Here is a 211,826-nt window from a genome sequence, read left to right on the forward strand (position 1 = left end):
CAGTTTAGGACAACAAATCACCCATAAAACCTAAGCACAAGAACAGGTCTTTTGGGTTGATTATCTGCTTTGATTGTTTAGATTAGGATCTTATCAAGACAGTCTCCTGCAAAAGCACATTCAGCACATGGCCCTGAAAATGCCTCTAAGGTGATTCTCCAGCACAAAGCAAAGAGCTGGAATGACAGCAACATGAAAGCTTTCAGCAACCTCTTGGGAGAGGAGGTTCATAAAGGTCTATTAATAATACCAGGGAACACTGTTCTTTCTGTATAACTTCAGCTTTGGGTCCATATTTATTTCCTTTTAGCGTCACTTTAAGTATAATGGACTTAAATACAACAAACACGCTCCACTGCTCAACTACAAACCCCCACTAATAGGACTGTGATCTGCATTCAGGGCTGCAGGTCCCCATCCCACCACTGCCTGCTCCCGTCTTCCAAGGCACCACTCTGCAGTGTTGTCCCATGTATGTGAAGTTGAATGCCCATCTCCCATCTCTTTTTTGACCCATCGAACCCATAGCTATGAGTATTGCAATAAGACACTGAGGCTCTCCGTTGAATTCATTCATTTCCTTTATTTGTATATAGGAAAGGCAATAAAAGAATACGATCGTACACGCCAGAGATCTGATCCCAAGTGTCCTCTCTAGCAGACTTTCTGTTCACCTTATCTGTAACAACCTCTGTGCTTCACCTTTTCCTCCATGGCAATACAATATTCCCACCCCAATACGCCATGGTCAGGATTAGGCCCTGCACACAGGACCTAAGGCACAAGTTTCTGCCACTTGAGCTAGAGAAATCTCTACTACTGGCGCAAGGGAGGAGCAGGCAGGGACAACGGCTGGCGAGGGACATGGGAGGGAGCTGTGGTCCTATAGCCACATGGCCCAAGGCTTGGGTTGGTCACATGCCACCAAAATCACCCCTGTCCTGTTGCTGATTTATATATCAGATTGGTTTATGTAGTTTGTATTTATACTGGGTTGATAGAATATATCTGGTTGGGCCTCTCTCCTTCTAAATCAGCATTTTTGGGTTAGTGGGTTTAGGGTGGCTGTCATTTGCTGCTCAGTTCCAGGTATTCCAGTGGGAAGCCCAAGTTTTAAAGGGCAGATCCAGCCCAGAAAGCCGTGAGATGACAGCAGCAGGAAGAGGCTGAGTCTTAAAGACACATCTGGAAGAAGAGCTGTGCATCTGGGCCTTTTGCATACACCAACAGCATCACTAACAGCATCCAGAGGTCACCAGTAACACAACTGGCCTTTGCTGGAGACCTAGAAAGCCAACCAAACCACATCAGTCTCTCTTGGCTGGAGGGATTTGTACTCCTCAACCTCTTCTGGGTTGACCTGCCACTGCTCACTGTGACCAAACAGGTTTACAAGCTCACCACCCCACAAGATCAGCATTGCCATGTTGGCTGCTTGGTGTTTTTTTTTAGCCTTTTTCTACCTTTAGAGGTATGTCAAGTTCTCAAACCCACATTAAAACAACTGACAAACAACAAGAGGTCTCCCCCAAACCAACTCACAGCTGTAGATGGGATGTGCACTGAGAGATCTCCATCCCTGCCCCACTGGGTCCATCTTCATCCCTGTCCCCATCCTCTCCCCAGGCTGGTGGCATGGCTCACAGCGGGCAAGACACGGCTATGCTGAAGCAAAAGGGCACTTCTCCGAGCTGTCAGCAGCTGCTCATCTCTGCATTAGCTTAGTTACATTAAGGCGTGAAGACCAAGTGCATAGGAAGCAGTGGGAACCTCCGGGCGCCTCCAAATCAACCCCTGAGTCCTTTTCCATTTAAATGTTCTCTAAATCTTCCTCCAAGATGCTCACTGTCATCAAGGCGAGGAAGAGGAACCTCTGGCTTCAGGTTGTCCCCATGGACATCGATTATCTGGTTTAACCCATTGGCTAGAAGACGAGGCCATGAAAGGAGCCGGATCCACCACCCCCCGCCGCAGGGCTGCAGCCCCCCGAGGAGTTGTCATCATCCTTATCCCTGTCAAAGTCTCTCCACCACAGTGGGGATTTTGGCAAGGCAGAAATGTAGGCGGCTCTGTTCCTGGCTTCTTTTTCCTGCTCCTGGGAGAAGAAAGAGGGAGAAATAACATAAGGATTTCTGTGGATAAATGACCCAGGTAGGGGGATGCTCCCACCCTCCCCAAGGAGATGGGAGTGTTGGGTTGCCCTCCTCCAAATTAAACTGGGGTGAGAAGGCCATGTGCTAAACTCTAGAGCAGCAAAGCACTGGGCCTCTCCAATGATCAAAACCAGCCCTTCCATGTCACCGCTGGGAGAGGAGGGACTCTCTCCCGGGTGCTGCTCATGTCCTATGGGACACTGCTGTTTGGAAAGCATTGAACTCCACCAGTTGAATGGAATCTGTTCTAGTCTGTATTCCCAGCCTATCCATCTTTCTCAGGAGCGCTGCTTGGGGCAGGCAACAGCAAGTCAACCCCACGCACAACCAAGAGGTGCCTTGCACCAACCTTGACACCCAGTTTCATCAGGAAACTACTACCTGTTTATACCTGGGTGCTAAAAAGGAAAGGGATTTGACTTCAGGAAGTGGATGGGTGTCCGCATGTGTAGATTTACCCACAGGACACAACCCGGATGGGTGGGAATGCAGCCCGTGAGCCGGGAAGCTGCAGGATTGCACCCTGCTGTGCACAGCAGAGGGAGTTACCTGCAAGTAGAGGATGTTATCTTTGGAAATGGCTTCCATCAAGTCCTTATGGAGGGAAGGTTCTCCATGCAGGTGGCCCGCCTCGGCCAGAGCCTCATGCAGCAGGCAGCTCTGCCTGCCCGGGCGCTGCCTGTAGAACAGGACATAGGCAGTGTCCTTGGGGAAGAAAGAGGTGACGTTGCTGACGGATTCAAAGGAGGAGAAGGAAACTCTGGTGTCATTGAAGAGGTACCACTGGATTTCAAAGTCCAGCTGCTTGTCAAAGGCTGGTTTTGGTGCCCCATCCCGGGGCTGCCCATGGGGGACGGTGTCAGTGCACTCCCTGGAGTAGCAATAGTAGTGGCCACTCTCAGAGGAGATGCCTGAATGCACCACCACACTGCAGAGGTCATACACAACAGACATGAAGCCACTTCCTGGGGCAGCCCTGTCTTTCCCATGCCAGCAAACCTCCTTGGATTCCTCTGGGGTGACAAGGATGGGAAGCTTGAGTACCACGGGGATGGAGACGTTGTCCAGGATCTTCTTCCTCTTCATAGTCCGTGGGTCAAAGGAGAACCGCAGCAGCGTGAGGATGAGGTAGTGTGGACCCTCCGTCAGCTCTGCCACCTTCTCAGCATCCTGCAGGGATGCGCATTTCTCACAGTGGTATTTGTTCTCTGCTGTCAGCCTCTCCGGGGATAGAAAATAGTTGATTAAATCTGGGACGGATCTAGAGTCTTTGGATGAGATTGGGTCTTTGGCTGCATCCAAGCCAATGGCATTGCCACTTAAGGGGTTTGTCACTTCTCCCGGCTCCTGGAAACCCAATGTTTCCACTGGCATTGGTGGAGCTGCAGGTTCTCGGGCCATAGGGGCCTTCCTCTGGATCCAGGGAGACCCTGTAAGCTGGCTTGGGTTTTCAGGAGGCTCAATAAGCTGTGGGCCAATTTCTTCCACAGGTAAAACAGATGTGCTCCTACGGATGTGCCTGTCCGATGGGGGGAAAGCCAAGGACAGGTCTGTGAAGGCTTCTTCCCGGGAGGAGACATTCAGACACTTCAAGCAGCGGATCTTTGTCATCATTTTACCCCCAAACATCTTCTCAATCAGTGTCTTGTTTAAGTAATGACGCTCCACTGCCTGAGACATTAAGCTGGATTCCTTGAGTTTCTGGTAGATCCTTTTCCCAGTCTTTTCTTCTTCATGTAACCTTTGGATGGGGGGAAAAAAGGCTGCATCATGCACCAATACAACATCAAGAGGTAGTCTTTAAGTAGGGGTTCTGTTCTTCTCTCCAAGGGGTTAATGTGGGTTAACCTGCGCATGCCCAGGGGTCTGGTACTATGGAAGGAAGGTGGGGAGGAGTTGAGCAGGATTTAGGAACCTGAGGTCCCTGTGTGCCATTGTCCCCTACTTGTAGAGATATCAATGGGGCATCAGAAACTGGGGATTTCTAGGTAAGAGAAAGGCAGGAATGAACATTTTACAGAGGAGGCTGAGTGGCTTGTCATGCAAATCCAAACTTGGTACAACTCATTAGGCAGAAGCTCTTCCCTGTGAGGGTGCTGAGGCACTGGCACAGGGTGCCCAGAGAAGCTGTGGCTGCCCCATCCCTGGCAGTGTTCAAGGCCAGGTTGGACACAGGGGCTTGGAGCAAGCTGCTCTAGTGGAAGGTGTCCCTGCCCGTGGCAGGGGCTGGAACTGGATGAGTTTTAAGGTCCCTTCAACCCAAACCAGTTCTGACCTTATCCCTAAGCCAGCCCTGGACAGCTCTCACAATCTGTCACCCCAAGCCTCTACTCTCCCACCTCCTCCAGGTCTCAGCTACCTGACATGGGTCAGCATTAAACATTATGTCTGGTCTAGGGATATCACTGTCAGCAGACTCCAGACTGATGGTGATGGCCACGTACCGGTCCAGCAGGTACTTGAGATACTCTGAGCAGTCCTGCTGAGCGCCAGGGGTGAACCAGGGGGGCCAGGAGGCAGAGAGGAAACTCTCAGGTGAGATGGCAGGTCGCTGGCAGCGAGACAGAAGAAGAAATGCATTTAATCTTGGGGACCCTCCATCAGGGACTGTAGCGACAGGACAAAGGGTGATGGGATCAAACTGGAAGGGGAAGTTTAGATTGGATATAAGGCAGAAGTTCTTTACTGTGAGCGTGCTGAGGTGCTGGCACAGGGTGCCCAGAGAAGTGGTGAATGCTCCATCCCTGGCAGTGTTCAAGGCCAGTTGACAAGGCAGTGTTCGAGAGCCTTGGGTGACATGGTCTAGTGTGAGGTGTCCCTGCCTATGGCAGGAGGATGGAACTGGATGATCTTAAGGTCCTTTCCAACCCAAATAATCCTATGATTCTGTTCACACAGGAGGATGGATAGGGGAGAGGAGGGTCTTCCTGGCTACTTCAGTGGGAGCAGGGTGCATTTGTGTGCCTATAAGGTCTCCCTTTTTATTCCTACAAAGCTTAATCTCAGTGCGCAGGAAGACTTTCATGTTTTGCTGCAAGCCAGGATTCATTTCAGCTATTATTTTACATATACTCCATAAACTATCCACATGTTTATTTCTTCCTTCCATTTTAAATGGTTTATTGGCCTGACCCAGAGATTTCTACTTAACTCAGCCTGAATTGAATTTGATGCTCCATTTAATTCGAGCAGGATCTCTCTCACCAAATCCTCTCATAATAAAAAGAAACAAAACCAAAGCAAAAAAATCCACTAAACTTCCACCTGTCATCCCAATCACTGCAGGCAGGTAATCTGCATCTCCAGTTAATGTAATCACTGCCATTAGGAAGCAGCTGTCTCATTAACATGGAAAAAGACACATCTTTGGCAAAGAAGCGGCTTTAAGAACAGCCTGAAGAAGAAAAATAACTAAGAAGGCCCTTAGGAAATGAGCAGGAAGTTATTACCCATAAACTACACAACAAGTAAATTGCATTTGCTTCTGTATTTGCTCATCACAGGTCACACACACCCCAACCTGCCATCGAAACCTAGACTCTTCCATGACTAAATGTTAAATTTAACAGGTTGCCTATACTTTAACCCCAAAAGGTATCTGTTGTGAGACCACAATGCAACGAGCCAGCTCTGGCAGCCAAGGCTTGGAAAACAAAGACCAGGTTCACAGCAAGGGAAAAATCACTGGGCTTTCAAAATCATGTATTTCTAGCAACACAAAGAGAGGCTTTTTAAGAGATGAGCTAGGTACGAGTTAGCTGTATCCCCAGGAGTCACTCATGTTAAATATAATGTTTGTCCAGAAAGCATTCATAATTCATTTGTTTAAGGGTGTTATTTGTATTTGATTTTCCATCATATATAGACCATTCAAAGCATCAGGAACCTAAAGGGGATTTTTATTACTATTCTTTTAACAAAGCGCCTTTGAAGGCAATTTTCACCCATGATTTCTGCTTTGCTGTGAAGCAAGAGGACAAATGAGCTGCTCCAGTCTTTTCCCTGCTGCATAGCAAGAAACAAAACCCTCTGCTTTATACCAACAGGCTTTTCAGCTGGCCACATGTGTAAGCTATTGCCAGAAGGGCTTGATTGTCAAAGCTATTACTTATTACATCAGCCCAACCCAGGAAGACTGAAGACAGGGAGCCGGGTGTGAACACAGCTCACTTGCATGGGTGATGGGAGCTCGCCTTCTCCACCCCCAAAATTAGCCTCCCTCCTATAAACAAGACCGGTCCCGTTCTAAGAACCCACCAAGATCCACAGCTCCTTATCAGCCCGTTGGAGTCGACAGGAAGCAACTTGGAGACGAGCCTTTCCGCAGCCGACAGTCCAAACAAATAACTAGAACATGAAATAATTACCTGACTGTGCTCCAAAAACGCAAAGAGCCACTGGAGCTTTGTCATCAGAGGCTGGGAGTTGCCCTCGGTCAGACTCAACACCGAATGCCGAAAGCTGCAAAGGAAAAGCGGAGATGCAGCCCATAGGATGGAAAAGTGGGATGTGGAACACCGAGGGGGTCAGCAACCCCTGGAGCAAGTCTTGAGTGGAAGCAAGGGTGCAAAGACTCACTCTGAAGCCATGAAAAGAGACTGTATGATGCTGTTCATGTAGCAGGTGTTTCCCAAGTTTATTAACCCGATCTTTCCCGTCTCTGATTTGGATGCCAGGCGTGGGTAGAAGCAGGCCAGCTCGTTCTTCTGCGAGGTCCAGGCATTCTGTCCCAGGAGATGTTTAATCCGGTCTTCATTTGGAACAGGAAGAGCCTTGGAAAGAGAGATCCGTGTTACAAATCATTCCATGTGAAGAGTTAGTAATGGGCAATCACAACACTCTTCTGCTAGAGGCGCTCACGGAACTCATTTCCCCTGCTCTTTGCATGAACATGCATCCATGCAAGTGTTTAGCTGCTAACACTGCAAGTACACGGATTCAAACCTACAAGACAGACGAGTTGGCCTACAAGAAGTGTTGTCTGGTGTGCTATGTTGTATTTTACACTGTATAAACTGCTAGTATTAGTCCTCTAGAGGCATTCAATATTGAAATCATACCTAAACCCCACAGGCACAATCAGAACTTCTGCTGGTCCACCATAACAGAAGCATCTTCCATCAACTTGCCTACATGGGGCTTAAGCTCAGGATGTTGATCCCTTTCTCCTACCACAGTTTGAGGCATTAAGGTTAAGCCATCCCTACCAGTAGCACAGTCCCTCTGCACCAGGCTGCAAACTAGAGTGCCATTTCCATACGGAGAACAGAAAAATGACTGTGAGGTGTATGTCTTACCTTAACTGCTTCCAGGACTGGTTCATAGAGATCAGGAAATCCTGAGAAGCGGAAGAACATGCAGTGGATGAGCTCAGCCAGCTGCTCCAGGGAGCTGGTGGCAGAATTGGAGTCCTCCTTCTTCAGAGAGGCCACCAGCCTGGGGATGTGAGGGAGCAGCTGGAAAAGGGAAATTCACTGCATCAGGAATGACTCCAAATTACTCATCACATATGTGGGGGAACGGAATTCACTTCCAGGAAGAAAGGACAGTCAACAGGAGTTGACTGCAGTGCCATTCTGGACTTTGCCCTTCACCCTGTGAGCTCAACAGCAACTCTTCTGTTGACTTCAGTAGTGCAAATGCTATAGACCTTGGAGGGTTTCATGGTGCATGGCACCTGCAGGTCCATGCTGCTGCTTTGTCATGCTGCAATTATCATTGTCCACTAAATCTTGGTGATCATGGTGAGGCCGCACATCAAATCCTGTGTTCAGTTCTGGGCCCCTCACTACGAGAGAGATATTGAGGTGCTGGAGCGGGGCCAGAGAAGGGCAATGGAGCTGGTGCAGGGCCTGGAGGGGTTCAGTGTGGAGAAGAGAAGGCTCAAGGGGGTCCTGATCGCTGCCTACAAGTGCCTGACAGGAGGATGGAGCCAGGAGGGGCTGGGCTCTGCTCCCAAGGAACAAGGGATGGGACAAGGGGAAACGGCCTCAAGCTGCACCAGGGCAGGTTTAGATGGAGCTGAGGAACAATTCCTGCCCCAGAGGGTGCTCAGGCATTGGAACAGGCTGCCCAGGGCAGGGCTGCAGTCACCGTCCCTGCAAGTGTTCACACCCCATGGAGACGAGGCCTCAGTGCCATGGGGCAGTGGTGGCCATGGCAGTGCTGGGGAATGGTTGGACTGGATGAGCTTAAAGGGCTTTTCCAACCTATTTGATTCCATGAGTCTATAAATCACACACCTACAGTGGAGAGGAGAATTATACACCAACTGCCAAGTGCAGGGATTCAGACCTACAAGACAGACAAATCAGCCTGCAAAAAGCATTTTCTGTTGTGCTGTACTAGCATTTTACACTGTATAAACCAAACTGGGATCGCCGTGGTCGGATGGGTGGCGACAGGCGCATAAACAGCACGTTCGTTATCACGCTTTCATCTGGAAACGAACACGCAGACAAACGCAGACCATGCATTGTTCACGGGCACCCTCTGCTGCACCCACAGTGAATAACCCATTTCCAACCCTGCCCAAGAGCTAGAGTGACCCTGGGCGCTTACGCAACCTTTGTCATGTTTATATGAGGTTATTTTTACCCCAGAACTATCCTGGAATGAAGGCTCAGGATCCCAAATCCAACCACTTCTTGGTCCTCTCTTCCTTCATCTTCCTCTCTCCTTTCTCCCTTTTTCTCCTCAAAACCTTGGCGATTTTAACTACTTCCTTTCCAATTTTGTTGGGAAAGCAAACGAGTCCCATTTTCTGCATCAATATTTTGCCAAGCTGTAGTGGGAACCATTGCCAAAGCCCTCCCAAAGTGCCACACGTTTGTTCCCTGGTTTTTCATACATAAGGGAGGGGATTTGTGCTCGCTGGGCTGCAGATGGAAACTTCAAGCCAAGAGCAACTGACAGCTTTTGGAGTGTTTCAAACTCCGGACGCCCAACTGAAGACAAGGCGTTGGAATGAGCCTATTTATAGAAACCAAAGGGTTTCTCAAGGAATCCAGGCTCATTTAAAGTGTCTCCAGCTGAGGAATGAAAAAGCAGCGGTTGAAAACGTTGGCCAGCCCTGCTTTATTCCAGCCTTATCTGTTTGTCCTGTGAACTTCAGGCGAAAAGCCAAATGGAAGGGCTTGAATGGAAAAGCATCCAATCAGACATTAATAGGAGTAGTTTTCCATTGCTGCTTTTATCAGTTCAATCACTGCAAGCATGCCTTTGCTTTCAGTCTTGCTGTCTATTTACAGCATTCCAGGGGCAACACCAGCGAGAAGCAGAGCAGTGCTTTAGTGTCAACAGCAAAATCGACTATAAAATGTCACTATGGGAATGAAAAGAGAAGACTAAAATGCTGTTAAAAGTAGTTTTGTGCTTTTAACAGTGGAGAATTCATGAAGTGGAAGTGTTCTGATCCAGTCCTCGAGTCCTATTGCACTGATGCTGAGCAAAGCTTTGAAAGATGATGCATCACTTGAAGAAATGGTAATGGGTGACACGTGTTGGTGACAATTTGAAGTCACAGGTGGCATGGGGCTCACTGAGTCCAATGGACAGTCAGGAATCTGCTTAGGAAACAGCAAGGGCTGTTTAAGAATATACTCCCTGTCTTCCACTGCATGAGCCCTCCAAGTTGCTCTCAATGCAAAGGTTTCACCTAGCACATCCCAAAGCCTGAGTGGCAACATCTATCACACCTCAGCTGAAAGGGTGGGGATAAATATGAGGCTGTATCTTCTATACCTGCTAATAGAAAACTACAACATAAGCCAGCCTGGGTCGGTGTAGCCTGCTCACGTTCCTGTCCCAGGTCACCCCTCTACCTCCTTCCCTTTCCTTCTCCAGACAAATGCATGTCTGTGGTTGTCCCAGACCCAGACCAAGGTGGGCAATGCAGACCATTAGGATTTCCTGGGTTTCACCTGGGCTTCTTTTAATAAAAAGCTCAGCCCATGGCTGTACAAATGGCTCAGCACAAAGGAGAGTGACTGGGAGAAGCAAGTGGTCTAAGAGCTAGGGCAGGAAAAAGGGGATCCTCCTCTTCGACCTGCAAGGCTGGCAAACACCAGGATAAAATGATTGCAAGAGCACTACAGCCACTGCTGATGGGACCTGCAGTGTGGCTTGACAGGCAGTCCAATATATTTGCATCATCTGCGCCTTTGGCTGTTGGGTTTTGAAGCTGGGAGAGGACCAAAGGGATGCACTTGACCTAGAGATCACTCCTCCAGCTGGTAGAGCACCATAGATGAAAAGTGGAGCGTGCGCACACTGCACACATTTCAAATCTGGAAGAGCCAGGCCCCAGCCAGCTTTATACCGATTTATCCCTGGAGATGAGCCATCAGGCTGGTAAAGCTCAGGAGAAATGGAAGGAATTATCAGAGGAGAAAGCAAAGCCTTACTTCCCTGCACTTCACTCTCTGACACAGGGTGATTGCTCTGTCTGTGGCAAACTACTCCTTTTAGACTCAGGTCTTCCCTCCACATCTCTTCACCAGCTTTGTGGTGCTCTGAAAGCTGTTTGGGCTGCAGGAGAGGTTACCAGAGGCTACCTGCATCTCCCAGGACAGGCTACAAGTGGATGGACAGGGTTGGGTTTACATCAGTCACTGAAATCAAGCAGATGAGGGAAATATCGCCCAGTATCTCAGCACCTCAGGTTGCCCTCCACCCCAGCTGCCCCACATCACAGTTACACTCAGGGCAATGCCCTCACCCAAGAGCAGCCCAGCCTTACCAAGTGAAATGCCTCGTGGGAGTGCTGGAAGCTCAGCAGCATGTACTGCAGGACAGACAAAGCCCCCTCCCTCACGATGGGGTACAGCAACTTGGAGAAGACCTGGTGGGGGAGAAAGGAAGCAAATGAGACGGTAGAATGGCACCGCAACACATGGGAGAAGGGACCAGCAGGAGAGAGGCACTGGGCATCTCCCACAGCTGCTGGTCTGCTTCTGCTCAATGCTGGATGTTGAAGCAAGCAGTCTGCAGCCTGGTCTCCAGTCGTCTCCTATCCAGAGCATCCTAAAAATACCATGTGGGTTATCCTCACCCCCTCTGTAACCCCACTGCACCTCGACACCTCCTGATGGATGAGGCCTTGCAAGCACAGAGGGATGCTGTACTTTCTGGTTTATTGTGGTATTTGGATCTTTGCCACTAACCTTTCAGGCAGATAGAAAGCAAAGGTGTTTTTCAAAGGCTAAGTAATGGTATTTATCCTACTTCACAGACAATGGCATAAGTTGACAATGCCCTCTACCATACTTCTAAGAGTTTTAAAACTCATGTTATTTTAAGGGCTGTGTCCTTTTCCTCTGCATTAAAGTACAAAAGGAAAGATAAAGAAAAGCCAGAGATGCTTGGCTATTCTCCCACTGCTCAGTGCACACGGGGGGATCACAAAGACAACTGCAGTTATTGATCATGTTCCAATACTAATAATCACAGTCTTAATAATTTCAACGGTGACTTCCACTGGAGGCTCAGCCTGATGTTATCCCCATCATACAAAGGAGGGAACAGCAGGATCACAGCATGGAAAATGCTTTAAAGTGGTGACCAATTTCAGCCCTTGATGACACAGTTTTCAGAGAGCACCAAGCACTCATTGCAGAAAGAGGTGATGGAAATGGCAGTGGGGGCTTTACCTGCACTAGCAAACAAACTAAGGCCAGGGCACAGGCTTTCAAACTGATCTGTGTGTAGTTAATATGCTCACTGGTGTGTATTTTGCCTGTGCCAACCAGACACAGCTGATGGAGAGCAAGTCACATTCCCAAAGGCAGGTGTTACAAAAGCTCCATAGTTGGGGAAGGAAACTGGTTGGTTGGCGTGAAAATCCTTGGCTTCTTTCATTTCATAACCTTTAAGATCTCAATACCTATGCACACCAAGACCTGAAGAACTGCAGGTTGTTTTGGAGAACAAGTTTTAGCTGCAAAACAGCATCAGCCCATCACCCCATACACAGAAAAGCAGCATTTGCAAGGCACATCTCAAGTCACATCTCGTCCTCATTCAATTGAAAGGCAAGAAGATATCTGAGGTTCAGGGACAAGTCTATTGGTCACATCCATGTTTAAAAGAGCCCACTGACCTTTTCGATCTTAGAAAGAGTAACTTCAATCAAGATGCTGAACTTTTTCACTGCAGCCAAACCCTTCAGCAGAGCGATGATCCACTTGTCTATGTGCTTGCCCAGGGGCCAGGACACCCAGTCGATCATCCTGAAATGAAATACAAGCTCTTCAAGTAAATTTAATGCACAGATTGTGGAAGCCAATCTCCACTCTGAGATAAGCCTCCTCCAAATTCGTGACTAGTGGGATAACTGGGTAAGAGACAGGCTCTTAATAAGGCATTTCACATGTTATTCAAAGCACAACAGAGCCTGAAGTGGAATTACCCCACTGTCATCATCATGCTGTGGTGAACCACATGGACCAGAGAATCAGAGCCAAGTCCATAAAATCATAGAATCATAGAATAATTAGGGTTGGAAAGGACCTTAAGATCATCCAGTTCCAACCCCCCTGCCATGGGCAGGGACACCTTACGCTAAATCATATCACCCAAGGCCTCGTCCAACCTGGTCTTGAACACTGCCAGGGATGGAGCATTCACAACCTCCCTGGGCAACCCTTTCTAGTGCCTCACCACCCTAACAGGAAAGAATTTCCTCCTTATATCCAATCTAAACTTCCCCTGTTTCAGTTTGAACCCGTTACCCCTTGCCCTATCACTACAGTCTCTAATGAAGAGTCCCTCCCCAGCACCCCTATAAGCCCCCTTCAGATACTGGAAGCTGCTCTGAGGTCTCCACGCAGCTTCTCTTCTCCAGGCTGAACAGCCCCAACTTTCTCAGCCTGTCTCCATAAGGGAGGTGCTGCAGCCCCTGATCATCCTCGTGGCCTCCTCTGGACTTGTTCCAACAGTTCCATGTCCTTTTTATGTTGAAGACACCAGAACTGCACACAATGCTCCAGGTGAGGTCTCACGAGAGCAGAGCAGAGGGGCAGGATCCCCTCCTTCGACCTGCTGGTCACGCTCCTTTTGATGCAGCCCAGGATACGGTTGCTTTCTGGGCTGTGAGCGCACACTGAAGCCGGCTCATGTTCAAGTGGGGATTTCTTCCACTGACTACAGCCAACTTGAGTTCCAGTTTTAACACTGAAACTCTATATACCACCTCTGTGAAGTGTTGATCAGGGTCTCTGCATTGTCACCATTAGAAAACAAATGATCATAGAACCATAGAATAGTTTGGGTTGGAAAGGACCTTAAGATCATCAAGCTCCAACTCCCCTGCCATGGGCAGAGACACCTCCCACTAAACCATGTCACCAAGGCTCTGTCCAATGAACCTCTGCATTGTTACTGGTAAGGAAAAAGCACTCAGATTCAGAGCTTTTAATTCTCTGTGGGGAAACACCAATTTCCAGAAGCACATGAAAACCCAGTAAATACTGGTAACTCTAATGAAAGCCAGATATTCCTGAATGTCACAGCTAACACATTTCAACTATAGCCACTCCAGCAACACGTTGTCATCTTTCTGCAAGTTATAAATGCTTTGCAGAAGTCACTCCTAAGAAAATAACCTCAGACTAAGTGATGACACATTGTTTCTGTCGAAATTTGACGTTCAACAAAGATGGGAAGTAACTAAGGCTTGGGATTTCCAAGGGTCGAACTCTGCTAACCATTTCAGTACCTTTGATTTGAAGATATCCCAGACGCTCAGTTTCTCACCTCAGTCCACCTATTTTTCCCAATCAGTCCCTTCTGCTTATTAGACTGTATCTTGTGCAAAATATATGAAGGGAGCACAGATAAGTAACCACGACAAGGCAAAGAGTAGGAATAAGTAAAGTCTTCAAGGACCTGGAAAAACAAAAGGCTAGGGAGCAAAGAAAGCCTGAAGAGCAGAATTTATTGGGATGTTGAGAAATACCAAAGCTGGATAATTAAGCAAATGCCAGAAAAGCTTCCACAGACATTTGCATTAGAAGAGAATAAGGGAAGCCGTGCAATCACTATCTATGGAGGGTGTGATGGTGATTAAAGGTATGATATGGCCTCTAGATGTGCCTTCCACACTAAACACCTCCTCTGCCTTCATTTTCAGCAAGAGAAATGAATTGATCAGGGTGACAGAGGAGGCAGGTAAAAGATCTGAGAATGGAAACAAGAGCAACAACAGCTGATAGGAAAATGAAACACGAAGAGCTCATGGACTCCAGCCAAGAGGAGATGGTGATTTCCATCATGTAAAACTCAACTCTGGTGAGGTTTAATGACTCTATTAACTTTGGTATGGTGTTTTATGTGGGAAGAATAGGAAGACAATTCCCATAATGAAAACAGGCAATGAGAGCATAGGTGGGAAGAAGGGATACCATGTCACAGGGAGTTACCATAGGTGCCAAAGTCAGGTTTAAAAGGATATATGAATTTCTAGTCAAAGGACAGAAGTAGATCATATCTGACTGACTTTCTGAAAGGAGATCACAAGCAACATTCTTCAGGGCCTAATGTTAGCACAAACACAACATGGCTGTGAAATCGGTGATGATGCAAAGATAGGAGGCATCATCAAAACAAGAAGAGGATCAAGGTAGCACGAAGGAGACCCTGAGCATTAGAAATGCAGAAGTGGGAGAAAATGTAATGATTCAAAACACACGCAAGGCACAAGAAATCGATGTTACATGACAGTAAATCTGCTTGAAGACAAGGCACAAGAAATGGATGCTACAGGACAGTAAATCTTCTGCTTGAAGGCAATCAGCCAGATACCAGCTGACTACGAGTTCCCAGTGCAACAACAGCCATGGAAAAGACAAGAAGTAAAACTTCTTTTCTACGGCAAAACAAGAGCCTCCCATGCTGTTGTCCAAGACCTTGATGTCCAAGGCACACGGAACATGATGTGCAAACATCACCATCCATGTCCAACACTAATGAAGTGAAGTGGGAGCAGGTGCTGAAAAAGCCTGTTAAGGTGCTCAGGGAAATGAAGAACATTTCCTGTAAGGAAAGCTCAAAATAGCTTGGCTTGGTTAGCACAGCCACAGGAAAGCAGAGATGGGAAGGGACTGCTCTGCCTGCATACATCGAAGGAATAAACACCAGGGAGGCAAAAGAGTTATTTCAGCTATTTATGTGGGTGTAAGATCAAATGAGGCATAAGATGGCCGGAAATATATATATAGGCTGGCTATTAGAGGAGAGATTCGAACCATTAAAGCAATCCAAAGGTGGAACAGCTATAAAAGAAGAGCAGGGGGAGCAAAAGCCCTCCCTGCTTTGAGCGGTGTAGTTGAACATCCATTAAAAGGATCTATGATGTCAATGCCTATAAAGCAGGGAGATGGATCCAGAGATCCAAAGGTCCCTTTTATCCTGTCTGTTTTTTGCAAAGCCATAAAATAACCTTTTCCTCTTTAAGCCATCATTTACCAGCACTAGTGGCTAAGTTGCAGTCCTTCCTACTGCTGCCTGAGCTGCTATAGAAGGAAGAAATTACACTTTAAATTCACATTACCCTTTGCACGATGCAAGATCCACAAATGCTTTGGAAGCCAGGGCCCTCATTTTCCAAAGGAGCCATTGGTTTGGTAGGCTAAACCTGTAAAAGCTCAGATCCTGATTTCCAGAGGTAGCAAGTGTCTGCATTAGTGTGTGATAGCAGATGCCTTCTTCATCGGAACATGGGCTCTTTGAACATAGACAACCCCAGGACAAGTACTAGAACAAATCAGTGAGTACTTCTGAAGTCATGGATGCACTTTAATAGAGTTTATTAAAAAAGAGACAAACTCTAAAATCACAGAAGCACAGAACCAACCAGGTTGGAAAAGCCCCTTAAGCTCATCAGGTCCAACCATCCTCCGGCACTGCCAAGGCCACCACTAACCCATGGCACTGAGGCCTCGTCTAAACTACATGTAATTAAAAGACAAAACCTCACGTTTCTGCACCGAGTTAGTTGATACTGGAAGCACACAAAGCAACTTTGTTTTCATGAAGGTTTTACCAGATGGAGCAGAATACAAGAAACATTTAGTCAATGGGAGAACTTGAGCGTAAAAACCTCCCCTTTTTGCATGCTCGGTACCACTCATGTGCCTTTTTCCCTTCTCCTCCCTCTTGCACGTACAGTCCTAGAGTTCCTGTTGTCAAACTGAGCTGCAGAAACTCTCCCTTCAAACTGCAGATCCATTTCTTCTGTCGAGCACCTTTTGTTCCCTTTTCACATGACAAATGTTCTAAACTATGACTACTCCTAACATGAGGTTATCTTCCCCTCCAGTGATTGAAAACATCAGGATAAAATCCGACCTCGGACCTACCATAACACCTTCCTCAAAATGCCTCCAAAAAAGCCCTCAATAATACGAAACTCTCTAAAAGAGACTGTGGCGTTCACCTACACCAGCAGGTGCCAGCCTTGCTTTTTGTTACCTCTATTTGCTCTTCAAACGCTCGATCAGAAGCTCAACCCCACGTTCAGTTTATTCCCCTGCTAGTAACTCCCAATCCCAAACTTTGGAGGAAGAGATTTGGGTCCTAAGCTGAAAGATCCTTTCAACTTGTATGTTTTTCCTTGATTTTCTAGGCATGGAGCACACACTCATCCAAAGGCTGATGATTGTTCTGCTGTTTTCTGGGGCACCCATCTACCATAAACACGCTGCCAAACCTTCTGCCTTTCTCCTAAGTGATCTTAATTACATTTTGCAGGCTCTGCTTAATGTTCGGCTAGTTCTAAGCAATCATTTACTCATCCCTCTGCGTGACAAAGACTGCTTTAAGGAATGATGCAATTGATTTTGCAACCTCTATATTTAGCCACTGGTGCTCGTAGAGGATTTATTGCCTAGAGCTCACAGCAGCAGGTGGCCAGAAGGGGAAAAAGAGGGAGAAAGAGGGTTAAGAACTGGGTTGATAACTTCATCTTTTGTCTTGGGTTGCTCTGGACTGTGGGAAAACCATGACCTTCTCCAGCAAGTCAAAGAGAAGCAAGTCCTTTCTGCATACGTAAAGTTCCCATTAGGAATAATGTGTGGTTTTGTCATGTAACCTTACTGGGGAGACACACACACAAATCCTATAATAAGAAAAGGAAAAGACATGTTTCCAGTGAGATCAAGTTCCAGCAGATCCCTTGGGTTAAGTGCATGTGTTAGTGTATGTGAACACCTATTTAAATGTAGACCTCTAAGGAAAGCATGGGTTGAAGATAGAATCACAGATTCATTTAGGTTGCAAAAGACCCTTAAGATCATCAAAGATACCCCTAAGTGAGTGTGGAGCAAGGAACTGGAGCACAGAAGGGCTGTACGACTTGGACACAAGTACACAAGGAAAATCTAGTGATGCCAAAGAGGGCAGTGGCACTGCAAAGACCAGGTCTAACCTATCAGGTAGTATCGCACCCACTACTCTTCATCACGCCTTGATAAGGTCTCCATTGACTCTACTTACACAGAGGGCTGGGATAAATACCATACATCACTAAGATCCAGACCAGCAGCACCATATTCACCCAACAAAGGTCAAGGTGGGATTATTGAAACAGTTGGGCACACCTCCCTTTCCAAGACTTTTAGATATGACTGATGATTGAGGATGGTGTCTTTGTGAAGCGAGACAGAGGTCAACATGGAATCATAGAATGGTTTGGCTTGGAGAGGACCTTAAGATCATCCAGTTCCAGCCCCCTGCCATGGGCAGGGACACCTCACACTAGACCATGTCACCCAAGGCTCTGTCCAACCTGGTCTTGAACACCGGCAGAGATGGAGCATTCATAACTTCCCCAGTCAACCTATTCCAGTGCCTCACCAGCCTCACAGTAGAGAACTTCTTCCTTATATCCAACCTGAATTTCCCCTGTTTCAGTTTGAACCCATCACCTCTTCCTGTAACACTACTTATTTCTTAAAACACTCAACAAAACCAACCAAGTCAAACAAATTAGTAATAATAATAATAATAATAATAATAATAGTCAGTCTTTATTGTAGTTCTCTGGGCCATCAGAGCTGGAAGTAAAGATCCAGAAGGTCCCTTTTTGCCCACACACTCCTCACTAGACAGCAGCAGCCACCCTGGTTGGAATAAAACCACACAGAGCTAAGTGCAGCTTTGGGGCAGGTTTTTCTCTGAACTGAGAATGATGCTCACTAATCAGCCTCTCCTACCTGCCAATGGCCGTCATCATTTGCACATCAGTGATGCTGTCATCGTTGGTTAGGTTTCTTATAACACCATCCATAAGCTCCAGAGGGACAAACTGGACCACGCTGGCCAAGGCATTGGATGGTGCTTCCTGCTCCTCTGCAAAGACATGGATGAGTGCCAGCAATGAAGATGTTAGTCACCGGGAAAACCAGGCACATGAGGTCACTTCTTGTTTCTAAAAGCCTACATAAATGGAGCACATCATGAGGCCGGGTCATAGCAGATGGGCTGTTACATGAAGCCATACACAGCCCAAAGGGAGGAGGAAATCAGAGGCCCAAGATCTTGGGTCCCAAATTTCCTCTCTTTATGCTAAGTACTGCAAATAGTCGCAGTGAGATGTAACTGCAGGTTTGCCTCATGGAGCACCTTCCAAAGGAAGAGGTTTTCATACAGAGGGCACTGAAAAATCCTTCTCGTGGGCTTAGCAATAGCTGCAGCAGGAGCTCATCTGCTGCCAGAGTCCAGCCTTTCATGGCACTGGTACCTCCAAAAACCTTCTGAGACCCTCTGCAGTAACCTAAAGGCCCCAGAAGTTGGTTAAATATCTTCTGTCCCACCTTAAGATATGATCATCAGCCAGAGAGATAGTAGGGCTTCTATCTCTAGGTTGGTGCCTAGACTCCTTAGCATTGTCCCTGGTTTCTAGTAGGGATCAGGCTGTGGGGTCCTATCAAGTCAGCCGTAAGAGAGTGACATTTCTAAAAGCCTTTGAGTGCCACTCACCAGCTGCACATAAAGAGCTTTCCATTAAGCTCAGCTCATGCTGGAAAATGCTGAGGACACAAAATGGTGCTGCAAATATTGCAATGCAGTTAACTCGTGTGTACAGGCTGTGCGGTGTCATTGAATCCCAGACTGGTTTGGGTTGGAAGGGACCTTAAAGCTCATCCAGCTCCAACCCCTGCCACAGGCAGGGACCCCTTCCACTAGAGCAGCTTGCTCCAAGCCCCTGTGTCCAACCTGGCCTTGAACACTGCCACGGATGGGGCAGCCACAGCTTCTCTGGGCACCCTGTGCCAGCGCCTCAGCACCCTCGCAGGGAAGAGCTTCTGCCTAAGAGCTCATCTCAGTCTCCCCTCGGGCAGGTTAAAGCCATTCTCCTTGTCCTGTCCCTACAGGCCCTTCACCAAAGCTCCTCTCCAGGTTTCCTGTAGGCTCCCTTTAGGTACTGGGAGGCATTTTAGGTGAAGCCCAGTACAGCCAATGGATGTGCACTCATCAAGCTTCTCTGTGTTGTTCCTACACCATTGCTCACTCACTATTCATTGCCCTCTGTCCAAAACCCCACTGTTTTACACAGAGGTTTGGAACAAATTGTTTTCCTAGCTTAAAGCCCTGGGTAACTTTAAGGGATGCTTGTTCATTACATTTCAGCTGTGGCTGCACTTCTAGAGCTGATGAGACCCATGGAAGATATCAAACTAAAGAAATTCAACTTCATCAGAGCCAACATTCACTTTCCCATCCCTTTTTTAGTTTTCTTTTTGTTTCTTTCCATTACCTGTTGAAGAAATGATGGTGAAGAGCTCCTTCAAAGAGGGCAGGATGGCTGAGGTCTGAGCCCTCCAGATCCTCTGCAGCAGACCACTCACTTTGTTCACCTGCTCCAAGAACTCCATGATGGCTTCTTCCCCCTCGGAAACACACTGGAACTGCCCAATGCACCGGATCAGCTGCTGACAGAACAAGACCTGGTGTTTCCCAGTGGGAATGCACTGAGGATGCTGGGTTAAAAGTTTGCTGATCTTCGCACACTGCTTGGGGCTCGGTCTCTCGCAGACCTTCCGGAGCACCTCGATCCTCAGTAAGCTGAAGATGCTGTTTGCTGATGGGCTGTCCAGCACAAACTGCAGTCCTAATTGGATATAATCAAGTACATAATGGCTTCTCTTCCCCAGAGGTCCATAACCTTCCTGAAGGAGACTCAGCAGGAAGCGGACGTTGAAGAACTCCTCAAATTCCTCTGGGTGATAGTGGCCATAGACCTCCAAAACCTCTTTCCCAATCTCTCTTTTATACTTGGTGTCCCCTGTGAGATAAAGCTTGGTAGACAGCTCCAGCATGGACCAGCATTGCTCGCTGTCCATGGGCTGCTTTGCTGCCTCAATGACGCGCCTCACAAGCCCTTGCTTCACGTTGTTGGGGTATGAGGACATCACCACAGCTTCCAGTATCTTGTCCATCTCTGCTCCCAGCTGCTGAAAGAGAGGAAAAGAGGAGATTAGTTCAAACAGGGTCTGCTGAGCTTTCAAGCCCAGGTTGACAAGGGAGGTCAAAGAAGAGAGCTGTCTGCAACCACTATGAAGGTGATTGCTCTTCTGCCTTTCTCATGGTGACATTCAGAAAAGTCTTCATCCAAAAGCCTCCAAACTCAATTAATACACAAAAATGCAGAATTTCTTCGGACTAATCACACATTTGAACATTCTTGTCTTCTAAACAACCAACTACAACCTTACACTCGAACCTAGGGACGGATGAGCTCCCTCTCCTTGATGGGTTCAGCAACTCAAGATGATGCCATAGACCTATGGAGGGGTTGAGTGGGGAACTGGGGAAGCCAAGGTCTCCCACTGGTTTCTACTGGCTTATGTGTCCTAAAGAGACGAAGACGCTCCCGATGACTGCCTTCACATTCAGGGAAGGAGAGCAAAGCCCTGGGAAGCAGCGATGGGACTGCAGGCTCTGTGTGCAATCACAGGGGTGTAGGTTTGGCACTCGCACCGTGCTGCCAGTCACTCCGGATGAGTGGTGCAGTCTTGGCTTCTCCCCAGGGACCTGCTGCATTTGTATGCGGGACCAGAGCGAGAGGAGAGAGAAACTGCAGAGTCAGGCAAAGTTTCCCATTTGTCACAGCCCAAATTCAGCAGCAATAAAGCATTAGAGGAGGGAGTGCTTAAAGAAACCCTAAGGATTTCCCTAGAAGGGCTCAGAACAGCATCTGTAACTAGCATCTGTCATAGGTGTTGGATGCATTACTGCACAAGAAACCCTATTCCAGAGTGATGCAATTCGACATCCAGGATATCTTCACCCACAGAAGGTCTCTCAGTACAATGTACTGCACAAATGCACATTTGGAGAACCTCCTTTCCTACAGCCTGAAATGATCCATGGGGCAGGAAGAAGGAAGGTCTGCATCATCTTCATATTGATATTTGGACCTCAAAGACACATGGGCAGAACCACCTGAGTTTAGTCTTCCAGTATCTGAAGGGGGCTGCAAGGATGTTGGAGGGGGGATCTTCATCAGGGACTGTAGCAATAGGACAAGGGGTGATGGGTTCAGCCTGAAACAAGGGAAGTTCAGGTTGGAGATAAGAAAGAAGTTCTTTATTGTGAAGGTGCTGAGGCGCTGGCACAGGGTGCCCAGAGAAGCTGTGGCTGCCCCATCCCTGGCAGTGTTCAAGGCCAGGTTGGACACAGGGGCTTGGAGCAAGCTGCTCTAGTGGAAGGTGTCCCTGCCCATGGCAGGGGTTGGAACTGGATGAGCTTTAAGGTCCCTTCCAACCCAAACCACTCTGTGAGTCTATGATCCCGTGATTGAGTTGACCTTGTGGAGGGTCCATGCTCTCCTCTCCGCAAAGGACTCTACAGTACAAGGTTAGACTTTAGGTAACAGACTCCCACTTCTTTAACTACCTGTTGATATCAGGAGGGGACAAACAAGCCCATGTGTCCATTGTGTATCAGGGTACCCCAAGCTGCTCCCTGGGTATGGACCAGACAAAGCCGGGATGGAGGATGCTGAGAAGACGACATTTATAATCTTAGAACTGCATTAAAATAGCACTCAAGTTGCTTTGTAATACGTAATCATAAAACTACACTGAAAGAGCATTCCACACTAAAACATCATCAACATGTCAAAGGTGAGGAGTTTAGATGGCTAACTCAACCCCAGCACAGCTCCAGATGCTTTCAGAGAGAGATTATTTAAAGGATCTCATATTAGCTTTCTTTTTCCCCCAGGACCTGCCTGAAGAATGAATCAGGGTTTGCAGAGGAGGAGACGATTGTCTGCAAGATCCCTGTCTCATCTGTTGCAGGAATTGGAAGTGCATCATAAATAACCCAGGATGCTGCAGGAGAGGGAAGGACAATTCCATTGCTGGGCAGCTGAATGCTGCCTTAGAGATCTGGTCCCTGCCTCTCCTCTGTTTAATACTGAAATAAAGAGATAATCAAGCTTTTATAATGAGTGGGACAACCTGTGTGCACTTCATCTTCCTCACTGGCAATAACAACTCATGGAAAAGTTGGGGGGAATCAACTCATTCCTGCTTGGAAAGAGAACCGAGCTCCTGGAGCACAGGAGGTTGCTGTAGAAGGTCAATGTTAATTATGAAGCTGAAAAACAGCTTTGAGGTTCCCATCTGTTCTGTAGCTCACATACAAAGTGCAACATGAGGTTTGCAGGCAAAAGAAAGAATCCCATGAAATGGCAAAACTGTTCTGCTCCCTGGTGAACAATTGGCAGGAGCATCTTGGGTAAAATGATGGGATAAGGAGGGAAAGGACCTTGGGAGGTCTCTAGTCCAATCCCTGCATGAAGCTGAAATCACACTGAGCTGTTCATGGCTTTGTCCATTTAGGTATTGAGGCATCTCAGGATGGAGACCGCACAGCCAACCTGCCCAGGGCCTGATTAGCTCCTGGTGGGAAGGTTTTCCTTAATTCCAGTTGGAAACTCTCATTTCAGTGTCTGCTTTTTCTCATCCTGCCATGCTCTACTCTGGAAAGCCTGGCTCCATCTCCTGAATCATAGAATAGTTAGGATGGGAAAGGACCTTAAGATCATCTGATTCCAACCCCCCTGCCATGGTCAGGGACACCTCACACTAAACCATGGCACCCAAGGCTCTGTCCAACCTGGCCTTGAACACTGCCAGGGATGGAGCATTCACAACCTCCCTGGGCAACCCATTCCAGTGCCTCAGCACCCCCACAGTAAAGAACTTCTGCCTTATATCCAATCTAAACTTCCCCTGTTTCATTTTGAACCCATCACCCCTTGTCCTGTCGCTACAGTCCCTAATGAAGAGTCCCTCCCCAGCATCTCAAAAGCCTTACTGAAGTCAAGGACAGCATCTGCTGCTGCTGTCTCACCCACAGATCTACCAGAGCATCCTTACAGGACATCACAGAAGTCAGGCATGATTTACCCTTGGTAAATGAATGCTGGTCATTCCCAGCCACCTCCTTCATGTGCCAGACATAGCTTCCAAGAGGATGTGCCCTATGGTCATCCCAAGAGCCAAAGGGAGGCTGGCAAAACCAGGCTCTAACATAATCATGTTTGACCAATCTCTTAGCCTTTTATGAGGAAATAACACGGTGGATGGATGATGGCAGAGCGGTGGATGTGGTCTACCTTGACCTCAGCAAAGCATTTGACACAGTTTCCCACAGCATCCTCGCGGCTAAAATGAGGAAGTGTGGACTGGATGATCAGGTAGTGAGGTGGACTGCGAACTGGCTGAAGGAGAGAAGCCAGAGAGTTGTAGTCTATGGGGCTGAGTCTAGTTGGAGGCCTGTAACTAGTGGAGTGCCTCAAGGGTCAGTACTGGGACCGGTATTATTTAATATATTCATCAATGATTTAGATGAGGGAATTGAGTGTACTATCAGCAAGTTTGCTGATGACACTAAGCTGGGAGGAGTGGCTGACACGCCAGAAGGCTGTGCTGCCATCCAGCGAGACCTGGATAGGCTGGAGAGTTGGGCAGGGAGTAACTTGATGAAATATAACAAGGGAAAGTGTAGAGTCCTGCATCTGGGCAGGAACAACCCCAGGTTCCAGTATAGGTTGGGGAACGACCTGTTAGAGAGCAGTGTAGGGGAGAGGGACCTGGGGGTCCTAGTGGACGACAGGATGACCATGAGCCAACACTGTGCCCTTGTGGCTAAGAAGGCCAATGGCATCCTGGGGTGTATTAGAAGGGGGGTGGTTAGTAGGTCGAGAGAGGTCCTCCTTCCCCTCTACTCTGCCCTGGTGAGACCCCATCTGGAATATTGTGTCCAGTTCTGGGCCCCTCAGTTCAAGAAGGACAGGGAGCTGCTGGAGAGAGTCCAGCGCAGGGCAACAAAGATGATTAAGGGAGTGGAACATCTCCCTTATGAGGAAAGACTGAGGGAGCTGGGTCTCTATAGTTTGGAGAAGAGGAGACTGAGGGGTGACCTTATCAGTGTCTATAAATATATAAAGGGGGAGTGTCACGAGGACGGAGCCAGGCTCTACTCAGTGGCAAACAATGATAGGACAAGGGGTAATGGGTACAAACTGGAACACAAGAGGTTCCACTTAAACTTGAGAAGAAACTTCTTCTCAGTGAGGGTGACGGAACACTGGAACAGGCTGCCCAGGGAGGTTGTGGAGTCTCCTTCCCTGGAGACATTCAAAACCCGCCTGGATGCATTCCTGTGTAACATTATCTAGGTGTTCCTGCTCCGGCAGGGGGATTGGACTAGATGATCTTTCGAGGTCCCTTCCAATCTCTAACATACTGTGATACTGTGATACTGTGATAATCTCTCTTGATTTTTGAAGATGTGCTAGACAGGGAGATGTGCTCTGGAAGAGGGATGTCTCCCTATCTCATCCTGTGTCTCCCTATCCCATCCTTGTCATGCAGATGCTCACACCTACAAAGCCATCCTGAAGTCATTCCCTGTTCCATGGGGCACATCAACAAGTCTTGATGGCATTAGGTACCACACACTGCATGCACAAATACACACTGTGCTTTCTCCTATGCCCCCTCAGAATAAAAAGGGTGCTGTTAAAGACTGAAGCTCTGGCTCCAGACTCAAATTCCATCTAAAGCCATAAATGAAGCATTTCATCAACACTTGCAACAGGTATTGCTGCCCATGAGATGTGTCCTTGCAAGGACCGATACCCAACCACGCTCTAGAAACCAGAGAAGGAAGAGGAATTTAAGCCAAGAGAGCATCACCCAGCTCAGCTTCACTCTCTAAACCAAGTAAACTGCAAAACCTCAGGATGAAAACTGACCTTGGGCTTTGCTTGGGTCTAATCTCCATAATCTGCACTGTTCAGAGGTGTTATATTTATCTTCTGCCTGCGCTTTCCCTTTAGTTAGGATTCATTTCAATTGAAGTCTATCCAATTATTGCTAAATCAATTCATTCCCTTATCCCTGCCAGCAGCTGATTGCCAGGAAAGGCTCCTTAGGATCTTACACAGAATGCAGCATCAGTTCCCACATCCCAGATCTTACAAAGCTCTGAAAAGATAAATCTCAGATGTCCCTTAGCATCAGTGAATCTTGGTAATGAATTCAGCACATTTCATACACTGGCATCATTTATAGTTGGATAAATACCACTAAAGGAAGGAAAAAAATCCCACCATCAAACACAAGCTGATAAATAAAGTGATTTGCTTCCTGCTTACAAAGAAGAAGATGAAATGATGATCCCCTTCCCTGAATTCTCTGGGGGCCTGGAAGTACAGAGACAAGATTCACCTTTTACTGCCCATAACTGCTGCTGAAATGGTTTCTTTTATGTCAACCAAGACATTACTGCTGCTCCTGCTGCATCCTCCAGGCAGCCAGGCAATTAGGGCTCAATCCTGTAGCACGCTGAGTTGCTGCAGGATGGAAGGGAGCGCACTCAGTGCCTTGCTAGAGCACAAAATACTGCACAGACAACACTGGATGGTCTAAGATTGGTACAAAATTTGCCATGACTTGGTATATGACTTCTGAAAAGGACCATCCCCTGCGTCACAAACCTCTCTAGGGCTGTTTTCCAGGAGCATTAAAGCAATTGTGTCCTAATGATGGTTTTCCCCTTTATTCACAGGCAAAGGGGGTTATTTTTGGTCCAAAGAACCTGCCTGTTCTGCCAGCCAAGGATGAACGACCATAGCCTGTGACTCCTCATTACCACATCCAGTAGATACAGCCTGAGCAGCAGGTATCAGGCAGTCACAGACAGTCATTATTACCACTTCCTTATGACTATTCCTCCAAAAGCCTAAAAAAAACCTCTTTAAATAACTAGGAAAAAATGGCAATTTCCCTACAAGGCTGGAAATAACCAAGCAAATCCACCACTGGGCCCTCATCTGTGCTACTGCACCTCCTACTTCTGCTTCCTCCTGATCTATTATCATTTAGACACCTGGCTATACTCTTTGTTTAGCTGAGATTTAGTTTTTCTGGCTAAATAACCTTAATTAATGTAACTGATGTGATTCCAGTTCAATGCTCTTCTGTGCATACATCAAGCACTCACAGTGACTTAATGCTGTGGTTTCTATCTTGAGTCCTCCCAATGAAACAATCGCTTCTTCTCTCTTCTTCTTTATTATTTCACATCCGGCTACTCATTGTTCTCTAAAGCCTCAGCCTCTCTTATATTATTTTCACTGTAACAATGGCTCAAGGCTTCAATTAAAATAGAGCCCAATGGCATACAAACTATATCTATAGGAAGATACCCAAGGGAAGATCTCACATAAGTGACAGAGCAGGTATCATTCACATTGTTGTAGCCATATGATACACTGATGCACATCCAGATCAAACCATTTCATAGAATCATAGAATCCCAGACTGATCTGGGTTGGAAGAGACCTTAAAGCTCATCCAGTTCCAACCCTCTGACATGGGCAGGGACACCTTCCACTAGAGCTTGCTCCAAGCCCCTTCCAACCCATTCCCCCTTGGCCTGTCCCTACAGGCCCTTGTCCCAAGCCCCTCTCCAGCTTTCCTGCAGCCCCTTCAGGCACTGGAGCTGCTCTCAGGTCTCCCCTTCAGGAGCCTTCTCTTCTCCAGGCTCACCCAGCCCAGCTCTCTCAGCCTGGCTCCAGAGCAGAGCTGCTCCAGCCCTCGCAGCATCTCCATGGCCTCCTCTGGACTCGCTCCAACAGCTCCACGTCCCTCTTGTGCTGCTGCCCCAGAGCTGGACCAGGACTGCAGGAGATGCAATAGGTTACGGCAGAGCCAGCAGCCAAACCTCTCCAGACCTGCAAATACATTAATGGCAAGTTTCCACCTTACTTTGCTCGCTTCAGCTGCTCTCTGAGTTGCACCCATCAAGTGCCATGGCACAGAAGAGGATCGGGCCTATTTCTATGAGATCTGGGCAGAAGCTCAGACCTGATAACTGCAGAAAAACCCAATTAAATACCCCTTGGGAAACAGAAGTGTGGCTCTCCCCATCTGCAGTCGTAACAGGGAAAAAAGTGCCAGCACGGAAGCCTGGCCAAATATTTTTGTGTGCAATAATAATCTGCCGTCCTAAATTTCCCTTCTCTTTTCAAGGGGATCACATATTCTTCTCTTCCTGTCCCAAACTGCTTTCCAGTGACAGACTGTACTTGTGTTGTGTATCTCCTACTCACTAGAGCTAATTACTTCTGGCTGGCAGGGCTCCTCGTGCTTTCCTGTCCTCTGCGGCTCTGAATCACAGCCGCCCTTTAGTACAGCGCTGATGGAGATCCCCCTTTAGTCACAGGCAGTAGCAGGAGGCTGTCCCCACGCTCTGCAGGACCTTGCACCCTGCTCTGCAGCTTTCTGGCCTCTCCAGAGAGTGGAGATTTATCTGAGCATCACCACCCGAATGCTGGCACTTTTGCATGGATTTGCTGTACATCAGGAGCTCCACCTTGGGAGCAGCGAGATTCTCTCCTGTGACCGCACAGATTTCCAATGGGTTTCAATAAGACTGTAGAATTCCAGAGTGGTTTGGGTTGGAAGGGACCTTAAAGCTCATCCAGCTCCAACCCCTGCCATGGCCAGGGACCCCTTCCACTAGAGCAGCTTGCTCCAAACCTCTGTGTCCAACCTGGCCTTGAACACTGCCAGGGATGGGGCAGCCACAGCTTCTCTGGGCACCTCGTGCCAGGGCCTCAGCACCCTCACAGGGAAGAGCTTCCTCCTTACATCCAACCTGAACTTCCCCTGTTTTAGATTGAATCCGTTGCCTCTTACCCAAATAAAAGGCAATCAGCCTAAATTTACCATCTAAAAAGTTACCATATTAAAATCAGATGGTTTAGACCACTGAGGATCCTTCTCCTTTCTTCTGCAGTGCCACGCATTTCATCCTTCCTTTTTCCTCTAAGCCATTATAAACATGCTTGACCACACCATACAACTCTATCATCAGCCATCTCTAAGTGACTTACCATGGCCTTAACTCATGGACAGCAGTGCTGGGCTGCTGCCCTTCCTGAACCCATCGATCTTAGCCACCCTGCTCTCTTATTTCCCCAGTGCTTCTTCTTTGGTCTCTTTGGTGCACACAAATCGATCAGCTTCTTCTCTTGCTCTCTGCTTTTTGCTGTTGGGCACTCAGTCATTGAATAGAGAAAGGCTTTGGCTGGATGTCAGTGATCAGTGCAGTAATACCAAATAAAGCCCAAGGCTCTGACATCTCACCCACTCTTTCTTCAGCCTCCTCCTCCCAGCTCTGTTCCTCCCCTCCAGTCAACAGCTACATACACATCTCTAATACCTCTAATACGTGCATCTCTGATACCTATTGGTATCTTGGTCTCATAAAGCATCTCAAAGCCATCACTAGCACGTTAATAACTATGCTATGGATGCAGAAAGCAAGACACAAGGAATTAAATTCCTCTCTCCTTTCATTTAAACCAGCAGCAGAGAAAGGCACGGAAAGGGCAGGACTTGCTCTCACCATTACAAACCCCTAAGCCCAGCACCAACCACAGGCAGAAATAACCCACCCCAGTTGCTTCTTAATTTACTGAATACATTTGGCATTGGATGCCCCAAGGCTTTGTCCTGCCCACAGCAGGTCTGTTTATCCCAGGTATGGTCACTCCTCCTCACGTTCCCCACACAGGAAGGTATCTTCCCTTTCTTCCCCTTCTGCTTTCCAGAGCTCTCAGCCAGAGCTGTGCTCCCCTATTCCCTAGGGCTTTATACCAGGAGTGCCTGCATCCTGCACTGACCTTCAGACCAATGTCCTTTCTATTATCATCCCTGGAGGCTGTAAATACATCTCCTCCGGAAAGCTGGCTGTTTTCTTGCAGGTATTTATAGCATTAACATCGCTCTTCTTCCTTCAGATTTCTGTCTGCTCTTCTCTGTGTCAAGAAACTAAACCCCTGGATACAGACCAAGGGAAAACCATGTCCTGTTTGCCAAAGCATGTTGGAGGGAGGGTTAACACCGGGATCCATCAGATGCAGCCTCACTGCTTGGAGATACAGACATCCCCAAGGTTTTGGTGGTGCTTTTATCTTTCAGTAACTCCTGCAAAGCCCAACTCAGGGCAGATGTAACCTGCAAGCAGTTCCCTATGGGATGGGAACACTCCTGGGTGTCTCTTCTCAAGTCAGCTTCCCTAGGGAAAACCTGATCCGTCTTGGCCAGTTTCTCATGATAGATTTGCAAAGCCCTGCAGGCACCAGGGGACTGCACACACAACCCCACCTAACAATGCTGATCTTGTAACTCTCCCTCCAAGCATCCCCCTGTACCCTGTCACTGAAGGATCGCTCCTCCAGGGTTCCCTCCACATCCTGACCACAGACCATCCCTCTCTCTGAGCATCCCTCCTGGAATCCTGAATCCTGAGCCTCTCTCCTGAACCCTTCCCTCCAAGCAACCCTCCCCTGAGCATCCTTCCTGCATCTCAGCCCTCTGAGAAGCCCTTACTCCAAACATCTCTCCTGCATAGCTCCCTAAAAGCCTGTTTCTACATCCCAACCCCTGAGCATCTCTCTGAGTATCCCTCTCAAGCATCCCTTCCTCTGAGCATACAAGTTCCTGAGAACCCTGACTGCATCCTGACCCCCAGACACTCCTCACTGCAACTCCTTCCTGCATCCCAGTCCCTGAGCATCACTCCTGCATCCCAGCCACCGAGTATTCCTCCCTCTGAGCATTCCTCATGCACCCCTTCCCCTAAGCATCCCAAACCCCAAGCATCCCTCCTGCATCTCTTCCGTTGAGCATCGCTTCCTTTCAGTATCCCTTCTGCACCCGAGAGCTCCCTTTTGCATCCCGATGCCGAAGCATCCCTCCTGAACCCCTTTCCCTGAGCTCCCTTTATGCATCCTTCACTCCAAGTATCACTCCATCATCCAGATCCCTCAGCATCCTGACCCCTGTGTATCCCAAACCCAGAGTCTCCCTCCTGCATCTCTTCTTCAAGCATCCCTCCCTTTGAGCATCCCTCCTGCACCCCTTTCCTTAAGGCTTCTCTTCTGCATCTCTTCCCCTGAGTACCGCTCCTGTATCCCTCACCCTGATCGTCCTTCCTGCACCCCTTTTCCCAAATGTCCCTCCTGAGCACCCCTCTGGCATCCTGACCTCCAAACATTCCTCCAGCATTCTGACCCCCAAGCATCTCTCATGTGTCCCTTCCCCTGCACACCTTCCTGCATCCCTCCAGCATCTCTTCGCTCTAGCACCCCTCCTTTTGAGCACTCCTCCTGCACCCCTTTATCCAAGTACCCCTCCTTCATCCCTCATCCTGAGCATTGCTCCAACGTCCTGACCCTTGAGCATCCCCCTGAATCTCTATCCTCGAGTATCACTCTCATTGAGCACCCCTTCTGCACCCCTTTACCCAACTCTCTCTCCTACATGCCTCACCCTGAGCATCCCTTCAGCATCCCGAACCCCAAGTATCCCTCCTGTATCTCTTCCCTCGAGCATCCCTCCCTTTGAGAACCCCTTCCGAATCCCTTTCCCCCAGACTTCTGCATCCTGACCCTTGAGCATCACTCCCGCACCCCTTTACCCAAGTACCCCTCCTTCATCCCTCACCCTGACCATCCCTCCAACATCCTGACCCCCAAGCATCCCTCCTGCACCTCATACCTCGAGCATACCTCCCTTTGAGCACCCCTTCTGAATCCCTCACCCAAGCACCCCTCCTGCACCCCTTTACCCAACTATCCTGCATCCCTCACCCTGAGCATCCCTCCAGCATCCCGACCCCCGAGCATCCCTCCTGCATCTCCTCTCTCCCTTTCAGCATCCCTCCTGCACCCCTTTACCCAAGTACCCCTGCATCCCTCACCCTGAGCATCCCTTCAGCATCCCGACCCCCGAAAATCCCTCCTGCATCGCATCCCTCGAGCACACCTCCCTTTGAGCACCCCTCCTGAATCCCTCACCTGAGCACCTCTCCTGCACCCCTTTACCCAACTATCCTGCATCCCTCACCCTGAGCATCCCTCCAGCATCCCGACCCCTGAGCATCCCTCCTGCATCTCCTCTCTCCTTTTCAGCATCCCTCCTGCACCCCTGTACCCAAGTACCCCTCCATCCCTCACCCTGAGCATCCCTTCAGCATCCCGACCCCGCAGCATCCCTCCTGCATCTCATGCCTCCCTTTGAGCATCCCTCCCGCACCCCTTTCCCCGTTACTTCTGCATCCCTCACCCTGAGCATCCCTCCCGCACCCCTTTACCAAGTACCCTCCTCACCCCTCACCCCGCGCACCCCTCCCAAGCCCCCTTTGCCCCCCGCCTATCCCCGCAACCGCTTCCCTCCCGTTCCGCGTTACCTGCGGCCGGGGCCGGTCCCGTCTCCCTGCGCCGTGTCCGGCTGGGAGCCGCAGTCCCGCGGGAAGAGCCGGGGCAGGGCCGAGCCCGCTGCGAACTACAAATCCCAGCGCGGCCGGGCCGGGCCGCCCCCCGCTTCCTCCTCCTCCTTCTCCTTCTCCTCCTCCTCCTCCTCCTCCTCCTCCCGCAGCGCCCGGCGAGCGGCGGGGCCGGCGGCTGCAGGGGCGAAGGTGGGTACCGGGAGGGAGGGAGGGATGGATGGAGGAAGGGAAGGGGAGGGGAGCGCTGGGAGCGACCCCCTCCCTCCCCGAGATGGGGAAACTTGTGCACAGGGGAGGGAGGATGAAGGATTGGGGGGGGGGACACGGACCGGCAGCGCTGCTGCTCCATGGAGGAACTCAGTGGGATGCGGGAAGAACGGGTGATCCCGCACACAGGGGGGATTTGGGGGGGGGGGGTAATTTAGTATTGTAAGCTGATTTAATGGTGTGAATGCCTGGCTGTGTAAGAAAAAGCCGATTTGTGGCTCAGGGTAGGGCTCAGCACCACTCTGCAAACTTTGCACATACCCCCCATTGCTTTCCACAAAATAACTCCAAAATTAAAGGATTTACAGTGATTTAGCTAATCCAAGGCCTATATCCATACACAGGGATGCCTCTGCATCTATGATTCTATGTGCATAAGATAAACCCTATGGAGGGGTTAATTCTGGATGGCACCTACCTTGTTAGTGGTAGTTCCGAGTGGGTTTTGCCAGCATACAGCTGCATCCGTGCTGGCAGTCGGCTGCCCTCTCATTGCAGGGGTGACCTGGAAGTGGAGGTGTCAGTGGGAAAAGGGGTGGAAGCTGGATGGAGGAGCACAGCCCTGTGTGCATCGAGCAGGACGCAGGTGCTGGTCTGCCACGTGTGCAGATGAAGGGGTCCACCAAGGAAATATTGCATCTGGAAGATGCTCTGAGGGTGCTGGACAGCCAGACTTCCAGTGCCTGAAGGGGCTGCAGGAAAGCTGGAGAGGGGCTTTGGCCAAGGGCCTGTAGGGACAGGCCAAGGGGAATGGCTTTAACCTGCCCGAGGGGAGACTGAGATGAGCTCTTAGGCAGAAGCTCTTCCCTGTGAGGGTGCTGAGGCGCTGGCACAGGGTGCCCAGAGAAGCTGTGGCTGCCCCATCCCTGGCAGTGTTCAAGGGCAGGTTGGACACAGGGGCTTGGAGCAAGCTGCTCTAGTGGAAGGGGTCCCTGCCCGTGGCAGGGGTTGGAGCTGGAGGAGCTTTAAGGTCCCTTCCAACCCAAACCACCCTGGGATTCTATGCTAGGAAATGAGGAATCAGTGAAAGCCATTGCCAGGGCTGGTATTAAATTGGTTTCTTGGACTCTACAAAGGGTTACATCAGCTGCTTGGAAGGAAAAGTGCTGCTCCTGCTGCCGTGAGCTCCCAGCCAGGCTCCCTCCTGCAGTGTGCACTGCCTGCACAGCAGCCCCTGACCCAGGGGTGCTGGAGATCACATCAGGAGTGCACTGAGCACCGCAGCACCTTGGCTTTTATCCTCCAAACCTCACTGCAGCCGCATCTCTCTGGCTGTGCCTTGCCTCTCCCCCTCCATCTTGTGTTCTGCTGTTCTCCGCCGGTAGCAGTTAACCTTCAGTTCATTCTCCTCCTCCTCCGTGCACCACTGCTTTCGTTCCTCTTCTCTCCCAGGGAACGTGACCTTTGGTTTATATCACTGCTTCCTTTTACTAACTAGGCACCAGCTTTTTCCTACCCTGTCTCCTTACCCCCTTCCCTTAATGCTTCCATCCTGCAAAGAGCCGGTTTCGCATCCTTTTGCATTCCCCTGCATCCTTATGCAAGCAGCCCAGGAGATGCTCAGGGGCATCAAGGTGCAGGTCTGGTGAGGGATGGACACATGGCATTGCACCCACAATAAAGCAGGGATGTCAGGAAACTCCTGCTCACGCTTTCCTATTGTTTGTGTGTTCCTGGCAGAGGAGAGTTTATGTGTGGAATGAAGCACTGTTAGAAGGCTATATCTATACCTATATAGAGAGAGATAGATATAAAGAACTGGCAGCTAAGAAGCTGCTTTCCAAGCTGGATACTCAGCGTGTGTGTTACTGGGTATCACAGCCGCTGGCAGATCGATCCCAGTCCTGCCTTACAGCCAGAAGGGAAGAATGAGCCATTGTTTCCTGCCTTGTGCCTGCTGGGAATTGGAGTCCCTTCCTGGAGCTTGTCACCGGTATCCCTTGTGCCAAGCCCAAACATGGCTGGAGTTTTCCAGAGGCACCGCAGCGATCCTGAAACAAAAACCAGCAGCTTCCCCCCTTCCCAATGGTGTGTTTGGGGATGTATTGCTCCTGGCAGGACATGCCACACTCTGCTTCACCCACTGAATTATAAGCCTCTAAGTGCTGCAGTAAGAGTTGACATTCAATGAGGGTCCAAAATTAGATGGGTCCATCCTGTAGTGATGGGAAAACATAGGTTTTCCTCTCTAATATTGCTATAAATAAGCATGTAGAGTGTAAAAACCATGTTATAAATGTTTAATTTACAGCTGAGGATGAGCTGAGCTAAGTAAATGTGCATCAGAGATGCAAAGGGAGGGTAAGCCTGTCCTTGCAATGGATTATGTCCCAAATCCTACCTTAAACTCAGCTCTCACTGGATGCCACTGGCTGCTGCTGGCTGGTAAGCAGCTAACTGGGTTTTTAATCTTTTTTATCCCCTAAATACTGTTTCCTTTGTTTCTGCCCTCCTTTTATTGTTCTTTTAGTGGTATTTTCCTTCTTTTAGTAGTATTTTCCTCCTGTCTCTTATGGCGTGATGTCTAGGCTTCACACTACAGGCCCCATAGCACAGTGGGGCACTAAGGCATAGCTGAGGGTCTGGATTTCCTTTGTGAAATCATTCCCTGGATAAGGAATAAGGCACAAAACTGGTGTCTAGGGAGAGTCCCAGCAAGTGCTGAGGTTCCCAACTCCATGAGGTTTATTTGTCTCAGGGCTTGGGTGTTTCATAGAAATGGGAGTTTTTACCCCAAAATGTGGTTTTCAGTAAGATGTGATGGAGCAAAGCGATGTGTGCGAGCATGGGAGCAGAATGAGCACCTTTGATTGTGCTTGCCATTGGTGCACTCTAATGAAGCAGACTGGGGCTCCATCCTGCAAGCCACCATCTCCTCTTGCTGAATCCCATTTGAAGTCCCCAGCTGCCACCCAGGTGCCCAGACATGTCTCCTCTTCATCCCTCCTTTTAGCTGCAATCAATCCTGCCCTTCCCAATGCAGAACTGCTTCCTATAATGCATTACCTGCTCTGTCTCTCGTAACTGATGGGGCTTTCACCAGCTCTCTTTGGCAGCACTCAGAAAACCAAAGAGGTTTTTAATCCGGCTGCTCTTCCTGATGCTTTGCAGCAAGTCCCTGGCTTGCTTTTACTGCCACTCAGGCGTCCTTCATTGTGCCAGCCTAAATAATTCATCTCCTTTTCTATGCTGTTTTATTTGCTCTGTGTGTGTTTCTGCAATTCATTCTTACTCCTCAACTATTCCTTAACATAGCTGCACACGTTTCACTGTCTTAAATACAGGTTTCCCTAGCTTTGGTCATGAGGGACGTTTTACAGCTGGGCTATTGAAGGCTACACTATAAAGTTAACCAGTAGTGCAGTGCCATATGTGTAAAATTAACACTAGGAGCAATGACTGTGTAAATGGCCACATACCATTACATCTGGCAGCAGAAGACCCTGTTGTCACAGCATCCATTAACTCAGATTTCAGGGGATGCTACAACCTTTAATGCCCTGATTGCCGCATGTCAAGGCATCAGAGGCCATAAGCAGCCTGTGGGATGGACTTCGTGACCTCTAACAGGCCATCGTGGTCCACTCCTACCAAATTACACATTGTTGTTGCTCTGCTGCTCTCTGTGTACTCAATTTGATTCATGAGGTGCTCTGAAAGACACTGGGGTCAGGCTGTTAACCTCATCCCAGGTGTTGCCTCTGAAATCATGGAACCATAGAATGGTTTGGGTTGGAAAGGACCTTAAGATCATCCAGTTCCAACCCCATGCCATGGGCAGGGATGCCTCACACTAGACCATGGCACCCAAAGCTCTGTCCAGCCTGGCCTTGAACTAGTATTAGCTTGATTTTAACACATGAGGCTGTTGAACAGAACAAGGCACAACACATCTCTCTGGTTCTTCATCAAATCCCTGTCCCAGGGTAGATTATTTGTAACGGGAATGATCTAAGTTATCATTTTTTATCTGAAAACGTAACCAGAAATATCCTGTGAAAACTTGTCTTTATAGATGTGTGTCTTGAGGAAGGATCCATGTCTCTGTGAAAACCATCTAAACATATTTGTAAGTTCACCGTTTCCATTACACTGCAGTTTTGGGGCTAAAAAGGGTAGACTACAGCCATACCCCTTTTTCAGAGTGTTAAGTAGGCAGTAACACATGAGCTATTTCTTAATGTTTTACTTAGGCTGGCAAATTGTGACTGATGCTTTTTTGGGGGTGATTACTTGTACTCTTGTGGTTTTTCTCCAGGCTGGGCAAAACAGACACTCAAACTGCATCTACAGAGAGTTATTTATGAGTTTATTAAAGTGCTTTCCATAGAATCACAGACTCACAGACTGCTTTGGGTTGGAAGGGACCTCAAAGCTCATCCAGTTCCAACCCCTGCCATGGGCAGGGACCCCTTCCACTAGAGCAGCTTGCTCCAAGCCCCTGTGTCCAACCTGGCCTTGAACACTGCCAGGGATGGGGCAGCCACAGCTTCTCTGGGCACCCTGTGCCAGCGCCTCAGCACCCTCACAGGGAAGAGCTTCTGCCTAAGAGCTCAGCTCAGTCTCCCCTCAGGCAGGTTAAAGCCATTCCCCTTGGCCTGTCCCTACAGGCCCTTGTCCCAAGCCCCTCTCCAGGGGTCTCCCCAAAGCAGAGTAGGGTCATGGGGAGCTTCTCCTCACCCAACACCCCAAGTCCTTCTCCTCAGGCTGCTCCATCTGGTCTCCCCCAGCCTGTGTTTGTGCTGGGATTGTCCTGACCCAGTAGCAGGACCTTGCCCTTCCCCTTGTTGAACTCCATGAGGTTCACACGGTCCCACCTCTCCAGCCTGTCCAGGTTCTTTTGGGTCCCATCCTTTCTCTTAAATGTTATGAATGCGTAAGAGGGGAAATAAGTTTAATCAGAACTGTAAGTACGTGAAAACAGGCAGATGTTGTCTTTTTGCATGCACTTTTATACCTCCCTGCTGTGTTTAAAATGGGAGTTATCCCAGGTTCAAACCAATTATTTGCTCAACTAAACTCATAGGGTAAACAGGAATGTTCTCATCCTGTTCTCATCCTGTTGAGGATGCTCCTGGGAGTAAAACCCAATTTAAAATGCACAAGCCCTGGTCAGTTGAAATGCTCGGATGCTCAGGCAGCAGCTTCTGTTCACCAAAAGGTTCACCACTGCTGGTTTCTCTGCTTGCATCGCCTGAAAATGACTTTAAATCAACCATAGAGTTTTCCCCTATAATATTAAATACATCTGTTTTAAAAGGAAAAATGTATTTAAATGCAGTTCACTCTGAAAGCACAAAATAAATCCTGTGCTCTTTGGCCAGATTTGCTTCTTCAAGTCCCAAATTAAGGTCTCTGGCTCATCTAATGTGAACGAAGTTTAAGTGGTACTTGGGGAGCAGCTACACAAAAGGCTTTACTGTAATTCTCTGCTGCCAAGAACTGTACCCCAATTCGTACAGCCTAATAGGATCAACTTTCCCCAGCTACTGTCAAGCATATTGGTCAATGCATTAAGGCCAGGTTGATGAGCAATCAGTAGACATATGCATGCTCCTTTGTGCTCTGGTTTTGGCTCTTCGGAGGTTGCCAGACTATCAGGTTCCTCTTCACGCTATGAAGCTGCAAACCTGCAAGTAATGGGATGAATCAGGCAAAGCAGATGATTAACTTGTCCTGTGTTGATCCCGCTTCGTGAACAACAGCTGGGGAATAGTTATCCTGCAGCTTTATCCACGGGCCAGATGTTTGCACCGTTAAGTGTCTGATGCTTAATCCAGCGTGGGGGCAGTTGGGAGGTCTGGAAGAAAGGGAAGCTGGTGCCTTGGGAGGCTGGAATCCAGCCTGTATGGGGCTATAGGCTGCAAAACAGCCTTAAGCAGAATAAGCTGATCAGGGCATGTGTGTGAGCAGCATTCAGAGGTGGGAGAGGAGCAGAGCCCACACAGGGAAGGAGTAAGACCGTGTCTGCCAAGCTCTGTGCTACTGCACCCACAGCAATCCCAGTGCCAGAGCCAAAGCTTGGTTGAATGTCTGATGCTGTTGCTGGCAGCATAGATGTGGTCTTCAGCTTCAAAGAGTTCATGTTACTGCCGTGTTTTGTTGGCAGCCTCCCTTTTGAGACTGCTGATAAAGAAGGCAGTTGCAAGGTATTTTCTTGTTCTGCCCCCCAGCCTGCTCACTGGTAGGGCAGTGTGAGCAGCTGGAAAGTCCTTAACTTAGTGTAAACACTGCTCGGCAACAACTAAACCATCGTAGAATCATAGGATATGTCAAGTTGGAAGGGATCCTTCAGTGTGTTATCAACGTTATCGTCATCCTAAATCCAAAATACAGCACTCGTAACAGCTACTAGGAAGGAAATTATCCAAGCTGAAACCAGGACAACTGGATTGAGATGTCTGCTTCTTATCCAGGCTGTATTGCCAGTGAGTCTTTGGATCAGAATGTGCTTACAGAATCGTAGAATCACAGAATGGTTTGGATTGGAAAGGACCTTAAGATCATCCAGTTCCAACCCCCTGCCATGGGCAGGGATGCCTCACACTAAACCATAGCACCCAAGGCTCTGACCAACCTGGCCTTGAACACCACCAGGGATGGAGCATTCACAACTTCCTTGGACAACCCATTCCAGTGCCTCAGCACCCTCACAGTAAAGAACTTCTTCCTTATATCCAGTCTAAACTTCCCCTGTTTCAGTCTGAACCCGTTCCCCCTTGTCCTGTCACTACAGTCCCTAATGAAGAGTCCCTCCCCAGCACCCTTATAGGCCCCCTAAACGTGGAGGATGTTGAGTTTGAAGTGAAAATCTTCGGACCATCCAGTGGGCTTTAGGTTGTGACTCTCGACGAGAGAACGTCCCTTCACTCTGCCAAGTGAAGCCTGTCATGTACATACGTAGAGTAACATCTCACCCTGCATCTGGCTAAGAGAGCATGAGGAAAGTATTCCCATGGTGTCGAAGAGCAGGCTTGGGCTCCCAAATCTGAAAACACAAGCTATGAAGAAAGAACGGAATCATTTGGGTTGTTTAGTCTAAAGCAGCCTGAGGGGTAGCAGAGATGGGAAGCAATGAACAAGGCCCTTGGGGTCATTGGCAGGCCTGCTCCTACAGGCTGTGTTATTTGGAGGGACATACAGGCACTGCTTTTGTTTGATGCAACTTGGATGAAAGAGTAAAATCCATTTTAAGTTGGTTTTGCGAATGTCAGCTCGTGCTTGTGGCAGTGCTTTAACAGACATATTGCAAGCCCTTAGGGGAAAAAATACACGCAGCCACTTGTACAACAGAATTAGACACGTTGAAGCCTCTGTGTGATCTGTTTTAAACAGCAGTTTGTTCTAAATTGGGTAGAAGTCTTCCAGAATGGGAAGTACACTGAGATGACAGTGCTAAAGGGAGTTTAGCACTGGAACAAATAGCTTTTTGTAGGGTATATTTGGCTGAGGTTAGTCACAGGGATGGTCTTTGCTCATGGCATAGACAGGGTGTTGTGTTGGTCTATGCCTGCATCTTTATTTACCAGTTCCGTTGGATATGTGGGACTAAAGGATACACAGGCAAAACACCCAGTGGATTTAGAGGTCTGCTTCTTTCCATTAATTACTGTGCAGTGAGATGGACACTGTGTGCTAAGGGCTAAAGTGGACTAAAGAACAGAGTGGAATGTTAGTCTTAAACTAGAAATGAAGTACAGATTCTCCTTTGACCTATTCATTAGCTGCCCTCAGTCAGGCAAGTTCTTCATAGCAAAATGTTCTTGCTGTCTAGAGGTATATTTGGTTTAGGGTGCCATTAACGCTGTTATTTGGGGTTTAGCAGCCATAAAATAATTGATATTCCAGAACAAGATGGCATTCTTCCTATCTCTGTTTTGCTGTGGCTCCAGAGCTGATAATAACGTTGTAGTGTCTATGATTATTCCATGACTAGTTAGGAAAATGCCTGCACTTAAGCTTAATTTTAAGGGAGCTGTCTGGCTCCTTTCTGTTGAATGAGCATAGTTGCTATTAGCAAGAGCCTCTGCAAGCAAACTGTAATGGGTTTCCTGCTGATAAAGTCAATAATAAAGTGGGAATGAGCTGATTGATTTGGATTCAGCAGACAAGGAAAACCAGATTTGCAGGTTCTGAGCGAGCAGGAATGAGGGCTCACCTTTTCAAGGCAACTGAATTGATCTGCAGTGGAAGGGGCTGCTTTGCTCCTTCCTCTTCCCTTGCACCAGCCCTGGTATTCATCTGGTTCCAAGATCACAGAATCACAAAATACGGGGTTGGAAGGGACCTCAGGGATCATCTGGTCCAACCTTTCTAGGTAAAGCATGACCTAGACACGATGTCCCAGCACCCTGTGCAGCCCAGTCTTAAGATGTAGCAGAAGCATATTCTGAATAGAAAATGAGGGGGTTTTCTCCTTGAACTGGCTCACTGTGCGATCAGATGAGTGCCAGAGCTGGCATAAGGGGAGAGGAAGGTTTAGTGGAGGGTGAAGGGAGGAATGTCCCTTCCAGAGGCAGTGATGCTTCACTGCACCATAAAATCACATCCTCTGCTCATCTCAGCTGACTGCAGAGGAGCTGTGTGGAACCCACATCAGCTGGGACATGGCCCAGATTAATTAGGAGATGTTTCCAAAGGTGAAACGCATTGCAAAGAGAAAGCCTGGTGGGTTTCCTGCTCAATGGAACGCTCTAAGCATGTGCTTAGAGCAGCACTGCTTGCTGGCCAACTGCACTCAAGTGTGTGTCAGGGGATTCTGCTACAACAGCTTTGTTGCTTTAGTTGTATCTTCAGATGCCACAGAAGATGTTGGGATGTGTCCAGTTTGTGTCCTGTCTCTTTTCTTGCCCTCTAAGTTCTGTGTTCATGAGGGAGATGGGATCGGGTGAGCCCAGAACACAACTCTTGCTTTGAAGTCAGTTGTTCAGCTGCAGGCATCCATGGGAGAGATTGCACTTTCAGCGTGATTGTAAAGCTTTGGAAGACTCATGATTTCTGGCATTAAACTGAACTAAACAAAGTCCTGTTTAAGTCTGTTGGGAGAAAAAACATCCTTCTGCTTGTTCTGAAGATACAACCTCCAAAAGTAATCCCCACTTCTAATTCCTATGATGAATCATTGCCATGTAGTTTACCCTTCTATATTTAGGACTCTATCTCTGCAGTTTAACCTTTCAAAGAGATAAACAACTGAATGTGTGGTGTTGGATTCTTTCTTATGTTGTTTTTTAGAATCAGTCCCCACATCGTGACTTTTCCATCATGTCAGAACCCATCACGCTCAATGTTGGAGGAAAACTCTACACCACCTCTCTGTCCACCCTGACGAGCTTCCCAGACTCCATGCTGGGGGCCATGTTTAGTGGGAAGATCCCAACCAAGAAGGACAGCCGGGGCAACTGCTTTATTGACAGAGATGGCAAAATCTTCCGCTACATCCTGAACTTCTTAAGAACTTCTCACCTGGACCTTCCCGAAGACTTCCAGGAAATGGGTTTGCTCCGAAGGGAAGTAGATTTTTATCAAATCCAGCCCCTGATTGAAGCCTTGCAAGAGAAGGAAGTGGAGCTTTCTAAAGCAGAGAAAAACGCCATGCTCAACATCAGCCTCGATCAGAAGACCCAGACCGTGCACTTCACCGTCCGAGAAGCGCCCCAGATCTACAGCCTGTCTTCCTCCAACATGGAAGTGTTCAGCGCTCATATCTTCTCCACGTCATGCCTGTTCCTGAAGCTCCTCGGTTCCAAACTTTACTATTGCTTCAATGGAAACCTCTCGTCGATATCCAGCTACTTGAAGGACCCCAACCATTTGACCTTAGATTGGGTGGCAAGTGTGGAAGGCCTTCCCGAAGAGGAATACACCAGGCAGAACTTAAAGAGACTCTGGGTGGTGCCAGATAACAAGCAAATCAATAGTTTCCAAGTGTTTGTGGAAGAAGTGCTAAAAATAGCCATGAGCGATGGTTTCTGCATAGATTCTTCTCATCCACATACTTCAGACTTCATGAATAATAAGATTATTCGCCTAATTCGGTACAAGTAGGAATGGCTGGTTTGTGATGGTGGCGGCATGGAGATAACACAGGTTAAGTGGTTCCCTTTAAAACACACAACCTAATTCAGAATCATGCTTATCTGGATTAAGAGTCACTAACAGGGAGATGATTTCCCTTTAATGTAATTACCAATGCGACCTGTCAGATGATGTCCATGTTCTACACGGAAGGAATATTGTCTAGCGCCTGAATTAAGGACTGGCTTTGCCTCCACCTCTTTGTACCTGTTGTACAATTGTGGGAAAATCACTTAACTTCTGTCTTTCCTACGTTTTCCAGTTGGAAAAGGGGAGTGATCCTTAACCTCTATTGAAGGGGATGTGAGGGTTCACCAACCAAGGTTTGGCATGTATCTGTACAACAGATGCAGTGAAAGATGCCATGGAGCTGCAGTGCAACAGAGAGCCATGGGAGCACTTTTCCATGTCATGGCCATATCACCCGTGCAGAGCATCCAGGAAGCTTGGTTGGATCCACAGAGAAGAGGCCACACGCTTCTCATGCAGCACTCAATGAAGCACTCATGCAGCACTCGGTAAAGCTGTAAAGGATGGTGCAGATTGCAAGTAAAGGGATCCTGTCTCTTTGGGTTCAACAAAGGATTTCTGTCACCATCTGAAGATGGCTTGGGGTTTGTCTGAACCCTGTGAGGAAGCCCCTGTTTAAATGACGTGCCTGGCATGGGGAATGACCAAGAAAGCCGTAGCAGAGAGAATGGCCTTCTTACAAACTGAGAACATTGTGGCTGGTGGGGAAATCTGCACTCCGGATGCTCTTAAACCTTTACTTCCACATTCCAAAGGCATCCAAGCCTGCCAGTCCTTTTCTTTCTCTTACAATGTTAACGTTTGTCTGCAGGATGCTGCTGAAACTCTGTGGTAGAGACAGATATGGGGGCAGAGCCCCACAAATATCTCCTAAGCATTCGAGCCTCTTCTTTGGGCACAGCTCCCATCCCCTGGAGTGCATGGGATGCTCTCTGGGAAAGATGGATTCCATCTGAAAGGACAGCGTTCCTATCAAGCATTCCTGTCACAAAACCAGAGGCTCTCTTTTCCTATCCCGGTACACTGAGCCATTTCTTTTACATCACCGTGAAATGGTCAGGTCACTGAGCCAGCATTTTACCTGCTTGCTTGGCTTCGGTGTCAGAGAGCTGGAGGTAAGGCAGTGAGAAACCAGAGGTTGACGACAATGGTCAAGTTCTTTCCTCCACACCTAGTCTGTGCTGTAACAAAGATCATAATCTCTTAGCTGCATGCTAGTTCTAAACATCATTGCACCACATTCAAGGTGGTTTGCCCTTAGCTAATTATGTTTAGAAGTATCTTAGCTGTCTTTCCCTAACCAGATTGCTATGTGTGCATGAGAGACCCTCTGGAACATTTCCCATTATCTCTAATGAGATAGAAGGGAAAATGGAATAACCAAGTTTTGCATTTAGAAGCTTCATTGCTTCCAAAAGTTCTTAGCCCAGGGCTGCAAAGCTCAGTGTTGCTCATGTCCTTGTTTCCCAAAGTAACTCTCCTGTCGTTACATCAAGGTGACCTGCGAACAAGCATAAAGAAGCTTTTTGTTACTGGTGTAAAAAAAAAACAGTGAGCTAAAGCTATTTTTACTGTCCCAAGCTGTATCTGCAGGAGGAACACAAAGGATGGTGATGGTAAAAATGCCCATGCTGCAGCTATTGGCAGCCTGTTACAAACCACTGCCCATGTGTGACTTGGTGCTAAACCGGCGTGATGTACGTGGGACCATGTTGTTAGGAAGCACTGCCTGGGCTTGAAGCCCTCAGAACCGTTAAACCTGACAACTTTGGAGTTTTTAAACAGGATTTTGGGGCCAAATTCCAGCCTGACTCACTATATTCTTCTAAACTTAGTTGCATTAGGAAGAACTCCATTTTCCCCATCCATCCTGAGCTATAAAGCGGGAGTAATCTGTTCCAGGGGTTGCTGCCTGCCACTGACACAGTAAAGTGTGAATCTTGTTTGTGACATGAGTCAGTTGGACATTCACAGTGATGATCTATAATAGTAATAGTATTATGATCTGTAAAGTACCATACATGAACCCTTCTTCATTAAATCTAGGCCTTACAACAGATATGCCTCTGCTGAATTTATCCCACAGAGCTTTTGGGGACTATTAACAGCATTTCTTTTTAACCTATGCCCTTGAGAATAGATCCCCCTGATCTATAACAGGAGTTCTTGTATGTCAGGACTGAAATACTACCTATCTGTAGTAGTTTATTTCCTGTCAGCTTGAGTTTATCCAAAGGTAAGAGCAGTTGGCTTATATCTCATTGGAAAGAGGGGAAAGTCTGTCCTACCCTCTTTAGAACCCTAAATCAGTAGTGTACCATTCTGCTTCAGCAAAATAAGAGAGTTGAAGCATTACTGCATTTTCTGGTCAAAGGCAAGTAAGAGGAGTCCATAAAAACACTGTGCATAGTTTAATGTAGAGCATTTACTCCTCACTTTTGCACCCACCCTCTTTTCTTCTCTTTGAATGATAGCAGCACCCACGCTAAAAGCAGTTATACAGCTCCTTTAAAGAGAGCTCCAACCTGGCCTAGACAGTAACTGGGGTAGTTCTATGACATGGACATAGAGGTTTCAATCCCCACAGGCTAAGAAGGGAACTGAACCCAGGTTTACTCCTGGAATGCTTTAACCCATCGTTCTGTTATTGCTAATACACAGAGAGATGTAAAATCTCTCTCTTCTGCATACAGAGAGATGCAAAATTCCCAGCCAGTATAAAGACAGGAGTGAAGAGAGGCTTTGGGAGGAATCCGAAAACTTGAGATACCTCTAAATTGCAAAGCAGAACAAACAACTTTAAGCATGACTATTTATAATGGCACCGTTTTTCTGCTTGATAATTGAGTACATGAAATAAGGAGCAAGTGAATCACTTGCAATTGCAGTCAAACATATGTTACACAAACGCAGTTGCTATTTCAAACTACATGCTAAGCTAAAATTGTAGCTGCTCCCTAATTTTGCAGTCTGTGAGTTACATTATAATGACTGTTTATAGGAATGTTCCCTCTCCAAGGCATTTGTTGGCTTTTCATGTACATAGCTGCCTCTTGTTTACCTTCTTTTCTGGAGCTCTAGAGGTGTAGGTGGTGAGAGCATCCAGTCCGATCATCCAGTTCCAACCCCCTGCCGTGGGCAGGGACCCCTTCCACTAGAGCAGCTTGCTCCAAGCCCCTGTGTCCAGCCTGGCCTTGAGCACTGCCAGGGATGGGGCAGCCACAGCTTCTCTGGGCACCCTGTGCCAGCGCCTCAGCACCCTCACAGGGAAGAGCTTCTGCCTTATCTCCAACCTGAACTTTCCCTGTTTCAGTTTGAACCCATCACCCCTTGTCCTATCACTGCAGTCCCTAATGAAGAGTCCCTCCCCAGCATCCCTGTAGCCCCCTTCAGACACTGGAAGCTGCTCTGAGGTCTCCACGCAGCTTCTCTTCTCCAGGCTCAACAGCCCCAACTTCCTCAGCCTGTCTCCATACAGGAGGTGCTCCAGCCCCTGATCATCCTCATGGCCTCCTCTGGACTTGCTCCAACAGCTCCATGTCCTTCTTATGTTGGGACCACCAGAACTATAGTGCAGTTCTCCACATAGCTTGCTTTTTTTTACCACTGATGATTCTTCTTCTCGCAAGTTTTCCTGAATCAAAGAGAACGTGCACAAAGCTATATCTAGTGCAGCACCACCCCATCACTAGTCATGGAAAGCATTTGTTTGGCATTTATTAGCAGAAACATAGAATCGCAGAATGGTTTGGGTTGGAAAGGACCTTAAGATCATCCAGTTCCAACCTCCTGCCATGGGCAGGGACACCTCACACTAAACCATGGCACCCAAGGCTCTATCCTTGAACACTGCCAGGGATGGAGCATTCACAACTTCCCTGGGCAACCCATTCCAGTGCCTCACCACCCTCACAGTAAAGAACTTCCTCCTTATATCCAATCTAAACTTCCATTTCACTGTTGAGTGGAATACTGCCTCTCAGAACAAACTGGATGTTTTCCTATAGGGATCTGAGAATCAGGAAAGGATCTAATGAGGTGGTTTTTTCCCTTAAAGTTTGAAGCTGTTCCGTATCTTGGTGCATAACTCGTGTTCTGATCCTGCCATATGTCCTTAACATCTCCCTCGACATCTTTATGTACAAAATGAGGCCAAGTCCTGCACTATGCATTTAAATAGCCTAGATGCTGAGAGAGCAACTGAATAGAGGGACCAGTAGTGCTAGAGCAGGGAACCACCAGTTAGGGGAGGATATAAGTTGTAGTCAAATGGCATTTTGGACATGGGCATATGCAGTGGGATTTCTTATATGATAAAAAGATTATTGTGAAGCATCCTAATGGAGTCCAGGAAGAATTCTCTCTGTGTTTTTAGGCTTGATCACTCTTAAATATCCAACGATGTCCAGTTACAATGAAGGAACTAAAACCATACGTAAATATTAAGACATCTTTGGTTTGTATCACTCTTAAGGGTTGGAGGGAGGAGCGTTCATTGCTGCAGGTGATGGTAGGGAAATAACAGAAATAGGTGTAAAAAGTCACACCTGAAAGAGTTCACATTAAGAAGAAACTCAGGATTTAGAAGGGGAGAATAAATAAGCTTGATGTGTTCAGGAATAAATAAGCTTGATGTGTTCAGGAATAAATAAGCTTGATGTGTTCAGGAATAAACCCAGCAAGATAACAACAGAGACAACGATTTTGCTACAGAAAGAGGCTGCAATTAGAATGACTCACTGGTCCTTTCCAATTTTAATCTCCTCTTATGCACCTTAAATATTGGTCATGCCAAGAGTTATGCTAATACCTTGTCAGGAGCAGACAGCGTTGCTTCGATTTGCATGTGCTTTAAAACACCGAACATATGTGCTGCTGTAGTTACCGTATTGTAACTGAGTTGCTGAGTGTAAATTGCTGCTTGAGTTCGCTGGCAGTAAATACCTGCAATCAGATTTATTCTAGGGCAGGCTGGTGGGGTCCATATATAGCGTTGACAGGAGTGATAAATACTGCCTTCAAACATAGACTGTGGAAAATAAATCATAGAATCACAGAATGGTTTGGGTTGGAAAGGACCTTAAGATCATCCAGTTCTGACCTCCTGCTATGGGCAGGGACACCTCACACTAAACCATGGCACCTAAGGCTCTGTCCAACCTGGCCTTGAACACTGCCAGGGATGGAGCATTCACAGCTTCCCTGGACAACCCATTCTAGTGCCTCACCACCCTCACAGTAAAGAATTTCTTCCTTATATCCAATCTAAACTTCCCCTGTTTCAGTTTGAACCCATCACCCCTTGTCCTATCACTACAGTCCCTAATGAAGAGTCCCTCCCCAGCATCCTTGTAGCCCCCTTCAGACACTGGAAGCGGCTCTGAGGTCTCCACGCAGCTTCTCCAGGCTGAACAGCCCCAACTTTCTCAGCCTGTCTCCATACAGGAGCTGCTCCAGCCCCTGATCATCCTCGTGGCCTCCTCTGGACTTGTTCCAGTAGTTCCATGTCCTTTTTATGTTGAGGACACCAGAACTGATACTTCACAGGCAAACAAAGAAGTTATGAAGAAGGCTTCTCTGAGGAGTTTCATTTTCACCCTATCCCTTTGAATCTGGTGTCACTGCTCAGAATTCCAGTGGTTTTGGAAGCATTTGGCTGCATTCTGTGGTGGCTCCTGCATCCACCCACTGATGGACACAAACATGCCTATTTGAAGAGTGCCAAGAGATGAGGTTTATTTCCATAGAGAGCTTGTAGAGCTCTCACATTTAAAATCCAGTTGCATTTCTCTGCCTGGAACTCATTTGTGAACTGATTACTGATGTGTATTTGAGAAGACAGTCCATAAAACGTGAATGAAGCAGGGGATGCTTTGTCTGATGTACATTTCTTGAGGGGACAAAAAGCATGCAGTGATACCTGCTGATCTGTAGGTTTTTCCCTCTCTAAGGATTTCACATCCTGCAATGCTTACCTGGACATCTCCATGGCTTAGAACCGCAGGAAGCTCCCCAGAAATCAGTGCGATTGTAGACTTGGATGAACCGGTCTTCCTCAATAGTCAACCCCATTTAAAATGCATTAGCTCATTTATGTTTCAAACACTTACAGAGGATTCATTCCTCCAGTGAAAACCCTTCTAAAACCCTAATGCTTTACCACTGTTTAGCTTGTCTCTGGTCCCCAGGATGGAGCAAACCGCAATGTGGTGTTGTGCAGGAGAAAATCAGTTTAATACATTATCTAGATGACTTCATGCAGCCCCTACAAGGTGCAGATGAAGGTTTGCTGTAAGGAAGCAAAAAGGCATCAGCTTTGCACACATCCACCCTCCAGGCTGGTGGTTTCTTCCAGGTATTAAAAACTGAGCTCGTTCCTCTGGAAGAGCACTTGATACCTGGAAGCTGACTCGGTCCCCAGTAGCACTGGTTGGAGATGGTACTTCCATGGAGCACAGCTAAGCTGAATCTGAAGTGGCTTCTGCCTGATGCCAGCACCTCAGCAGCCTCACAGGGAAGAGCTTCTTCCTTACATCCAACCTGAACTCCCCCTGTTTCAGTTTGAACCCATCACCCCTTATCCTGTCACTGCAGTCCCTGATGAAGAGGCCCTCTCTGGCATCCAGGTGAATCAGCAGGGTTAAGCCTGTGCTGATGGCGAGGGGCATGGTGGGCTTCCCAGCACCCTGCCCAACATTGCAGAGGGCATGCAAAGGAGCATCCAGAGGGAGATCCTAAAAGATTACCCAGATCCAGGGTGAAGCAGAGCCCTCCATCTCTTTAACCACATCCCAAGGACAAGGGAGTCTGCTGGAGGAAGCAGGAGCTGAAGTCGAGCCCTGTAGTAACAGCAGTAGTGAATATAGAGGAGCATGAAGAGATGGGGTTAGGGCATGCACTCAGGTGATGCCAACCCTATGTGAGACCAGCCAGTGATGAACATGAAACTGGCACCACACCTCACTGAGATGCTGGCCACCAGGAGCAGCCCAAGCCCAGGCTTGCTGCAAGCCTCACACGGTGCAACCCAGTCCCACAGCATCCAGACCCCACACAGTACAACTCCGTAGCTGGTCCCACAGCCACCCGACCCCACATAGCACAGGCCTACCACCACCCAACCTCATATCATGCAAGCTCAACAGCACCCAACTCCAGCTGGTCCCACAATACCTAACCCCATACACATAGGCCCTACATCACCCAACCCCACACCACTCAACACCACATCACCCAGGCCCCACACCACCCAACTCCATAGCTGGTTCTGATACTGAATTCAATTAGTATTTCACTGTATAACTGATACCAAATTAAATCAGTGTTTCACTGAATGTAGAGATTTAGCCATAGGCAGGGCTACAGGGACTCTAGAACTCATATTTCACTGTGTACAGAGGCTTATAGGGATTCTCAAGATAAGGAAGGCTGCAACAAGGACTAGATGTCTGCTCTCCAGCCTGTTGATAAGGCTTGAGAAAATAGGTGAAGGGCTGCAAAACAAAACAACTTTGGAGCCTGTCAGGGTCGTAAATGAGACCAAACAAGAACATGGAGTTAATGGAAAGACTAAACACATTCCAGTGTCCTTAACTAACAGATGCCCAAAGAAGGGTAAACTGAGTTGGGGTATTTCTCCCCAGAAGACAGGTTCTCTCCTCACTGAGAGGTTGTGGTGGTTTCTCCACCACAGGCGCCAGAGACCAACCCTCAAAATTCACAGTGCCTGTATGCCAGCCTCATCCACCCAAATGACCGTATGGATGAGTAACGGGAATCGGGTGGGCGCTTCATGGAATTGCAGTGAAGGTGTGCATAAGGAAGAGAGATGAGCTGTGCCCCATGCACCCAGTGCCATCATGAAGTCACGTCAGTTTCTAACCTGTCATTCTGGTTGGAGAGGTTAAGTCACGGGGTTTGGTGACGGTTCCATACTGGGTCCCACACCACCCAACCCCACATCACCCAGGTGCCACACCATCCAACTCTATATCTGGTACCGCACCACCCAACCCCACTGCTGGCCCCACACCACTCAACCCCACATCACCCAATTCTATATCTAGTACCACACCACCCAACCCCACATCACCCAGACCCCACACCACCCAACTCTATATCTGGTACCGCACCACCCAACCCCACTGCTGGCCCCACACCACTCAACCCCACATCACCCAGGTCCCACACCACCCAACTCCATACCTGGTTCCACAACAACCCCACTTCTGGCTCCAAACCAGCCAGCCCCATACTTGGTCCCACAGCACCCAACCCCACTGCTGGCCGCACACCATCCAACCCCACATTACCCAGGTCCCATAGCACCCAGCTCCATACCAGCTCCCATACCATCCCATACCAGATCCCGTCCCATCCCATCTCATCCCATTCCATCCCCATTACATCTCATCCCGTCCCATCCCGTCCTATCCCATCCTATCCCATCTTATCCCATCTTGTTCCGTTCCATCCCCATCACATCCGTCCCATCACATCCCATCTCATCCCATCCCATCCTATCCCATCTCATCCCATCTCATCCCATCCTATCCCATCTCATCCCATCCCATCCTGTCCCATTCCATCCCATCTCATCCCCATTTCATCTCATCCTATCCCATCTCATCCCATCCTGTCCCATACTATCCCATCTCATCCCCTCCTATGTCATCCCATCTCATCTCATCCCATCCCATCCTGTCCCAACCTATCCCATCTCAACCCATCCCGTCCCATCCCCATCCCATCTTGTCCCATCCCATCCCATACTATCCCATCTCATCCCCTCCTATGTCATCCCATCTCATCTCATCCCATCCCATCCTGTCCCAACCTATCCCATCTCAACCCATCCCGTCCCATCCCCATCCCATCTTGTCCCATCCCATCCCATCTCATCCCATCTCATTCCATTCCATCCTGTCACATCTCATTCCATTTCATCCCATCTCATTCCATTTCATCCCATCTCATCCCATTCCATCACATCTCATTCCATTTCATTCCATTCCATTCCATCCCATCTCATCCCATCCCATCACATCTCATTCCATTCCATCCCATCCCATCTCATCCCATTCCATCCCATCACATCCCATCTCATCCCATTCCATCCCATCACATCTCATTCCATTTCATCCCATCTCATCCCATTCCATCACATCTCATTCCATTTCATTCCATTCCATTCCATCCCATCTCATTCCATCCCATTCCATTCCATTCCATCCCATCCCATCTTGTCCCATCCCATCCCCATCACATCACATCTCATCCCATCTCATTCCATTCCATCCCATCCCATCTTGTCCCATATCATCCCATCCCATCCCATCTCATTCCATCCCGTCCCGTCCCGTCCCATCCCATCCCATCCCATCCCGTCCCATCCCATCCCATCCCATCTCGTTCCATCCCATCCCATCCCATCTCATCCCATCTCATCCCATCTCATCCCATCTCATCCCATCTCATTCCACCCCATTCCACCCCACCCCACCCCATCCCACCCCATCCCATCCCGTTCCGCCCCGCCCCATTCCACTCTCCCCACTCCACCCCCCCAATGGGCGCACCCACCCGCGCATGCGCAATATACCGCACCCGCGGCATCTCCGCGCACGCGCACAGCCAGCGGAGGGCGGGGCCGCGCTCTTCAAACGGAGCGGGCGGGAGGCGCCGCGCCGTCGTGCGCATGCGCGGCGGCTGTGCCATGGCGGCGGGCGGCAGGAGCTGGTTCCGCGGGCTGGCGCTCGGCGTGTCCCTCCTCAAGTGCCTGCTCATCCCCGCGTAGTGAGCACCGGACGGGGCTGGGCATGGGGCAAGGCCTGTCCTACCCGCGGGGAGCCGGTGGGCTGCCCCTCCGCCTCAGGGCGGCCGGGGGTGGGCTTGGGGAGTGGGGCCTGGGGGGCCCACGGTGCCTGAGGGGACCCTGAAGGGACCCTGAGGGGACCATGGTGCCTCAAGGCCCTGCTTCCTTCGGTTTGTGGTGGGGAGCGGACGGTGTTGTATGTTGCTGCCTGCTCGTCCTCTTGCGATGGGAAATTGCTTTGGGGTTTGAAGGCGCGTACAGCCCGTTGCAGTTCGGGAGGGCCTTCACGTGTGCTGAAATATTACTGCTTTTTTTTGATTTTTAAAAGGGTTTTTTGATCAAAAAACCCAAAATTAAAATTGCGACTAAAAAATTAGTTGGAGCCTGTGATTTGGGCATTAATTGGCAGTTAGAGGCTGTAATTTAGGCATTAATTTGGGTCAGGAAAGGCCAAGCTGTAAGTCATTCTTCCCCTCTATCACCTGTATATGTCCATGGCATAAAGTTAATGCAGCATCCTGGTTATTACTTAGAATCATGGAATCGTAGAATGGTTTGGGTTAGAAGGGACCTTAAAGCTCATCCAGTTCCAACTCCTCTGCTGTGGGCAGGACTTGACCAAACTCTTGCCCTAGAGGTGTTCAATGTGGGTTTTCTTTTTGCTTCCCCACAATGATGTGCTCTGAAATACATCTCCTTTAAGGGCATGTGTCTGACTCTTCCTATAACCCTTTTGCAGTTACTCCACGGATTTTGAAGTACATAGGAACTGGCTTGCCATCACTCACAACCTGCCCCTCTCTCAGTGGTACTATGAAGTAAGTGCATGTTGGGGTGATTTAGCTGTTTTTAAATGATAGTCAAATCGGGCACGCCAGCCTGGGTGAATGCTAGAGGAGAAAGCCTTGTATTATGTCATGGGTGCTGATGGTTGGCAGTTGTCATGCAGTGATATGAAAATATGCCAGTCATGATTTGCTGCTGGTGCTTATGAAGGTGAAATGGAAAAGATGATTAAGGCATGTGGGTTATAAAGACTGTAACACTGGATAGAGTTTAATGGTGGTCTTAAACTGCTGCTGTCTTCGCTCTTGTCACTACTGATACACAGGTATCATAAAGAATGAATCATATCAATATGCATTATGAAATCAATCACAATGTTTTAATCTGGTGCGCTAGTAGCATGCATTGATTTTAATCTGGATGAATTACCTTTAAGTTCATCACAGACTCAGCCTACACATTTGGGTTGTAATAATAGAATCACAGACTGGTTTGGTTTAAAGGGACTTTAAAGCCCATCCAGTTCCAACCCCTGCCACAAGCAGGGACACCTTCCACTAGAGCAGCTTGCTCCAAGCCCCATCCAACCTGGCCTTGAACACTGCCAGGGATGGGGCAGCCACAGTTTCTCTGGGCACCCTATGCCAGTGCCTCAGCACCCTCACAGGGAAGAGCTTCTGCCTAGGAGCTCATCTCAGTCTCCCCTCTGTCAAGTTAAAGCCATTTTCCTCCTGTCTTGTATCTGTTAAATACAAGCTACTGAGATAAAATCCATCAGCTGACTTGCTGTGATGAACTGAAGGACTATAAACAGCACAGATTGTGTTAAACTCTTTAACCTTACTTTGTCTTTAGGCAACTTCAGAATGGACTCTGGATTATCCACCCTTTTTTGCTTGGTTTGAATATGCCCTTTCACACGTTGCCAAGTATTTTGACCCCAAGATGTTGGTTATTGAAAACCTGAATTACACCAGTCATGCAACCATCTTCTTCCAAAGATTTTCTGTCATCTTTACAGATATCCTGTTCATCTACGCAGTTCACGAGTAAGTCTTAATGCTGTACTTGTAGGGACAGTGGGTGGTCTTAATGTATGGCCTTATTCCAGAGTAAAAACAAATATTTCTACAAATAAGCTTCTAAATGCATGGAAATATCCAAGTTGCTTTAAGTTATTCGAGGAGACATTTGGAATGTGCTGCTAAACACAAAGTAATTTGTTCTTGGAGCTGCTGGTGCTGTACCTGTGATCAGACTTGTGCACATTCAGACCTTACCTGCTGTTTCACATGTAGATTGTTTCTGTTACTGGGTTCATTTTGTAGGACTTGCAGTCAACTTGTGTGCACCAAAGTGGCCTTTTCTTGTTACTTTTCTTATATCTCTGTTCTTCTAGAGTAGTAGCATAAAAGAAACTTGTGACAGAAAGCCTTATCAAGTATGCAAAATTGCTGTAGTGGTTTTGGTCTTCTTGATAATAAACTGATTATTTCAAGTGGAACTTAACTATTAATATTACAGGTTTTCAGTGTGCCCTGATTTGTGAAGAAGTGTTTCTCTTGCACCTAAGGAGGCCAGGGAGGGAGATGCTTTGAGAAATATATTGCTACCTTAACAATAGCTGTGACAGTGTTCCCTCATTCTGTGTGCTCAGAACCTGGGTAGGAAGTTGCATTGAGCGCTACTGCAGGTCCTTTATTTAGTTTCTCTATTTGAAACAGGCTGGATTTGCCTTGTGACCTTTTCCTTTTATTGTTCTGACTTCAAGATATAGGAATGAGCTGGTTGGCTTAAAATGGCTCTACTTATAGTGTTTCAGCACAAATCATCCCCAACTTTTCAATCTGATCTAACCTTACCTTCAAATAATAATATGGACTGTATAGCTTCACACTGAAAAGTAATAGTATGGTTTTAACTAGTAGTAGTTCATGATGTTGGGGAGGGCAGGAAAAGGTTAGTGTCCAACTGAGTACCTTAAATATACATGTTGTCTCCAGATGTAGCAGTACATTGTTCCTTCCTGAGAAGTTGGCAGCAAGCAGGTTATGACAACCTTACAGGTATTATTGAATGTGAGACTTGAATCTGAGACTAAGCTACTTAACAGAAGCTTTAGCAGCTACTACAGCTATTGAAATCTCAGTTCCTATTTTTACTAAGCTTCACTCCTGTCTTCTGATGAATTCTGCAGGAATTTTATCATTGCCTTCCGATAAAATAGTTAACTTCAGGTTAAGTGAGCTTCTCAACTCTTAAAGGCAGCGATGTTTTTGTTGGCTGCTTCAGTTAAGGATTCTGTTGCTTTTCTTCTTGTTCAGGTGCTGCAGATGTATCAATGGGAAACGGGCTGCAAAGGATATCCTGGAAAAACCAACGTTTATTTTGGCTGTTCTGCTCTTGTGGAATTTTGGGTTGTTAATTGTGGATCGTATCCTTTCAAACTGTTGTGGGTTGTTTGTGTTTTATTGGTTTCTTTAACAACATGTTACAGCATGTGGTGAAAACCCATGAGTATTATTATTCCTGTCACAGCAAGTAACAGTGCTGTTGCGTTTCTGGAGTTAGTGAATAACTTCATGTTCTTCTTGTTAGAATTAGTATTTGGCAAAATGGCAATTGTTCAGTTTTTTGGTCTGATTTGCCAGGCCAAGTGTAAGGTCCTGCAGCTGAGTTGGGCAATCCCAGCACAAACACAGGCTGGGGATGACTGGAGCCCTAAGGAGAAGGACTTGAAGTGCTGGGGGAGGAGAAGCTCCCCAGAACCTGGCTTCAGTGTTTGCTTGAGCCCAGAATGCTGCCTGAGCAGCAGCTCAAGGAGGGGTTGTTCTATATCCAAAGCCCAGAGAAGCTGTGGCTGCCCCATCCCTGGCAGTGTTCAAGGCCAGGTTGGACACAGGGGCTTGGAGCAAGCTGCTCTAGTGGAAGGTGTCCCTGCCCGTGGCAGGGAGTTGGAACTGGATGAGCTTTAAGGTCCCTTCCAACCCAAACCAGTCTGGGATTCTATTATGAACTACAGGAGGACCAGTCTGGCAGCAGCATGCCTGTTCCTGCTGGGTACTTCTCCTCTGTGCCTACAGAAGCATTAGCAGACAGTCTCTTTGTTCTGGATGTGCTTCTAAGTTTGTCCCATGGCAAGGAAAAATCTTCAAGTGCTTTATGTTCAGATGGTTTTCAAGTGGTTCACGTTACATGAGAATTAGCAAGGTGTATTAAAGAGGGTATGAAAATAACTCTGGAAAGTCCAATTATTGTGAGTCACTGTTGACACAGTGTGCACTGATCTGGCTGAAGAGGGAGCAGAGGGGGAAAACAACAGTAATTATTTTATAGAAGGAAGAGTTTTCTTCTTCCCAGTCCTTGTCTAAGTTGCCTGCTTACAGGTGGGACATAAGTGATGACTGCCATCTCCTTTAACCAGTGCGTGGCAGAGACTAATACTTAAATAAGTGGAGAATTAACCCTTTGGTTTGTTTCTTATAAGCTGCACAATATATATTTGGATTGTTACATTTCATCAAGATAATACACAGCATTAGTAGATTTTATGTCTAAGAGTACTTACCTGTAAGTTTAACAATGACTTTGTGTCCATGTTCCATCTATGCTTTGTGAATGCTCCATCCCTGGCAGTGCTTAAGGCCAGATTGGACAGAGCCGTGGGTGGCATGGTTTAGTGAGAGGTGTCCCTGCCCATGGCAGGGGGGTTGGAAATGGATGATCTTAAGGTCCTTTCCAACCCTACCTATTCTATGATTCTATGTGGAGTTAATGTAACATTACTGTCTTGATCAAAGTTCCATTTTAATTTGGATTTATTGTTTGAGTCTGCCCCAGAAAATTGGTAGTGATAAAGAAAACTTGCTTTATTCTTTCTTGATTCAAGTTCAGATATTCATTTCCAGTACAATGGCTTTCTGTTTGGGCTGATGCTTCTTTCTGTTGCTCGACTGTGTCAGGTAAACTTGAATGGCTCTTTTCTCTTTGCTGCCAGATGCAGTTTAGGTGTATCAATTCACTTCATTGGGCTGCTCATATTGAAAGCAGTAGGAGTGATTTGAGGTTGATGCGTACTAGGATGGGTGTCTAATCATTTATTGAGTTTGGAGAGCTTGAAACTCACCATAACTGCTTGCTGATGCTGCAGCATTACAGTTGCCAATGAGAAAGCTAATGTCTGTGTTAGACCTGAGCAACATGGCATGGTTGCCTGCCAACTTAACTTCTTCCAAGTCACCAGCCCTTAGAAAACACACCTCTGAAGCTGTGGGGAGGTGAAACCTATCCCAGTTTTCCAAGTGTCAGGACAATGAAGTTTCCTTCTCCATACATGTCGTGCACAACACTACTGAGTTTATCATCTGAAGTAAATACTCTTTTTATACCTATGATAACTGCCCTGTCACCTTAGGAGTACAACAGAGGACCATTAAAACTGAGTACAAGTAGAAGAGCTTGGGTTTTGCTTTGCTTTTCTTCCAGAGAAGGTATTTGGAGGGAGCTCTTCTTTTTGCTGTTCTCCTGCATTTCAAGCACATCTATGTGTATGTGGCCCCATCATATGGCATTTATTTGTTACGATCCTATTGCTTTACTGCAAACAATGCAGGTAAGATGGGGTTCTCCTCATTTGCTTTTGGGGATTTGTCTTGGGGGCCAGGCGAAGACAAGACATGAAGACATTGGAATGAAATGGCTGTGGGTCAAAAATTTTGCTTGAGTAACAGTTGGTGAGATCTTTAAAGATCTTTGAAACTTTAGTGTAAAATTGTTTCTAGGGAGTTTCTCATCTATGTTGGTAAGAATAGATGATATTTTCTGGAAACTTGATGTGTTTTGTCCCTATGAGGTTTTATTTGATTAGCATGAGCTTCACAGTAAGAAAAACCACCATGAACAAGCTGCAGGTGGCAGTTTGAAGCCATAAGAATTATTCTGGATATGAAACAGCATCAGAAACTATTTGAGACCTCTGTTTGTCTCCATTTCCTAGCACTGAAGCATGTCCAGTGCTTGTCACACAGGCAGCGAAGGTACTTCTCTTGAAAGTACCAAAAGGTTATATAATGCAGGAGCTGCAGTGTGGGAAAGAGTAAATGCAAACTGACTCCTGAAGGAAGCAACTGGATGCATTGACATAAAAGGCTATGTGCTGCTTTGAGGTGCTAGCAATACAGGTCGGCATGGAATGCTTTGCCTCCCTCTCTGACACAGTAACTGTTTTGATGATCTCTTTACTTCTTGTAGATGGATCCCTGAAGTGGAGAAGTTTCAGCTTTCTTCATTTGACTCTTCTGGGGTTGATTGTCTCTCTTGTTTCTGCTCTTTCACTGGGCCCCTTCATAGTGCTGGTAATAACCCCTTTTGTACCCTGTTATTCCCCTGAACTGTTAGAAGATGGTGTTACAAAAATAGAAACCACATCTCATCTAAAGAGACTGTTTCTTTCTGTCTTGTTTCCCACAGGGCCAACTGCCTCAAGTCATGTCCCGGCTTTTCCCTTTCAAACGAGGCCTCTGCCATGCTTATTGGGCCCCAAACTTCTGGGCTCTGTACAATGCTGCAGATAAAGCGCTAACAGTTTTAGGTACAGTGTACTAATCCTGTTGTTTGTGCCTATTTGCAGATAGAGCTCTATGGATTTTAGTCCTCCCCGTTTGAATGCAGGCAGTAAATTACATTTTCAGATTGTCTTAATCCTCCCAACACCAGTGCGTGATGGCACTTGCAGCCCAGAACCCTGCCATGTGCTGGGCTGCATCCTCAGAATCCCAGGGATCCTGCCCTCTGCTGTGCTATGTGGAGAGCCCCCCCTGTAGTCCTGATCCAGCTCTGGGGCAGCAGCACAAGAGGGACGTGGAGCTGTTGGAGCGAGGCCAGAGGAGGCCATGGAGATGCTGCGAGGGCTGGAGCAGCTCTGCTCTGGAGCCAGGCTGAGAGAGCTGGGCTGGGTCAGCCTGGAGAAGAGAAGGCTCCTGAAGGGGAGACCTGAGAGCAGCTCCAGTGCCTGAAGGGGCTGCAGGAAAGCTGGAGAGGGGCTTGGGACAAGGGCCTGTAGGGACAAGCCGGGGGAATGGCTTTAACCTGCCAGAGGGGAGACTGAGCTGAGCTCTTAGGCAGAAGCTCTTCCCTGTGAGGGTGCTGACGCTCTGGCACAGGGTGCCCAGAGGAGCTGTGACTGCCCCATCCCTGGCAGTCTTCAAGGCCCAGAGGATTTGGCTTTGTACTAAATTCAGCTACTTCATTTTCTTTGTTAACATTTATCTGTTTGTGCTTTGTTTTATGTTTTGATTTTAGGTTTGAAGTGTAATTTTCTTGATCACACAAAAATTCCTAAAGCCTCCATGACAGGAGGGCTGGTTCAGGAATTTCAGCACACTGTCCTCCCTTCTGTGACCCCACTCGCAACATTAATCTGTACTTTCATATCTATATTGGTAAGAATAAATAACATATTATATATAATAACTATATATAATAGTGATAGGACAAGGATTAACGAGTTAAAACTTAAACAGGGGAATTTTAGATTGGATATAAGGAAGAAGTTCTTTACTGTGAGGGTGGTGAGGCACTGGAATGGGTTGCCGAGGGAAGTTGTGAATGCTCCATCCCTGGCAGTGTTCAAGGCGAGGCTGGAGGAAGCCATGGTTTAGTGTGAAGTGTTCCTGCCCATGGCAGGGGGGTTGGAACTGGATGATCTTAAGGTCCTTTCCAACCCTGACTGTTCTATAATTCTTTACTGGGGAGTGGGGAACCTGATGTGTTTTGTCCCCAGTAGGTTTTATTTGATTAGCATGAGCTTCGCATGAATTTTAATTCTAGGGCAACAAATAAGTTTCAAGGCCAGGTTGGGATGAGCCTTGCAGCAACCTGGTCTAGTGCAGGGTGTCCCTGTCCATGGCAGGGGTTGGAATTTGATGAGCTCTAAGGTCCCTTCCAACACAAACCAGTCTGGGATTCTAAAATCGTGTCCCCTGTCAGCTTTGGAATGGTTAAAAGATCATGGATCAAACCCACTCTGTATGGTGAGCTGTAAGAGACCTTTTATGACAGAAAGTAGTTGAACTAGGATGGGAGTGTAAGTACTGATGCAACTCCTTGGGTATCTTATGGTGTTCCTGACAGTGGGAGCTACAGGTGGGAGGTGGCTTTCCTATTGCAAGCAGAGAATTAAAGGTTTGGTAAGTCATTACCTGGATGCAGTCTTTCTTACTCTAATGAGTAAATACCCTTTGTTTCAACACCTTTATGCACTAAGTTTGATAAAATGAGTCTGTTGGTTTAGGTGCAAAGACACTTCTTGCCAGACAACTAACAGAGTTGGCTGTGGTCTTTCAGTCTTCTTTTCCTCTCCTGGTAGACTGATGAAGTCCCTCAAGCTCTGCTCATACATCCAAATAGATATTGTCTATTACAGTGCTGTGTAATGCTTATGCCCCATGAGCACAATCTGTGTGCAGTGGTGTTTATTAACATAGGAACATCTCTTTGCACAATGGCTTGTGTTCAGGATTGCCAGACTGTTCACTGAAGTCCTGTTTTTGCCTGTTGTTTCTAGCCCTCTGTTTTCTGTCTTTGGTTTAAACCTCAAGGGCCCAGAGGCTTTCTGCAGTGCCTTGTTCTCTGTGCATTGAGCTCCTTCATGTTTGGCTGGCATGTGCACGAGAAAGCAATACTCCTTGCTATTCTGCCTCTAAGGTAAGTGAATTTCCTATGTAGCAGTTGGCCAAACTGAACCTGCAGCCACTTGTTGAGGCATCCTCAAAGAGGATCACTTTGGTTTCAGTATGTTTCAGAAAATTAACATAGAATGTCTTAAGCTGTAACGTTTTAGTGCACTTTAAGTTAATTTCAACCACAATTAAATGTGGCTGCTTTTGCAATAGGGTGTACTCATGCCAGTGTAGCGTATGTAGGAAACCGGTGTGGTGTCAAACACTATCTTTATGAGATACTAACGCTGGCTTATACTTCACAACAGCTTGCATTGACAGAAGCTTTAAGTAGAGCTTTATTTGTGGTAGCTGAGTCCCATATCAGCTCTGTGGGGCACAGCAGAGCTTTGTGCTGATTTACACATGATCGGAAGAATAGAAGCGTGTGGTGGTGGGAGAATTAGGAGTCTGACTCACAGGCTTGTGCACTACATACACTCTTTTGTGTCTCTTTGAAGGCAGAGCTGTATTTCCAAGTATAAAATCTGTGGTTTGATTCAGATGCTTGATTGTTGTTAGAGTAATGAAAACCAAACCACGCTTATGACAGAATGGGGGTCAGACATCAGGCTGCTCATGGACTCACAGCTCTTAGAAGAACTCATTCAGCTTCTTGAAGCCTATTTAGGAACACCCTGGGATCAGGCTTGATAAAGCTCATGTGACACGGTGGATGAAAGCAGGCCGCTTTGTTTCCCCCGGTGTTATTCCATTTGTGCATTCATTGCACCCCAAAAGTCCACGACCTGTTTGTTGCATGTCTTGTGACTTTGCTTCCTAAAGAGAAGAATTAATTGCCTTGCCTGCTGTGAGGCACTTGATGATGCCATACTCAAGCTTGGGAGCATTTGTGGTTGATTTAGTTCTTTTTCTCTCTGAATAGTTTAGAGATCTGCTCTGGCAGGGACAAATATAGGGATACTGTGGCTTATTAGCCACAGCTCAGGCCTTTGTGAGTGCTATGGTTCATAGTTAAAACTCAGGAGCCAGCTGAAGAAAGGGACCTTCTGCATTGTGCTTGACAAGAGCAATATATGGTTTCTACCAAAAGGACTTCAGAATCAGAATCAGAAGCTGCCTCATCAGTGTTGCTATAGACTCTTTATTTCACTTGTTTGGAGATTTAGTGATATTTAAACTCCTGAAGCGAGAATTGTGAGAGGGAGGAAAGCAGGGAGGAAATTAGCCCTGGGAAAACAAAAGGAAGGAGACAAAGCAGGGATGACAATGTTTGCAGCCAGCTGCCAATGGGATTTATAGCTGATTTTCTTCTACATTTTTATCTCTGAAGCCATATGGTTTGGAAGCAGGGGGCTTCATCCCAGGCACAGTCTTTGGAGGGCCTGGGGTACTATGAAACTCTGACTTCAGTCTCTTGGTATTTGGGTAGTGTTTTGCTGAAAGACCAAAGCCTAATAAACCCTTGTCATTTTTAGCTTGTTGTCTGTTCAGAGGGCCAAGGATGCTGGCATCTACTTGATTCTGACAACAACAGGGCATTTCTCACTTTTTCCATTGTTGTTTACACCACAAGGTAAAGTGTTTTCCTTCTTTGGGGATTTGCATCTTGCTGCATTGGGTGGTTCCTATTTTGGGTAATGGGTTTGGATTGTGTAGTATGTTGAAAGGTGAAAGAGGCTGGATGTCTGCCTGATGCCATAAATACAAACTCTCCAGCTAGCCAGCCTAGTGAAAAGAAACACTGATTTTTAAAAGCTGTATAAGAAGGAGGAGTAGCATTTAAGCTGAATTGAGATAAGAAATGGTCACAGTTTGTCTTCATTATCCCCCATTCTGCCACAGTTCTAGAAACTTCCCCCATCCAACATAACCATGTGAAGCAAAAGTCATGAAGACTGTTAGGAAGCATGAACCTGGCAGGCTGATTTCCAGCTGGCTTCATGCTGTCTGTAATGTGCTTAAACTAAGAAATGATGCAACAGCACCAGTTAAATCAGTTTGTGTAGGGGCAGATCTGTCTTTGTGGCCAAAAGCTCTTCCTTCCTTCCTCCTTCCCTTTCCAGTTAATGAGGGCTCTGTTTGCCTCACTTAAACCCCAGGCCATTGTAGCTGTGACAACACTGTGCTGATTGTCATCCTCTGGGACAATTCAAATCCAGACTCCCTCTGTCTGATAATGCTTCTTATTTGCAGTGGTAAAGCTGCTGCCTTGACAAATGAGACACTTCCTTTGCCTTCTCTATTACTTCATTTCATTTAGCATCCAGCCTCGACCTAGATAGCATTGCTTTGGCTGCCACTTCTGTTTTAAGCTGATTTTTAAACACTCAGTTCTGGGTGGAGACAATAACTTGAACAATTCAAGTGTGATTAGTAGGGTTTAAAGATCCTGCAGTTTATATGGCAAAAGGGTTTTATAATTAACTTTAAAAGTGTGCCATGTTCCTTGTATTTCAGAACTCCCAATTAAAATCCTGCTCATGCTGCTGTTCACTGTTTATAGCTTCTCTTCATTGAAATCTCTGTTCAGGTAATTAAAGAAACTTGTTCCTAACACCCAGAACAGTGTCTTCTGTTACTGGGAATGATGTTGTCACATAGCAAACTGATGCTGAAGTGTCAAATTAAAGTGTTGTGTGTCAAAGGGTGCTGTTTCCTCTGCTCTCAGGAGGAAAGGCTTCAGATGGGATCATTACAGCCCAACCTGGTTACACTGGCATTGTGACAGCTCCCCAGTTAGTCCCGTTGTAAATCCCTGCCTGCTCCATGTGTTGTTAAAACACTAAGTTGTAATGCTGTAGCCTGTGAGGATTTAGTTCAGTATCGGAGCACTTACTGCAGTGAGTTCTCTGGAGTTTATCTGCACCAGCTACAAATGCTACAGTGGGGTTTTGCAGTAGTACAGAATCATGGAATGGTTTGGGTTGGAAGAGACCTTAAAGCTCATCCAGTTCCAACCCCCTGCCATGGGCAGGGACCCGTTCCACTAGAGCAGCTTGCTCCAAGCCCCTGTGTCCAACCTGGCCTTGAACACTGCCAGGGATGGGGCAGCCACAGCTTCTCTGGGCTTTGAATATGGAAGGATGTGTGTGGAGATCTCTGTTCACTGAACTGATGTGAAGTGAAGCAGAGCTCACCAGAGCTGCCGGTGAGATTTCTGCTTAGATTCCAAGGCATCTTGGAACTCGGTGTAAAAGCCACATGATAGGGAAATTTGCTGTACTCTTTGTTACTGTGCTGGGTTTTTCCTCCTGAAACTCTTTAAATTGGTATTTAGAGACTTATTTTGAACTAATGGGGAATATTCTCTGCACTGTTCACGAGTGACAGCTGAAAAAACAAGTTAGTTTTAGTTAACATCATGTATTTTAACACTGTATTTGTGGTTTTGATTCCCCCAACAGGAGAGAGAGGCCTCTCCTTACCTGGCTCGAAACAATCTACCTCATCCAACTAGTGCCTTTGGAAGTCTTCTGTGAATTTATCTTTCCCCTGACGCCCTGGAAGTGGCATTATCCCTTCGTGCCTCTGCTGCTCACCTCTGTCTACTGTGCTCTGGGTGTCAGTTACGCTTGGCTGAAACTCTACATCTCTGTCTTGACTGAGAGAATTTCTGTTAGACAAAAGGCTGAGTAAAGTCGGTGTTGGGACCAGTCCTGGGTTATCCCTTTGAGGGGATTATCACAAGGACACATGACTCTTGGCAAGACACAAACTAGAACTAGTTCTAGTTCTTCTATAGTGCCCAACAAGGATACCTCTGATCAGAAGCGCTCGTCACCATAACCAAGGGCACGGTAAGATGCCACTTGCTGTGGATAAACTGTGAACTTCACAAGGGCCGGACTTCATTCCCAAGGAAAACCTGCCTGGCTTTCCTGTTACTGTTTCTATCTGAATAAAAGTCACTGTGGCAAATCACAAGGGATCCCTTGCTGTGTAGCAGAGAATTGTAACTGCGCTCTGTGGAATATGTAAATAAAAACTTGGTACTTTTTGTTTGAGCATTTCCTGAAGGTTGTTATTTTTAGCACAGGTCTAAGCCCTGCTGTTGAGGGTTAGACGTACAAGTAAGGATAGAGAGTCTGGAAACTTGTCTTGAGGTGCTTTATCATGCTCCTGAACGCCCAAAGCTCAAGCTTTAAATGAGGTGTGTGGTATCCCCAGCTGTCCATGACCTGGCTTCAGTGAGCGCTTCAGCCCAGAACCCCCACCTGTGCCTGGCTGCACCCCCAGAGGGTGAGCAGCAGCTCATGGAGGAGATCCTGCCCCTCTGCTGTGCTCTGGGCAGACCCCCCCTGCAGTCCTGATCCAGCTTTAGGGCAGCAGCACAAGAGGGACGTGGAGCTGTTGGAGCGAGGCCCGAGGAGGCCATGGAGATGCTGCGAGGGCTGGAGCAGCTCTGCTCTGGAGCCAGGCTGAGAGAGTTGGGCTGCTTCAGCCTGGAGAAGAGAAGGCTCCTGAAGGGGAGACCTGAGAGCAGCTCCAGTGCCTAAAGGGGCTGCAGGAAAGCTGGAGAGGGGCTTGGGACAAGGGCCTGTAGGGACAGGCCAAGGGGAATGGCTTTAACCTGCCCAAGGGGAGACTGAGCTGAGCTCTTAGGCAGAAGCTCTTCCCTGTGAGGGTGCTGAGGCGCTGGCACAGGGTGCCCAGAGAAGCTGTGGCTGCCCCATCCCTGGCAGTGTTCAAGGCCAGGTTGGACACAGGGGCTTGGAGCAAGCTGCTCTAGTGGAAGGGGTCCCTGCTTGTGGCAGGGGTTGGAGCTGGATGAGCTTTGAGGTCCCTTCCAACACAACCCATTCTGCGTGTTCATATGCAGGGCTTCTTAACGGTTTATGTCAGTTCTGGTGCTGTTGCAACCGGCTTAATGTGATTTTATATTAAGAAAGGAAACGCTAACGTCGTGCTCAGTCTCATTCTTTAACCCATTGGGAAGAGCTGGGTTTGATTTTAGTGTTGAATTAAACCCTTGGTTACAGCCCGGCCTCCCTGCTGTGTCCCACGCAGAACCACTTCACCCAGGGGACCCCCGAGCCCCAATAAACACTTTGAGGGAGAGAACGGTCGGGGGGGGGCGTCATTTTGGGGTTGTTTTAGGGGTTTTTGGTTAAACACCGAGGTTTTGTCGGGGCGCGGAACCCGAGTGCGCGGTGGCGGCGGTGGCGGCGGAAGGTGCCGCTGCTGCACCGCTCCGCCCCGGTCACCTTGGCGGGCCCCCGCCGCCGCCGCCATCATGGTGTTCCTGCCCGACGAGTCGCGGTCGCTGCCGCCGCCGGCCGTCGTCAACCACATCTCGGCGTGGCTCGGCTTTTGCGGCTGGGTCGCGGCGCTGCTGGACAACGGCTTCAACCATCGGCCCTTCCTGAGAGCCGGTGCGGCGGGAGCGGGGGAGCCCTGAGGGGAGGCCTTGGGGCGGGAGGGAAGGGGGAGGCTGAGGTGAGGGCATGGGGGCGGGACGGTGGGGGAGCGGGGTGACTGTGAGGGGGGGAAGGGGGAACCAGCCTGAAGTGAGGGTAGAGGGTGCTGAGGGGTGGAGGAGGTGGGGTTCGGGGTGACACTGAGGGACCCCACTGAGGGGTGGGAGGGAGCCCTGAGGTGAGGGCATGGGGGTGTGGGGGGTTCGGGGTGACATTGAGGGATATGGGGAGGGGAGAGCTCTGAGGTGAGGGGCTGAGGGAGTTACAGTGGGGATGGGGAAGGGGATTTGTGGGATTTGAGGGGTATAGGGGTGGGGAGAAGGGGGGAGAGCTTTGAGGTGAGGGCTGAGGAAGGTATTGTGGGGATGGGGAAGGGGATTTGTGGGATTTGAGGGGTATAGGGGTGGGGAGAAGAGGGAACCAGCCTTAGGTGAGGGGCAGGGGGGTAGAGGGTGGTGAGGGATGGAGGATGTGGGGTTTGGGGTGACACTGAGGGATGTAGGGGTGGGAAAGAAGGGGATGGAGGCCTGAGGTGAGGGGCTGAGGGAGTTACAGGGGGATGTGGGGATGAGGATGGGGTATGTGGGATTTAGGGTGACTCTGTGGGATATGGAGGGGGGAAAGGAGGAACCACCCTCAAGTGAGGGACTGGGGGTAAAGGGTGCTGTTGGAGGGGGTATGTGGGATTTGGGGTGGCTCTGAGGGACCCTGAGGTGAGGGGACTGGGGAGGCTGGGAAGGGGGTGTGCAGGATTGGGGGTGATACAGAGGGATATAGGGGTGGGAAGGAAGGGGAGGGAATCCTGAGGTGAGGGGATGGAGGTATGTGGGGTTTGGGGTGACATTGAGGGATATGGGGGGGGAGGGGGGGGCTCTAAGGTGAGGGGCTGAGGAAGGTATTGTGGGGATGGGGAAGCGGATATGTGGGATCTGAGGGATATAGGGGTGGGGAGAAGGGGGAACCACCTTTAGGTGAGGGGCAGGGGGGTAGAGGGTGCTGAGGGATGGAGGATGTGGGGTTTGGGGTGACACTGAGGGATGTAGGGGTGGGAAAGAAGGGGATGGAGGCCTGAGGTGAGGGGCTGAGGGAGTTACTGTGGGGATGACGATGGGGATATGTGGGATTTGGGGTGACTCTGTGGGATATGGGGGGGGGAAGGAGGAACCGCCCTCAAGTGAGGGACTGGGGGTAAAGGGTGCTGTTGGAGGGGTATGTGGGATTTGATTTGGGGTGGCTCTGAGGGACCCTGAGGTGAGGGGACTGGGGAGGCTGGGAAGGGGGTGTGCAGGATTGGGGGTGATACAGAGGGATATAGGGGTGGGAAGGAAGGGGAGGGAGTCCTGAGGTGAGGGGATGGAGGTATGTGGGGTTTGGGGTGACATTGAGGGATATGGGGGGGGGGAGAAGAGGGGACCGCCCTTAGGTGAGGAGCGGGGGGGTAGAGGTTGCTGAGGGATGGAGGATGTGGGATTTGGGGTGATCTTAAGGGATATTGGGGTAGGAAAGAAGGGGATGGAGCCCTGAGGTGAGGGGATGGGGGTATGTGGGGTTTGGGGTGACATTGAGGGATGTAGGGGTGGGAAGAAGGGGAGGGTTCTGAGGTGAGGGGCTGAGGGAGTTACAGTAGGGATGTGAGGATGGGGATATGTGGGATTTGAGGGATATAGGGGTGGGGAGAAGAGGGAACCAGCCTTAGGTGAGGAGCAGGGGGGTAGAGGGTGGTGAGGGATGGAGGATGTGGGGTTTGGGGTGACACTGAGGGATGTAGGGGTGGGAAAGAAGGGGAGGGGGCTCTGAGGTGAGGTGCTGAGGGAGTTACAGTGGGGATGTGGGGATGAGGAAGGGGTGTTTGGGGTTTGAGGTGTCTGGGGGGTATGAGGGCAGTGGGAAGGAGAAGGGGTCCTAAAGTGAAGGTCTGGGGCGGGCTCCAAGAGGTTTTGGGTGTCTCTGAGGGATGTGGGGATGGGAGTGAAGGGGGGGAGCCCTGGGGGGTCTGTTAGCAGGGCTTGGAATCAGAGGGAGCTGGGAAGGGGCATCCTATGGGTGTGGAGGGGATTTGAGGTCACTCTATGAGGGATATGGGGGGCAGGAAGGGGAAGGAGCCCTGAGCAAAACGGGGCCTCTCTGCAGGGCTGTCAGGACCATGGGAGGGCTGCAGGTGAGGGTGCTATGGGCCCCTGTCCACAGGGGCAAAGCGGGGAGAGACGAGCTGGGATGTGTGGGGCTGAAGCACCCGGAGGGGGGGGCTGGAGAAAGTGGGGGCTTATATGGGGCCAGGATAAATGGGTTCAGACCAGGGTCTTCCCCTTCCTGCCGCAGGAGTTCACCGCCAGGTCCTGCTCACCACCGTGGGCTGGTTTGTCGGCTATTACCTGGCTAAGCGCACGCAGTACATGTACGCCAAGCTGGACAGGGAGCTGCTGGAGTACGTCAGGCAGCACCCAGAGGACTTCAGGGGAGCAGGTAGGATAAGCTGGGGTTTGAAAGGAAGAGCTCAGCTTGCCCTGATGTGCCCTGGTGGAAGGATGGTGCTGGGCTGCTTGCGGAGTCTGGGCTTACCTAGGGAGCTGGACCGACTACGAGCTCCTTCCTGCTTGTTCACAATGTGGATTGCAACGGTATTGAGGATTTTATGAGATGAAATTAGAGAGCTTATATAATATTATAAAGTAGAGGTCTACCTGGATTACAAATAGAAGTAAGATTATAAATACAGAGGTCTATATATTATATGTTATTATATATAATACTATATATATTATATATTGTATAATATATACAATATATAGAATATATTATATATAATACTATTTAGTATATACAATGTATTATTATATTTATATAGATATATGTAATATATAATAATATAATATATAAAGAGGTCTTTCAGTGCCTAAAGGGGCTACAAGAAACCTGGAGAGGGGCTTTGGACAGGGCCTGTAGGGACAGGCCAAGGGGAATGGCTTTAACCTGCCAGAGGGGAGATTGAGATGAGCTCTTAGGCAGAAGCTCTTCCCTGTGGCTCTATTCCTGGTGTTTAGTTCATCGGGTGTTTTGATGAGAACCTCAGAAGAAGAACAGAGCTATAGTGAATGTTGTCACTGAGCCCAGTGATGGCAAATTTTGGTGAAAATTGACTGTTTTCTAATACAGTTACAGTTTAGGGAGTGTGCTGTTAGATTGTGATCCACATAGAATCATAGAATAGTTAGGGTTGGAAAGGACCTTAAGATCATCCAGTTCCAACATCATGCAATGTCGGAAGGAATATGTGGAAAGAAAGAAGTGCTAATAGTGAGATCTCTTCACAGGGATCTGTGGAGAGCCCTGAGCACAAGGACTGATATATTTAGTTTATGCAGCAAGGTCATAGTTCACTGTTGGTAGCAAAAATCAGAGGTTTGGTGCCTTCATAGTATCACAGACTGGTTTGTATTGAAGGGCCCTTAAAGCTGATTCAGTTCCAGCCCCCTGCCACAGGCCGGGACCCCTTCCACTAAGAGCAGCTTGCTCCAAGCCCCTGTGTCCAACCTGCCCTTGAACACTGCCAGGGATGGGGCAGCCACAGCTTCTCTGGGCACCCTGTGCCAGCGCCTCAGCACCCTCACAGGGAAGAGCTTCTGCCTAAGCGCTCAGCTCAGTCTCCCCTCGGGCAGGTTAAAGCCATTCAAAAGTGGATAGGTAGTTACCCTTAAGACTTCGATCTGAAACATCAGGATCAGTCTCAAAGGCTGATGAGGTTTCTCACCTTCACCTCTTGCAGAAAAGAGAAGAATGGGAGAGGTTTTTGAGGAGTTCTACCCAGTTCGCTGAGGGGACACGGCAGAGGATGAGCTAATTCCATACCAAGAACTCTGTCAGGCTGCTGTCACTGCTCAACCGTCCATAGCTGGGAAATGAACCAATGCTCACTTTCATATAATAAAAGCTACAATTCAATACTTGGTATTTAATTGCTTGCTCCTCTGTTCCATTCTGGCGTATCCTGTGCAGGCAACTGATATTTGTAATAAGTTTGATTCCCCTCTTTCCCAGTTATTTTAACTGTGAACATGGATGATTCTTCCTGGAGCGAATGTTTTATAGAAACTACTTGTGAAGGTGCCTCCTATTTACCTCTCCCTGGCACTTCTAATCTATGAACAAACACTTTTTGGCTCCAAACTGTGCGTTATCTCTTGTCTCCTGCTGCTGAGCCTGTGTGCCAGAGCCCTGCTTCCTGCTCCACTGCCTGTGGCTGCACAGACAGAACTGAACCGCTGCAATCCTGAGGTGCTGCAGGGATGGGAATGGAAAGTTCATTCCCTGGGGTGGCCACAGAGAGGCTGATCTGCCCCATCTGCCCTCGTCCTGAAGGGACCTGCACTGGGTTTGACGAGGACAAAGACCTTTCTGGGGAGCACCTCCTGTCCCTTATCAGCCACGTCCATCAGTGACGGCAGCAGCGTGGCCCTGCTGGGATTGACGCAGCGTGATGCAATGTCCTGCAACCGAGCAGCCACGAGCGTCCTAGGAAATGGGAGCACATTGTCCGAGCCAAAAGCCATTCCTGGAGGTGACCACAGGAGTTCATAGAACAGAACCAACCAGGTTGGAAAAGCCCTTTAAGCTCATACAGTTCAACCTTCATCCCAGCACTGCCAAGGCCACCACTGCCCATGGCACTGAGGCCTCGTCTCCACGGGGTGTGAACACTTGCAGGGACGGTGACTGCAGCCCTGCCCTGGGCAGCCTGTTCCAATGCCTGAGCACCCTCTGGGGCAGGAATTGTTCCTCAGCTCCATCTAAACCTGCCCTGGTGCAGCTTGAGGCCGGTTCCTCTTGTCCCATCCCTTGTTCCTTGGGAGCAGAGCCCAGCCCCTCCTGGCTCCATCCTCCTGTCAGGCACTTGTAGGGAGTGATCAGGTTCCCCTGAGCCCGCTCCAGCACCTCAATGTCTCTCTTGCAGTGAGGGGCCCAGAACTGAACACAGGATTCGATGTGCAGCCTCACCAGTGCCCAGCACAGGGGCACAATCCCTGCCCTGGCCCTACTGCTGCCTTGGTGCTGGTACAGCCCAGGATGCTGGTGGCCTTGTTGGCTGCCTGGGCACAAGCTGCTCACGTTCAGCCGGTGTCAGTCAATACCCTCTGGTACTCACTGTGACCATTATCTTCAGGTGATACAGGTCCCATCCCTCAGCTGCAGCCAGGTGATGACCAGAGACATCACATCCTCCATGGTCCTCACCTCAACAGGTACAGACATCCCTCCCTCCATTCTTTATGGTTCAACCCCTGCATCTGCCATCATCAGGGAGGTAGAGGAGCCCCAAAGTCAATTTGGAGTCCCCATGTCCATCTTCCACTTACTCTTCTCTCAGGGAATGAACCAATCTGTCCCAGCTGGAGGTGGCATTGCAATGGGAATGGCCTGACTCTCCCTTTATCCCCCTCCTGCTCCATTGTCTCTGCAGGGGAGAGAACCATCTTTTCCCAGGCTGAGAAGGGACATGGAGGGCAAATCTGTTCTGACGTCCACACTGACTGGTGGAACAAGTGCTTGCCACAGCTTGGGATGTGGGAAACGGTCACCAATGTGTCTCTGAGTGCCCTCATGTCATCCTCAGCACGTGCAGTGAAAGGACACCCCTGTGGAGACCTTTGAAAGAGGGCCTGGAACCTGGTGTCTCACTACAGCATGGGTTGATGCCCATATAGTGTGTGCTATGGGCACAGCAGCAGGGTTCCAGAAGGAATTCCTCACTGGGTCCATTGGGAATCACTGCACAGGTTGCCCAGACAAGTTGCACATTCCCCATCCCTGAAGTGCTCCACATCAGGTAGGAGGGGATTTTGAGCAACCTGGACCACTGCACCATGTCCCTGCCTGCAGCAGGGCATTAGGAACCGAATGGTCTTTGGAATTCCCTCCCATCCCACCCCATCCTCTGGGATTCTGTGTCCCTTCACATTCCCCAACACTGCATGGGAAGGCCCCTCCCAGCAGAGCCAGTGTCCCCCTGCCCCACAGCAGCTGCCTCCCCAAGGGCTCCACCACAGCAAAGCACCAACACCACCCCCGAGGGCTTCTCAGGGCTCATTTTATTATGAAAGAAGGGGAAAAGCCCCTTGGAGTCCAGGAACCAGCTGGAAAAGGGCTCGGCAGCCGCTCGGAGCTGGGGGCCACCGCTCGACATCGCTGCTTCGTGCTGCTCTTGGCCATAAAGAGCGGGGCACGAGCCCGCGGCTCCTCCATGGACCTGCAGCACCTCCAGAGGCTCCTTCCCAGGGGATGAGGCCGGCTCTGGCTCCGGGGTGGCCGCAGGCGTCGGTGCCAGCGCCGGGAGATCCGCTGCCACGCGTGGGGCTGGGGAAGAGCCGCGATGGGCACGGTGGGGACGTCCTCTCCTTCGTGCCACCAGCACCCGTCCTGCAACGGCAGCCGTGCTGAACCCGAGACCATGCCCGCAGGTGCCTGGGCACCAGCCCTGCTCCATGGACCCTCAACCCCACCGGCTCTGCACAGAGGGATGGGATGGGATGGGATGGGATGGGATGGGATGGGATGGGATGGGATGGGATGGGATGGGTCCCCTCCTGTGGCACGGAGATGGGAACCTGCCGGCAAGGGAGGGCACAGCCCCCACTGCAATGCACTTGCCAGGAGCTCCCAGCCTGCAGTGCTGGGGACCCCTCCGTGCCCATCGGCAGCCCCTGGCCCCGCTGCCCCAGCTCTCAGCATCCCCCAGCTCTCACCTGGTGGCCGGGGCAGGGTCACCAGCTGGGCTGCCCCTCGCTGGGGCTGATCTGCTCCAGGATCTGGCTGTACCTCCGCGTGAGGGCATTGGTGTCCCTGGTGAGGTGGGTGAGGACCTGCTGCAGCCCGGCCAGGTGGTGGCACAGCCGCTGCTCCAGCCGCGCGTCCCCGCTGCTGCCGGCCTCATCCCAGGACGCGTCCTCATCGCTGCTGCTCGAGCTGTGGTCATGGACAGAGGCCAGGCCCTTCTCCACCATGGGCTTGATGGCCTTGAGCTGCTGGTAGCGCTCGTAGAGGTCCGTGTGGCCATCGGCATCCGGAGCCGCCCCGTCCTGCTGCTGCTGCCGCTGCTGGTGCTGCTGCGGGAAGACCCCTCGGAGCAGGCTGGGGAACATCACCTCCTGCTCCATCCTGTGCGTGGCTGAGAAGTACTGCTCCATGGCCCCGCTCCGGCTGCCCCAGCGCTGCTCCGGGCTCTGCTCCGCTCCCCGGCCCCGCCGCCGCCTCTTTATGCGGGGCCGGGGCACGGCCCCGCTCTGCCGCGCTCCGCTACTGGCCCGGGACCGCTTGGGCCGGGCCGGGCTCGGCTCCAGCCCCGCTGGGGCTCGCCCGCGGCTGCCACGCTCCCGGGACGTGAACACCGCAGCCTTGAGCAAGCCCGGGCCCGGCCGCCGGCCTTGGAGCAGCCCCAGCGGTTGCAGAAGGGATCAGCGACCCCGCGCCCTTGCCGCCAATAGAACCGTTTCCACCCGCTGCAGGGACGCCTGGGGACAGCAGAGCCGGGCTCTGCACAGCCTGGACCTGCGCCTGCATGGGCCCGGGGGAGCGGCTCCATCCGCACTGCGCCATGGGCCGCTGCGCCGAGTTCCAGCGCTCCCGCTGTCCCTACACGTGCACACGCTGCTGCCGCTCCTTCCCTGCTAGACCCGTCCCCACCGCCCCTCCTCTCCCTCCCTGGGTGTCCCCAGCATCTCCGGGTGTCCTGCCGTGGGTCCCAGTGCTGCACCGGGGTGTGTGGGTGCTGCTTACCCCGTGTCGGTGCCAGCCCGGAGCTTGGCCCTTTCACAGGGCCATTTCGGGGCTTGGGGCGCTGCAGAGCTGCTTGGAGGCGCAGGGATATGGCACGGATATCACAGGGCTCCGGGGACAGGCACAAAGGGGGTGCTCTGCACCCCGGCTCCCTTCAGCACCGCCCTCTCAAGTTGCTTGTGGTGCTCTTAGCAGCATGCTGGGGGGCAACTGGGGTTCAGCAGCTCCAGGTCACTGCACAGCTCCGCATCCTTGGGACATGCATCATTCCCAGAGCCTCCCTACACCTCCAGGGATCCCATCAGCCAAAAATGCACACACGCGCACACCATCCTGCTGGGAGTCAGGGGTAGCTGCTGCTGTCAGGAGGAGAGGTTCCTGCGCTGTAGTCCAGAACAGCCACCATGGGGCTGCTCCATGGCTGGGGTCGGGCTGAGCTGAAACGGGGCACCCAGCTCCAGGCACCACTGGGAGATGCACTGAGATCCTCGGGTCTCTGCTCCAATGGACACTGCATTCGGACCAACTTCCCCCTGACCTGCTGCTCTCCTGAGGAGTCTGAGCCCAAACGTGGCTTGTCATGAAGAAGATGCCACCGCACACGAGTCCCCGACTGTCCCCGTGTCATCCTCAGGGTACCCCTGAGACCTGCAGGGAGAGGTGGAGGTGACGGGTTGGAGATGTCCCTGTGGGCTGAGGGGCCTCTTGGGCTGGGCAGTCGTGGCACTGAGCCCCCTCCTGCCCCCAGGCAGGGTTGGCTGGGCTGGCTCCTGCCCCTGTGTCCCCGGGGGAAGGACACCTCGCAGCAGAGCTATGACCGGTGGCTGCAGACCAATGCGTCCTGCACGGTGAAGCTCCAGCACCAGGGCAGGTCCAGCAACCATGGCTGCCACAGCCATGCTGAGGGACACTGTGATGTCCCCCTGCACCTCCAGGAAGCTCCGTGGTGACCCAGACACCCTGAGAGCGTGGAGCTGGCAGCACCTACACACCTCAGTGCAGCGCTGGTCCCCATGCCAGGACACATGGAAACCCTGGGGACAACCAGAAAGGGACCAGAAGCGTGGCGGGGACGGGTATGGGGGGAGAGGTCAGCCTGAGCTGGGACATGTGGGCACACTGGGAGGGCTGCCAGCACCAAGGGTTGCAAACAGGGTAAGGGACCCTGCGGTGTTTCCCCAAATAGAACAGCTATTGCTGACTGCCACAGGGGACACGCACAGCCAGCCCCTGACGGCCATTGCGCCAGCCGTGGCCTCTGCCCCACGATGGGGGCACTGGGAGCAGTGCTGCCACCGTCCACGCTCCCCATGGGCAGCGGTGGCTCAGAGCCATGTCTGTGGGAGATTTCCATCACGGCCCCGGCTCCTCACCACAGCCCCATCCCGTGTCCCATGAGCACACACAGACCCCGTGCGACAGCACAGCCTCACCCGTCACTGCACAGCGGGGTTGCTCAATGCCCTGCAGCGTTCACGTCCCCGGTGCACGGCAGAGCCTGGTCCAAACACGGTGTCCATGGAGCTTCACCGTGCAGGACGCATTGGTCTGCAGCCACCGGTCATAGCTCTGCTGCGAGGTGTCCTTCCCCCGGGGACACAGGGGCAGGAGCCAGCCCAGCCAACCCTGCCTGGGGGCAGGAGGGGGCTCAGTGCCACGACTGCCCAGCCCAAGAGGCCCCTCAGCCCACAGGGACATCTCCAACCCGTCACCTCCACCTCTCCCTGCAGGTCTCAGGGGTACCCTGAGGATGACACGGGGACAGTCGGGGACTCGTGTGCGGTGGCATCTTGTTCATGACAAGCCACGTTTGGGCTCAGACTCCTCAGGAGAGCAGCAGGTCAGGGGGAGGTTGGTCCGAATGCAGTGTCCATGGGAGCAGAGACCCGAGGATCTCAGTGCATCTCCCAGTGGTGCCTGGAGCTGGGTGCCCCGTTTCAGCTCAGCCCGACCCCAGCCATGGAGCAGCCCCATGGTGGCTGTTCTGGACTACAGCGCAGGAACCTCTCCTCCTGACAGCAGCAGCTACCCCTGACTCCCAGCAGGATGGTGTGCGCGTGTGTGCATTTTTGGCTGATGGGATCCCTGGAGGTGTAGGGAGGCTCTGGGAATGATGCATGTCCCAAGGATGCGGAGCTGTGCAGTGACCTGGAGCTGCTGAACCCCAGTTGCCCCCCAGCATGCTGCTAAGAGCACCACAAGCAGCTTGAGAGGGCGGTGCTGAAGGGAGCCGGGGTGCAGAGCACCCCCTTTGTCCCTGTCCCCGGAGCCCTGTGATATCCGTGCCATATCCCTGCGCCTCCAAGCAGCTCTGCAGCGCCCCAAGCCCCGAAATGGCCCTGAAAGGGCCAAGCTCCGGGCTGGCACCGACACGGGGTAAGCAGCACCCACACACCCCGGTGCAGCACTGGGACCCACGGCAGGACACCCGGAGATGCTGGGGACACCCAGGGAGGGAGAGGAGGGGCGGTGGGGACGGGTCTAGCAGGGAAGGAGCGGCAGCAGCGTGTGCACGTGTAGGGACAGCGGGAGCGCTGGAACTCGGCGCAGCGGCCCATGGCGCAGTGCGGATGGAGCCGCTCCCCCGGGCCCATGCAGGCGCAGGTCCAGGCTGTGCAGAGCCCGGCTCTGCTGTCCCCAGGCGTCCCTGCAGCGGGTGGAAACGGTTCTATTGGCGGCAAGGGCGCGGGGTCGCTGATCCCTTCTGCAACCGCTGGGGCTGCTCCAAGGCCGGCGGCCGGGCCCGGGCTTGCTCAAGGCTGCGGTGTTCACGTCCCGGGAGCGTGGCAGCCGCGGGCGAGCCCCAGCGGGGCTGGAGCCGAGCCCGGCCCGGCCCAAGCGGTCCCGGGCCAGTAGCGGAGCGCGGCAGAGCGGGGCCGTGCCCCGGCCCCGCATAAAGAGGCGGCGGCGGGGCCGGGGAGCGGAGCAGAGCCCGGAGCAGCGCTGGGGCAGCCGGAGCGGGGCCATGGAGCAGTACTTCTCAGCCACGCACAGGATGGAGCAGGAGGTGATGTTCCCCAGCCTGCTCCGAGGGGTCTTCCCGCAGCAGCACCAGCAGCAGCAGCAGGACGGGGCGGCTCCGGATGCCGATGGCCACACGGACCTCTACGAGCGCTACCAGCAGCTCAAGGCCATCAAGCCCATGGTGGAGAAGGGCCTGGCCTCTGTCCATGACCACAGCTCGAGCAGCAGCGACGAGGACGCGTCCTGGGATGAGGCCGGCAGCAGCGGGGATGCGCGGCTGGAGCAGCGGCTGTGCCACCACCTGGCCGGGCTGCAGCAGGTCCTCACCCACCTCACCAGGGACACCAATGCCCTCACGCGGAGGTACAGCCAGATCCTGGAGCAGATCAGCCCCAGCGAGGGGCAGCCCAGCTGGTGACCCTGTCCCGGCCACCAGGTGAGAGCTGGGGGATGCTGAGAGCTGGGGCAGCGGGGCCAGGGGCTGCCGATGGGCACGGAGGGGTCCCCAGCACTGCAGGCTGGGAGCTCCTGGCAAGTGCATTGCAGTGGGGGCTGTGCCCTCCCTTGCCGGCAGGTTCCCATCTCCGTGCCACAGGAGGGGACCCATCCCATCCCATCCCATCTCATCCCATCCCATCCCATCCCATCCCATCCCATCCCATCCCATCCCATCCCATCCCTCTGTGCAGAGCCGGTGGGGTTGAGGGTCCATGGAGCAGGGCTGGTGCCCAGGCACCTGCGGGCATGGTCTCGGGTTCAGCACGGCTGCCGTTGCAGGACGGGTGCTGGTGGCACGAAGGAGAGGACGTCCCCACCGTGCCCATCGCGGCTCTTCCCCAGCCCCACGCGTGGCAGCGGATCTCCCGGCGCTGGCACCGACGCCTGCGGCCACCCCGGAGCCAGAGCCGGCCTCATCCCCTGGGAAGGAGCCTCTGGAGGTGCTGCAGGTCCATGGAGGAGCCGCGGGCTCGTGCCCCGCTCTTTATGGCCAAGAGCAGCACGAAGCAGCGATGTCGAGCGGTGGCCCCCAGCTCCGAGCGGCTGCCGAGCCCTTTTCCAGCTGGTTCCTGGACTCCAAGGGGCTTTTCCCCTTCTTTCATAATAAAATGAGCCCTGAGAAGCCCTCGGCGGTGGTGTTGGTGCTTTGCTGTGGTGGAGCCCTTGGGGAGGCAGCTGCTGTGGGGCAGGGGGACACTGGCTCTGCTGGGAGGGGCCTTCCCATGCAGTGTTGGGGAATGTGAAGGGACACAGAATCCCAGAGTCACAGGATGGGGTGGGGTGGGAGGGAATTCCAAAGACCAGTCGGTTCCTAATGCCCTGCCGCAGGCAGGGACATGGTGCAGTGGTCCAGGTTGCTCAAAATCCCCTCCTACCTGATGTGGAGCACTTCAGGGATGGGGAATGTGCAACTTGTCTGGGCAACCTGTGCAGTGATTCCCAATGGACCCAGTGAGGAATTCCTTCTGGAACCCTGCTGCTGTGCCCATAGCACACACTATATGGGCATCAACCCATGCTGTAGTGAGACCCCAGGTTCCGGGCCCTCTTCAGAGCTCTCCCCAGGGCTGTCCCTCCACTGCAGCTGCTGCCCCTGCCCCACAGCTCCCCATGCATTTCTCCTGCCCATCAGGATTCCTGGCCTGGAGCTGCCCCGAGTGGAGCTGAGCCTGGCACCGTCCCCGAGGGGCAGCAGAGCTGCAGCTCTGGGTGCCCGTGGAAAGCAACTGCCCCTGGAGCCCAGCCCCGTGTCCTGACAGGAAGCTTCGAGTCCCATTGGAGCTTCCCGGCTCCTCTCTCCTTGCTCAGGCCACTTCTGGCTGTGGAGACCACGTTGGCTCTGTCTTGTCCTCAGTGAGCAGGGGCAGCAGGAGCAGGGTCCCCAACAACCTGGGGCCGAGGGGCCAGGGAGGGGCCGGGGGCACTGGAAGGGGCTGCTGGGGACTGGACCCAGGGCAGCCGCACACCTGAAAGGGTCCTGCTCAGGATCAAGCAATGGCAAGGACGGCGCTGGGGGGTTCAGGGCACTCAGAGACATGGGAGATGTACAGCAGGAGATGCTGCGGATGGCAGGGGCACCCCCAGGGACACGGGTGGGGGCATTTTGCCCCTTCCTCAGCTGTGGCTCAGGAGGGAGGATGCTGCATAAGGGGGGGTCTTGCCCAACACCAGGTCTGTGGCCACAGAGACCCAAGGGATCTCATTGCAGCACCACCCAAAAGCCTTGCTTTCCTACGGAAGCAGCTTCGGAGCACCCAGTCCCTCAACACGTGGGCAAACACAGGTGGTGGCAGCCAGGGCGAGGACAGCAGAGCACATCTGCCCTCTGTGTTCTGCCTCAGGCTGGGAAAAGCTGCAGCGTGTCTCATCCAGAGCCAACAGAACATGAGTGGGAGAGAGCCAGGCTGTACCATGGCAGTGCCACCTCCCGATGGGGCACAATGGCTCATGCATGGAACAGTGGGGCTGGAAGATGGACACGGGGGCTCCAAACTGCATTTGGATCCCCTCGCTGATGGCAGAGCCAGGGGCTGAACCATGAAGCATGGAGGGACATTGGCTCCCCATGAGGTGGGGGCCGTGGAGGAGGTGATGTCCCTCTGGTGCTCTGCCTGGCTGGAGCCGAGGGCTGGGCCCTGTGTGCTCTGGAGAAGACACTGGTCCCAGTGAGGAAGGCCTGAGGTCACCTCCAGCAATGGCTTTGCTTTGGGTGGCTGGAGAGGCTGGTGGGGCCTCAGGGAAGAATCACATGGGGACATCTGGTGAAGTGCTGAAGAAGATTGAACATGGTCAATGGGATCATGGAGTCACAGAACCAACCAGGTTGGAAAAGCCCTTTAAGCTCATCCAGTCCAACCGTTCCCAGCACTGCCAAGGCCACCACTGCCCCATGGCACTGAGGCCTTGTCTCCACGCTGTGTGAACACTTGCAGGGCCGGTGACTGCAGCCCTGCCCTGGGCAGCCTGTTCCAATGCCTGAGCACCCTCTGGGGCAGGAATTGTTCCTCAGCTCCATCTAAACCTGCCCTGGTGCAGCTTGAGGCCGTTTCCTCTTGTCCCATCCCTTGCTCCTTGGGAGCAGAGCCCAGCCCCTCCTGGCTCCATCCTCCTGCCCGGCAGCTCTAGAACACACCAGCAGAACCCGGAGCAGTGACCCGAGGAGCTGGATGGGCACAGGGATGACTTCTGCACCACTTGCAGTGCCCAGCACCCCCGGCTCCCTCTGAGCTGGGCCTGGCAACTGGCCCTGACCCCGCTCATTCCCAGGACATTCGTGGCTGCTCCGCTTCCAGGACGTTCCATCACGCTGCCCCGGGGTGCAACTGGCCCCAGTGGGGCCACGCTGCTGCCACCACTGACTGTTGTAGCTGATAAGGGACAGGAGGTGCTCCCCAGAAAGGTCTTTGTCCTCGTCAAACCCAGTGCAGGTCCCTTCAGGACGAGGGCAGATGGGGCAGATCAGCCTCTCTGTGGCCACCCCAGGGAATGAACTTTCCATTCCCATCCCTGCAGCACCTCAGGATTGCAGCAGTTCAGTTCTGTCTGTGCAGCCACAGGCAGTGAAGCAGGAAGCAGGGCCCTGGCACGCAGGCTCAGCAGCAGGAGACAAGAGATAAAGCACAGTCTGGACCCAAAATGTTACATCAGGAATTCCAAAGAGCCTGCTCTGAGCAGCCCCATGAAGCCGTAGGGGCCACGAAGGTGTCCTCGAGCAGGCACAGTCACCAGCTCTGGGGAGGAGCAGGAAGGAGGGATCCTGCCCCTCTGCACAGCCCTGCTGGGACACAGACGGGTGCTGGCTCTGGGCTGGGGCCCCTCAGTACAAGAGAGGCATGGGCAGAGTGGAGAGCGTGCAGTGAGGAGCCATGGAGGTGATGAAGGAGCTGGAGCATCTGCCATATGCAGGCAGGCCGTGAGGGCTGGGGCTGTTCGGCATGGAGAGGAGGAGGCTCAGGGGGATCTCATCCCTCTGTGTAAAGACCTGAAGGGTGACATGGAGAAGAGGGATCCAGACTCATCCCAGTGATGCCCAGCGATGGCACAAGAGGTGATGGGCACAAACTGAAGTACAGGAAATCCCATTGGAACCCAAGAGGAAGCTTTCTATTTGCTTGCAGTGCAGGAGGTCAAACCCCATCAAAGGCTGCCCATGAAGTGATGCAGTCTTTATCCTCAGAGATACCCAAACCCCAACCAGATGCAGTCCCAGCACTGACCCTGCTGGATCAGGGGCTGGCCTAGATCCTCTCCAGAGGTTGCTTCCAGCCTGTCCAGTGCTGGCTCAGGCTCTGTCCCTGCCCGGTGCTGTCAGAGCAGGAGCTGCTGCTCACAGCATCCAACAGGAGGATGCTCAAAGAGACCCAGCAGAGCCTTTGATGCTGCAGGGCTGCTTTTGGCTGTGTGCCACAGGCTTTGGCTCCTGCCATTGCCCCTCTAATGTCCCTCCCTAATGCTGACACCTTTCACGCTTCCCTCCAGCCTGAACCCTTCCTTTCAAAGTCCCTTTTGCAATTCCCTGTCTCTGTCTAACGCAGCTGATGCTCACCTTCCTCCTTGACACAACCAGCAGGAGGAAGCATTCCCGGTTCCCGAGCCCCTTCTTCTCTGAGCAGGGGCTGTTCTCAAGGCTCCTTCACAAGGGTGGGCAGTGAGAGACCCCCGAGCAGCGCTGCAGGAGCTGTGTGCCCGGCCAGGGCTCACGGGGGAATCCCCCTCTCCATTGAAAGCCGTCTCCGGCTCCCCGTGCCCGCCCTCAGCGCTGCCCAACCCCAGGAGCATCCCCACGGAGCTGCCGCTCCCTGCCCGCTCGGGGGACCCCGGGAGCGGGGGCCGGAGGGGCCGGACCGGCGCTGGCAGCAGCGGGAGCCGCGTCCAGGTCGGGTGAAGGCCGCGGGGAGGCGGCTCCAGGAGCTTGCCCAGAGGCAGGGGCAGCCGCGGGCGAGCCCCAGCGGGGCTGGAGCCGAGCCCGGCCCGGCCCAAGCGGTCCCGGGCCAGTAGCGGAGCGCGGCAGAGCGGGGCCGTGCCCCGGCCCCGCATAAAGAGGCGGCGGCGGGGCCGGGGAGCGGAGCAGAGCCCGGAGCAGCGCTGGGGCAGCCGGAGCGGGGCCATGGAGCAGTACTTCTCAGCCACGCACAGGATGGAGCAGGAGGTGATGTTCCCCAGCCTGCTCCGAGGGGTCTTCCCGCAGCAGCAGCAGCAGCAGGACGGGGCGGCTCCGGATGCCGATGGCCACACGGACCTCTACGAGCGCTACCAGCAGCTCAAGGCCATCAAGCCCATGGTGGAGAAGGGCTTGGCCTCTGTCAATGACCAGAGCTCGAGCAGCACCGATGCGGATGCAGATACAGCCGAAGATGAGGGTGTAGACAGTAACCTGGAGGAGCGGCTCTCCCATCATGTCAATGGGTTGCAGCAGGTTCTGACAGACCTGACCAAGAACACCAAAGCCCTCACGCGGAGGTACAGCCAAATCCTGGAGGAGATCAACCTCAGTGATGATAAGCCCAGCTCTTGAGCCTGCACCCCCAGCCTGTGAGGTAAGAGGTTGGGGAGATGCAGCGCCAAGGAGGCTGAGGGGTATTGCACTTTGTCCTATTGCCCCATCAGCTGGGTGGCATCCCATTGTTTGCATCACACCCCCAAATCCCAGGAACTGAGTGTGCCCTTCATTGCTCAATAGTCGTAGCCACTTGGATTTGTCTTTCTCAATTGCCCACTGGTGCAATCTGTGCCACGGAACGAAGGCCACTGTGTGAGCTCCATGTCCCCAAGACTCCCCAGCTTGCAGCACAGGCAATGTCTGGCTGCTGCTGGTTAACATGAACAATCCTAGGTACAAAAGGGATGAGCTCTGGGCTCAGCGATCTGCCTTGAGTTTATAGCCCAGATGTTTCTATGTTTCCTCGGATGGAAAATGCAACAGAGTCATTTTTAGGGGGGATTTTGGCACTTGCAAGTCTCCAAATGTCTAAACTTGCCATGTCACCTGCAAACAGCTCACATACTTCACTTCCCATAGCAAACCCATTGTCTGTGCTGGTGGGGCTTTCATCCCTGAGACCACTTGAGTAGATATCCACCAGAGATAGTCCTCATGGCCAAGGTTCTTATAGTTGAACGGAGAGCATAGACCTGGAATATTAACAGGAACTTCACAGTGTTAACCCTTGTTTTGGATGAAACCCATCAGGAATGAGGATGTCCGGGTCCAACCATGTTCCTTATCCCCACAGGGTGATCTGCTGTCTTCAGCCCAGTGGCTCTTTCTCTCCTGCGCCAAGCCCCATGAGGAACATCCTTCATGAGCAGTGCAGAGCTTGGTCGTCTACCCACGGGATGCTGCTTGTACCATCCAACTTGCCCTGTGGCCGATCCTGCCGGCAACCTTGCTGCTTCCTTCACCCTGTCCCGGGGGAATTCTGCATGGCAGAAATGAGTGTTTGTGTTATTGCTTTGTAGGAGGTGTCTGTACCTTGGAAGTGATGCTTTTTTCTCTGTCTAACCCTCCCCACCCAACCTCTTTGATGTAAATAAAATGCAAAGCCTTGTACAGATGTGTCCTGTGTGTTTCCTACCAGCTGTGACTTGGGTAGAGCTACTGACCCCAGCCCATAAGGATGAGGAGATCTTGGCCACTGAGGCCATGCTGGGTTTCTCCAGCAGGGAGTGGGAATTGGGTTTGCATTGGGATAGATGTTCCCAGGGGCTTCTGGCTTGATGGAATCCTGCCATCATCCTCTGCTGGGTGCTGGGATCTTAACCTTATTCCTAGCATCCTTTGTTCCCTTCCCTAACATCCCCTCCTCTCACAGCTTCTCATCTATGGCTTCATGACCCTTCCCTTGGCCCATGCTCATCCAGTCCTTCAGACCCATCTCCACCACACATAACCCTATGGACAACCTGCCATGATCCCAAAGAGCCCCAGCAATACCAGGAGGACAAATTCTGCCTCCTCACTGCTTGAACATGGCCCTACAGGACCAGGGGCAGAGGAGGAGGTGCGGATGCTCAGCTGGGAAGGGCTTCACTCGCCTTCAGTCCCTATGAGCTGCGGAGAGCAGGGGCAAAGCCCCCTCTGGATGGGTGCTCAGGGGCTGTAAACCCTTTGAAGGGAGGTTGGAGCCCTCAGCACAGGCTGGGTCCCACCTCCGAGTGACTCCTTCCCTCCCAGACACACCACCATAGGGAAGTCCTACAGAGCTGGGCACTAGAGGGAGATGTCCCCTTGCCTCTTTAGGCCATTGGAAAGCAAAGTCAGCAGTTGAAGCAGTGCTGCATCGGCTGAACATGCACTGGTCCTCCATTAGCTTTGTATTTCTGCTTAAAGAAACTGGAGAGGAAGGCTGTGATCAGGCTCAAGCTGCATCCTGTGTGCTGCTGCACGTGCTGTCTGAATCTGCTGTATCATAGGAGTGAAATAACACCCTTCACACTGAAATCACACGCACAGCAGCTTGAAAAACCTCAGTCTAAAATGAGCAACTTCTCTGCAATTGGTTCCTCAGTTTCTTCCCATCACCTGCAGGCACCTCGTGCCTTGATAGTGGGCTTACATTCATGTTAAGCCCTTTAGTGGGGCCCTGGTTGCTTAGCACTTTGAAGCTCTACAGAGCTATAAGGAAGAGCAAAGCAGGGACTCCAGCCCTTGCTTTTGTTTCAATGACGTTCTGGTATCACAGAGAATTCATTGCACAGTTTCACAGTGAAATGCACCCTGGCTTCAAAGCATCCCCAGTCACACCCAGAGATGCACAGCAAGGTCTGACTTCTCTTTGCATCCTTATTTCTGGGCATCTACCTGGCAGCCAATGGACTTGTCTCTCAGCCTTGCTTTTCCATGACTAGTCCAACTTCTCCTCTCCTGCTACCACATTCAGAGCAAGGGGTTGTAGCCTCAGCAGCAAGACCAAGCATAAACCCCCTGGTTGAGTTGCCAGCCTTCATAGCCTACATTGAAATGATCCTTGTTTCTGCACATCATCCTTTTTCCGGCTAGAGACAGCATCAGCCTGAAGTTTGAGGGACAACCCAATGTCCTTCAGGATGGAATGACCAAAATGGATCCAGACCAATACCTTCAGTAGGACTGCTGTGTGACAGGGATCTGGGAATAGTGACACCCATACACCCAGCTCTGCCTCACACGCTCCATGTGGAATATCAAGAGTTGGGAGAGAGTCCAGGAAGGGAAAGAACATAGAGAAAGATGGGCAAGAAGAGAGCCGCGTTGTATCTAGTTTGGTTTCTTGCTCCAGGAAAGCCTACAATCCAAGCTGAACAAGATACAAACACAGGAAAGAAGTCAATAGACATGAGGATAAGGAGAATAATTTGGTTTCTTGGGAATATGGGCACTGATGAGATTCTTGGATTGTTTTAACTGATGGCAATAGGAATGGTTAAGTCTGCCTCCCCCCATTCATCCACTGGGGATGGTGCATGTACTTGCTTGGCCAGGAGGCATTTTGTTCCCTTGGCTCCTGACGGTGTCCTGGGGCCTGTTCAAAGCCAGATGAGATCTGAGAACAAGCCACCAGCCTTAAAGGTGCTTAAAGGTGGAGCTGACAAGCAGCTGGCAGGCAGCAGGTAGGAATGTGGATGCTGTTTGCATACCTCATGGCTGTTTGGTTTAGGAGTGGCTCCTGGTCTGCAGAGCCACCAGCCCGGTTGCACTGGTACAGTTCCTGAGCAGGGCTAAAGCAAACTGCTGGTGGTGTTCACGGACTGGGCAGGCTGGGAAGAGCTTCTGCCTAAGAGCTCAGCTCAGTCTCCCCTCTGGCAGGTTAAAGCCATTCCCCTTGGCCTGTCCCTACAGGCCATTGGCCAAAGCCCCTCTCCAGCTTTCCTGCAGCCCCTTCAGGCACTGGAGCTGCTCTCAGGTCTCCCCTTCAGGAGCCTTCTCTTCTCCAAGCTGCCCCAGCCCAGCTCTCTCAGCCTGGCTCCAGAGCAGAGCTGCTCCAGCCCTTGCAGCATCTCCATGGCCTCCTCTGGCCTCGCTCCAACAGCTCCACGTCCCTCTTGTGCTGCTGCCCCAGAGCTGGATCAGGGCTGCAGGGGGGTCTCCCCTTCACGCAGCAGAGGGGCAGGATCCCCTCCCTGAGCTGCTGCTCACGCTCTGGGGGTGCAGCCCAGCACACGGGGGGGTTCTGGGCTCAAGTGCACGCTGAAGCCGGGTCATGGGGAGCTTCTCCTCACCCAACACCCCAAGTCCTTCTCCTCAGGCTGCTCCATGCAGTCTCCCCCAGCCTGGGTTTGTGCTGGGATTGCCCCAACCCAGGGGCAGGACCTTGCCCTTGGCCTTGTGGAACTCCATGAGGTTCGCACAGTCCCACCTCTCCAGCCTCCATAGTTTTGGAATCACCTTCTCTAGGTGCCCGTTTATCAATGTATCATCCCTCCCAGCAATGATAATGTTAGCACCTATAATACAGTGTGAAGGGTGGAGATCAGCTATGGATTGCCTCCTCCATGCTCCATGCAAATGGACCAGAGCCAAAGGTTCCTCCCCGCGAGGAACCTAGGTACTGGAGAACACAGAATGAGAGCAGAAAGGCAAACAGAAGCTGCTCCCAGCTGCTTCCCCACATCCAAATGTCTCATTTCCCTTCCTGTTTTAAGCACATAATTCTTTCTTCTTAGGTTTCCCCCCTTGGATTTCGTGTATTCACTTGAACTGGGGCATAAAATCCAAGTCTGAATGCTGTTGACCTAATTCTCTGAAACAGAAGCTGACAAGCCAATGTGTTAAAGAAATAAATCTGTTATAAATGCTTTTATACCTAATACTGTTTTCCAAACTGCTCTATGTCCACCCAGAAACGGTCCAGCTCATTGTTATGGGCATATTTAGACAATTGTCGTATTTATTCCCCACAAAGCCATTGTCAAGTTCTTCATCCTTTGGCAGACACCACGTTCTCAGCATTAGTAGGATTATTCTTATGACTCATACTGGGGTTGCTTGTACAAGGTCCAGGCACAGACTAATCCTTTCACGCAAAGACAGAGGGAGAGGATGGTCCCTGCCTGAAAGAGCTTACACGCTTGGAATTATCCCTCTTCCATTCAAGAAGAACTGTGGGCAGAAGGAAATCCACTTTTGAAGGATCTACAAAAGACACGTCGGGAACAGCAGTCACCCCACGCAGAAGAGGCAGGAGGCCTGAAGCATCACAGTGCATGAATGAAGGACAGGAATGAAGATCTAACTGCTTCTTCTTCCTTGTGCTATTCATGGCTCCAAGACCTCTCCAATAGGGCTCAGCAGCCTCCCTTTTGAGGACAAGGCCTTGTTGATCCTGTTTGATCTCAGCAGACATCCTCAGAGCTTTCCTCTCAATTGCAACCAGATGGATCCCCAACAAACCATCAGTGCACAAGATGCAGCTTTAAAAGGCCCAAAGGATGAGGGATTCCAGGGACCCAGCCCAACTGGTAACAAACATAAAGCCCAACAGAGATCCTGAGTGGAAATCAGAGCTTAATACAAATCAAATCCTATTCCCCAAAGGGAGAAACCCAGTTTAACCTCCCTGAAACAGAACCGTGGTGGCCAAGACCTGTCCAGGGGCTGTGGAGCAGCAGCTACAACGGAGCTGCTGGTTGTTGGAATTCTAGGACCCCATCGCCCGAGGCTATGGAGACTTTCATGGTGTTGGCTTCTTACTTCCTTCTCAAGGGAAGAATGGGATTCAAACCAGCAGCATGGACTGCTCAGAGCCTTGTTGGAGCTGCCTCCTCTGATCCTCTCGAATCCCCTGATCCTCCTTTTGCTGCTCCCCCATCACTGGTTTCCTCAGCACAGCTTTGACCATGGGGCAGAAAGAGCCTGGCAAACTGCACTAGTGACTGTTTCCACTTAGTGCAGGCACAGAGGGCTTTCATGTAGAGCTGGGTGCCTGCCTAGTGAAGCTGAGACACTAAACAGGTGAAATGTGTGGTCCGAGGAATCCAGGATGTGTGTCCACCTAACGAAAAAGGCACCAAATCCCCATGGGAAGGCAGTGATGTGCCAATGGTTTGGGCTGTGAGAAGTTCTTCCTAAAGTCTCTTTTGGGATCAGATGAATTTGGCAGTTGAAATCAAATCCTCATTGAAAAGGAGGAGGGGAAAATCCAACTGGGAGTAATTTGTATAGCAGGACTGAAAACTGGCATCTTAAAGCAAGTCATGCAGTTGGTGGGATTAAGAAGTCCCAGAAGAAGTACAAATAATGACAATCGGACTATTCACATACACGAAAACATTGGGGCTGATTCTTTGTCTCATAATGTGCCAGCAAAAGTGGCCAAGGAAGAGGTAAAAGAGTGGAGGAACCAGAGCAGCATGTTCATCAGACTGAAGGAATGGCTGTGGTTGCTCTAGCAGTAGAGAAGTGTTGCAGACTAACAACTCTTCCCTTTGCCGAAGCGGTAAGGATCTGTGTTGTGGCATTGTATGGCTTCAAACACCATCAGCCACCCTTGATGCTGGTTTGGGGAGACCTTCCAGGTGAGCTGTGGAACAAGGTAACCTACTGCTCTTCACCCTTCCCTTGTGAAAAGCTTGTGTGAGCAGCGACGTGATGGTCCACTAGTCCATCCCCCAAAATGGGATTTGCAGGAATTAAAGAATCATAGAACATAGAATCCCAGACTGGTTTGGGTTGAAGGGACCTTAAAGCTCATCCAGGTCCAGAGCAGGGACCCCTTCCACTAGAGCAGCTTGCTCCAAGGCCCTGTGTCCAACCTGGCCTTGAACACTGCCACGGATGGGGCAGCCACAGCTCCTCTGGGCACCCTGTGCCAGCACCTCAGCACCCTCACAGGGAAGAGCTTCTGCCTAAGAGCTCATCTCAGTCTCCCCTCGGGCAGGTTAAAGCCATTCCCCTTGGCCTGTCCCTACAGGCCCTTGGCCAAAGCCCTTCTCCAGCTTTCCTGCAGCCCCTTTAGGCACTGGAGCTGCTCTCAGGTCTCCCCTTCAGGAGCCTTCTCTTCTCCAGGCTGACCCAGCTCAGCTCTCTCAGCCTGGCCCCAGAGCAGAGCTGCTCCAGTCCTTGCAGCATCTCCGTGGCCTCCTCCGGGCTCACTCAAGCAAGTTCAGTCCCTCTTGAGTTGGGAAATGGGAACAATGTCTGTCTTGTGTCAGCAAATGGGATGAATGAGAGGGTTTGGGATAACCTGAATTATATTTAACAAGAATTAATATTTATGTGCTTTAAAACAGCGGTGCACAGAGGCCAAAAAGCTATGAAAGTGTTTGCTGGTCTTGATGCAATGGGTTCACGAGGCAGAGGTGACCGCACAGACACACACTGTGGGGCTCCTCAGAGGTGCTCTGTGCACTCAGCCTCCTTGGGGCAGGATGATTTGGCTCTTACTCACGGCACAGGCGGTATTACAAGAGCTGTGCATTGGCAGCCAGCCCAAGGCCACCCTGCACCTTGCTGGATGCCAGAACATAAAGAGCAAATACTTCCGCTTGCAGGCTGCTCCCTCCCCATTCCCTACAACCTGCACCAGGGCTGTGCCCGGAGCAAACTGGAGCCTTGGGGGCACGGGCTGGGCTGAGAGCTTGGGAAAGACCTGATCCAACCAAGGAAAGCCAAGTGAAATTGGACTGGAGGCCAGTGAGGAGCCATTGTGTGAGTGGAGCAGGACTTGAGCACTGAGGAGCAGGTTTTGCACACCGGCAGCTCCCGAGGGACATGAGCATTGCATCGGAGCACAAGCCCTTTCGGAAGCAGGTCACGGGAAGCCTGCATACTGTGAGTAATGTACCAGCTCAAGGGCAGTGTCCTGGGGGATCAAAGCATTCCCTTTGGGCTCCTTTAGAGTGTTTTTGTACCCCCATCTGTTATTGTAAAGACACCAGGGCTTGCCAGATGTGTGAGCAAGAAGAGGGCTTTAGGTATAAAGCTGTCTGACCCTGGCCTGTTTGCTTACAGAAGGGCCATGTCCCTTGCAGGCATAGATCTGCTAACAACAAGTAACCAGAGTTGTTGTTCTTCTCCTTTGACAAGAGGTGGAATTAACTTAATATGACCTTTAATTGCTCAGATAACTAAATAAAAACCTGCTGTGAGTTTTGGGTGGGTTTCAGCAGTTCTTGGAGTCTCTAATGGAGCAATGCCCTGTGTTGAGTCATCAGGTGGGAGTAGTTTTTCTAGCTCTAAGGAAAACAAGAGGCAATCTCAGACAGGCAGAAATCAGTGATGAGATCGTTCTCCTTTTCCTCTCCTCTGTCCTCAGGCCACTCTTAACCAGTTTGTCTTCTCTGCTGTAGCTGTACAACTTCTCTCTCCAGACCTCTTCGATCCAACCTTCTTGTGTTCTATTTTTCAGGTGTGGGTTGCAAAACGCTTCCCCAAGGAAGTAACCGGTTTATAGGGGGATAAACTGGGGCATAAGTGGGTGGAATGACTTTCTTAAGTGTCACCTCACTAATGACAGCGCTGGGAATAAGCTGGTGCCAGTGCTCCTGGTCTGCTGGGAATCAGTTCTGCTCCCCAGGCTAAAACCATTGGACCTGAGAATATCAGGTTAATTTGGCTACTGTATTAATGAAGATTTGATCCATTTGTGTCAGTGAGCAACAGCATGCAACATCTGAGAAAGGAGCAGAGGCTCAAAAGCATGAGACCCTCCTGTCAAATGAGCCCTGTCAGGGAAAAGCTGTTGCTGGCACTTGGATTAATGGCAGATTTCCTACAGAAACAGCTCTGGGCCATGCTCTTCAGTGGGTGGGAATCACAAGATCGGCTCAGACAGAATTGATATTTATGTCTCCTTGGCTCTAGTGTAAATGATCGTCCCCAAGATGAAGCCACCCACACTAAGGCAAAGCAGTATTCCAGCTGGGTCTTTGGCTCTTGTTTCCCTGCCTTGCTGAGGCTGGGAGCCAATTGCTGCTAAATGTGATAGCTTACTGCTGTCTAAAGGGAAGGTCTCCCCCTGCTCCATGTTATCTGTTCCTAGTCCCTTCCTTTTGCTAGCTCTGCTGCTTGTTAAATCCTTTGTGAGCCAGTTCAGCTCAGTAAGGTGAAAGAGAAGCACAAGGTGAGCAATAGAAGCAGGTAGGTAGGAATGAGGATGGAAAAGGGAGAGGGCAGCAGGAGCTCCCCTTTCTCTTGGCTGGAGATCAGCTCACGTCATCCCGTGCGTCTGGTCCTTGGGATCCAGCTGAGCACTTCAGCACGTGCTTCACTTCAGGCATGTGACCGAAGCACTGAGGCAGATCCTGGTGTGAGCAGATCCAAGAAAGAGCAGGTTTGCTCCTGGAAAAAAATGGGTTGTTATTGACTCACACCTTCCCAATGGCAGGTGTGGTCCTGGCTGCGTATGGGATGATTACAGCAGGAGGGAAACAACTGCCTCCTTTCTTCCCTCTCCTTGTCCTCCAGTTTCTTTATCTGGAGGAAAAGAACTACTTTTCCTCCAGTTCTTTTTACAGTATTGAGTAATGGAGAAAGTGACCAAGTGCAAAGTGATGCTGTTGAAACTCTGCAGCACTGAACCACCAGGAAGGCTGGACTGGACATCACATCCAGCTTCCCGGCATTCAAGGCTCCTCCAATGTGTTTCAGATAGCATGGGGAAATGAAATAAATCCAAACAAAACCCTAAGCTTTACATTATTTCTTCTTAAATCCATGTCAACTGCATGAATGATGGGATGGAAGGATGCTGGGGAGGGACTCTTCATTAGGGACTGTAGCGATAGGACAAGGGGTGATGGGTTCAAACTGGAACAGGGGAAGTTCAGGTTGGATGTAAGGAAGAAGTTCTTTACTGTGAGGGAGGCACTGGAATGGGTTGTCCAAGGAAGTTGTGAATGCGCCATCCCTGCCAGTGTTCAAAGCCAGGCTGGATGGAGTCTTGGGTGACATGGTCTAGCGTGAGGCATCCCTGCCCATGGCAGGGGGTTGGAACTGGATGATCTTAAGGTCCTTTCCAACCCAAGCCATTCTATGATTCTATGATTTCCTTTACTTCCTAGCTAAAGCTATCACACGTTTTCCAAGTGCCTTGCTTCTGTCCTCCATCTCTGACATGCTGGATTTTTGAGTGTTCCTTAGTATTTATGACTCAACTCCCTGACAAGTAGAAGATTCCACCCATTTCAAGGGGCTTTAGTTCCTTCCTTGAAGAGAAAACACCAGCTCAGATGAGAAGAATGGAGTTGCAGGGCTTTAGAGCCTTGTCTCTCTTCACATGGGGAGGATGAGAGCACACAGATTGCTCTTGTTGGAAGGAGAGCGGCTTGTGTGGGACTTAGGAGATGGATGTTGAATCCTGAGGTCACTGACAGCTTCCTTGGGCAGGGTACTTCTTGTCCCTGTTCCCCACTTGCAAAAAGTGGACTAATCCCAAATTTCCTTCATCCTAAAGATGTGGTGAGGACTTGGCCATTTTGAAATGTCCAGGTTTCTGCTGCTGTGGTTATGAAGGCTGTATAAACATCCCACATCTGCTTTGAGCAATAAATGGGGTGGCTGTTCCCATCTGATCCCTATGGGAGCTCATACTGCTCCTCACACCACCATTCCCACTTCCAGCAGCAATCATCCTTTTTTAACTAAACACATCCAAGTTCATGGCCTCAGACTGATAACACACACGGCTTTTTGTCCCCTTTGTGATTCTTGCAGTTGTCCCCAATCGTGGAGTTAAATGTCGGCGGGGAGATGTACACAACAACCCTGAGCACCTTAAAGAAACACCCTGGCTCCAAGCTGGCAGAGATGTTCACTGGCCAGCCCAAACTGAAGACTGACTCCGAAGGGAGGTTCTTCATCGACAGGCCAGGCACCTACTTCAAATACATCCTGGAGTACCTTCGTAGTAACCAAGTGCCCACCCAGTGCATCCAGGACGTCTACAAGGAGGCGTTGTTCTACGACATCGAGCCTCTGATCAAGCAGCTTGAGGACTCCCCACAGCTCTTTGGGGAGCTCGTGGCCAGGAAGCAGTTTCTGGCTCGTGTGCCCAACTACAGCGAGAACATCGAGCTCATGATCCGCATCGCCAGGGCAGAGGCGGTCGCGTCGCGCCGCTCCAGCGTCATCGTGTGCGTGGTGAAGACCGAGGAGGATGCGGCCAGATGTCAGGATGCCCTGAGCAGCTTGGACATGGATAAGAAGTCCGTGGTGAAGTTTGGGCCCTGGAAGGCAGCGCCAAGTGTTTTTGACCTGTTGGACTGCATCCAAATGGATGTGGAAGCCAAAGGGTATAAAACAGCCTTTCAGCCCTATGTTGCCGAAAAAGGGTTCCGCTTCAAATCGCATGACTTCTTCTACAAGTTCCTGTTCACCTGGTGGTAGCGAAGTGCCTCAAAGGGAATTCCAAAGGGAATGGAGGGAAGTAATTATTAAACCAAATTAACTTGGGCTGTGGAGAGTAAGCTACGGATTACTGCAAGGACAGGAGGAAATGCATGGGGCAAGGAAATGATCTCCCTTGGTCATTTGCTAAATTAAAGAAGATTTAAGAGCTACTGATTACTTAGGGGATAACCACGTGTTTAAAAGGCAGCAGGAAAAGGAAGAATTTTACTCTTTCAGCATTGTTAACTACTAAGTTAGTTCAGAGAGGCTGATCTGAGCCAAAATCACTCAACCTAAGAGAAATGAATAGTCCCAAATAACTATCATGGACATGTGGAGTTGGCTTCTCAGTGCCAACGGGAAGGGTCACATAGGTGCAATTCACAGTGGAAACAGTGATAGCTGCATTAATACATGCTCAAATTAAATCTGGATCCTTAGTGAGATGGCAAGAGCTCTTCTTCTCACTGCTTTCCATGCTAGAATGTGGGTTAAAAAGAATTTGGTCGCCTCCGCTCTCTTTGTGTTCCTCCAGCAGCCAGCCTGCTCTGTAACCAGTGTATTTATTAGCATTATTTATTACTTATTCTGAAGGAAAGACAGAGAACCTCAACTCTGGTCCAGGATCAACACAAGGGAAATATACCATTGCTGATGGTTTATAATCTAAGTTTATACGTTTTTTTATAGTATAGAGTTTATAATCTAAGGACATGCACTCCTCTCTCAGGCCACACCATTTTGATCTTTTTCTTACAATATTCATCATTATTAGGATGTTATTTCTAAATATATAAGCTTCTGGAAGAATAGGGAAAACCCACTGTCATTTGATGGGAAGGAAGTGCTACTGAAGCGATAGCCTGGGACCTCAGTGTAAATTCTCCTTTACAGAACACAAGTCGGTTCCCACATCATGTTGTAAAACTCCTAGTATTTAAAGGTTTATTTTTGTACTGGAGATGGCTGTTACCTTGGTTTTAATCACTCTGAAAATCATAATGGCTGATTTCATGCAATCATAGTATAGTTAGGGTTGGAAAGACCTTAAGATCATCAAGTTCCAACCCCCCTGACATGGGCAGGGACACCTTGGACTAAACCATGGCACCCAAGGCCTCGTCCAACCTGGACTTGAACACTGCCAGGGATGTGGTTCTGGGCAACATGCTACAGTTGAACCTGTCCCTGCTCAGTGCAGGGCAGTTGGACTAGATGATCTTTGAAGGTCCTTTCCAACCCAAACTATTCTAATATTCTATGATTCACAACTTTCCTGGGCAACCCATTCCAGTGCCTCAGCACCCTAACAGGAAAGAACTTCCTCCTTATATCCAATCTAAACTTCCCCTGTTTAAGTTTGAACCCATTACCCCTTGTCCTATCACTACAGTCCCTAATGAAGAGTCCCTCCCCAGCATCCTTGTAGCCCCCTTCAGACACTGGAAGCTGCTCTGAGGTCTCCACACAGCTTCTCTTTTCCAGGCTCAACAGCCCCAACTTCCTCAGCCTGTCTTCATACAGGAGCTGCTCCAGCCCCTGATCATCCTCGTGGCCTCCTCTGGACTTGTTCCAACAGCTCCATGTCCTTTTTATGTTGAGGACACCAGAACTGCACACAATGCTCCAAGTGAGGTCTCACAAGAGCAGAGCAGAGGGGCAGGATCACCTCCTTCGCCCTGCTGGTCACGCTCCTTTTGATGCAGCCCAGGATACGGTTGCTTTCTGGGCTGCAAGCACACACTGGAGCCTGCTCATGTTCATTTTCTCATCAACCAACACCCCCAAGTCCTTCTCTGCAGGGCTACTCTGAATCTCTTCTCTGCCCAACCTGTAGCAGTGCCTGGGATTGCTCTGACCCAGGTGTAGGACCTTGCACTTGTCATGGTTAAACTCCATGAGGTTGGCATCAGCCCACCTCACAAGTGTGTCAAGGTCCCTCTGGATGGCATTCCTTCCCTCCAGGGTATCAACCAAACCACACAGCTTGGTGTCATCGGCAAACTTGCTGAGGGCGTGCTCAATCCCACTGTCATTTGATTTCAATCAATCACACTGTCTCTGCTTCTCAGAAGACAGATTTCTTCCAGTAATCTCTGGGATGTTAAATAAATAACTTTTAAAAGCCCTTTGAATTAAGTAAATGCTTTATTTACTGACCTCTTCCCTCCCAAATCCCCCAGTCCTGAAGATGTCAAGTTTTACCTGTATGCCTATGGATGTGAATCATTCCCAAGTAAGCTCGGTTTCCACTGTGCTCAGCTCAGCACAGACTGACCCCAGTTAAAGGCAGAAGTCACAGCTCAGGGCAGTTCTGCTGTAGGTGTGAGGGGCTATTTGAGACATTTAGACCCTTGGTAAGGATGGACACAAAGTCTGAGAGGACAACAAGGTGTAGGAAATACAATCTATGATTGTACCTTCGGTCATAACTGAATGGTTGGTGGTGCTTAGCCCAGGCGAAGAGATGTGAAGGTGGCCTTCAAATGGACAAAAGGCTGCTCTAAAGAGATCTGTTACTCTTTGTTCCCCATCCCTGGCAGCGTTCAAGGCCAGGCTGGATGAGGCTTGCAGCAACCTGCTCTAGTGGAAGGTGTCCCTGCCCGTGGGGCAGCCACAGCTTCTCTGGGCACCCTGTGCCAGCGCCTCAGCACCCTCACAGGGAAGAGCTTCTGCCTAAGAGCTCAGCTCAGTCTCCCCTCTGGCAGGTTAAAGCCATTCCCCTTGGCCTGTCCCTACAGGCCCTTGTCCCTACAGGCCCTTGTCCCTACAGGCCCTTGTCCCAAGCCCCTCTCCAGCTTTCCTGCAGCCCCTTTAGGCACTGGAGCTGCTCTAGGGTCTCCTTCTCTAACTTGGCAATCCATGTTATTTATATTTGGCTATTTATACGGTCTGCTATCAAATACTAACGAAACTGGTGAGTATGTTGGCGGAAAACGATCGGGGCTCGATCGAGCAGCGAGCCGGGCCAGGCCGCAGCCGCCATGTCCGCCCCGCGTTCCCATGTCAACAGCAGGCCGCCCGCTGCGGGGCGCGGCCTCCTGACCATAGAGCTCCCCCTCCAGCTGTGCAGAGAGGCCTTTGTCTGTTGGCGCCTCTCTGCGGGTGCCTCGGTGGTTTCTCTTCCGGGTTGCGCGGCCGCCAACATGGCGGCGCACCTGAAGAAGCGGGTGTACGAGGAGTTCACCAAGGTGGTCCAGGTAACGGACTGATACCGGGCAGGGCCGGGGGGGGGGGGGGGGGAAAGGGGGACGGCTCCCGAGCTCCGCCGTGCGGCCCGTGAGGCGCAGCTGTGGCGGAAACCAAGGGCTGAGCCCGCGGCCTAGCCGCTGTGTGCTGCCCGCCGCTATGGGGCCGTGAGGGGCTGGAGGGGGTCCCGACTGACGGGGGGCTGATGTGGCCTGACTGACTGATGTGGACTGACTGATGTGGCTTCCCCCAGCCCGGGGCGGGGAACGGGGGCGAGTTGTTCGGCTGCTCTAGGTTGGTGGGTACGGGAGTTGTGTTTGCCGTGGGTTGGTTGTGTGGGGTTGGAAGGGGCAGGATTTGCCGCAGGTCGGTGTGGGGGGAGGCAGTGTTTCCTGAGAATGGGGGCTATATGGGCAGGACAGGAGCAGCCATGGGGGGCTGAGGATGTGTTTTGTCCTAAGGTAGATGAGGGAGAGGCTAGGGACTGCTGTGGGGCACAGGAGATAACTCAGGCTTGGTGCTCTCTGCATGAAGGATTTGCTGTGTGTTTCTGACCCATGTCCCTCTGCCCACAGCAGCAGCACGAGGACTTGTCTGCTAAGAAGCTGAGGTTGACGAAGCCCAGCAAGTCAGCAGCGCTCCATGTGGACCTGTGCAAAGCCACCTCGCCTGCAGATGCGTTGCAGTACCTGCTCCAGTTTGCCAGGAAGCCTGTGGAAGTGGAGAGCGTGGAAGGGGTTGTCAGGATCCTGCTGGAGCATTATTACAAGGTGGTGAAGCTGGGAGCCAAGTGTGCTTCCAGGATCCTCCCTCTGGGCTTGTTTTTGGGGTGTTGGATATGGAATTGGGAGTCACAGGGTGCTGTGTTGCTCACCTGGCTGCCAACAGCTTCTATGTGTGAGGAGACTGAGGGACTCTGATCCTTTACCCCAGTGGTTTCTGATCATGTTGGTCCCTTTGCTGATGGCTTCAGGAGCCTGTGACAAGGTTGTGACTGTGTTATCCCTGCAGATAGTGTGATTAGTTAATTGAGTGTGTGATAAGTTAATTTCAGTTTAGCAAGGGACAAAAGACATGACAAGAAGTTACCCAGGGAGCCTGACTATCCAGAACTGGCTTAACTTTGTCTGAGTCCTCCCTGACTGATGTTTCCTTACCTTGCTCTGTATTTCCTCTAGCAGTGGAGAAGCATTTTAGCTATTGCTTATGCTGTGAGCAAAGCCCTTTTAAAATGACGCTACTGAAAAGCTTTTCAACAAAAAAATCTTAAAAGCAGAATAACAAATAAGTAACAGGCATAAAATATGTTTCATGGTATCCAGATATTGATCCTTCACTTGATAAAGCAAAGCTTTAGAATCATAGAATCATAGAATAGTTAGGGTTGGAAAGGACCTTAAGATCATCCTGTTCCAACCCCCCTGCCGTGGGCAGGGACACCTCACACTAAACCATGGCACCCAAGGCTCTGTCCAGCCTGGCCTTGAACACCGCCAAGGGTGGAGCATTCACGACCTGACATCTGACAAAACTGAAATGTTTCTCAGAAACACCCTTATGCTACTCTGTCTTTCCTCTTATATTTGAGTCTGTCTTCCTTTGAGCTTGCAGCAGAACTCAGTTGCATTTTATCTGTTTCTGTACTTTAAATGCTTTGACTCATGACTGTTTCACATTTGGCCATTTTGATGAGAATTTATTTTGGTCACTGGACTGGTTCCCACTCAAAAGATTGGACATCTTCATCTGTTTGTTCTGGGAGTTCTGTCATTTGTGGTCAAATAATGCAGCTTGTTTGTGTTTGAAGTTTGTCTTGAAGCCTATATTAGAAGAGAGACTCAAGTCTACAGTCACATTCTCAAGTGCATAACCTGTTACAGAAACCAGTTTATAAAGCAGCACAGTCCTGATAATATTTTACTTAAGGACAAAATCTTTTGAAGATCTGGTTTATTATAAACCAGTATCTCCAGAAAAGGGGGGGTTGGAAATGGATGATCTTAAGGTCCTTTCCAACCCTAACTGTTCTATGATTCTATACTAAAACTTGCACTTGAACTGATCCTTCAGAAACTTCACTCTGAAAGCTGGAACTGCAGTGGAAGTTGTGTGATGATGTGTTTGTTTGTAGTGTTTTAAGGTGGTACAGAAGCCTCTTGCTTCTTCATCCCTTTATATGTGATAGAACAATCCCCCAACAGTCCTACTGGCTTCTGAAATAGATCAGGAAAATCATCTGGCTTTTCCTTTCTTCCCCATTTTCCCACCCATGGCCATGGTGATGATGGAATCAGCACCACAGCTGAGCAGATAGCATGTTGCCATGTGTGTGGGAAAGCCATGGGGGCAGGGTATTGTAAGCCTTGTTGTGACATGTGTCTTCAAACAGTGGCCTGAGGTGATCCTCATGTTCCTTTCCTGACCCTTCAGGGTAGGAGGGATGAGGGATTAGAGGCAGCTTCACTTACGGGTGTTTTAGTTGTGGATGGCAATCAGACCTGCAAACTCAAAGTAGAACTTCCTCTGTTTTCCAGCTGAGGCATGTTAGAAGGAGGGAGGGAGAAAGATGTCCTTTGGGGTGGGAGACTGCTTGTAGCTCCATAATAACATCACAGATAGTATTTATAAGGCTGTTAAAAATGCCTTCATAAGTGGTTTGAGTTGGAAGCGACCTTAAAGCTCATCCAGTTCCAAACCCCTGCCCTGGGCAGGGACACCTTCCACTAGAGCAGCTTGCTCCAAGCCCCTGTGTCCAACCTGGCCTTGAACACTGCCACGGATGGGGCAGCCACAGCTTCTCTGGGCACCCTATGCCAGCGCCTCAGCACCCTCACAGGGAAGAACTGCCTTACATGTAACCTGAACTTCCCCTGTTCATCTGAACACCACAATACTGTGGAAATCCATATGTCCTACCGCCAAATGTAAGCACTGCAGTGACAGCAACTGTTGTTCAAGGGCATAAGTTCAACCTTGTAGGGAGAAAATGCTTCTCAGCTCAGTTGAGAAAGAGGTAACTGCTGTGGGTATCACATTTGTCACTTGTGGGGTGTGTGTGATGTGTGAGTCTCTCCTAAACACAGTCATAGCTTATTTATATAATTATCTCTTGGACAGCTTTGCTGTTGCTTAAATGAATCACAGAATCAAGTAGGTTGAAAAAGTCCCTAAGATCATCCAAGTCCAACTGTTACCACAGGACTGCCAAGGCCCCCACTAAATCATGTCAAAATGAGCAGATGTTTGCAGGTAACGCATGCATCTATTGATTTATTCAGTGTTTACCTTGCTGTGTTGGTTTTCTTTCATTTCTTGCTATCAGATCGGCAAGATTCCTCCCCACCAGTAAGAGAAACAGTTGTTTTCTGTAGCCCACAGACTCTGCTCTTTATCTTTTTAGAGATCAAGAGACCAGCAGCCTCAGTTCATCTAAAATCCTCCCACTTGCTCATTAAAATAGATACTAACCTGAGCAACACTGAGTTTTCTGCTGTCTTGAAAACTTGATTTATTCAAACGTTATATTTCCAAACAGGATGAAGGTAATTTTGAGGAATTGTGAGTAAAAGAATAATTTTGAGATGTGCTGGAAGCTGCCACCTTAATGGTTTTGTATGGTCAATGCCCTATGGGATGTGCTGCAGGTGTGTAGAGGAGGAAACAAACTGACAGCAAAATTCAGACCCTTGTGCTGAATTACAGATGGGTCCTGCCTGTGTGTAGTGGAAACTGGACAATAAATGAGGTGTCTGTTGATTCCTTCCAGGAGAATGATGCCTCTGTAAGGCTGAAGATCGCTTCCCTGCTGGGCTTGTTGTCCAAAACTGCTGGGTTTTCTCCAGACTGCATCATGGATGATGCCATTAACACTCTTCAGAATGAGAGTAAGTCCCAGTTTTCAGGTGGTGCCTGAGGTCAAGGCAGATTCATCCTGTCTTTTCGGCATTTAGGACAGTGGTAAGGCCCTTAAGAGCTGAAGTGTAGAGTTGGGAACTGTTGCTGAGAGTATTTATGTTCTGCTGTTGTGAATGATGACAGAAAATACTACATTCTGAGGAGAGAAATGCTCCTCAGACCTGCCTGCTGTGTACCTTTGTTTTAAGGGAGTGCAAGCTTTGCTTTTCCATTACTGTGCAAGACCTGTTGCTTCTCAAGTGCTCTGTTCTAGAGGACAGTCTTGCTTAAAGTGAAATCTTGCTTGCAGAGGATGTTTTCTTTCTTACTATGTATTAGTTTATTAGTTCTGGATTTGTAATAGTAAAACACAGGTTGTCTTGTTTGTGGTTTCACTGCAGTCTGTTTTTATTTTCTATGTTATAGTCACAGTTTATATGTGCTTTATGTGATATAGTTTAATGTCATTTATAGAATCACAGAATGGTTTGTGTTGGAATGGTTTGGGTTGAAGGGGCCTTAAAGCTCACCCAGTTCCAACCCCTTGCCATGGGCAAGGACACCTTCCACTAGAGCAGCTTGCTCCAAGCCCCTGTGTCCAACCTGGCCTTGAACACTGCCAGGGATGGGGCAGCCACAGCTTCTCTGGGCACCCTGTGCCAGCACCTCAGCACCCTCACAGGGAAGAGCTTCTGCCTTATATCTAACCTGAATCTCACTTGTAAGTGCTGGGTGGGTTGAGTGAGTTCAGCAGAGGGCCACTGAAGTGGTTTGGTGCTAGAGTAAGTGATGTGCAGGAGGGAAGTGAGCTTGTTCTGGCATTGAAAGGAGAAGTTTTCAGGAGGACCTTCCAGCCCTGATGCGTGTGTGCTTCTGTAGCTGGTGAGGAGCTCAGTAAAGAGGTACAGAGCCTTTCACTGCTTTGTTTTGCAGAGTCTCACCAGGTCCTTGCCCAGCTGCTGGACACCCTGTTGGTGATTGGCACAAAACTCACAGAGAATCCACCAGTCAGGATGAGACTGGTCGAGGTGGCCTGCAAGGTAAGGCAGCCTCATTGGGCAGGAAACCTTTATCACTGCCACAGGACAAAAGCCATGTAGTCAGTATTTAGATTCTCAACAAACTTACAATACTAACATTTCATTAACTGCTAGGAATCTTCCTATGATTAGTTGTTACAAAGGGGTGAAAGAACAACAAGCTTCCAGTTACATCTGTTCTTCTTTTCCATTCCACAGCATCTGACAGATTCCTCCCATGGTGTAAGGAATAAATGTCTGCAGTTAATTGGCTGTCTTGGACCAGTGGAAAAAGGTGCTGCAAAAGAATCTGAAAGCCAGGCTGCCAAAGATGTGCAGAAGATCATAGGAGATCATTTTAATGACCAGGACCCTCGGGTTAGGACTGCAGCTATAAAAGCCATGGTAAGTGGTGCTGGTGTAGTGGAAGGTTTGGAGAATGGACAGCCAATGTATTTATATGCAGTTGTGTTTTCCTAATCAATTAAAGAATGAATGGCTGTGAAGTTTAAAGAAATTATACTTAAGTCAAGATTAAATAATAATCTTGACTATTCTGCTCTCATGAGACCCCACTTGCAACACTCTGTGCAGCTCTGGTGTTCTCAACATAGAAAGGACATGGAGCTGTTGGAACAAGTCCAGAGGAGGCCACAAGGATAGTCAGGGACTGGAGCATCTCCTGTATGGAGACAGGCTGAGAAAGTTGGGGCTGTTCAGCCTGGAGAAGAGAAGCTGCGTGGAGACCTCAGAGCAGCTTCCAGTGTCTGAAAGGAGCTACAAGGATGCTGGGGAGGGACTCTTCATTAGGGACTGTAGTGACAGGACAAGGGGTGATGGGTTCAAACTGAAACAGGGGAAGTTAAGGTTGGATGGAAGGAAGAAGTTCTTCCCTGTGAGGGTGCTGAGGCACTGGCACAGGGTGCCCAAGGAAGTTATAAATGCTCAGTTGCTGGCAGTGTTCAAGGCCAAGTTGGATGAGGCTTGAAGCACCCTGGTCTAATGTGAGGTGTCCCTGCCCATGGCAAGGGGTGTAACTGGATGACCTTAAGGTCCTTTCCAACCCAAATCATTCTATGAGTCTATGATTTAAAATACTTATAGGCAAGATAATGAAATATTTTCATTATAGGAGGAATCCAGATTTTACTCAAATCAGAAAAAACAGTGGTGAAAACTTGGTCTCTGTCACTTAAACCTATGGTTATACTTGTTTGTTTTTTCCCTGTAGCTGCAGCTTCATGAAAGAGGATTGAAGTTACAGCAGGCTATTTACAGTCAGGTAAACCTTGTATTTCTCTTTATTTTGTCCTTGGTTGCATATTCTGCTTTTTAGATTCTGTGACAATGCGCTTTGAGAGGAGGGCACTGAGCAGAGGTGTGCAGTATTTTGCACTGTTGCCTGTATTCCTTATTGTCCTATGACAGTGGAAATGGAAATCTCTTTAGCATTATTGTGCTTAAATACACTAAAGCATATGCTATGATATATATTGTTGGGGGAGATAATTATGGGAAGGACAAGGCACTATGTGATTCTTAATGTCTTCTGGCAATCTCAAAGTCTTAACCCCATGTTTATTGGAGCAAATACATGAAGCTTGTATCTTATGTCAGTCAGGTTGCACAGCTGAAGCCTGCATCAAATTAGTTCTGTTATAGACTCAGATTTCGTGCTTCCTACATAATACAGACAATTCTGGAGTGTTCCAGCATGTCCTGATGGACTTTAGTAGGACAAATCTACCTAATCAAACCTGGAAATAATAGGGAGTAAAAGGGAAGAATAAATCCCCCCTGATTTTTAACCTATGCTAACTGATTCCTGGTAGGGGTCCTCATTGCCCTGTGGGAAGTGAATGACAGCTCAGGTGGAGATGTTTCGGGTAGATTGCACTGTGATTCTTCTTTCAGGCCTGCAAGCTGTTGGCAGATGATTACGAGCAAGTGCGTAGTGCTGCAGTTCAGCTCATTTGGGTCCTCAGTCAACTCTACCCTGAAAGGTATGTACTGGATAGAGAGTGACTCAAAGGACTGGCAGAGTGATCATCCTAATCCTGAGAGTCTTGTCCTGAGACTTAGTAAGTCTTACTTCCTAAATCCTGGAAGTTTTACTTCCTAAATCCCGAGAGTAAGTCAGGAGTAGCTGATGTGTACAAATTGTCAATACCTGATAAGAATGCACTGATCCAGATGAAGTTTTGGCTCCTGGTACTTGTTGCACATCCATAGGAATCCAACATAGTTGTCTTACTTGATGCCATCCAGCATGGCGTCAGATCAGCACATGTTGAATTCACTGACTCGTGTTTCTCTTTGACAGCATCGTCCCAATTCCTTCTTCTAATGAAGAAATCCGCTTGGTTGATGATGCCTTTGGCAAAATCTGTCACATGGTCAGTGATGGTTCCTGGGTTGTGAGAGTACAAGCTGCCAAGTTACTGGTAAGTTGCATTCTGTTCTTCTCCAGTTAAGAATAGTCAGTCTTCTGGTACTTTAATTTCACATCTATTTGGACATTAATGGGAGAATGTTCATTAACTGTATAGGTAAATTTATACCAGAATTCAGAGAAGAAAGAAAGGAGAGAGGCTGAGGAAACCCAGAAGTTTCTCAGCTGAACTCTGTAGTGATTCTTCCCTTGAGAGTAGAGGGTTGGGTATCCAAGCAAAAACCAAGTACTTGTCCTATTTCCCTCCCCTGCTTCTCCGGCACAGGACGTGTAAACCAGCTGAATTCAGGAAAGACCATATTCACTCCAGTGGGAAAATAAGATGTTCTGAGCATTTTAAGTGAACTCCTTTAGACTCTGACATACAGGAGTGTCAGGCATTGTGTAAAGCTGTTAGAATGAGTGGATAAGATTGGATGCTGTGTTGGGATGAGTCAGGAAACTGTATGCTGTAATTTAGAATAACCCTGTTTCTTCCTTTTTGTCTCTTTAGGGTTCTATGCAACAAGTTAGTTCCCATTTCTTAGACCAGACTCTTGACAAGAAGCTCATGTCGGATCTGAGGGTACGTAAATGGGTTTGGTTTTCTTGTGTGTAGTGTACTAAAACTGCACAACAGGTATGTGAATGTTCAGTGTGCTTGTTTACCGTGTCCTTGCTCAGGGCTGCTGAGATTGAATTGATGATGACAGGTTTTCTTTCAGATTAAAGTCAATGAATTGCTGGTTTTAGGTTTCATTAGCCGAGCATGTAATAAACAGCTTCAGGCTATTCAGGTTTCACAGATAAGAGGTAAACATTTGTGTTCTTCTGATGTTTGGCTAAAAGCTTTATTTATTGTGTATGGAAAGGCTGCATCTTAGTTTTAGGAGCAAGCTTATGGAAACATCCTGCAAGATCCATTGTTGCTAAAGGCTGATCCCTAAGAGCAAAGCTTGTCAGTAAAATTCCTTCCTAAAGCAACTTGGTCGAGGTAGCATGTTCAGTTTTCCTGCCTACAAAAGAAAGATGAAGGTAGAGCTGGTAGTTTTTGTGGGCTGCTTTGTAAAGGCTGTTAAAGAAAGTGCTGCACAGCTCTCCGTACAGTGTGGGGGAAAGGAGGTGGATTAGCCAAGCATGCCGAATAAATATCACATTTTCTGCATTGCTGAACTCTGTGTAGTGTTGGTAGTCATGAAAGGATTTAATTGCAGTTGAACAAGTTGAGCTGCAAAGTGATACCATGTTTTTGCAGATCAGTTACTGGTTATTTAACTAGATGGGCTTTTGCTCTGACCCGGTTTGGCTGTTCTTATAAGGGATGTCTAAGATGACATGGTCAAATATGAGGCGTCCCTGCCCCTGGCAGGGAGTTGGAACTGGATGATCTTAAGGTCCTTTCCAACCCAAACCATTCTGTGATTGTTAGTTAAAATATATTGGTTGTTATCCTTCTCCCAACATTAAAAGTACAAAGAGTTACTGGCAATTAGAATTAATCATAGAAGAGAAGGTACTGTTTGCTTTTCTTTGCATTTGCATGTGTCTGTCAGTGTCTAAGCCTTGAGCTACATCTATTTTCAACTCCACTGAAGCCATTTAACACGTTATTACTTCCAAGTTTACCATGGTTGTAACTGACAGTCTTGTTTGGACAGAGGAAGCGCACTGCACATGAGAGAGCCAAAGAACTCTACAGCTCTGGGGAGTTTTCCAGTGGCAGAAAGTGGGGAGATGATGCCCCCAAAGAAGAAATCGACACAGGGGCTGTAAACTTGATTGAATCAGGAGCTTGTGGGGCTTTTGTTCATGGCCTGGAGGATGAGATGTATGGTAAGTGTTAAGTTACTATGGAATGGCTAAGATGTGTGCTGGCTAATAACCTTTTGGGTTTTGTTGGGTTTTCTTGGGGTCAAAACAGATCACTTGGCTGTTGTGTTTGGTGGATTTCAAGTTGGTGGGGTTTTATTCCATTGCGAGCTCTGATAATGGCAGTTGTTTCAAAGATGCTGCAGTGTTACACAGAATTTTGGATAGAAATGGTTCACTGAGTAGCCAAAACCAAATACCTTTCTATAAACAATGAAGTTTTAGTAAAATACCTGTAAGAAGTAGTTGCTTATGGTACAAAGAAACCTACTAGGATTGGCTTTTTTTGTTGTTGACTTAAATTTAACTGTTGCACTTGGCTCTAATTTGGCAGCATCAGTTGCTGCTGCTGCTGCTGTTTGGAACTGGTGTTTCCTCTGCAGGAAGGAAAACATAGAATCAGGTTGGAAAAGACCTGTAAGATCATCAAGGCCAACCTTTACCCTAGCACTGCCAAGGCCACCACTAAACCATGTCACAAATCACCACATCTGCATGACTTTTGAACACCTCCAGGGACGGTCTTGCTTTTGAACACCTCCAGGGTGGGGTCTTGCTGACATATTTAGCAATGTTATTGATAATTCCTTTTCTTTCTTTCCTTTAATTCCATGACCTGTTCTGAGGTCATATTTACCTGTTCCACACTGCTATTATGTTTGTTTCTGTTGGTCTTCCTATGATGGATGTAGAGGCTGCCATCTCTTTCCAGCAGACTAGTTCTCATATGCTCTTTTAAAGGGATGAAATAGGAGTGTCCAAGTGGAACACACGTGTTCCTGAGATCCTGGTTTGGCTGGAGCACTGACCATGCTGATGGCCTCAGGAAAGTCTGTGTGCTGCCCTTCCCAGCCCAACTTTCCTGTGGGTGAAGTGCACATGATGCCCGTTTCTATTGAGAACGGGGGGTGTTTGCAGAGACCTGAGGAGATGCTGAGCTCACAATGTTATTCCTGAATTTGCTTTTCATGTTCCAGGAAGGATGAGGCTAAATTAGAAAGTACAAACCCACCATAACAAAAATACCGCTTGTACATTGTGGTATGAAGGTTGGGGTTTTGTTCCATGACTCTTGCAAATAAAAGCATGGTTCTGTAACAGAATGGGTTGGGTTGGAAGGGACCTTAAAGCTCCTCCAGCTCCGGCCCCTGCCACAGGCAGGGACCCCTTCCACTAGAGCAGCTTGCTCTAAGCCCCTGTGTCCAACCTGGCCTTGAACACTGCCAGGGATGGGGCAGCCACAGCTTCTCTGGGCACCCTGTGCCAGTGCCTCAGCACCCTCACAGGGAAGAGCTTCTGCCTAAGAGCTCATCTCAGTCTCCCCTCGGGCAGGTTAAAGCCATTCCCCTTGGCCTGTCCCCAGATTCTTTGTCCAAAGCCCCTCTCCAGGGTTCTTGCCTGGATCTCTCCCTCCACTGCAGCGCTTTTAAATCCTGCTGAGCTCTCTTCTTCCTTAGTGTGCTGCTCGCATTACTTGTTGTAACTTCAGTCTCAGTCAGTGGGTCAGCTTCTGAAAGCAATATTGGCAAAATGGCAATACCTTAGTCTTAAAGACCACAGGGACTCGTGTGTGACAGCAGCTTTGTTCCTGAGCACGCAGGGGTCTTGCTGTGTTTGCATTTTTCGCTTTAATCTGAACATCAGGACTCAAGTGTGTGCTTTAAGAACAATGGGCCTGAAAGCTACACACCCGTTTAAGTAGTTATTTTCAAGATGAGCTAATTTGAATGCAAGATAGAAGTATGTTTAAAACAATGAAGTTTGCAAGACATCCCATTCATCCTCTTTTACGATCCCCATGCATAAATGTGATGGAAGCCAGCGAGGATGGTTTTAGGGAAGAGAATCTCATCTCTGAGCTTGCTACATCTGGGTATTCTTCACGTTCCTGTGATGTTTTACAGCAAAATACACTCTGGACACTTCTGGATGCTTTTGTGCTTAAATTATGAGGCATTTTAATAATGTGGCACCTTTTTCCTTTCTTTTGTGGCATCTGAAGTCAGGAAGCAGAGGAGTTTCATTGTGTTCAGTGCCGATACTCTGGGCTTTTCAGCAATTCATGAAGTGCTACATAAAAATGCACTGAATGCTCCAAGCAATTAAAATGCCAGGAAGAATAAAACAAGCAGAGTTTAATTACTTCAATTACTTTGCTTAAGGTACTACAGTTAATGCTACACTTGCAAAACTCACTAGGAAACACATAGTGTTAATTGTTGGTAGGACACCTATTTGTCACTTCCAGGTCCCTCTTGTAGGTGTTTACCACAGCAACAGTATTAGAGGTGAGGCTTCTGATTTGAAGATTTGCCTGTGGAAGTGTCCCCAGTGGGTTCTCTGCTTAGTCTCCCTCATCATAGAATCACAAAGTTGGGTTGGAAGAGACCTTCAAGCTCATCCAGTTCCAACCCCCCTCAGGGTCACCCTCAGAGTTCCCTTAGCATCTTCTCTCCTTATCCCAGTCCTTGAACAGTGTGAGGCCTGGCTGCTGAGTGGTGTGTCCTTTTAAACAGCACTTACACAATGAATTCCCTCCCTCTCTGTTGACAGAGGTTCGGATTGCTGCAGTGGAAGCCCTGTGCATGCTGGCTCAATCCTCGCCTTCCTTTGCTGAGAAATGCCTGGATTTCTTGGTTGACATGTTTAATGATGAAATAGAGGAGGTGAGGTTGCAGTCAATACACACCATGAGGAAAATTTCCAACAACATCACACTGAGGGAAGACCAGCTGGATACTGTGCTGGCTGTCTTGGAGGTAAGGATTTCCTAAAGAGGGGAAAAACTGTATTCGTGCCTTCTTTGGGGTGCTTCACTGTATAATGTTAATCAGCCCCTTTGAGATGAGACTGTCCACCTTTATTGTTGGGGTTTTTTTTTCTCTTCTAATAGCATAAGGCTAAGGTCAGAATCCCAGAGTGGTTTGGGTTGGAAGGGACCTTAAAGCTCACCCAGTTCCAACCCCTGCCACGGGCAGGGACCCCTTCCACTAGAGCAGCTTGCTCCAAGCCCCTGTGTCCAACCTGGCCTTGAACACTGCCAGGGATGGGGCAGCCACAGCTTCTCTGGGCACCCTGTGCCAGTGCCTCAGCACCCTCACAGGGAAGAGCTTCTTCGTTATCTCCAACCTGAACTTCCCCTGTTTCAGTTTGAACCCGTTACCCCTTGTCCTATCACTCCAGTCCCTAATGAAGAGTCCCTCTCCAGCATCCTTCTAGCCCCCTTCAGACAGTGGAAGCTGCTCTGAGGTCTCCATGCAGCTTCCTTTCTCCAAGCTCAACAGCTCATATTTTCCCAGCCTGTCTTTGTATGAGAGGTGCTCTGGATCCAGCACCTTGTAATCCCCAGGACAACAGAATACTTTGAAACAGATGAATTTCAGATCAAGCTCTTCCCTTGATCACTGTGCTCTGTTGTCTGACGTGTGTTGCCTTCTGTGTTGGTTTGTGGTCCAGCACTCTGCACCACTTCATGTTGAATACAGCTTCGTTTTCCTCTCTGCTTCCTTTGTTTGTCTGCTTTGGCTATACCTTTGCTCACCAGGCAGAGCCAGAGCTAGGCAGGAGATCTCTCTTCTGACTGTTCAGAGTTTGTTAGTGTGTTCTGTGGTATAATTTGGGTTTTCCCAACCAGCATCCTCCCAGTCAGTCCTCAGCCAGGATCCAGAGGACAGCGCGAGTCAGCTGCAGCTCCAGCTTGATGGGGTTGATCTGGGGAGAGATTTTGGCTTTATCAACTGTGCTGCTTCCCCACAGACCTGGTCTGTTTGCTGAGCTGTAGCCCTGAGGTGTGGGTGTTTGATGTCTGCTTGTGCTGCATGGAGCAGGCAAGTTCCTGCCTCTTTTAGGCAGTCTTCTAGGCTCAGGCGTGCTGCAAATCTGCTCTTTGTGTCTTTTCACCTGCTGTTTGCTTGACCCAAGGCAACCCTGATGTGTCCTCCCAGGAAGAAGCAAACTGATCTCTTACCAGCCTTTAACAAAGGCCATAGAACATGATCTGAATGAGCTTTGGTTTTCCTCATGTTTTTATGTAGGTGATTTATGTTTGTTCCAGCTGGGGACCTGTGCATCAAGGTATTATAATGTCCCAGTTAGACTGGGGTCTGTCTTAAGCTTCCGTGCTGACTGTGATAAATCAGACCTGTGTTATGGTTTATATTATCATTATTATTAGCAGGTATTGGGATACCTGAAGTGTGAGAGTTAACATTTGAATGGCTTTGTCTGAAAGGTGTTTTCCTTCTGTAAAATCCATCTTCCAGCACCAAAATGAAGGATGTGGGAAAATGGCATTAACTTTAGTGCCTAAATTTCTTCTGGCAGTGTAAAGATGGAACAGCTGTGCCTGGGGTAGCTCCTGTTTTCACCCCACTGCTTTAAATTCACCTGTATAACTACCATTTCCTCCTTGCTTTTCTGACCAGGCTTTAGATCCTGCTTTCCCTGTTGCCCTTGATCTCAGTTGCTGTCGAGTTGTGCTCCTCTCTGTCCCTTCATAGTCTTGTGCCTCCCTTCTCCCTCTTCTCCCCTTCCAGTGTTCTGTGCCACTCACCGGGAGTCCTTTATGTCCATAGTCATTTAATTGTAGTCCTTGCAGTCCATCTTCTCTTCTGATCATAGTCTGCCTCCCACCACCACTAGAATAAGGAACAGGTCCTGCTGAGCTTTCCTCCTTGGATCATTTGTGTGTGTTGGTGTCATTTAAGAGCTTCTACAAGGTCTCCTCTTTCTTCTTTTGTGTCAGACAATGATGAATGAGCTGTTGATACTAGCAAAGTATAACTTAAAACACCCTTGAAACCCGTCCAGTTCTTGTATCCTATCAGCTTTTCACATCCTACCCAGCAGTGGCACACAAACGCTGATAGCAAGAGACTGTAATGCGCTGATAGGGAATGGCAAGGTGGGGTTTGGCAGGAGGAATGTCATTAAGCTGGAGTTCAGCCACAAGGGCTTCTAAAAATACTACTTGGAGCTTGAACAAGCTCCTCAGTGCAACGTCACCCTGGCCTGAAAAATAAGATGGGCACAGTGTGACTTGGAAAGTGGTATCTTAGGGATCTGTGTGATCATAGAAAGGCTCCTGACCGAAGTTACAGGGTTTTAGGGGTTGGTTGGTTTGTTTTATTGTCCATCTGTAAACCCATACTTAGGTCAAGTTCTTTATCCTATAGATAAGCACTGTTAACAGAGCCACTAATGTGTCCTCAGTGCTTACTGAAACCCTCTGGAGGATGGTGACTGGGTTAAAGGCTTGTGGAACTTTAGCCTGTTTAAAGCTGGAACTGAGCTTCATGGGCTGAATGATAAAAGGCTTCTCCAGAGACAATAAAGCAGTCTTTGGTGTGTTTCCATAGAATCCCAGAATGGTTTTTGTTGGAAAGGACCTTAAAACTCATCCAGTTCCAACCCCCTGCTACGGGCAGGGACACCTTCCACTAGAGCAGCTTGCTTGAAGACTCCCCAGAGCCTTCTCTTCTCCAGGCTGACCCAGCCCAGCTCTCTCAGCCTGGCTCCAGAGCAGAGCTGCTCCAGCCCTCGCAGCATCCCCATGGCCTCCTCTGGCCTCGCTCCAACAGCTCCACGTCCCTCTTGTGCTGCTGCCCCAGAGCTGGATCAGGGCTGCAGGGGGGGTCTCCCCAGAGCACAGCAGAGGGGCAGGATCCCCTCCCTGAGCTGCTGCTCACGCTCTGGGGGTGCAGCCCAGCACATGGGGGCGTTCTGGGCTCAAGCACACACTGAAGCCGGTTCATGGGGAGCTTCCCCTCACCCAACACCCCAAGTCCTTCTCCTCAGGCTGCTCCATCTGGTCTCCCCGAGCCTGTGTTTTGCTGAGTTACCCAGCACCTTCTTTTTCCATTACTGCCTATTCCTAAGGGTACAACATCCCCCAGACCAAACAGTGATTCTTATTCTGGTCGAGAAAGTCAGCAGTGAAGCAGTGCCCATTCACTCCAGTAAATGCAGCACAACGTGGATGAGACCCGCAGGAGACCCTGCAGCAGTTGCTGGGTCTGAGCTTAGCTGTGATAACTAGAAACGTGTGGTGTTCTTCAGATGCCTCTAATACTAAACCGGGCAAGGAGCAGGAACTGCTGTCTCTAAAGGAAACATGTCTACAGGCACATCTCGGCACTCAGAGGTGACTGGGTTGGGATTTGTTTGGGTTTTTCAGGATTCTTCAAGGGATATTCGGGAAGCACTTCACGAACTGTTGTGTTGCACCAACGTCTCCACTAAGGAAGGCATCCATCTGGCACTGGTGGAGCTGCTGAAAAACCTGACCAAGTATCCCACCGACAGAGAATCCATATGGAAGTGAGTGCGTTCAGTGTCCTTCCTTTCCTATTCTTAGTAATCAAGGGCTTAGGCAAATACTGAGCTAGCCAAGGAGGTAACAGGTATTGCAGGTGAATAGTCCTGTTGTAGTCCAGGCAAGATGAATTCAACCCTCAGTTTAAAATCTCATCTCTTTTATGCAACTCGTGTTTTGTGCTTACTTGACACTGCATTAAATAGCAATATTTACCAGGAGCTGGTTATATCCCTTGGGACAAATGGATGGGTTGTGGCATTGTGCTGTTGGAGGGACGTTTTCTGTCTGAGGTCGTTAAATGGGAGCAACAAAGGAAGTGATGCTCCAGCACAGACGGTTTGAGATGGAATTCTTGGGTATTATTGGAAACACTGATTTTAGTCAGCTTTGTACTCTGGCATTGGTTTTGGAGTTTGGGGGTTTATTTGGGTGGGTTTTCACCTCCTCCTTTATTTCTGATGAATAAAACACACTCTTTTGTCAGTGTTAGTCTGAAAGCTTTTCTTTGGTTGTAGAGCTCCAGGTATTAAGCATTTCTGGACAACTTCAATAAACCATTTTATTACTACTTGCTTTTTCAAGCTGCCCCTTCAGTTTTCTTGGATCCAATCAAATATTAATGCACATACTCAGCTGTGAAGAGACAGGCTCGGACAGTAGGATTTTAATGCTGAAAGTGCTGCTGCAGCATAATGATGCTTTAAAATGTTGTATTTTGCCATGTGCATGTTAACTAAGAGATACTTTGATCTGTGTGTTTCCAGATGCTTGAAGTTCCTGGGGAGCAGGCATCCCACTTTGGTGCTTCCCTTAGTGCCAGAGCTGCTGAGCACACATCCATTCTTTGACACTCCAGAACCAGACATGGATGACCCAGCCTGTATCTTTTTCATGAAGCCAGTTGATCATTTAGCCTGGAACAGATTGAATTAGTACATTCCTGATGTTCACATTTAAGTGATTTCCAGCTGTAGCAGACAATCCTGTAGCTATTTCTGAATCCCTTTGCCACTTAAGTCTTATTACTCAGCAAGTGATGGAATAACTGTTGTCTGGAACCATCTTCATCAATCCCAGTGTGGTATAAAATTGTCCTTCTTCTTGATGCTGGGATGAATAGTGTTTATCAGGCAATTTGTCAAGGTTGAGGCTTTGCAGATGAGTCCTTTGATGTGCAAACTGGTTTGCATTAGTTTTGAAGGTGCTTTAGCTCTTAAATAAGAGTGGGTTTCCTTCTCTGCTTTCTTTATAGGTAAAACTTGTGCTGTCCTCACTGTTGTGCAGTGTGTAGAGCAGCACCACCTCTTAGTACAGCAGTGGCCAAGTCCCCATCGTGCTGCAAATTCATCATCTTTTTGACATAATGTAAAATCAGAACTCCTCCTATTAACATCAGCTTTTCTCATGCTTTAGATTACGAACTGTTATTGTTATACCCTTATCCTTAACAATAGGAGATGCCTTGGAAATGCAAAATGCCATTTTTCCCCCATTGTTCGTTGTTCCCTTTGCTTCCCTCTGTGCCACTGCAGAATGCGATGTTGTTTCTGATGCGTGCTGAGACATGTTCAACTGCAACAAGTCTCTCCCTCTGTGAATCTCCTCCTTATTTCTCTCACCAGACCCAAGCCATCAGCTCCAAACTCTGTGCAGATTATACAAATACCTTGTGAGAAGTGACAAAGGGCTGGAATTGGGTGGAGAGAAAGATTAAGCTGATGGTTGAGTGGTAATGTGAGTCAGTTTGTCCTGAGTTGGGAACTGAAGGAACATTGTGGTGGGGGGAAGCTGTCATTTAGCTCAGTGCACCTTCCTGCCCTGAATATAAGAGTGTTATAGCACAGAATGTTCTGGAGGTGAATTGGCCTCCAATAAGACCACGTCTTATGGAGATGAGTTACATGAAGGCAGGCCTGGGAGCCAGAACCTACAAGTTAGACCTGGATGGTGTTTTTCCAGTGTAACCTGTTAATGGAAAATGTGGTTTTCTTTGATACAAAGCACTCAAGAAACTTGAATCACATTTGTTCAATAGCTAATTTGAAGAAGATTTGGGGTAAAGGGGAGATACTGGTTTATCAAGTAGAAAACATCGTGCTTGGCAGCCCAGGGGTGCAGAAGGTTTTGAAGGAGAGAGATAAGGGTTCAGTCTCTTCTTGGGTTGAACCTACTTCTTCCTCATGCATGCAAGTGCTCAGATGATAATAAGATTTGTATTGAGATCCTTTCACACTCTCCTGATAGAGATCTTCCAATTGGGGTCAACCATGTACAGGCAAGTGCCTTTGGGTTAACTGAGTGAAGCTTTCAGTTGGCCACTGTATTTCTCAGGCTGTGAAAATGTTTTCCTATTCCAGAGTCATTTTCCCATGCTTGATTCTTTGGTTTGGTTTGGGTCTGTGTAAGAGGGATGGGATTTGGGGCATCATAGGAAATGCAGCAGTTTTCATAGAATCGCAGAATCCCAGAGTGCTTTGTATTGGAAGGGACCTTAAAGCTCCTCCAGCTCCAACCCCTGCCACAGGCAGGGACCCCTTCCACTAGAGCAGCTTGCTCCAAGCCCCTGTGTCCAGCCTGGCCTTGAACACTGCCAGGGATGGGGCAGCCACAGCTTCTCTGGGCACCCTGTGCCAGCACCTCAGCACCCTCACAGGGAAGAGCTTCTGCCTAAGAGCTCGTCTCAGTCTCCCCTCTGGCAGGTTAAAGCCATTCCCCTTGGCCTGTCCCTACAGGCCCTTGGCCCAAGCCCCTCTCCAGCTTTCCTGCAGCCCCTTTAGGCACTGGAGCTGCTCTCAGGTCTCCCCTTCAGGAGCCTTCTCTTCTCCAGGCTGACCCAGCCCAGCTCTCTCAGCCTGGCTCCAGAGCAGAGCTGCTCCAGCCCTCACAGCATCTCCATGGCCTCCTCTGGCCTCTCTCCAACAGCTCCACATCCCTCTTGTGCTGCTGCCCCAGAGCTGGATCAGGGCTGCAGGGGGGGGGGTGTCTCAATTTCCAAAGGCAAATGTTCAGTTTTAGGTGGTGTTTGGGTACCACACTGGTAAGCACAGAGTGAGCTTTGAGGAAGAGTAAAACTCCACCTGATGAGCCTGTTCTGCATTTGTACTTCCTGGCTTCTGTCCATTGTGTTGCCTCTGAGCCATCCCACATTCAGCACTAACATCCTTCTTCCAGTATGGCCCATCCTGTAATGTTTGTGCTTAGTCCTTGGTTTTCATCCACTCAGACACCCGCCTCTGGGTTTTACATTCCCAAGCTGTAAAGAATGAGCAAATCATTCCCAAGCAATTCTCAAGCAGAAAAAAAGGGTTGTTGAGCTGTTGTTTTAACTTGCTGTCCCCAAGGAGCTGCTCTTCATAGCATCATAGAATGCTTTGGGGTTTGGGGGTTTGTTGCTGTTGGTTTGTTTTCTTTAACACTCCATTTCAATAGACATTGCTGTTCTGGTTCTGATTTTCAATGCTGCTAAAAGCTGCCCAACGATGCCTGCCCTGTTCTCTGATCACACGTTCAGACATTATGCCTATCTGCGGGACAGCCTCTCTCATCTGGTCCCTCCCTTAAGAGTAAGTTGAACCACTTTGGTTTGGTTTATTCGTATCCTCTACTGTGACTATTGATGGTGTCTTCCATGTCTGTCATAGAATCCCAGAGTGGTTTGGGTTGGAAAGGACATTAAAGCTCATCCAGTTCCAACCCCTGCCATAGGCAGGGACACCTTCCACTAGAGCAGTTTGCTCCAAGCCCCTGTGTCCAACCTGGCCTTGAACACTGCCAGGGATGGGGCAGCCACAGCTTCTCTGGGCACCCTGTGCCAGCGCTTCAGCACCTTCACAAGGAAGAACTTCTGCCTTATCTCCAACCTAAATATTCCCTGTTACAATTTGAACCCATCAGCCCTTGTCCTGTCACTCCAGTCCCTAATGAAGAGTCCCTCCCCAGCATCCCTGTAGCCCCCTTCGGACACTGGAAGCTGCTCTGAGGTCTCCATGCAGCTTCTCTTCTCTAGGCTGAACAGCCCCAACTTTCTCAGCCTGTCTTCAATGGGAAGTGCCGTAGCCCCCTGCTCATCGTCACGAGTGAGATGTGTTCCCTTCTGCTTTAAAGTATGTTTTCCTTCATGGAAGTACAGGTGGGACTGAAGTTGGTTTTAAGTCTTAACAGCAGCTCATGAAATTAATGGCAGTTTGTGTGGTCTTGGGCTTCCCTTGACTTCTCAGTGTAAGAGTTACCCTCAAAGGGCTGTTGAGGTTTAACCTGAAGCTCTCCATCTGCAAGTGGATTACACCTGGGGAATATTAACTGAGATGCAGGCTCTAAATCCTTCATACAGACTTTGGGTTTGAGAAATGAACTGGAGCTCTCAGTTGCAAGTTGTTAAATAATGTGACAGCATTTTGCAATGTTGTTACTTCATAGAATCATGGAATCACAGAGTCCCAGGTTGGAAAGAACCTCAGGGATCATCTGGTCCAACCTTTCTTGGCAAAGCATGACCTAGACTGGATGCCCAGAACCCTGTCCAGCCCTATCTTAATGTCTAATGCTGCGGGGCCACCACTTCCCTGGTGAGCTTATTCCAATGGCTGATTGTTCTCAATGGGAAAAATTTCCCTCTTGTGTCCAACTGGAATCTCCCCAGGACCAACCTGTGCCCATCACCATCTTTTCTGCTTGTGTTGGCCTTTATATCCTTTGTTTGCATGTGTTCTTGTTCAGTTGCCAGGTAGGAAGCTGGTGTCCTCCCCTGTCTCTCCCAGCATTACACCCCATGAAGATCCTTCCCAGCAGTTCTTACATCAGAGCCTGGAGAGGGTTTACAACCTTCAGCACCTCGACGCACAGGGCATCCAGGAGCTGCTGGAATTCACCATCCGGTAAGGCTGGAAGCTCACCTGTGTACGGAGCCTTGTTCAGGATTCCCAATTTCTCTGTGGCAGCTGCTTTACTTCTGACTATTGTGGTTGTAATTTGCCATTGGGCACTTAACCTGAGCCTTCCTCTGGAGAGCATCACGATAACACAGCATTGATGGTCTGTGTAAGGTAGAACTGATGGTCTGGCTCTCCTTGCTGAACAATCAATGTGCATTTTGGGGTGACATCATTTTGGAGCATGGTAAGAGGAAGAAGGCTCTTCTTGGACTGCTGCTGTGGTAAAATATGCTCTAAGCTTTTCTGGTTGATGGGTGACAGTTGGTGTGTCATTCCTAGGGCTCTGTCCCTGTAGGAGTCCCTCATTTGGATTGTAGTAACTGTAATGTACATGAACAAAGGGTTTTGGTTTTGGGGAGGGGAGAGACGTTGTCCCCTTCCCTCTTCCATTTTCCATGTGGCCTTTCATTCAGCAGGAGAGGACCTGCTTCTGGTGCTTTGTGGGGTTCTTCATTACCACTTACAGAGGACTTTGTCATTCTCCATCAGTTTGAAGATCAGAGATTTTCCTGGAACAATGTTCCTGTGTGTTGCTCTCTGCTGTTATGTCATTAGAGTGTGCGGCGTGGCTTTGGAAGGTGGATTTCGTGCTGCCTCTTCCATTTCATCTCTAGACTGATTCAGACAAACAAAACACTTGAAAAGGTTCCTTTTGATGCAGTTTCCCTGGTTGGAAAGAGAAGAGCTTTATTTTGAGGGGTAGAAAAACAATTTAAATCCTTTGTTTGGAATATGGCATTCCAAAGAGCTTTATTCCTTTTCATTCCCTCCCAAACAACTGCCTTTTCTGTATGTGTAGCTGCGAATTGCTTTCACACCCACCTGCAGTGGAGACTAAACAGTTCCTCCTCACTCAAAACCTAACTGTGAGCACTACCTGGTTGTGTGTTCAGCTGTTTTGAAGCTGAAACAACCTGAAATACAGCCTCAAAGCATTTAATGTACTAAATGCTTAAAACAGGTCATCTCTTGGCAGGGCATCCTGAGTCTTACAGGCATGATGGAGGTCTGGAAACCTCACAGACTGTGAGTGTGTAGGAATCATGTTGGAGATGGCTCGTGTGTAACTTCCATGCAGTAAAGGACAGTGATGCTTTGGAGCCAATGGAAATCATTGCCTTGGCTTTTTTCCTGCAGGGATCACCACCCAGGAGCCAGCTTAAGAGAAAGGAGGATTTAAGTCCAAACCAAAGTGTTAAAGGTTATTTTGCAGAGGACAGGAGTTTCCTGCCCCAACAACTGGAAATGGATGGAAGCAGCTCACAGCAGTGGATTGTGTGGTGGGACATCCCTCCTCCTTTAGCATTAGTGTCATGGAGCTGGGGTCTACTTGGGACCACACTGAAGGCTGACACTCATCCCCCAGCCTCTGAAGCTGTAAGGCAGCCTTCTGAGCAAATCACTCCTTGTGCTGTAGTTCCTCCATCCACACAACAGGATTTTTTTGTCTTGCAGAGATGTTGGAATCTGTCTGAGATTTGTAAGGAAATAGAATTGGTGGAATTGGGAACAGCAGAAGACTGGGAAATGGAATATCTGCCTGGTTGTTAGCTGAGAGATGGCATGCGTGTTGGTGTATTGTGATGCATTAAGTAGGACACGGGAAGTAAGCACCCAGGAGTCTCCTCTCCCCTCTGCGATGGAGTCACTATGTAAGGCTCAGGCTGGCTTTCCTGCTGTTGCATTGAAGGAAGGCACAAACCCTCCCTGCTGAGAAGAGGTTTCCTTTAGCTGCAAATTATACAGATAATCTCATAGCTTGCTCTGAATGTCTCTGCACGCAGGAGCCTTCTGGTTTGGCAGAGCCAAAGCTTCAGAATTGCATGAGAAATACAAAGATAAATCTAAAACAAAGAAAAAGTCATTTGAAGAAAAATATGTTCTTTTTAATAATATAGTAGGAAGTGTGGAAGGAGAGTGACAGTTTTAGTACACTTGAGATCAAAGCAAAATGCAGAGTTGAATCCTCCTCATCCAACCTGTTTTTAGGTCTGTGACAACAAATGAGTTTTGTTGTCTTAGAATCATAGAATGGTTTGGGTTGGAAAGGACCTTAAGATCATCCAGTTCCAACCCCTGCCATGGGCAGGGACACCTCACACTAAACCATGGCACCCAAGGCTCTGTCCAACCTGGCCTTGAACACTGCCAGGGATGGAGCATTCAGAACTTCCTTGGGCAACCCATTCCAGTGCCTCACCACCCTGACAGGAAAGAACTTCCTCCTTATATCCAATCTAAACTTCTCCTGTTTAAGTTTTAACCCATCACCCCTTGTCCTATTACTACAGTCCCTAATGAAGAGTCCCTCCCTAGCATCCCTATAGCCTCCCTTCAGACACTGGAAGCTGCTCTGAGGTCTCCACGCAGCTTCTCTTCCTCGGGCTCAACAGCCTGAACTTTCTCAGCCTGTCTCCATACAGGAGCTGCTCCAGCCCCAATCATCCACATGACCTCCTCTGGCCTTGCTCCAACAGCTCCATGTCCTTCTTATGTTGAGGACACCAGAACTGCACAGTGATGCAAGTGGGGTGGTCTCAAATACACGCTTTTGAGTTTAAAATGTATCTAAGGGTAGAGAACTGAAGCCTTTTGCATTCCATTACCTGTCATTTTTCATTCAACCAGGTTAAAAGCTACTTCTGATTTACAGGAGATGCTTACACCACACAACACACGACAGCAAGTTGGAGAGATACCATTATGTTGGGATGCAGCTTGGTTTAAAAGGCAGCTATATTTCAGATTCACTTGGTTGGCTGAGCCTGACACATTCCAAACACTTTATCCCAGCCCACATGAGGAGATGTGCCAGCAGAGTAACACAAATGGGTCATTAGCTGCTGTACAAGTCTGGAGTGCTTAAGTTCAAGCTGGAACCACTGTGCTGTATGGTTCCCAGAGGGCTGTCAGTAATGTGGGTTGACAGTGACACACCACTGCAGTGCTGGTGTCCAAGGAGAAAGGACAGGCCAAGGCCCAAGGTGCAGACTGTGTTGTAGTGAGGGTTTTGCTGCTGTTTCTGGTGCTTATTCTAAGGATAAAAGCAGGATGCAGAAATAGCCTCATTGTTGCTGCATTCTGAGTGCATTTAGGTTAATGTACTTGCTGTCTTAATGGCTTTTTCTTTCTTTTCCACATGCTTCAGTGATCTTCAGAGGCTTGGAGAGCTGCAGTCAGAGCTGGCAGGGATGGCAGACTTCACTGCGACTTACCTTCAGTGTCAGCTCCTCCTCATCAAGGTCTGGCTTCACCTGGGGTTTGTTGGGCTGCTCTTTGGAAATGCCCCCATCGCAGCAGTGAGCTTCCATGTGGTGCTGAAAACTGATGGATGATGATCATCATCCCCATTCCCTCCTCTGGCACATCATTTATGCAGTAACTTTGCCAGTTACAGAACCACAGAATGGTTTGGATTGGCAGGGACCCCTTCCACCAGAGCAGCTTGCTCCAAGCCCCTGTGTCCAACCTGGCCTTGAACACTGCCAGGGATGGGGCAGCCACAGCTTCTCTGGGCACCCTGTGCCAGCGCCTCAGCACCCTCACAGGGAAGAGCTTCTGCCTTACATCCAGCCGGATATTTAACAACTGTATAGGTATCTCTGTGTGTGTACAGAACATATAATTAGAGAACATCTAAATCGCCTTCTTTGGGTGAGAAATGTATTCCAAGGGTTTGAGGGCAGTGTGAGCTATGCCAAATGGCAGCCACACAAACTGAAACCCCTTCTTGGTTTTACATAGCAAAGCTTTTATCGAGCCTCTTCTCAAAATCTGGTTGTTGCTTCCTTTTGGTTCTTCCTTTACACGTGTGTAAGTTACATTCAAACACCTAAAGAAGAACAAGAGACCAACTTGAATGCTCCTGCCAGCTTAGAGCTTGAGAAGTGCAAGGTCCTACACCTGGTCAGAGCACTCCCAGGCACAGCTACAGGTTGGGCAGAGAAGAGATTCAGAGCAGCCCTGCAGAGAAGGACTTGGGGGTGTTGGTTGATGAGAAAATGAACATGAGCCGGCTCCAGTGTGTGCTTGCAGCCCAGAAAGCAACCGTATCCTGGGCTGCATCAAAAGGAGCGTGACCAGCAGGTCGAAGGAGGTGATCCTGCCCCTCTGCTCTGCTCTTGTGAGACCTCACCTGGAGCATTGTGTGCAGTTCTGGTGTCCTCAACATAAAAAGGACATGGAACTGTTGGAACAAGTCCAGAGGAGGCCACGAGGATGATCAGGGGCTGGAGCAGCTCCTGTATGAAGACAGGCTGAGGAAGTTGGAGCTGTTCAGCTTGGAAAAGAGAAGCTGCGTGGAGACCTCAGAGCAGCTTCCAGTGTCTGAAGGGGGCCTATAGGGATGCTGGGGAGGGACTGTAGTGATAGGACAAGGGGTGATGGGTTCAAACTGAAACAGGGTAAGTGCAGGTTAGAGATGAGGAAGCTCTTCACTGTGAGGGTGGTGAGGCACTGGAATGGGTTGCCCAGGGAGGTTGTGAATGCTCCATCCCTGGCAGTGTTCAAGGCCAGGTTGGACAGAGCCTTGGGTGCCATGGTTTAGTGTGAGGTGTCCCTGCCCATGGCAGGGGGTTGGAACTGGATGAGCTTCAGGTCCTTTCTAACCCAAACCATTCTATGATTCTATGATTCTGAGTGAATCAACAAAGTGATCTGCTCTTTATATAATTTGGAGACATCGGTTCCCTGTGTTATATTTAAAAGCAGAAAATGTATCTTTGGCTCCTTTTTAAGCAACCTGCTGGTGTACAGCAGTGAGACAGAGCATCTTCCCTGCTCCCGAGCCCATCTAGCCCAATGTTAGAATATTCAGTCTGAACTTGGTATTTACCATCAGTTCCTGGTGTTTCATCTGCAGGCCCTGCAGGAGAAGCTGTGGAACGTGGCAGCTCCTCTGTACCTGAAGCAGAACGCGTTGGCATCTGCTGCAGCAAAGCAGGTGAGGTGGAAATAGCTGGGTCTGAGAGTGCTCCCGCTCTGGGGGTGCAGCCCAGCACAGGGGGGGGTTCTGGGCTCAAGCGCACACTGAAGCCGGGTCATGGGGAGCTTCTCCTTACACAACACCCCGGGTCCTTCTCCTCAGGCTGCTCCATGCAGTCTCCCCCAGCCTGGGTTTGTGCTGGGATTGCCCCAAACCAGGGGAGGACCTTGTTGAATTCCATGAGGTTCACATGGTCCACATCTCCAGCCTGTCCATGTCTCTCTGGATCCCATCCCTTCCTCCGTTATATTGACGGCACCACACAGCTCAGTGCTATCACAATCCTGCTGTGTGCAGGAGTTTATCAGAGCCTGGATGGTTTCTCACCCTTGTGCTGCCCCTTTGACAGATCTTGGAAGAAACATACAAGATGGAGTTCATGTACAGCGGGGTGGAAAGCAGACAAGTGGTCATCATTCACCACATGAGGCTGCAGGCCAAGGCCTTACAGCTGATCGTGACTGCCCGGACCACCAGAGGGTAAGGAGGACCTGGGGAAAGGGTCTTCATGGGGTTAACTCTAAGCTCAGTTTCCTTCAGCTCTGGTTAAAACCCAGCAAGGATAAACTGGGCACATGAAACATCACAACATGCCAGTAACCATTAGCTAAAAGAATTCAGAGCCTTCTTTTGCCTTTATATCTACAATAGAAATACTATTTAAATAAGTACTATAAATACTCGTAATGCCTAATACTGTAGTAGATGAGAAATATATGAGGAAGATGTGTTTTGGAGGTAGAGTTCTCTTCATTCTGAAGATAAAACTAGGTTAAAAATGTTGTGGAGTTGATATTTGGGATGTATTTAAGTTGTGTATTAAAGAACGCACTAATGTTGGCTTCATTAAGTACTGTTGAGTTGTAGCAAGTTTTGGAGGCTTCGTGTGGCTCATTTTGGCTGCTGAGGTCAATGAATGGGTTTGGGTGGGTTAGAATTAGGGGGAATTAGAGCAAAGTGGGTTAATGTACCTCATTCCTTCAGTTTCGAGTTTGATGCCATCAGTTTACTGTGTTGCCATAGAGCTCTGTTGTGTATTTGCCTTTTAACCTCTTGTTTTGTAGGCAGAATGTCAAGAGTTTTCTAACAGAGGCTTTGGGAACTTAAGTGTCTTATGCAGATGACTGTGGGCAGGGGATATGGATTTGGGGAGGGAGATGGCAACTTGTTTTCTTCTCTGATGGGGAGCACTCTTCTGATTGTAAGTTCGTAGGAGCTTGAACTGGATTCCAGCACACCAAAATGTGCCCCAGAGCCTGTTTCCTTTGGTTAAAAGTAAGGCAAGGAATGTTCTCCTCATTACAGAGTGGAGCCCCTATTTGGGATGTGTGAGAAGTTCCTGCAAGAAGTGGATTCCTTTCAGAGGTGAGAAACTTCATTGCTGCTTCATTGTAGGTGACAAAGTTCCCCCCACCATTGTCACTGGGGAATATCCCATTTGGTTTTCATCTGTTTGCATCTCCCTTCCCCTTTTGCTGTCCTGCCTCGGGGACTGCTATCCTGAAATAGTGCTTAAGCAAGAAGGAAACTCCCTTTATAAACGTGGGATCAATGGAAGAGCTTTCTTTGGAAGGAATATCCCTTTATCACAGTTTCTAAATTGTAAGTAAGGGTGAATGAACCATCTACATGCTCAGGGTGGGAGTCATCTCGCCCAGACATTGATGTTGAATGGCCGCTACTTCTGAAGTGCTCACTCAGCTCTCCTCTCACTGCAAAGGTGCTTCTATCATTGTATTCCTAATTGAGATGGCTAAAATAGGCCAAATAGGGATGCCCAGTGTTTTTCCATTGACTTGGAAGGGAATTGGATAGATAACCTGGAGATGCAGGTATCCAGAGTTGCCTGAGCAGAATTCCATCTCTAGTTCTGATTCAATTCCTGTTTATTCATTATCTGCTTTGCAGTTGTAGCTGGTTAAGTGATGAAAGAAGGGAACCAAATCTACCCATTCCCTAATGCTCAGCAAACTGAGTAGTTGGTGAACAGAACTGCTCATTTGCTTTGTGTCTCTTCCTTGCACTGAGTCTCAGGATCACCAAAATTCATCCTTGTTTCTCAGGAAATCCCCCAGGCAGTGATGAGTTCCATAGTCTGGATAATAGAACGGTTTGGGTTGGAAAGGACCTAAAAATCATTGCATTGGGGCTGTTCAGCCTGGAGAAGAGAAGCTGCATGGAGACCTCAGAGCAGCTTCCACTGTCTGAAGGGGGATACAAGGATGCTGGAGGGGGACTCTTTATCAGGGACTGCAGTGATAGGACAAGGGGTAATGGGTTCAAACTGAAACAGGGGAAGTTCAGGTTGGAGGTAAGGCAGAAGCTCTTCCCTGGGAGGGTGCTGAGGCGCTGGCACAGGGTGCCCAGAGAAGCTTTGGCTGCCCCATCCCTGGCAGTGTTCAAGGCCAGGTTGGACACAGGGGCTTGGAGCAAGCTGCTCTAGTGGAAGGTGTCCCTGCCTGTGGCAGGGGGTTGGAGCTGGATGAGCTTTGGGTTGGAAGGGATCTTAAAGCACTCCATGATTCTATAAGTAGCTTGGCTGGAAATAACCACTGGGTTGCGTCGAATAACATAATGTGTTTAATGAGTAACGCTGAAGGAAGTGTTTGGTTTTCATTTATTCTGAACACAGATGTTTCATCTCTGAGCTCCCACACATGCAGGGCAGTTTTGTAGATAAACTGCTGGACTTAATGCCCAGGCTTGTGACATCCAAACCTTCAGAAGTGGTCAAGATTCTTCAGACAACGCTGCGACAAAGTACCTTCCTCCACCTTCCTCTTCCAGAGCAGGTCAGAGCAACACAGAGGATTAAATGCATTATCCTTGTGGACTTTCTTTGCATCTGATTACTTCCTAACTTACCATGAAGCTTTTAGAGTTCAGGTTCTTTGTCAGTCTACCTTCAATGGCTTTCTTCTTCTTATCTACCATCCTCAGGGCTACTGCTAAATAGATAGAGGACTTCATTCCTGGCAGTATCTAAAAGAATCCAAAGTTCATAGAATCCTAGAACGGTTTGGGTTGGAAAGGACCTTAAGATCATCCAGTTCCAACCCACAACTTCTCCATGAAGAACAGCAGCGATTGCGTTCTCTTCTCTTCCCTCCTCCCTTCACCTCCTTACTTTTGTCAACCCCTTTCCTCCCAACAGCTCCACAGAGCTACCGCGAACATCATCGAGCCCACTGGTGAATCTGACAACCCCCTGAGGTTCACCTCGGGGCTGGTGGTGGCTCTGGATGTTGATGCAACTCTGGAACATGTGCAGGATCCCCAAGGAACTGTTAAAGTTCAGGTAAGCAGTCGCTTGACATAGATCCAAACATGACTGTGCCTTAGGGGCACTTTGATGTCCAATACTTCTACATTTACTGATATCAGGAAGAATGTTGGATTTCTGAGGTGTGGGCCCACAGTGAGAAAGTGGTCCATGTGGTGTATAGTGCTCTGGGTTGAGTTTGGTTTGAGTGTGCAGCTCCTGAGAGTTTGCTTTGAGCACCTTGATGTCCTGTGCTCCACACTGTGCTTCCCCATGCACGGAGCACGGTGTGGACATGAGCATGAGCACATACAAATGCTGCTGTACTTCCAGTGTGAGGAGTGGGAAGGGGAGGAGCAAAAGGAGCTGTTGCGAATGGTACAGGGACAGGGAGGTGTTCAAGGCCAGGTTGGACATGGGGGCTTGGAGCAAGCTGCTCTAGTGGAAGGGGTCCCTGCCTGTGGCAGGGGTTGGAGCCTTTCAAATGCAGCTGGGGAGGTGGGGGGGTGTGGGGTGTGTGTATGCGATGCCAAGTAAACTACATGAATTCCCTGACAGCAGAGAAAGTAAAACCTCTGTTGACAATGCAGAGGAAGAGCTGGTGTCAGTGGATGGCTTTTTTTCCACCTGTGCTATGGGTCTGGATGGCTGCTCTGTGGCCAGCTGGATTCTTGGCTATCCAAGCTGAAGCTCACCTCCTTACCTTCCAAACTCAACTGGAACCCACCAGCACAGCTCTCACTCTGCAGATCCGCAGCCCAGTTGCCATTCAGTTGTTTCCTTCTTTTTCTCTATAGGTATTGTATCCAGATGGACAAGCACAGCTCATCCATCCTAAACCAGCAGACTTCCGAAATCCCGGTCCGGGAAGGCACAGACTGATAACTCAGGTTTACCTCTCACACACAGCCTGGACAGGTAATGATGATGATACAAGTTCATGTGATTGTGCTTCTCTAAGATAACAGCATGTCTTGCTTGATCCCAGTCTCTTGCACATAGTGCATGCCCACAGTCTTGCGGATGTAGGATCCTTAGAATGGTTTGGGTTGGAAGGGACCTTAAATCTCATCCAGTTCCAACCCTTGCCATGGGCAGGGACCCCTTCCACTAGAGCAGCTTGCTGCAAGCCCCTGTCCAACCTGGCCTTGAACACTGTGAAGGATGGAGCATTCACAGCTTCCTTGGGCAGCCTGGTCCAGTGCCTCACCAAAGGATTTTTGGGATCCTGGAGCCTAAAGCTGTTGGTGGTGCTGCCCTTAGTTGCTCAGACTTTGTTCTTGCAGGCTTTGAGCCATATCTCCCCTGGTTGACAGGCATTGCTGCTCCATAGGTGACTGAAGGGGCTGCTCTTGTGGGAGAGAAGGTGCTTGCCACAGGCTGGGGAGCACATGTATAGGGAAGAAAATTAACTCCATCCCAGCTGAAACCAGGGCAGGACATCACCCATCTCCATGCAGAGCAAGATCAGTTGTAGGAGTCGGGTCTGCAGCCTCGGTTAAAGGCAGGGAGTCAGGGTAAGCTGACTCACTGTGATTCACTGGCTTAGATCTGATAGGTAGTACCTTTGGAACTGTGGGTACCCAACAGCACAGTTTCAGCACTGATGCAACTTTCACCCTTTTAATAGTGCCCTAAAACCCCCCACCCTTTAGCCTGGATGAAATCCTCCAGCATTCCCGCTCAGTCTCTGTTGGCATCCGCACGTCCCCATGGAAGTGCTTCAGTAATTGGCTTGTGGACTTCAAACAACAAAAGCAGAGGATTTGTTCACAGCTCCCTTTGTCCCGTTTCCTTTTGAATCCCTTCACGTTTATTCAAATGTGGGTTTTATTTGAGCAGTTTATTTTCTGAGCTGTTATAAATAGGGTTTGGTGATGGGTTTTTAACCAACAGTTTTCTTTAGTGCTGTGTTCTTTCACATGCTCCTTTTTATATAGCACTTCCCTGGTGTACTCGTTCATCCTGCTAGCTTGGTTTGGAGAGAAAGAACAGTATTGTTTCTAGGACTGGAAGGATCTGGATTTAAAGGTAGCAGGGGGAGCGAAATCAAGTCTTTATTTCACTATAAGGGTGTTTTAAGTATGGTCCTAAGGGATGATCAGAAGGTCTGTAAAGAGCTACTCTATTGGAAGGTGTCCTTGTCCATGGCAGGGGGTTGGAACTGGATGAGCTTTAAGGTCCCTTCCAACCCAAACCATTCTATGATTCTCTTCTGCTGTCTCCCCATGCCATTACTTTAACCGTTAACGCTGACACTGGCACTTGGGTGTATGAAATGTGGGGAGGACACAGGGTCAGAGTTCAAAATGGACAAATTGCCTTCATTCAGGACAATGGAACTTGTTGAAGGCCGGTGCCAAGTGTGTGCTTAGGGAGGAGAACACCCAGCTACAAGGCACATGTTAACTGATGGGGGTATAGCAGAAGCGATAGAGGTGACTAAAAGCTACAGATAAGAGTTGGTGATATGGAGAAAAGGGGAGCCTTGGGAGGTGGTGGCTGAACTGTGGGGTAAGTGTGGGACAAGGTTATTCCTTGTGTTCTGTCTGATGCTGGTGCTGTCTCAGCTGGAGCCACTGCTGCAGTTCTGGGGGTCCCCTGGAGCAGGGGGGCAGAATCCCCTCCCTGAGCTGCTGCTCACGCTCTGGGGGTGCAGCCCAGCACACAGGGGGGTTCTGGGCTCAAGCGCACACTGAAGCCAGGTCTTGGGGAGCTTCTCCTCACCCAGCACCCCAAGTCCTTCTCCTCAGGCTGCTCCATCTGGTCTCCCCCAGCCTGGGTTTGTGCTGGGATTGCCCCGACCCAGGGGCAGGACCTTGCCCTTGGCCTTGTTGAACCTCATGAGTCATCTTTGGGTTGTTCTGTTTGCTTTCCTCTGCAGAGCCCTGTCAGATCGAAGTGCGGTTGCTGCTGGCTTACAATTCCAACCGGAGCAAGGCGGCTGCTAAAATGCCCAAATCTGCCTGGAACGAGAGCTTGGAGGCTCTCCCACCATCTGAAAACGGCATAGAGGGGACCATCCCCTTCAGCAAGCCTGTCAAGGTGTACATAATGCCCAAACCTGCCAGGCGGTGAAGCCTGGTGCTGTGAGAAATGTATTTATGGGCTCTTTGGCTGACATGAAAGCAATATGATGTGTTCTAAGAGTGAACCCAACCCAGACTGGTTTATAATGGGTTCAGACAGTCAAGCACAGATATAAAGCTGCTGAAGAACTTTGGTCTTCTCTGTTAGGAAGCAGACAGAGCAATACAGGCGTTGTTCGTCTAGTGAAGAGCAGTTTCAAGCCAATTCAATATTGAACCCAGGCAGTTCCCAATCACCATTCCAGTAGTAATTTAATTGGGGCCTACCTTCAGTTTTACTTATCAGGAGGTTCTCCTCCAGGCCTTTGTTTTCTGCTGTGTATTTACCATGTAAATGCTGAAGCACAGGAATCAGTGTTATTTTTACAGTACTCAGAAGCAAAGCTGAGGAGTGTGGGTGTGTGTGAGGTCTTTTGGGTTGGTTTGGGTTCTTTTTGAGTGTCTAAACCTTGCATTTGTGCATTGGTACCTAAATTCTTAGTAAAACCAAATAAATACTCTCAAGTGCTGTTGTTCTGGTGTAGGAATTGCACCTTAAAGTGAAGCTGCCAATGGATGTAGGTTAAATCCTGAGCTTTTTTACCTCCTCTGCAGCAAAGTGCAGTCCTGGTGAGGGCGCAGGTTGCTCCGCTATTGAGTGGAAGGAGGAGGAAGCTGTTGGTGCAAGCAGCAGAATTCAGTTAGCAGGATGTGGAGGTTGAGTTACAGCAACACACGGTATGTTACTTGTTTTGTAAGATAAAATGGAGTCAAACATACTCATCTCTATCATCCAGCTCTTCTGTTGCACCTTTGTGTGTCTTTAGGAACACTGACATTAAATACCACGGGTTGGAGAATTCCTAACTCCATCCCACCAAGCTTCACAGCGCCTGTTTCTGGGTGATGTGATCCCATCTGACTTGAGGTGAGAAAACCCATCCAGGTTTTCAGTTCACTTTTGGCAGTCAAAGTCTTTCTGATCAGCCAAAGCACTGGAACGTGCTCTCAGTTAACCAGCAGGCAGCTTGTCAGTGTTCCCCATAGGAGGTGAGCCAGGAGCATGGAGGGATGAGAACTTACAACCAACGTGATCCTGCTGGCATTCCCATTGGAAAGTGGGTCTGTGCATTGCTCCCGTGTGCAGGGCTTCAGCAGGCTGAGGAACTCCTATGAGGAGGAATCCTTTGGTGGGGTTTCCTAGGAGCACTTAGATGTGTGAAACCTTATAGTGCAGCAGCCAAATGTGACCTGTGTTCATAAATCAATTGTTAGAGAAGGAGAGAGGGGTATTTTTAGCAAGTAAAGAGCAGTGAGGAAATACTTTCCAGTTGTCCAGAGCTGAGTGTTAAGTAATGACCCCTCCTGTGCTTTCCTACAATAAACCTGGAAAACTCAGGCTGATCTGTTTCTTGTTACATGAGTGGACACGGTGCGGGCTCTGAGGAAGACGGGAGATCACTGCAAGGGTTACTGTGATTTTCTTTTAATCTTCTAGCAATACTGTGGTCCAGAGACTCAGAACCATTGAACTGTGCAGATCCTTCAGGTATTCTCAAGTTAAATATCAGTTCTTAGTGCTGCTGCTCTCACAAACTGGTTTTTGGTGTTTTACCTTTAGGACCTTGCACGTCTCACAGCGGAGTCGTTACCAGCTGACTTCTTGGCATCCTCAGTTCAGTTCCCAGCAGACAGGGATTGATGTACATCTCAGTAGGAAGCAGTCTCCAGTCAATTTCATAGATCTATAAATCACAGAATTCCAGGTTGGAAGGGACCTCGAGGATCATCTGGTCCAACCTTTCTTGCCAAAGCATGACCTAGACATGATGTCCCAGCACCCTGTGCAGCCCAATCTTAACAGTGTCCAACGCTGGGGCATCACCTCTTCCCTGAGGAGGTTATTCCAATGGCTGATTGTTCTCTGTACTTGAGCTAGCTCATTCCAGACTCTTTTTTCCCCTCTCAATTTGGCACTTCAGTTTGTCATCCCAATAAGGACATCTAATTCAGGTGCTCTCCATATGCTCCAGGCCACAACTGATGCTTTGGCAGAGGCAGAGCCTCTGTTCCCAAGTGCTGCCCTTCCTTGTCAGGTTACAGCAATATTGATGGGCAGCACAGGGAAGCTTTGGTGCTGCAGATAAGCCCACCAGGTCCTGCTGTTACCCAGCTCTCTGGCACAACCTCTGCTTCTCCTCAAGCTAATTTGGCTGCTCTGTGCTTAATGGTATGTAGGTTATGGTTTCTGATTTGCTCCCAGGCCCCAAAAGCTGCTAGTCTGGACCTTTTCTTTTGCATTTTCATTTTCAGTATCAAGATTTTGGCATCTTTCTCCCACTTCCTGAGCACTGGAACTAATTTCTACTGTTTGCTCCCTTCGTGCTGTGCTTGAGCTCCTTTCATCATCATAATAGGCAAAGATCACTTGCCTTCTGAATTACCACCAATTGAGAATCAAATACTGAAGAGCTATGGCAAAGTTCTTCATCTGTAATTCAAAATGCCTAAAACCCACTTGAAACTGTAAGGCTGCTAGGAGTATTTCCAATCTCCTCATGAGTATTCCATAGTTGGCTTCTCAATAGCATCCTGTAAGTTTTAACCTGATCCCTAGTTTGAATCATGGAAGAAATGGCAGGTTCTCTTTGTCTTCTTAGGTTTCATCTGTTCAAGCAGATCATATTCATCATCATCTCAGCTGAACTGAAAGAAAAGGGTTCTGTCGCTCTGATGATCTTAAAATTCAGTGTCAGGGTCCAGTCAAACACGTACAAACACATTTCCTCAATAGCATTTGACTGTACCCATTCCAAGATTCATATTTACCTTTGATTTCCCTGCTGTATGGATGAGCAGATTTGTAAACATGGAATCATGGAATGGTTTGGCTTGGAAGGGACCTTAAAAGCTCCTCCAGTTCCAACCCCTGCCACAGGCAGGGACCCCTTCCATTAGAGCAGCTTGCTCCAAGCCCCTGTGTCCAACCTGGCCTTGAACACTGCCAGGGATGGGGCAGCCACAGCTTCTCTGTGGCTCATCTGAAGTCCCCTAAAGCCACCAGTGTTGGTGTGTTTGGGGTGGGGGAGTGTTTTCACGGCCTCGCTCGTGCTGTCTCACCAAGATAAGGGCTGGGACCTTCCTGGCAGCCGGCTGAGTCCCGGCGTTGCTTTCACACAAGTTCACTGCAGGCAGGAGATGGGGCTTGTGGTGGGAGGCGAAGTGGGGTGTGTGCATGAGAAACGCTGCCCTGTGAAAGTGCATTCCCATCATGGGGCCAGTGAGCCCTTAACTGTACCCAGTTATTTGCGGCTGTAGCTGAAAGCAGAGATTTAATGAAGATACCAAGTGAGGGCTGCTGGAATCTTGGGATGAATCAGTCCCAACTGTTTCTACCATGGAGCAAAGGCACCAAGAAAGAAATTGGGCTTTCAGAGACTGGAGCAGCCCAAGTGGAGCTGATGCTGCCTCAGGAAGTTGTGAAGAGAGCAGGAAGAGAAGATCCAGATGGGAAAGACTTGCAGGAGATCATCTTGACACCGAAATCTTGTCCTGATGGTAGTGAAATCTGGCAGTTTGCCTTTAGAAAGTGAAACCCGTTTCGTCTGCACGCTGCAGCTCCCTGTTCCAGAAGTGGAAGCTTCTGAATCCTACCTTTTGCCAAATGAAAGGAATAACTTGAGAGGCTGCAGCACAAAGCCAGGTTGGGCACAGATCCTAAACACTGAATGGGCTGTGCTCCCCTCAGGGTTTTTAGGAGGACAACGCACAGAGTTCCACATGATGGGAGGAGCACAAAGCATCTTCCTCAATGTAGGATATGGGCTGAGCAGTTTTCAATTTGGCTTCATCATTAATGTGTCACATTAATCACAGAATCAGAGTGGTTTGGGTTGGAAGGGACCTCAAAGCTCATCCAGTTCCAACCCCTGCCACGGGCAGGGACACCTTCCACTAGAGCAGCTTGCTCCAAGCCCCTGTGTCCAACCTGGCCTTGAACACTGCCAGGGATGGGGCAGCCACAGCTTCTCTGGGCACCCTGTGCCAGCGCCTCAGCACCCTCACAGGGAAGAGCTTCTGCCTAAGAGCTCAGCTCAGTCTCCCCTTGGGCAAGTTAAAGCCATTCCCCTTGGCCTGTCCCTACAGGCCCTTGTCCCAAGCCCCTCTCCAGCTTTCCTGGGGCCCCTTTAGGCACTGGAGCTGCTCTCAGGTCTCCCTTCAGGAGCCTTCCCTTCTCCAGGCTGACCCAGCCCAGCTCTCTCAGCCTGGCTCCTTGTTGATTTTCATGTGCCTTAGCATGCCATCCAGGAGAATCTGCTCCAAGATTTTGCCAGGCACAGAGGTGAGACTGACTGCTCTGTAATTCCCTGGGTCATCCATTTTCCCCTTCTTGAAAATGGGGGTTAGATTTCCCCTTTTCCAGTTGTCAGGAACTTCACCTGACTGCCATGATTTCTCAAATATGATGGCCAGCTCCTTCAGGACCCACGGATGGATCTCAGCAGGACCCATGGACTTGTGCACGTTCAGATTTTTAGGATGGCCTCGAACCAGATCCTCTCCTACAGTGGGCGCAAGGTCTTCATTCTCACAGTCCCTGCACCTGCCTTCCAAGACTTGGGTGGTTTGGTCAGAGTCTTTGCCAGTGAAGACCGAAGCAAAGAAGTCGTTCAGAACCTCAGCCTTCTCCAAATCCTGTGTAGCCAGTTCTCACGAGAGCTTCCTGAGGGGGCCTGCATTCTCCCTAGTCTGTTTTTTATTTGCTGTGTACCTGTAGAATCCCTTCCTGTTATCTTTAATACCTCTAGCTAAGTTTAAATCTAACTGGGCCTTAGCTTTCCTAACCTGGTCCCTAGCTTCTCAGACAACACCCCTGTACTCTTCCCATGCCACCTGTCCTTGCTTCCAATTATTATAAGCCTCTTTTTTCATTTGAATTTTCCTCAGGAGCTCCTTATCCATCCAAGGAGGTCTCCTGGCCCTCCTGCTGCACTTCCTTCTAGTTGGGATGCAACACTCCTGAGCTTGTAGCAGGGGATCCTTGAATATCAACCAACAGTCTTGGGCCCCTCTGCCCTCTAGGGCTGTATCCCATGGAACCTTCCTAAGCAGGTTCCTGAAGAGGCCAAATTCTGCTAAATAATACAAATATATCACCACAAGCAAGAGAGTCAAACTACCCCTGCTAGAAGAGAACAGAATTTAATGCAAAAAGTCTTCACACAGAGTGGATTGGCAGGATGTGAGTCTATGGCATTCCCTTGGGATGCCTGCAAGTCTTCCGGGGTAGTGGTTCACCTATTTCACCCCATGGAAGTTATGCAGACAAATACCACAGCAGTTCTGATGCTTCTTGTACCAGCTGCTGTGTCAGAGAATGCAGCTGCAGCTGGAAGAGCAGGTCTGGCTGGTTTAGGTGAGATGCCTCAAATGCAGCTGCTCTAACAGAATACTGCTGTCATTAGGAGCTTGCAAGATAAAAGCTCTCCCTTACTTTCCCTCTGCTTTGTATTGGAGCAGATAAAAGGGTTGAAATGATTACCAGAGCAAACAGAACAAAGGATTTTGTGAAGGTCTTTGCATTCTCATACCAGTCTAAGCCTCTCTGCTACTGCTGGGAGAGCTCCAAGTGCCTCAGGCCATTACTGTCACCTTTGTGCTGTCATTAACAGAGACTTCATATGCACAGCCTGGTGGGGAAAAGAATACCTACAAGGAGGGAACTTGTCTATTAATAGAAGCCCACCAACAACAGCAATGAAGAGAACTTGTTAAACTTGCAGCAGAATAACCTGCTTGTTGGCACGATGTTTAAATCCTCAGCTAACCATGACCAGTCAGAATCCTCACATCCAGCCCCACTTGCTAGCAGCAATGTAGGCTCATTGCCTAAAGATCACCGTCTGCTGCTGGTTGCAAACTCTTGTGACAAATCTTCCTGGTGATTTTAAGCACATAAGGACTTGTGAATAGATATATATTGCACTACTCAAAGCATTTTCCTATCATTGGGAGGATTAAGGCTCAAATTTGATGTTTATTCCCTGTAAACTTTATTTTTTATTCCTTTTTCTAGCTCAATGTAAAATCTTAGTGTTAAATTGCGTGATGGTCATGAATTAGCCAACCTCCTGACTGAAGTCACCAGCAGGAGGCAAAGGTGTATGTTCTGAGTTTGCTTTTTGTTTATGTTGTAACTTAGTGGTATGAAGTTTTACCTTCATACCCACTTGGTTGTACCCATCAGCTATCCTATAGCTGCATTCCAGTAGCCAATAATGTAATCTTGGGCCATTTCCTAATGAAAGTATTCAAAACTTAGCATTTTAATTTAGCAAACAGGTGAAGAGCTAAGTAATCAAAATATGACAGTGTTCAGGTTAAATCAGTCTCAAGAACGCATGGAAATGGTTCTATAATTCAGTGATTTCATTACCAACCCCCTTTTGTAAGCACTTGATTGGTTTCAATCTAATAAACTGCCTTTGCATTTCAGTGTCAGGGCACAAACACCTTGGCCTGGAACTCCACGCTCTCTTGCCTGTAATTTGATGCAACGGAGGGATGTGCCTGTGATTTGTGTGGTCATGGAGCTGCCAGGAGTCAGCAGGTTGAATGGAAGACCCCCCCTACTTTGACACCCTGTGCAGCCAGGGCGTTGTACTGCTCCACAGCCTTCTCTGTTTGCAACACCAACACATCGATCCCGTTTTTCTTCAGATAGTCCACAGTGGATGCTGGAACCTCAGAAGAGAAAAGGAAATGGGAAAAGCAAGTATTAGGTTCTTTTCCCCTCACACTGTAAAGCAGGGATGGGGCATTCACAATTTCCTTGGGCATCCTGTTCCACCCTCAGAGTAAAGAGTTTCTTCCTTGTATCCAACCTCAGTCTCCCCTGTTTAAGTTTTAACCCATTACCCCTTGTCCTGTCACTACAGAGGGTTATTCTATGATTAAAATGCAGCCCTTTCTTACCAAAATAAATAGAACTGGAGCTAAAGGTACAATTAATCTCAATAAGGTGTTACTCACCTCATCAAAAAACAAAGAGTAGCTTCTGAAGCTCAGACTAGCTACAGGGGCTCAGAAGTGCTATCTGCTGAAGTGAGCAACAAAAATACCTCATTATCAAAGTCTTTACAGCAGGCCAGAGAACAAGTTCATGACCTGTTCTAAGAGGGTGAGTAATGACACCGTAAGAAGTTCCCCTTGTTTAAGTTCCTCCTGTAGCAGATGAACCTGTTTTACCATTTCACATTGATGCTGACACAGAGGATCTCATATGACGTTTCTTTCAGGAAAAAGGGACTCCTGGCAGGAGCTCACTGATGCCAATTCAGCATCCTGAATTTTTCCCCTTTTAGGAAGGCATCTTAGATTTCTTTTTCCTCCTGATCAGAGGGAAAGCAAACAGTTCTAGTTCATCTTTCTCACAGCACACAGGCCTACCTGCAACGCCTCACTCATGCCACGACCAATCACCACAGTTTTAACACCCTTCTTGACCACTTCTTCAAGGTCAGCTGGTTGCACTCCTGGAGAATGCTAAGAGCCAGGGGAGGAAAACAACAGTTTGTATTGAGAGCATCAACCAGGTAAGCTCCTTCTGTGTCTTTTGAAACTGTCCACAGCATAGCAGCATAAATTAGCAGTGCCAAAACGTAACACAAGCCTCTTCATACACACAGCAGATAACACTGGTAATTAAAAAAAGGCATTCTATATGCAGATGAAGGATGATAGTTAATCAATTGATGGTAATATTATAATACTTCATTGAACAGGTAAAAAGAAGCATTACATGAGTCTAGAATATGTGGAGCTGTTGCAGCAAGTCCAGAGGAGGCCATGGAGATGCTGCGAGGGCTGGAGCAGCTCTGCTCTGGAGCCAGGCTGAGAGAGCTGGGCTGGGGCAGCCTGGAGAAGAGAAGGCTCCTGAAGAGGAGACCTTGGAGCAGCTCCAGTGCCTGAAGGGGCTGCAAGAAAGCTGGAGAGGGGCTTTGGACAAGGGCCTGTAGGGACAGGCCAAGGGGAATGGCTTTAACCTGCCTGAGGGGAGACTGAGCTGAGCTCTTAGGCAGAAGCTCTTCCCTGTGAGGGTGCTGAGGCGCTGGCACAGGGTGCCCAGAGAAGCTGTGGCTGCCCCATCCCTGGCAGTGTTCAAGGCCAGGTTGGACACAGGGGCTTGGAGCAAGCTGCTCTAGTGGAAGGTGTCCCTGCCCATGGCAGGGGTTGGAAGTGGATGAGCTTTGAGGTCCCTCTCAATCCAAACCATTCTGTGACTCTGATTTACTTCTAAGAACAAGCATTTTATAGCTGTTAAAGCGAAATCCACAAACTGCAACATGTTGCTGTTTTCAAAGGAACAAAATCTCATTGTAACACTGATTGATTGCCCCAACCCAATCCTCATTTTAATTACAAAGAGCTCCTCAGATAATTAAAACGATAAAATGACTTCCTTGTTTACTCTGCAAATCTCATTTACCACTGAGGACTGGAATATGTTGTCATCTTCATTTCAGTTTCAAGTACTGCACTATTCCTAATGTGGAGAAAGGAGTATTTGAAACCAAACTCCTCCAAGACAAAAAGAGCTTTAAGAGCATGAGGGTTTTAAAGAAGTACAACTATTTACTACTACTTTAAACACAAGAATCCACAAATACACCTATAGTGTTAACATAAAACTTAATTATGTCACTGTAATTCTCCTCCTGGATTCAAGTTTTACGTATCTCTCTATGGCCAAGAGTAAGATACTGCACAGCCTGTGGTAGAATTTAGCCCCTCTTTGGTGTGCATACCATTCCCCCTCCTTTTTTTGAGTAGAATTCTTACGTTCCTTGAGAAAACTGAGATGGTTTTCACACCTGAAGCAGGTAATGCCATGGTGGACTTCTGGAGGATGTTATTTTAATGCTTTATCCCTTACACTTCCAGAAAAATACTCCAAACTTTCAATGAATTAAGGTCAAAGCACCAGCTTAACAACTGGTTTGATGTTCCATTAGTGAGCTCTGCTCTTTGTGTCCTCTCCTGTTCTTTCTTCCCTGCCCAAGTCTTCAGCAGCTGACGCTGCAGCCTCAGACAAGATGTGAGAGTTCTCAGCCCTGTCACTGCCTCAGCTTGCAGAACAGAGCAAGTGAGACTTCTGAAGCTGAAATAAACAAGTGAGGTCCTCAAGTTGCAGGTGAGAGAAACTTCCCACAGCAGAACGCAATTTCCAAGGGATGCATTAAACTTATTCCACAAGAAAGCCTTTAGCCTGGATGTTGCCTGGAATTTCAGCAGAGGTGGTTTGCCTTTATGGTTCTCTAAGTTCATAGAATACCTCATAGAATCAGAGAATCAACTACGTTGGAAATTACCTTCAGGATCATCATGTTGGAAGGGACCCATCAGGATCGAGTCTGATTTCCTGTTCCTCATAGGACTAACTAACCCTAAACCATATAACTCGGAGTGTTGTCCAGACACTCCTCGAGCACTAACAGACTTGAGGCCATGACCACTTCCCAGGGAGCCTGTTCCAGTGTCCAACCACCCTCTCATTGAAGAGACTTTTCCTGAAGTCCAACCTGAACTCCCCCTGATGCAAATTGACCCCTGTTTCCTTGTGTCCTATTGCTGGTCACCAGAGATCAGCACCTCCCCCTTTGCTGCTCCTCTTGAGGAAGCTAAGGACTGGGATGAGGTCACCCTCAGCCTTCTCCAAGCTGAACAAGCCAAGTGACCTCAGCCACTCCTCCCAAGACTTTCCCTCCAGGCTTTTCAGCATCTTGGTCGCCCTCCTCTGGATATACTCTACTAGTTTGATGTCCTTATGCTGAGGCACCCAAACCCACACATGACACTCAAGGTAAGGCTGCATCAGTGTGGCCTTGAGTGGGAGAATCAGCTCCCTCAACTGGCTTGCTATGCCATGCTTGATGCACCCCAGGACACAGCTGGCCAGCCCAAAAGCTGTTCTCTCCTTAGTCCATTCACATCTGATATCTACACCTAGAATGCAGAGGTCACTTCAATCCACAAAGCAATCCCAGAGCAAATCATTGCAAGTGTATGTTTGTGACAGAACAGGACATGCTTTTCCTTTGGGGTTTTTTAAAGTAGGCTGAAAACTTGGACAAAAAGAACTGGAATGTTTTACTGCAATTGCAATAAATGGATTACTGGGGAAGGTTTGTGTCACATAAGTACTCCTGAGACACTGAAGCCATGGAACAAAAGGATTTTCTTTGGTTACACAAGACACACTGATGTGGGGCTTTCACATGTGTTGTAGGAAACATGTAATGATGGAATAAGTGTATCCTTGTCGACTGGGCAGCTGGAGGGGGAGAGGCAGAGCAGCAGAATTCCTCGCCTCTTTTGTTCTCTGACTTCCTACTCTTTTCTCCCATGATGGCAGGAGTGCAGCCAGGCAGGGAGGCTGCCTTCCATTCCCAAGGGTTAAGGCTGTAAGAGCTATCAGTGCTCAGTTACAGAACCTTGCAGAGCCAGTTATGAGATGAAGGATTACATACCAGACAGCAGCCTGACAGCAGAGGAGGAAAGGAGGCAATTCATTCCAGCTGGCATGTGGGACATGATCAGCACTGCTTGTTTCCCCAACTTCAGTTCCATTTACCCCCAGGAAAAGCATGCTCAATTAATATAGAGGCACTACAGTCTACCATAAAGAAACATGCAGAAAATGCATCTGGTGAACGCTACTACTTCCAGTGCTGACTGGATTCATTTTGTACAGTTCTTCAAGTTGGAGATGCAGTCTGGAAAAGCTTAGCTCTGTTCTTATAGTGGTTGCTTGCTATTCATGTTTAAAGCATACCACCCAACTCCTCATAGTGGCAAGGAGGATAGAACTGACCTAAAGAACCAGGAAAACACTGTCAAACAAGCAAGAAGTGACTCTTGGCACACAACCCACCCCTCCAGCCAGTGAGAGCTTCATCTTTATCATCAGTCCCTAAAGGAATTACATTTTAAAAGGTTATATATGCAGCTATCTCTCCTTGCAAGGTAAAGATACCTTTGCAGAGAGAAAGGTAAAAACTACCTTTCTCTTGGCGTTATAAACTGTATAAATGGACCCCTGACAGGTTAGCAAAGTTCTGTTCCCCCAAAGATTATAGATGAAGCTGCAAACCCAAAGGTTCTGCCCTTAAGTTGCATCAAAATGAATTCAACAGGGCTGCGGATGCAGGTGCTGGGTCTAAGACGTGGTTGGTACATAGTCCTTTTGTGCTTTAACTTTTGCTTGGAAAGCCTGGAGTTTTTTTCCCTAGCCAACAGAGCTATTGTAGTGCAAGCCTAATATATGGGGAGAATTACCAACATCAAGTTCCTAACACAACAGATGTTATACTGCTTCTAAATCTGGAATGTCAACACTGTTCTATGGACTTTTATACTGTTCTGATAGCATTTACAGATAAAGCTTAAAAACTGTGAGGGCAAGTACTTAGTATATGGTTACCAAGAGCAGTCATTGTGTGCTTAGCCAGACTGTGAGCTTTTCATGGCAAAACCAGTGTGTATGATACTAGCTGCATATCTTTCCTCTGAAATAAGCACAAGGGACCCCAAGGAAAAGGATCTAAACTAAACCACATGCATTGTTGTCTTCCAAAGACACAGAGTCAGTTACTGGTGATTTCTTTTAGCTTCACTTACATTTTTTCCTGTCTCACTTAAGACAATTTCTGTTTACACCATCTGAAAGAGGCTGTTACCAGCAGCTGGTGACAACTGCACTCTTAACCAAACACAGGATGCTGTGTGAGACCTATAAGGGATGCTGCCTGGTGAGGGGAGCTGGGAGGAGAGTTGCTGCACCATCACCTACAGGACATCGTGCCTGCAGTCCTCCAGCCCGTTTGCACACTCATGTCTGAAACACACACTTGGTTCTTCCCAGGAAAAGCCCAACAGATGGAAGCAAAAGGCAACTTGCAGAATCTCTGGCTGGAATTCTAACAACTGGTCTTTGGACTAGAGATTAGTAACCAGCAAACTTACATTAGTCCCAGTTTCTCGCCAGTCCCAAGTTCGGCTTCCTCCTGGCCAGACTTTGCAGTCCTTGTATGTTGTGGAGCAGCCTTTCACCTTCATCTGACCCCACGAAAGGGAAGCAATTTCAGGGGAAGACATCACAAAGTTGAACCAAAGTCTGGAAGAAGGATATTTTAATGCATAACATCAGGCTAACACATGCAGCATGTTGACATAACCAGAAAGCTTTGCCCCTGCCCCAAGGAGTTAGGAAGGAAATGCTATTACAGGCTTTATCCACATCATTTCAGCACAACTGAATTGAACTGAGGGTAATTTTGTGCAGGATTTGGTGCAAATAATTTTATATACTAAATCTGTACAACTATTGGGTGCTCAGCTCTTAAAACTACTAACAGGGATCAGGTTCCAGAATATCCTCTCACATAGAATCATGTGAGCACAGACTGGTTTGGGTTGGAAGGGACCTTGAAGATCATCCAGTTCCAAACTCTCTGCCATGGGCAGGGACATCTTCCACTAGAGCAGGTTGCTCCAACCTGTGTTTCAATCTTCTCCCTAAAATGTACAATGAATATAGTAATTATATCCTAAAATATCTGAGACACGCTGTTTCTTTGGCTGCTTTGCTAATTAAAAGTGGTACATGAGGTTAAACAACTCCCAGTAAACACAATGGAAAGGCCACGAACAGAACAATGGCACTGCCATGTTGCTACAGCAAAGGAGACTTTCCAACCTTCTTTCCCTTGTCACTCCTGGCAGAGATAAATGTCTCTGGACAGTTAAACACCCAAATAATACATTTTCCAATCTCTGACCTCAACCTTCATCGTTTCAATTTAAACCCATTTTTTTCCTAATCCTTTCTATTGCTGACAAGAACAGCTTAAGCCTTCTCTTTTCCACCATCTTTTGTTTCCCAAGGACTTAACTCTGTGTTTTTTCCTTTCTTTTAAATGAAATAAACTTCCCTTCAGTCATGTTTTCTACATTTCTGCTTATTTTCTCCTCTCTTTTCCCCTGGCAGGCAACAATTGTCGTGCATCTTTGATGTGTGCTGCCTAGAACTAGATGAAGTGCTCCAGCTGAGGCCTTATCAGCACTGCTAACGACCAACTGCTTTTTGGTATTAAGCACAGTCATTTTGAGATCTCTATCACAGTCACAGCTGGGCAGCCATCAGGCAGGGATTCAAAGCACCAGCTCACCCCACCATGGAAGCTTATGCCCTCTTCACAGTCCCTCACATCACTGTGAGCTGATTGCTGCTGTGATTCTGGCAGCAAATGACAAGAGGAATTGCCTGGTGACACCCTGGAAATGCTCCTCGAAGGGAGTCACCTTTCCATCTGTCCAGTTCAGGAGGAAGATGGCCTGAACACCACATTATGTAGAAAACTGGTTGTGCCTGCAGTAAAAAGAGATCTGCTCCTGAACGATCCAGAAATTCTCCCTGGCTGATGTCTCCAGACATGAGGTTTCTCATCTTTTCCTTTTTAATCCAAATCCATCAGGAAAAAAAAATGAATCAATCACAGGAACTCTGGTGGCAGAGATTAAAGAGCCCTCACAAAACAGCAATCTTTGGGTTACCAGCTTTCCAACCCTCCTGGAAAGCCTTTTCCCTGGCTTTTAACATGCTACAGCAAATCACAGCACAGACACACTCTCCTCAGATTGCCAGGAGAGGGTCTCAGTGTCCCACTTCACATGACATAAAAACACATTAGGTTGGATTCAGAACAGGAGCAAGTCTGCCAGAGGTGCTTCTTCCACAGAAGAGCTGCAGAGAAGAGATGGGACCTGGACAGGCTGGATAGGTGGGACCATGTGAACCTCATGGAGTTCAACAAGGCCAAGTGCAACCCTGTGTCAAGGCCAGGTTGGATGGGGTTTGGAGCAACCTGCCCTAGTGGAAGGTGTCCCTGCCTGTGCCAGGAAGCTGGAATTGGATGGGATTTAAGCTTCCAGAACACAAACCACTCTGTGACTCTTCCATCCCTTGCCAAACAGGCAAGCAGCCATGAATGAAACTTGCTTGGATTCATGTATTCTGGCCTCCCTCACCGCACATCCACAATGCAGTGGATTTAAACAACGGTCTGCAAGACTTTTTTTCCAAAGATCTGCTTGAAGGGAGATTACAGCAGAAGAATAACCAGCTGGAGTCCCAACAGAATGAAATCACCAACCAACCGCAGTAAAGGTTGAATAAACTGCTCACAGCCTGGCTCTCAAGAATGAAAATAACCTTCGCCTGTGCTGCATTTGAGAGGGAACAGCAGAATTAGACCTGGAGATCTGACACTGGTGAATGAACAGTAATTAGAAATATCAGCTTTCCCAATCCAAATGGGAATCCAATCCATACAAGGCTGGAACTGGGCAACCACACAGGCACAAAACGCAAACAGGAGAGCCAGGGTTCAGGGAATCATACTGGTTTGGGTTGAAGGGACCTTAAAGCTCATCCAGTTCCAACCCCCTGCCATGGGCAGGGACCCCTTCCACTAGAGCAGCTTGCTCCAAGCCCCTGTTTCCAACCTGGCCTTGAACGCTGCCAGGGATGGGGCAGCCGCAGCTTCTCCGGGCACCCTATGCCAGCACCTCACCACCTTCACAGGGAAGAGCTTCCTAATCCATACTCTTGTTTCCAAATAGCACAAAAATAAGCAAGTAGCAGAAACAAAGAAAGAAAATTTAAAAGCCATAAATAAAAATTGCAGTCTAAAGCTATTTCCTATAATACTGCCAGAGAATACCAGTAACAGGATTTGAATTAGTAAGAGTATCTTCAAGTAAGAATGAACATTTTAGCTGGAACTTTGAACATTCTGGACTGTCGTGGTTTAAGTCCAGTCAGTAACTCAGAACCACGTAGTCTCTCTGTCACTCCCCTCCTTTCTCCCCCTACCCTGCTCCCAGAGGGATAGGGAAGAGAATCAAAAGAATGTAACTCCCACAGGTTGAGATAAGAGTAGTCCAGTAACTAAGGTATAACACAAACCACTGCCGCTACCACCAATAGTAATAATGATGAGGGAACAAGGGAAGAGAATACAACCGCTCACCACCCGCCCACCAATACCCAGCCAGACCCGAGCAGTGGTCCAGCCCTGCCGGGTAACTGCCCCCTGTTTATGCACTGGTCATGACGTGCTGTGGTATGGAATACCTCTTTGGCTAGTTTGGGTCAGGTCTCCTGTCTCTGCTTCCTCCCGGCTTCCCCTCCTCCCTGGCAGGACATGAAACTCAGAAAGGCCTTGGTCACATTAAACATTACTGAGCAGCAACTAAAAACATCAGAGTTATCAGCGTTGTTCCCAGGCCAAAAGTCAAAACCACAGCACTGCACCAGCTACTAAGAAGGAGAAAAATGACTGCTACCGCTGAACCCAGGACATGGTCCTGTCACCAGTCAGCAAGGAGCAGGAAAATGCTTCCCCAATAAATGATTTGGCTTTTTTAATTACTATGACAAAGGTACAGCACCAAAACACGCACCACCGCTTAAGATCAGAGACCATGAAGTCTATGACTCGTAAGTTTAACCTAAACTAACAGTGCTGCAGTAGTTCACACACAAAGAGACAAGGAGGAGGAATGGTTCAGGAAGTTATGAGAGTGCAAAATCACAGCAAATAAAGGAAGGAGAGCTTAAAAGGAGGCAAAATACAAGTTCATGCAAGGAGACTATACAGAATGAAGCAGTGGCTGAAAAAAAGAACAGCTGAGAATGAAACAGAAACTTGAGATGAAGTGCAGGCAAACAAGCAGGTGGATTTTAAAGTTGCCAACACTCATCTCCAGTGAGGGTAAATGTTGTTTCAGAGCAGCTCTCACCAGCAACAAATCGAGTATAAAAGCTGAACGACAGCAGCACATCAGGGTATTTTATGAAGAGACTGCAGAGGGAAGGAATGCTTCATAAAATCTAGGTGCAACCTGAGACCAAAGGGCACAAAGGTGACAGAGTAAGTCAGTACATGGGCAGCTTCAGACAGAACAACTGCAATGCATCAAAAGACAACGTTAATTCTTCAGGGTCAGCAGGTAAAGGCAGGCAACTTCTCCTCAGCCATTTCAGGAGCAATACAGCAGCTGAAGGAGCAGGTCTTCTTAAGGACTTCATACCCGACAGCACAACAGCAAGTACACAAGACAGGTTAAGTATAAACGGGGTAAGGAGGGGATAGATATCAAGTTTAACAACAAGAACTTTCTTCAGCTAATGCTGTTGCGAAGCCGGGTGAAGGGAACTACTGGTGAAGATCACAGAGAGCAGGGTGATGGGAACAGAGCAGGATTCCTCGAAGTAGGTGGGAGAGAAGGAATAAGGAAAAAGCAGGGAACCTAGAGGAGAGCAGAACCGCACGAAGGGGGATGCCACTGGCGGGCAGCGCAGCTTTCAGACACCCCCCAAACGCACCTCAAAGCAAGGCCCTGCCACCTTACCACTGTCTCTAACGCTAAGCAGCCCTACAGAGCGGCTGCCTGGCAGCGGGACCAGGAGACGAGCAGCCATTCACCCCCATTCCCGTCCCACCGCGCCCCCTCGCACTGAGGGGATGGATCCGTTACGACCGTTAACACTCACCCCACCGCGCGCTCCCCGCCGCCACCTCTACCGCGGAACGGAGGGGGCGGGAACGCTCGGTGCCCTCTCATTGGCCAGCGCTACCCGCTGGCCCCGCCCACCTCCCGTTGCGATTGGTCATCCGGGCGGTCTATCCCCGCCCCGCTATAAATAGCAGCGAGGGGAGCCCCGCCTTGTTTTCATTCCCTTCGCCGCACGCGGCGGAGGGCGGCCGGCCCTGCGCCGCTCTGGCCGCCGTTCCCCCCCGCCCCTCGCTGTTCCGCCGGTGCATTGTGGGATACTGGCGGCGCGGCTCGGCAGCGCCCCCTCCCTCCCTCTCCCCGCTCCCCCCTCTTTCCCCTCAGCGCCTTCTCCATCCTCAGGTCCAAGATGGCGGCGGCGGCGGCGGCTCCTCCGGCCCCATCTCCGCCTGCCCCTCCTCCGGCGGGCCCGTGCTGCCCCGGCTCCTGGCCTAACTTCGCCGTCGTCTGCTCCTTCCTCGAGCGCTACGGGGCTTTACTGGACCTGCCCGAGCTGCCTTTCCCCGAGCTGGAGCGCGTCCTGCAGCCGCCGCAGGAGCCTGGAGATCAGGGTGAGCGGCCCGGTTACCTCAGCCCACCACCCCCCCCGCACACACTCTGCATGACCGGTTGAAGGTGGGGGCCCGCGGTGCTGGGGGTGAAGTAGGGGACTGGGGCTATTCCCCCCCCCCCCCCGCCTCCTCCCGGTCCCGGGGGTGGAGCGCGTTGAGGGAGAGGAGGGGCCTGGGATTCCCGGAGCGGCGCTCCGGGGGGAGGGGAACCTTCTCCTGCTTTTTTTAGGGGGGGACCAGCTGTTTGTGTCTGGGGAGGGAGCTGCCTCCCCGCTATGGGGCACGGGAAGGACGTGGGGGGACCTTTCCTCCCCTCCTTCCCGTCCTCCCCCTTGTCAGTGTCGGCTGTGACCCCCCTTTCCTCCTCCCCCCCCTCCCCGTTCTTGTTTCCCTGAGTCCGTTCCCGTGCTCCGTGCGGGTGGGATTTCTGCAGAATGGAGGCTAAGCTAAAATAACTATTTTTGTTCACCCTGGCGCTGGCAATGGGGCTCTTCCATCTCCTCCCCACCCAGCAGCTTGGGGGTTTGCTTCTCAGCCTCCCCCCCCCCCCATCCCCACCCTTCCTATGTGTCCGTTTTTCCTTCACCCCTAAAGCAAGAAGGACACACACACATACACAAGGCAATGTCCTGATCCTCCTTCAACCCCTCCTCCTTCCCTCTCTGTGGGGTGAGGAATGGGGAGGGGGAGGCACAGAGAAGCCCTGCGCCCTCCCCATGACTGCTGTTGTAGGCCATCTCCTCCCCACCAACAGTCAGCCATTGTGTGCCACCTCCATCCCTCTCTTCTCCTCCCTCTCGTCCCCTCTTGTAGTTTGAGGGGGGGGGATAATCTGGCCGCTTCTTCCTTCCCCACCGCCACCTGAGCTGTGTGAGGTGGAGGGATGGGTTATACACTCGGCTGTTCCCTTTCAAGCTGCTCCTCCTCCCCTCTCCCCCTCTCTCCAGTAGCAGATTTGGTTGCCAGACTCCTTAATTCCTGCTCCCAGCCATGGAGGTGGGAGGGCCCTGTCCAAGCCTGGGGAGGGCTTTATGGAGGCTGCAGTCGCAATATAGAGGGGAAGGTGCTTGTTGCTCTTGGTCTCTTGTCTCTGTTATTGGTTTGGTTGTTGCCTCTGCACTCTTGCCACATAGGGAGACTGTGGAGCTCACGGCGCATGCTCGGCCGGGCCCCATAGAAACTTCCTGCTGCTGGAGAAGCCCAGCTCAGGGCTGCTTTTGGTCCAACAGCCCCTGCTTTTCCCCCCCAAACGCACTCATTCTCCCCTCTTTCCCCACCCAACCCTCCCTGTCTTCAAAGGGGGGGTGTTTAAATCAGCATGGAGGGGTTCCCTTATATAAAGGAAGTTGGATTTTGGGCAGAGTGCAGTTGTCCTGTCTGTGAGTTCACAACAGCCACTGCAGAAATACAGTGAAATAGGATTAATGTGTTGTCTCCTCGTGTTGTCCAGTGTCTGATCAGTATAAAACAGACAGCTGAGATCCACTAACTTCTAAAAACAGGGTTAACTTTATGGAAAACAGGTATTTATATTCAATTCCCCAGCAGCCCTTTACCTCTTATGTTATATAAAGGGCACATCAGGAACAGCACAGTTTTGTTAAACTGTTGCAAAACTTATTCATAAAACCCACCAACATACTATTTTGTTTGAATTTTTAATGAAAATACGTCTTTTAAAGTGATGTCTGTAAAGAAAACTGATGCTTTTACTCTGTGATGGGATAGGAGTGGGTGTGTAAGAGTAATTTTCTTGTGTGAACTGCAGTATAAATTCAAATGAAGGTGTGAGATAGTGACCTGTGTTTTAAGATATGCATTTGATTAACAAATATAATCCTGATGGCTTTCATTGCATGATGTGTGTGTCAGTAGGACAATTATTTCTGCATAACCATGTTCTAAACAGCTTTCCAGTGATTTAGATTATGGAGTTTTCATTATGGGTTGACAGGGGTTTTCTTGGTTACAACCAAATCATGGGGCTTAGATTGGGATGCTGGTGGCTGTCACCTGGTATCTTATAGCATAAATTAGGCATATACCTCATGGATAGAGTAGTGAAACAGTGTGTTTGTTAATGTGATTGATTTTTCTTGTCTCTAATGTGTGGTATCAAGCATGTTTGTGTACTGTTGATCAGAAGTTACAGGGTTTGGTGTGACTCTTTGGTAAAGTCATGATACATTGTAGTAACATGTAATCATGGAATGACAGAAGGGTTTGGAAGGGACCTTAAGGCCTGCATTTCATCAGGGTTAGATTTCCACCTTTCAGACAGTTTCTACTTGAAAAAACAACTAGGGACATTCATTCACAGAATCCCAGACAGATTTGGGTTGGAATGGACCTTGAAGCTCATCCAGCTCCTGCCCCTGCCATGGGCAGGGACACCTTCCACTAGAACAGCCATTCCCCTTGGCCTGTCCCTACAAGCCCTTGTCCAAAGCCTCTCTCCAGCTTTCCTGCAGCCCCTTTAGGCACTGGAGCTGCTCTCAGGTCTCCCCTTCAGGAGCCTTCTCGTGTCCAGGCTGACCCAGCCCAGCTCTCTCAGCCTGGCTCCAGAGCAGAGCTGCTCCAGCCCTCGCAGTGTCTCCATGGCCTCCTCTGGCCTCTCTCCAAGAGCTCCACATCCCTCTTGTGCTGCTGCCCCAGAGTTGGATCAGGGCTGCAGGGGGGTCTCCCCTTCACACAGCAGAGGGGCAGGATCCCCTCCCTGAGCTGCTGCTCACGCTCTGGGGGTGAAGCCCAGCACGCAGGGGGGTTCTGGCCTCAAGCGCATGCTGAAGCCAGGTCTTGGGGAGCTTCTCCTCACCCAGCACCCCAAGTCCTTCTCCTCAGGCTGCTCCATTTGGTCTCCTCCAGCCTGTGTTTGTGCTGGAATTGCCCTGACCCAGGGGGCAGATCCCGCACTTGGCCTTTGGGAAAACGATGGTTTTGGGATAATACTTGTCATGACTGTATTTCTCTACATAATATTTACTTCCATTAGTCTTCAAAATGCTGTTTTTAAGTGTACAAGTCATAAAGTTGCTAAACATTGATTGAAAACTAAAGTGGTCTTTTTTTCTGCTGAACATCTGTTATTTACCAACTGTATGTAGTTTTCCTTGGATAGCAAAAGGGACTTTGATTTCAGTTCTATACATTTTCACTTTTGATACCAGCATTGCTTGACAGTGGATTTGCATTGACAGTGTACATGAAATCGGAGCAAATAGCTACAGAACCTACAAAGTGTTTTATTTTCTGATTTTCTTGTATCTGGAGCAACTTTTAAATCCCAATAGAATCACAGAATCCCAGACTGGTTTGGGTTGAAGGGACCTTAACGCTCATCCGGTTCCAACCCCCTGCCGCGGTCAGGGACACCTTCCACTAGAGCAGCTTGCTCCAAGCCCCTGTGTCCAACCTGGCCTTGAACACTGCCAGGGATGGGGCAGCCACAGCTTCTCTGGGCACCCTGTGCCAGTGCTTCAGCACCCTCACAGGGAAGAACTTCTACCTTATATCCAACCTAAATCTCCCCTGTTCAAGTTTAAACCCATCATTCCTTGTGCTATCACTCCAGTCCCTCTCCAGCATCCTTGTAGTCCCTTTCAGATCCTGGAGGGCTGCTCTGAAGTAACGGCTGTTTCGAGCTCCTCCCCGTATTAATTTTGCAATGAAGGAAGGGAGTCAATACTTTGGGGGTTGTTTAACCCTGCTTTGAGGTTCAGCAGTTCCAGTATTGGTTTTGGGGTGGTTTTTTGGTCCTTTGTTTTTGAACACGCCTAGATTGTCTTGTCTCAAGAGTTACTCTTGTGAGAGATCAGTAGAGGTCGTTTTCTTTGTTAGGAGCCTCAAGGAGAGCCAGGAGCTCAGTCGTATGTTGTTCAGTGGTTGTAGAACACTCGTATTTTCTTTCCAGTTAATAATTACAGCAAAGAACTTGTCCATTATTGAGGGTATAAGGTATGACTTCCCTTACAGAAGGGATGCTGCGAGGATGCTGAGCAGATGCTGACAACAAGGAAGCTATCAAGTATTTCTTAGAGGCATTTTAGGTTTTTAAGGCTCAGACAGGACTTGAACTTTTATTGTATTATCTCTCCTACCTAAGAATTTCAAAACAAATAGCCATGACAGCAGTGCTCAAGTAAGAACAACTTCCTGTAGTTGTTTGACAAGTTTTGATATCAAATGAACCTGTATTAATAGGGGGTGAGATGTTTTAACTGTGTGTACACAGGTATGGTCTTGTCTTAAAGTGCACGAACCAATTTGAAATGCTCTTTGGGATTTGGGGGGTGATGTAAATCAGGCTGGAATATGAAAAGAGGAATGTGTGGTGTTGATTTTGCTGTTGAATTGTGGGATCAGCTAGGAGGTGTGAAAATAGGCTGCTTCTTATGAAGGCTTTATGATAAAACAGCTGAACTTCCTGGCTGGTGGCTCATTTGAAAGCTGTCTGATGAAGATTTGATTTTTATGAAGAATATCTTGCCTTTAAGAATGCTATCGCAGTGGGTTGGAACTGAATGAGCTTAAGGTCCTTTCCATCCCAAGCCATTGTGTGATCCTATGGTGATTCTTGCTGTATGTACAATCATAGAATCATAGAATGATAGAATAGTTAGGGTTGGAAAGGACCTTAAGATCATCCAGTTCCAACCCCCCTGCCATGGGCAGGGACACCTCCCACTAAACCATGGCACCCAAGGCCTCCTCCAACCTGGTCTTGAACACTGCCAGGGATGGAGCATTCACAACCTCCCTGGGCAACCCATTCCAGTGCCTCACCACCCTAACAGGAAAGAATTTCCTCCTCACATCCAATCTAGACTTCCTCTGTTTCAGTTTTAACCCATTACCCCTTGTCCTGTCACTACAGTCCCTAATGAAGAGTCCCTCCCCAGCATCCCTATAGGCCCCCTTCAGACACTGGAAGCTGCTCTGAGGTCTCCACGCAGCTTCTCTTCTCCAGGCTGAACAGCTCCAACTTCCTCAGCCTGTCTCCATACAGGAGGTGCTCCAGTCCCCTGATCATCCTCGTGGCCCTTCTCTGGACTTGTTCCAACAGTTCCATGTTCTTTTTATGTTGAGGACACCAGAACAAATGTTGTGACTTGGGTTGCAGTGATGATGGTCTTCTTGAGAGAGACCAAAGTTGAGTGTCTGTCGAGATGGTGATGGGGTTAAGTCAGAATTTGGTTGTTGAGATGCTTCAGTAAGTAAGGTGTTTCTTATGGGAATTCTTTAAGGAGTAACTGCTACGGTCAACTCAGCCCCATAGAACAGTTTGTTCACTTTCTTCTGGTGGAATGGGGGAGAGGATTGGAAGGATAGAAGTCGGAACTTGTGGATTGAGATACAGTTTAACAGGTAACGCAAAAGCAAACCAAGGGATTCATCCACTACTTCCCATGACAGGCAGGTGTTCAGCCATCTCCAGGACAGCAGGGCTCCATCACACATAATGGTGCCTTGGGAAGACAAACACTATCACTCCCAACATCCCCTCCCTTCCTTTTCCTCCCACTTTATGTGCTCAACTGTCATCCTATGGTATGGGATATCCCTGGGGTCATTTGGGGTCGGCTGTCTTGGCCTTGTCTCCTCCCAATTCCTTGTGCATCCCCAGCCCACTTGCTGTTGGGGTGGTGGTAGAAGCAGGAAAGGCCTTGACTCTGTGTAAGCACTGCTTAATAGCAGCAAAAACATCCCTGTGTGATCAACACTATTCCCAGCAGAGATCCAAACCATAGCCTCATACCAGCTACTGTGGAGAAAATTAACTCTATCTCAGCCAAAACCACATTCTCCACCCCTTATTCCATACCACCTGATCCTAGGTCCCATCCTCTCCATTATATCCTTACAAACTACCACCCTTCCCATCCTTTGATCTAATACATATATCTTTGCCTTAGTTTATGTGTCACCCCTTGAAATGTCTGTAAAATGTCCCCCGAGTTAATTCAGTCTATGACTTTAGGCTCCATCTCCTGTTATAGTAATTCCTCTAACATGCAAATTAAATCCTGGCTCACGACAATTTAGAGGTATTTCCATTCTATCCCTGGCCCCTTTGTCCCAGGCTGTAGGGTTTAACATTGGAATGAACTCCTCCCCTTGCCCCTGCTTCAGCTTGGACTTGTTTTCAGCCAAGGATGCCAAGGAAGGTACCAACCACGCCATTTGCTTGCTTGGTACCTTCTCCAGCTTGGACTTACCCTTGGGCCACAGTCCCTTCAGAGGTCCACCTAGTGCTCCACACATAACCATGGCCACAGATGCTTTGAGATATACCTGCTCTAGTGTGGACTCATCCACAGCTTCAGGGTGTCCTGCTCCCAAGTGAACTCACCCACAGGTGACAGTCCCTTTGACTGGAGTTGACACTGGAGTTCCAGCCTGCCAGGTACAGCAGCACAGACACAGCAGCCATGCCCTGGCCATCTGCCAGCCCAGGCACATGGCCACTGCTGTTACCAAGTGTTCCCAGGCAGAGCAGAGTGAGATGAGCACCACTACAGCAAACAGCAAAGCAAAAAGCACTAGACTTGAATTTACAGCAAGGCAAGTGAGCCCCATGGCAAACAAGGAGCCTGCAAGTTAATAGCTGAACAGTAAGAACAGCTATAAATGAACTAGAACATTCCAATCAAACCTGTCTTTAGCCCAAACCCTTCAAGCCCCATGCTGGGTGCTGAAAAGGATGGCTGTGGTTTAACCCCAGCTAGCAGCTCAGCCCCACAGAGCAGCTTGTTCACTCTTCCCTTATGGGATGGGGGAGAGCATCAGAAGGGTAAAAGTAAGGAAACTCATGGATTGAGATAGAGACAGTTTAACAGGTAAAGCAAAAGCAAAACAAGGGATTCATCTACCACTTCTCATGCTCAGGCAGGTGTTCAGCCATCTCCAGGACAGCAGGGCTTCATCATATGTAATGGTGACTTGGGAAGACAAATGCCATCGCTCCCAACATCCTCCCCTTCCTTCTTGTTTCTCCAGCTTTATGTGCTGAGCTGACATCCTATGGTGTGGGATATCCTTGGGGTCAGCTCTCCTGGCTGTTCCTTCCCACCCCCTGCTCACTTGCTGGTGGGGTGGTGTGAGAAACAGTAAAGGCCTGGACTCGTGTGAGCACTGCTCAGCCATAGCTAAAACATCCCTGTGTGATCAGCACTATTCCCAGCACAGATCCAAACCAGCCCCATACCAGCTACTATGAGGAAAATTACCTCTACTCCAGCCAAAACCATCACAGCAACCCAGGATATGATTTTAAGTGGAACTTGGGAGAGCTGGGAGATGTCCTTGCTTCTGTATTACTGTACTTTTAGTTGTAAACCTGAGGTACCAATACAGATCACCCTACAGTGTGCCTCAGTGCTGTATCTCTACCAAAGGCAAAACTGGGCAAACTGAACCAAACCATCACAGGAAACCAATACTTGTTCTCCTTGTTCTAACAAAAATACACCATCTTTTAACTAAGAGATTTTACTTGCAACAGTCTGAATAGTAGATGTATGTGATGGAGGGGAGCAAGAGCTACATCTGTATTTAGGGCTGTGTTTAAGGACCCATAGTATCAAATCCCACCTCATTTGTGTTGGTAAATAGCTGGAGAATTGGTGTAAATGTTAATTGAGCACTTGGTCTCTTGTGACTGAAAATATTAGCCCAGTGTTCAGCAGAGATCTGTTTTACACATGACTGCACAACCCACTTGCTCTTTGCCAGTTCCCCAATATGTGAATGAGGGAGCATCTTCTGCGGGTGATGGCATCTTCCAAAGGGTGTGGGGCTGTGGTAGCTCAGCTCAGCAGGATGGGTTGGATTTGTTGGTTACATGTATGTATGCTTTACATATTCTTTCTGCCTATAACAATCCAGCATCAAAATCTTGCTGGTCATGATGGTGCTGAAAGTGGTCTTGAAAGCATTGGGTGTGTTTTAGTTGGGATTTCCAGTCTGAGGCACTCTTCCATATTCCCACTGCAGTTTAAGCATCTTTATCTCCTTTGACTCTTTACAATTATCCTGCTGGGCCCAGCCTAGAAATTTCTCACTTGATTACAGCATGATAGGACAAGGGGTGATGGGTTCAAACTGAAACAGGGGAAGTTCAGGTTAGATACAAGGAACAAGGTCTTCCCTGTGAGGGTGCCCAAATAAGTGGTAAATGCTCCATCCCTGTCAGTGTTCAAGGCCAAGCTGGACAGAGCCTTGGGTGACATGGTCTAGTGTGAGGTGTCTCTGCCCATGGCTGGGGGTTGGAACTGGGTGATCTTAAGGTCCTTTCCAACCCAAACCCTTGTATCATCCTGTGATTCTGTGAATGTGTTGTGTTTGTTTGGAGTTTGATCATAAAACCACTCTTCACATGTTGGTTTCGGTTGAACTGTTGAATAAAAAGACCTGATAACATGCAGATGGCAGTAGGTCCATTTCAGTAAAGCTTTTCTCCCCTTTCCCTATTCTGTCTTTATAATGAACTGAGGGTAAAGGCTTGTGGAAACCCCAAGGAAACCATTTATAGTTTCTTTATGTTATTTCAGTAGAGAATACCTGAAACTGAGAAATGTGTAGTCTTCGGAGCTTCAAAGCAGTAAGTTGTTTTACAGTCTGCTGTATGTTGTGTAAATCTTGTAGACCTCTAACATCAGCTCTCTTTTCAAGTGAGTTTAGCCGCTGAAGCCACTTGTTCCAGTGGGTTATGTCAGGTGTTTTTGTTGGCATTGGAATACTTGGAAAGCTTTACAGCATTAAGTTTAAGGGTTCTCACCATTCTCTGAAGACATTCACAGGGAACATTGACTTAAACTGCTGTTGAATATGTGTATGGGAGAAACATACCTGAAGCTTTGAGCTGCTTAAAATAGCAAGCAAAAGCCACCCAGATCTAGTGACAAGGAGCTGGACAGACTTTCAAGCTTAAGATTAGGTATGTCTCTAAAGAAGAGGGTAGAGAAGCAGAGCTGTTAGTATAATTGCTTTTTCTTGTGTTTAATGTATGGTATCAAGCATGTTTGTGTACTGCTGATCACAGGTTACAGGGCTTGATGTGAATCTTTGGTAGAGTCACGATACGTTGTAATAATGTGTAATGACAGAGTCATAGAATGGTTTGTGTTGGAAGGGACCTTAGAGCTCATCCAGTTCCAGACCCCTGCCATGGGCAGGGACACCTTCCACTAGAGCAGCTTGCTCCAAGGCTTATTTCAGGGCAAGCGTACAAGAACCTGGAATGCTGGTGGAAATTCTTCTGGTCAGGTTGAGATGATGTTTTCTGAAGAAGCCTCATAGACTGTGTTGTGGTATATTTGTATCAGGGAACTTTCTAACCACCAATGTGAGTCCTGTGTGGCACCATCATCACGTCTAAGTTCTGTTCTGGCCAACAGTCCTTGTTCTTGGACCTGCCTACCTTCAGAGGGCTGCAGAAGCTGAGGAGTAGCCTCTTGTTTGAGGTTACTTCCAGGTAGTATTGTCTGGTGTGATAACAGATAGTTATGTGTGTGCAAGTATTAGTGCCTGCTGCCTCGTACAGCCACTTCTGAGGCTGTCCTGAAGATGATATTAAGAATAGCTTGTTTATGGCCTGGGAAGAACTTCTGGAAGACACATAGTATTGTTGAGATGAAGATTAAAACAGAATAACTATTTGTGGTGTTTCTGTGCTTTGCAGTAGCTGGATAGACTGCATCCCTCAAGCAGAAACCTCGTGCCTTTGAGGGGGGAAAGAGAGCCTCCCTAGTGTCTTGGTGATATTATCCTGCTGGAGGCAGAAGACAGTGACAGAAAGACTTCCTTTGTGTGGGGTGAAGGAGAGGATGAGAGCTACTGAAGGACTGAACTGGCAAACAGGTGCAGAGGATGGAAAGGTGATGAATAAATCATGGAATCCCAGCCTGGTTTGGGTTGGAAGTGACCTTAAGATTGTCCAGTTCCAACCCCCTGCAATGGGCGGGGTACCTCACACTAAACCATGGCACCCAAGGCTCTGTCCAGCCTGGCCTTGAGCACTGACAGGAGTGGAGCATTTACCACTTCTCTGGGCAGCCTATTCCAGTGCCTCACCACCTTCACAGGGAAGAACTTCCTTATATCCTACATCTCCCCTGCTTCAGTTTGAACCTGTCACCCCTTGTCCTGTCATTACAGTCCCTGATGAAGAGTCCCTCCCCAGCATCCTTGTAGTCTCCTTCAAACACTGGAAGCTGCTCTGAGGTCTCCACGCAGCTTCTCTTCTCCAGGCTGAAGAGCCCCGACATTCTCAGCCTATGTCCATACAGGAGGTGTTCCAGCCCCTGATCATCCTCGTGGCCTTCTCTGGACTTGCTCCAACAGCTCCATGTCCATCATCAGTACCCTGTCTCAAATCATTGAGAAACAATACAACTCACACAAAGGTGTGTTATATTCTTGGTTACTTCCAGCCTTGCAGGAAGAGCACAGTTTCTTCCAGTTGTGGAACAGCAATATCCATGGCCATTTATAACACTAAGGTGATCTTGTCTCCTTGTTTCATTACTCCTTCTCCTCTCCCTCCTTCTCCCCAAATCAATGAACTCTCCTTTGCTTCAGTTCTACATTTTAGCTTTAATGAGTACTTAGTACCTTCTAGCATTTGTCTCTCATATATGCAGTGTGCCATCAGCATGAGAGAGTTATTTCTCTTCCCCCATAGCCAGACAAAGCTCTTGGAGCTCGAGCAGCAGAGAATTTCTCAGAACTACAATAGACATAGTGATCCTGTTGATGTCTGTAATGGTCTGGGGAAAACAAACCATTTCTCAAAATGAGGGAAGGGCTGTTTCTAAAGACTCCTGTGTTTCAGCAGCCGTGCTTTAGCATTTGATTTCTTTCCATTATGATAATTCAGATATTGTAGTACCTTAGAGAAAAGCATTTGTTTCCCCTTAAACTCCTAGGCTAAAGTGATACTTGAAGAATTGATAACAAGCAGTCAATCCTAGCCTTAAAAATGGGGGTTATCAGCATGAAGCTCTCTGGCTTTTTTTGCTTGCTTTAAGCTCTGTTTTGCTCTCCTAACAGTTGTGGTTGGCAAAATCCTGGCCCAGTAGTTTGCCGAATGAAGTTTGCCTCTGAGTAGTCACTTGATTTCCTTCTCCACTCAGTGTCCCTCTGGTGCTCCTCTGGCTGTTTTCCAGCTCATCTCCCTCTTATCTGGTAGCACAAGTGCCAGGACATGTTTACTGCCTTTTAGTATTAATGACTCCCAGGATTAGAATGGTTTCCTCCTGAGAACAAGTTGGGATGCTTCACAAAAGGCATATTCATTAGTGGGTGATAGAAGTATGGAAGTCTTAGTTTGATCCCAGAGCTTGTGGTGTGGTGTTTTTGGAGTTAGCAGCAGCGTAAGAAAGCATCCAAGGTGAGAGCTACATGGTAAAACCCTGGTGAAATGCAGGCAATAAAGATGAAACATGATAAAACTTTCATGTTAGGAAATGATGTGCTGGAGCAGCTGATGATGGGGAAGGAGGCTGAGCTGTCAGGGTTGGATCCTCTGCTGAAGAAGCTCATAAATACAGCTGGGAAAAATACCCAAGGTTGTGTTGGAGCATGGGAGTGGAACACAGTGAGTACCACATATTAAAGAGTCGAACAAAGATTTAGGGAATCAGAAGCAAGGAGCTTTTACATCTGGTTTTGGCCAACTTTGTGGAATTGTAATTTCATAGTTATGTTATTCTCCAAAGAAAAATCTTCTGCCGTTTTCTGTTTGAAAGCATGGATAGTTCTTTTGAAGTATAGCTAGGTGGTTCCTGCTTGACAGATACAAAGTCATTCAGGAGATCACAGATTAAAGTGGTTAACTTGTGTTCCACAGCTCTATTACCTGATGTAAACAAAAATAGGAACTCTTATGCCCAGCCCTTCTTTGGCATTATTCTTTGTGGCAGGAGGAGCCAGGTGAGCCATGAAATGTGGTTTGAGCCTTGCAGTCTTCAGCTCAACATGTTAATGCAAACTGATGTTGCCAGTTGTCTGTGTTCATGCTGTTGATGTTAAGTTAGGGCCAGCTGAGGAGTGGATTTGCTTTCTGCACACCCCTGACAACCCTCCCTGGCACAGGGTGAGAGGAGTATTGAGGAGTGCATCACCCAACCACTGGACATGAGTCAGCATCCAAAGTGGTCATGGGTTGAGAGGGGGAGCAGCATGAGAAACCTGAAAGTGATGAACCAATACAGGTTGGGTGAAGTTGGGTATTGGTCATTGTGGTATAAATAAAGTGGAATTCCTAACTTCTAATTATTCTTTTGATGGGATGGACAATTAATCTTAATTGCCAAGAAAACAGGAAGGAGATCACAGAGTGGTTAAGGCTGGAAGGGACTGTTGGGAATCATCAAGTCCAAGCTCCCAGATCACGTAGGGTCAGCTGGAACACATTGCTCAGGCTTGTGTCAGATGGTTCATGGGTATCTCTAGGGAAAAAGACTCCAGGAATGAGTTGATTTAAAAAAGCTCAAGGTGAAAGATGGCGAATGCAGCCTCAGGGGAAGCACTGCTGTGGAGAAAATAGAATCCCAGAAGGGTTTGGGTTGGAAGGGACCCTAAAGCTCATCCAGTTCCAACCCCTGCCACGGGCAGGGACACCTTCCACTAGAGCAGCTTGCTCCGAGCCCCTGTGTCCAGCTGACCTTAAACTATCTGAAGGGGGCCTATAGGGATGCTGGAGAGGGATTCATCATTAGAGACTGTAGTGACAGGACAAGGGGTAATGGGTTAAAACTTAAACAGGGGAAGTTTAGATTGGATATAAGGAGGAAATTCTTTCCTGTGAGGGTGGTGAGGCACTGGAATGGGTTGCCCAGGGAGGTTGTGAATGCTCCATCCCTGGCAGTGTTCAAGGCCAGGTTGGACAAGGCCTTGGGTGATATGATTTAGCGTAAGGTGTCCCTGCCCGTGGGAGGGGGTTGGAACTGGATGATCTTAAGGTCCTTTCCAACCCTAACGATTCGATGATTCTATGATTCTGCTGCCAGGGATGGGACAGCCACAACTTCTCTGGGCACCCTGTGCCAGTGGCTCAAATAATGTTGAGAATGGGCAACAAAATTGCAAGTGATAGCGAGTGATGAGTGATTAATAAGTGTGCATTAGAAGGGAAAAGTTCATGATGAACACATCCCAGGGTGTTTAAAATTAGCTGTTAGCCCGACAAAATAACAGAATCATGGAACAGAAACAAAGAATAAGCTGAGTTGGAAAAGACCTTTAAGCTCATCTAGTCCAAGCGTTGCCTAGCACTGCCAAGGCCACCACTGCCCCGTGGCACTGAGGCCTCGTCTCCACGGTGTGTGAACACTTGCAGGGACGGTGACTGCAGCCCTGCCCTGGGCAGCCTGTTCCAATGCCTGAGCACCCTCTGGGGCAGGAATTGTTCCTCAGCTCCATCTAAACCTGCCCTGGTGCAGCTTGAGGCCGTTTCCTCTTGTCCCATCCCTTGTTCCTTGGGAGCAGAGCCCAGCCCCTCCTGGCTCCATCCTCCTGTCAGGCACTTGTAGGGAGCGATCAGCCCCCCCCCCGAGCTTGCTCTTCTCATTATTAACATGGAGTGGGCATTTAAAAACTAACAAAACACCAGGTGGCACAAAGATGGGCTGAAAATCACAGTAACATTTGGCATATTTAATTTCAGGCATGTGTATCTACCTCTCATTTTGGTGATTGCTCATTTACCTTCAGCTTAATTTTAGTGCTTGGCTGTGACAGTTCCTTCTTGCAAGGTTGTGCAGACAGATCAGGAGACTAAGGAAGATTGTATCAAGTTTTAAAGAAGGCTGCTGTTAGCTTCAGAAGAGATTTTTCAAGTGCACAGACAGGGCTGCTGGAGATTTGCATTCTTTTTGTATTGTAAAACCTGAAAAATAGCACAATGAATGAAATTTGGAAGTAATTCCAATTTAAATCTTTTCACATGTTCCATAATTACAATTGATTGCTGCAAATTATAACCGAGGCCAGAGCTCAGAAACATTTAGAAACTAATGGAAGGTGACTTGTAGTGAAAATATTTAAAGAGAAAAAGAAGAGCATGAAGTTTCTTCCTTCTGTGTTAAGCTGAGACTCTCACTAAAAAGAGGATTTAAAGGTAGCCCAAGGGTGGGTAATTTCATGTATGTGCTGTGGGGTTTTGTTACCTTCTGACAGAGGCACAGGGTGCCCAGAGAAGCTGTGGCTGCCCCATCCCTGGCAGTGTTCAAGGCCAGGTTGGACACAGGGGCTTGGAGCAAGCTGCTCTAGTGGAAGGTGTCCCTGCCTGTGGCAGGGATTGGAGCTGGATGAGCTTTAAGGTCTCTTATAACCCTGATGATTCTATGGTGCAGTCTTGGCTCCCCCTGTGAAGCCGCACCAGCCCCAAAGTTATAACCGTTTCTTGCAATTAAAAGAATTATGTTGATAGGGGTGGGTGTTTTAATGGTGTTAACAGGTCAAAACATGAGTTTGCTCATAGGAGTTGATACTAAAGGGTTGGGTGCTTTAAGGGATGAAACTTCATTGAATCCTCACCCTATGTGAGATCCAGGTATCGGCTCACAAGAGGACGAAAGGAGGGAGTTTGCGTCTTCAAGTCTAAATAAATCTTTGTTTTAGACCTAAGCTTAAAGTTGGTCAAGACCCACACCGTGTTTTTGTGGACTACTTTATCAGGTAATTCTGTTTGACAGGTTTTTTCCTTGTCAGTTTTCCACCCCTGGAATACTGTGTTCAGTTTTGGTCCTGCTGCACAAAACAGGTGTGGATGGGCTGGAGAGGGGCCAGAGAAGGGCCACAAAGATGATCCAAGGGCTGGGCAGCACTGAGGAAAGGCTGAGGAAGCTGGGACTGTTCAGCTGGAGAAGGCTCAGGGAGACCTGATCCATGTGCCAGGAGTTAAAGGATGGCTACAAAGAAGATGGAGACTCCCTTTTGACAAGGAGTCCCGTAGAGAAGACAAGGGGTGATGGGCACGACTTATTGCTGGGGAGATTCCAGTTGGACACAAGAGGGAAATTTTCCACACTGGAAACAAGCAGCCATTGGAATAATCTCCCCAGGGAAGTGGTGACTCACCAGTGTTGGACACTATTAAGATTGGGCTGGACAGGGTGCTGGGACATCTAGTCTAGGTCATGCTTTGCCTCGAATGGTTGGACAAGATGATCCTTGATGCTCGTCCCAACCTGGAATTCTGTGATTCTTACCTTGCTTCCTGGGGTTCTGAAGGCAAGGCTGCTGATGGCTGTGAAACCATTTAAAAGAAGCCTCAAATTCTGTGCTAATTGGATTAGACTTGTAAGAGTTTTGGGTTGGGGTCAGGAATTCAGCTGGAGAATGACTTTCATCCTGCTGTGACTTCCATGGAAATCTTTGTCAGCTGCTGGAAATGTTCCTCTCTTACCAGTTTGCCCAAGTCTCTAAACCCTTGTGTGGTTCTTTCTGGATAGCTGGGATCTCAAATGTTCTAGAATTCATTTTCACTGCTGATCTGTTAAGGAGCTGATTCTACCTTAGGGCAGAGCAAACACCCAGCTTTTGGTTTTCAGCTGCTGATGCAGAATGACTTGTGTTGGCTTCACCTTCAGTTTGCTTGTGCTGCTCCTTACAGAAGACTCTCATAATGCTGTTGGTGGGGAAATCCCTTGGGTGAGATGGTTTAGTGTGAAGTGTCCCTGCCCATGGCAGGGGGTTTGGAACTGGATGATCTTAAGGTCCTTTCCAACCCTGATTATTCTATGAAATACCAAGTTCTTACTGAGGAGTTCTCAACATTTCTCCATGTTAGTCACTGCTGAATGCTTTGCAGAATAAAAGATGTGTGTCTTTGTAGCATGGTTACATTCTTGTACTTCTTTAGGGTATAATAACTGAGAAATGCTGGGGTTTATTGGGAGATCCAAGCTTGTAAAAGTGGGATTTCAAGAGAAACTGCCACGAAACCTTCATCTGCTGCTGTTGTTCAGTCAAGTCTGGATGAAAAGGTTAATCCCAGAGTTTAACTAGGACTTACTCGAAGTGCAGGTTGGATGACCACTGACTGAAGACCAAACATGCTATGTTTAAAGCTGAACCTGAAACAGGGCAAAAGTATCTTTGCAATAGATCTTATCTGATATTCTATGATACATGAAAAAGAGATAAATCTGTTTTGTTTTTTTTTCCACTGAGGAGTACATCAAACCTTGGGAATGAAACTCCTTTTAGAAAAGGGCTTTGTATTCAACCTGCTCTGAATTTTTGTGTGTTGCCTTTTGATTCAAGTGAGAGATGTGAGAGAAGGTGATTTTAGACTTTAATCAGTATCTTTCTTACATTGATAGAATCATAGAATAGTTAGGGTTGGAAAGGACCTTAAGATCATCCAGTTCCAACCCCGTGCCATGGGTAGGGACACCTCACACTAAACCATGGCACCGAAGACTCTGTCCAGTCTGGCCTCGAACACCGCCAGGGATGGAGCATTCACAGCCTCCCTGGGCGACCCATTCCAGTGCCTCACTATCCTCACAGGAAAGAACTTCTTCCTTTCCAATCTAAACTTCCCCTGTTTAAGTTTTAACCCATTACCCCTTGTCCTATCACTACAGTCCCTAATGAAGAGTCCCTCTCCAGCATCCTTGCAGCCCCCTTCAGACACTGGAAGCTGCTCTGAGGTCTCCACGCAGCTTCTCTTCTCCAGGCTCAACAGCCCCAACTTCCTCAGCCTGTCTTCATACAGGAGCTGCTCCAGCCCCTGCTCATCCTCGTGGCCTCCTCTGGACTTGTTCCAACAGCTCCATGTCCTTTTTATGTTGAGGACACCAGAACTGCACACAACGCTCCAGGTGAGGTCTCACAAGAGCAGAGCAGAGGGGCAGGATCCCTTCCTTCAACCTGCTGGTCACGCTCCTTTTGATGTAGCCCAGGATACGGTTGCTTTCTGGGCTGCAAGCACACACTGAAGCCGGCTCATGTTCATTTTCTCGTCAACCAACCCCCCCAAGTCCTTCTCTGCAGGGCTGCTCTGAATCTCTTCTCTGCCCAACCTGTAGCTGGGCCTGGGATTGCTCCGAGCCAGGTGTAGGACCTTGCACTTGGCATGGTTAAACTCCATGAGGCTGGCATCAGCCCACCTCACAAGCGTGTCGAGGTCCCTCTGGATGGCATTCCTTCCCTCCAGGGTATCAGCTGAACCACACAGCTTGGTGTCATTGGCAAACTTGCTGAGGGCGCGCTCAATCCCACTGTCCATGTCAGCGATGAAGATGTTGAACAACAGTGTAACAGAATGTATGCTCCCTCACTTGAAGTAAAATGCTGCCATGCTTAGAGAATTGAGTTTTGTCTGCCAGAAATGTCTGTGCATGGATAAAACCTTGTAAACTAAGGTCGGCTCCACAATGGCAGTTGTAACAAGGAGCAGAAGAGCTTAGGTAACAGCTTAGGGATGAGGTGTATCCTCTGCTGCATCACGAGCAATGTGAGCAACAGGTTGAAGGAAGTGATCCTGCCTCATTGCTCTCATGAGACCCCACTTGCAGCACTTTGTACAGTTCTGGTGTCTTCAACAGAAGATGGACATGGAACTGTTGGAACAAGTCCAGAGGAGGCCATGAGGATGCTCAGGGGCTGGAGCAGCTCCTGTATGGAGACAGGCTGAGAAACCTGGGGCTGTTGAGCCTGGAGAAGAGAAGCTGCGTAGAGACCTCAGAGCAGCTTCCAGTGTCTGAAGGGGGCTATAAGGGTGCTGGGAAGGGACTCTTCATTAGGGACTGTAGTGATAGGACAAGGGGCGATGAGTTAAAACTTAAACAGGAGAAGTTTAGATTGGATATAAGGAGGAAATTCTTTCCTGTGAGGGTGCTGAGGCACTGGAATGGGTTGCCCAGGGAGGTTGTGAATGCTCCATCCCTGGCAGTGTTCAAGGCCAGGTTGGACAGAGCCTTGGGTGCCATGGTTTAGTGTGAGGTGTCCCTGCCCATGGCAGGGGGATTGGAACTGGATGATCTTAAGCTCCTTTCCAACTCTGTTCTATGATTCTGTGTTATTTAGATGCAAGATTTTCTCCTCATATTTAAAACCCTAATGTTTTAAATACAAACACTGACAACTGGACAAGACTTTCATTAAATATTCAGTTTCTCAGTCACAAAAGAAAGATTACAGTTATATTTCTCCACCAGCAGAACAGAATAATAACTCCAGTATTACTCTGTATTCCAATAACAAGCATAAACCACTTCCTCATTTAAAAGTAAGGTGATGATTTCTAAATCATCTCATTGGGGCTGTTGAGCCTGGAGAAGAGAATCTGCGTGGAGACCTCAGAGCAGCTTCCAGTGTCTGAAGGGGGCTACAAGGAACCTGGAGAGGGACTGTTCGTTAGGGACTGCAGTGATAGAACAAGGGGTGATGGGTTCAAAAGGGGGAGATTTAGGTTAGATACAAGGAAGAAGTTCTTTCTGTGACTAGTGGAGTCCCTCAGGGGTCGGTGCTGGGACCAGTGCTGTTTAATATTTTCATCAACGACCTGGATGAGGGAACTGAATGTACCCTCAGCAAGTTCGCTGGTGATACCAAACTGGGAGGAGTGGCTGACACACCAGAGGGCTGTGTTGCCATTCAGTGAGACCTGGACAGGCTGGAGAGTTGGGCGGAGAGGAGCTTGATGAAATTCAATAAGGGCAAGTGGAGAGTCTTGCATCTGGGGAAGAACAGCCCCATGTACCAGTACAGGTTGGGGGCTGACCTGCTGGACAGTAGCGAAGGGGAAAGGGACCTGGGGGTCCTGGTGGATAGGAGGATGACCACGGGCCAGCAATGTGCCCTTGTGGCCAAGAAGGCCAATGGCATCCTAGGGTGCATTAGAAAGGGGGTGGTTAGTAGGTCAAGAGAGGTTCTCCTCCCCCTCTACTCTGCCTTGGTGAGACCGCATCTGGAATATTGTGTCCAGTTCTGGGCCCCTCAGTTCAAGAAGGACAGGGAATTGCTTGAAAGAGTCCAGCGCAGGGCAACTAAGATGATTAAGGGAGTGGAACATCTCCCTTATGAGGAGAGGCTGAGGGAGCTGGGACTCTTTAGCTTGGAGAAGAGGAGATTGAAGGGTGACCTCATCAATGTTTACAGATATGTAAAGGGTGAGTGTCAGGATGATGGAGCTGGGTTTTTTTCAGTGATGTCCAGTGATAGGACAAGGGGCAGTGGGTGTAAACTGGAGCATAGGAGGTTCCATGTGAACATCAGGAAAACTTTCTTTACTGTGAGAGTGACAAGAGCACTGGAACAGGTTGCCCAGGGGAGTTGTGGAGTCTCCTATATTAGAGATACTCAAGGCCTGCCTGGACAAGTTCCTGTGTGATGTACTCTAGGTTACCCTGCTCTTGCAGGAGGGTTGGACTAGATGATCTTTTGAGGTCCCTTCCAACCCTTGGGATTCTGTGATTCCCTGTGAGGGTGCTGAGGCACTGGCACAGGGTGCCCAGAGAAGCTGTGGCTGCCCCATCCCTGGCAGTGTTCAAGGGCAGGTTGGACACAGGGGCTTGGAGCAAGCTGCTCTAGTGGAAGGGGTCCCTGCCCGGGGGTTGGAACTGGAGGAGCTTTAAGGTCCCTTCCAACCCAAACTACTCTGGGATTCTGTGACTTGTGGCAGAGCAATGGAGCTTCATTACAACCTTGAGAAATAGGGGATAAATTGTAACTATTTGAAAATAATCTCTCAGCTAAAATCAGGGCTGTGTTTTAGGGTCACATCCTGCTTGCAGCAAGGACCGATGCAGTGAAGTCTGCAGGTCTCGTAGCCAGGTCTGTTAGGTTGGCAACACAACTTACTACATGGGTTGGAAAAGGCTTTTAGGTCCCAGAGTCGAGCACTGTCCATGTTGGACACAACTAATTCACATGTGGCAGTGAAAGATGTGGTGTGATGGGATCCCTGCATGGGGATGGGTTTATCAGCATGATTCAAGTCTTAAGATTGCTGAATAATGATTAGTGGCATGTGCTCTAGATGGTCCAGGTAAGCAGGGACTCTTCTCATAGGTATTTAATCACTTAAGTGATGTAAAGGTACTTGGATATAGGTATGAAAATGATGTAGCTGCTGAGCATTCAAATTTCAGAGTACTTCCGTGGGATATCGGTGTCATTGCAATGTGAGCGTGGTTTGTTTGTTTTTCCATGCCTGCCAAAATCTTTCTAGGAACAGGATATAAAAGTGCTACTTGGTGACTTGTTCTCTCTGTTTTGATCTGGGCTTTGATGACAGCATGTTTGATTGCTCTTTTCATTCACTCGGGAGCCAGAGCCGTTACATTTTTATCCCTTTCCTGTGTGTCTTTTTGTGGGCACACAACTTGGGAGGATGATGATACTCATCAAGTGACTCAGCTAGAAAATAAGCTCTTGAAATTGTCCTTTAGAACAGGAACTACTGCTCTTTCTTGCTGGGAAACGCTACAGGCGTCAAATCCTTCAGGTTCTTTCTGTGCCAAGCTTCCTGTGTGAATGTGGGGCTCCTTGTCACAGTTGTCAGAGGGCCACTGCAACTTCTTGTCCGGTTCTTACTTAGAGGTTTTGTCCTTCCATTGATTTATCATGCCAAGTTTATACCAAGGCCATCATATGCTGGAGGGAAGGGATGGGATCCAGAAGGGATGGACAGGCTGAAGAGGTGGGACTGTGTGAACCTCATGGAGTTCAACAAGGTTCTCCCCTGGGTCGGGGCAATCCCAGCACAAACCCAGGCTGGGGGAGACTGGATGGAGCAGCCTGAGGAGAAGGACTTGGGGTGCTGGCTGAGGAGAAGCTCCCCATGACCCGGCTTCAGTGAGCGCTTGAGCCCAGAATCCCCCCCCCCGTGTGCTGGGCTGCACCCCCAGAGCGTGAGCAGCAGCTCAGGGAGGGGATCCTGCCCCTCTGCTGCGTGAAGGGGAGACCCCCCTGCAGCCCTGATCCAGCTCTGGGGCAGCAGCACAAGAGGGACGTGGAGCTGTTGGAGCGAGGCCAGAGGAGGCCATGGAGATGCTGCGAGGGCTGGAGCAGCTCTGCTCTGGAGCCAGGCTGAGAGAGCTGGGCTGGGGCAGCCTGGAGAAGAGAAGGCTCCTGAAGGGGAGACCTGAGAGCAGCTCCAGTGCCTGAAGGGGCTGCAGGAAAGCTGGAGAGGGGCTTGGGCCAAGGGCCTGTAGGGCCAGGCCAAGGGGAATGGCTTTAACCTGCCCGAGGGGAGACTGAGCTGAGCTCTTAGGCAGAAGCTCTTCCTGTGAGGGTGCTGAGGCGCTGGCACAGGGTGCCCAGAGAAGCTGTGGCTGCCCCATCCCTGGCAGTGTTCAAGGCCAGGTTGGACACAGGGGCTTGGAGCAAGCTGCTCTAGTGGAAGGGGTCCCTGCCCGTGGCAGGGGTTGGAACTGGATGAGCTTTAAGATCCCTTCCAACCCAAACCACTCTCTGATTCTTTGCTCTTCCCCTCTGTATCCAGCACTCCAGCTCTTCTCTGATATGTAGGTTTTCATTCATAATCACTTTCCAAATACCAAGTTCCCCCAGTCCTTCCTCCAGCCCCAGGGCTCTTTGTCACCTGCATGTTCTGGTTTTGTGCTCCTTCACTTCAGTCCTGTTTTAGTGTTCAGCTGTGAAACTGTTCATTTTGGCAGGGCAGATAAATAGAGGTGAAACAGGGTCATGGTTCTGTGGATGGTGCCCACAATCAGGTCTCTAATCTGTGGTTGTGCAGGTGTTCAAGTTACAGCTTTTCTAAGCAGATGTTGGGATTTCCATGTGTTCACACTTCATTTCAATTTTCAGCCATTCCCAAATTTCTGAGAAGTGGGGCTGCTGCATGGGACATTCCCTGGAATGCTGCAGTACCTGGAATAGTACTCAAAGGGTGTTGGATGAAGCTACGTAAGAGCTGCCCTTCAGGAAAATGCAGGACTCCAGCTGGCTGAACTCCACCAGAAGCCTTATCATGGTACCTACAGTGACTCATCCCATCTGACTCATGCCTCTTCCTCGGAAAGGCTGTCTTTGGGTATCTCACAGATGGCACCATGGTGTGGTTATATCTGATCCTTTGAAACAGCTTTTCTTTGCAAGTAATGTTTGTATGTGTTATTATCCCTTAGCACAATGTCCTGGTGTTTTCTGCACCACTTAAGTGTATTCTCTCAAGGTTTTAGAGAGCTGCTGTGTTACAACCCAGAGATGAAGGGTTCATATCGGTTTGAGACTATCACTCGGATTTAGAGGGGTTTATGTGCTTTCCATGACACTGTTTTGACCACAACCTTTGCAGAATGGCTCTTGGGCAAGAAAGGGTCCATGTGTTGTTCCTTCCCTTATGTGAGATCTAAAAGAAGGCACAATGTGATGAAGTTCTTACAACAGTTCCTGAAGTGAGTGATGCAGGTCCCACTGGAACAAGGATGACATTTCACAAAGGAGATGTAGTCTGTTTGATTTAAACAACTCAACCCCAAAGCAGTTATACCTCCCATTTGTTACCTTTGGTGTGTTACAAGTTGGATTGGAAGTGTTGTAATGATTCTTCTTTTGTCCCACTTCAGTGAGCTCTTGTCAAGAATTCTCTCTACATCCTGAACAAAAGTAAGTTAAAGTTATGCAGGTTCAGTGTTAGGCAGTGTTCAAAGCCAAGTTGGACACAGGGGCTTGGAGCAAGCTGCTCTAGTGGAAGGTGTCCCTGCCCATGGCAGAGGTTGGAACTGGGTGAGCTTTAAGGTCCCTTCAACTCAAACCAGTCTGGGATTCAATGATGGAAACACGAAGGTGAATTTAAGTTAAATATTGAACAGATTCACACAGATACTCAAATATTGAATAGAACAGTAGAAGAAATGGCATCTCGGTAACATTTAGGGTCCCAGCTCTTTATTCTGTGTCAAGAAACGCTCATGGGCCATCAGAAAAGCCATCGTAGGTTATATGGTCATAAATTCTGATCATAAAAGCCCTTGGCTTTACAGCTTTGAAAGTGTGTTTGCACAGAGGGATGGAAATGCTTTGAGAAAATAAAGATACATGCAAAGAGCAGAGAAAGATACTTGAAAAGTTCATTTCTTCAAGCGTCTCCTCAACAAATGACAAATGAGGATGCTCCTGGCAGTGGGCACATAGAGTTGCATTAGTAATAACTGGGTTTGTGTTTTTCAAAGGTCATGCTGCTCACTAGCTTCTAGAATTGATGTTCTGCGAGTTTGCCACTTGGTGGTGCCAGATTGATTCATAAATCACAGATGTGAGCTGCGAGGAGACGGTGAAGCTGTATCTGAGGAGCGTACACAGAGGGAGGTACAATTTGGGTGGGAAACGTTGATTCTGTGATGGTGCTGATGCAGTCGTACTCTGCAGCAGCTCTTTCCTCCATCCCTCAACCCCATATCTCCAGGCCTTAATCTGTCCCTGCAGTACTTACAGAGTAAGTATTTAGGATAAAGCTTCTGGAGTGTTTCAAGCAGAGGTTGGATTCAGTTATGTCTTGGTTGTGGGGCAGAAGACGGCTTTGGGTTTATGGGGGCAGCTGCAAGCGTGTTGCTTGTGGTAGTACTTTTGTAGGTGGCTTCACTGGTATAGTTCTTGTCCAGTTGGTTGAATTCTGCCACAACTTGTACATCTTTATCATTCATACTTATTTCCTTGATATAAGGAAGGACGATGATCATCGGAAGTGCAAATCCAATGGGATTAAATTAACCTTCCCCCATCCCTCAGTTGTGGGGATGCTTTTCAGCAGAGCTCAAGTCACTCTGTTCGATCAGAATGTCTCTGTCACAGTGTTTTGGTGTTATTGGTGTTTAGCGTTGAAGTGTATTTGCACCAGCCTTCATAACGTCTTTGTTTTTTCTCTCTCTTTCTCTCAATGCTGCAGTTCCAAAAGAATTGGTGGAGCTTCACTTGAAACTGATGAGAAAGATTGGCAAGTCTGTCACAGCAGACAGATGGGAAAAATATTTGATCAAGGTACAATATGCACGTTGGATGATACTGCAATGCTGGAGTGTGGTTGGGATGACCTATGAATGAGCCTTGGGCTGTGTCGTGGTCAACACTGTGCAAGCCCAGGTGTTAGTTGTGGAAGATCCCAGCTTAACTTTGAGTAACCAGACAGTATTTCTGCATGTGCAAGAGTGGACACCTTCATACCTGGTAGTAAAATACTTCTTTGAGCATTAAGACCCTAAATAAGGAGGTTTTGTAGTCTGCAAACTAAGTCTAGCAGAGATTTACACAGTAACAATTCACTTGTCTATCAGTCATCTGGCTATGATTTTAGTACTGTGATTTGGTTGGTATTTACCCAGGAACTCACCACACAGGTTTTGCAGCATGTGTTAATAATAAATGAAAGTATTGTGGTGATTGATATCTGTGCACTCAAAAGGATGAAAATGTAGTTATGTATCTATAAATCCAGCATCCCCTTGTTTTGTATTGGGAGTTTAATTGTGGCTCTGCCACTGATGGCACTTTACATGCATAGTTTTCAGTTTAAAGTGTTTACAGTGCTTCAGAAAATAGAAATAGATACTCAAAATTAACGGGTTACCATTTCCCCCTTGGGTATGTTCTATATGTCTTTTAATCCGCAAAAACATAGTCTTAGTATTGTCTGTGCAGCCATGATTGTGTCTTACTTAGAAACACAGCATTATGGTAAGACCGATGACACAGATAATGGTAAGTGGCAAATCCAGGTGCCTTTTGGTCCCTTAAGTGCTGTCTCTAAGTTTTACAGAGCCAGGGATTCATCTTGAGGCTCATGCAGTGTTAAGATGGTGATGCTTTTAGGACTGGGATTATGTCAGGAATTAACCTTCTGAAGGGCCTGGGGTTAAATGTAACCTCTTAACCAGTTGTAAAGCATTCATAATGATGTTTTAGAAGAATAATGTAATAATTTATGTAACTTGTGTGTACTTCACATGTTACTGCAGTTACTGAATTGTGTTGAATTCCTTAATACACTAAAAAGCCATTGCAGCAAGCTGAGAAAAACAGAGTCTGACGTATGTCGTCTGCTGAAGCAACTTAGCGCTTGTGTGGTGAGCAGAAAGCAGAGGGATAAACCAAGGTTACAAGCGAAAATCTTCCTTCAGCAGGCACTGAAAGGATGGGAAGTGGTGAGGAAACCCTCCCAACTCCCCTGTGAAGACCAAGTAAGAAATTCCACTTCATTTAACAGTCTCCAGAGCTAACTTGAAGCTTAGTCTAGGCAGTGGTTCAAAGAAACATTGAAGAACAAAGGAATTTGAATGTAGCTAGAGAGGTTTGCTAATGTTGTCCTCATTTCAAAGGGATATAACTAAATTAGAAAACCAATGGAGTATTGGGAAAAGCCACAAAAACCGATCCGTTGGGACCCATTTTGGAACCATTGGGAGCACTTTCCTAGATGCCTGCAGGTTGCTCACTGTATTATTGACATACTCTAATGTTGACCTGCTTTTCCTTTGCTAAAACCCACTAATGTGTTGCTTTGATAAAACCGGGGTTGATACATTCTCTGTGTGACTGGTTTTGTGTCTTAAGGTGGAAACTTTAAATGCAGAGCATTCAAATTTACATGCTCTTCATATTTATGCACATAAATAGTATTAATATGGGTTTATATACCAGCTCTTTATAGATGTGCTTCATTTGACTGCCATGCTTGCGAAGAGCATGATAAAAACAATGTTTCTAAGCTGTGGCTGGTATTTTGACTGATGACTGCATGTTAGGGTAGGAAGGGAACACTGCAGCTGAGTCTTTTGATGGTGAACCACCCAGCTTGGCTCACCAGCATCCTCACAAGTCTTGTTTGGAAGAAGATGGCTCTAGGATCTAAATAAGCTGTACTTACAATAATATAAAATGCTTATCAAGCAGCTTGGAAGAAAATAGCTCTTCTCCTCTGTGCAAGGAGTGTGTATGGGCATATCTTTTCAAGACTAGGTTGGACGAAGACTTGGGTGATATGGTTTAGTGTGAGGTGTCCCTGCCCATGGCAGGGGGGTTGGAACTTGATCTTAAGGTCCTTTCCAACCCTAACTGTTCTATGATTCTCTGATTCTCTGTGGGGCTGAGGTAGAGAAGTGGCTTCTCCTAAACATGTGAACAGTGAAGAGGAACTGTTCAGTTGAGCTCTTCTTTGGGAAATGAGCAGTTGAGCTAATTCAGGTTGTGCTGTCTCCTGGCAAAAGGCCTTACAGAGGGCTGGAGCAGCTCTGCTCTGGAGCCAGGCTGAGAGAGCTGGGCTGGGTCAGCCTGGAGAAGAGAAGGCTCCTGAAGGGGAGACCTTAGAGCAGCTCCAGTGCCTGAAGGGGCTGCAGGAAAGCTGGAGAGGGGCTTGGGACAAGGGCCTGTAGGGACAGGCCAAGGGGAATGGCTTTAACCTGCCAGAACAGGGGAGACTGAGCTGAGCTCTTAGGCAGAAGCTCTTCCCTGTGAGGGTGCTGAGGCGCTGGCACAGGGTGCCCAGAGAAGCTGTGGCTGCCCCATCCGTGGCAGTGTTCAAGGCCAGGTTGGACACAGGGGCTTGGAGCAAGCTGCTCTAGTGGAAGGGGTCCCTGCCCGTGGCAGGGGTTGGAACTGGGTGAGCTTTAAGGTCCCTTCCAACACAAACCAGTCTGGGATTCTGTGACTTGGCCTTTGTCAAGCATATCCTGCAGTTTTATACAGATGAGGTTTACGTGGACTGCTCCATGGCACATTCAGCCCCAAAACTGGCACGTTTTGAGCACAATGTCTTTTCTGGCTGTTAAAATTCAGGTGCCTGTAGTCCCACCCAGGCCTTGCTGGTTTTGCTCTTTACAGTGAACATTAGGAACATGGCAATAGTGTCAGATGCCATCGTAGCTGCTTTGGAAATACCCTGAGAGGTGTTTCAGGTTCTCTTTAGCTGGATGGGATGGCTTTGACCACTCCTTCGTGTGCAGAAGCTCATGCAAGCAGCAGCTCTTTACCACTGTGAGAAGTCCCCTCTCTGAAGGCAGAGATTAACATGTCATCAGAGCCTGACTCAGTGAGATCCATAGTTCAGGGTTGTGACAGTGCTTGTCAGGAGGAAGCACAATCATCTGGGGTTTAATTGTCAAAACGTAGTCTTTTCAGGTTGAACAGATGCTTCAGCAGCTCTGATGCCTCTGAGCTTCTGCTTTGACAGCCACACACTTCCACTGCATGTGAAACTTCTCATTGCTTTCATACTTGATGAGTGAGTAATGAGCAGTGACTGGCACATGCCCTCAGCAAGGGATTGATATACAGCTCCCAGTGTTCCTCATGTTACACAGCTGAGAATGAGACAGAAAGCAGAGTAACCCCATTTTGTGAGTGAGGAGGGATTGTTTCTTGCTGTCAGCATTGGCTTTGCATCGGAGAAGTGCTCACATAAGGCTCTTTTGGTGCAGGAAACATGGCCCTCCAGCAGGATTCACTGTGACCTGAGAGCACTCTTCACAGTTCTCTGTAGGCCATAGTTTAAAGTCAGAGCATGATTTATGAGGTGGGTGAGCTGATCTGAGTGCAGGCTTACCCATGGGTCACTGAAGAAAAGGTGGTGGTACTAAGGCTAGCAGAGGGTAGGTAGCACAGCCTTGGGGTTATAGCCCACATGGAGTTTTACAACGTGAATCAACTGAGCTCTACTGGTGGGTGAAATTCAGGGTTATTTCGGCAGCTGTGTCCAGAGAAAGGTGCTTTCAGGTGTGATTTACAGGTTTCCAGGTAGCTTAGTGGCTGTATCTTGTGTTTAATAATCTTTTAGTGGTTGGGAGACCACAGCCTTGACTGAGTCCATCAGGCAGGGCCTTACTTCCTTGCAGGCTGAAGGGCAGCAGCAGCAGCTCGTGTGCTAATCTGAACAGTCATTCAATAGAAGCATTTGAGAATAATCTTCACTGGAGATTGATCAGCTTTTGCCTCCTTCCAACTGGTGTTTCCCCTGGAATAGCCTCGCCAATAGCCTCAACTGCTGAACAGCTCTTCCCTGTTCATGTCTGAATTGTTTAGGAGGAGAGGGGAATTCCTTCTGCACCATGACTGCTGGAGCTTCTGCTGAGTCAATCTGCTTGTACTCTCCTGCCACTTTTTTTGTTTGGTTTTTCCTTAAATTGGTGTCATTGAATTTATTTGCTTGAAGTAAACAGAAATTGGCCACACTTCTCACTCTACAAGTGCCTGAGAGGAGGATGGAGCCAGGAGGGGCTGGGCTCTGCTCCCAAGGAACAAGGGATGGGACAAGAGGAAACGGCCTCAAGCTGCACCAGGGCAGGTTTAGATGGAGCTGAGGAACAATTCCTGCCCCAGAGGGTGCTCAGGCATTGGAACAGGCTGCCCAGGGCAGGGCTGCAGTCACCGTCCCTGCAAGTGTTCACGCCCCATGGAGACGAGGCCTCAGTGCCATGGGGCAGTGGTGGCCTTGGCAGTGCTGGGGTGAAAGTTGGACTGGATGAGCTTAAAGGGCTTTTCCAACCCAGTTGATTCTCTGATGATTCTGTACATTAAAATATTGATCAAGCAGCTTGAACCCTGGTTTATTTTCTAAAGAATCATAATTCCACAGTGCAGAGTGAGTGTCAGTGGCATTTATCTGCAGTAGAGGGATAGGGCTCAGGTGGCCCAAGACTCACTGAGTGCCATAAAGACGTGTAATAAGAAATGTCTACTCAAGAGAGTTTCTCTTCTAAATAGACAAGTCAGAAATAAAAGAATAGGAGCTTTGGCACAGCAAAGACAAGCATATCTTCCTGGTTCAGAGCTGTGCTGCCTAATTTCAGAGCTTTAAAGAGCCTGGTGGTGATCACAGAATCATAGAATCATAGAATAGTTTGGGTTGGAAAGGACCTTAAGATCATCCAGTTCCAAACCCCCTGCCATGGGCAAGGGACACCTCACACTAAGCCATGGCACCCAAGGCTCTGTCCAGCCTGGCCTTAAACACTGCCAGGGATGGAGCATTCACATCTTCCCTGGGCAACCCATTCCAGTGCCTCAGCACCCTCACAGTAAAGAACTTCTTCCTTATATCCAATCTAAACTTCCCCTGTTTCAGTTTTAACCCGTTACCCCTTGTCCTATCACTACAGTCCCTAATGAAGAGTCCCTCCCCAGCATCCCTATAGGCCCCCTTCAGATACTGGAAGGCTGCTATGAGCAGCTATGATCAGAGCCTCAATGATCTATTCTCTCATGGAGACTCATAAGTGCTTGCCAAACAACCCCACTTTTGTTTTCTTTGAGGCTTTCTGGCCTGCTGTCTGAAGAGCTCATGTGTAATTGTTACTGAAACATGGTACTGTTAATACAAAAGCTTAAAGTTGCTTTCCTCCACTAACCCTGGCACTGTTGTGATTTTGTTTGTGACAGATATGCCAAGAATTCAACAGCACGTGGGCTTGGGAGATGGAAAAAAAAGGATACCTGGAAATGAGCGTTGAATGCAAACTGGGGATTCTGAAGGTACTCATTCATCAGCTGAGGTGCTGAAGGACTTCTGCCTTGCTCACTTAAATATCTTGGAGCTTTGGCTTTCTCACTCACTTCAACAGCTTGCATATTTAGCTTGACTGAGCCATAAGTAGATACATTAAATATAGATCTCCTCTTGTGCCAGGCATCAGATTCATCCGAGTGGAATAGGCCCAAACTGAACACTGCATATTTTTTGCCCTCTGTATGGAAGCTGGTTTGCACTCACTGTTCTGTCAGCATCTCTGTGCCTGTGCAGTGCACTTGAAGATGTTCATTAGCTTGTTGAGTTCCAAAGCCAAAGATGGGCCTTCCAAGTCCTGAGGAAGCTCTCAGGGTTGCTTCCAAGTTTGGGGATATGGCTCGTTGTAGAATGAGATTATTTGGAGTAGGAAAAAGAAAACGGTTACAAATACACTTTCTAAGCTGGAAAAATAAACCCAAACCCCAAAACTTCTTTCATTTCAAACCAGCATGGTCTGGAAAACACCCCCCTGATAGCTCAAACTCACAGATATGATAGAAAGAGACCTAAAAAGAAGCTCCAAATTTTCTTATTTCTGTCTGTATTTTGACATTTGAGCAGTCTCCCTCATCTCTCCCTTTCCCAGTATCTCTGTGAATGTCAGTTTGATGATAACCTCAAGTTCAAGAATATCATTAATGAGGAGGATGCTGACGCCATGCGCCTTCAGCCCATCGGTCGTGACAAGGATGGCCTCATGTACTGGTATCAGCTGGATCAAGAGCATAACGTCAGGATGTACATAGAAGAGCAGGATGACCAGGATGGATCCACTTGGAAGTGCATTGTTAGGTATTCCTTTTTTATTTCCCCTTTAGTTTTCCTTATTTGATAGGGATTTTCAGCCATTTGTGACTGTCTCAGAAATCTGTGGTAATAACTCCATTTCTCATGGAGCAGGATTCCTGACGGTGGGATTCTCTGCCTTCACATGTATGTGTTGGTAACAGCCAATGTGTAATGTGTTCCTGCTTAAGGTATAAAGGAGATACGGAAGGGCAGCAGGATACAGGAGAAGCTCCTGGCAGCTTCTCACAGCAGCCACCACTGTAGTCCCCTGCTTTTGGAAATGTCACTTGAATGATGTGGTTGTTCCTGTTGGAGCAGAAAACTGCAACTTCCTCTCCACTGAGAGGGCAAAAGCAAGTGGAAAGCAGTCAGTGAGGATGGGTAAGAGGATAATACAGAAAAGAATAGTAGCAGCTCACATCCAGACTTGAGAGGGCTTTAGCTGAGATGGAAAAGGTCCTTCCCCCAAAGGAGTTTCATTTTGGTATGGATAAACTGGGAGGCTTCTGACTATGAAGGATCAGCCACTGGTGGGACAGGCGTTTTGCTGTGGTTGTGTGTTTGGTTTTCAGGGCAGGGCTCAATTAAGCAGATGGTGTTTGTTTATTTGTTATGAATCCCTTTGGGCTGAGCAAGTGGCTTATCAGATAATATGGGGTTTAATTCTGTCATCTAGGAACCGCAATGAGCTCGCTGAGACCCTGGAGCTGCTGAAGGCACAGATTGATCCTGCCCTGTTGAAACCCAGCAATGCTCAGCAGGAGAATTCATCCCGTGAAAGCCCCAGCATAGAAGATGAAGACACCAAAAAGGGTGCAGAAGCATCTACACAAGGTTTTCTGCCTTCTTTTCTCAAGTTTTCAGTGTTGTGCTATGGCAATGTAAAGAGTTCTCAACTTCCTGAAAAGTTGCTGTGTTAGAGCAGGACTTGTTAAAGAAAATCAACCCACAGAACCTGTTTCTGTTCAAAGTAAATCCAGTAAATCACCAGGTTGGAAAAGCCCTTTAAGCTCATCCAGTCCAAGCATTCCCCAGCACTGCCAAGGCCACCACTGCCCCATGGCACTGAGGCCTCGTCTCCACGGTGTGTGAACACTTGCAGGGCCGGTGACTGCAGCCCTGCCCTGGGCAGCCTGTTCCAATGCCTGAGCACCCTCTGGGGCAGGAATTGTTCCTCAGCTCCATCTAAACCTGCCCTGGTGCAGCTTGAGGCCGGTTCCTCTTGTCCCATCCCTTGTTCCTTGGGAGCAGAGCCCAGCCCCTCCTGGCTCCATCCTCCTGTCAGGCACTTGTAGGCAGTGATCGGGTCCCCCCTGAGCCTTCTCTTCTCCACACTGAACCCCCAGGTCCCTCAGCCCTTCCCCATCACACGTGTGCTCCAGGCCCTTCAGCTCCGTTGCCCTTCAGTATTGAGTACTTTGAAATGATAAATATTTCTGCAGGGTATTTTGTGCATATTTAGGCTCAGGCGTTTATTTATGAGGAGTATTTTATTTTTGCTGTACGTGCTCATCATTGTATGTTTTTGGGGGGGCATTGAACTATTGCCAAACTTTACATGTTCTAGCAACATTAAAACTTAAAAAGAAAAATACCTTTGTGCAATGCCATGTTTGAAATCAAGACATCATTGGGTGCACTGCTTCCTTTTCCTTTTGAGTTTGAATCAAGAAAATACAGGTTATATCCTCCAGTGTTTCACAGTCAACATGATTTTTCAAGAATCATAGAATCACAGAACGGTTTGGGTTGGAAAGGACCTTAAGATCATCCAGTTCCAACCCCTGCCACGGGCAGGGACACCTTCCACTAGAGCAGCTTGCTCCAAGCCCCTGTGTCCAACCTGGCCTTGAACACTGCCAGGGATGGGGCGTCCACAGCTTCCCTGGGCAACCCATTCCAGTGCCTCACCACCCTCACAGTAAAGAACTTCTTATATCCAATCTAAACTTCCCCTGTTTCAGTTTGAACCCGTTACCCCTTGTCCTATCACTACAGTCCCTATTGAGGAGTCCCTCCCCAGCATCCCTATAGGCCCACTTCAGACACTGGAAGCTGCTCTGAGGTCTCCACGCAGCTTCTCTTCTCCAGGCTCAACAGCCCCAACTTCCTCAGCCTGTCTTCATACAGGAGCTGCTCCAGCCCCTGATCATCCTCATGGCCTCCTCTGGACTTGCTCCAACAGCTCCATGTCCTTCTTATGTTGAGGACTCCAGAACTCAACATGAGTTTAATTGTAATGATTTAAAATACTCAAATGTTTTAGAAGTGAAGTGGTCCTTGGCTTTCGCCCCTGCATTGCTGTTATTAGCAAAGAACCTTTATTCCTTCTTTATTATAATGTCATTGCACATATATATTAATGGGCCTAATTTGTTGCTGTGTGCGTTGCTTTTAGCAAGGATTTGTCAACCTGAAGTACTTAATTTTGCAAGATGTGCTCTGTTCTCAGGTTATGGAAAGCTAAAAGCTGCTTATCCAAAGTAACTCCACCCCAGTTACAACCTGGTGTTACCAAAATGCAAGATGTTTTCACAATCAGAGAGAAGAATTAAGGATTTCAGTGTGTTAGGATGTGTTCCTTCTAAACCTAAGTTAATTTGGTATATGAAATTAGCCAAAGCCTGTCTTGGTTCTGGGTATCAAAGGGAAAGGCTTGCTATTTTATTCTCATTCTTTCTAACAAACAGTGTAGAGCAGAAGAAATAAAACATCTAGGTAACACTGAAGTGGTTGTGGAAGCATTAAAAGACTAATGTAGAAATGGCAGGGAATTGGGATGCGCTCCAGCAGGTTTCTTTTCCAGTCTAAGGCTTTTCCAGTGTGTTACTCTGCATTTAAGTGACAACACAACCTGTGTGGTTACCAACACTGCAGAATGAATTCCAAGTACTGATCTTGCCTGTGTCTCACATCATGTTGATGCAGAATCACTCCTGGGCACTGGTCCCGTGTATGGAATGAATGATGAAGTGATGGATACATGCACAGTCACAAAGCACTGCTCAGAGCCTCTCAGTTGAGAAGCTTTAGTGTTTCTTCCTAGTAGTCCAAACACCTCACACAAAGCTCTTCCATGGTACAGTGGAAACCTACTGGAAGTCCTGATACCCGTTTGATCTTTCCACTTCCTAAATCATAGAATCAGAATGGTTTGGGTTGGAAAGGACCTTAAGGTCATCCAGTTCCAACCCTCTGCCATGGACAGGAACACCTCGCACTAAACCATGTTACCCAAGACTCCATAGTGTTAAAGCAGGAAGATCAACTGACCCAATGCTTGCATCTGCTTTACCAGCCTGAGGAATCGACTCAAGTGGTGCTGAGAGGCCTTGTGCACCAGCTAAGTCAGTTTGTGTGTCTGAAACGCTTTATGAACAGTTTGGGGAGTTAAACTATAGCCTGTGGCTGTTTAACTGCGGACAACTACAGCTGTTGAGTTTTGGTGTAGAGGAGATTTGGGATTCTGGTGCTCCTTGATGAAGTTTGGGAGAAAGCCTGAGGTGAAGGGAAGAAATGGTTGAACAGAGTTGAGGAAGAAGTACATGAAAAGAGGGTGGAAGAAGTTGGACACAGAAAAATGACCTCAATTCTCACCATTACGGACAAATGGCTTTAAAGAGGCAGTTTTTCTGTTACAAGGGATCAGAGCGGGAAGCACTCCTCTGAAAGGGAAAAGACCAGCTTTGAGCCTTCGGACTGTTTCTGCTCCGGGTTTCATCTTCCACTGCTGTGCTGGCTGCTGAGACTTACATGAATGCATGCTTTGTATTTGAAAATGTTACCAGCTCTATTCTTCCTCCCTACACATAGAATCCAGACTGGTTTGGGTAGGAAAGGACCTAAAGCTCATGCAGTTCCAGCCCAATGCCACGGGCAGGGACCCCTTCCACTAGAGCAGCTTGCTCCAAGCCCCTGTGTCCAACCTGGCCTTGAGCACTGCCAGGGATGGGGCAGCCACAGCTTCTCTGGGCACCCTGTGCCAGCGCCTCAGCACCCTCACAGGGAAGAGCTTCTGCCTAAGAGCTCACCTCGGACAGTTGAATGTCTTCTCTTTTCTCTGAACGGCTCGGGGCTGATTTCCATGTGGAATTTCACTTGAAGACCATGGATTCCTCCACCACGTTCTAGTTTGTGAATGAATTCAAGCTGATGCTCCACGTGTCCCTTTTGTGTACCCTCTGAAACCATTGCGCGAGTGTTGAAAGGACTGGGATGGCTGTTTAAAGAAGGTTAAATGCAGAATTCTGCTGCTAGCTTCTGCAATTTCGGTTTATTTTGGTGTATAATTAAGCTGAACTGTGATTCTATAGCTAAAAATTCACATCCCATTCATTTAATGACAGTGTTAGACCAGGCAGACCCCTGGGTATTCAATGAGAGAAGATTCATTGGGGGGGGGGGGTGTGTCTATTGTTGGGTGTTTTATATCTGCCTTGGTTTTGATGGGTGCTCTTTGTGACCCTGTAGGTCCTGTGGGTGATTCATAGTTGTTTTTCTCTGTCAACAGAAAATCAAGTGAAAATCAAAGAAGAGAAAGAAGAGGTAGAGGAACAGGTGATGGAATCAGAAACACTCCCTCTTCCTGCGCTCAAAGAAGATGAAAACACCCTGAAAATGGAGAAAGTGGAAGAAAAAGAAATCATCAAGTTGCCAGTAATAGTAAAATTAGAGAAGGCTTCAGAATACGCTGAAGAAAAGCAAACTGTCAAAGAGGAAAGTGACTCCTTCAAAGAAAACGTCAAGCCCGTTAAAGCCGAGGTGAAGGAGAACAAAATAGAGTCAAAAGACTTAAAAGAAGTCAAAAGCTGCACGGATAAAATGGCAGTGCACGAGCCTGAGAGGTTAGAATTTTGTGTTAATGTCAAAACTCCCCAAGAAATAGTGGAGAAGTCAGTGGAAGAAAGTGAGAAGCTGAAAAATGACCAGCAGGCCAAAATACCGCTTAAGAAGCGAGAGATCAAGCTGACGGATGACTATGACAGTCCAATCAAGGGGCCTCTGTGTAAGTGTGTGACTCCAACAAAGGATGTCTTGAAGGAAGAAGGGAAACCTGAAGAAGAAGCTTTTAAGAGAGTCCCTACAATCACTGCTTTATGTCCTGATGGGAAAGTGCTGGTGAATGGAGAGGTGAGCTGCGAAAAGCTAACCCCAAGCGTCATACAGAATAACAAGCCGGAGCACTCTGCTGGTGCAAAGGAAGAGAGCAGCTCCTTGAAGGAGAAAAATGGGAAGAGTGGGGAAAAGGGGTCAGAGTCCCTGAATTCTGTTAGTAGAATCATCAAAACGGGTGAGGTGGAGAAGAACGCAGTGGCTGTGCCGAAGGAGATCGGGGCTGCGGGCTCCGAGGCTTCTAATCAGAAAGTGCCTTTAAAGGAGGAATCGAGTCCTGCGGAGAAGGAGCCCCCTGACAGCACAGCCACTGACGTGGTAGTGGAAGAGCCTTTGAACCCTGAAGCCTGTGCCAAACCAAGTGAAGAGAAACCAGCCACAAACATCAAGCAGGAGAGACTCTCGCCACCCAAAGAATGCTTAGAGAAGGTAGAGAAGTCCCCACCTGCATCTGCTGCTGCAGAGCTGCCCAACCCAGCACTAACTGATGAAGAGCCTTTGAAAGGGAAAGGTGAGTCTGAGGAGAGAGCTGCCTCTCCAAAAGCTGCTGCCACACCCCCTGCGCCTGCTTCTCCTGCTGCTTTAGAGAGCTCTGGTTTGGAAAAGGAGGGCTCTGAAAGTAAAACGCCTCAACCTGAGCAGAGCAAAGAGGAAAGATCCAGCCCTGAAAAACAAGAGGAGGAGCCAGAAGCTGCCAAGCCAGAGCCACATAGATCAGATGATGCCCATGCTTCGAGTCTAGAAGACTCCTCGGAGAGTAAAAAGGATGCTCCAGTTCCTAAAAGCAAGTTTAAATATAAGCTAGTGTCTGAAGAAGAAAGCTGCACGACAGATAACAAAGAAATCACTTCTGAAAGGCAGAAAGAAGGGATTAAATTAACCATCAGGATCTCCAGTCGGAAGAGGAAGGCAGAAACGCCGCCAGAAGAGGTCAGCATCGGCCGCACGTTGAGGAGATCTCCAAGGATATCCAAGCCCACTCCAAAGGTTGTGGAGACTCGGGATCAGAAAGCGGACAAAAAGCGACAGGAGGAGGAGGAGGAGAAACCTGCAGCAGCACAAAAACCGGAACGGAAAGAAGATGCAAAGAAACAAGAGAAGGAATCAAATTCCAAGGTTAACAAGGTAATACCTTGTTTTGTTACCCGGCAGTAAAGAACACCCCGAGGCTTACCTGTAAGAATATGCACTTACGTAGGAGTATTGAGGATTATGTTCCTTTTGTGAGCTTTAGAAGGAAAGTAGCTTTGCACTCCAGTTAGTGGAGTCAGCCATAGCATCATAGAATCATAGGGTGGTTTGGGTTGGAAGGGACCTTAAAGCTCATCCAGCTCCCACCCCTGCCACGGGCAGGGACACCTTCCACTAGAGCAGCTTGCTCCAAGCCCCTGTGTCCAACCTGGCCTTGAACACTGCCAGGGATGGGGCAGCCACAGCTTCTCTGGGCACCCTGTGCCAGCGCCTCAGCATCCTTAATGTAAAGAATTTGTTCCTTATATCTAACCTGAACTTCCCCTGTTTCAGTTTGAACCCATCACCCCTTGTCCTATCACTACAGTCCCTAGTGAAGAGTCCCTCTCCAACATCCCTGCAGCCCCCTTCAGACCCTGGAAGCTGCTCTGAGGTCTCCACACAGCTTCTCTTCTCCAGCCCCAACTTTCTCAGCCTGTCTTCTTATGGAAGATGCTCCTTGAGAGTTTCTTCCTGCAGGGAGATAGGAATTTCTCTCCGTGCATTACCGGGTTGCATTTGAAGGCTCTTTGACAAGACACTTTGTGCAGTGCTCTGTGCTAAATTCAGCTATTGTGATGGAAATGAATCTGTTCGGTGTAGACACAAGTATCATATGTGATCTGTGAGAGCTTCCTTCGTGCTTCCCTTTGCTGTGTCTCGTAGAGAAGCAAAGTTCGGTGGACGGGTACGAGGACACGCGGCCGGTGGAAATACTCAAGCAACGATGAAAGCGAGGCCTCAGAGAGTGAAAAAAACTCGGAGGAGGAGGAGGAAGAGGAAGAGGAGGAGGAAGAAGAAGCTGCCCCTGCTGATGACGATGAGCCGTGCAAGAAGTGTGGCCTTCCCAATCACCCTGAGCTGGTAGGCTTCTGGGGCGAGCTGCTGTCGGGTGATGTGTGGATGTGGTGGATTGGATTTGGTGGTGTCGAAGGGGCATCGTTCTCTGGCGTGGCTCTTGAGAGAATCCTCTCTAGGTTTTAGGTGGTAAACTCCTGGTAGTAAATGAGTTTGCCTTTAATAAGAAGGGATTTATTCTGATTATCACCTCTCAATTGTTGTCTTTTGTGACATGTAACACAATTTAATCCATTGAGAATTAGCCTGGGTGAGGCTTTGAGCTTGTGCCTCTCAAGTGAACGCAGGGGAGACAACATCAAAAAGCCCAGCAGTGTAAAAGTGTGTCCTTTCTAGTGTCTTCTGACATGGGCACAGCTCCATAGTCATCCTCACTGGATAGAGCTGCACGTCACCCTGGCTACTGGGTACAGCAAAACCCCATACAGGAAGAGCACCGTGAGCTTTCACTCTTCCTGGTACACGTTTCTCATTCATCAGTGGTAGCCATCATCACAAATTCCTCTGTTCACCTGGGAAATCCTAATGTCCTGCTATAAATCCACAAAACAAGCCTACTCTGAGGGGTGTGACAGATATCCTAGCATAGCTGAGACAAGGTTTCACCTTTAGGAGTTAGACATAAATAGTATATACTCACACAGCTTATACCAGCTTAAATGGAAAGGGATGTCTCCAGTTATACCCAGGTAAATATGAACTTCCGTAGTTGCCTGGTTCTTTATGCCCCTACTTTGTCTCTACTGTCGAGGACATAAAATCATCCTGACTTGAGGAATAACCAGGTTTCCTTTGTGTGGATATGAGTGCACAGGGAAAACAGTTCATACCGCTTCGTGTCCAGATGGAGTTTTCCACTTCATCTGGGATCTTGAAAGCATTACCACATTCCATGCCATGCTACAATCTACATAGTCCAGTAGTACTAAGTGCCTGAGAACACATAAGCAGAGGAAATCTGGTGTTAAAATGGAAAACTGTGATACATAAACTGCCCCATAAAACCCACTCCCGGCCCTGGAAGCCTCCAGTGAGAGGTGATACAGGATTCTGGGAGGTTTTGGTGCAGTCCAAGCTATTTATGAAGTGCTTCTGTGTTGGCTGCAGAAGTGGTTCTGGAGCTCGTTACATGTTGTGGATGCCAAAAGATGCTCATGGCTCGTTTTGTTTCCACAGATTTTGTTGTGTGACTCCTGTGACAGTGGGTACCACACAGCCTGCCTTCGCCCTCCCTTGATGATCATCCCTGATGGAGAGTGGTTCTGCCCACCCTGCCAGCATGTATGGTTCCTGTTCAGCTTCACTCTTCTGCTCTTCAGCTTTTATCTGTCTTCTGTTAAAACATAGGTGGTGATGAGTGGTGGGGATGGTGATGTTAGAGAATCACAGAATGGTTTGGGTTCGAGGGGACCTTAAAGCTCATCCAGTTTCCAACCCCTGTCACGGGCAGGGACACCTTCCACTGGAGCAGCTTGCTCCAAGCCCCTGTGTCCAACCTGGCCTTGAACACTGGCAGGGATGGGGCAGTCACAGCTTCCATCTTGCCCATTATTAAACCTGACTTCTGTGAGGTGGTTTTCCCTTCCCTTTCATTTTCTGCTCGTGGTGACTGTGGTGCTGATGGGAATTTCCAACCACGCTGGTCTTCTCCCATCTTTGGCTCAGTGGCCAAAGCAAGCAGCTCTTTCTCAGTGCCGGTCCTTCTTCAGAGACATATGCTCAGGAGCTGGGTAAAGAAAGCTGCTGTTTCTAATGAGTCTCACAGCCTAGTTTGCCTCTGCTGGCAAAGCCTAAATTGTCCTTGTCAAGTAACACACAAGCATGAACATGTTCTTGAAGGTTAGAAATTGCTTCTGCCAAAAGATAATAGGTGCATGGGTCTGGTTTCATTTAAAGGACATCTAAGCCAGCCAGACTTGCAGGGGTAAGGCAGGGAGTGTGTGTTCCTGTTCTTGGTAAATTGATGGAGAACCATTGATGCACATGTTCAGAGTAATCTGCCTGATTCCCAAACCCCTTTCCTTGCTTTTAGGAAGATCCCTTGCCAAAAGCCCTGTAAAAAGCCACACTGGACGTGACACGATGTGGTGCCACCGAGCAGTGATTTTTAGTTGTATTTAGGAGAAGTTTAAGTAATGATAATCTTAACTGTATAATAGTGTTTTCTTTACCCAGTTTGGGATGGCAGCTGGTAGTTAGAGCATCTCCCTGCTCTGTTGGTGTTTAGTGATTTTTAAGAGGAGAAATGACAGGTTTGTAAAAGCATGAAGATCATCCTTGGAAAGGGTACGATGAGGGCATTAACATGGAACAAAAGACAGTTTGTCCATGAAAAGTCACTTTCATACTCAAGGACCCATATATAAAGTGGTGTAGTAAGATATTTGGTAACAAAAGGACCCTGAAGTGTATTTTCACTTTTTATTGTGCTGTCCACAGTCTCTTGTGTTCTCCAAAGATTAAGATAAGGGCCAAACAGGTACCACTGTGTGTGCATGTTATGTATGGCTATGAAATCCTCTGTGCCAAAGCTGTAAATACCAACAAAAATGAGGTGCTGATTTAGAAGTGTTGATTCCAAACCTCTTGCTTTAGGCACATTGCTTCTGACAGTAAATGCCAGTTACTGGGAGGATGCATGGCTGTAGCAGCTCATGGTGGAGCATAAGTGCTTTAGGGAGATGGTCTTTGTTGTCCTCATCGAAGAGGTGCCTCCAGGGTAGCAAAGAACTCACCCTTCTTCCAGATGAATATAGAAGTAGTGACTGAGCCATCTGAACATGAAAACAGTTGGTATGAACGAAACTCATATTGTGTTTAAATCCCTCAGAAATTACTCTGTGAGAAGTTGGAAGAACAATTACAAGATCTGGACGTGGTCTTAAAGAAGAAGGAGCGTGCGGAGCGCAGGTACTGGTGTGTGGTTGTGTTGACAGCGAGTGCTCTGCAGAGGGGTGGTAATACCTGAATGAGCTGTGTGAAACAGCTGGGAAGTGGTAAGGCCAGGTTTGACTTCCCAGTCGGTGGTGGTGGTGCAGTGCTGGGAATAGGCCCAATAATTGGGAAAAACAAGCAAATACATTTGTATTTAAGTTTGTTTAAGGTGCCAGAACACGAATTTGGCTTTCTCATACCTGTAGGTAACTGGTTCAGCTGCATGTGTCAGTTATATTGTCAGCCCAGTGTACAGCTCCTGCTGTAAGCAAAGTTAAGTCATAGAGTCATAGAACCCCAGACTGCTGTGGGTTGAAGGGACCTTACAGCTCATCCAGTTCCAACCCCTGCCACAGGCAGGGACCCCTTCCACTAGAGCAGCTTGCTCCAAGCCCCATCCAAAGTCCCAGCTTTGCTACAAAGATCCAGATTAATGTGGGGGTTGAGTCTTTTTGCTTTAGATTCTGTTAAACTTTGCCAAGTTGACAAGATTCTGCAGTTGCTGTAGTCCCATCTGTCATCATAGCTGTTTCCAAAGCAGCTTGACTTGATCTTTGTTCAGACTCTTCTCCTCTGGCAAAGAATTGCTACATAGGCCCTTATTTCATAGACTCATGTAAGGGTTTGGGTTGGAAGGGACCTTAAAGATCATGCAGTTCCAACCCCCCCCTCCCAGGACAAGTTTGTTCCCTGGTGTTTCTGGAATTGATTGTTCCTGCCCAGGTCTAAAACCTGGCACGTGTCCATTTGGAATTGCATCCTGTCATTTTTCCAGATCAGTGTGATTTTCAGTTCCCGTTTTATCTTTCAGTGCCTCCAAAGTTATAGAATCCCAGCCTGGCTTGGGTTGGAAGGGACCTTAAAGCTTATCCAGCTCCAACCCCTGCCACGGGCAGGGACCCCTTCCACTAGAGCAGCTTGCTCCAAGCCCCTGTGTCCAACCTGGCCTTGAACACTGCCAGGGATGGGGCAGCCACAGCTTCTCTGGGCACCCTGTGCCAGCACCTCAGCACCCTCAGAGTCTAGTTGGTCGTGGTTATGGATCTGACCACATAATCTTGATCACAACATTACTGTCTTTCAGTTGTTTTATTGCCTTTTACACCTCACTTCGATCACTTCTGTGTTGGCTGCAATCTTCAAGTACTGTTTGTCAGAACTCTGTGGAATCTCCCACATTATGCAGGCAGGAAAAAGTAATCATAGGAGATTTAGCACATAATTCCAACTAAAATAACTGATTTCAGTTGGAACATCCTCTTGGGATGCTTCTGCCTAGAGATAGCATGAGCTTCAAACAGTGCTAATTACAGCATTATTTGATATATCTACAGTCTGTAAGCTCATTTTCCCTTTTCCTCTCCTAAAGGAAAGAGCGGTTGGTCTACGTGGGGATCAGTATTGAGAACATCATCCCACCTCAGGTAAGTTACTGTGTCTGTGTCAGAGTATTGGTTTATATCCCAAGTTTCTCAGGGCAGCCGTTCCTCAGTGGTGCATTACGAGGTGATGTAGCATCTTGGGAAGAAAAATCCATCTCTATGGAGGTCAGAACTAACTGTAGTCCCTTTGGTTTAGATTGAATTTAGCTGAGAAACCAAGGGAGCTTCGTGGTGTGTGTTAGAGCCAACTGGTGCCCCGCAGAGTCCTCTGTCAGTGGAGGATACAGAATCACCTCCCTGCCCATGGCAGGTCTATAGGTTATAAAGGTGGGATTGCATTTATTTAACCCTGGTGTTTGCTGTGTAATTATCCAGGTCTAATTCTCATGGAATGGATGGGAACAAATGTTCCTGGCTTGTGATTCCAAGGGAATATGCCATGTGTATTAGAAGCGTAACGTTTGCCTCCCTCAGATGTGGATTGAACTCGTGGTTATAAACATTTAGGGGTTTATTAACATGCTTTTATAGGGTTTCCATTTACAGAAGAGGAAATCTGGGTTTATTCACGTGGAAAACAGCTTCTTCTCACTTCTTAGACACATTATAAAGTGATTCACTTGAAGTCTTTGCCAGAGGCCTTTGTCTGAAGTGACAGAAACTGTTCTTTGCATGAGAGCTCAAACTGAGACTGTGTTTTGGTTTAAACATAGACTTTCCACTCCAATTGGCTGTAATAAAGCTAACTTTCTCCCCCTGATGGATCATAGGAATTATCCCTATCATGAGCTCAGGCACAGTGGGTGTGGAGGGAGGGGGGAGATGAAGCTTTTTGACCCTTGTGTCTTATGTGAACAGGAGCCAGAAATACCCGAAGGTCACGAAGAGAAGAAGAAAGATTCCAAAAAGCCCAAATCAAAGCTGCTTGAAAGGAGATCCACCCGAACCCGCAAGTGCATAAGCTACAGGTCAGCACCTTGTAGAGCAAAGAAAGTCAAACTTGGTTTCTTTATAAGCACTGCTTCACCTGCACGCTGGTACATCTAAAGGAGAGGCCCAACTAAAGGGAGTTTTGTTCTTTCCTCTCAATGCTGGTTAAGGTTAATGGTTGCAAAAGCATCTGAGGTGCTGTAGCAAAGGCATGAGGTAGGAAAAGAAATGCATGTGGTGCTTTGCTCAGGAATACTGGAGAAGGTTTGGGTGTTGCTGCAGTTCCTGCAGTAAGTTAAAGCAGGTGAATCAAATCTCTCCTTTTGGTTGAAAGGGAAACTTATGCTTGTGTCTAAAAACCTTAAATTCCTCTTTCCAACCCCCCATTAGGGCTTTTTGACATAGAAGCATAGACTGGTTTGGGTTGGAAAGGACCTTAAGATCATCCAGTTTCATCCCCCTGCCATGGGCAGGGAAACCACACACTAGACCGTGTCACCCAAGGCTCTGTCCAGCATGAAAGTGGCATGAAACAGAACGTGCAGTGATGAGACAGTTCATCTAAAAATGGTCTGTACCTGTTTAGAGGAACTGTGATAGTAAAAATGCAGTTAGTAAATGAAAATTCCAGGATATTGGAACAGGTCCCAGATTGGAAGGGACTTCAGGGATCATCTGCTCCAACCATTCGAGGCAAAGCATGACCTAGACTAGGTGTCCCAGCACCCTGTCCAGCCCAGTCTTAACAGTGCCCAGCACTGGGGAGTCACCACTTCCCTGGGGACATGATTCCAGCAGCTGGTTGTCCTCAGTGTGGAAAATTTCCCTCTTGTGTCCAGTGGGAATCTCCCCAGCAATAAGTCGTGCCCATCACCCCTTGTCTTCTCCATGGGACTCCTTGTCAAAAGCGAGTCTCCATCTTCTTTGTAGCCATCCTTTAACTCCTGGCACATGGATCAGGCCTCCCTGAGCCTTCTCTTTTCCAGCTGAACAGTCCCAGCTTCCTCAGCCTTTCCTCAGTGCTGCCCAGCCCTTGGATCATCTTTGTGGCCCTTCTCTGGCCCCTCTCCAGCCCATCCACACCTGTTTTGTGCAGCAGGACCAAAACTGAACACAGTATTCCAGGGGTGGAAAACTGACAAGCACTGAGCACAGTGAGACAAGGACATCTTTATCTCTGCTGGTGATGTCCTTGTTGATGTTTCCCAGCATTCTGTTGCCTTTGCTGCATCTGCTCACTGTTCACTCCTATGGAGCTTGTGTCCCCCAGGTCCTCTCCCATAGAGCTGCTCCAGCGGGGCAGATCCCAGCCTGTGCTGCACTCCGGGATTTGGTTTCCCAAATCCAAGTCATGTTTCATACAATGTTTTTCTGATACAGAATGATAGAGTATTTCTTACAGACTCCATCATACACCTAACTTAGAGCTGCTGAAAATACTACACCTGTCAGTGATTCACTTCACATTTACATGTCCACAGTGAAGTCCCACTGGTGTCACTGACGATCGTGTATGCTTTCCTTCAGCAGGGAAATGCCTTACTCTGCTGACAGACAGATGTGTATCGTGTGGCACTGTGTTCTCTCGAGACACGTAATCCCTTTGTATCACTCGAGTGAGCTGTCGAGTCCTCTGAGCAGGTTAGCAAAGATCTGCTGCATGAAGACGGCAGCAGCAGAAGCAGTGGTCCATTGCACCTCATGGGCAAGCTGTTGTCAGCTCGTGTTGGAGCTCAGGGTGTTTGGTAGCAGTGATCTGAAAGCATCAAGTGATTTCTTACATTTTAAAGAGGTTGGGTTTTTAGTGGTGTGGAGGGAAAATGGGGGTTTGAGTGATGTGGAACTAATGTTATTGATGGCATAGTTCCACTTACTGCCTTGGGGTGTAAACCTGCCTTGCACATCACATGCCATTATTCTTAGGGAATATATAAAGAGACCAGAAACCCATCACATTACTTTTAAATGAGGACGTGGTTTATGCTTGTTATTGGAATACAGAGTAATACTGGAGTTGTTCTTCTGCTGTTCTGCTGGAGGAGAAATATCACTGTAATCTTTCTTTTGTGACTGAGAAACTGAATCTTTAATGAAAGTCTTGTCCAGTTGTCAGTGTTTGTATTTAAAGCATTAGGGTTTTAAATACGAGGAGAAAATCTTGCATCTAAATAACACAGAATCATAGAACAGAGTTGGAAAGGACCTTAAGATCATCCAGTTCCAACCTCCTGCCATGGGCAGGGACACCTCACACTAAACCATCTCACCCAAGGCTCTGTCCAACCTGGCCTTGAACACTGCCAGGGATGGAGCATTCACAACTTCTCTGGGCAACCCATTCCAGTGCCTCAGCACCCTCACAGTAAAGAACTTCTTCCTTATATCTAACCTGAACTTCCCCTGTTACATTTTGAACCCATCACCCCTTGTCCTATCACTACAATCCCTATTGAAGAGTCCCTCTCCAGCATCCTTGTAGCCCCCTTCAGACACTGGAAGCTGCTATGAGGTCTCCACGCAGCTTCTCTTCTCCAGGCTCAACAGCCGCAACTTTCTCAGCCTGGCTCCATACAGGAGCTGCTCCAGCCCCTGATCATCCTCGTGGCCTCCTCTGGACTTGTTCCAACAGTTCCACGTCCTTTTTTTTATGTTGAGGACACCAGAACTGCACACAGTGCTGCAGGTGAGGTCTAACGAGAGCAGAGCAGAGGGGCAGGATCACCTCCTTCGACCTGCTGGTCACGCTCCTTTTGATGCAGCCCAGGATACGGTTGCTTTCTGGGCTGCAAGCACACACTGCCTGCTGTAGTCCATAAAATGTCAACTTTTGCATGCTGGATGTCAAGATATCTATGTGGTGATACAGGGGATGGTCCTTTTTGGTGGGATTTGACTGGAGAAACAAACTGAAATCATCTGTATAAAAGCATTGAATCATTTTCCCTCCAAGTGCTGTTCCCTTTAAATGAGTTACTCATTGTGCAGAGATTTAGGTGGTTTTATAGACGTTGCTGCATGACAAACACAAATATTGAATAGAATCATGGAGTGGTTTGGGTTGAAGGGACCTCAGAGCTCATCCAGTTTCAACCCCCGGCTATGGTCAGTGGCACCTTCCACTAGAGCAGATTTGGCTTTTGGTTCTTCTCTTTAGTTCTGTAACATTACAGCTTATTTGTATATAATTACAAAGTTTAAACTGTAACGGGGAGTTCAGGTTAGATGTAAGGCAGAAGCTCTTCCCTGTGAGGGTGCTGAGGCGCTGGCACAGGGTGCCCAGAGAAGCTGTGGCTGCCCCATCCCTGGCAGTGTTCAAGGCCAGGTTGGACACAGGGGCTTGGAGCAAGCTGCTCTAGTGGAAGGGGTCCCTGCCCGTGGCAGGGGTTGGAGCTGGATGAGCTTTAAGGTCCCTTCAACCCAAACCAGTCTGGGATTCTGTGATTCAGTGGTACTGTGTACAATATGTTTTATCTGTTCAGCTTGGGAGGGTACAGATCCATAAAGTAAAATGCCCATGAGCTTAAAGAGGAGCTCAGAGCTCTCTGAAATAAGGTTTCAAGGAAGATTCAGACAGCATGAATCATTTTCCTTTGACTTTAATGGTGCCTAAAAGTCTCTCTTGCAGATTGGTGTTTGTGTGTCTTCTGATGAAAGGTGTGGAATAAATGACTGATGCTTTGTGTGAAAAATGCCACTGAGAGCATCTTATAGAGCACTGCAGTTATATATTGTTAAATTCAGTGGGGAGTCATGCAAAGGGAGAGTGGTTTTCTGTTCACATACATCAGTAGTAAGACACCCAGGCAGTGGTAAATAAGCTGCTAGCAAGTAGAAATAGACCCCACACCTTTAAGAAGTGGCTATTTGATCATCAACCAGCCCATTACCTTTGTTATTTTATATCCAGCCCATTGTGCACTGTGATTTCTTAGAGCAGTTTTACATAAGTATGTTTTCATAGTATAATTTAATCAGGATTCACTTCAGAGTGGTAAATGAAAGCTGTTCCTTTTAGGTTTGATGAATTTGATGAGGCAATTGATGAAGCCATTGAAGATGATATCAAGGAGGCTGATGGAGGAGGTATGTTACTGATGCTGTTTGGTTTTCATTGCAGTGGTGATAATGGTTGAGATTTGTTTTATTATGAGCAGCCACAAATAGCATCCTCTCCCTTAAACTCCATGATTTACAGATTATACTGCTGTACTTTTGGAATCAAATGAAATCATTTGCTTGGGAATGGCCATCTCAGGCTGCCAAAATGTATTTGGTCTTGCTAGTTAAATTGAGCTTGTACATTCAATATATGAATGCAATGGATAAGCATGACAAGAAAACCCTTATAATTCGTTTGCTAGGGTTTCGATTAGAGACTGGGATGGCAGCTTGTGCTGTTGGCATTTGTCCCCTGTCAAAACTGGGGTCTGCAGTTGGGCCCCCTGAAACCTAGGTCTCCAAAGTCATCTTAAATATTGATAAGCTCTATAAGCACTTCTCAGTTAAACATGAATAGAGTGGAATTATGTTCTTGGAGGCCTATTAAGGTGACATAGAGGACCAAAAGGGAGATCTTCACTAGTATGTGGCAGTGCAGGTGGATTTGTGCTTCTGCATCACCTCAGCTTGCTGGAGAAAGCTCCCATGAAGCGTTATCCCTCAGTTCCTTGGCTTGTGGCGTCTCCACCAAGACACCAGTTTTCAGAAGCTTGGTGGATGCACATGGGCAGTCAGTAAATCAGGTGTCTGAGGGTGTGTAACACAAGATCCATACAATAGACACAACTAAGTCTCAACAGTAAAACCAGCCCTGCAGAACCCCACTCTGTGGCCAAACCACAACTTAAACACTTCATCTCCCAAGAGGGATATTGAGCATTATGATGAAGGTGTGTTTTCTGACATCTGCCCTACTCAAAAGGCACTGGCAATTGGTAATAGTGTGGGTTGGGTTGAGTGTCAGAATGCTGACACCCTCAATGTGGACCTCAGTATGTCCAAGTGACCACAGGGTGGTCGAGACAGAGCGTTGCATGATAAATACCCTGCTTTAAAGAGAATAGCTGAAACTGGAGGCATGGGAGGAAGATACCTATAAAGTTAAACAAAACCTAAACTTGCTCTTTTTCCCCCTTTCTCTCACTGAATTCAGGCATTGGCAGAGGCAAAGACATGTCCAATATCACAGGTCACCGTGGAAAAGACATTTCCACAATCCTAGAGGAGGAAAGGAAAGAAAACAAGCGACCCCAAAGGGCTGCTGTGGCACGGCGCAAGAAACGACGGCGACTGAATGACCTGGACAGCGACAGCAACCTGGATGAGGAGGAGAGTGAAGAGGAATTCAAGATCAGTGATGGGTAGGTCTGATTTAACCCCTACCACAACTGCTACAGCCTCCTGTGTCTCTGCAGTGCCCCTGAAACAATGATTAGGAGCCCGGTGCTGGAGTGGCACTGCACAGTGCCAGCAGAAGTGTTCCTGGCCTAAGGGGATGTCACTGTGCTGGAAAAGCAGCACCCCAGATCCATGCACTGAGATCATCCCATCTGTATTTTAAGCAAAACATGTTCTGGAAATGTTACTGGTGTGTTTGAGGCTGTGCTGTGGTGTTCTGGACGTGGTTATCTTAGTGAAGGAGCAGATGGGCCCAGTTCTCTGATGGAATCATGGAATTATTTAGGTTGGGAAAGACTTTAAGATGACCAAGTCCAACCATTCCCCAGCACTGCCAAGGCCACCACTGCCCCATGGCACTGAGGCCTCATCTCCACGGGGTGTGAACACTTGCAGGGCCGGTGACTGCAGCCCTGCCCTGGGCAGCCTGTTCCAATGCCTGAGCACCCTCTGGGGCAGGAATTGTTCCTCAGCTCCATCTAAACCTGCCCTGGTGCAGCTTGAGGCCGTTTCCTCTTGTCCCATCCCTTGTTCCTTGGGAGCAGAGCCCAGCCCCTCCTGGCTCCATCCTCCTCTCAGGCACTTGTAGGCAGTGATCAGGTCCCCCCTGAGCCTTCTTTTCTCCACACTGAACCCCCCAGGTCCCTCAGCCCTTCCCCATCACACTTGGGCTCCAGGCCCTGCACCAGCTCCGTTGCCCTTCTCTGGCCCTGCTCCAGCACCTCAATGTCCCTCTTGTAATCTTGTTATGATGTGACCCTCCAGCAGAAATCCTTAACAGAGACATAGCTAAAATGGGGCTGGCTGTTTCCTTTTGGAAATATGCCCAATTTTATGGGATTATTCTTGGGACTGATTGAAATTAGAAGAGGAAAATGTCCCCATTTAGAGCATACAGACCTTGACATGCAGGTTCTGAACTCAATTCCTGATTTCTGCTTTCTAGGAGATAAGAGTTTGAAAACAGCCAGCAGAGCGGTTTATACTATAGGAAACCAATACATGTGAAGCTTTAAACACTAAATGAGTATTGCTCTGGCTGACTGAAACTCTTTTAATGTGAAATTCCTCATCATTCCGTCTGGGAAATGCCTGACATTAACAAAATTAATACTAATTTTGGACATTCTTTATGCCTCAGTGAAGGCACTTAATGGAGCATGAGGCCTGGGCTTTTTAGCATCAACATTTAAAGCTGTACACCTTTCACTGTGTCAGTTTACTAAGTGTGTGGATAATGTATACAACACAGATGCAGTCTGGAGCTTTGTTTTCCACCCATGATCGTGCTGAGGACATGAATGTGCTGAGTTAAATGTGCTGGACATTTCCAGTCAATGAGGGTAGAAGTAATAGTGCATTGATCAGGTAAAGTGTGCTCATGCATTGTCAGCTCCCTCCTCTGCTGAATGTCTGCTGGATCTGTGTTGGGATTTACATTCAGCTGGTGGCCAAATGCAGGGGACTGTGAACTGCAGTGCCTAATGGTGGTTAAAAAAGCATTGGCTCACTTTGGAAATGACAGGAATGTCAGAAGTTGATCAGGCTGAGATGCATGTTTTACATGAGAGCAGCAGCTTTGTGTTCAAATACCACAGAACCATAGAATGGTTTGGGTTAGAAGGGGCCTTAAAGCTCATCCAGTTCCAACCCCTGCCACGGGCAGGGACCCCTTCCACTAGAGCAGCTTGCTCCAAGCCCCTGTGTCCAACCTGGCCTTGAACACTGCCAGGGATGGGGCAGCCACAGCTTCTCTGGGCACCCTGTGCCAGCGCCTCAGCACCCTCACAGGGAAGAGCTTCTGCCTAAGAGCTCAGCTCAGTCTCCCCTCGGGCAGGTTAAAGCCATTCCCCTTGGCCTGTCCCTACAGGCCCTTGTCCCAAGCCCCTCTCCAGCTTTCCTGCAGCCCCTTTAGGCACTGGAGCTGCTCTAAGGTCTCCCCTTCAGGAGCCTTCTCTTCTCCAGGCTCCATCCAGTCTCCCCCAGCCTGTGTTTATGCTGGGGTTCACCCTGACCCAGGGGCAGGACCCTGCACTTGGTCTTATTGAACCTCATGATGTTTGCATGGGAAATTCTGCATACACGGATATATTTCATGGATAGATCTTTAATGACAGATATATTTTGCATCTATCACTTGTAAACTCCAAGTTCTGTTTCCAATATCTACCTGTGTTGTCTGTGGTCTTTCTTTGACCAGATCTCAGGACGAGTTTGTTATATCAGAGGAGAACCTGGATGAGAGTGAAGATGACCCCCCGTCAAACGAAGACAGCGATTCCGAGTTCTGTGCCCGCATCTCCAGGCGACACCTCTCCAGGCCCATGAGGCAAAGCAGGAGGTTACGAAGGAAAACAGTCAAGAAAAAATACTCTGAAGATGATGAAGATGAAGATTCCGAGGAGAATTCAAGCAGAGAATCTGGTGAGTAGAAGAAATCTTTGCCATATGCAGTACTCAAGAGGGGAAGAGTGGAAGTCTGTGTTTGCTGGCATGACTGACATGAACCTGTTGGCTTGCTTTGGTCAAGTCAGATGTCATCTTCGCTGTAAAGCAGTTTGCTACTTGTTGGGCTGTGAATATTCTGCAGGAAGCTGGGCTCTGGGTGCTTGCTTTTTCAGCAGTTATGTATTAAAATGGAAGCTTGTGTCTTTGTGGACAGTTACAGCTACCCCGTACCTTCCAGCTGGGCACATGAGTGCAGGGAAGAGAAATGGTGGTGTCAAAATATGCTTCATAGCTACACAAAAACCTTCCCATCACCTTTGAAAAAGCTTCTGAAAGAAACATTTTCCCTCTGTTTGTATGGAAGAAAATTCCTTCACTTGTATGGCATTCGAGTTCTGGCTTGAAAGCCAATGATAACACCTTGAATCTCTCTCCCATAATTATCCTTTTTGATCTTTAGTAACTGAAGACTCTTCCATTGCAGGAGAACTTTATTCACTTCATTTTGCTTGTCCTTCAAGCAGATTGCTTTCTGTTTGTGCAGTCTGAAGTGTGAGAATAGTACCTAAGAGATACTTAAACCTTTTCCTGACTTGCATCTTCCTCTGAGGACTGCCCTCCTTGTTTCTGCTTCATTCGAGACCCAGTCCTGGAAAGCACCAGATACATAAGCACTTACTTTGACTTACTGAGAATATAAGGTACTAAGTACACTGGAGTGTTAACTTATTGCAGTGTGTGTTACCTTCCCAGTGGTGTATCTGCCTCTCTAGAACAGAGATGAATATGTTGGAGTATTGGTTTCCAAAAGGAGGGTTCATGCACGGAGGGATGAAGTTAGCTACATGCACTTAAAAGAGTTGCTGTCTCCCTGCCCTGAGTGCATCTAATCATAACCTGTTCCCAGTGAAGATATTGGCAGAAGTCTAAAGTAACTTCTATATCTATAGCACACAGCAGCAAGTACTGTTTCCTGGTGGACAGACAGCTGTGGTAAACCCAGCTGATTCCAGTGTCATTCCATATGCATCCAAGAGTTAACAATGTGTTTCTGTCTTTCACCCCCTTCGTGGTCCCCCAGGATACTGCTTTAAGCCTATTTTGAGCTAAGGAAGTAAGGTTCCCTGTGAGTGGCTTTGTTTCCAGTCTCCAGCGATGGAGTTTCTTCCTGAAGGTGGTTCTTGTTGGCTTGCTCTGATTCTTCCTCTAATGCTTGAGGAAGTAAAGAGGATGCCACTTCGATCAGTGACTCCTGGCAATCACTAAGGAGCAGTATGTGACACTTACAGACCTGTGTTCTGCAGTAATGGTTGTGGCACAGTGAAAAAGCTGATTCAAGTTAAAGCTGATTCAAGGCTATTTAATGCTTGAAGGCAGTAGGTGCAGTAGACTGGTGTAGGAAGAGCTGTGGGTGCTGGTAAGTGTCCTATGTACAGCTTCTGGTTTAAGCAAACTTATGCTCTAGGGAGACTGATGCTTGTTGTTACTTTCAATTTTATAACTAATTTATTTAAATTTCAGAAGCAGAAAGGACTTCCCAGGGTAATGTGCATCATCAGCTCCAATCCAGTAAGGTTGTTTCAACTCTCAGGAACTGTAGAGGAGGCATCTTTTGACTCCAGTAGGGATGAAGGAATAAAAACACTGGAAGGAAAGCACCTTCTGGAGGAGTTTGAGGGAGGCAGGAAGAGGCTTTGTGAGAAGATCTGGAAATCATAGAATCATGGAATGGTTTGGGTTGAAGGGACCTTAAAGCTCATCCAGTTCCAACCCCTGCCGTGGACAGGGACACCTTCCACTAGAGCAGCTTGCTCCAAGCCCCTGTGTCCAGCCTGGCCTTGAACACTGCCAGGGATGAGGCATCATCAGCAATTCTGTGCTGGTGATGAATAGGGAGACTGAGGCATGAGCCTGGAATGGGTCAGAATAATGAGCCGCCTGTGCTGGGAGAGCACATGGAGTTACTGGTGCTGGTCTAAAGCTCATCTAAGTTGTTTTGCTTTAATGGAATAACACAGGTTGCTGTTTCCTTCTGCACAGAGAGCGGTGATTACACAGATTACAGCGACGATGATTACCTGGAAACCAGGAGGAGAAGATCACGACGGAATCAGAAGAGACAAGTCAATTATAAGGAGGATTCTGAAAGTGATGGCTCACAGAAGAGTGTCCGATACGGGAAGGAGTTAAGGAGAGTCCATAAACGCCGGCTCTCCACTTCGGACAGTGAAGGTAAAACGACCAGTCCTCTCTTTGCAGCAGCTGCTCTAGGTCAGCAGGAGCATGAAGAGAAAACTGTACATAAAACAGAGCTTTTGGAGACTCTTCCTTCTAGAGTTCCTTAATGTTTCAGTCCACTGGTACTTTATGGTTCACCGTTACAATCACAGCATAGGCATCGGTGTCCCTTCCAGGTCTGAGTTCAGTGAGTCTGGTACAGAGTGCTGAGATTCCAAAACTGGCTCTAATATAACTTGTTTCACCACTTCTCTCTTAAGAGGTCACAAAGCTTCATCCCGTGAGCCTTTAAAGATTCTCTTTTGTAAGGGAAAGGGTGTTACTTCTGGTGCCCTGAGTGTGTGTGTGCTCATGGTTAAGACTCATTCCATGTGCTGTTTGAAGGAGCTTTGGGAAGCATGGAGAAGCACATCTCAGTAATGTCAGTCACACATGAGTAACCACTGTGCATTATGATGTAAAATCAGCTATTGCAGAAGCAAGCACTGATGTTGGGTGCCCTTCATTCTGGGTGCCAGCTTCTGAGACCTCGGATCTGGCTATTAGAGACACGGAGCAATACAGGGTGCAATAGCTGCCAGGCAGCCTCAGCGAATCGGCTGTGCTTGACAGGGTGAACACCTGATTTGTAGGTAGTTTTTGACCTGAGTTTACAGAGTGTTAGAGTTGGCTCTTAGATGAAGGGAAACAAGCGGGTAATGCAACTGTACAGTATCTTCTGAGACCCCCCCCTGCAGCCCTGATCCAGCTCTGGGGCAGCAGCACAAGAGGGACGTGGAGCTGTTGGAGCGAGGCCAGAGGAGGCCATGGAGATGCTGCGAGGGCTGGAGCAGCTCTGCTCTGGAGCCAGGCTGAGAGAGCTGGGCTGGGTGAGCCTGGAGAAGAGAAGGCTCCTGAAGGGGAGACCTTAGAGCAGCTCCAGTGCCTGAAGGGGCTGCAGGAAAGCTGGAGAGGGGCTTGGGACAAGGGCCTGTAGGGACAGGCCAAGGGGAATGGCTTTAACCTGCCAGAGGGGAGACTGAGATGAGCTCTTAGGCAGAAGCTCTTCCCTGTGAGGGTGCTGAGGCGCTGGCACAGGGTGCCCAGAGAAGCTGTGGCTGCCCCATCCCTGGAACTAGATCAGGGATGCAGATCTGTTATTCCTGGCATGCAGTTAACACTTTTAGGGGGAATTACACCCACTTCCAAAGCCTTAGATTGGAAACAGAATATCACAGAATCATAGAATGGTTTGGGTTGGGAAGGACCTTAAGATCATCCAGTTCTACCCCTCTGCCATGGCCAGGGACACCTCACACTAAACCATGGCACCCAAGGCTCTGTCCAACCTGGCCTTGAACACCACCAGGGATGGAGCATTCACAACTTCCTTGGGCAACCCATTCCCGTGCCTCACCACCCTTACAGTAAAGAACTTCTTCCTTATATCCAATCTAAACCTCCCCTGTTTAAGTTTTAACTCGTTACCCCTTGTCCTGTCACTGCAGTCCCACAGATTGTTGTCTTTGCTTCCTGAGCAGTTTATTTAAACAGTAAAAAGCCTGGAGAGTTCTGAGTTGGTTGGGGAAGGAGACAGAAATGTGTGTGGTGAGCGAGATGTGGCTTTTTAATGCATGTGAAAGATGAAGACTAGATAGTGTGATGGTTCTGGCTGTACTCACTTGCTAATGGCTTTAAGTCTGCTGCTTCTTCCAGAGAGCTACACATCGAAGAACTCTGAAGATGACGAATCCACAAAGGAGTCCAAGCGATTGATCCGGAAGCGCCGGCGAAGTACAGACGACTACAGTGAGGAGGAAGGGGAGGAGGAGGAGGAGGACGAGGGGCGGCCTGTCCGCAAACGGCTCAACCGGATCGAAACGGACGAGGAAGACACCCTTGAAAACACCAACGATGACACCGAGAAACCTGCTCCTGCGAACAAGCTGCCAGCAGCACAGGCTCCTCAAGACAACAGCAAGAAGCACTGCTACCGGATAGAGAGCGACGACGAAGATGACTTTGATAACGTAGGGAAAGTAGAGAGCCCTTTGGACTACAGCCTGGTGGATTTGCCTTCCACCAACGGACAGAGCCCAGGGAAAACCATTGAGAACTTGATTGGGAAGCCAGCTGAGAAGACCCAAGCCCCCAAGGACAGCACAGCCAGCGCCAGCCTGGCGCCCAACGGCACGGGGAGCGGGCAGGAGGCGGTAGGGCCGGAGGAAGATGAAGATGAACTCTTGCGAGTGACTGACCTTGTTGATTACGTCTGTAACAGTGAACAGTTATAAGACTTCCATTTTTTGTGCTAATTTATTCCACGGTAGCTCATACCAGCGGGCCAGTTCTTAAAAGCTCTTTTATTTTTCCTAGAAAACTCGCCACTACAGTATCACTTTTTAGAAGCAAGAATTTCACCAGTCCTGCAGTCTTTCTGTGAAGTGACCAGTTTTGAACTCTGAAGATGAATTGCTGTAAAGTCCCTCTCTCTTTACCCCTTCCTCCCCTTTCTCCTTCCAAGTCCATGGTCCTGGGTAATTTCACTCACAAAAACCTTATAACAACAAGAGATTTGTATATTTTTGACTTTATATTTCCTTGAGTGCATACAAATTTGTGGAAATGGGTGGCCTAAGAAAGCATTCCAAATCGGTCAGGGCCCAAACCGGAGCTGGGGTGGGTTTGGCTCAAAGCAAAGGGGGGGGGAGGGTGGGTGGGGGGGTGGGAAGGGGTGGGTGCAGAAGCACTTGTGCTTTAGCTTTTTCATATGAGATATATATTATATTTAAATGTTCACAACTTAGATGACAACTTAACAGACAGTGAAAGATTAAATGTCTGTACTGTCGCATTTTGTGAGTTGTAGGTTAACAACCATAGCTCATTTTAGTAATCACCTTCATGGAGATGCAGTTTTGATTTTTGAATACTGGAGGCAAACAGAATCCTTAGAGGCCAAGAAGGTACCATAAACAAGAACTCTACTATCCATTATGACTTGCAGACTTTCCTAATAAACATCCTTTAAAGTGTTTGTACAGTAAAGTGTACTGTAATGAAGTTTTTGGCAGCCCAAACACTCTTGCCATCAGTCTCGAAAGCTGTCTCATCCGATGCTCCTCGATGCACAGTGTCTAGAGGGAGGATGTATCAAGGTGAAGCTATCTGTAAGCTGGATGGCATCTTGACGTGCTGGAAGCTTGTACAGACACAAAGAAGCCTGTAGCTGCCTGGCCGCTCGAGTTTCACCGTGTTGGAGTATTCCCAGCAAAATCCGTGCGTGCAAACAGCCGTGACCACCAGAATGACAGTGCATCAGAGGATTGAGGGATTTACAACTAAACCACCACTGGTCCATTCATGTCCTTAATATCTACTTCAAATTGAAGTAAACAAATGGAACAGTTTTCCTTTGGGAGGTTTTCTGTTTGGGGTTTGTGTGTGGTTTTTGTTTCGCTTTTACTTCTCTGCCTGGATGTTATTAGCGGGTTTTGAATGTAGCGTTGGCCTTTGGCCACTAGGGTTTCCTTAATCCATGTTAATAATTGTCCTGTGACCCAGCTGGTTTCAAGAAGGCAGTGTTTGTGAGAGAAAACCCTCGGCTCCAAGACATCCCATCGCCTTTTGAGTGGGCATGAAGTGATCTGTGCTTTTACTCAAGGATAAGACAACCCCAACCAACATGGGGCATATATACAGAGCTGATGTGGTTTGGGTAGCATTCAGCTTTCTCTTTACTCTGACTCCAGATGCAGGCTGTAGCATTTGCTGTAGCACACGGACAGCTGACATCTGCCAAACACTGCAACCCAACAAGGTCACATCTGTTAATCCTCTTGCTCTGAGACTGGGATTTTTGACTGGTGTTGATGTCCATTGCCGGCAATGGATGCACCAAAACTGCTGCTGCCACCGAGGAGTGAGTTCTCCTTCCCCACCCCATCCCCTTCCATTATATTGTATTTCCTAGTCAGTCATGAAGCACTTCTGTTCTCTTGGCATTCAACTGGCATTAGGCCTTTACTAAATACCTCTCTAGAAAGCCTACATCCCCAAACTGCCTGCCTTCTGGCCTTTGTTGCCCCATCTCTTTCTATCCAAACCACTCTCTGACTCTTCCTCATCTGGGTTCCAGCAGCGCACATATCCTGCTGCAGAGCTAGAATCAGATGGAACTCACTATCTGCTGTGCTAAGCAAGCTTGTACCTTAAATGAGAAATCACTCTAAATGAGAACCTGATTCCATTACAGATTAACTCTTTTCCCACCTTACTGCTGTTAACTAAGCTTTCATTCCTAAAACAGGGTAATGAAAAGCCACAGAAGCGTAGGATGAAGTTCTAAAGAGCCTGTTGTAGCATTTTAAGCTACTCTAGTGGTTTTCTTTGCTTAAGTGATGCATAAATGTAGTGCTGCTACGTTTCTAATACACTTACGTTTTAAACCAAGCAAGAACATAGTTTCTGCTTCTCAATGTTCATTTCTAATATTTGCCATGGAAACTGGTCCATGTGCAAGTGATGGATTCTCATTTGTTTTGGCAGTGCCATAATCTCTTTTGCTGCCTGATGGAGCCTTTTAGGATCTGATCAGTGCTGTAGCAAACGTTCTTGCCTCTAGAGTCATCCCAGATGTTAAATACATGGTGTGCGAGTAATTGTGAACATAGGAAGATACAAAAGGGTTGAGATACTGAATATACCAACCAGGAGGATACCGAGTTAGGGACTGATGTGAAAGTGGGAAAGACCAGGAAGCAGAATTGGAGCATTGAAGCTTACATCAGGAATGTCATGTTTTAAAAGCAGGGAATGACAAGTTGTGTCCAAGTTTCACTTCTCAAAACCCAGCTTTTCTCTCTTCTAAGAAGTCACCTGTGGTACCTGAGACAGCTTCATCCCTCCGGGATCCAGAGTTCCCTCTTATACCAGTGGGAACGTTGGGTGAGTTGGAACTGCAGGAAATGCCCTTCAGAAAGTCCTGGCAGCTTCAGAGTCTTCTTTCATTTCTCTCTAAGGGAAATGTACATTCTCCTGTTTGGAAAGATGCCATTTTCAGGGTTCACCCTGTGATAGTGTGTGTATGTGATTCCAGAGTGGAAATGTCCTCCTGGGGTCCCCACAGTCTGGTGCTCTTCTCTGTACTTACGAGATCAGAGGTTAAATGCTTTGAGTAATGATCTTCAGGTGGCTTTGGCCCAACAGAAGGCTCAAAACCCGTAAGAGAATTAGGGATTACTTTACCATAATGGATTTAAAAGTACAACAGCTATCAGCTGAATGCACAAAGCATTTATTCCACACAGGTTGTCTACTAAAAGCTTTAACTACAAACTCTTTGTAGTGTAACCAAGGGGGGAGAAAGGGAATTGATGTCTCTGTGCAGGTTAAGTAGCACTGGTGAGGGGAAGAACCTGTACATTGAGTGGAGAAATGGACTTTTTTGTGTCACCAAGATAAACGATGGCCGTTCATGTGCAGCTCGTGTGACTGTGAGCAACAGTAATGAACGTGGTGTGTTCGTGTAACCAGAGGGTGGTAGAACAAGGAACTTGGTTTCACCACAGTTGCCTTCTAGTTATTGACTCTTCTAAACCTGAGCATCTTCTTGGTTTAAACATGGAGAGTGATGACACTGAACTACCAAAACCCCCCGTAGTGTTGGAATCCTATAGGAAGATCAGTGCTGAACAATTAACTCGTTGCCAGTTGGACTTTGTACGGCTTGAATTGTGTTGTGAAATGACTGCATCTTCCTGGGGTTTATTCTTTAATGGAAGGGTTTGCTCTGTTCTGACAGCATCTGAGATGCTTTTCCCCTCAACTGCTTGCTTATGAAGTGTGCATTAACGTGTCTCAGTTCCTCTTCCTACACCGGGGGTAATGGCTGAGCTGGGCTTGTTTCCTGTTCATTCCTGTTTCTGATGGCTGTGTCTAAACCCTTGGTTAGAGACCATACTCACAGAACCTCAAGGGGAAAACACCGTGTTCACAAAAGCATAAACCATATGGCAGAAGTGCTCTGCTTTGTCTTCACCTTGGTCATTTGGGCTACATCAGTATCCAGCTGCTGTTTAACAGCTTGGATAGTTCATTGTCAGGGTGTCCATTCAACACTTCTGCTTTCAGGTGCTTATAACTTGGGTTTTTCAGTGCTCTTCAATAGCAAATCCTGGTCTCAACTTTCAAATCATTGTTTCAAATGCCATTATTTTCACTCACTTCTTTTAGGAAAAGGAATTTTTTATGGCATCTGCTTTTTAAATTCACTCTGTACACAGGAATTCCAAGAAATGCTGGCAGTGATGCCAGCCTCAGCGTGCTCTGCTGAAGAGATTTGTATCATCTCATTCAAAAGGGCAATGCACAGGCCTTGAAAATGGGGTTTGGTACATGTGCAGGGACTACTGTTCACTATTGTCGTATGGATATGATGTGCAGTGAGCAGCCAAGGTGTGTATGTACATTTGACATAGGCTCCCAGTTCACTGGGTATAGGAAACCTTAACTATATATAAATATTTATATATATATAAAAGATCAAATATCTTCAACCAGAACAGTCACTTTCTGAACGTAGTAGGGGAAAACTCCAGCAATTCATGTGAAGGAGCCCAACTGCAATTCCTTCAGTGCTTAAAGGAAGGAATGCATTTAGGATGCATTCCTGCCTTAGGAAGAGAAGCATTTAGGATGTTGTGTGAAGGATTTGCAGGACCAAGCCCACGTATCCCAGTAGCCTTTTCTTCCTCCCTTTCCCTAAAGCAATAGGGACCGTATCTCACTTAGAATGTTGGAAGGCAGAAAACAGTAAATCCAGCAGAAGTTATCCTTATTTTTTTTCCATTATATACTGATGTAAGGAATTCTATGACTGATTTTTGGTGCTTCATAGTTGAGTACCCCAGTGTGAGACCTATTCTGGCTTCAGGAATAGTTCTCAGCTGAAGCTGGACATGCAGCAGTTGGGGTATGGAAGCTTACTAATCACTGCTGAAAACACATCACTTACGAAGCTCTTACTTTAGGTGTAAGTAACTGAGATAGTTCCAAACAGCAAAAACCCCATGTGCTTGGGACTTGGTTGTCCCAGTGCTTCAGAGTAATTGAACTTATTTTGTATATTGCAAAAGATGTATATTGCTGTGTATGACACTTAGAAGATTGTGTACAGCTTCTGGGGGAAAGAATAGAACACTCTAAAGTAGAGAAGAGGGGTTTATAATTGACTATGTGGTGTAAAGGCTCCAGATTGAACTGCAATGAAAAGCAAGTCCTACACCTTGGGTTTATGACTATCATTTTGTAAGGGCTGGCACCCCACACCCCAGCTGAGGAGCAGGATTGGGGACAGTAGAGCAGTTGGAGGGGACACGTGCTCAAGGAAGGCACGTGTGTCTGTGGATAGATCTGCTGCTGCTCCATAGAACCCCAGAGGTTTCTAAGGAGAGCTGAGCAGAGCTGCTCTGGCCGGTCAGTTGGTTTACTTGCGCACTTGGCAGCACTTTGTGTATAGTCAGTCTCACTGGTTCCCCAGGTGCAGACAGAGCTTGCTCCTGCTGTTGGACCAGCAGCAGGAGATGGGGAATGGATGGAGGGAAGTGGAATGGAAATATGTGTATGCAAACCCATGCCTTTTGCAAGACAGGTCTTGGATAGGCCTAACAATGACTTCTGACTCACCCTTTATAGACTGTGTTGTCCAGTGGAAGGTCTCTGTTTAGGAGAATCATCCCGATACCCTCCTTTTTCTCATCCTGACCTTCACAGTAACAGGAAAATCTACTCAAGGTCTCCCTCCTTGTGGGAATCGGTGATGTCCCATCAGTGCAATGGGGATGTGGAGAAAACCAGGATCAGTCCACGGTGTGTTATGACAATGTTTGCCTCTGGGGACATGGTTGGAGTCTGCAGAGTTTGCTTTGTTTGTTCTTCTTGCTGTGTCCCACACAACTAAACTTAGCTTAGTCTGTCAGAACTTCAGTGATTCAATGGGGATAAAGTCCTTCTACTAAAGCATACAATAGGCCTAGTTACCAGTGCACCATTTGTTAGTTAGAGCAGTTAAAAGTCCTTAATGATAACTCATCTGCTACTCAAGGTAGTGGTAGAAAAGGAAATCAGCTCATAAAGCTATAAGCCTTGTTCAGTTTTCCACTTCATACTCGGTATATGGGCTCTAAACCTCTTGTACAGCATCTTACTCCTCTACTATACTTATTAAAGTGGTACTCCTCCCCCTAACTCACATGAAAACAGTCTGTTGGCAATGCCAATGTGGTTGCTTGTTCCTGCCTGTGTTTCACGACCCTCCTACAGCAGGCAGGAGATGGTGTGTGACACCGCTGTGGGTGCGTGCCACGGCTCTCACATCAGCACAGGTCCTGTACGTGACACACGGGGTATGTTCAATGTCCCCACGTAACACGGGACAGGTTACTTGCTACTAACCCTTCTGTGAGAATTGGAGCAAACCTGCCAGAAAGGTCTCTTCAAACTTAAGATCTACTTACATGAAACATGCTTTTGTGTCATTCCTGTGTTTGCAAAGGAACCTGGAGCTGCTTAAACCAGTCTCACAGTTGGCCTCAGTTCTGTTTCCTTTAGGAGCGAACGTGTCAGGTGCCACTCTTTAGGTTGAGTTTAACCCTTGTGTTTCTTGAGTCCTGGAACCTTGGTTTTTCACAGTCTCTCTTTAATCATGACTACCTAAAGAGAAAGGACTGAGGGGACGCACGCTGTGTGTGTGTGTGTATGTGTGTATGTGTGTGTGAGGAGGGGGAGATCCACTGAGCAAACTGGAAGCGTTATTCTTGTTGCACATAAATCGGGTGGTGCTTTCACTGTCTTTTCCCCCCTTGGCCACACCAGGGATACCACGTGCAGAACACGACGCGTTCCAACGCTTTCAGACGGAAGTCACGGCGGCCTCAGTGCTCAAAGGGTTTAACTGCAGTCGATTAACAGCTCCTGGTTTGGGATTCGCAGCCCACCGCTGTTGAAATACTGTATTCCTTGTAAATGAAGTCAAAAGACATCCTCACGTTAAGGCTGGTGCCAATATTTTTGTTAATGACTCGTTCAGCGTTGTCTCTCACTACAGTCTGCTCAGAACTCTTTGTGTATAAGCTGGGCCTGAAGCCATTTTCTAGCTTGGGGGCCTCGTTGTGTAACTTTACTTTCATAATGGGTTGATTTTGTTTTGGTTTTTTTTTGTTATAATCTCTACTGTCATTTCTTTCCTATAAATATGACATGTAAATTGTCATAATAAAACAAACGTTGAAATAACGCCGTGCAGAAAGTGTATTGAGGAAACAAGTGGGGTTTAGCGGTCACCGCACGAGTAGCTGCCCGCTGCATCTCAGTCCTCTGCCTGCCATGGGAATGGGTCACTAACTCCTGGTTTATGTTGGGTTTGTTATGGCAGCTCAGTTGATGGAGCTTTCCCTTCTCTGACCAGCTCTGGGGAACAGCTGATGGATTTACTGCCGTTGTGATGACTTTTGTGTGTGTTCCATTCTCCTACACAGTTTTTATAGCTCATTTCATAGCGATGTTGCTCCAACCCAATAGCTTGACCGAGGTTCAGTGCTTGCCTTGTGCTACAGCATCCTTTATGCTTGCTGTTGGAGTTGTGTAATGGCTGAGTTAGTGGTGGGTTCTTACAACTAGGGAGGAAATCCACCTGGGTTGTTACCAGTGTTTGTTTGCAAGGGTCAGACCTGCAGCCAGCACCATCCCCAGCCATGCTGTTCCAGATACATCCATGTGGTGCTACTGGGAGAGGAGCGAGGTTCATTTCCTTAGGCTGAGATGTAAATCCATGATGTTTTAAGGCTTTAACAGGTAAAAAACAGGGAGAGAAAAGTGAATCAAAGAAAATGCGCCCAGAGAAGCTGTGGCTGCCCCATCCCTGGCAGTGTTCAAGGCCAGGTTGGACACAGGGGCTTGGAGCAAGCTGCTCTAGTGGAAGGGGTCCCTGCATGTGGCAGGGGGTTGGAACTGGATGAGCTTTAAGGTCCCTTCCAACCCAAACCACTCTGATTCCATGACTATGAAAAGGGCGGCTTCACTCTTTATGTCTGTGGTCATAGTCAAGCTGCTGTGTGTTCCTGTAGTGATATTGCTGTGAAATCCATTTTACATTTGCTTTGCTGATGGATTCTGGGTGTTTCAGTCTGAATCAGCTCTGCGGTGGCATCACTGGAGAGAAACAAGCTCTCTTTGGTGGCAAGTCCTACCTCCTGTCCTGTGGTGACTCCTAACGCTGTGGAGGTACCTACTGCTCTGCTTTGCCTCTGAACACAGCTCTGGAGGACCACGTCGCTCTTGGACATCCAATATTCAGGCACTGGGGTGGATCCTAACTCACTGTTTAAAGCTCTTATAACTGAGGGAGAGAGCTTTGAAATGGTGCCGTTCTGTTCAGTTCATAAGCCCACCCCTCTAAACCTCTATGAGATGCAACACTCAGCACTGGGGGTGGAAGTATCTGGATCTTGTAAACAAGCTGGATGTGGATTTCTCCTCTCTAATCCCTCAGCCTCAAAACCAACTTCCCAGCCTGGGCTTAAACCACCTCTTTTCCTCTTCTCTTGCAGGAGTGGTATGTGACAGGAGGGATTCACTTCTGTGTGCAGTTGGGGCAATGAGCTCTGTATTGACTCACTGCAGCGGCTTAATTCATCTCCAACCACTTAAATCTTCATTTAGAACAATCCAAAGCAGCCGCTGCATGATTTCCAGTGAGCTACAGAGATTGCGAGAGCTCTCCATGGCTGATACCACACAGCCGTGTGAGGTAACAGGGGCTGGAAATGAGCAGGAACAGTGAGTTCCCCCACTAAGTGGGGTGGGTGGGTGTTTCTGGGTGTTTCCATCTCTTCCCACCCGCTGCTGTGGTCCAGTCTGTAATCATGGGTGAATTATGAATGCGGGTTTCCAGGTGAGCACTTGGTGTGGTGAACTTGGAAGGCAGTCAAGAAACTTCCTTTTCCCCATCTCCTCCTGATTAAGTGGATAAACTCCACAACTCGTTAAAGTTGTAAAGTAGGTATGCTTTATTCAGCGCTGAGGCGCATGGGGGATCGCTCCTCCAAAGCCATGTGCGCCTCAGTGTTGTTATACTTCTGTCGTGGTTTAAACCCAGCCAGACAGCTCGTTCACTCACTCCCCCCCTTCTTTCCCTCCCCCTACTCCTGGAGGGACGGAGAGGGGAATCAAAAGAATGCAACTCCCACAGGTTAAGATAAGAACAGTTTAGTAACTAAGGTATAACACAAATCACTACTGCTACCACCAATAATGATAAAGGAAATAACAAAGGAAGAGAATACAACACCTCACCACCAGCCAACCGATAACTCGCCCCCCCCAGCAGGCATCAGCAAGGCACCTCAGGAGGACCAGGAGATTTTCCCCAAGGCTAGACAGTCATGAGTGGCAGGGTGTGTGGGACAGTATGGGCAAGTATCTAGCCCACTGGGCCCCTCGAGCACGCATCACCTCCTCCCTGGCAGAGCATGAGGCTCACAAAGTCCTTGGCCAAACCAAAACATCCTTGTTATCAGCTCTGTTCCCAGGCCGAAAGTCAAAACACTGCACTGCACCAGCTACCAAGAAGGAGAAAAATGACTGCTACTGCTGAACCCAGAACAACTTCATATTTATCCTCTATTACATATTCATGAGGTTATGCAACACGCCTATACATATTCATGACCTATCCCCGCTTCATATTATAATGAGGTAAAAGGTCCTTTCTTGCATAGTGTCTCCTGGTGGTCGTGGGCGAGGGTCTCAAGATGAAGTAAACGAGTCTTCCCTGACCTGTTCATCTCCAGTTATCGTGCCTGCTCCCTGGTGATTCAGTCACTGTCCAAACCACAAAGCTGATTTCAGCCAGTTTAGGGGTCCAGAGAACAGGAGTTCCTGTCCCTTCCTCCTATCAATAGCCTTGGTCCTCCCACCCTGTTCCGGCAAGCAGGGTAAGTGTTGAGCATGCATTTGTTGAGTAAGCACCAGTAAGCAGTAACATTGTTAAGCAAGCGGCTTAACCCTAACCCCTTGTACATCAGTTAACCCTTCGCATCAGTCCTGCCTCTGCAATTCTTCCCAAGCTATTCCAGCAGTGTTTAAATACCACTTCCTTGTGGAATTCGCTTTGATTCTGGTCGGGGTGGTTATTTGTATGAATAATAGTTAACGTGCACAATTAAAACCCAAAATGGGATGGGTTTGAGGAGCTTCCTAAAGCCTTTCAGAAAGCTCAGCCTAAAAGAACCACTTCATCTTCTTGTTCCCCTGGTTTCCTCCCGTGTTTTCTATTCCCAATATGTGCTGCTTTGCTATTCAAAACCAGGAAGGAGAGATGAAGACCTCATTCTGTTAATACTCGGTTTATGGTTGTGAGAACCAACTGGTTTTACACACAGGTAGTGAATGACTCCGTAAGTGAATTCACACTGTTGAAAGGGAAGATTAAGAGCCATGGTGATACCCACTGGTGAGCATGGTGCTGCAGCAGGAGCACCTGCCAGCCTGGAAAGTCACGGAGAAGAGGTGTTTGCATTGAAGCTGATGGAGTTACTGGGAGCATCCCCTGTGTACTTAACTTGCACAGACCGAACACTACCAGTTACTTACTCACCTTCTGGTGTGATCCCTGTTTCGTGGTGCACCAGCAGACGCCGTAAGAGAAACTCGCTGCTCAAGTGGTGTCAATCCAGAGGGAGAAGCAGGAGCGGTGCTCAGGAGGGGACAGCAGTGTGCTGTCCCATGGCAGCTCACCGTCAGGATCAGCCCCCCGCTCCCACATCCATCCCTACTGAGGGAAAACAGCCAGATGGCCCTTCAGGACCTGAGGTACTTCTGCCCTTCTCTTTCTTCCCCATGTGTAGCTCCCTGGACTTAGGGCCTGGCCATCCACCAGAACCCCCTTTCCAGCATCCCTTAATGGTCACCACAGAGTTGCTGCCTTCATCACCCCCAACAGAGCTCAAGGTGCCCGCACACGCTCACTGCTCCCCGTGGCCATCCCTTGGCGCTGTCCGCGCCCCCCTCCGCGCTTTGCTGAGAACCAGGATCTCACCCGAAGCCCTCCGGAGGCAGCAGCGGCCGGAGCCAGCCCGCAGTGCTCTGAGGTAAACCCGCACGGACGCCATGGCCACGGCAGCGCGGCAGGGAGCAGGGGGATGGCGGTGGTGGCCTCTGCGCTCAGCCCCTTCCGGCTCCTCAGGCACGGGAGGTAACGGCCCCCGGCTGGGAAGAGTGAGGGGAGAGCATGAGGGGAGAGCTGGGGCGGCCATGGGGTGTGAGGGATGGCTATGGGGGGAGATACTGAGGGGAGATGAGGGGCAGCCATGGGGTGTGAGGGATGGCTATGGGGGGAGATACTGAGGGGAGATGAGGGGCAGCCATGGGGTGTGAGGGATGGCTATGGGGGGAGATACTGAGGGGAGATGAGGGGCAGCCATGGGGTGTGAGGGATGGCTATGGGGGGAGATACTGAGGGGAGATGAGGGGCAGCCATGAGGGGTGAGGAGAGAGTATGAGGGGAGAGCAGGGGTGGCCATGGGGTGTGAGAGATAGCCATGAGGGGAAGATACTGAGGGGAGATGAGGGGCAGCCATGAGGGGAGAGCAGGGGTGGCCATGGGGTGTGAGATATGGCTATGGGGGGAGATACTGAGGGGAGATGAGGGACAGCCGTGAGGAGAGAGCATGAGGTGAAAGCAGGGGTGGCCATGGGGTGTGAGGGATGGCTATGGGGGGAGATACTGAAGGGAGATGAGGGGCAGCCATGAGGGGAGAGCAGGGG

At 48.5% G+C, this 211,826-nt stretch overlaps 10 protein-coding genes across 15 annotated transcripts; 7 read left to right on the plus strand and 3 right to left on the minus strand.

Moving 5' to 3' along the window:
* Positions 1–563: 563 nt before the first annotated feature.
* On the minus strand, positions 564–32,067 carry USP35 (ubiquitin specific peptidase 35). Of its 3 annotated transcripts, none has more exons than XM_061458071.1 (11): positions 31,935–32,067; positions 19,909–20,605; positions 18,365–18,500; positions 12,253–12,382; positions 10,894–10,995; positions 7,451–7,609; positions 6,732–6,925; positions 6,521–6,614; positions 4,598–4,704; positions 2,703–3,894; positions 564–2,095 (listed from the first exon to the last, which is right to left on the minus strand). In XM_061458071.1, exons 2-11 carry the CDS (start codon positions 20,588–20,590, stop codon positions 1,925–1,927), a joined length of 2,967 nt encoding a protein of 988 aa, XP_061314055.1. In that variant the 5' UTR covers positions 20,591–20,605; positions 31,935–32,067; the 3' UTR covers positions 564–1,924. The 3 variants fall into 3 exon arrangements, with proteins under 3 accessions (XP_061314055.1, XP_061314056.1, XP_061314057.1); XM_061458072.1 differs by having other exon boundaries at positions 19,909–20,602; positions 31,935–32,063; XM_061458073.1 differs by lacking the exon at positions 31,935–32,067 and adding an exon at positions 29,365–29,860 and having other exon boundaries at positions 19,909–20,602.
* Positions 32,068–32,076: 9 nt separating this feature from the next.
* Positions 32,077–43,256, plus strand: KCTD21 (potassium channel tetramerization domain containing 21). Its single transcript, XM_061458084.1, has 2 exons — positions 32,077–32,162; positions 41,475–43,256. The coding sequence occupies exon 2, from the start codon at positions 41,505–41,507 to the stop codon at positions 42,285–42,287; it is 783 nt and encodes a 260-aa protein (XP_061314068.1). The 5' UTR covers positions 32,077–32,162; positions 41,475–41,504; the 3' UTR covers positions 42,288–43,256.
* Positions 43,257–51,996: 8,740 nt separating this feature from the next.
* ALG8 (ALG8 alpha-1,3-glucosyltransferase) lies at positions 51,997–64,347 on the plus strand. Its single transcript, XM_061458053.1, has 13 exons — positions 51,997–52,142; positions 52,901–52,979; positions 53,803–53,996; positions 55,272–55,381; positions 56,842–56,909; positions 57,433–57,559; positions 58,198–58,301; positions 58,417–58,537; positions 59,248–59,387; positions 60,512–60,651; positions 62,105–62,202; positions 63,087–63,159; positions 64,034–64,347. Exons 1-13 carry the CDS (start codon positions 52,045–52,047, stop codon positions 64,263–64,265), a joined length of 1,584 nt encoding a protein of 527 aa, XP_061314037.1. The 5' UTR covers positions 51,997–52,044; the 3' UTR covers positions 64,266–64,347.
* A 1,462-nt stretch (positions 64,348–65,809) lies between these two features.
* NDUFC2 (NADH:ubiquinone oxidoreductase subunit C2) lies at positions 65,810–69,987 on the plus strand. Its single transcript, XM_061458087.1, has 3 exons — positions 65,810–66,001; positions 68,366–68,509; positions 69,810–69,987. Exons 1-3 carry the CDS (start codon positions 65,863–65,865, stop codon positions 69,857–69,859), a joined length of 333 nt encoding a protein of 110 aa, XP_061314071.1. The 5' UTR covers positions 65,810–65,862; the 3' UTR covers positions 69,860–69,987.
* A 2,127-nt stretch (positions 69,988–72,114) lies between these two features.
* Positions 72,115–73,290, minus strand: LOC133271778 (thyroid hormone-inducible hepatic protein-like). The gene is made up of 2 exons (XM_061458193.1): positions 72,784–73,290; positions 72,115–72,457 (listed from the first exon to the last, which is right to left on the minus strand). Exon 1 carries the CDS (start codon positions 73,222–73,224, stop codon positions 72,802–72,804), a length of 423 nt encoding a protein of 140 aa, XP_061314177.1. The 5' UTR covers positions 73,225–73,290; the 3' UTR covers positions 72,115–72,457; positions 72,784–72,801.
* Positions 73,291–76,699: 3,409 nt separating this feature from the next.
* On the plus strand, positions 76,700–77,673 carry LOC133271779 (thyroid hormone-inducible hepatic protein-like). Its single transcript, XM_061458194.1, has 2 exons — positions 76,700–77,213; positions 77,555–77,673. Exon 1 carries the CDS (start codon positions 76,779–76,781, stop codon positions 77,193–77,195), a length of 417 nt encoding a protein of 138 aa, XP_061314178.1. The 5' UTR covers positions 76,700–76,778; the 3' UTR covers positions 77,196–77,213; positions 77,555–77,673.
* An 11,368-nt stretch (positions 77,674–89,041) lies between these two features.
* KCTD14 (potassium channel tetramerization domain containing 14) lies at positions 89,042–94,089 on the plus strand. The gene is made up of 3 exons (XM_061458195.1): positions 89,042–89,522; positions 92,406–93,737; positions 93,771–94,089. Exons 1-2 carry the CDS (start codon positions 89,463–89,465, stop codon positions 93,075–93,077), a joined length of 732 nt encoding a protein of 243 aa, XP_061314179.1. The 5' UTR covers positions 89,042–89,462; the 3' UTR covers positions 93,078–93,737; positions 93,771–94,089.
* Positions 94,090–96,150: 2,061 nt separating this feature from the next.
* Positions 96,151–128,576, plus strand: INTS4 (integrator complex subunit 4). Of its 2 annotated transcripts, none has more exons than XM_061458074.1 (23): positions 96,151–96,280; positions 96,845–97,039; positions 100,036–100,153; positions 101,097–101,203; positions 101,402–101,587; positions 102,414–102,464; positions 103,097–103,185; positions 103,506–103,626; positions 104,128–104,199; positions 105,272–105,446; positions 108,036–108,241; positions 111,658–111,800; positions 112,563–112,678; positions 115,228–115,361; positions 116,515–116,672; positions 119,878–119,971; positions 121,591–121,671; positions 122,063–122,193; positions 123,019–123,078; positions 124,346–124,505; positions 124,868–125,011; positions 125,773–125,893; positions 127,860–128,576. In XM_061458074.1, exons 1-23 carry the CDS (start codon positions 96,227–96,229, stop codon positions 128,051–128,053), a joined length of 2,910 nt encoding a protein of 969 aa, XP_061314058.1. In that variant the 5' UTR covers positions 96,151–96,226; the 3' UTR covers positions 128,054–128,576. The 2 variants fall into 2 exon arrangements, with proteins under 2 accessions (XP_061314058.1, XP_061314059.1); XM_061458075.1 differs by having other exon boundaries at positions 96,154–96,280; positions 96,848–97,039.
* A 5,777-nt stretch (positions 128,577–134,353) lies between these two features.
* On the minus strand, positions 134,354–145,302 carry AAMDC (adipogenesis associated Mth938 domain containing). Of its 2 annotated transcripts, none has more exons than XM_061458085.1 (4): positions 145,278–145,302; positions 140,068–140,218; positions 135,493–135,588; positions 134,354–134,787 (listed from the first exon to the last, which is right to left on the minus strand). In XM_061458085.1, exons 2-4 carry the CDS (start codon positions 140,197–140,199, stop codon positions 134,647–134,649), a joined length of 369 nt encoding a protein of 122 aa, XP_061314069.1. In that variant the 5' UTR covers positions 140,200–140,218; positions 145,278–145,302; the 3' UTR covers positions 134,354–134,646. The 2 variants fall into 2 exon arrangements, with proteins under 2 accessions (XP_061314069.1, XP_061314070.1); XM_061458086.1 differs by lacking the exon at positions 145,278–145,302 and adding an exon at positions 141,406–141,430 and having other exon boundaries at positions 134,354–134,780.
* On the plus strand, positions 144,893–202,862 carry RSF1 (remodeling and spacing factor 1). 2 transcript variants are annotated; one of them, XM_061458069.1, is made up of 16 exons: positions 144,893–145,232; positions 169,099–169,190; positions 174,579–174,671; positions 175,292–175,497; positions 176,171–176,328; positions 180,005–181,731; positions 182,503–182,700; positions 183,871–183,975; positions 185,525–185,604; positions 186,998–187,052; positions 187,869–187,978; positions 191,956–192,023; positions 193,093–193,300; positions 195,538–195,761; positions 197,826–198,017; positions 199,719–202,862. In XM_061458069.1, exons 1-16 carry the CDS (start codon positions 145,031–145,033, stop codon positions 200,294–200,296), a joined length of 4,296 nt encoding a protein of 1,431 aa, XP_061314053.1. In that variant the 5' UTR covers positions 144,893–145,030; the 3' UTR covers positions 200,297–202,862. The 2 variants fall into 2 exon arrangements, with proteins under 2 accessions (XP_061314053.1, XP_061314054.1); XM_061458070.1 differs by lacking the exons at positions 144,893–145,232; positions 169,099–169,190 and adding an exon at positions 169,209–169,376.
* The last annotated feature ends 8,964 nt before the right edge of the window (positions 202,863–211,826 follow it).

Source organism: Pezoporus flaviventris, unplaced genomic scaffold, assembly GCF_033815535.1.
Source record: "Pezoporus flaviventris isolate CSIRO_AGI_PZ_B2104156 unplaced genomic scaffold, CSIRO_AGI_Pfla_v1 ptg000025l, whole genome shotgun sequence".
Classification (NCBI taxonomy): Eukaryota; Metazoa; Chordata; class Aves; order Psittaciformes; family Psittacidae; genus Pezoporus; species Pezoporus flaviventris.

Bases quoted from the DNA above. Each gene is read 5' to 3' on its own strand.
- NDUFC2 (XM_061458087.1), top strand. From the start codon at position 65,863: ATGGTGTTCCTGCCCGACGAGTCGCGGTCGCTGCCGCCGCCGGCCGTC. The intron at 66,002-68,365 runs GTGCGGCGGGAG...TTCCTGCCGCAG, and splicing joins TCGGCCCTTCCTGAGAGCCG to GAGTTCACCGCCAGGTCCTG. The intron at 68,510-69,809 runs GTAGGATAAGCT...CACCTCTTGCAG, and splicing joins AGAGGACTTCAGGGGAGCAG to AAAAGAGAAGAATGGGAGAG.
- LOC133271779 (XM_061458194.1), top strand. From the start codon at position 76,779: ATGGAGCAGTACTTCTCAGCCACGCACAGGATGGAGCAGGAGGTGATG.
- KCTD14 (XM_061458195.1), top strand. From the start codon at position 89,463: ATGAGCATTGCATCGGAGCACAAGCCCTTTCGGAAGCAGGTCACGGGA. The intron at 89,523-92,405 runs GTGAGTAATGTA...TGATTCTTGCAG, and splicing joins TCACGGGAAGCCTGCATACT to TTGTCCCCAATCGTGGAGTT.
- AAMDC (XM_061458085.1), bottom strand. From the start codon at position 140,199: ATGTCTTCCCCTGAAATTGCTTCCCTTTCGTGGGGTCAGATGAAGGTG. The intron at 135,589-140,067 runs GTAAGTTTGCTG...CCTGGCTCTTAG, and splicing joins GGCGAGAAACTGGGACTAAT to CATTCTCCAGGAGTGCAACC. The intron at 134,788-135,492 runs GTAGGCCTGTGT...TTCTCTTCTGAG, and splicing joins GCATGAGTGAGGCGTTGCAG to GTTCCAGCATCCACTGTGGA.
- RSF1 (XM_061458069.1), top strand. From the start codon at position 145,031: ATGGCGGCGGCGGCGGCGGCTCCTCCGGCCCCATCTCCGCCTGCCCCT. The intron at 174,672-175,291 runs GTACTCATTCAT...TCCCTTTCCCAG, and splicing joins GCAAACTGGGGATTCTGAAG to TATCTCTGTGAATGTCAGTT. The intron at 187,979-191,955 runs GTCAGCACCTTG...TGTTCCTTTTAG, and splicing joins CGCAAGTGCATAAGCTACAG to GTTTGATGAATTTGATGAGG.
- USP35 (XM_061458071.1), bottom strand. From the start codon at position 20,590: ATGGACAAGATACTGGAAGCTGTGGTGATGTCCTCATACCCCAACAAC. The intron at 6,926-7,450 runs GTAAGACATACA...TCTCTTTCCAAG, and splicing joins CAGTCCTGGAAGCAGTTAAG to GCTCTTCCTGTTCCAAATGA. The intron at 6,615-6,731 runs GTGAGTCTTTGC...TTTCCTTTGCAG, and splicing joins TCTCTTTTCATGGCTTCAGA to CTTTCGGCATTCGGTGTTGA.
- INTS4 (XM_061458074.1), top strand. From the start codon at position 96,227: ATGGCGGCGCACCTGAAGAAGCGGGTGTACGAGGAGTTCACCAAGGTG. The intron at 102,465-103,096 runs GTAAACCTTGTA...TTCTTCTTTCAG, and splicing joins AGCAGGCTATTTACAGTCAG to GCCTGCAAGCTGTTGGCAGA. The intron at 116,673-119,877 runs GTAAGGCTGGAA...CACATGCTTCAG, and splicing joins CTGCTGGAATTCACCATCCG to TGATCTTCAGAGGCTTGGAG.
- KCTD21 (XM_061458084.1), top strand. From the start codon at position 41,505: ATGTCAGAACCCATCACGCTCAATGTTGGAGGAAAACTCTACACCACC.
- LOC133271778 (XM_061458193.1), bottom strand. From the start codon at position 73,224: ATGGAGCAGTACTTCTCAGCCACGCACAGGATGGAGCAGGAGGTGATG.
- ALG8 (XM_061458053.1), top strand. From the start codon at position 52,045: ATGCGCGGCGGCTGTGCCATGGCGGCGGGCGGCAGGAGCTGGTTCCGC. The intron at 55,382-56,841 runs GTATCCTTTCAA...ATTCAAGTTCAG, and splicing joins TGGGTTGTTAATTGTGGATC to ATATTCATTTCCAGTACAAT. The intron at 59,388-60,511 runs GTAAGAATAAAT...TGTTGTTTCTAG, and splicing joins GTACTTTCATATCTATATTG to CCCTCTGTTTTCTGTCTTTG.